Source organism: Bos grunniens, chromosome 17 (genome assembly GCF_055505025.1).
Source record: "Bos grunniens cultivar Pamir isolate PY7600 chromosome 17, Bosgru_T2T1.0, whole genome shotgun sequence".
Taxonomy (NCBI): domain Eukaryota; kingdom Metazoa; phylum Chordata; class Mammalia; order Artiodactyla; family Bovidae; genus Bos; species Bos grunniens.
The window spans coordinates 72,169,065-72,408,918 of NC_141181.1; the positions used below are offsets into that span (position 1 = coordinate 72,169,065).

The 239,854-nt window shown below is 58.7% G+C and overlaps 12 protein-coding genes, 1 non-coding gene and 1 gene segment (V, D, J or C); 7 read left to right on the forward strand and 7 right to left on the reverse strand.

The window, feature by feature from the left end:
- Positions 1–230: 230 nt before the first annotated feature.
- Positions 231–4,314, reverse strand: LOC147355879 (immunoglobulin lambda constant 3-like). The segment is given in 3 exon segments: positions 231–674; positions 812–930; positions 3,990–4,314. Coding segments are annotated over 3 exon segments (636 nt in total).
- A 6,476-nt stretch (positions 4,315–10,790) lies between these two features.
- On the reverse strand, positions 10,791–11,455 carry VPREB1 (V-set pre-B cell surrogate light chain 1). Its single transcript, XM_086346159.1, has 2 exons — positions 11,410–11,455; positions 10,791–11,326 (listed from the first exon to the last, which is right to left on the reverse strand). Exons 1-2 carry the CDS (start codon positions 11,453–11,455, stop codon positions 10,914–10,916), a joined length of 459 nt encoding a protein of 152 aa, XP_086202285.1. The 3' UTR covers positions 10,791–10,913.
- A 2,667-nt stretch (positions 11,456–14,122) lies between these two features.
- Positions 14,123–29,461, forward strand: TOP3B (DNA topoisomerase III beta). Of its 11 annotated transcripts, XM_086349093.1 has the most exons (19): positions 14,204–14,238; positions 14,581–14,680; positions 16,796–16,950; positions 17,892–18,023; positions 18,742–18,884; positions 19,656–19,730; positions 20,626–20,822; positions 20,957–21,113; positions 21,667–21,780; positions 23,016–23,106; positions 23,362–23,516; positions 23,614–23,719; positions 24,106–24,252; positions 24,326–24,499; positions 25,351–25,479; positions 25,943–26,092; positions 26,366–26,466; positions 26,876–27,077; positions 27,409–29,461. In XM_086349093.1, exons 3-19 carry the CDS (start codon positions 16,881–16,883, stop codon positions 27,885–27,887), a joined length of 2,622 nt encoding a protein of 873 aa, XP_086205219.1. In that variant the 5' UTR covers positions 14,204–14,238; positions 14,581–14,680; positions 16,796–16,880; the 3' UTR covers positions 27,888–29,461. The 11 variants fall into 11 exon arrangements, 10 of the variants coding, with proteins under 10 accessions (XP_086205223.1, XP_086205218.1, XP_086205215.1 ...); XM_086349097.1 differs by lacking the exon at positions 14,581–14,680 and having other exon boundaries at positions 14,123–14,238; positions 18,778–18,884; XM_086349092.1 differs by lacking the exon at positions 14,581–14,680 and having other exon boundaries at positions 14,153–14,238.
- Positions 29,462–30,304: 843 nt separating this feature from the next.
- On the forward strand, positions 30,305–50,038 carry PPM1F (protein phosphatase, Mg2+/Mn2+ dependent 1F). Of its 2 annotated transcripts, none has more exons than XM_086349102.1 (8): positions 30,305–30,370; positions 34,866–35,116; positions 39,181–39,332; positions 41,889–42,091; positions 42,498–42,686; positions 44,610–44,753; positions 46,268–46,361; positions 46,914–50,038. In XM_086349102.1, the coding sequence occupies exons 2-8, from the start codon at positions 34,920–34,922 to the stop codon at positions 47,216–47,218; spliced, it is 1,284 nt and encodes a 427-aa protein (XP_086205228.1). In that variant the 5' UTR covers positions 30,305–30,370; positions 34,866–34,919; the 3' UTR covers positions 47,219–50,038. The 2 variants fall into 2 exon arrangements, with proteins under 2 accessions (XP_086205228.1, XP_086205226.1); XM_086349100.1 differs by having other exon boundaries at positions 30,305–30,361.
- Positions 50,039–61,034: 10,996 nt separating this feature from the next.
- MAPK1 (mitogen-activated protein kinase 1) lies at positions 61,035–118,270 on the forward strand. 2 transcript variants are annotated; one of them, XM_086349104.1, is made up of 9 exons: positions 61,035–61,341; positions 96,636–96,818; positions 98,361–98,550; positions 103,730–103,846; positions 107,823–107,937; positions 108,196–108,327; positions 112,793–112,902; positions 113,782–113,907; positions 115,106–118,270. In XM_086349104.1, the coding sequence occupies exons 1-8, from the start codon at positions 61,223–61,225 to the stop codon at positions 113,896–113,898; spliced, it is 1,083 nt and encodes a 360-aa protein (XP_086205230.1). In that variant the 5' UTR covers positions 61,035–61,222; the 3' UTR covers positions 113,899–113,907; positions 115,106–118,270. The 2 variants fall into 2 exon arrangements, with proteins under 2 accessions (XP_086205230.1, XP_086205229.1); XM_086349103.1 differs by lacking the exon at positions 61,035–61,341 and adding an exon at positions 63,518–63,581.
- Positions 63,762–63,865, forward strand: LOC147355884 (U6 spliceosomal RNA). Its single transcript, XR_015144940.1, has one exon. It is a non-coding gene; the product is annotated as a U6 spliceosomal RNA (small nuclear RNA).
- Positions 118,271–131,391: 13,121 nt separating the features above from the next.
- Positions 131,392–143,591, forward strand: YPEL1 (yippee like 1). 2 transcript variants are annotated; one of them, XM_086349118.1, is made up of 5 exons: positions 131,392–131,496; positions 141,244–141,521; positions 142,277–142,320; positions 142,600–142,708; positions 143,246–143,591. In XM_086349118.1, the coding sequence occupies exons 2-5, from the start codon at positions 141,318–141,320 to the stop codon at positions 143,333–143,335; spliced, it is 447 nt and encodes a 148-aa protein (XP_086205244.1). In that variant the 5' UTR covers positions 131,392–131,496; positions 141,244–141,317; the 3' UTR covers positions 143,336–143,591. The 2 variants fall into 2 exon arrangements, with proteins under 2 accessions (XP_086205244.1, XP_086205245.1); XM_086349119.1 differs by lacking the exon at positions 131,392–131,496 and adding an exon at positions 131,862–131,995.
- Positions 133,635–163,080, reverse strand: PPIL2 (peptidylprolyl isomerase like 2). 8 transcript variants are annotated; one of them, XM_086349110.1, is made up of 21 exons: positions 162,974–163,080; positions 160,712–160,761; positions 159,459–159,504; positions 157,904–157,966; positions 157,066–157,117; positions 156,169–156,220; positions 153,871–153,962; positions 153,281–153,370; positions 152,550–152,625; positions 151,795–151,955; positions 150,881–150,956; positions 150,437–150,543; positions 150,198–150,287; positions 149,974–150,007; positions 149,453–149,570; positions 147,879–147,935; positions 147,426–147,498; positions 147,268–147,330; positions 147,022–147,161; positions 146,706–146,826; positions 133,635–134,575 (listed from the first exon to the last, which is right to left on the reverse strand). In XM_086349110.1, the coding sequence occupies exons 1-20, from the start codon at positions 163,003–163,005 to the stop codon at positions 146,730–146,732; spliced, it is 1,569 nt and encodes a 522-aa protein (XP_086205236.1). In that variant the 5' UTR covers positions 163,006–163,080; the 3' UTR covers positions 133,635–134,575; positions 146,706–146,729. The 8 variants fall into 8 exon arrangements, with proteins under 8 accessions (XP_086205236.1, XP_086205233.1, XP_086205235.1 ...); XM_086349107.1 differs by lacking the exon at positions 162,974–163,080 and adding an exon at positions 161,350–162,232; XM_086349109.1 differs by lacking the exon at positions 133,635–134,575 and adding an exon at positions 145,215–146,259.
- Positions 163,081–164,628: 1,548 nt separating this feature from the next.
- On the reverse strand, positions 164,629–170,151 carry LOC147355887 (uncharacterized). 4 transcript variants are annotated; one of them, XM_086349115.1, is made up of 7 exons: positions 169,079–170,151; positions 168,682–168,873; positions 168,366–168,489; positions 166,927–167,132; positions 166,335–166,405; positions 166,028–166,123; positions 164,629–164,862 (listed from the first exon to the last, which is right to left on the reverse strand). In XM_086349115.1, the coding sequence occupies exons 1-7, from the start codon at positions 169,310–169,312 to the stop codon at positions 164,652–164,654; spliced, it is 1,134 nt and encodes a 377-aa protein (XP_086205241.1). In that variant the 5' UTR covers positions 169,313–170,151; the 3' UTR covers positions 164,629–164,651. The 4 variants fall into 4 exon arrangements, with proteins under 4 accessions (XP_086205241.1, XP_086205240.1, XP_086205243.1 ...); XM_086349114.1 differs by having other exon boundaries at positions 168,625–168,873; XM_086349117.1 differs by lacking the exon at positions 166,335–166,405.
- A 5,129-nt stretch (positions 170,152–175,280) lies between these two features.
- SDF2L1 (stromal cell derived factor 2 like 1) lies at positions 175,281–177,202 on the reverse strand. Its single transcript, XM_086349123.1, has 3 exons — positions 176,968–177,202; positions 176,480–176,676; positions 175,281–175,693 (listed from the first exon to the last, which is right to left on the reverse strand). The coding sequence occupies exons 1-3, from the start codon at positions 177,152–177,154 to the stop codon at positions 175,412–175,414; spliced, it is 666 nt and encodes a 221-aa protein (XP_086205249.1). The 5' UTR covers positions 177,155–177,202; the 3' UTR covers positions 175,281–175,411.
- Positions 177,203–179,928: 2,726 nt separating this feature from the next.
- CCDC116 (coiled-coil domain containing 116) lies at positions 179,929–184,330 on the reverse strand. The gene is made up of 5 exons (XM_086349126.1): positions 184,006–184,330; positions 182,786–183,343; positions 181,793–182,662; positions 181,561–181,578; positions 179,929–180,906 (listed from the first exon to the last, which is right to left on the reverse strand). The coding sequence occupies exons 1-5, from the start codon at positions 184,075–184,077 to the stop codon at positions 180,100–180,102; spliced, it is 2,325 nt and encodes a 774-aa protein (XP_086205252.1). The 5' UTR covers positions 184,078–184,330; the 3' UTR covers positions 179,929–180,099.
- Positions 184,331–185,406: 1,076 nt separating this feature from the next.
- Positions 185,407–188,664, forward strand: YDJC (YdjC chitooligosaccharide deacetylase homolog). The gene is made up of 5 exons (XM_086349122.1): positions 185,407–187,019; positions 187,109–187,268; positions 187,461–187,560; positions 187,641–187,818; positions 188,015–188,664. Exons 1-5 carry the CDS (start codon positions 186,646–186,648, stop codon positions 188,382–188,384), a joined length of 1,182 nt encoding a protein of 393 aa, XP_086205248.1. The 5' UTR covers positions 185,407–186,645; the 3' UTR covers positions 188,385–188,664.
- A 3,891-nt stretch (positions 188,665–192,555) lies between these two features.
- UBE2L3 (ubiquitin conjugating enzyme E2 L3) lies at positions 192,556–216,255 on the reverse strand. 2 transcript variants are annotated; one of them, XM_086349124.1, is made up of 4 exons: positions 216,193–216,255; positions 205,689–205,784; positions 195,850–196,036; positions 192,556–192,913 (listed from the first exon to the last, which is right to left on the reverse strand). In XM_086349124.1, exons 1-4 carry the CDS (start codon positions 216,217–216,219, stop codon positions 192,759–192,761), a joined length of 465 nt encoding a protein of 154 aa, XP_086205250.1. In that variant the 5' UTR covers positions 216,220–216,255; the 3' UTR covers positions 192,556–192,758. The 2 variants fall into 2 exon arrangements, with proteins under 2 accessions (XP_086205250.1, XP_086205251.1); XM_086349125.1 differs by lacking the exon at positions 205,689–205,784.
- An 8,264-nt stretch (positions 216,256–224,519) lies between these two features.
- On the forward strand, positions 224,520–229,873 carry LOC147355892 (RIMS-binding protein 3A-like). The gene has a single exon (XM_086349121.1). The coding sequence runs from the start codon at positions 224,621–224,623 to the stop codon at positions 229,448–229,450; it is 4,830 nt and encodes a 1,609-aa protein (XP_086205247.1). The 5' UTR covers positions 224,520–224,620; the 3' UTR covers positions 229,451–229,873.
- The last annotated feature ends 9,981 nt before the right edge of the window (positions 229,874–239,854 follow it).

The window sequence follows — 239,854 nt, forward strand, 5'->3', positions numbered from 1 at the left end:
TGTGTCCGGCCAGGTGGCAGGGCTGGGCACGGCCCTGTGCTGGAGGAGGAGAGGTCGGTGGGGATTGGGTCCCAACCCGTCTCTGGGCGACACCTGCCCCCCACCCCGACACTGTGAGCCTCTCCTCTTGGGGTATTCTCTCCTTGGTGCCTGGGATTCCTGAATCTCCAGAATCCTGGAGAGGTTGCTGATTAAATACGAGACAAGGAAAAAACGAGCAGCGAGCAGGATTTATGAATGACAATGAGGACGTTTTGTTGCAAGCAGATTGGGAGCGGGAAGAAGGGACGTAGGGGACTGTGGTGGGAGGGGAGACGCTCCTGGGGTCGCTCCGGGAGGGGGGGGCCCAGGGCCCTAAGAACACGCTGAGGGCTTCACTGTCTTCGTCACGGTGCTCCCCTCGTGCGTGACCTCGCAGCTGTAGCTGCTTTTAGGTTTCCACTCGCTGCCCGTCAGGCTCAGGTAGCTGCTGGCCGCGTACTTGCTGTTGCTCTGTTGGGAGGCCTGGCTGCTCACCACACCCCGGGTGACGGGGCTTCCGTCTGCCTTCCAGGCCACGGTCACGTTGCCCGGGTAGAAGTCGCTGATGAGACACACCAGGGTGGCCGTGTTGGTGCTGAGCTCCTCCGTGGAGGGCGGGAACAGGGTGACGGAAGGTGGGGACTTGGGCTGACCTGTGGGTGGTAGAGACATGGAAGGTCATCATGGCAGTATCCCTGGCGGAGCCTCTGACCTCGGGAGACAGAGAAAAGTGACTTTCGCGAGAGAGCAGAGGGTGGGACAGGCTGGGGAAGCGGTGAGAGCCGCTTACCTGGTATGGTGACCTTGGTCCCGCCGCCAAAGGTAAACCACGCTGAGGGACCCTCAGACCAGACGCCACGCCAGCACCTAGGACCTGGCCCCCGGGGGCCGGGCCGGAGCGGGAACCTGCTGGGCGTGATGGACACAGGGCTGTGTCCTGTGGGAGTGGGTGTGGGTAGCCAGCCCTCCAGCACCCAGGGCACCCCTGGGTGATGCTACCTAACCATCTCGCCCTCTGCCGCCTCCTTCTCCTATGGTTATGGTTACCAGGGGTGGGAGAGGGGAGAGATCAATTGGAAAATTGGACTGGCACATACGCACTACAACATGTAAGAGAGACTGCTAATAAGCACCCGCTGTATAGCACAGCGAGCCCTAGTCAATAGTCTGCAATGGCTTACAAAACACAGGTTCGATTCCTGGGTCGGGAAGATGCCCTGGAGAAGGAAATGGCAACCCAGTATTCTGCCTGGAAAATCCCACGAACAGAGGAGCCTGGAGGGCTGCAGTCCACGGGGTCGCAAAGAGTCGGACGTGACTGAGCGTGGCACGGAATGGCTCATGTGGGGAAAGAATCTAAAAAAGTGTAGGCATATGTCTACGTGTGACTGATTCACTTTGCTGCTGCTGCTGCTCCTGCTGCTGAGTCGCTTCAGTCGTGTCCGACTCTGTGCGACCCCGTAGACAGCAGCCCATCAGGCTCCCCCGTCCCTGGGATCCTCCAGGCAAGAACACTGGAGTGGGTTGCCATTGCCTTCTCCGTGCTGTACAGCAGAAACGAGCAACTCGACTATACTCCAATAAAAAAAAATTTCAAAAGAAAATTGGTCCCCAAAAGGTTGCTAACGGTACAATTCCATTTATAGAACCATCTGGAGGGGACAAAACTAGAAAAGAAGACCGAGTTAGTAGTTGCCAGCTCGTCTGTCCCGGCTTGGGAGGGAAGGAAGTGGGCGTGGCCAGGAAGGCCTCTGGGAATATTCTGTGCTTTACTGCATCCCGGTCGTACCCTGGCCATGATTTTTTATATTACGAGACATCACCATTGGGGGAAACCAGATGAAGAGCACCTGGGACCCCCTGTATTATGTCTTAAGGCTGCATGTGAATCTACAAATATCCCCAAATAAAATGATAGAAAAAGAGATTACATACAGCATGATGACATCGATATCTGGAAAAGGCAGAACTATAGGATCAGGAAGAGACAGGGCTTTCCTGGCTGTCCAGTGGCTAAGACTCCAAGCTTCCACTGCAGGGGTCCCTGGTGGGGGAACTAGAGATACCACATGCTGCTCCGCATGGCAAATCAAAGAAAGAAATCAGTGGTTTTTCATGGTTGGAATAGAAAGAGGACTTGACTACACAAGAACCCAGAAAAATTTGGGGAGGGTGGTAGAAATGTTCTGTATCTTGATTGGGGTGGGGGTTACACAACTCTATGATTTTATTAGCACGGGTTCATTGGAAGGACTGATGTTGAAGCTGAAACTCCAATACTTTGGCCACCTGATTCAAAGGACTGACTTATCTGAAAACACCCTGATGCTGGGAAAGATTGAGGACAGGAGGAGAAGGGGACAACAGAGGATGAGATGGTTAGATAGCATCACCGACTCGATGGACATGGGTTTGGGTGGACTCCGGGAATTGATGATGGACAGGGAGGCCTGGCGTGCTACGGTTCATGGGGTCGCAAAGAGTCAGACACGCCTGAGCAACTTTGACTTTCACATCTCACCCTCCCTTCTCATTGGACGTCTAGGTTGTCTCTACTTCTTCCCCAAGAACATACAGTATCCAGCCAAAGTTCTGATGCATCGTCAAGATAAATTTCTTTTATTTTTTAACTTTATTTTTATTTTCTGGCCGTACCACATGGCATGTGGGATCTTAGTTCCCCGACCAGGGGTGGCACCCAGGCCCCCTGCGGTGGAAGTTCAGAGTCTTAACCCCCTGGACCACCCTGAAAAGTCCCAAGATACACGTGTAGAGGTGGGATTGCTTGATTAAGTAGAATGTACGTTTTTATGACTCTTGGTACGTGGTGTTGTTTGTTCCAGAAATTCAGCCTCCCGCTGACAGTCCCTGTTGGTGTGTGTTGCTCTCCGTCAGCCCTCTGGCGATGTCACTGTCAATCCACTTGCCCATTCCATAGGTCCGCGTGGACCGGGCCCTCCTCCGGTCGCCTTTCCACTGCCTCTTCTCCAGCCTCTAATCTGGCCTCACACCAGTTTTTGATCCGGAACTGTCTTCCCAAAACGCCAGCCTGACTCTGAGAGCCCCGCCCTTGAACCCCTCAGCCCCTCCCCCAGGTCCCAGGGTGACGGAGAGGGTGGTGTGCAGCCCGCTCCGCCGGCTCTGGAAGCTCCCTGCAGGCCTGCGCCCCTCGCTGTCTGCCTCAGGGCCCCGCTCCCTTGGCCTGGAGCACCCCCATTCCAGGTCCCTGCCCTGGACCTGTGAGACCAGCTCAGGCAGTGGCCCTCCCACCTACGGCCCCTAACCTGGCCACAGGGCTGCTCCACCCCTGGACATGACCCCTCGGTTCAGACCGTCCCTCTCGGTGACCCTGAGTGGTCCAATGGCTGAATGGACACCCTCAGGGGAGACCAGCCACCTGCAGGCCACCCCTTCTCCCCAGCCTTTCGCTGCGGCCACCCCTGCCTCTCCGGGGCAGGCGTCAGGCTGTGAAGCTCTCATCCAGCTCGCACCCCTCACATTGCAGGGGGGAAAGTGAGGCCCGGAGGAGTGGACTTGTCAGCCCAGCCAGCCCTGGGGAGAGGGGCGCGCACAGGGGCAAGAAGGTGGTTCAGCAGCCTAGGGGAGCCCCGGGGACCCCAGGACGAGGGCAGTCACCGCCGAGACCCCCTGCCCCCGCCTCCCCATGCTGTTCCGCTCGGAGGACCAGCGCCAGGCAGGGGAGAGACTACTCTTGGGTGCAAAAGGTAAGCGAGGCCAAAAAACTCAGCAATCCAGAAAAATGACGTTTTAATCCAAGAAAAACAATTAGTGCAAACAAGTCCACACCAGACAAAATGCCGATGCTTCTGACGAAGCCTCCATCTCCAGGCCCCACCCTCCGGCCGAGCCTCCCCGCTCTGCTGTCTGCCCTCATGGCGGCTCTGTCCTCACCCTCAGCGTCGGCAGCAGGGACCCCTGTGCACCCCCACGACTCCCCTGGCCCTTACCTGTCCCGCAGGCTCCACGGGCTCTTTCCTGATGGGGCTTCCATGCGGGGGGCTGTGCTCTGAGGCGCCGCCGTCGGGGGCAGCAGGCCGTGGGCGCCCACCGCCAGGCCCAGCAGGATGAGAGGCCAGGGCTGCCTGGGGACACCGCGCTGACCCCTAGGGGCCTCATGGGCCCCCTGGCCTGGCCTGGGCCTCATGTGCCCCCAGGGCCAAGGGCACCTTGGGCAGACGCGCTGGTGTGGGCTCCTCCTTGGAGGGGTCGAAAGTGCCCCGCTTCCCCTTGCTGGCAGGGGCTGTCCGGGTGCGCCCCGTCCCGTGGGGCCCGTCCTCTGCCTTGGCCTTCTGTCCCTGCCCCCAGCACCGCCCCCTCCCCCAGGGCCCAGGGCCGGTACTCTGGGGGGCCTCTCCTGGGGGGCCTCTGCCAGCTGCCCTGCTTGGTCGGAATCCAGGGCTCAACCGCCTCACGCCGCAGTCTCTGCCAGCCCCGCCCCAGGGACCTAGGGGACACAGCTGCTCCCGCCCTCGTTCCCAAGGGCGCCCTGGGCGTCTCCTGAGGGGGTCGGGAGGGCGGCGAGGCCGCGGCTGAGGTGGGGGTGGGGAGAGGGCCCAGGTTACAGGCCGGCTGCAGGGCAGGGAACCGTGGTTTCATCACAAAACTGGGCACCTCCTTTCCCCCATGGGTCACACATACACACACGGGTCTCTCACACACACAGAAACACAAACGCACACAGAAACACAGAAACACAGACACATATACACACACATCCATGGGTCTCGCACACACACACACACATCCGTGCATCTCTCTCTCACACACACATACACATCCATGGGTCTCGCACACACACACACACACACACACACATCCGTGTGTCTCTCACACACACCCTCATAGTAAACATAATAAGAGCAGCCGTCACCTCCAGCCTCCCCCAGAACGCCCTCCTCTTCCCACACCGACGCTCTGTCTCCCTTAAACACGAGCTCCGCATCCCCTCCCCAGGCGCTGTGAACCAACCTTCTTGGGCTTTCAGGGTCTATGATTTTGACTCCTCTAGGGACCAGGTATTCCTGCCTGGGAAATTCCATGGACAGAGGAGCCTGGCGGGCTACAGTCCAGGGTGTGCCAAAGAGTTGGACACGACGGGGCGCACATGCGCACGCGCACAGACACACACACACACAGACACACACAAACACACACACACAGACACACACAAACACACACACACAGAGACAGACACACACATACACACACAGACACACACAGACACACCACAGACACAACACAGACACACACACACACACAGACACACACAGACACACACAGACATACACGCAGACACACACAGACAGACACACACAGACACACACACACAGACACACACAAACACACACACAGACACACACGCAGACACACACACACACGCAGAGACACACGCAGACACACGCGCACAGGACCTTGTATGAGTGGACTCACACGGAATCCATCCATCAGAGCGCTGTGTGAGCTGAGCAGCGCTCCACCCGCAGAGCGAATAGATGGCTGCTGTTATTACACGCATTACTGTCATTCCTGCAGCTGGCCCATCGGGTGTGCCTTGGGGAGAACCATCAGCCATCAAGAGATGAATGCAGCCCTGATGCCATCAACTGCCACTTTTCAAAGTTTGCATCATGGAGGTTGTAGAACCAACGCAGTTGGGAGCAGCCAGCACCCTGCAACAGCAAGGCCGTGCGGGGCAGGCGGGGCCAGGGAGCGCCTGCACTCAGGGCGGGCGGCGGGGTCGTGGGGTCCTGCCTCGGTCAGCCTAATGCATCAGTACGCTCTGGATGGTGACGGGAAATGGATTTCTTACAGGAGGTTTTGACAGGAGAACCTATGGAGAATGTGGTTCTGATCCAGTGTTTGTAGGAGACGAAGCTCGTTGTCCCATCCACGCTTGCGCATCAAGTTCATGTTTGAAACTACTCTCTGCTTCAGGTCCCGATGGTTTGCCCATCGCCCTGACACTCTCCCCAGGGGCCCCCAAAGTGAATTTCGTGAAAGCCACATGCCCTCGTGGTCAGGCCTCCCCAGACATTCTGTCGGCACCTGCCCAGTGCTGTCACGGGATGCTGTGGCAGATAGACTGACTCCCCCAGGTAACCGGGAGTTCATGAAGGGGAGGTCAGGTCCACGGACCACGTGACTTCGCTTGGATCCCCATGTTCCACACGCACTGACCAGGCGTCTGCGAGGGCCTGATACTGAATCGTGAGACCTCACAGTTCTTGGGTAGATGGGCCAGGCCCTGAACAGTAATGGGGTGGGGTCACCCTGACAGCCACCATGCAGAGTGTAGGGGAGCCCCTGGGGGCCCCGACCCAGTCCAGCTTCTCCCCACTGTGGTGCCTGGCTCACTCCAGCTGGAACCTAAGCTCCTCGCACTTTGGGGGCTAGGTCTCCCCCGGGGTCCCAGGCGGAAGCTGGTCCCTCCCAGCCCCCAGGCAGGTGTGACACTCCCCCACTGCCCAGGGAAGTGGTGGTTCCCCCGGGGACAGCCCTAGGTCTTGGGGACAAGAAGGGGCTGTCCATCAGTTCAGGGACCCCCAGCTACACCCGCCCCGCCCCGTGGCCTGTGCCTGGCTGCTGCTGCACACACCACGTATCCCGCCGTGGCCATGGTCAGAAGTCCGCATCTGGCTGGACCCCAGGGACCCTGGAGGGGTGAGTGACTGAGAAGCATCTTCAGAGCATCAGCTGCTGGACCACACGTGCAGCTTAAGTGGAAGTGTCCTAACAAGGGAGGCTGAGGCGGACGACAGGGGTGCCGGATGTGCTCCTCCTCGCGCGTGGAGCTGCCGGGAACCTGTGAAGATGCGGGTTCAGACTCAGCAGGTCTACGGCGGCCTGGACACGTGGCATTTTTCACAAGCCCCCAGGTGACGCTGGGCGCTGCCAGCCTGTGGGTGCCCGCACTGCGCCCTGCTGGTGCTTCCCCAGGACAGCTCTGAGGCCCGTGGACATGATGCTGAACTCAAGCTGCTGCGTCTCTGGGCCTCTGGGTCGAGGACGTGCTGACGAGACGCCGGGAAGGACAGGAGGTGTCTGATCTGAGGGACTATTCCAGACCGCCCCCAGTTGGACGGCAGTCACTGGGAGTGGAGGGGTCAAGGTCGGCCCGTAAGGACCACCACCCTCCCAGCCCCACTTGCCTCTCTGCGGTCCACGCAGAGTCCAGCAGAGGAGAACCTGTCATGACTTCCAGCCCGGGCACCACCATGCCTTGAGGGTGGCAAACAGAGCTTTAACTTTGTTTTTTAATGGCTTTCTTTCTTTTTCACTTTTGAGTGAGTGGTGTAAGGTTGGTTGTGTTTTCCTGAATTTCTCCTTAATTTTTCTTCCGCTGCCCGAAGTTGTGTCTGACTCTGCGGCCCCGGGGCCTGTAGCCTAACAGGCTCCTGTGTCCGTGGGATTCTCCAGGCACAAACACTGGAGCGGGTTGCCATTTCCTTCTCCAGGGCATCTTATCAAGCTAGGGATTGAACCCAGGTCTCTTGCATTGTAGGAAGATTCTTTACCATCCGAGCCACTATATATGTACACACACACATATGTGTGTATATAACGGAATATTGCTCCGCCATGAAAAAGAATAAACTAATGCCATTCACAGCAACGCAGACGGACCGTCACGCTGAAGTAACTCAGACAGACAAATACCATACTCCATCACTTCTACGTGGAATGGAGAAAAAGTGTGCCGACGGGTTTGTATACACAACAAAAACAGACTCACAGGCCTGAGAGCAGACCCATGGCTACCACAGGGGAAATGTGACGGGGGGAGAAGTTGAGAGTTTGGTGTTGACACATGCACATGGTTGTATATAGATGATTAATAAGGACCTACTGTATACGAAGCACAGAGAACTCCGCTCACTATTCTGTAAGAACCTAACTGGGACAGGAACTCGGAGAATGGACACGTGTGTGACTGAAGCTTTCGGCTGTACACCCAAAGCTGACCCAACACTGCGAGTCAGTTACACTCCAAAATAAATTAAAAATTAAATTAATAATAAAAGAGGTGAATGGCAAAACTAAAAATAAAGGAAAACCAACAATAGTGAAGATCCACACACCAACTCTTTATTAAAAAAAATCATCATCTTTTAGAGAACCAGCTGAAGTGAAGGTGACTTGGCCCAAATGTTTTAAAGACAAAACTGAATGAGCTGTTTACGACGCACCACCGTGTCTCTGGTTAGGCACCGACTTGAAAGGCCTTCTGCTGCCCTAAGACAGAAAAACTTCCCACAATCGCAGTGGATTTAAACAGCTCAGTATCTTATACCCATGAGCTCGTGATGGTGCTAACAAGGTGGGGGATGCTGGTACACTGACTTGGGATTTTCGATGACTGGTAAATAGAGGGGGAAGATCAGACATTTATCCTGCCTTTACTATAGGAAAGTCCCTGGGGCACCTCAATCATTGATGAGGGGACGTGTCCCTCCTAGTTTTGCTGGAATGAAAATGTCCTCATTTCACATCCTGTCGTGAACTGCGTGCACGTCACAAAAAGGCGGTGTAGAATGAGACGCCAGCCAGGCCCCTCCCTGCGCCGGAGGGCCTCTGAATGTTAACCCCACCCGGCCTCTTTGAGTGGGGTCACCTGCCCCAGCTCGAGGTGCCAAACCCCCGTCACAACCGCACGGCCTCGGTGTGCACGCAGAGCCCTTGCACCTCACACGGGCCTCGGTGTGCACGAAGAGCCCTTGCACTTCACTGCGTCTGATAGGTAGGCTCCTTCCCACCAGACCCCTGGGTCCTCTCAGATCCCCTCCCCCGCGCCTCGATGTCCAACTCGGGCCAGGATGTCTGGGCCCTGGCCTTCAGTGCCACTGGTGGCGTGTCCCAGCTGGCTGGGTTCTGCATTTCTGGGTCGGACTTGGGAGCAGGATGATGGAGGAGCCGACAGGACTCCCTGCTCTCTGGGTTTCTTACTGTGACTCTGAATATCAGAATCACAGAGGATGGAAGCAAGAGAAGGGCTGGTTACAAGCAAGAGACAGAGCTCTTCGCGGATCACCTCGCTGGCCTCTGGAAACCGGGGCCTGGAGGTCCGTGACCAGAGGCAAAGGTCGGATGCAGGAAGAACTCAGTGCATTTCAGAGAGCGGAAGCCCAGTCAGTTCAGTCGCTCAGTCATGTCCGACTCTTGTGACCCCATGGACTGCAGCACACCAGGCTTCCCTGTCCATCACCAACTCCCGAAGCTTGTTCAAACTCATGTCCATCCAGTCAGTGAGGCCATCCAGCCATCTCATCCTCTGTCGTCCCCTTCTCCTCCCGCCTTCAATCTTTCCCGGCCAAAGTATTGGAGCTTCAGCTTCAGCATCAGTCCTTCCCATGAATATTCAGGGATGATTTCCTTTAGGATGGACTGGTTGGATCTCCTTGCAGTCCAAGGGACTCTCAAGAGTTTTCTCCAACACCACAGTTCAAAGGTCTGATGCAGGAAGCAAAGCACTCAGGGGCAAAGGTCTGACGTGGGAAGAACTCAGTGCATTTCAGACAGTGGAAGCCCAGAGGAGGCTGGAAAGAGGCCTGAGCTGAGATAAATGGTTTTACAGGAAACTCAGGACACACACACACACACACACACACACACAGGGAAGGGCTGCCCCTGAGGGTCTTTTCAGTCTTGAGAAATGGACATTCTCAGTCCAGTTTGGAGTCAGGGGAGATGGTTCACCTGGCACCTCTCTGAATGGGAGACATGTCCACATGTGGTGTGGACGTGGATGTACAGGGTCCCTCTCTGCAGGGCACACGCGGACCCCGCACCTCGGGGCTCAGGGTGCAGATATGGGCCAGAGTAGCAGGACCCCACCGTTTCCCTTCACCCAACAAACCCACTGGTGAGGCCACATCCCTGCCCGTGCGGTCTTCTGGGGTCCTGAGGGGTTCGTACCCCGGAGTCCACAGGAACCGGCCTTGCTCACCCCACCGAGTGTGGTCTGGCTGCAACCTGGAGGCAGGAACGGGTGTTTCTCCAGAGCAGGGTCAGCAGAGCACGGCCCAAGCGCCACCACCAGCCCGGCCCTGTCTTGCTTCTGTAAAAGTTTAACAGGAAGCAGTCACACCTGTGCGTTCAGAGGGTCTGTGGCTGCTTCTGAGCTCTCAGGACAGAATTAAGAAGTTGCCACAAAGATCGTATGGCCCAGAAAACCAAAACTAGTTACTATCTGTGCCTTTTACAAAGAACACTTCCTCTCACCTGGCTCAGGGTGTCTCAGTTGGGGCGATTTTGCCACCTTGGGGACCTTTGGCGATGTCTGGGGACGCCTGTGGTTGTCATAACTACGGGCGGGAGGCCGTTTTGGGGCGGTGGAGGCCAGGGATGCCGCTGGACCCCCTGGAGTGCACAGGCCAGCCCCCCATGGCACAGAACCGTCTGGCCCAGCGGGGGGACCGAGTCCACACCCATCCCTGGGCATCGCTCTCCTCCCCAGAGGGCCAGCAAAGGTGTTTTCTAAACTGCTTACTCCATGCCCACAATCAGGTACAACAGCAGGTTCTGTCCTTGGCAGGGGCACCTCCAAGGGGCCATGTCAGCCCCCTGTCCCGGAAGACCCACAGCCCAGGGGCTCCGGCCAAGCAGACCATGGCCAGCCAGTCTCCTGGGACCTTCACCCTGGCTGGTTCTCAGGTGCGTTCCACTCATTCTGACTGTTCACAAAGCATCCTGGGCCTCCTCCGAACCAATTCAGACCACTCGGCAGAACAACTTCCCAAGATGCAAGCAGTTTTAATCCCCAAATCCAGCCTCCAAGGGGGTTCACAGGAGTGTCTTCTGGCCCTGGGCAGCCCACCGCCCAGCTTCCTCGTCCACACCCCCACCCCACCCCAGAGGGATGCGGCCTCCGGCCTTTAATGCAAGGGGAGTGTGGCCCGGGGGCCCGGGGAGCCCAGGGTGGCCAGCTCCCTTTCTGCCCTCTCTCTCTGTATCTTCCGCCTCCGCCCCATGACCGGGGTCCCCACAGCACAGAAATAGACAGCCTCGTCCTCGGCTTGCAGCTCAGCGATGCTCAAATACCCGGTGTTCTTGGCCAGGTCTTTGGAGCCGGAGAAGCGAGGGGGGACCTTGTGGCCCTGCCTCTTGTCGGAGGGGGAGAAATATCTCAGCAGGAATCTCGGGCGGTGGCCGGGCCTCTGCTGGTACCAGTAGATGCTGTGAAGGTTGACGTTGTGGTCGCTGCTCAGGGTGCAGGCCAGGCGGACGGTGGCTCCCAGGAACGAGGCCACGGAAGGCGGCTGACTCAGCACGGGCTGCGGGCTGCATCCTGGGGACACAGAGGCGTGTGGGCACCGGGGCAGAGCAGGGTGCGGGAAGGGCAAGGGAGCCGCCAGCTCCGGGGCTTCTCACCTGTGCAGTGGAGCAGGAGCCCCAGGAGGACAAGGGCCCAGGACATGGTGCGGCGGAGCAGAGTTCTGCCACCAGGGTCCTCGTGGAACAGGGCCAGTCCCCTCCTCCGCCCTCCTCGCCACCTCCCAGGGGTGGGGCCTTGGCACCCCTGGCTCCCGGTGGCCATCCCAAACTTCCCTGGGTTTGCGATGCCGGTTGGGGGGAACGGCCGCGTGCTGGCTTTTGTGGCTCCTGCCTTAACCCAGGGGAAGTGTTTAGGGAGGAAGCACCTGCCCGGGGCTCACAGCCCAGTGCCCAGGAGGCCAGGATGGAGTCCCCAAGGGGGTGATCTCCGCATCCCCCAAAGGAAGCTGAGCCCCACAGACTGAGGTTCTTGTGCACACTTCTGTGTGTGGTGAACCGGGAAGAGAGGACAGGTCCTCATGGTGGGAAACACCTGCTGGGTGCTGCAGAAGGTGTAGGGGCCCTGGGTGAGGGTCCGCTCTATCCCCTTGCATGCCCCTAACATGCCCCTAATGCCCCCTCCAGACCCAGCCCCTGTCCCCCTGGAGTGAACCCGGAGTGACTAGCAGCTCCTGAAAAGGAACCATCTGGGCGGGCTTTCAGGAGGGGGCAGAGGTGGCCTTACCTCCTTCAGCCCTGCCCCAGGCCTCACGGGGGTCTCCCCAGGGAGCGGGGGAGGAGGCGTCTGTGAGCTTGGTGGTCCTGGGGGCCCAGTCCTGCCCCTGGGTCCTTAGGTCCATAAATGAGATGCTGTGCGTGGACCACGGTGTGTATAGTAAAGAATCAGCTGCTCCTCGTCCCTGGTTCCTGGGAGGCAGCCTCTAAATACAGCGCTTGTTTTTCGGGGGGCCCCTGAGGTTATACCAATGGGTGATTTGCGAAGGATGCTGGCCGTGAGGAAAGCCCCACCCAGCAATGGGAAGATGGGAGCTTTGAGCTGAGCTCCCAGGACGGGGAGAGGGGCTAGAGACAGAGTCCAATCACAGAGCCAGTGGTCCCCGGAACTGTCCTGAGTAATGAAACCCCAGTGGACACCGAGGCTCAGGGGAGCCTCCCAGACTGCTGGACTGTGGACATGCAGGAGGGAGAGGCAGCCTGAGGACACAGCAGCCCACCTCTGGGACCCCCATGCCCTGGTGCAGCTCTCCGTTGACTGCTCCTGGTCGTAGCCTTTACAACAAACCTGGAATCGTGAGGATGGAGCTTTCTTCAGTTCTGTGAGGCTTTCTACCAGTCATCCAGCCTGAGGGGGTTTGGGGAACACCCCCCCCAAACTTGTGGCCATTTGGTCAGAAATATAGGTGGCCTGCAGATAGCTGAGTTTGCAGCTGGTGTTTGAAATGAGGGATGGGTTTTTTTGGGGTGGGGTTGTGTCCTGAATTTGCGCAAGTCCCCCTAACTCCACGTAGCCGGGGCCAGAATCACATTGCAGGACTCCTTTCGTGATCCAGTGGTTAAGAACTCGCCTGCCAGCACAGGGGACATGGGTTCGGTCCCTGGCGTGTGAAGGTTCCACACGCCCTGGGGCTGTTGTAGCCACGGGAAACAAACTCACTCAGAAGGACAATGCAAATAGTGGAGTGCAGTTTATTACACCGGCAGGCCCAAGGCAGACTCTCCTCTTAGCCAAGGACCCCGACCAGTTTTTGTGAAAACCTTATATACCCTAAGTGTATAAGGTTCCCTGAAACTAGTCTGAACAAAGGAAAAAGAAAGATACAGTCAAGGTTAACCCGTGATCATGCGCCTTATGGAGAAGGAAATGGCAACCCATTCCAGTGCTCTTGCCTGGAGAATCCCAGGGACGGGGGAGCCTGGTGGGCTGCCGTCTATGGGGCTGCACAGAGTCGGACACGACTGAAGCGACTTAGCAGCAGCAGCAGCATGTGCCTTAAGCCTAGGTAGTTAACAGTGGACAATTATCAATGGGCCTGGGGCCATACCCCAATAAGCAGAATAGAATGTATGACTCTATTCCATTACACAGATAATTAGGGTATTCTTTTAGGCATGGAGAGCTCTGGGGCTCTTCCTTCGGGGGGCCTGGTTTCCCAGTTGGTCTGTCGTTTCCATAGATACTGGGCATACAGAAAGTCCACAGTCTGGCCCAAGATGGAGTCCTGCTTTCAAGATAGAGCCTGTTCTGTTTCCTCCTTCAGGGCAACTAAAGCGGGTGCACCACAGCTGCTGCGCTGTGACCAGAGCCCGCGCTCTGCACAGGCCGCTGCGACGAGCAGCCTGCGCAAGGCAGTGAAGAGGAGCACCCCCTCCCCCAGCAAATGGAGAAGCCCCTGCACAGCAAAGACAGCACAACCAGAAATAAATAAAATTTAAACATTCTCCTTAAAGAAAGATATTAAAATAAAGCCACGGAAATGATTTTAAATCTCCTATAAAACCATTACTCTGACACAAAAGGTTATTTTTATTTTCCAATCTATTTTCCAGATAGGTTTTACATTAGCTCATCCACGCATTCCACAACGTTTATAGCATTCAAAGAAGCCTGCGATACACACATCGGTAGTTTTTAGTTTATTAACCGTAGATACGTCTTCATGCTTATCATCCAGTTTTCCTCTTCGTAGGTAATTGTCATTATTGCCTCCCCGCGGCGGGGTAAGAGTGAGATGGAAGGTTTTGGGGGGAAACCATGTGACCCCACGTGCTAGGGCCGACTGGAGGATCCGCCCCGGAACTCTCGAGCCTCGGAACCCACAAGTCCGGGCGTGAGGCGCCGGAGGGCAGAGGAGTGGAACACGCTGTCCGCGGACGGACCCGGAAGCACATGGCGGCGAGCCTCCAGGAGCGGGAGGCGGAACGCAGGTGAGCGGCGGGGCGCGGGTCCAGCCCCGCGGCTGGGCGTCGGTCCCGGGCCGGCTCGGCAGTCTCGGTGCCTCCTCCCGGGCGGGCGGGTTCGGGGAGTGTCCGGAGGGAGCGGACGCTGCGGCCAAGGCCCCTCTGCACCGAGAGGGGTCTGCGTCGCGGGTGGGGACTGAGGCGGCGTCGGGCGGGGTTGGGGTCCAGGCTCCGCCCCCGGCCCAGCCCGGCCCGGCCTGGCCTGGTCCCGTCCGGAGGGCGCCTGGGGTGTTCGAGAGGGCGGGGGCGGCGAAAGGCACTTGGCTAAGCAGATTCGCTGGAATCTTGAGCGCTGCTTTCTCCCGGCAGCCTCGTCTGGCTTCGCTGACGCTCAGAAGGGAACGTGAGGAGTCAGCCCGGCGTGGGCTTGGTGGTCAGCGAGCCGGGGGTCCTGAGAGCCTTGGCAAAGGTCTGACACTAGTCTCAGCTGTTCTGAACCTCAGTCTCAGTTCAGATCAGTTCAGTTCAGTCGCTCAGTCGTGTCCGACTTTGCGACCCGTGATGCCATCCAACCATCTCCTCCTTTGTCGTCCCCTTCTCCTCCTGCCTTCAGTCTTTGCCAGCATCAGGGTCTTTTCCAGTGAGTCAGCTCTTCGCATCAGGTGGCCAAAGTATTGGAGTTTCAGCTTCAGCATCAGTCCTTCCAGTGAACACTCAGGACTGATCCCCTTTAGGATGGACTGGTTGGATCTCCTTGCAGTCTAAGGGACTTTCAAGAGTCTTCTTCAACACCACAGTTCAAAAGCATCAATTCTTTGGTGGTCAGCTTTCTTTATAGTCCCAATTCTCACATCCATACATGACTACTGGAAAAACCATAGCCTTGATGAGACGGACCTTTGTTGGCAAAGTAACGTCTCTGCTTTTTATATGCTGTCTAGGTTAGTCATAACTTTCCTTCCAAGGAGTAAGCGTCTTTTAATTTCATGGCTGTAATCACCATCTGCAGTGATTTTGGAGCCCAAAAAAATAAAGTCAGCCAGTGTTTCCACTATTTCCCCATCTATTTGCCATGAAGTGATGGGACCGGATGCCATGATCTTAGTTTTCTGAATGTTGAGCTTTAAGCCAACTTTTTCACTCTTTTCTTTCACTTTCATCAAGAGGCTCTTCAGTTCTTCACTTTCTGCCATAAAGGTGGTGGTATCTGCATATCTGAGGTTATTGATATTTCTCCCAGCAATCTTGATTTCAGCTTGTGCTTCTTCCAGCCCGGTGTTTCTCCTGATGGACTCTGCATATAAGTTAAATAAGCAGGGTGACAATATACAGCCTTGACATACTCCTTTTCCTATTTGGAACCAATCTGTTGTTCCATGTCCAGTTCAAACTGTTGCTTCCTGACCTGCATACAGGTTTCTCAAGAGGCAGGTCAGGTGGTCTGGTATTCCCATCTCATTCAGAATTTTCCGGTTTATTGTGATCCACACAGTCAAAGGCTTTGGCATAGTCAATAAAGCAGAAGTAGATGTTTTTCTGGAACTCTCTTGCTTTCTCAGTGATCCAGGGGATGTTGGCAATTTGATCTCTGGTTCTTCTGCCTTTCCTAAAACCAGCTTGAACATCTGGAAGTTCACGGTTCACGTATTGCTGAAGCCTGCCTGGAGAATCTTGAGCATGACTTTACTCGCGTGTGAGATGAGCGCAACCTCAGTCTGCTCACAGTTTAAAGAATTCCAGTGAAGGTCTCGTAGTGAAAGTGAAAAGTGAAAGTCGCTCTGTCGTGTCCGACTCTTTGAGACCCCCTGGACTAGACAGTCTATGGAATTCTCCAGGCCAGAATACTGGAGTGGGTAGCCTTTTCCTTCTCCAGGGGGTCTTCCCAACCCAGGGATCGAACCTAGGTCTCCCGCATTGTGGGCGGATTCTTTACCAGCTGAGCCACCTGGGAAGGCCTTGTAGAATTGCTCATTAAAGATTCAACGAAGTGGTGTTTACAGCCATAGCACCGCCTACAGAGGAGGAGCTTAGAAAGGCTCCTTTCCTGACTGCCTAGATGTTTGAGTCAGTCACCAAGGTGGGAAATCCTCGGGGCTGTGTAGTTCCTGCTTTAGACCGCAGCGTTCCAGTTAACTGGCTCGCGCGCCCGGCTTGCAGATGTGGGGCAGGGCAGGAGGGGAGGTCGGTCAGAGCCTGTTGGGAAGGGCCAGGTGAGCGCTGCTGGGGGCTGTATCCCCTGGCTAAGCCGCTCAGGGCACCCTGAAGCTCAGCCAAGGTGGAGATGCCACTCCTGGCCCCGGGGGTAAGAGACAGCTCCACTGGAGGGGGTCAGGCCCAAAGCCCCCCTCCGCCCGCCTCAGGCTTCCTAGCGCAAATTTGGGGTCAAAATCAGCCTGGGGTCGTGGGGCCACCTCAGCTTCTCTGACAGGAAACCCTCGCCGGCCGGTTCAGTTGCTCCGGGCGGTTGTCTGAGACGCCCTCAGGTCTCCCCAGGCTCCTCTTTCTCACCTCCGGTGTGTTCGACCGCTCAGAGTGGCAGGTTGTGCCGGAAGCCTCGCTGTGGTTCGCCTGTCTTTCATCTCAGGAGTTGGGGTGACGCTGCTCCCACGCGGTGTCTGAGCCGTTTCCTGAGAGCGGAGTGAGGTGGGGCGCTGGCAGCCCGAGGCAAGATGAAGACCGTGCTCATGGTGGCCGAGAAGCCGTCCTTGGCCCAGTCCATCGCCAGGATCCTCTCTCGAGGTGGGAGGGCCTCTCCGGCGTCCGACGGCTTTGGTCTGGGAGCGTGAGCCTTCCTGCGTCCCCAGTCGGGCCTGCCTTCTCGCGAAGCGGCCCCAGGCCCCTGGAGTCGAGTCTGTTCGGGAACAGCGGGCATGGATGGAGCCCTCAGCTCCTGAGTCACTTGGTCCGTGTGGGGTGCAGTTTCCTCCGCACTCAGTGTGAGCTGGGTCTCCCCCAGGCACGACTCGGGGCCTGCGGCACGCAGGCCGCTGCAGGAGCAACGAGCAGGCAGCACGGCGGCACATTCGGGCCCGCGGCAGGCAGGCCGCTGCGGGAGCAACGAGCAGGCAGCGTGGCTGCTCTAACGGCAGAAGCCAGCCCTGCTGACTTGGGCAGGAAGCCCACTGGGAGGCCCCCGGCCCCAGCCTGGTCTGCCAAGGCCATGCCTGGGCGTCAGCACCACTGCCCCACGACACCCAGCCACACGCACGCCCCTCTTGCTACTCGAGAGCGCCACGAGGCTGAGCTGTAGCCTCAGGGCACCGGGAAGCGATAACGCCTGCCCTCGCCCCAGCCTGGCCCTGGGCACTTGGGTGCTGCAGACCCAGAGATGGCAGGTGTCTGCCTCGACCTCCTGTTGGTCCAGTGGCTAAGGGAAGAGGAGACCCCGGAGCAGCAGGCCGAGAAGTTGTGGTCTGGAGGGGAGGGGAGACTCGGACGTGCCTGGTCCCCAGAGGCCGAGAGAGACCAGGGACCCTCCGTGGAGTCAGGAGGCCACCCTGGGGTCGACAGTCAGGAAGTGTCTGGGGCATTTCTGGGGAGGGTCTGAAAGAGGCAGGACTCAAATTCCAGAGTGAACACAGAAGTGTGGAGAACAGCCCTCGAGCGGTCTCCGAGCACTGTGGGGCGGCCTGGCCTCGGGGAAGCTGCGTCAGGCCTGGCCTGCCTGTGCCCCTCCGCAGGCAGCATGTCCTCGCGCAAAGGGCTGAACGGGACCTGCTCGGTGCACGAGTACAGCGGGGCCTTCGCGGGGCAGCCGGCCCGCTTCAAGATGACGTCCGTCTGCGGCCACGTGATGACGCTGGACTTCCTGGGTGAGTGCCGCCCCATTCCACCGAGGAGCCCCGCCCCGCGCCGCCGCGGCCGGAGGAAGCCCGGGGTGGGCTCGGGGCAGAGAGGTTTGTCCAGAACCGGTGAGTCCGAGGCCAGCAGGCTGTGGGGGGCTGCCCTGCAGTCCCTGCCCCAGCAGTGGCCCTCGTGGAGGCGGTGGCCCGCATCTGAGCGGGAGCCTGGCCCGTGCGGGTGTTCTGGCACAGGCCGCCGCCTGCCAGGGGTGCCCATTGTCTCCGGTCACTTGGCGGTTGGCATCGGAAGTCCGGCGCCGGTGACCCGTGGGCTGGCTCCAGGGCCGCGGTTGCTGTGGGTCCGACTGGGACTCTGGGCCTCGCTGCTTGTCTAGTCTTCACTGTGGAGGGGCTGAGGACAGACCGTCGCCTGCCAGGATCGTCCAGGCCTCCTGCACCCCGAGCCTCAAGTAGAGAAGCGGGGGGCAGTGTACGGGACAAGGGGCCTGAGGACACTGAGGTCCCCCGGGATCCGCTGAGCACTTGTCAGGGCCGGCCAAGCGCTGGGCGGGGAGAGGGTGCAGACAGTGGCCGGAGGAGGAGACGGGGTGAGCGGCGTGACTCTTACCTGCGCGGTCAGCCCGCCAGGAGCGGCGCCCCCGCCGCCGGCCTGCCCAGAGCTGGCCAGCTCCTGAGCAAGGGAGGCCCTGCTCCAAGCCTCCCCATCCAGGCGTCGCGGGCCCTGTAGGTGTGACGTGTGACCTGACGTCGCGCTGTGCCGCAGGAAAGTACAACAAGTGGGATAAGGTGGACCCCGCCGAGCTGTTCAGCCAGGCCCCGACGGAGAAGAAGGAGGCCAACCCCAAGCTGAACATGGTGAAGTTCCTGCAGGTGCGTCTGCGGCTCCCGGGCCCCGCCTCCCGTCACAGCCCGGGCACCCCGGTCACCCAGCCCCCAGACCAGCCTCCTGCTTTTAAAATGGTTTGGTGGTGGCGGATTCTAAAGCAGAAGTAAACACGGGGACTTCCCTGGGAGTCCGGGGTTGAGAATCCGCCTGCCAGTGCGGGGGACGCGGGTTCGATCCCTGGTCGGGGAGGACCCCACGTGCTGCAGTATAACTGAGCTCAAGTGCCCTGAGTGCTGTGCCAGCGCTCCAGAGCCGGGGCTTCGTACCACGCCGTGACGAGACAGCAGCCCCCTCGCCACAACAAGAGAAAGCCACGCACAGCAGCGAGGCCCCAGTGCAGCCAGGAGCAAAAATAAGAAGAGGAAACTAAGAAATGAAGAATGATAAAAATAACTCAAAACCATGATAAAAGTTAGAAAAGACGAGTAAGGAGGAAGAAACAAATGTCTCTGTAATCTCACCATCTAAGACAGCGGCCTTAATGTTTAGTCATTCCAGTTCAGTATTTTTTTTTTTTTTTGATTCAATTTTGGGGATTAAGATCTCATGGCGTTTATTATGTTTTTTGGTCTAAAAACTAGCAGTTCTGAACTACACTCTTTGCTGAGAGGCCAAGCCGGCCAGTGACTCCACTTGGTGACTACTGCCCTGGGCTCCAGGCCTCTTGAGGGCAGTCTGGGGGGCTTGGGGCTGCGCACTCTGTGCCAGGCAGCGATGGGTGGGCCGGGCAGTGCACACCCCGTGTCTCTGTACAGGTGGAGGGCAGGGGCTGCGACTGCATCGTGCTGTGGCTGGACTGCGACAAGGAGGGCGAGAACATCTGCTTCGAGGTGAGGGGCTGGGGCCCGCGCAGCCGGCCGGCCTGCACCCCGCGGGCTGCCGCGATGGGGGCCAGGGCCCCAGCTCTGGAGATCCCGTGGATGCTGATGGTACAGGGGCTCTGCCTGGGGCAGGAGCGTCCCATCGCCGGCGGGCAGCTTGTGAGGAAGTGCTGGGGCAGGATTTCCCCGGCGGAGGGCTGCCTGGAGGGGAGCGTGGGTTCTGAGCGTCGGGCCCGGGCCCGTGCCGGGACTTCTGCCTTGGCGGCTGAGTGCCCTGTCGTACCCCTTCGCCCCTCTCCCCACCCCTGCCAGCTCTGTGCTCCACCATGATGCCCGCCCCACGTCTGCCACCCCCAGGGCGGGTGCCACTCCCAGGCTTCCCTCTGCAGGAGCCCCTCGGGCTGTGACCCCGCTGGTGCTCGGGGCCCTCTCCTGGCCCTGCCCCTGCGCCTCCCCTGGGCCCTCCGTGTGGGGTGGACACTGTCGTCCCCTGTGAGGAAGCTGCGTGGCCCGCAGACTCTGAGCAAGTCTGGGCTCCGGGACCCTAGGCCCGCCGGGCTGTGACCTGGAGCTGCTGCTGCTACCCGCCTGCTGCCTTGCCTTCTCTCCCGTCTCTCTTTCCTCCTATTGCTGGAGGGTCTCCCAGATGCCGCCCCCCTCCCCATGCTCGCCTTGAGAAGGTGGGCATAGCAGCCGGGATCTCTTGCGTCCTGGGCAGTAGAACCTCCTGATGGAGGGTGGAAGCCGCTGTGAGGAGAGGGGTGTGAGCACGGAGGGCAAGGGAGTGCAGTGGCCGGAGGCCTGCGGACACCAAGGCTGCAGAAGGCAGGGAGGTGGCCGGCCGGTGGGAGCGTGTGGGGCGGGTGCCTGGGCTAGCCGTGGGCGTCACCGCCGGGCCCCCCAGGTGCTGGACGCGGTGCTGCCCGTCATGAACCAGGCCCACAGCGGCGAGCAGACAGTGTTCCGGGCGCGCTTCAGCTCCATCACGGACACGGACATCTGCGCTGCCATGGCCCGCCTGGGTGAGCCCGACCACAACGAGGCGCTCTCGGTGGACGCGCGGCAGGAGCTGGACCTCCGCATCGGCTGCGCCTTCACGAGGTGCCCCCTGCCCCCCCCAGGCCCGACCAGAGACGGGAGACCGTCCGCCTTCTCAGTCCCTGAGACAGTTGTCTTGCCGAAGCGCGAGTGGGTGCCTGACCAAAGTGTCCTCGTTTCCCTGACCCCCTTCACAGGTTCCAGACTAAATACTTCCAGGGAAAATATGGCAACCTGGACAGCTCGCTCATCTCCTTTGGGCCGTGCCAGACCCCCACGCTGGGGTTCTGTGTGGAGAGGCACGACAAGATCCAGTCCTTCAAGCCAGAGACCTACTGGGTGCTACAGGCCAAGGTCCGCGGCCTTTTCCCGTTCACACTGGGACTTGCCGGGCTTGGGTGTAGCATCTGAGCACCTCCACTGTCATCGTGGTCCCCAGGCCCAGGGCACGGATGTGGGCGGCACCATGGGCCCAGGAGAGGGCTGTCTAACACAGGGTCAGGTCGCGGCTGGGGCAGTCGGGTCCAGGGACTGGACTGAGGGCCATGGGTCACTGGCCTTCCAGCTCCTAAAAAGCCTTGGAACACGTTTTCCTAGTAAGATAGACGGAAGGTTCTCGTGAGGTCTGAGTATGACACGGGGCCGCTGCAGTCCACGCGGGCCTGGGGTCCCCTGAGGGGGTGGGGCTGCGACGCCCCTGTGGACGTCAGCCTTGGCGCTGGGCTCCTGTCCTGAGACTGCCTCCCTCGTCTCAGCAGGAGGCTTCTGCCAGAGCAGCCTGTGCTCAGGGAGGGCTGGGCTGCGCCCCTGCGCAGCTCTGGCCATGAGCCCTTCCAGCCAGGCCCGGGTGGGGACCGCCCCGCGGGCGGTGGCTCACGCTGCCTCTGCTCCTGTCGCCCTCCTGCAGGTGGATGTTGACAAGGACCGCTCCCTCCTCCTGGACTGGGACCGTGTGCGCGTGTTCGACCGGGAGATCGCACAGATGTTCCTGAACATGACCAAGCTCGAGAAGGAGGCCCAGGTGGGCTGCTGGGAGCCACGGAGGCCTCTGCTGACCAGGGCGCAGGGTTCCCTCTGTCTCTCTGGAACACAGACACCTTTTAGAGAGAAGGCTGGTTGCTCCCACGCACGCCCCCCACCACGGTCCTGCCCTGGCCCCCCAGGCCGTGGCCGCCACACAGCTGCTTGGCCTGACCCGTGAATGTGCCCTGCGGGCGCCCGCTTGCTCAGGGGCTTCCACCCCGATGTCTGCCCTCGGTGGCATATCCAGCCAGTGGCCTCTGTGCCCGTCTAGAGCCCGCCCAGGGCCCACAGCCAGCACGGGCGCTCCGGGCCGTCGGCTCTCCTGGCCTCACCTGCCACGTTTCTCACTCGGGTCTCAGGAATTGCAAGTATGGCCGCGTGGCTGGTAGGAAGAGGTTGATGCCATGTGGCAGGGGGCTGGCCACGCGGGACTGGCAGGTCCGCGGCCGTGGTGGCTCGTGCCTGCAGTCGTGCCTTCCTGGGTCCTTCTTGCCCAGTGCAGTCGATTCAGGCACCGGAGCTGCTTCTAAAGCTGCCCTGCACTTCTGCCCGTGACGGCAACCACGTCTGGGCCTCCCCATTGTGATCGCAGCCTCCACTGCTGCGTCTGTCTGTCCAGAGCTCGGGGTGTGGCCCTCGCTAGGTTCACATGGGGTTGGCAGGGGTGAGCGTGGCGGCTGAGAAGCCTGGATCGCTTCTGCCGTAGGCAGGACGGTCATCTCTTCAACAGCCGTTCAGCCCAGAGGCTGAGCTGATTGCTCACCTTGCTTTTCCGCAAGTGGGAGCTGTTCACTGAAGTTCCTCCTGGTGACCCACAGTTAAAAGTTAGGAGATTTCATAGAAAAAGTTCCGACTTCGCTTTTCCTGACCAAGCAGAAGGTGTAGCTACACTTGCGGGCACCATGAGGAGCAGCAGCTGCCCCTGCGATGGGCCCTCACCCCAGGACCCCCGCCTTCCCCACAGACGGAGATGCTGGCTCCCGTCGGACCGCCAACGTGCAGCCCCTTCTCCTGACTCCTCTCCTCCTCCAGGGTTTCTCTCCTGAAAAATAGTCTCTAGAATTCCTGTTTGTTTTCCTTTCTTGGGCCTGAACAACCGTTCATTCGAGTCGCGAGGCCGCTGTAAAGGGAGTTAGAGAAGCCCAGAGGACGAATGAGAGTCACACCCTCAGCGACTCCTTTTGCACCTGCCCCGGCACTTGCCCGCCCTGCCCTGACCCCGCCCGTCCCCAGGTGGAGGCCACAAGCAGGAAGGAGAAGGCCAAGCAGCGGCCGCTGGCCCTGAACACCGTGGAGATGCTGCGTGTGGCCAGCTCAGCCCTGGGTGAGTGCGGGTACTACTCCTCTCTCAGGGTCTCATGACTTGGAAGCACAGGCTGCCTGGCGGGTAGGAAGGGATGGTTGCCAGCAGGCAAGGGGCCGGCCGTGTCTCGAGGGCCATGCTGGTCATCCGCGCCCTCCCTGCTGGGGAAGCTCAGCCTTGGGCTGGGCCTGCGGATGAGGGCACCAGCCTCCCAGGAGCCTGAGAGTCTAGCCTGGGGCACCCGGTGTCTGGGCGCTGAGCCTGCGTCTCTGACAGGAATGGGCCCGCAGCACGCCATGCAGACCGCCGAGCGGCTCTACACGCAGGGCTACATCAGCTACCCGCGCACCGAGACCACCCACTACCCCGAGAGCTTCGACCTGAAGGGGCCTCTGCGGCAGCAGGCCAACCACCCCTACTGGGCTGACACGGTGAGCCATGCTAGGCCAGGGCGGGCAGCCGTGCTCCCTGCAAGGGCTGGGGGCCATGCTGGGCTGACACCCTGCTCCATCCCGGCTGCCCCCACAGGTGAAGCGGCTCTTAGCAGAAGGTATCAACCGCCCACGGAAAGGCCACGACGCTGGCGACCATCCCCCCATCACCCCCATGAAGTCTGCCACGGAGGCCGAGTTAGGTATGGGGGCACCCCCAGATGGTCACACCCCCTGGCACACACGCACGCACACGTGCATCGAGCTTCAGAAGAGACCAGGGTGAGGCGCGCTGGTGACCCGATCTCTGCAGGGTCAGGCCCCATGGCAGCGTGGGGCCATCTGAAAGCTGTGCTCCATCGCCGGGCCATGACAGGAGTGCGGTGGTGGTGGGGGTGTGACGGGGGCAGGCGCTGCCTCGGGAGGCCCTGGGGCAGAAGGCCAGGCGGGGCAGGGCGGCGGGCTCCACCGTGGGGAGGCCTGGAGTCCCCCACCTCCAGGGGCTGGGCGCAGGGGCCCCAGTGCCGTAGCGGGAGCACGGGGCTGCCTGGAGCCGGAGCCTGGCGCTGAGCGGCCGCGCCCGTGGCAGGGGGCGAGGCTTGGCGGCTGTACGAATACATCACCCGGCACTTCATCGCCACCGTCAGCCACGACTGCAGGTACCTGCAGAGCAGCGTCTCCTTCCGGATCGGGCCCGAGCGCTTCACCTGCACGGGCAAGACCGTCATCTCCCCAGGTAGGGGCGGCGGGGGGGCGGCTCCCCCTCCACAGATACGTGGTGAGTGTCCTGAGGGCCGGTGTCTCTGCAGGCTTCACGGAGATCATGCCCTGGCAGAGCGTGCCCCTGGAGGAGAGCCTGCCCACCTGCCAGAAGGGCGACACCCTGGCCGTGGCCGAGGTCAAGCTGCTGGAGAAGCAGACGAGCCCGCCGGACTACCTGACCGAGGCTGAGCTCATCACCCTCATGGAGAAGCATGGCATCGGTGGGTCCCGCCCGGGGCCCCCACCCCGCCCAGGGCCCACTGCGGCCCGCCGAGCAGGGCAGCGCAGGGCAGCTGGGGACCCCAGCTGAGGCCTCCACCTCCGGACCTGGCCTTGGGGCTAGAGATGTGTCCTTGGCGCTACCTCCATCTCCAGGGCTGAGCGTTGGCCAAGGGGGCCACTGACTCGCCCGCAGGGAGGACATAAAGCTCAGGTCAAGTCCGTGGACAACAGGAAGGCCAAGGCCCCACAGCACTTTCCCTGGGGCTGGAAGCTCCACGTGGGGGCGGCATCCTCAGGAGCTTGTGTGGCCACTGCTGCACGGGTGAGGGGTCTCGCCCAGACCCCAGGCCCAGGGCTGTGACTCGAGTCCTCACACCCCTGGAGCCAGCCCCGTGCCCCAGGAGGGGCCCTGCCTTTCCCTGAGGCTTGGCTCTGGTGAACCGGGCCCCTAGAGGCTGATAGGCTCTGGACGGTTGTGGGACAGCCAGGCCATTCCGCAGTTACACGTGTCCCTGGGGCCGATCAGGAGGGGCCCCGAGGCCACGTAGCTGGCGGGTCTGCCAGGTGCTGGAGACCCACTTGGCAGCGGAGCTCTGTGTGCGTGGGTCAGGGCCCTGTTTCTGGAACTGTTCGTGTGCTGCGGGGCGAGGCGGGGAGAGGCTCGGGAGGTCACATTCATCAGACGCGAGGGGCGGGCGGCCGAGCTCCTTCACCTCTGAGCCACCCGGAGCCTCCGCGTCGGGTCCGCGGGACAGTCCGGGGCAGGCCTGCGAGCCGCTCTGGGGGGCGGGGCTGAGAAGCCGGCTTCGCAGCGCGGGCAGAGGGAGAGCCGAGTCCATGCTGTGCCCAGGGACGGACGCCAGCATCCCCGTGCACATCAACAACATCTGCCAGCGCAACTACGTGATCGTGGAGAGCGGGCGCCGGCTCAAGCCCACCAACCTGGGCATCGTCCTGGTGCATGGCTACTACAAGATCGGTGAGCCCCGGCCCCGCCCCCACCTCAGGGCACGCCCCGGCCACGCCCAGGGCCCCGTACCCCGCCACGCCTCCCACCCCGAGTCTGCCCCCAATCATGCCTCCCACTGCAGGCCACGCCCCCACTGCAGGGCCCACCCCGGCCATGCCTTCCATCCCAGGGCCTGCCCCGGCTGGGCTGATGGTCTCCTGGAAGTGTTGGGGTCTGAGAGCGGGGGCCTGGATTCCTGCAGACTGGCTCCTGGCCGGCCCTGGGGTCCTTAGTGCTGGACCGTGTATCTGCCCTGAGAGGTCCCCAGGGGCCGTGGGAGACAGCAGGGAGCTCAGCCGGACAGTCCGTCCGGTGACAGCACCCTGTGACTGGGTGCCCTGGTCCCCCTCGCAGGGCTCCTGGGGAGATCACAGGTGGGAGCCTACTCCTGCGCGCGGTGCGAGGTGCTCACAGCGCCCCCGCCCGCCCGCAGATGCCGAGCTGGTGCTGCCCACCATCCGCAGCGCCGTGGAGAAGCAGCTGAACCTGATCGCGCAGGGCAGAGCCGACTTCCGCCAAGTCCTGGGCCACACCCTGGATGTCTTCAAGAGGAAGTTCCACTACTTCGTGGACTCCATCGCGGGTGAGCGTGCCCCTTCCCTGCCCCTCAGCCGAGGGACCCGCCTCAGGGCTGTTATCCCCCTCGGGGAGACCCGCTCCCAGGCCCTGGCTCCAGGGGGCTGTCGGGACCCCAAGGCGAGCGTGGTGACAGCCCTCGGTGCACACGGCTCGTCTCACAAACGGGGCTGCCCTCGCCGTGCCGTCACCTACCGCCAGGGGCTGCCTGCCCAGTAAGCCAGCTGTGGGGAGGTGGCGGCCGGGGCTGGGCTGTGACTCCTGTCCCACTGGCTTGCAGGCATGGATGAACTGATGGAGGTGTCCTTCTCGCCCCTGGCGGCCACGGGCAAGCCCCTCTCCCGCTGCGGGAAGTGCCACCGGTTCATGAAGTACATCCAGGTAGGAGGGCGCGTGTGCACGCCAGGCAGTCTCGCCTCCCCGCGGCCTCGCTCCAGCAGCCTTCACGTGGAGTGACTGCGAGGCCCGGGCAGCTTCTCCAGCAGACACCCAGCGCTGCCCTCAGACCCAGCAGGGCGTGAGCCGTGGGGTCCCTGAACCATGTGCCGCCCACGCTCTCCTGACCTCGCGTTCTTCGCTGTCAAGGGAACGCACGCACACTGGGGTCTGAGCAGCGCCTTTGTGCGCGTGCAGCAGTGAGCACCCTGAGACTTGGTCATAGGGATCCTGAGAGGTCGTGGCAGCACTGCACACTGCCCACCACCCGCGAGTGTCCTGGGGAGACAGAGGGTGGGCAGGCGGGTCAGGAGGCCCCAGCAACCCCGTGACCCCTGCCCCCGACCCTGCCCAGGCCAAGCCGAGCCGCCTGCACTGCTCGCACTGCGACGAGACCTACACGCTGCCCCAGAACGGCACCATCAAGCTCTACAAGGAGCTGCGGTGCCCGCTGGACGACTTCGAGCTGGTCCTGTGGTCGTCGGGCTCCAGGGGCAAGAGCTACCCGCTGTGCCCCTACTGCTCCAACCACCCGCCCTTCCGGGACATGAAGAAGGGTGAGCCCCGCCCGCCCGCGCCACCCTGGACTCCGGCAGGGGCCCCCCCACCCGCAAGGGGGAACCCCTAGTCCCCACCCTTCTCAGGGAGACCTGTCCCTGCCTCCAGCGGCTTCCAGGGTGGCCAGTGGCCCCACCTGGGCCCCAGGAAGCGAGATAAAGGAGGGTGGACCCGACCGGGGGCCGCCTCGGGTGGGGGGATGGGGGCGGGGGAGACGTGAGGGTCGAGGAAGCCCTAGAGAAGCAGAGCCCAGGGCGCGTGCGCGGGGTGAGAGGGGGGGCTCCGCAGGGGTGGGGCCAGTGTGTGTGCCTCACGCGGCCCTCCCCACAGGCACGGGCTGCAACGAGTGCACGCACCCCAGCTGCCAGCACTCGCTCAGCATGCTGGGCATCGGCCAGTGCGTGGAGTGCGAGAGTGGCGTGCTGGTGCTCGACCCCACCTCCGGCCCCAAGTGGCGCGTGGCCTGCAACAGGTGCAACGTGGTGGCCCACTGCTTCGAGAACGCCCACCGCGTGCGCGTGTCCGCCGAGACGTGCGCCGCCTGCGAGGCAGCCCTGCTGGACGTGGACTTCAACAAGGCCAAGTCCCCGCTGCCGGGCGACGGCACGCAGCACACGGGCTGCGTCTTCTGCGACCCGGTCTTCCAGGAGCTGGTGGAGCTGAAGCACGCAGCCTCCTGCCACCCCATGCACCGCGGGCCCGGGCGGAGGCAGGGCCGGGGCCGGGGCCGGGGCCGGAGGCCGGCGGGGAAGCCGGGTCCGCGCCGGCCCAAGGACAAGATGTCAGCCCTGGCCGCCTACTTCGTGTGATGGCCAGCAGGCTCCGTGCCGCGGCCTCCGGGCCCCGGGGATCATTAAACGCGGTGTCTTCTGCAGAGCCAGCGGCTCCTCACAATCGCCTGCTGTCGGAGGGCTGTGCCCATCTCCTCGCCTCTCCCCTGTCCCGCACATGCCCCTGAGTGCCCGCCCCCTGAGTCCTGCAGGGGGGCCACTGCGCACAGAACCAGGAGCAGACCCAGTCCAGGGCAGCCGCCACGCTGCACGCGTATGAGATGGGGCACGGTGTGTACATGTCAGGGTGCCTGGGCGCCGGGGAAGCAAGATGCTCCTGCCGCCCGCGCCCAGCTGTCCTAGGCTAGGGGGACGCCTCCCTGGGTGTTGGCCCTCACTCCACCCACTGCCCACTGCGTGGGTCTGCGTGTGGGGGCCCGCATGTGACCCTGGCACCCCCAGGCCTGTTCCCCTTCCAGTTCTCAAACAGGTGTCCCCTCAGGCAGAGGTGGGCAGCAGCAGACGGCAGGGTCAGGGGCCATACCACCTGCAGGACACAGGGCACCTGCCCGCTTCCCGTGCCCACTCCACCTGAGGGCGCCCCCTCAGCCCACCACAGCTCACCTTGGGACTTTGCCCCCTGCCAGGCCTCCGCCTGAGGGGCCCCCGTGAAACGCCTCCGCAAGCCTGCACGCGGGGCAGGTTGGAGCTGTGGTGCCCAGACACGGACCGCTACCTGGGTCGTAGGTTCGCCCGGGAGGCTGGAACTCTGGCAGGGTGAGCCAGGCCACGTGGGAGGCTCCTTTCCCAAGGGTAGAGCCGGGGCTGGAGCTGAGGTGGGCAGGAACTGGGCGGGAGGAGCTGACACTAGCCACAGGGCCGGTCAGCTCCTGGGCGTGGGGTTGGCCCAGTGCCCACTGGAGGAGGCACACTCCCAGCTAGGCAGCATGCCTTGCTTCCCCACCACCTCCCGGTGCTGGCCTTGGGGCATCAGTGCTCTGAGGGGTCTCGTGGGGGCCCACCCGGGAGGGCCCGTGGGATGTCGGCTGTCCCAGGAGCCCCTCACCCGCACAGCGGTCCTCAAACTTCAGTTCACGCTTGTTCTGGGTACACTTTGGGAAACACTGAGGCAGGGTCTCACAACAGCCCTGGAGGGTAGGTTGGCACCTATTGATGCCCTTTTTCCTGATATGGAAACTGGATATGGGACAGCTAAGGAACAACTTGAAGGTCACAGGTCATAAGCACTTAACCACAGGCCTTGCTGGGGTCACCATGCTGACCTGCAGGCGGGGTCGGGCTGCAGGATCTAGGAAGGCCTGAGGAGAAGGGCCCCACCCTGCCTTCTCTGCCCAGATGCCCACTGCCTTCTAGATCCACCCCCTACCCAGTCTCTGTCCTTCCAAACCGACCAACTCTTAGTTCTCCAGACTCCTGTTAGTGAATCTTAGTTCCTGGGCCAGACACAGGCCGTGCGCCCACCTGGAGGTCAGGTGGGCAGGGCCCCAGTGGGGCTTTTGAGGGCTCTTCCAAAAAAGTTTATATTATGCTTTACGACTGCATTGATATAAAGATGAACATATTATATATTAAAACATTTTCTTTGACCTAAATGTTGTTTATCTTTCGGTGTTAAAATACTTCCAGGGAATTCCATGGCGGTCCAGTGGTTAGGACTCCCCACTTCCATGGCTGGGGACATGGTGGATCCCTGGTGGGGGAAGTAGTATCCCACAAGCTGTGTAGCATGGCCCCCAGTTTTTTCCCTTGGCTTCTAGGGTGGCAGAGAAGCGGCCCCCCGAAGATGTCCGGGTCCTGGGCCCTGGAACTGTTTTGCTCTTAGATGATGTGGTGAAGAGGAATCAGAGCTGCAAGCTGAACGAGGGCTGCTCACCTGACTTTAGAACAGATGACCCTGGGCCATCTGGGTGGCCCAAAGTCATCAAGAGGGTCTTCTTGGCTCCGAAGGTGGGGGACCATGAGCTAAGAGAGGCGGGGCAGTTAGAAACTGAAAAAGGAAGGAAAACAGATTCTCCTCTAGAGCCCCCAGAAAGGAAGGGCACCCTGATGACCCTTGAACGTAGGCCATTGAGACCCTGCAGGCTTCTGACCTCCAGGCCTGCAGATACTGTGTCAGTTTGTGGCAATACGAAATTAAGGGTCCCTAAAAGGGTCGTGAGCCCCGGGCAGTGCTGGGTGGCACCCCCGCTCCACCAGCCGCTGACCTGCTCTCGACTGTGCAAGCTGCCGAGTGTCTGGGCGTCCCCGAGGAAGGCTTTGTCCCCCTACCCGGCCGCCACGGGAGGAGGAGACCCGCGCCCTGCAGCGGCGGCCGCCAGGGGGCAGCAGAGGTCGGCCCCGCCCGCCCGGGCCTGACTGCGCCTGCGCCGCGGCCGCACGGGAAGTGGGCGGGGCCGGCCGGAGGCGGAGTGGGCGGGGCCAGACGGACGGGAAGTGGGCGGGGCCGGCCGGAGCGGCGGCCAGGCGGGCGCCCGGTGGCGGAGCGGCGGAGGGTGAGGCCGGTAGGGATCTGGGGGGCGCGGGGCGCGGGGCTGGGGGGCTGACGGCAGGGGTGCGCCGGCGGGGGCAGAAGGGCAGGCTGGGGGGCCGCGAGGGGCTGGGGGCTGCAGGGCGGGGACCTCGGGGTCGGGGGCCCGGGGCGGGCCTGGGGGCTGCGCGCCCGGGGGTGCGGCGGGGAGCTCCGAGCCGAGCCGGGGCGCGCGGTGAAGGGCCGAGGCGCAACGCGCCCGCTTGCCCGGGGTCCCGCGCTCCCCTCCGCACCCCTGGCCCAGACCCCTACCCCAGCAAGCCCCCCGCACCTTTGCCGGGCCGCAGCTGCCGCCCCAGCGCCCCCCCGCCCCCCCCCCCCGATCCGGGCCCGGCCCGGAGTGTATCCGAGTGTTTCCGTTTCCACCCAGCGCTCGGGCTGCGTGGAGTGGCGTTAGCCAGACGCGTGTGCAATGGAACCCCAGGCTCAGGCCCCGCGCTGCAGCTGTGCGGCTTCAGCCGGGCCCCTCAGCCTCTCTGTGCAGCAGGGGAGTGGCAGCTGGCCGTAGTGGGGGTCTTCGTGCCAGGCCTAATAGCGCCAGGCCCTCCCGACGGTGCTGGCCCCTGCCCTGCAGCCTGGCACCCAGCGGGGACCGTGCCCTTAGTGACACGTGCTGGGTGACACACGTCCTCTTGACATACCCTGGGGCAGGCTCCGAGGGCGAGCTGTGCCCCCCGGGGCCGCAGGACATAGAACTGGAGGCTCATTTCTGCCTTTCCTGCCATATCCGGCCGATGGTCACATTTCAAGTCTTTTTCTCCTGCCACTGAGCTGGGAATAACAAAGGCCGGGATGACCCCACCTGATCCCGGCTTGGCCGTTTCCTGCCTGTGCGGCCTCCGTGGGGGTTTGCTGACCCTCCCGGAGCGTGTTTCTTCACTGCAGAGTGGCTGAGTCCAGGCTTGTAGTCAGCACAGTCGTGAGAGGTAAACAGGACGCAGGCCGCTAGGCCAACCTCCGTAGGTTCATTCCTAGAATTCCTTTCTGATGTGGCCCAAAGCCAGCACTGTCTGTAGGACCTGTCTGCTGCCCACCATGTTCCACCGAGTGTCTTAGCTTCCTCTTTTAAGGGGCCAGGCCTCAGGCCGCACCTGCGGAGGGTGTTGGGAGGAAGCTGACACCCGCCTCTCCACCCTCATGTTGCCAGCAGCTGTGTTCAAAGGGGCCTCGCATAGAGGGTGCTGCTACACCCGGAGACCCGGTGGGGATGGTGGGGGACAGGCTACAGTCTCATGAGAAGTCAGTCCTGTGAAAGCGTGTTTGCACAGCATGAGCGCGCTTCGTGCGGCAGAACCGCGCGCTTGAAACGAGTAGAGGATGAGCTGCAGTCGTGTGTTGCTGCTTAGTTGCTCAGTCGTGTCTCGCTCTCTGCTACCCCGTGGACTGGAGCTCGCCAGGCTCCTCTGTCCAGGGGGATTCTCCAGGCAAGAATACTGCAGTGGGTTGCTATTTCCTTTTCCAAGGGATCTTCCCAACCCAGGGATCGAATCCTCGTCCCCTGCATTGACAGGTGGATTCTTTTCCACTGAGCCATCAGGGAAACCCACACTTAAAATGAACAAAATGATAAATCCTGTGTTATGTATACTTTCCTTGGGCTTCCCAGGTGGGACTAGTGGCAAGGAATCCATGTACCAATGCAGGAGACACACGAGATGCGGGTTCGACCCGCATCAGGAAGATCCTCTGGAGCAGGAAGTGGCAACCCATTCCAGGATCCTTGCCCGGAAGGTTCCATAGACAGAAGAGCCTGGCGGGCTACAGTCCATGGGGCCACAGAGTCAGACTTGACGGAGCATACACATTGCTTTACCTTAAATGTATTAAAAACAAGAAAATATACACATAGGAAAAGATCTGGAAAGGTTTCCACCGTACTCTTCCCACTGGCTGTTTATGAATGAAGAAATAAGACTCTCCACTTACAGAAAAGTTTGCAGCAATGAAGACGATGCTTTTGTAACAGTGGTGCAGTTTTCCCTTCCTAAGGCTCTCTTTCTCTTTTCCCTCTTGTTGGGAAATCAAGCAGGAGGCCACAAGTAGCTGCCTTGTCTATGTGGTGGAGAAAAACCCAGGCTTACAAATATGCGAGTTGAGCTTCTAAGTCAAGATGGCTAAACTAGAGGAAAGTAGATATTTTAAATGGAAAAAGGAAAAGAAAAATGGACTTTGACAAGTCAGGTGTGAGCAGAAGGGCTGTAGAACCCTGAAGACTTTGTGGGGCTCTCGGCCAAGGTGGGGCAGAGCGCGCGGGTCTCGGGGTCTCGGGCGCAGAGATGAGGGAGGGGTCTGGGAGTGGCCAGCCCCCGAGGTCAGCAGCCCCCGAGGAGTGGGCTGGGAGCCAGGCCCGTGACGGGGACCCTGGGTAGCTGGCTCGGCCCTTTCTCTGCCGCATCTGGGCGGTGAGAGGAGGGGCCAGAGGCCCCTGAGGGGCCCGCACCGCCCTGGTCCCCTGCGGGTGTTAGGCGGCAGCGTCGTTATTTCCACTGCAAGCGGAGCCTGGGGGGCCTCATGGCAAGAGCGAGAGGGCCTGGCCACGGGCCACGCTGGGCCAGACGGGTCGAGCAGCCCAGGGTCCCTCCCTCGCCCCCTGCAGGTCCTCAGGCCCGGGTCCTGCCCCGGCCTCTCACCAGCCCCCTCCCACCGGTGCTCACACCCGGCCTGGCCCTGCCGCGTCCTGCCGGCCTGCTGAGCGGTGACCAGGCTCCGTCCTCACCGACCAGCTCCTTGGGTGGTCCCGGGAGAGCCCAGGGCCCCGGCCCACCCTCCAGGGCTGCCTCCCTCCTGCCGTCTCTCGACCTGGGCTCCCGTTGCCATGGGACGCGCCCTGGATCCCGGAGCCGGTCGAGAAGAGCATGGACAGGAAGGAGACCGCCCCGTCCCTTACCCCGGGTGTCCCGGGGAAGGCTGCGCCGCGTCCTGCTCATTTCCGGCCCTTTGTCCTGCCGGGTGCTGTGAAAGCAAAGCTGGGGTGCTGGTAATGCCCACCTGCCCCTCCGAGGAGAGTCGCCAGCCAGCACCCCACAGGGGAAGGGGCGCTGGGCACAGAGCGGAGCCCGGGCTCAGCTGCTGCAGGGGGGAGTGGGCTCCAGGCCCAGGGAACAGCGTCTCCAGGCCAGGCCCCCAAACACCCCCAAGGCCGCCCTGGCAGCGAGGTGGAAGGTGAAGGTTCCGGATCGCCGCTGTGTGCCGCCCTCCAGTCCTGGGAGGTTTGCGAGCGGCTGTCTCCCGTTTGACCCTGATCACACAACTCACGAGCGATTTCAGGGTTTGGAGTTGCAGGGAGCCGGGCCTGCGCCACTGCGTGGTGCTCTCGTTTCTGCCCCGTGTGCTCTCTGGGCCGGGGGCTGCGTTGTGATCCCTCATTGTCAGCAGATGGGGGCTGACTGTGAGCGTGAGCCTGTCCCCAGAACCTCCTCTCCTTGAATACGAAAGGGCGTTGAGCCTGTCCCCAGAACCTCCTCTCCTTGAATACGAAAGGGCGTTGAGCCTGTCCCCAGAACCTTCTCTTCTTAAATATGAAAGGGCGTTGTAAGTTGCCTTCGTGTTTCTCCTAAAGATACATGTCTCTACGCAAGGACAGAGACAGCGCCATAGAACGGACGTGCGTGTCAGTCGCTCAGTCGTGTCCAGCTCTCTGTGACCCCATGGACTGTAGCCTCTGTCCATGGAGTTCTCCAGGCAAGACCGCTGGAGTGGGTTGCCATTTCCTGCTCCATGTGTTTCTTAACTTACCTCTCTTTGCCCCCCAGACCCTCCGCTCATCACCCGTCTTGCTTCCCTTCCCCCAAGCCCACACCCACCCGTCCTTCCCAGAGACTCATGCAGAGTTAGGAGCTCTGATCCTCAGAGGGTTGGGGGCCCCCGGGTCCCCCATCCTCCAGCCATTCAAAGCCCAGGACAGTTGGGATGTTTGGGGACACTTACCCCGTGGTCAAGCCCTTTAAGCCTCAGGAGGCCTGGGACTCCTCCTGGGAGGACGGAAGGCCTGACCACCTCCCGCAGGCCCCGAGTGTCCTGGGGGAGCCTTCTGCTGCACCACGGGGCTGCCTCTGGCGGCCGCCGGGGCACATGAACCCCCTGCACAGGCCACAGGCCGCGTCCGCCTGCCTCCGGGCCCTGGCCCCAGCCCCACTCCTGCCTGCCTCTGACCTCTCAGGCTGTTCTCTGCCAGGAGCACGCCTTCTGCTTCCAGCCGGGATCCCTCTGCACCACACCCACACCCGGGTCTGTCTCCAGAATCCACCCCTCTAGGCCCCTCAGATCCCCCATCAGGGTTTGTCCCTCCCACATGGGCCTCAGAACTAACTGCGTGCGAGGGTGGGTGGCCCTGCCCTTCCGCCTGGAGCCCCGGTCTTGGTGTGGCCCCGGCTTCCAAGGGGAAGCAGGGAAAAGTGGGCACTCAGCGCTGCAGGGTGTGGGCACGGTCACCCCCAGCCCCGGGCGCTGACCCTTGCGTCTCCCTGCAGAGAGAAGACCGAGGACCCCGGCAGCAGCTCCCCTGCCCCCCCGATGCCCTGGGCATGGCCTCGGGGGCCCCACAACAGAACGGCCAGACGGCAGAGGAGACCCCCGGCTTCCTGGACACGCTCCTCTGCGACTTCCCGGCTCCACTGAGCCCAGAGAGCCCCTTGCCATGGAAGGTGCCAGGGCCGGTGCTGACCCTCGAGGAGACGGAGGGCGAGCTGGCCGAGGTGGTGATGGGCTTCCTGAGCAGCCGGTGAGCGGTGTGGGTGCGGGATGGGGACCCAGGGGTGGGGCAGGGGCAGGGGACCGGGAGCCCAACAGGCACCCAGGGGCGGGGAGAGGGACCCAGGGGCGGTGGGGCGGGGGGGGCCAGGACCATGACTCCCACCCTGTCGGCTTCACTCGCACCTTCCTCTCCTGCCGATCATGTTGCACATGGGAATCCCCCCACCACCAGCCACCTTGGTTTCCTGGGGCTGCAGCCTGCGGGGTGGGGGTCTTTGATCAACGCGAGGGCCCCGTCTGCGCACCCAGGCGGCCGGCAGTTAGGGCCGCCCCGACCTTGGTCTCAGCTGCGAGTGCAGCCCGACCCCACGTGCGACCTGGCCCGTCGGCACGTGCCCAGCCCGGCCGTGAGTGTGCTGGGGCCCTCGTCTGTGCCTCTCTCCCTGTGAAGGCGCCCGTCCCGTGGGGCTGGGGGCCCTGCCCCCGTGTGCCCCGTCCCCCACCTGCCGAGGCCTTGCTCCCCGGCAGGCTCCCCTCTGACCGGGGGCCTCGGCGGGTCTTCCCGGGGGATTCAGTCCATCCCCTCGTGGGTACTGGCGCGAAGTCGCCTTTCTGTCCCCTCACAGACGGGGCGGCAGAGGCTCAGAGGCTGGCCCGAGGCCACGCTGTCCCCCAGCCACCCAGACCCGAGTGGCGGTGGCCGCGTCCCCACTGCCCAGGCCACGAAGTTGAGGTCAGAGGGACGTGAGCAGCTTAGCGGGAGTCAGGGAAACCGAGAGCCACGGGCCACCCAAGGAGAGGGTTGTGGGTAGGGCTGGGGGACAAGGCAGCCTCAGAGCCTCATCCCTCCCAGAGGCCTCACCCATCACTGTTCACCCCCAGTGCTGGCGTTCGGCGTCCTTGGAGGCAGGCCAGCTCCTGCCCTGCAGCCCCGGCGACTGCCGGGAGGGGCCCGAGGCCTGTCCAGTCGGCCGCGGGGGCATGACGGCCGCGGGTCCGAAAGCGGGTGGCCTGTCTGTCTGTGTGGTGCATGCAGAGGGTGAGGCTGGCTGCTCTTACTTTGGGGAACTAGTTCAGAGGCACACCAGGGGAGCTGAGCGGGCCTGGGGCTGGCTGAGGCCACACTGGGGCTTGGGGGGCTGGACGGGGGGCGAGACGAGGGGCCGGGCACCACAGTGGCACTTGGGGGGTGGAAGGGATGTTCAAGGGCCCCGAGCCCGCAGCAGCCCCTTGGGCCGCTGTCCCTGCCAGGCCTGAACAGGGCGAGAGGACCCTCCTGCCCAGGGAGGGGCCTGAGCCAGAGACGGGGGTCGGCCCGAGGCGTCCATGCGGGCGGACAGTGCAGGCCTGCAGCTGGTGACGGGTGAGAGGTCGGGGGTCACAGCCGCAGAGCTGGCGGTATCTCAGTTCCCGACCAGGGATTGAACCTTCACCCTCTGCAGGGAGACCGCAGAGTCCTAGCAGCCAGACCGCCAGGGAATCCTCCACCTTGAACAGTCGTCTCCACGTTCTTTCTGTTGTTTCTGGCTGTGTCGGGTCTCGAGCTGCACAGGCTTTTCTCCGGGTGCGGGAGCGGGGGCTGCTCCTGCTGTGGAACAGGGGCTCCCAGGCGAGCGGGTTTCGGTAGTCGCCCTAGAGCACAGGCCCAGTAGGTGCGCTGACGGGGGCTTCGTTACCCACCCCTGCCGGCGCGCACGAGCTCACACGCCAGGGACCGAGTCCACGTCTCCCGTGTGGGCAGGTGGATCCTTTACCACTGAGCAGCCAGGGACGCCCTTCGAAGGACCTTGAAACGCATTATTTTAAAAGTCCTATTTTCCAGCCTTTTTTTTTTGGGCTGCATCATGCGGCCTGTGGGATCTCAGGTCCCCGAACAGGGACAGCACCCAAGCCCCCAGCGGGGAAGGCCCTCCAGCCGTTTGAATGGACTTGCTTTCTGTTGCTCTCGTCGTCCCCAGCTTTTCTTTCCTGTGTGGACACGGCTGTTCCGTGTGTCTCCCGTCTGGCGATCAGCGCCCACCTGCACACCCAGAAGCCCGTGTGCAGGCGCTTGGGCGTCCAGGCCCAAGTGTGCTGGTTGTGAATGGATCCTGCGTGAGAGCCTCCTCCTCCTCCTCCTCGTCAGGGGTCACGTCCCAGGCCCCCGGGCAGGCCGGAACCCGCAGTCACTGAGAGGCAGTTCCATCTCTGCCGCGGGCCTGCGGGCTCCCTGGGAACCCGGCAGGCGGTGGACCGGAGCGGTTCTCGTTTCTTGGGTACCTGGTGCCTGTCGTAAGGCATCCTCGCTGGAGTCTTTGGTGGCCGCGGGGTGCCGGGCGGGGCCCACAGCCAGACATTGTCCTGTCCCCAAGGCCGGAAGCCACCTCCCTGACCCCCCCACCAGGGCTCCCAGTCACAGGAAGCCGCTGTGGCCTCGCCCCACACTGGGACCCGGGAGCAGAAGCACAGTTCTCCCCACCGGGAAAGGGGGCCCAGCTCAAGGCAGGAGATCCCCGTGGGGCCAAGGAGCATGCTCCTCAGGTCTCGGCTGGCTGTTTTTCAAAGGCGGGTTCCAGGGGCTGTGCCCCTGAGTCAGCTTCTCATTTTTAAAAAAAGACGACAGACTCATCCCAGCAGCTCCCTCAGGCCCTCTGCAGACTCACCAGAGATTGCCCAGGGGGACACACCCGCCCAGCCGTCGGGAGGGCCTGGTTCCGCCCAGCACAATGCCCAGCTGCCCTTGGGTGTGCCTGGCCTCGGGGACAGGCCAGGATGCCAGCCCTGGGACCCAGAGAGCTGGGGCCTTCCATGGTGGGATCCGGTCCCTGAGTCTGGGGGCTGTGCCCGCACGCCCCAGAGCCCATGGTGAGAGTTTCCCATACTGCTTCCTGCTGGCCTCGCTCTCTCCACCCTAGGCCTCCCGGAGCCCTCGTGCAACCCTCTTCTCCTGCCGGGAGGCCTCCTGGCCCCTCCTGCTCCCCACCCTAGCCTGCGCTGACCCTCAGCTCTGCGCAGCCTGTCTGCCCTGGGAAGCAGCCAGCCCGGTCTCGCTTCCCAGACTTGGCTCCAGGTGGCACCCCTGGCATCACCCCACTTCCCCAGCCCCCTTCAGCCGTTCTGCCCCACCCCATTCTCCCGCCCAGACCGCGTGCCCGCGTGCCCCAGGCCTCTTGGCCTCCGGGGAGCCTGAGACGTACGGCGGACCCACCCGGTCCCTGCCCCACACGGCAGCCCCGTCCCTTCCGGTCCATTGCCAGGCCCGCCCTTCGCGGCGAGGCCAGGCCGGCCTGAAAAAGCCTGGTCAGATGGTGTCACATCCCTTCTCCAGCCACACCAAGGACATGACCCTGTCACCCTGGCAGCTGCCTCCCCAGAGCCCCCTTCCCCAGCTGCCTGGACGGCCTGCTTCCCCCGGGACCCCGTGTGACGGGGGCTCACAGCCCGTGGGTGTGGCACTCCCCGGATTGCTTTCCTGGGGCGGCAACAAAGCACCATGGGCTGGGCAGCCTCAACGACAGCCATGTTTTCCCAAGATTCCGGAGGTCGGGGTCCCGGAGCCGTGTGTCTGCGGGGCCGGTCCCTCTGGCCGTTGCTGGCAGTCCTCAGCTGGAGATCCGCTCACCAGTCTTCGCAGGGTGTCTCGCTGGGGTCTCTGCCCCCGTTTCCCCCTTCAGTAAGGATGACAGCATGACTGCATCCGCGCCCCTCCCTCCCGGGGGACCTTGTCATAACTGGTAGCTTCTACAACAGCCCAGCTTCCACGCCTGGTCACGTGCCGAGGCGCTGGGCTTAGACTCCGTAACACACACAACTCGATTCGTAGGGCTCCCTGACCCCCAGGGATCCCCGGCTGGTATTGGGGACCAGGAGCTGTCTTGAGGCTGGACGTCAGGCCATTCGTCCAGTAGACTCAGCTCACACGTCCGTGGGTCCCCCTCCCACCAGCCCCAGCGAGGCACCACCCCGTAAATGGTGTTGCCTGGACGGCCATCCGGCTCCCGAAGGACCTCCCTGAGGGGAAGGGGGCCAGGGTTGTCCCTGGAGTGCGGGGCAGACCCCAGGGTCCCAACTCCTGCAAGGAACGGGCCCCTGACTCCAGGCCCCCGTCCCCAGGAGCGCGCCACCATCACTCGCCGCCTGCCTGGCCCACGAGGCGGTTTCCCAGCTGCTGCAGTCTGACCTCTCTGAGTTCAGGAAGCTGCTGGAGCAGGAGGAGGAAGACGGGGACAGAGGGGACAGAGCGGAGGAGAAGGCCCCTGTGACACGTGAGTTCCCGCTCCGGGGCCCCAGGGGCTTCGTGGGAAACAGGCTGCGGGGGAGCGTCAGGCCACCTGGCCTCCTTTGCTTTCCCGTTTCACGGGTGGGCAGCGCCGGGCTCATGACAGGGTGGCAGAGTCCAAGCCCCAGGAGAGGCCTCCCCAGCGTGCAGGACGAGCCGCGCAGCCTGGGCGGTGGACAGCCTTGTCCGGAGGAGCCCGGGGTGCCTGCAGCCCTCGCGGGCCTGCCCTCCCACCTCTGCGCGACACGGTGGTGACGTGGGAGCTGGCTTCGGGGGCAGCCGCAGGGTCCAGGGGTAGAAAATTGAGAGTCCAGGCCGTGTCTCAGCTGTGAACTTTTGGGAACCCGGCCGGGCGGTGACTCAGGGATCCCTGAGAGCCAGTGCCCTGCTCCCGAGCCTGCAGTCCACACCCGGAGGAGCCCAGCCAGGAGTGAGCCTCCCACCGGGCAGGCCCTGTTTTGCAGGCTCTTCAGTCGCTTTCCTGGTAGTTTTTTCCCCGGGGTGGAGGTCAGCTCAGGTTGCACCAGGACTGCAGCCTTGGGCCAGGCTGTGGGGCGCGTCTGGTGGGCCCACCCTGAGCAGGGCCTGGGCTCCTGCGTGCTCACCAGGCTGGGGAGGGTGCGGGGGTCAGGTGGGATGCCTGCCGGGGACAGGGTGGGTCCCGGGGTCCGGCCCTGGGGAGCAGGCGGCGAGAGCCTCCACAGGTTTCTCCATTCGTGCCCCTTCCCGACCCACTGCTGCTTTGTCCTTGGTTTTAATTGAGACGCAACTGAGCTGTGACGTGTAACGTGAACGCACGGCACGTCGGTTTGCTCCGTTACACGTTACAGGGGTTACCTGGCACCTGCACCGCCTGACGTGATCACTGCCCCCAGCATCAGTGCTACATGCAGGGCACAGGGACACACACGCGGCCTTTTCCCTGGCTCCCTGCCCAGCCGCATTCCAGCCCAGCCCCGCCACGCATTCCTGCCCCAAGGCTGGCAGGCGGGTGATGATAGACTGCCTTTGTCCTCTGCCAAGCCTGCCAGCCAGCCCACAAATGCCCCTGGCCCCTCGGCAGGAAGCCAGCACCACCTGCTGGCGGAAAGGAGCTGGTGCGGCTCACAGCCCAGAGCCAGGCCTGGGGGCTCCGAGGGCCGGGGCAGGGGGGACCGGCTCAGCCGGCCCTGCCCTCCAAGCAGGCCTGGGCCTGCCACGCTCATCAGCTCACCCCTGTCATGGGAGTGGAGTGCAGGCAAGTCTGTCCCTTGAAGCCATTCTTGCAAAACTGGCATTGCTCGGGAGTTCTAAGAACCCCTGCCGGGGGCAGAGGTGTGGCAGGGCGGGGAGAGCCTCTGCCCGCCCCGTCCCAGAGAGCTGGGCCCCACTGTGGGATTCCTGGTGGTGGCTGAGACCCCCACGGTCCCCATGCAGGGGGCCTGGGTCGATTTCCTGGGCGGGGAACTAGATCCCACATGCAGTAACTGAGACCCAACACAGCCAAAAAAACAAAACCAGCCTCTGGTTGCAGTGGGAAATGGGGAAAGCACCAAACAGTGTCCTTAAGGAAAAGCCTGGCCCGGGACCCCGCCCTGCAGACATCCGCTGCTGAGCTTGTGGGGTCTGTGACTTTCCTGCCTCTGAAATCCTCTGGGCCCACGTGGGTCGGAGGTGTCCACGTTCTCATGATCAAATGTGGAATTTCCCCTCTGTCTCTCATTTTCACATTTTTTCCCCTTAGTGTTGATTTTTTAAAAAGATTGTGACGGAAGCACTTCATATGTTTGCAAAGTCGATTTCCGTTCCATCCCTGAACTTGTTAAAATTCAACTTGACCCTCGGGTAGCCGTGGCCTCGGTCGTGAGAACTGCCAGTGAGGACCCCGCATCTTTGTCCCCCAGTGGAAACCGATGAAGTAGCACGAGAGGGCCTGGACGTAGCTTCATCCCACATGGATGTCACGTTACCGCTGTGGCCGCCCTGACATCCGCCTGCCCCCACCCTGAGCCCCGACAGCCCCCCCATCCCTATGTTCTTATCATTCGAGGATGCAGATAAGTGATGTCACGCACGATGGGCTTTTTCCACTGCGCGGGGTTCCCTGGAGAGTCACCAGGCCTGTGTGCGTCAGGAGCTCCTTCCTTCCTTCCTTCCACTGACCGCTGTCCGGGGTGCTGTGTGTGAGAATAACAGATTAATTCTTAGTCCTTCATTGGGAAAACAGACCGTAATTCACTCTGTGTTTGGATGTATATTGTTTCCATTAATGCACAGTCAGCGGCCCTGTGCTTGTTCTTAAACTTTTTGCGTTTCTGGCTCTTTCCTTTGGGGCGCAGCCGTGCAGTCGGGCAGGGGCTCCCTGTGTGCGTGTGTGTTTCCAAACCAGGCATGTTGTAACTGGCGACACAGGCTGTGAGCGGGGTCCTCAGGCTGCTGTGCCCAGGGGGCCAGGCAGTCAGGCTGATGGACTCCAGGGGTCTTGGGAAGCAGGGGTGGGATCAGGGAGCCCCCAGGGGTCCGCGGGGTTGCCTCCCTAACAGCCCCCGGTCCTGCCCCTCAGTGCTGGACGCCGCGGGCCTGGCGCGGAGCCTCTTCGACCGCCTCTGGCAGGCGTGCGGCCAGTGGCAACAACAGGTGCCCGCAGCGGCCCGGGCCCCGCAGCGGCAGTGGCTGGTCTCCGCGCACGCCATCCGCAACGCCCGCCGCAGGATGGAGGACCGGCATGTGTGCCTCCCCGCCTTCAACCTGCTCTTCGGCCTGGAGGTCAGTGGGGGCCCGGGGTGGGAGGGGACCCTGGTGCCCAGCGGGGCCACCGGCCGGAGCCCAGGCAAGTGGGACGCCCACGGCTGCCGTAAGCACCTGCCCAGCTCTGGGCAGCCGGGCTCATCGTCCCCGCCGCGCTGGGCCGGGGAGGCCCGGGCCCCGCCCACCCGGCCCCCTGCTTGCTGAGCTCTACCCCGGCCCACCCCCCAGAGCCGTCTGGGGCCGCTGCCCTTGTGCACGCGCCCCCGTAGCCGGGCCAGAGCAGAAACTGAGGCTGCCGAGGGTCGTCCTCCCCAAGACCACCCCCCAACCCGCCCCCAGCTCAGCCTGTCTGGTGGCGAGGCCGTGCGGTCCCCCAGCGCCCGGCTCCGCCCAGGCCGTGACCTCGCCCCGCACTCCCCGCCAGGACTCGGTGGACCGCGCCTACTTCGCCGTGTTCGACGGGCACGGAGGAGCGGACGCCGCCAGGTACGCATCCGTGCACGTGCACGCGGTCGCCGCCCGCCGGCCGGAGCTGGCCGCGGACCCCGCGGAGGCCCTCCGCGCGGCCTTCCGCCGCACCGACGAGATGTTCCTCTGGAAGGCCCGGCGAGAGGTGAGTGCGGAGTGGGGCCGCCGGGACAGGCCTCTGCGAGGAAGGCGGCGGAAGGGCCCCTGCCGAAGCCCGCTGGCCAGCGCGTCCCCTTGCTCCTGCCTCAACGGGCCTGTGGCCGGAACCCGCGTGGGGCTCTCTCCAGCAGAGGGTGTGCGGGCCTCACAGGGCGGGCAGCGAGACTGTCTCGTAATCAGGGGCGGCGGGATGACAGGCGCGGGGCTCTTCCTCATGGTTCCCAAGAGGAGACGCCACGCCATGCCAGGGCCACTCGGGAAGCCCCCAGGGTCGGCCAGGGGGCAGAGGCTGGCCAGGGGGCAGACGGCGTGGCTCCCGTGGGCAGGCACCGCGGCTAGCTGAGAATCGGATGGTTTGACTAGACCTAGGGGCTCTGGGCCACGGGGCGGTCCCTAGCCATCAGGGCGGGGAAGATGGCCTGGGCCAGGGACCATGGAAGTGGCTGAGCACCTGGGCTCAGACCAGCTGGCCCCAGCAGCCGGAGCACGTCAGGGGAGACAGTAGCACTCTCTCGGAGTTAGCTCTGGGAGCGAGGGCCCGCTTCAGGGTTCAGAAGGCCCTCGGTTCGTCTCCGCATCGTAAAATGCAGAAAACGAAGCACAGGATCAGGGCAGGCAGACCTCAGAGGCCTCGAGGGTTAGGTTCCAGACCACCTCCGCGATGTGCGCGTATGAAGCAAGTCACGTGACTGTCAGGCTCCCGGTGCAGATAAAGGCTGGGTTTGCACTCTGCCCTCATCTGCAAGCAGGCAGCAGCGTCATGTCTGAACACAGCAGGCACCTTAAACAACACCTTGTTGCTAAAAACTCTGTCATCGGAGCCTCCATCGCAGCGTGTGATCTTTCTGCCGTGGTGACGTGAGAGGTGCCTGACCGCAGAGACAGAGAGTAACAAGGTGTTACCGTTGTAGCATTAGAACCACCTCCCCCAGCCCCCCAGGCAGGCCGGCCCGGACTGCGGGTGTCGGCAGCTACATGGACCCACTGTTTGTTTCTGAAAGAAAAAAGGGTGCATCTGGCTCCTGACCTGACTGCCCACCTCCCGTCCCCTCGCACCTCAGGGTCCTCCAAGCCCTCAAGGTGGATGCTAAGATGGTTTTAGAGACCTGGAAACAGCCAGGTGGCTCCAGAGGGGGTGTGGGGAAGGGGACACAGTCTGAGCACAGACCCTCAACAAGGCTGGACTTTGCATCTGAACAGAAAAGCTTCCAGGTCCGAGACCCCGGGGTGGGCACCCAGGCACCCAGGAGTGAGAAAGGGTTCCCTGCAGCAGGTGCTTAGCTCAGGCTATGATGATCCAGACTGACCTTTGCTGAGGTGTAATTGACACGTGACAGGCTCCACGTGTCCAGAGTACCAGCTGGGGGGTGTTGGCACGTGTTTCTGTGCCCGTGTGCCTCTCATCGTGGTAACAGACGTCCCACGTGTGCAGAGTCCCGGCTGGGGGGTGTTGACACGTGTTTCTGTGCCTGTGCGCCTCTCGCCGTGGTAACAGACGTCCCACGTGACAGAGTCCCGGCTGGGGGGTGTGGCGCGTGTTTCTGTGCCCATGTGCCTCTCGCCGTGGTAACAGACGTCCCACGTGTGCAGAGTCCCGGCTGGGGGGTGTGGCGCGCGTTTCTGTGCCCGTGCGCCTCTCGCCGTGGTAACAGACGTCCCCGTCACCCCCGAAGTTCCTTCCAGCCTTTATGGTCCCGGCTCCCCGGACCCCCCAGCCGTCCGCTTTCCGACATCGCGGACGGCAGTGTCTGTGCGTGCTGATTTGATTCCCCTCGTGCGTGGGTCCCCGCGTGCGCGGGTCCGTTCCTGTTTGCCCCTGAGCGCCGTTCCGGGGTGGGCATCTGGTCAGTGTGGGCGCGTCCCGGCGGCCTCCTCGCCTCCCTCACCCGCGTGCGCCCTCTCCCTGCAGCGGCTGCAGAGTGGCACCACGGGCGTGTGTGCGCTCATCGCGGGCAACACCCTGCACGTGGCCTGGCTCGGGGACTCCCAGGTTCTCCTGGTGCGGCAGGGCCAGGCAGTGAAGCTGATGGAGCCGCACAGACCCGAGCGGCAGGTAAGGGGGCCCCATCCTCCCGGGGGGCTCCAGGCGCTCCTCCAGAGGGAGGGCGCCCCGCCTCGCTCCAGCGGGTCCCCTAAAGCTGGGCGCGCTGGCCGCCGGGAATCTCACAGAGCCCTTCTTGTCTCAGCGACATGGAGCTCAGAGCTGCAGGACGGAGCTGGGTATCTGCTGGCAGGCGGCCCAGGAGGCAGGGTTAACGCCCAGTCCTCTCCTGCACAGGCGGGGAGCACTGGGCTGTGGGGGAGGCCTCAGGCGGTGGTGGTTGGAGCTGGGAGGGGCCAGGCCTGGGGCAGCGGGCCGGGAGGAGGTGCTGGGGATGCGAACACACACAGACCCTGCAGCAGGTGCGGCCCAGCAGGCGGCCGGAGGACAGGGAGGGCGGGGGAGCAGAGTCGCTGCTGAGACTCCAGGACACACTTGGCAGGGAGCCTGGCAGCCTCCGGACAGTGGGGCCGGCAGAGGGCGAGCTGGGGGCCGGGTCGCAGGGAAGCTGTCGGGCAGTTCTGGGGAGGGCCTGCCCGTGAAGGCGAGGGGGGCAAAAAGGAAAGGTCTGGGCTTCAGGGATGCGGAGTCCGGGAGGCCTTGGCACCCAGGAGGGTGGCTATGCCTTTGGCCTGAGGCCCCGGAGCTGGTGGTGGGGTGCTCCCTGGGGGTGTGGGGCCTGGAGGGGCTGCAAGACACACACACCCACCTTTGAGTTGGGCAAGGCTGGGGTCGTGGAGCCCCAGGCTCTGCACGGGGGAGGTGGCAGGCAATGGGTGAACCTCCTCAGAAGTGGGAGGCACAGGTGAATGGGCTGGGAGGGCGGGGCCCATGGGAGGACGCGGTGGACAGGGCTCTGGATGAGTGGGGCCGCGGGAACCCACCCCTGGCCAGCAGCTCTGGGCTTGGCCTTGGGGAGGCTGGGGTGGGAGGGCGGCCGGCTGGTGGGGGGCCTGTGCCCCAGGATACCCCGCCTGGACTGGGCAGGGGCAGAGACGGGAGCCGCGGGGCGGGCACGGGGGTGGCTGCAGCCACATTGGAGACGCCTCTGCTCTGGGAGCTTCTGGAGGCCGGAGACGGTTTCAGGACCCGAGGCTGGGTCGAGCCTGTGCGGCCCTCTCAGGCCTGGAGCCCCGCGGTGGAGCTTGAGGGAGCCAGACCAGGGCGGGGGGTTGCTCAGGGCTCATCCAGGGCCTGTTCAGCGTCACCCAGCCCTGCCCAGGGGCCCATGACGGGGAGGCACCGTGTCCCTGAGAGACGGCAGCGGAGGGCCCCACAGCGACCCAGGCCCTGGCTCTCTCTGCTGCCGCGAGCATGTTCCCCAAGCCCAAAAAGCTGCGGGGGACGGGCCGCGCGTCTGCCTTGGCAGCGGCACCGTTGGCCGCGCCTGCGTCAGTGGGGCGGTTTGGGTGGTTTGACGTGTCTCCCCGCCACATGGTTCCCCGTGCTGCCTCCCCTCGGGCGGCTTGGGCACACCCCTCCACCGCCCGCCAGCGCCCCCCGGCCCACCCTGGCTGTCTCCGCAGGACGAGAAGGACCGCATTGAGGCACTGGGCGGCTTCGTGTCGCACATGGACTGCTGGAGGGTCAACGGGACCCTGGCTGTGTCCAGAGCCATCGGTAAGGAGGCCAGCGGGTGGGAGGGGGCCCGGCACAGCGGGTGCAGGCGCCTTAGCAGCTTGCCTCCCAGTTAGATAACAGCAGTTTAAGTCACCGTCCTTAAGACAGTCTCTCGGGAGGGTCTGGGGGAAGCCCTTGGCTGCCCGGTGAGGGCTGAAGGTGATCCTTGGGCGGTCTGTAAAGGAGGCTGGCCCATCTTGCTGTGCTCTCCTGCTGGCGAGGCGTCCTCTAGCTTAAAGATGAAGCAGCAGTCCCTCTCCTCCCCTCGGCCTCCAGAGACTGCGGGCTTCCGTCTCCCCCCAGGGCTGAAGAAATGCCTCCCAGCTCTCTCCCCACCCGCCCCCCGGGGGCCCAGCCCCTCCCAGCCCCCTCCTCTCACTGCCCTGCTCTGTCTGCCGCCCAGAGCACTTGGCACGTCATGAAACTACCTTTTGGCAGTGTGTGCCCTGTGAGCCGCCACGCCTTGGAGGTGGGGTGGCCACAGGCCGGCCAGGGCCTGCAGTCAGGGCGCCAGGCCCTCACCACCCTCCCCACCATCCTCCTCCGGCCCAGGGGACGTCTTCCAGAAGCCCTACGTGTCTGGGGAGGCGGACGCGGCCTCGTGGGAGCTGACGGGCTCCGAGGACTACCTGCTGCTGGCCTGTGACGGCTTCTTCGACGTGGTCCCCCACCAGGAGGTGGCCAGCCTCGTGCGCAGCCAGCTGGCAGGGCCGCAGGGCAGCGGGCTGCGCGTGGCTGAGGAGCTGGTGGCTGCCGCCCGCGAGCGGGGCTCACATGACAACATCACGGTCGTGGTGGTCTTCCTGCGGGACCCCCAGGACCTGCTGGAGCCAGAGCCTGACGCTCCGCGAAGCTAGGAGGCGCGGACTCCCGCCCCCCGACCCCGTGATCCCCCCACAGATGCCTTAGGACCCAGCGGGAGGTGGGCAGGCGATGCCCCCCACGGCCTCGAGAGAGCACCCTCGTGGAGGAAAGCGGTTCCGGAGGGGCTGGGGGGGGCGGGACCCAGGCTGCGGGTGGCGGCCGCAGCCACACCAAAGACACTGGGCATGCATGCCGGGTGGCCGGGCACTGGGGGCCTCGGGCAAGGCTGGGAGCCGCAGATGTTGTCCAGAGTGCCCTGGGCGCCACGCAGAGGTTTCTTATTCCCCCCGACTGCCCATGACCGAGGCTTTGGGGGGTGCCCGGGGCTCCCGGTGCCCGAGTATGAAGGGTGGGCCTCATGGGAAAGAGACGGGGCGCCCACCTGTGACCCCCCTGGTGCCCGCACGTGGCTTGTGCTCCAAGGAGGGGACGCCCAGACAGAGACGCATGTGTCCCGTCTGTGTTCTTCTCCCAGGGAAGCGTTTCCTTCAGAAGCAGTATTTCAGGTTTGGTCCATGTTCTGTCAGTGCCAAGAGGCTCCGTGGGTCATGTAACTTAAGCAGAGCTCCGCATTTATTTTATTCCCTAGGGAACTTTTAAGTATTGAATTTTTTTTTTTCTTTTTGTGAGACGCTCCTTTTGCAGTATTACTGAAATTTTTTTCCCCTCAATCAGGATTGAAACACATCCTTTTCCAGGTGGTGTAAATAAGCCGTTCAAGTGCCTTAAACAGCTGTGGGCAATGCTGGGGCCGCTGGGCTGGATGGATGCCCGGAGCACGCTGCGGGTTTTTGTTTTTTTAACAAAAGCAGGATTTGTTTTGTCAGAGCGGCGTGATTTTGGGCAGAATTCTCCCCAGCAGAGTTCTTTCTGCTTTTGCACGGCCTGGGCCAGACCTCAGGGCTCCAGAGTTGGGGTGACAGTGGCCCCACCTGCCGCCCCACCCTCCTGGTCCCATCCCCCAGTCTCTGATCGGACCCCAGGCCAAGGGACCGAGCTCCACCCGACGGCAGGTCCGTGCCGCTGTCTGGGATGTTCCGGAGAGCCTGGTATGTCAGCGGTTGAGTTGGTTTCGTCGGGATGCACGCCCAAGGGGCCCTGGCCACGTTTGGAGGCAGCGGGAGAGCAGAGGGGAGTCTGTGCTCCAGTCCCAACCTCCACTGCCCTCCTCTGCCCGTCGCCCGCTGGTCCCTGCAGCTCCAAGGCTGCAGGAAGTGCGTGACAGGTTGGCTCCCCCCAAGTTGGTGTGGAGTTGGAAGCGGGGCCGGGGGGAGTCCTCTGGCCAGAGGACGTAGGATCTTCATGATGGGTGGGGAAGCGTGGCGGGTGACTTGGGTGAGGCTTCAGAGAAGGTCATTGGGGACTGGGCTGTGGGAGGGGCTTAGCGCGGGGGGTCCCCAGGCTGCGGGGTGGCCTGGAGGAGGCGGTCAGAGTCCCCCCAGCAGCAGGGCCCAGGAGGCTGCACTAAGGGAGCCCAGGCCCTCCTCACCCAGGGAGGAGGCTGAGAGCCCCTTGTGAGGCCGGCTCCCAGACTCAGCGTTGCCCACCCCAGCCCCCAGCCCTAGCAGCAGGAATGAAGCGTCTGAGCGGGGTCCCGGGCTTGCCGTAGAAGCCTCTTAAGCTAGTCACCGCAGCTCAGAGCTTTGGTGGCCAAGTGAGCAGGTGTTGCTCCGTCTAACCCGAAGGTCTCGCCTTCCGGGAGCCAGAAGCCCCTCGTTGGGCCTTCTCGGCACAGGGGTCGGTCAGCTGGCCCTCAGGTTGGGGAGGGGGGCATTGAGGGGATGCCCCCTGTTCTCCCGCCAAGAGGGGCTGGCCTCCTGCAGCGCCTCGTCGCAGGGCTGTCCCCCCTCAACCTGGACTGGGCATCGTTGGCCTCCTCGAGTCCTGACCCACCGCCCTTTCAGGCCACGGTCTTAAGAGTCCCCCCAGTCGGGGGTGCCGGCCTAGGAACCACGGTCCCCACCTAAGCCCAGCTCTGTCCCTTGGTCACTGTGCGGCCCTGGGCCTCCGTGTCCCCTCGGTAGGGCACGGGGCTGCCCGGGGCTTCGGGGGCAATGGTGCCAGGACTAGCAACCCTCCCCGCCCACAGGGAGGGGTGATTAAGTATTAGTGTCTATTCTTAACATTAAGTGGGTTGGGGAAGAGGCAAGCTACTGATGCCGGCACCTTCCTTGTGTGGAAGACAGCAGCCGGAGCCCTTGAACCCTGCTTTTACAAGTGGGGCCACTCCATAGCCAGCAAGGGTGGGCAGGCGGGCCCCCTGACGCAGCCCACCCTCAGCGTCCAGGCTTGGGAGAGCGGCAGGGGCCAGGCCCCAAGGGAGAGGCGCAGGTTGTCAGTCTGGGGCCCTGAGTTGGCTACCGGTGACCCCTGCCCTCCCCAGGCCAGCGCTCAGGCTCCCCCTCTCCGTCACCCTTGCCCCACAGCCGGAGCTCCACCATGGACTCGGGTGTCCTGGCCACTTCCGCAGTATTCCCAGGGAGGGTGGACAGCTCCACTGCTCCCGGGCCCGGCCCGGCCCTGAGCCAAACAGATCAGGTGGTCCTGGGTGCGATGGGCTGTTGGCTTTGCTTCCAGCTGCAGCCCTGTGGGCACCCCCGGAGGCCTGCGCTCTTCCCCCAAGGCTCCACGGCTTCGCCAAATATGCCTGCAGCCTTGCCAGGGGTTTATCCGTGTGCATCTCGGTGGGCTTCCTGGAAGTGGCGTTCCATGTGAAGGGGTTTGTTCCCAGATGGGGTGGCGGTTTCCCCATCTGAGGGACAAGTCCCGGGGCCCCCATGCTCATGTCAATAAACCACAAGCTCTGAACCCCTTCACCGAGTCCGGAGTCCTACCTTCAGCTTCCTCACCTCCTTGTCCCCCGGCCATCAGGATTGGTTTTGGAAGCTGCTGATGGACGTGGGCTCCATCCCTGGGTCGGGAAGATCCCCTGGAGGAGAAAATGGCAACCCACCCCAATATTCTTGCCTGGAGAATCCCGTGGACGGAGGAGCCTGGCGGACCACACGGGGCCACAGAGTCGGGCATGACAGCACATACGTGCGAGGGGCCATCTAGCGATCCTGCAAAGTGAGCAGGCCACCCTGGAGAACCCTGCCGGCCCCCAGCCCCCCAGACACCAGCCAGCCTGGTTCCTGTCCCTGAGCCCATGGGCCCCAGCAGCAGGAGAGCCGTTCACTGGGGGCCTGTTCCCTGGGTCCTGGGAGGGGGGCGGGGGCGGGCCCCTGGGGAGGCCAAGGCTGGAGACCCTCCACCCTCGCACTCAGACGGGAGGTCCCCTGTGCTCTGGCTGAGCTCAGCTCTCGGGATCGTGGGAGGCATCCAGGCTGCCCACATGTGGGGTGCTCAGAGCCAGGGCCCCCAGTGCCGCCTGAGCATCTCAAGATGGGGCGGGAGGTGGTGCTGGTGCTTTGTGGGGAGCCCAGCCGCCCCCACACCACGCCTTTGCCAGCCCTCACCATGGGCCTTGCCGGGCACTCCCGGGTCAGCCCTGAGCTCTCAGTGCCCACCCCCGGCTCCACGGCCCGGGGCAGTGGTCTCCCACCTTCCAAACCAAACCCCCCCAGCAAGGGAGGCAGCTTGATCTGTCTCCATCCCCTGCCGCCACCAAGGGAGGCTGGGGCTCCCAAGCAGCCCACCTACTCAGCCATCTGTCTCGCCCTGCCCGCCCCCTCTGCCTCCTGGCTCCCGGCAGAAAGTGCTGGCAGCCTCCTCCTTAAGCATAGGCTGTCTTGACGGTTCCCTCTTGAGCGGCCTCACGTGTCTGAAGCTGGGCTGCGGGCAGATGGGGGACGCTTGCACACGCAGAGACACCACACAAAGAGCTGGGGGCCGGCGGGGAGCAGGCACGGTCTTGCACCCACCAGGTCAGGGTTCCAGCCTGGGGGAGCTGCTGACAGCCCCCAGAGCCGGGGAGACAGGAAGCCAGTGGGGAGAGCCGGTGATAGCCGGCCCCCCAGGTCCCTTCAGAGGGTTCGGGAGCCCCAGCTGCCCGCCCTGGTTCTGAACCAGTCAGGACAGACCCTCAGCCAGCCCCACCCATAAAGCTGCGCTTCATCCCAGCTCTGCTTCTGGGGCACTCGGGCCTGGATATCGGTGCCCAGGGCCAAGGGGTGCATGCAGACTCCTGGGGGCCAACCCAGCCCTGGTGGGGGTCCCACCAGGTGCCAGGCCGGGGCCCAGGAGGCTGCTCCTGACCACTTCCCCACCGCTCCTCACAGCTCGACTGGAGCACCTGCCTCCTTCCCCTCCTCCCCTCCTCCCTCCCTCCCCTCCTCCCTCCCCTCCTCCCTCCCCCTCTCCCCCTCCTCCCCCTCCTCCTTCCCCCTCCTCCTCCCTCCCCCTCCTCCCCCTCCTCCCTCCCCCTCCTCCTCCTCCTCCTCCCCTCCTAAATTATGAAAGTAGAATGATGGGCAGGACAGAACTTGGAAAAGAGAAGAGAGGAAACAAGACTTTGGTTTTGGGTGTGCGACAGAACAACCAAGGTAGATGTTTAGAAATGAAACCGGAAAAAAAAAAAAAAAACACCTCTGGAAATGAAAGTCACCTTTTTGCCCAGAAAGGCGAGCAACAGAAAGTTGCCGAAATGAAACAGATTACATGTACCAGTTACAGATTTAGAGTCGGAACTGCGTGGACACATCTGACAGAAACGGGCCACGGTCTGGCCCTCTCGAGGTCCGTGGTGTAGTTCGGTCTGTGTGCCAGGGCCTCACGTGTGAAGCTGGTTCTAGGCAGCGGCCTCTCGAGTCCAGCTTGCGTGTCCCCTGCTGAGGCCAGCCGCCTGTCATGGCCCCCTCTTCCAGCCTGGGCCGTTTCTTCCATCAAGCGTTTGACATAAACGCATGGAGAAGCAAAATCATGGATCAGACGTAATTGATCGTAACTGTGGGCCCATTAGCCAGCCTGGGAGTACCTTGCCCAGCCTCTGCCTCGCGCTGTAAAGGATTTCTGTGTGGACTTGCCTGCCTGTGCGTCTCCTGACACCGTCAGTTCATCCTGCTTGTCATTCTGACGGGGCCCCTGCTGGCTGCATTCTTCTGCTCCGTGTCCTTGTTACTCATGGCCTCCTTCTGGGATTCATCCGTGCAGGGGGGGTCTGGCTTCTTGCAGACAGAGCTGCTATGAACATCCTCGGTCAGGGTCCTGGTGCCCTGGAGTGGAACCTCCGGCTGGGAATGGCCACAGAATTTGCAGGATCTGATACAGAACAAAACATGGGGCCCTGGGATAAATCATTAGGAGTTTAAACACAGCAGTTGCAGAGCCCCGTATTGGGGCCGGGCTGGGCGACCACTTGTGTGCAGGACGCATCTTCACCCCCACCAAGGGCTATGCAAAGGGCCTGTGCCATGCTGCGGCCCCTGGCACACAGGGTGTGTCCACGTCCCCCATCCTCACCTGCACTTGGTTCCATCAGACTCTAATTCCATCAATGTAACAAATATAAACCCCTGGTGTAGGCGATGGCCACCCACCCCAGTCTTCTTGCCTGGGAAATCCCATGGACAGGGGAACCTGGCGGGCTACAGTCCATGGGGTCACAGAGAGTCGGACACGGCTGAGCACAGCACAGCATAACGTGTATAACAGCATCTCTTTGTGGTTTTGTTGCATTTCCTTGGTTGCGTGTGTGCTAAGTCACTGCAGTCGTGTCCGACTCTTAGCAACCCCCATGGACTATGTATAGCCCAGCAGGTTCCTCTGTCCATGGGATCCTCCAGGCAAGAGTGCTGAGTGGGTTGCCGTGCCCTCCTCCAAGGGACCTTCCCAACCCAGGGATGGAACTCGAATGTCTTAGGTCTCCTGCATTCGGCACGTGTACTTTTCGTTTGCATTTCCTTGGTTACCAGAGAGAATGCGCAGATGATGTGTACGGACCACTGAGTGACTTCTTCTGAAGGAAAAAGAGTTGGACTCCTGTCCCTGGCCCTAAATGACCATGTGGGCGGTCACTCCCCTCCTATTCGGAAGTTCTGCCAATGATCATAACCCCTTCTGCTCAGGGGTCAGGCTACATGGCAAGGCTAAAAAAAAAAAAAAAATTGAAAGAAATCGTATGGAAGCTTCAGCACCAGTCTCCAATGAATATTCAGGACTGATTTCCTTTAGGATGGACTGGTTTGATCTCCTTGCAGTCCAAGGGACCCTCAAGAGTCTTCTCCAGCGCCACAGTCCGAAATTGACCAGTTCAGTTCAGTCGCTCAGTCGTGTCCCACTCTTTTCGACCCCATGGACTGCATCATGGCAGGCCCCCCTGTCCATCACCAATTCCCAGAGCTTACTCAAACTCATGTTCATTGAGGCGCTGATGTCTTCCAGCCATCTCATCCTCTGTCGTCCCCTTCTCCTCCCGCCTTCAATCTTCCCCAGCATTAGGCTCTTTTCCAGTGAGTCAGTTCTTCGCATCAGTTGGTCAAAGTATTGGAGTTTCAGCTTCAGCACCAGTCCTTCCAGTGAACACTCAGGACTGATCTCCTTTAGGATGGACTGGTTGGATCTCCTTGCAGTCCAAGGGACTCCAAGAGTCTTCTCCAACACCACAGATCCAAAGCATCAATTCTTCGGCGCTCAGCTTTCTTTATAGTGCAACTCACATCCATACGTGACCACTGGAAAAACCATATAGCTTTGGCTAGATGGACCTTTGTTGGCAAAGCAATGTCTCTGCTTTTTAAGATGCTGCCTAGGTTGGTCATAGCTCCAGAATCACTGCAGATGGTGACTGCAGCCATGAAATTAAAAGACCCTTGCTCCTTGGAAGAAAAGCCATGACCAAAATTGATATTGGGAGTCAAAATAAATGTAGTATTTCAAACAGTTTAGAGAAACGTGAATAAAGTTAGAGGAGTCCCAGTATCTGATTTTAAGACTTCCTTTATAGCTGCAGTAATTAAGACAGTCCGGAGAAGGCAATGGCACCCCACTCCAGTACTCTTGCCTGGAAAGTCCCATGGATGGAGGAGCCTGGTGGGCTGCAGTCCATGGGGTCGCTGAAAGTCAGACACGACTGAGCGACTTCACTTTCACTTTTCACTTTCATGCATTGGAGAAGGAAATGGCAACCCTCCAGTCTGGGGGACTCCCCCAGTGGTCTAGGGGTTGACATTCCGAGCTTCCAGTGCAGGCGGAGCAAGTCTGATCCCCTGATTGGCACGGCCAAAGCACAAATTTTGAATTAATACCCTGATACTGCCACAAGCGTAAACACATAGATGGATCGGACTAGGGAGACTCCAGAAATCAGCTGTCAGAAATGTAGCCAATTGAGTTTTTGGTGGTAAAGTATATATAACATAAATCTTGCCCTTCAGGACTTCCCTCGCGGTTCAGGGGTTGAGACTCTGGGCTTCTTCTGCGGGGGCTACCAGTGAGGGCCCTGATCTGGGAACTGGGATCCCACATGCCTCATGGCCCAAAAGTCATCAATCAAACAAACAAAAGACCTTTTTGTGGCAAGATATCTTTTATATTTCATGTAGGTATAGGCCTCAGCATACACTTTTATGCCTTATTATGGTGCTGTTTCCCTTATCTTTATCCTTGTTTTGTATCACAGTCTGTGTCACATACTTTACTCTAGCTGGGTTTATGTATTTCTCCGTGATATATTTTACTGTAGCTGTGTTTCTGTTAGTTGTATTTCCAAAGATTATTTGTCTCCTGTTTTGTGCTGCTGTGTAATATGGTGAATTTGGTTTCGCAATGACTTTTTATTCTGTGTGTATTTTTTGGCACGTCTTTTCTTTTATTGGGGGATAATCGCTTTACAATATTGCGTTGGTTTCTGCTATACCTCAACGTGAATCAGCCGCAGGTAGACATATGTCCCTCCCACATGAGCTGCCCCCCTCTCCCTCCCCACCTCACCCATCCAGGGCGTCACAGAGCCCTGGGCTGTGCTTCCGTGTCACACGGCAGATCCCCACTTGCTGCCTGGTTTGCACGTGGCAACGACTGTGTTTCCAGGCTCCCGCCTCTGTTCGTCCCCCGCTTCTCCCTCTGTGTCTGCAGTCTGTTCCGGGTCACCATTGCTGCCCTGCAAACAGGTTTAGTGGTCTTTCTAGATTCCAAATGCATGCGTTAATATACAATATCTGTCTTCTCTTTTGGCAAGTCTTTGCTAACGACGGTAAATACTCAGAGTTTATCCTCTGAGCTGAGATTTTCATATTTTTATACAGGGATTTTAGCTATTTAGGTGTTTCTTATTTATTTACATTTCCCTTATTTGTTAGACCTACCTTAACTTTCCGTCATCTAATTTTCTAGTATTTTGACTTTTTTTTTAATGATTCCTTGACATTTCTTTTCTGATTACAATGTGAGGAAAGTGTCTAGTACACTTCTGGTTACAGGTCTCGATTTTTGTTGTATGAATTACCTTCTTCCCTTTATCTCTTGTAACGTGACACGAAGAGCTATCTCATTGAAAAAGACCCTGATGCTGGGGAAGATTGAAGGCAAAAGGAGAAGGGGGTGGCAGAAGATGAGATGGTTAGATAGCATCGCTGACTCCATAAACACAAACTTGAGCAAACTCTGGGAGATAGTAGAGGACAGAGGAGTCAGGGCTCAGTGACTGAACAACAAAAACAGCAAAACAATTTATGAGGTAGGCATACAACTTTTTACACTGGAAAAAAATGAAATTATTTTCTGTAAATCATTTTCTGTAAAACAAAGGCTTAGTACCTTGCTTTTCCTACCCTCTTTCTTCCTCTCTGGTTTTCATTGCATTAATCTGAGGTTAGAACCCCGGTTTAAAAAAAAATCCTCTTTCTCAATTTTTCCCTTTTGCAGTTTGTTTGTTACCATAGCAACAACAATTGCTTCAACTCATCAGCCTCAGTCTCTACTGAGCGGTGTTTTTATTCAGTTATCTCTCCATCTTTAGCTGGTTTCAAGGCTCACTGCCAGTTCTTTTCCCTCATTTCGTCATTCATGAGTTTCTGATTCATGTCCCAGTGATTTATTGTATGAGTCTGAGCCATTTTTGCAGAAAAGGGAGTCAGCCGGGTTGTGTATTAGTCACAAACTCTTGTGGTTTCAAGTGACAAAACCGTACCTCAAACTGACTTCAGTTAAAAGAGACATATTGTCTCATGCACTTGTGAAGTCCAGCCTCGGCCGAATCGCCAGGCTGTGTCGTCAGGAAGTTGTCTCCGTCCTTGGGCCCTGCTTCCCCGTCTCAGCTTTACCCTAGAGGGCAGTTTTCACGCTGTGGCGTGTTTGGCCCCACTCCCACAGCTCCTGCTCTGCCAACCTCGGCAGGAGGGAAGCACCCCTTTTCAGCTGTTTCTGCAGAAGTCTGGGCTGAGTGGCATTGGCCTGGATCGGGTCTCCTGCTCATCTTTTGAACCAATATCTGTGACTCTGATTGGGGAGCCCTGGGTCACAGGCTTATTCCTGACTTGGGGCAGGGGGGCAAATGCTCTAAGTGTAAGAAAACTGGATTGTTGCTACCAGAAGGAGAAGAGGTCAATGTTGGGCAGGCAGAAAACAACAGATGTCCACGTGTCTTCTAAGATTCCACAGATCTGCACACTGTCACCACTCTAGAGGGACACTCAGGAAGACATCAAGGTGGCCAGCTAGCCGTCTAAGCAGGGTCTTAGGTCTTGGGCTTCCCTGGTGGCTCAGCTGGTAAAGAATCCGCCTGCAATGTGGGAGACCTGGGTTTGATCCCTGGGTGGGGAAGATCTCCTGAAGAAGGGAACAGCTATCCACTCAAGTATTCTGGCCTGGAGAAGTCCATGGACTGTATGTATAGTCCATGGGGTCACAAAGAGTCGGACGCGACTGAGCAACTTTCACTTGGGCTTGGACAGCGGCTTCCGTGGTCTCCTGGCACTACAGAGCCATGTTCAGGGTGTCAGCTCCGTGCTTCTGGAAATTTGTTGTTGTCAGTCTAGCTAGATGATTCTTCCCGCCGGGCCTGGCTCATGCCAGCCTGACTCAGCAGAAGCTGATGTGTATCTAAACCCCATCTTGGAGGGAACAGCAATTGCCAAAGGACCTGAGCAGGGCTGTCTCCTGGTCAGTGCACTTTCCCTGTCGAAGACCACAAGGGAAGCCAGACTCTCATCACAGGGTTGCTTAGCGACCAGAGAAGCAGGCAAGAGAAGTTCTCCGAGAGTCAGTGACTTTGAAACGCCCGCAGATGCTAGAAGAGTGAAGAGACGACATGTTACCCACAGAGAGAGAGGTACGTGGCAAGGTTGCAGGGCAGAAAAGAGCTGAGAGCTGTCTGGCCTGTCTGGAGCATGGGGAGCGGGCAAAAGCAGGGCGGAGGGCAGGTGCTGTGATACATCACTTGTGTCTCAACTACAAAGAAAACAGTGCTTTCCAGAAGTTTCAGATGCGTATGAAACCACCAGGGACCTTGTGAAAATGCAGATCCCGAGTCGGCAGGTCTGGGGTGGGGCCCAGGGTGTTGTGTTCCCAATAGACCCCCACCTGATGCTGCTGCTGCTGGTCTGGAGGCCACACTTTGAGTAGCAGTGACTTCCAAAATACTGAAAAAATAGAACGTATAGGGGTTTGCGATGGGTCAGATGCTGGGAGGGGTTGGGAATATGGTAAAATGAATCGTCAGGATCATCCCCAGACCTCAGCTGGAGGATCTGGGTGGTGATAGGATCCAGAAGCCTGAGATGAGGAACAGGTCTGGGTGGGGTCGATAGTAATCGTAACGTTTACTGAGTACGTACTAGGAGCCAGGAGCTTTACATCTGCTGTCTTATTCTGTACAATAGGGAGGTAAGTGCTGTTGTGATCTCTGTTTTAAGAGTGGGGAAACTGAGGCCAAAGTCGTACAGGTAGTAAGCAGAAAAGCCAAGGTTCAAGCTCTATCTTGCCATCGGAGTGCAGGGCTCCTGCAGGTAACCGTCGGCAGTTTGGAAAACGTGGAGCGGAAGCACCCGTAGGGTGTCACATGGATAACCCACCCTCTCAGACTGCTGCCAACTTGTTCCCATTTTCCTTTGGCATTTTATTATTACAGAGGAGGCATCGGCAGAAAACCAGCTTTCAGCTTTTTATTTTTCGGCTGAGCTTTGAAACATACAGGATCTTAGTTTCCCAGCCAGGGATCAAACCTGTGTCCCCTGCATTAGATGGTGGACTCTTAACCACTGGACCGCTAGGGAAGGCCCAGCTTTCAGTTTTTCAAATAGTCCTTTTTTTTTTTTTTTTAAATGATCAAATACTGTGTTTTTCTATCCCTGAAATTTCAGGACTTTTCCAGATTATTATTTTTTTAATTAATTAATTAATTTGTGGTTGTGCTGGGTCTTCCTGCTGTGTGGGTTTTTCTCTAGGTGCTGAGAGTGGGAGTTACTCTTCCTTGCCACGTGCTGGCTTCTCATTGCAGCGGCTTCTCTTGTTGCGGAGCAGGCTCTATGGGCTTCAGCGGTTGCTGCATATAGGCTCAGTTGCTCCACAGCGTGTGGGATCTTCCCGGACCTGGGACAGAAGGAGTGTCTTCTGCACTGGGCATTGTTTTTTTTTTTACTGAGCCACCAGGGAAGCCCCTCCAGATTATTTCTTGAAGTTGGTTTCTGCTTATTTTTCTGGACTCAGAGAACTCACTCAATTCCCCCCCTCCACCCCAGATCTTTTTAAAGCGAAGGCAAAATTTCTTTTGGTATAATTTATCACGTCTAATGGATTTGCTGTCTTCTTCGGGGTGCCTATTCCTCGACTCTCCGTGGCGTTCTCCTGTGCGTTTTCTTCTCCAGGAGCTTCATCACTTACTTGTCCTCAGAGTTGTCTTCTGTGTTGCTGATCGGCCCTTCTGCGTTATTCCATCTGCTTTTTACTGCTCTGACCACCGCTTTTTGCTATCGTGATTTTAGTTTCAGGATACTCTCCATTTATCTCGGCCTGTTCCTTAAAACCAATGTCCTCTTTTTAATCGAGAATAAGAATCAGGTGCTTTCTGAAACTGGGTTCTGCCTCATGGGCTAAATATATTTATTGCAAAGGAGTGATTTTTGGCTCCAGTACTCTCTTTTCTCATGTGCCACACATTTTTCCCTAGAGGGTTCATTTATTTTTTTTTTGCTTGGAGATTGTCTAATTGATCTTTATTGATGCCTGGAAGTCCAGGCTTTCAAGACCACAGTGCTGGACAATCAGGATGCAGGGTCTCCCACTCCGACTCCCCTCCAAAGAGGGCGCGGGTGGAGGTCCAGAAGCAGTGGGGAGACGGGTTTTCTCTCTTCGTCTTAGCTATTCTCAGCATTCACTTGCTTCAAGAGCCGACTCTTATTTTTCAACCTGTGGTGTCTGTGACTATTTCTGAGCCTCAGTGTGTTTGTCTCCTTCTCTCTAGATCTTGCTGCTCTGGTTTTCAGTGATTCTATCTTTGCATTTTTATTTCAGCATGTCCTACGTCTGAGGTTCTTTCCATGTCTACCGATCTCAAGTCTCTGAATCTTAATGTCATTCTCAGTGTTTCAACGCCCTACTCCCAACCTCTTTCAGTTCAGTTACTCAGTCGTGTCCGACTCTTTGCGACCCCATGAATTGCAGCACGCCAGGCCTCCCTGTCCATCACCAACTCCCGGCATCTACTCAAACTCATGTCCATTGAGTCCGTGAGGCCATGCAACCATCTCATCCTCCGTCATCCCCTTCTCCTCCTGCCCTCAATCGTTCCCAGCATCAGGGACTTTTCAATTGAGTCAGTTCTTCGAATCATGTGGCCAAAGTACTGGAGTTTCAGCTTCAGCATCAGTCCTTCCAATGAACACTGGTTGGATCTCCCTGCAGTCCAAGGGACTCTCAAGAGTCTTCTCCAACAGCACAGTTCAAAAACATCAATTCTTCTCCGCTCAGCTTTCTTTTTAGTCCAACTTTCATATCCATACAAGACTACTGGAAAAACTGTAGCTTTGACTAGACGGACCTTTGTTGACAAAGTGATGTCTCTGCTTTTTAATATGCTGTCTAGGTTGCGAGCGACTTCACTTTCACTTTTCACTCTTATGCATTGGAGAAGGAAATGGCAACCCACTCCAGTGTTCTTGCCTGGAGAATCCCAGGGACGGGGGAGCCTGGTGGGCTGCCGTCTATGGGGTCGCACAGAGTTGGACACGACTGAAGCGACTTAGCAGCAGCAGCAGCAGGTTGCCGGAACCTCTTACTCTGCTTCATATTTTTTCATAACACCATCACCACTGGCGTCTGCTGCCCAGTCTTCCTTGCGACTCATCGCTTCTTCTGTCCATCGACGCTGTGCATCCACGTCTCTCTCCGCTGGAAGGTAACTCCGGGGAGCCTGGACCGGCAGCATCACGGTAAGGAACACCCGTTGAATGAGCCTCTGTCCGACCAGCGGGCCCTGCCCGTCCCGGACTCTCCCCTCGGCCTCCACATCTGGGTTTTCACCGTCTCAGGATGCAAATGTCTTTCTCGGTCTCGGTCCCTCTTCCGGTTTCTATCCGGGCGTCGAGGCCTCAAGTTCGTGTGGACCGCGCACGCGCAAAGGCCAGGTCCGGGCGCACGGCTGGATATGGCAGGGTCCGCCTTCTCGGGTCGGCGCGGCCTTCGGGTCTGACGCCCGGGTCCCCGGTGCCTGGCTGGTGGGGGGGCGCCCCGCCCCCAACTCCTCGAGCGCCTGTGGCCGCGCCCCGCCGCGCCGGCCGCCATGCCCCGCCCCAGCGCGCCTCTTCCGCCGGTCGCATGCCCCGCCCCCTGCGCGCGGAGAGCCAATCCACGCGCACGCCGCCCGGGCCCGCCTCGACGCCCTCCTCGGCGCGCGCCCCTCCCTCCGCCCGCCCGCCCGCCGGCCCGCCCGTCAGTCAGGCAGGCAGTCGGTCCGAGCGGCGGGTACGTCCCCGGCTCTCCCGAGCGGCGGCCTCCCCGCTCCTTTCCGGCCAGCGGAGGCAGCTGCGGCGGCCCGGTCCCCCGGGAGGCGCGGCGTGGGCCGAGCGGCGGCCGCGGAGCGTCGAGCGCAGCGCGGCGGCGGCGGCGGCGGCCCGGCAGCCAACATGGCGGCGGCGGCGGCGGCGGGCGCGGGCCCGGAGATGGTCCGCGGGCAGGTGTTCGACGTGGGGCCGCGCTACACCAATCTCTCGTACATCGGCGAGGGCGCCTACGGCATGGTGTGGTGAGTGTCCGCGACCCGCAGCCCGCAGCGCCCGCCCGGGCCTGGCGGGGGAGCCGCCGCGGCCTCGCCCGCCCCGCGGCCGGACGCCGGCCCCGGCCCCCCGGGCTGCGCTGCCGTCTGCGCGCCGAGGGGGCCTCGGGCGCGGGGCGGAGGCCTCGGGCCTGGGCGTCGCTGGGCGCGGGCGGGGGGCTGGGGCCGGGCCCCCGAGGCCCCCCCTCCGCCGGGTGCGCGCAGCGCGGCCGCGAATTCCTTCGGACGCTCGCCGCGGCGGGTGCGCACAGCCCCGACCTTAGCCCGTGGTCTTTTCCTCCCGTCGCCTGCGGCCTTCGTGAGGTGCCCTCCGCGACGCCGGGGGCTGTCCTGCGCAGGCTTGCGAGCGGGCGTTCGTGGTGGGTTCTTGGCAGGCTCGAAACGGGTTTTAGTGCCGCGCTGCGCGCGCCTCAGGAGGATGAGCCCGCGTCGCTCTCCTGGTTCAGCAGAGTAGTCATCCGGAGCTGGGCCCAGTCTGACTTGCTTTTTCTTCGCGGGGCGTGAGCTCTCCTACCAGCCTTAAAGGCTGCAGACGTTTGAACCCCAATTCCTGGGCATTTTAGTGGTCTTCGTGTGTATGTGTGCAGCCCTGTTCTGATGGCGTCCTCCAGAGTCACATGCAGGCTCTTGTCCTCATCCAGTGTTTCCTCAGAAACGTTCGTGAAATGGGGGTCTGGCTTTTCTTTAGAACCAACCAGCTGCCGTGTTTTGTGCTGGTGAAGACTTGTGCGAGTGTAGATACCCTCACGCCTAAATCTTCTTGGGAGCGTGTCTTTTTTGTTGAACGAAGGAAGCTGGTATTTGTTGAGCGCTTTGTGGTAGGTGCTGTGCCAGGTCCACTATCTCATTTTATTTGAACAGCCGTCTGGAGGGAGGGAAAGGCGATGATACCCTTCAAATGAGAAAGCATTTCCCGGTGAAGCCAACTCTGAAGTCGTGCAACCAGAGTCAGACTTGAGATTCTAGACTGAGATCCTATTTCAATTGCTGCAGTTCTTTTCATTACACCCTGCTTACCTTGTGTGTGTGTGAGTTGCTTAGTCGTGTCCGACTCCCTGTGAGCCCATGGGCTGTAGCCCGCCAGGCTCCTCTGTCCATGGGATTCTCCAGGCAAGAACAGTAGAGTGGGTTGCCATTCCGTTCTCCAGGGGATCTGCTCGGCCCAGGGATCGAACCTGGGTCTCCTGCATTGCAGGTGGATTCTTTACCGTCTGAGCCCTTGCTTTCCTTAATGTAATGTCTAATTTTAGGATTTTAGCTTGTTCTGTTATAAACATTTCTATTTCAAAAATGTATTCAAATTTGAATGATCATAGTTTTATAAATACCATAGAGGGCAATTTTTGCTAAGTATTAGTTAACATTTTTTCAAAAAAGATTTTCAATTAAAGTCTTCCAATTAATCTTGAGTATGTTCATTCTTTTTGGAAGCAAAATGCTTCATATGTCCAACTGAAATTAACACAAACTCACAAGGCTTAGGAGTGAAGAGAAAATTTGAATTAGGTCAGGCTTAAAAGAAAAAAGGTCCTAGAACGTAGCAGAATATACTGCCCGCAGCATTGTTTCTGTGGTACATCTCATTGCTGTTTCACTTGTTGGGAAGTATGCCGCTGAACATGTCCCTCTGTGAGAGGTTCAGACACCTTCCAGCCCTTTAAAATAACGACTAAAAATAGTTTTATGACATTTCAGTTGAAAGTTTTTTTTAATCTGATAAGAATTTTTACTAATCTGAAGCTGATTTAGGTCTGGTGGCTTTCTATCGCTGCTGTAGACTTACTTGACCTTCTGTTTCTTATCAGGTGAAGCATTAAGTCTTCTTACTGTGATGTTCCTTTCTTAAGATCAGAGTACAGATACTACTGGAATTAGAATCCTGGGTCTAGATTATACCTTTTTATTTTGAGGTTGATATTTACTTAATAATTTAATCTACATTGTACATTATTAGTCTTTAATGTTGGTTAACAATGCTGGGTTTAAGGAGGGTTTCTTGATTGAAATGTTAGTATTTGAATAGTAGTATAAAAAAAAAAAAAAAACAGCTTCCAGAAAGATTTAATATTTTCAGGGAAAAGTTTTTTTTTTCCCTTTCATTTCCTGAATCAGTTCCTTAGGAATTTGCCTTTTCTGTGCAGAGTCCTTCTTCTAATCCTCATGTAGAAGATACAAAGATGAAGAGTGGAGTTTGAATTGGGCCTTTAAGAGTGAGTATACCTGTGGCGGATTCATTTCGATATTGGGCAAAACTAATACAATATTGTAAAGTTTAAAAATAAAATAAAATTAAAAAAAAAAGAAAAAAATAAAATAAAAAAAATAAAAAAATAAAACCCCCCCCCCAAAAAAAAGAGTGAGTGTGATTTTGATAGAAAGATAATAGCTGAGTGCTCGCCTCGGCAGCACATATACTAAAATTGGAATGATACAGAGATTAGCATGGCCCCTGCTCAAGGATGACACGCAAATTCGTGAAGTGTTCCGTACTTAAAAAAAAAAGAAAGAAAGATAATAGCTGACACTGAGAGTCTAAGCTATGGAATCTAATCCTGGCAAAGTATTTAGGTGGCAGACTAGAAGACGCTAAAGGCAGACCTGAGTTTGGTTGTGTATTTGCAGATTGAAGATGCATCAGTGTTTTTAAAAAGAGGCAGGCGCATGGTCAGTTTTGGAGCTTGGAGGGGGATAGGTCAACCCTGGTGGAAATTACGGGGGAAAAAAATGGGTGGGGAATCAACGAGGCTGTCGTAACCTTCTAGAGGTAAAGTAATATAGCAGGCGAGAACTACAGCAGATGGAGATGAGAGCCTTTACAAAGACAGAGTCAGCAATGGAACTCTTGTCAGAAGAGTGGTGGACTTCTGATCACGGCAGGTGTGGGATGAAGCAAAGGATTACGACGTCTTGAAGGGCAAGAGGCCGAGAGAGGTGGGGCTGGATTTGAGAGCGGTTTCTGAGAGCAGACTTGGTGATGCAGCATTTAGTTGTTAATGTCAAGTCTTCTAGGTGGGAGCCTGGGAGGATGGCGGTGCCCTTATGAGAGAAGGAATGCCATCAGCAGAGGTTTGTTAAGGAGAAACAGTGATTTCTGGTTTGAAATTGTTAAGTTTGTGATGCAGCAGGCCATATAAGCTGTATCCAGAAGGCATCTTGAAAATAAGAGGGAAGGAGAATATGGGGGTGAAGATTTGGGTCAGTGACAGTCTCCAGTGGATGACAGATTCTCGTTGGTGGTCATGGGTGAGGTGGCATGCATGTGTTCTGTATTTTTATCTTTTTAGTAAACAACGCAGAACATTCATTAGATTTTCAAAAGCTCCGTTATCCCAGAAAGGTTAAGAAGCAGTGAGATAGAAATACCAAGAAGGTAACAAAAGAGTCCTTTTAAGAGATGAGCAGAAGAGGGAGTTGAGGAGTGGTGAGAGGTATAAGAATCAGGAAAAAAGGAAAAACATGGTGTGAAAGAGGAGCATTGAAGCTCTTTGCTTAATTGTCTAAGTAAGATAAGTGTTTCGGGTAAGTTCAATTTGAAACACTTGCTGAATGTGACCGAGAGATCATGGAATCATCTCCATAGAGATACGAATCGAAGCCTCGAGAGTGGACAAGATGAGAAAAAAAATGAGAGCTGAGCTTAAGGAATGCCTGACTTTAAGTGTCTTTAGAGGGTGAGTTTCAGAAAAGGACAGAGGAAGCGTGGTCAGAGACGAGAGGACCGTATGTGCACTGTCAGAGGAGCCCGCGGAGGCCGGGGTCCCTGGGGACTGCTTTGAACATGGTAGAGAATGCCGTGCAGCTGGAAGAGACGCTGTTGGATTTGTTGACTTTCAGCTCCCCTGATAGATGGGCTCACTCCTCCTCCCCGCCATCCTGTGTGTGGTTGAGTTTGCTCTTCACTATGTCTTCTCATAAGACTTTCAGAATCAAGTGATTCCAGGCCAAGAAACAAAAGCAGAGTTGTCCCATTCCCCAACGAATTCGAGTGAAAACTGATGATAAAATCAGGTACAACTCCCAAGAGAAGACACTGGAGAACCACCAAGCTGGGTCTGTAAGGAGCCTCGCACATGAGGCGGCACGCCTGTTTATGCTGTGTCAAGGTCGCTTCATCACCATGTCATTCTGAACAGCACTGCTGTCTGAACAGCTGGACCTGTTTCACTGGAAACTGATTTTCTTTGTGTCTTTCTGTGCTAGTGCTTTGGCTTAGTCATAAAAATGTGAGACCTTGACAAACAAAAAACCCCCAGGTGGTTCCATCAAAGTCTCATTGTGCTTACGCTCCTGATGGTGTAGACCCTGTCCTGTGGTTTTTGTGATGAAGGCAGACTAGTAGATCTCCGGTTTAGTTGACACTGTGTTGCATTTTGCTTTTTTTTTTTTGCATACACTGATAAGTCCTCACAACCACAGTGGTGGAAATCGAGGCAGAGGTTAGTGAGTGCGATCATGGACACCCAGCTTGCAAGTGATAGGGCATCCCTGTCTGTCTGTTCCTAAGTGATACTTGACCAGAGATCTGAGTTGACAGTAACAGGAAATATCTGTTGTCTGCTCTTTGCTTGTGTCATGTTTTAGCCTTTTAAAAAACTTTTCTGGCAAGGTCATTCACTAGGAAACTTCTGAGCACTGTTATATGCCAAGATTCACATGATCCCAGCCCTGGAGTAGCTCTTGGTTCAGATAGTGGGTGGAGCTGGGCATAATACGGAGAATGTACCAGCTCTGTGCAGAAGGCGTGCGTGCAGCGCTCTGGGGAGGAAAGAAGGCCCGAGTGATGAGGGGCTTGGTATGGCTTCACGAGCTCGACTGGGTGTTGATGGCTGGCTGGGAGTTTGCTTTGAGGAGTGCATTCTAAGTCGAGGTAGCTGCACATGCAAAGACACGGAGGTGTGAAATCAGCACATCAGCTCAGGAAAGCCTGGAGTTGTCTAGGAAGGCGGCATGGCGGTCGGGTGCCATCGGGAGAAAGCTTGGAGTTGAGACAGACTCTGAAGGATGTTGTTTCCTGAGCTCAGACTTGATTCTGCAGGTGAAAGTCATTAGAGGATGCCCTCTCCTGCCAGTCCCTCATCACGTTTCGTGCTCCCTTATCTCTCGTGCTTTCTCTGCCCGCTGTGCCCTTCCTCTCCTCTTTTTGCTTACGTCAGGGTATTCAGAGCCTGTGGTTTTTACCGCTTCTCCAACAGCATTTTAAATTGCACATGGGTTTTGTTTTGATTTGGCTGTTGGGTGGGTTGGGGGCGTTACTGACCTTCGGTGTGTATGTGGTGCAGGCAGGAGTGCTGAACGGCTGCGCCAGAGGACCGTCCTGGTGAGACTCCGGCTGTGTCTCCCCGAGAAGCCCTGGGCCCTGCTCAAGTCCGCCTTCCTCTCAGGTGCATCTCCTCCACACACCTGCACTGGTTACCTCTGCTGGCGCGTTCCCTCCTGCCCTCCCTGGAACTTGCTGGCATTGGTGCCACCTTTTGGAAAGGCAGGGCCAGCAGGAGTGTGTATCAGCTGTAGAGACGCGAGACCTGAAGCGCATCTGGATTCAGATTCCTAGCTTTCCTCAACTGGCAATTTAACTTCTCATGAAGATGTCTCTTTTATGCTCTTTGAAGTTCAGAGACGTGAGACCAGCTTAGATGAGCAACAGAAAAGCCCCAGTTTCTGAACGGTTTTCAGTGCACAGACTGCGAACAAAGTTTGGTATTAATAGTGTCCCTGATGATGTGCTGCTGGTGGTTCGCCATAGCTGAGAAGCCATTCCTACGAATTTAATTTGTATGCTCTCAATTCTCAAGTATTTATAAAAAGATTCTCATGTAGAGCATCCAGGCTGCGTTTTCCAAGGAACCATCTGTAATGCATTCCTCCTCTTACACTAACACTCCTGCTAAGTCAGAAACAGCCGACTCCCCAGCAGACACCTAGAGCTGCCTCCCAGGCATCCAGCCTGCTCCGCCTCCTTGCCTGCCTAACGCTGAGATGCCCTTTCTCCCCTATTGCCTCTCTTTTCTCGTTCACTTCTTGGAGGTCCCATCGTCGGAAAGCAAGTAGGATAGACATTCTCTGAGGTGTTTCTCCATGCTCAGCTGCGGGGCCGGCCGTGGGTCCTTTTTCCGTCTTCTTTAGCATTGGCTTCTTTGGCTGTGCAGAGTCAGCGGTGGCACGGCGTGTGAGCTCTTAGCTGTGGCATGGGGATCTAGTTACCCCGTAGTTGTGGCATCTGGGATGAGGATTGAACCTGGGCCCCCTCCGCCGGGAGTAGGAGTCTTACCCACTGAACTGCCAGGGCAGTCCTCCTGCCTTTTTTTTTTTTTTTTTTTCTTTTTTTAAGCAGCTGCACTATTATACATTCCTACCAGCAGCACACAGGGGTTCCAGTTTCTTCACATCCTCATCAATACTGATTTTCTGGTTTTTTGATAGTTGCAATCTAACCTGTGTGAAGTGGAGAGCTTGTTTCCTTGAGTTTTGTGCTCGTGTTTGGTGTGCTATCCGTCAGCTCTAAATATTTGGGGGCTGAAATGGATGCGACTCAATAAAGAGTGTCTTAAGCAGTTGCTGGGATGAAAATATGAATAAAATAAAACTGTTACCTCAGAGGAACCTTAATGAGTACTGTAGGGAGCTTACAGTTAGAGGTCTGTGTGTATACACAGGTGTGTGTTTTCCCTTTGTGCAAAGACAGTAGTGTACTTCTTAAATGGTCATCTGGTATCACCATTGTTAGTTAATGACATCAAGCACTGAACGCTAAAGAGCATTTTGTTTACTTTTAAATTGAAGCTCAGCTGATCTGCGGTGTTAGTGTCACAGGAACGTTTTGTTTGTGTTCTGTAAGTTTTTAGTGGGATTTTCGAAGTCTTCGCGGTGAATTTTCTAGTTAGACGAGCTCATATGCTGCCAGGTGTGGCCCCCGTGGGGTGACACAGCGAGATGTGGTTTAATGTCTTCCATGTATCTTTTTTTTTTAAGGGTCAGCATAGAAGCTGGGCTTCCCTGCTGGATCAGTGGTAAAGCATCCACTTGCCAGTGCAGGAGATGGGGGTTCCATCCCTGGTTGGAAAGATCTTCTGGAGAAGGGAATGGCAACCCACTCCAGTATTCTTGCCTGGGAAATCCCATAGACAGAGGAGCCTGGTGGGCTGCAGTCATGGGGTCACAAAGAGTCGCACTCGGCTTAGCAACTAAAGCAACGGCAAGCCTTCGTATGCACTCTGGTCCTCGGGGTCCAGCAGGCAGCTTCGGGAGGCTTCTGCTCCCCTCCGCTCCACAGCGGGGCCTCCAGCCTTGGCCTCTTAGTTGCACTTACCTGGGGTGGCCTTGCAGGTGAGGCTCACGGCCTCCCTGAGGGGAGGAGGTGGGCATTGCCCTCAGGTCCCACTGCCACTTAGAGGAGCAGAGAGTGAGTCGCCAGAGGACAGCGTGTGCCGAGAGGGTGGGAGCGGCCAGCCCTCCTCTGACGAGTGGGGGTGGGGACACGCGCACTTCCTCCCCCGAGGGGTTTTAGGATTGTCTGCCTGGAAAGCGTTCTTCTCTTTGCTTCTGGAGTTAGTATGAACTGGATTTTTTTTTCTTTTTAATTATTTTTGGTGTGCTGGGTCTTTGTTGCTGCTCAGGCTTTTCTCTCTTTCTGGTGCGCTGAGTCCTTACTGCGGCAGCATCTCTCCTTGCACAGCACGGGCTCTGGGCGCGTGGGCTTCGCTGCTCTGCAGCATGTGGGATCTTCCTGGACCAGGGATTGAACCTGTGTCTCCTGCATTGGCAGGCGGTTCTTTACCACTGAGCCGCCTGGGAAGCTCTGGATTTTTTTTTAGTTGTTTTAATGCATACAGTGAAACTGCCTAATTGTTTTACGGTGGTCAGATTTTTTTTATGAGAGGCCTGTAGTTGAAGAAAAGCACTAATTATGGGTTATTATTCGTAATAGCAATAATAAATAGTATTTTATCTCTAAAAACGTCTTACTGCAATCTACATTTAGCCAGGTGCACATGTCTACCTGTTCAGTCCAATGAGTTTTCACTAACTGGGTAATTAGTGCCCAGATCAGAAACTGAAGCGATGGCCCTCCAGAAGCCTGCTGCTTTCTTCCTTTCAGCCCCTACTTAACCCTTCACCCCCATGACTTCTAACATGTTTGCCTGGTTTTATACTTTGGTTGGTTTTACTTAACAGCTGTGAGAATCATATTGTGTGTGTCTGTGGTTTACGGTTGGTTGTTAAACGTGTCCCACTGACAGCCCAGGTAAGGACTTGCCCTGTGGCTTGGCTATGCTCTCAGTGCTCCAGTTCTGGAAGGAAGATGTTCTTAGGTGGTCTTCACATTCCCTTCAATCCTTTCCTAGACTAAACGACCCCTACAGAGTTTTCTGTTACCTTGTTTTCTTCATTCTGTTGCTGTGGTATTAATCTATTGCTGTGTAATAAATGCCCTACAACTTTGTGACTTAAAACACTGATTGTTATTCAGTCACTAAGTCATGTCTGATTCTGCGACCCCATGGACTGCAGTACGCCAGGCTTCTCTGTCCTTCACTATCTCCTAGAGTTTGCTGAGATTCATATTTATTCAGTTGGCGGTGCCATCCAACCATCTCATCCTTTGCTGCCCTCTTCTCCTGCTCTCAATCTTTCCCAGCATCAGGGTCTTTTCCAGTGAGTCGGCTCTTCACCTCAGGTGGCCAAAATGTTCAGCATCAGTCCTTTCAATGAACACTCAGGGTTGATCTCCTTTAGGATGGACTGGTTTGTCTCCTCGCAGTCCGAGGGACCCTCAAGGGTCTTCTCCAACAGCACAGTTTGAAAGCATCAGTTCTTCAGCCTTCACCCTTCTTTATGGCCCACCTCTCACATCTGTGCATGACTGCTAGAAAAACCACAGCTTTGGCTATATGGACCTTTGTCAACAAGGTGATGTCTCTGGTTTTTAATACTCTCTAGGTTTGTCATAGCTCTCCTTTCAAGGAGCAAGTGTTTTTTTAATTTCATGGCTGCAGTCACCATCCATAATGATTTTGGAGCGCATAAAAATAAAATCTGTCACTGTTTCCCCATCTGTTTGCCATGAAGTGATGGGACTGGATGCCATGGTCTTCATTTTTGAATGTTGGATTTTAAGCCAGTTTTTCACCCTGCTTTCTCACCCTCATCAAGAGGCTCTTTAGTTTGTCTTCGCTTTCTGTCAGTAAATCAGTAAATATTTATCTTACACTTGCTGTGAGTTAAGAATGGAGAAGTGGGCCTGGTGGGCAGTTCTGGCTCAGGGCCTCCCAGGGTTGCACCCAGGATTTCAATTGGGCTGAGGTATCTGCTTCCAGCCACACCCAACTGACACACCTTGGTGCTGCTGTGTGTCCTGGGGAGAGCTGAGGGGCGTGGGCTCAGTTCTCTGTGGAGGCCTCTCTGTCCTCCCCACATCACAGCTGGTCAGCTCTCCCCAGGGAGCACCTTTTCATGATCTCTGCTCGAAAGACATTCAGCACCACTTCCACCCTATTTCACTTGAAAAGCAAGTCACTGTATTCCACGGGAGGAGAGTTAGTCACTTGGAGGTTAGGAAGTCATCTCTTACATGGACTCATCTAATGGAATTGTAGCTAACACAGCTATATTTGACTTTTTAAACTCTCTAAAATAGAACACAGATTTCAATGAGATAGCTGGAAACTTAATATCTGCTGCCTTGAGTGGATACCACATGGTCTTCCCTTGTGGCTCAGCTGGTAAAGAATCCGCCTGCAATGTGGGAGACCTGGTTTCGATCCCTGGGTTGGGACGATCCCCTGGAGAAAGGAAAGGCTACCGATGCCAGTATTCTGGCCTGGAGAATTCCATGGACTGTATAGTTGAACAAAGAGTTAAACACGACTGAGTGACTTTTGCTATATTTATAATAAATTTATAAATACTGACATTGTGGATTAATCTGATGGAACGTAACGTTCAGTGTGATCCACACAGTCAAAGGCTTTGGCATAGTCAATAAAGCAGAAATAGATGTTTTTCTGGAACTCTCTTGCTTTTTCCATGATCCAGCAGATGTTGGCAATTTGATCTCTGGTTCCTCTGCCTTTTCTAAAACCAGCTTGAACATCAGGAAATTCACGGTTCACGTATTGCTGAAGCCTGGCTTGGAGAATTTTGAGCATTACTTTACTAGCGTGTGAGATGAGTGCAATTGTGCGGTAGTTTGAGCATTCTTTGGCATTGCCTTTCTTTGGGACTGGAATGAAAACTGACCTTTTCCAGTCCTGTGGCCATTGCTGAGTTTTCCAAATTTGCTGGCATATTGAGTGCAGCACTTTCACAGCATCATCTATATGCAGGTCAGAAAGCAACACTTAGAACTGGACATGGAACAACAGACTGGTTCCAAATAGGAAAAGGAGTACGTCAAGGCTGTATATTGTCACCCTGCTTATTTAACTTATATGCAGAGTACATCATGAGAAACGCTGGGCTGGAAGAAACACAAACTGGAATCAAGATTTCCTGGAGAAATCTCAATAACCTCAGATATGCAGATGACACCACCCTTATGGTAGAAAGTGAAGAGGAACTAAAAAGCCTCTTGATGAAAGTGAAAATGGAGAGTGAAAAAGTTGGCTTAAAGCCCAACATTCAGAAAATGAAGATCATGGCATCTGGTCCCATCACTTCATGGGAAATAGATGGGGAAACAGTGGAAACAGTGTCAGACTTTATTTTTGGGGGCTCCAAAATCATTGCAGATGGTGACTGCAGCCATGAAATTAAAAGACGCTTACTCCTTGGAAGGAAAGTTATGACCAACCTAGATAGCATATTGAAAAGCAGAGACGTTACTTTGCCAACAAAGGTCCGTCTAGTCAAGGCTATGGTTTTTCCTGTGGTCATGTATGGATGTGAGAGTTGGACTGTGAAGAAGGCTGAGCGCCCAAGAATTGATGCTTTTGAACTGTGGTGTTGGAGAAGACTCTTGAGAGTCCCTTGGACTGCAAGGAGATCCAAGCAGTCCATTCTGAAGGAGATCAGCCCTGGGATTTCTTTGGAAGGAATGATGCTGAAGCTGAAACTCCAGTACTTTGGCCACCTCATGCGAAGAGCTGACTCATTGGAAAAGACTCTGATGCTGGGAGGGATTGGGGGCAGGAGGAGAAGGGGACGACAGAGGATGAGACGGCTGGATGGCATCACTGACTCGACGGACGTGAGTCTGGGTGAACTCCAGGAGTTAGTGTTGGACAGGGAGGCCTGGCGTGCTGCGATTCATGGGGTCGCAAGGAGTCGGACACGACTGAACTGAACTGAACTGAATGTTCAGTGTTCCTATCTTCTTTAACAATTGTATTGCAGTTTCTGTTTAACATAATATCGCTTGTCTTCAGTTCAGCCACTCAGTCGTGTCCAACTCTTTGCGACCCCCATGGACTGTGGCATGCCAGGCCTCCCTGTTCATCACCAACTCCCACAGCTTGCCAGACTCACGTGCATCGAGTTGGTGATGCCATCCAACCATCTCATCCTCTGTCGCCGTCACTTGTCTTAAAATGTGCTAATGATTCTTAGGGTTTTGACTCTTCCATATGTGAATTTATACAGTAAGCTTTAAAGCTATAGTACATTTTATGTAAAGCATACCACATTTTAATGCCTTCTGACTAGCTCTCCAAGGCTCAGCAGAGCTATAAAATGACACAACTCAAGTAAAGTATCAGCAGTGCGAACTGGATGGGCTGAGTTAAGTACGGTGATCCTCAGAGGGCTGCCTGATGACCTGCGCGCCCCCTCTGGCAGGAGAGCTCTGCGTTGTCCTTTGCTGCATGGGTTTTCTTTGTGCCTTCTGTCTTTGCTGTCCCTTCTCCAAATAACAGCCTGTACTCCTCACGCCAACAACCCCTGAGCTCTTTATTCAGCAGAGCCTGAAGGGAGGGGCCGTGGCCACTGGAATTGGTTCTGAGGGTTGGAACTCACTCCTCAGATGCACATGTGCAGGCCCACAGCCCACTTACAGGTGGGATTAGTGCTGTTTGTAAAGGAGACCGCACAGAGCTTCCTGGCCCCTTCAGTTGGGTTCATTTGAGTTTTTCCTTAACATCATGTTGAAAACGCAGAAAACTTTTTGGTCAGCCTAATACTGTGTGAGAGTATGGTGAGAACTCTGCAGATCAAGAGCACAGTCCTCACTCAGCCATGCTGGCACCTAATCTCAGACTTCAGCCTCCAGAACTGTGAGAAGCAAATGTCTGTAGTTTATGAGCTACCCAGTCTGTGAAGCAGTTTTTGTTTGTTTGTTTTAGCAGCCCGAATATAAGACAATGGCTACGCTTTCTTTAAAGGTTTTTCTAGTTTTACCTCTTACATTTAGGTCTTTACTCCATTTAGAGTTGATTTTTGTGTATGGTGTGAGGTAAGGGTCCAGCTTCATTCTGCTGCATGTGGCTGTCCGGTTGTCCCAGTAGCATTCCTTGAAAAGACTGTCCTTTCCCTGCTAAGTGGTCTTGTCACTCTTTGGGAGTATCAGTTTGCCATAGAAATGGGGTTGTTTCCAGACTCCCCTCTGTTCTGTTTCATTGATCCATATCTTTTTGTGCCAGTACCACACCCTGCACCGACTTGATTTACTTGCTTTGCAATAAATTTTTTACATGGGCACACTGGTTCCTGTCACTTTGTCCTTCTTTTGCAAGATTTTTTTGGTTTTTCTGATTCCCTTGCATTTTCATATGCATTTTAGGATTGGCTTGTTAATTCCTACAAAGAAAAGGCTGGGTTTTTGACAGAGATGGTGTTGAATCTTTACATCAACTCTGGATGTATTGCCATCTTAACAGTATCTTGTCTCCTGATCCCATGAACATGTGATATTTTCCCGTCTGCTTGAACTAAAAAAAAAAAAAACCTTGAGCGAAGTTAATTTTTAGAGTGTAAGTTTTACCCCTCTTTTGTTAAGTTTATTCCTAAGTATTTTATTTTGCTGGTATTGTGAATGGAAGTGTTGTTTTTTCCCTTTTCATCTTTGTTTTGGCCGTGCCGAGTCTCCGTGGCTGCGAGGGCTTTCCTGTGGTTGTGGCGAGTGGGGCTGCCCCCTGGCTGTGGTTGCAGGCTCTCGCTGCAGTGGCCTCTGGCTGCCGAGCGCGGGCTTCCGGGCCCGTGGGCTTCCGGGCCCGTGGGCTTCAGTAGTTGTGACACCCAGACTTCGGTAGTTTCGGGTCCCGGGCTCTGAAGCACAGGCTCGGTAGTTGTGACTTAGTTGTCCTGCGGCGTGTGGGATCTTCCCGGAACAGGGATCGAACTCCTGTCTCCTGCGTTGGCAGGTGGGTTCCTTAACCCCTGCACCACTGGGGAAGCCCTGGAGATGGCTCCTTAATTTCTTCTTTGGAATGTTCATTGGAAATACATAGAACTGGTTTTATTTATTGTATGTTTTATAAATTAATCTTGTATTCTTCTATTTTCTGACCTTGTTAATTAATTCCGGTGGTTTTTTTAATTGGATTCCTTAGGATTTTCCGTATATAAGATCGTGTCGTCTGCAGAGATAAGTTTACTTCTTTTCTGCCGTGTGCCTTTTATTTAATTTTCTTGCCTAATTTCCCCATCGGGAACCTCAGATACAGTGTGGAAGAGAAGTGGCGAGACCAGAGACTCTTGTTTTGTTCCTGATATTAGAGTCCTACTAAGTGAATAGGGATTTGTACAATGTTTCTTTTGTATTTAAAATAATAATCATTATTTAAAAGTCAAATTCTTAGTTTTCTCAAGGTGTATTAGCCAGTTCTATGGTGAAAGATATTTTTTATGTATACACACTGCCTAACTTTTTGGAAAAAAAAAATTTTTTTTCCTGCCGCTTCAGGTCTCAGTTGGGTCGCTCACGGGCTCCAGCTGCTGTCGGCAGGCTTAGTTGCCCTGGGGCGTTCCCGGCCCAAGGATCTAACCTGCGTCCTCTGTATCGAAAGGCGGATTCGTTAACCGCTGGACCACTGGCGAAGCCCTTATGGTGAAAGGTTTTTTAAACTCAACAAAACAAGCTGGGTTTAAGTCTCTTAATTGAAAGCATCAGCTTTTGCTAATGTGTCCCACACTGCTCCGTTGTGCGCTAGTCTGGAGCAAAGGCCCCTCGAGCTAGTCTTGCACTGTCCCCCAGCCTCTGAGGGGTGGAGAGAGAGCCTTTCGCCCCTGCCCTTCTGGTGAGACTTCCTGTGGTCTGTGCTCTTCCCTCTGCGCTCTCGTCCTCCCGGGCTGGGCTCTTGTGCGTCACGCAGGACTCAGGCTGCTCAGGCTTTCTCAGTTTCAGTCCTTCTGGATTGTAGCCTGAGCTTCTGCCCTGTCCGTGCGATTGTGCCCCAGAGACGTTGGCGTTTCTGAAGATTTGATGTTATAAACCATCTCCTCTTTCACAAGTTAACCCTGCTTTGCTGAAGCACACCTGGTCCAGTCTCTGGCCTTTGTTCCGAGCCCGTGGACTGTGCTCTTGTGTGCACGCTGTCTGAGTGACCTCACCTGCATTCCTGTGTATTGATGACTCCCTCAGAAGGAAGGAGGGCCGAACCCTCGGACCCTTCCAGGTGCTGTCGCGCTTCAGGCTCCGCCGGGGCCTGCCCCTGGCTCTGCCCTCTCCCACACGTTGCGCCTCACTCCCCTCTGCCCTGCTGGGCCTGTCCTCAGCAAGGGTGCTGTCTCACCTGCTCAGCGCTTATGCTGTGCTCCTGTGGTCCTGATTCCCACCAGCCTTCCGTGTACCTGCGACTCTAACGTGGATTGTTAGCATTTAATTTTATTAAAACCAGATAGTTTGTGTAACTGTTCCTCATTTGTTGGACATTTAATTGCTTCAGGTTTTCACTATTTTTAACTGATGCAGCTGTAAACGTTTTTAGCACAAACAGGACCCCACCCTCTCGGAGTAACTTTCTTAGAATCTATTTCTCAAAAACAGAGGACCGGGTCAAAAATGAGACTTTGGTAGTTAGCTCTCCAGAAACGCCTCTGAATTTGTGCTGTCTCTGTTGACCTTCTCTCCCACCCACACCCCGCCCCCGGCCTGTCCTTGTTGATCTTTAGAAGCCCTTTGCTCTGTATGCCCCTCCCTGCCCCAGGTCCCTCTTGCTCTGACAACGTGGTGGTGTTCTTTAATTTATATGTAACTGAACAGAAGTGAGAGAAGCCTTATAGGTGCCTTGTTTTTGGATATTTGTGAGGCCAAACTTTTTTCTAAGTTTTATTCACTTAGCTGGTGTTTGAAAGTGAAAGTCACTCAGTCGTGTCCGACTCTCTATGGCCTGTACCGTCCATGGAATTCTCCAGCCAGGATACTGGAGTGGGCAGCCTTTCCTTTCCCCAGGGGATCTTCCCAACCCAGGAATTGAACCAGGGTCTCCTGCATTGCAGACAGATTCTTTACCAACTGAGGTATCAGGGAAACTGTATTCAAATTATAAGACCATTTATACACTAGAAGCTGAGTATTAATGAGTATTAATGTTCTGAAAACCTTTTAATTTTTTCTGAAAGCTTTAAAAATATTTATGTAGTCAAATTCATCAACTAATTCTTTGTGTTCTCATATTGCTTCAGAGTTGGTGAAATACACAAAGCCCTGTAACACTTTAATTTAGTCTTTTAAACTGTGTGGAAATTACTGTGGAGAAGAATGCTAGCTTTGTATGTTTTACGTATTTTATCCCATATTAATAGTACAGGTTTTATCAGTATTTGTTGCTTTCCAGTTTGTCTAATTTCACATGAGTTTTCATATTCAGTTTAGAGGTGTTTACCTGTGTCTTTCTGGAATCTACTTGTTTCATTGATCTACTTTATTATTTTTAACTATAACCTAGTATCGTAAGGCTTTTTACTCTTGTTATGCCCAGATATTTGCTTTTAACTTCTTTACAGGGCCCTCCTTGAATCCCTGTCCATTTTCCTGCTCTGGTGGAGTGGGTTGGCCAAGCTAAAACTTGCGTGTCATTAGGATGCCTTTTCTTCCCTTGTCCCCACTCTCAGGACTCAGAGCCTATCTGGCTTCCTGCTCCAGGCTCTTGTGCCTGGCCTTGGTTCTGGTAGCTCTCCAGAGTGAGGATGCCTCTCAGGTTGAACTCTTAACCCACAAGCCTTGCGCGATAGGGATGGACCCACACCCTTGGCAGTGAACCCCTGGACCACCAGCGAATTCCGTCCAAGTGAACTCTTTAAGTGTTAACAGCTGATAAGAGATCTGAAAAAATTAAAAAAAAAAAAAAAAGAGCCCATGCTTTTGAGATGGGATGGATACTTAGTTTCAGAGCGTTTTTATCACCTAAAAAGAAATCTTCACCTGCCAGTCACCCCCCTCTCCTGCAGTTGCCAGTCCCTGTGCGGAGCTGGGGGCGAGGTGCCCTTTTGCATTCTGGCTTCTCTTCACATGCATTTCACTATTTTACTGTAGTGTTGTCAGAATTTACTTTTCGGAGGCTTTACTTACTATTTGGCATTGACTCCGTAAAACCAATCTGACAAATAGTTATCTTTACTAATTTTTTGTGTTCCTCGTTGGACTCTGAGTAACCTCATCGACATTCCTGTGTACTGATGACCAGGTGGTGTTACTTTCTCATCTGTTTCTACATTCTTAGATCTTTGTTTTTTCCTTCTTGCTACTTTGTTACTGCTCCTTTTTTGAATCTCTTCCACTTGGATTTAACCCTGATTGGTAGGCACAGTGTTCTTTTTTTCTTGCCAATGATACCCTTTTTACTTTCAATTCAAAAAATATTACTTGATTATTTTCTCTAATTTTAATTTTTAAATTTTATTGTAGTCTTTGATTTAAACTGTTAATCTTAAATCTTTGTGGGCCTCTGTTACTGTAACTTAATTCCTTTATTTCTTTTCTTTTTTTTTGGCATAGAACAGTTTTTTTTTTTGGCATAGAACAGTGTTTTGTTTTGTTTTTTTTTCCTTTATTTCTTGTTTTTATTTTTTGGCTGGACTGTGAGACTTGCAGGATCTTAGTTCTCTGACCAGGGATGGAACCTGTGCCCTCTGTGGTGGACGTGCAGTCCTAACCACTGGACTGTCAGCAAAGTCTTTAGTTCTCTTTTAATCTTTTCCAGCTGTGATGTTTTCACCTGTGCTGTCTTCCCTATTTAACTGATTTCTGTTGTTGCTATCTTATAAGTTATTATCTTAAAATTTACATGCTGCTTAACATTCTTTTCTTCTTAGATCTTGTTTCTGTAGTTTGCAGACTTCTTTTTTTGTTTAAAATTCTTTTGTAATATGTCAGGTTTTGCAGAATATAGTCTCTTTTTGTTTAGCATTCTCCTTTGTGACACTTTAAATGTTGTTAATGAATCCTATTCTGTCCTGATTCATCTCTCTCTTTAGAGACCTGCCTCTCCCAGGCCTGCTCCTTGTCTCCTGGGCCTTCATGGTTTGTACTGAGTGGTCACTCCCAACTCCTGCATTGCCCTTTAAAATTTGCTTGCTATGTTGCTTCAGTTGAGTCTTATCTTTGTTCTTGGGTTTTAGAGGAGGAGGAATTATGTACCATTTCTCAGTTAATGCTTCCCAAAGTTCTGTTGTGTAAGACTTTCTGGGCACGTTCTTATATAATGGAAAGAACACAGAATTCAGAGGAAGAACCAAGTGTGAATACTAGCCCTCCCTTTGGGTGGCTTTGACTGAGACCCTTAGCCTCTATGGGAGGACTTAGTGCTTTTGAAATTGTATATAGTTGTTATATTCTTAAACATGAGCGTAGTTTTCATATCTAATGGTAATATAAGGAAAATTAAAATAATAGAATATACAGTGAGCAGCTGGGAATTGATGTAATTATTAATTTTTTTTAAAGATAATAAAATAAAAAATGAGATTGTTGGACTGAAACTGATAAAATTGTTGTTATATAGGTGGCAGTGGTGTTGTTTGCATTTGTATTGAATGTATGACGTGACTTTGCAGATACTTATTCTTCCGAATGACCCTGCATGTGAGAGAGAAGTATTCTTTCCGTTTTATGGGGAAGATACTGAGGTTCAGCATGGTTAGAATTGCCCATGGTTCAAGCACAGAATTGTGCTGGCGCAGGAACTTGAATGCACATTCAGGACTTCCAAGACCAGGGCTTTGTAACTTAACCCAAAATAAAACTTGAATGGGTTTAAGGTCGTTTCTTCAGACCCATGCCAGTCTGTCCCTTGGGCAGATTTTCTGGAGTAAAGGCCTGAGTTCCAACAGTTGTCCTGGAGATCAGCTGTTCCTCTGAATGTGTGAAGGATCAGTGTTGGGAATTATCTGGGGGCAGCCACTGTCTCTGGCTGTGTTTCTCTCTGTCTGGGTTTTGGTGTTTGATGGCAGATGTATTTATTGCTTGAAGGTGAAAGTGAAGAGATAATATGGGGAGAAAAGAAAAGAAGCTGATTTCAGAAAGAAAATTTCCACAGTAACTTGAGCAATGAAACATTTGAGTAATTTCAGAGAAATTCTTGGTGTGCTGACCAGTGTCCTACGGAATTCTTGTCGGTCTCTGAAGTCTTGGGGACCCTTTGTGTGTGCTCTCTGATTATTGAAGCACGGGCGTTTGGACTAGGGCCTGAGGGGAGGAATCGGGAAGGGTCAAGGGTCAGGGCAGTGGCTCCATCGCTCTCCCTGGAGCAGCAGGCCTGCAGGATGAGGCCTGGGTGTGCGTTGCTCTCCAGACGGACGTTCCTGAACCAGCCTGGCCCAGGGGTGTCCTAAAATCTCTGTGTGGCAGTCCCCGCTGCTCTGAGAAGAGAAGTTAGCTGTCCCAGCTCAGCCTGTGGATGGATGGGTTCTCCCCATGCGAGGTGTTACCTGGTCTGCCATGGCCAGGAAGGAGCCATACTCCCGGGGACCCAGGCAAGGTGGAGGGGCAGATCTCTGTGGATGAGCGCTGTGGAGGGGCATTCAGAGGTGTCTGTCTCAGGAAATCACCTGAGGGAACTTTGTAAAAAGAGTTTCAGACTCTGCTCGACGCAAGTCGGTAGGGATGAACAGAAACTGGTACCCACACTTTTTTAAAAAACTCGTTTCTGTATTTTGGCTGCTGAGTCTTCACTGCAGCCCAGGCTTTGCTCCAGGCGCAGTGAGCAGGGGCTCATGTCTAGTTGGGGGCTCAGGCTCCCCATTTCAGTGCTTCTCTTGTCCCGAACACAGGCTCCAGAGCCCTCGGGCTTCAGTGGTTGCAGCGCCCAGGCCGCGGAGCACAGGCTCAGCTGTTGTGGCCCGCAGGCTTTGTTCCTCCGTGGCGTGTGGGATCTGCCTGGGTCAGGGATGGAACCCGTGTCTCCTACATTGGTAGGCGGACTCTTAACCACTGAGCCACCAGGGAAGCCTTGTACCCACAGTTTTTAAGGCTCCCAGATGATTCTGATGCCTGCTGAGATTTGGAAATCATTCCACTCCAAAACATATAAATAAAGTCAGTATGTGTTTGATAAGGAAGTAACGGAAGGATGAAGAAGCGACTAACGGAATGCCTATGGGGCGAGGGTGGGTAAGACAGTGTTGGGAGCAAGACGCCGTTCTTCCTCTCTGTTTTAACTTTCAACCCACTTAAAATTGAGAGAAATGCTGTAGCCTAAACCGAAAACAAAAAGCCCCCAAATTTCATTCTAAACGATTGAAGATACTGGGGACCAAAAGAAGTCCTCCTGTTCTGTGGTCAGATTTTCCGTCTCCAGAGTAATTCCACTTCCTGGTATTATTCATTTAAATGTGGTTAAGTCCTCCTCATCAGTATGATCTCCTAGGTGTTCCCCCAGGTGGAGGAGGAAAAGCAGAGGACCCTGAAGGGAAGTGTTCTCTCACCTTCCATCTGACTCTGCAGGGAGGCCTTGTCCACAGCAGACCTGAAACCGAGAGGTCCCAGTCCAGGCCAGGGTGGACAGAGGAGGAGAGGGCTGAAGCAGTGAAGCTCAGTCTCAGTTATCCATTAGCACCACCTGGAGCTTTTGGAAAAACAGTCCCCAGCATTGCCCAGACTGCACCCTAAGACCAGTTCAGCTGATTTCTGACTGTGAGACATGGTGGCTTTTAAAGCTCCATGGGTTGTTCCAGCGTGTGGCCACACTGGAGAGGCGCTGGGCGGGAGCAGCCAGGATCACAACAGCATCATAGCTTTAACCATTCCCTTGTACGTTCTTTTACCATTTTGGTGTATTCATTAAAAACATTTATGGAACACGTATGTCAGAAGCTCTTCTGAGTGTCTTAGTATGCTCCTTATTTGATGTAGTCTTCCATATTCCCTCACCTTTTATCACACCAGTGACCGTGGCTTTTAGGCTTAGTCTGTCTCCCTCTTTTCACGTTTTTCTCATTCTCTGCTCTTCTAAAAAAATCTGTTACACATATGCACACACAAATATTTATATATGCATACAGCTTTAACAAGAGGATATTATTTTTTTAACTTTTTGGTTTGAGGTAATTTTTGAGAAAAGGTACAAAGAGAATCCAGAGGGTTCTCCGGAACCCTCGGTGTTAACCCTATATATGTCTGTAGTAATGCCTCCAAAAGCAGGAGGTTACAGCTGGTGCAGCACTAGACGCAGGCCTGATTCCCAGCTCCCCGTCTCCCACTGGTGTTGCTTTTCCTTCTAGGCTGTGGTGTCTCCGCAGTCTCTTCCAGCTGTGACGTTTCTTGTTTTCTCCTGACTTCCAGGGTGATAACTCTTGTGGCGAGTACTGGACTGTTTTTGTAGACGGCCCCTCAGTGTGTCTACCTGTTTTTTCATGGATGGAATGAGATTATGCAGTTTTAACAGAAATGACAGTGTGCCTTTCTCACTACATAGTGTCAGAGGGTTTGTGTTGGTGAAATATTTTACCCCTAGAGACGCTAACTTCAATCACCTGGTTGAGGTAATGTCCGTCTGTTTACGCCTTTGTAATTAATAAATATCTTAGAGGATGTACTTTGAGACTAAGCAGATAGATACGCTGTTTCTTCTCAGATTTCTACCACTAGATTAAGATCCATCCCTGGACCCTGTCTGAAAAGTCACTGTGGTATTTACCTAATGGTGGGTTTCTGTTGCTCCTGGTCTTCTAGGCACTCCACACAGGATTGCCTCCGTGAGAAAGAGCCGTTCCTTCTCCCCATTCAGTTATTTATTTGTGTCAGTATAAACTCATGGGTATTTGTCTTATTTTGTGGGTTATAACCCAATATTGTCATTTTAAAATTAAACTTGAAAGAGAAGTCGCTCAGTCATGTCTGACTCTTTGCCAACCCCATGGACTGTAGCCCACCAGGCTCATGGAATTTTCCAGGCAAGAGTACTGGAGTGGGTTGCCGTTTCCTCCTCCAGGGGATTTTCCTGACCCAGGGATCGAACCCAGGTCTCCCACGTTGCAGGCAGACGCTTTACCGTTTGAGCCACCAGGGAAGCCCATTCACTTTTCACCTTTCTTTCACTTTTGACCTGTGTTTGTTCCTTCAGATTGACCCTTCCAACAGCCCCCACCCTTGTTTGAGTACATTCTTAGTTGTTAAAAGTGTGCTCATTTCTACTGGGGTGTTGTGGCTTCTAGGTCTTCTCCGCAAACAGAACTGGGAAAATGGACGTGTGTGTAGCAACCCACTGCGCGCACACGTCTGTGTTTCTGTGTCTGTCTCTGTGCGTTGAAAACTCTGAGTTCTTCCTGATGTCTCGGCTCCTGGTGCAGCGAGCGCCGTGTCGTTCATTTTAGCCTCCCCTTGTTTGTGACTCTTCTGCCAGCTTGGCTCTCATTATCTTCGTTTGTTTGCTTATTTGTTCAGCCCACATTCTATTTATACATAAAGTAGATTCAGAATTGCTCACCCTTATCCTTGTGAGAGGCAAGTTCACTGGCTAGATTACAGGACTTGTGTTCAGCCCTTTGCTGCTTTAGCTTCACAGCATCCGGTTACAATACTGTTTCCTGGGGCTTCCTGGTGGTCCCGTGGTTGAGGCTCCTCCACCCTTCTGCTGCAGGGGGCATGCCATGGGGCCAAGGAAAAAAAGATACTGTTGCCAGAAGTTACTTAGGCTGATTTCTAATTTCTCATGCCCTTCATTGTGGTTAAGTTATTCATTTGAAATACAGTTAGGTTCATTTGTTACTATTGGTGTTCCATTTTGGGTGCAGATGTATGATTTTGGTAGGGATTGTCGTACCAGCCTGTTCAGGAGGGTTTATAACTTACCTTCCCTCCAGGGGTGAATGAGAGTTAATTTGCTTATATTTTGTAACACAAACGTGAATGATTGCAGATTTTGTTCAGGGTCTTCCTTTCCTTGTCTACTTCTTCTGTCGTAATGGGTTGGGGAAAGAAAAAACAACAACTTCAACTGCAGAAACTTTTTTAATGGAAAGAAGTAAAATTAGTTCTCCAGCTCTGACTGGAGAGTTCCTTACTGGCATTTTAGAGTTATAATTATATGTTGCAGTTTTCTTCTTTACCTAGTTTAGCATCTGTTATATAACATCTCACCACCTGCTTCAGTGTGCAGGCGGCTCTTTTCAGTTCAGATAATAATGCTGTGTGCTTCCAGCTTCAACATTTTTCTGTGTTAGTCCTTCTCCACATGTCTGGGTGGGTGTTAATATTTCTGACATTGTTCGGTTCATGAGAAACTTGGGTTTCTCATCTAAACTGGAGTTGCTGTGCTGGGGACGGTCCTCCACGCCTCTGTTTGTCCCTGATGACTCCCCGGGGCACGTTTTAGATGGCCAGCAGGGAGTAAACCGTCCTCTCTCTGGAGGTCAGCTCCCTGTCCTGCTCCTTCTCCCCTGAGCCCCCACTGAAGAGCCTCGGCTGTATGGGTTTCTGGGCCTGTCTGCGGGCCCCTCCTCTCTTCCACGCCCCTCCTCCTGTGTTTGGTGTGCCTTCACGTCTCCGGCCTCAGCTCTCCTCACCTACAGTACTCACTTGCCGCTTGTTTCGGAGGATTTTGGCGCATCCTGAGGAAGATGATGTAAATAGCCAAAACCTTCAAAACTCATAGGCTACTTGGGGAAGCAGAATGCTTTCTGTATCGTGGTCAGTATGATGGTTTAAATCTTTGTCCTCAGCTTCTTTTCAGTTGACCTGTGAGACTCTGGTCCAGTTAAGAACCACACTTGGGTTCATCACCAGCACGAGGGCGTGGCCAGTGGGGGCTGCTGGCCCTCGTGTGGTGTCATGGCTGAGAACATGGGGTTTGGAGGTCCCTTGGTTTGAATCCCAGTTCTGCTCAGTCTGCCCGGGTGGCTACCCAGAGTGCGGAGATCCGGGGTAGACCTGATGGCCTTGGTTCACCACTCCTGACTGTTCAGAGCTCACCTGTGAGCCAGCCCACCTGGACCGTCCTGGGATTCTTGCCCAGTGAAGGTGGGAGGGGAGCGCTGAGGGGGAAGGGCGTGTAGGGGATGCTGCACACGTGAGCAGCCCCTCTGCTTCCTCAAGGCCTCATGACGAGTTCAGAGCATCGGTGAGCTCCAAAGCCATTTCTCCAGAGCACTGCTTGGGTTAGAGTGTGCAGCAGATCTGGCACAGAGAGTATTGACTGCCGTACTGAAGTGTGAGCGTGCTTCAGGTAACAGTTTATGGCTGTGGGTTTTTAGGACGATGATCGTGCTGAATCCTGGTGGGGTTTCTTAGGGTAGCTGTTCCTGTGGAGAGAAATGTTTTTCATACTTTTTTCTTCAGTAATTTGTGTACTTGGCTGAGTTCCCCAAACTTTGTGGAACCTTTACTAAGTGTAAGTCACTACAGCTCTGTATCTTTCTGTGGTTGTATCTGTGTGTACCTATGTATGTATGCATTAATTCATTCAGCCACGTAACTGGGTGTGGGGTTTTTTCCATTGTCTTGTATACAAATAAAATATTTTTAAAGAAATTTTATAGTTATGTTTGGAAGAAGCCTAAACACAGATTAATGAAATCTTCTTTTTGTAACTTGGTCAGCACTATCAGGGCAGACGTATAGAGCATCAGTTCAGTTCAGTCGCTCGGTCGTGTCTGACTCTTTGTCACCCCATGGACTGCAGCACGCCAGGCTTCCCCGTTCCACTTTGGGGAGGGGTCGACTATCTTAGGGCTTTTCATCTGCTGCTTTTGCAATCTCTGTAGCCCTTAGACTTTCGTCTTTTCTTTTTGCGATCCGATGGACTGCAGGCTGGTCTGTCCGTGGGTTTTCTGGGCGAGAGCACTGCAGTGGGTGCCATTGCCTTCTCCAGGGAGACTTTCTTCTTCATTTTTGAGTTCAGAGGTGTTGAGTAGTTCGGTGATGTCTGGGCTAGTAAGGGAAAAGGCAGACTTGGGACTCATCTGACTGTTGCTGGAGAGATTTAAAAATGTGTATGTAGACAACCAAGTTTGTTCAAGCTCTGGGCTGTCCAGAGCACCTTTCCTAAAGAGATTGCACACATGTTCACGACATCAGATTTTAAGCTGCCGTATCTGTAGTTTATGGAGCACTGAGTCATAGGTAAAATTATGGTGGTTTTACACCTAAAATGACTTTAGCTTTTACTTAATGGTTCGCACCCTCCAGAGAAACCTTTGCACTGGCATTCTTGGTTAGTAAATTATGAGATAATCAGGCTAAAGTAATGCGTTTTCTTTCAAAGCAGCCATTTGTATTATCTACCTACTTATTTTTGGAACATTAATTTGGATCAGTCTAACTTAGCATCTGAAGACAAGTTAATTTTTATCTGTGAAACAAAGTACTGTAGTTTTGTGTTCAGATAATTAAAGTTCACCAAAATGGGTAGCTTAGAGAACAGCTTAATAGCTTTCTCTAAAAATAACCCATTCACAGCTGCTGATAGGTAGCATTTTAGTTGCTTAACAACGTGTACAGAATGTGAGCCTAATGCATGATGAGTTACCTCCTTTATTAGACAAACTTTATTATCCACAAATATTACTGAACCTCTGCTGTGAAGTAACTGTAATGGCAGGGGGCCAGGAAGGAAGGGGGGAGAACCTGAATGTCCCAGAAATGTTGTATTTCTGTCAGAGCCTTGGAAATGACTGTGGAAGCCTGGGTGTTTATTCTAAGGATGCTGCCGTTGCTCAGAGCCTGTCTTGAACATTTGTCTTGAAATTGTCTTCAGTATGAACCATGAAAGAAAATTCCCCCACCATCACCTTTGGGGGAATAACTTGTATACAGTAAAATGCGCCTTTCCTTTGTGCGTGGTTGAGTGAGCCTTGGCAAGGACACGCACTTGTGTGCCCCCCGCCCCCGCAGAGGGCGTAGAGAAGGCTGTGTCCCCGTGAAAGGCCTCTGTGCCTGTGCGGTCAGTGTCGCGCCCAGGCAGCCACGGTCCAGCCGTCTGTCGCCGTGTGCCAGCCTCGGCCTACCTCGAGCTGTGGGCGTGGGTTTCCCCGTCCATCCTGGTCTTTTCCTTTTTGCTGCTCAGCGCTCTTCCGTTGCCTGGGTGACACCGTTTGACCTTTCCTTGTTGAGGACTCTCTGGGTTCCTCCGAGTTTCTGGGTGTTACGAATGGAGCTCCTACAGGCAGCTGTACACACGTCTCTGCAGGCACGTTTTCTTTCTTTTTTAGCTGAAGTATGTTCGGCTCACAGTGCTTTGTTCCTTGTGTGCTCACAGTGGTCTGGCCTGGGTGTGTCGTGTCGCAGCGTGGCCGGCGGGGCGGGTGCGCGTCTGCGCCGAGCGGGGTCAGGCGGTGCCGCTGGCCCTTGGCCCTTGGCCCTTGGCCCTGAGCTGCGCGTCACACTGGGGCTGGTTTATGTCGCCCTGTACGTTTGCGCCTCGGGGCCGCCATCACCTGGTTCCTCCCAGCTGCCCTCCGCCGGCCGCTGGGCTGTTTTCCGTATCTGTGAGCCTGGATTGTTATGTGTTTGTGTTTGAGATTCCACATGTAAGTGGCATCTCGAGAGCTTTGTCTTTCTCTGTCTGGCCTGCCTCGCTTAGCAGAGCGCCCTGTCGGCCCATCTGTTCTGTGGCAGAGAACACGGTTCCTTTTTCCTTGTGGCCCACTGGGGCTCAGTTGTGTGCTACAGACGACCTCTTCCTCACCCATTCACCCACCAGTGGACACTCAGGTTGTGTCTGTGTCTTGGCGGTTGTCGTAGACATCTGACTTCAGTTCTCTTGAGTAAATCACAAGGATCGGAGCTTCTGCGTTGTATGCTAAACGTGCACTTAATTTTTTCAGAAACCACCGAGCCTTATCACAGCAGTTGTGCGGTTCTGTAGTTCCACCTGCAGGCTGTGAGAGTCCTGGCTTCTCCACATCCTCGTCAACACTTGGTATGCTCGTGATTTTCACTTGAGCCGTTCTAATGGGTGTGCTCTGGGGTTTTAACTTCATTTCCCTTATGACTCATCCGGAGAAGGCAGTGGCACCCCACTCCAGTACTCTTGCCTGGAAAATCCCATGGACGGGGGAGCCTGGTGGGCTGCAGTCCATGGGGTCGCTGAGGGTCAGACACAACTGAGCGACTTCACTTTCACTTTTCACTTTCATGCATTGGAGAAAGCAATGGCAACCCACTCCAGTGTTCTTGCCTGGAGAATCCCAGGGACGGGGGAGCCTGGTGGGCTGCCGTCTATGGGGTCGCACAGAGTCGGACACGGCTGAAGTGACTGAGCAGCAGCGTGACTCACCCGGCATGTCTCTGTGTGTGTATTGTCACACTGAGAATCTGTTCTTACCTTCTGCCCATTTGAAATGCTGGAGCTCTTGGTGTGGTATGGTCCAGCCCCCTGTGGCGATCTCGGGTCTGCTGCCTCACTGGTCTACCCCATCCCTGCTCAGTACCACACTTGCCTTCTCAGCTACCCCTCCCCTGGCTACTCCGCCCTGTGCTCAGGGGTCTGTTGTGAAGGCCACTGCCTCAATGTGGAAGAGCGCTCGCTGAGCCCCTTTCGCCCTGTAGTAGGTATGACCTTGAGGGGAGGAGGCTCTGGAGTGTGGGGAGCTGGCAGGCCAGCCCGTGGGCAGCTCCTCACGGCTGCAGCCCTAGAGTGTGTGTGAGAAGGCATTATCCACATTGAAAGTGGAGCTGGTGTGGGTACTTCCAGCCCTGGAGAGCAGTGACTGTGCTGAGCGCTCTGCCCTCAGGGCCCCAGACAGACCCAGATGTACCTGGAAAAAAGCAGGAAAGTTCAGGAAGATTGGTGTCATGAGACGTGATCAAAGCAACTCTAGCAGTGAGAGGAACTCCCCCACAAGAGCTGCTGCTGAGTCGCGTCAGGCGCGTCCGACTCTGCGCGACCCCAGAGACAGCGCCCACCAGGCTCCCCGTCCCCAGGACTCTCCAGGCCAGAACACTGGAGTGGGTTGCCATTTCCTTCTCCAATGCGTGAAAGTGAAAAGTGAAAGGGAAGTCTCTCAGTCCTGTCGGACTCTTAGCGACCCCATGGACTGCAGCCCACCAGGCTCCTCCATCCATGGGAGTTTCCAGGCAAGAGTACTGGAGGGGGTTGCCTTCTTCGCCTCCACAAGAGAGAAATACTGAAATTTTGAAATAGTGCTTTTTTAAAGCATTATATTTATTTTGTTTATTCTTACGTTTGAAGACTGAGGGTACAGTTTTCATGGAGCAATTTGAAGCAGCCTGTTTTTTCCTTCACATACTTTTTCCCCAAGCAAGACTGCTGCTGTCAGTCCTACCTGGCAAACACAGGAGATCTGAAATGACTCAGAATCCAGAATATATCAGATTATCCTTATATGTCCAAGTGGGAATCCAGAAATAATTCTATAATCTCAGAGCTTGATACCAGAAGTATCTTACTGCAGCATCTCTCAGCTAGTACGTGGGCATCAGAATAAGTCTTCCCTCTGTTGTAAGGACAGTCTCAGCTTAGCGGTGCCTGTTGCTAAGTTGGAAACCAGTGTAGCAAGAGCCTTTGTATGTGTCTTTCCTTGGCATTTAACGCATTTCTGGAAATACTTACTTTCCCTCGGATTTTGTACCTGTGAAGTTGTTAGGTTCCAGTTGAGTATATGTTAAGCTCCTTGGCCTCGTCCCACAGCTCCCTGAAGTTGCGCTCCCCCGCGCCCAGACCTCCCCCGTCGCATGGCGTTCTGGCTGGTGCCCGCTCCTGGCCTCCAGGCCACCAGCTTTGTCTTCAAGATGTGCTCTGTTGCTGACTTCAAGCATTGTGTTTTTTGCGTCTCTAGAAGTTCATTTTGAGTATTTCTTATACCTTCCAGTTTTCTCCTTAATATCACACCCTCCTTCATGAGTGTATGGAGTATATCTGTTAACATTCCTGTCTACTAATTGTATCATCTCTTTTCTGGGTTTTTTTTTTTTTTTTTTTTTCTCTTCATTATGGTATTTTCTTGCTTCTTTGTTGTTTTTATTGATTAGTAATATTTCAGATGTACAGTGAAGTGAGTCAGTATATTCAGTATATGTATTTTCAAATTCTTTCCTATTATAGATTATTATAAGATATTGAATATGTTTCCTGGTTTCTTTCTTTGTTGGTTTGGGTTTAGGGGGAGTTGTAGGCTGTGCTGGGCCTTTGTTGAAGTGGGTGGACTCAGTTGCCCCCCGGCATGTGGGATCTTAGTTCCCGGACCAGGGATCACACACACGTGCCCTGCCTTGGAAGGTGGATTCCTAACCACAGGACACCAGGGAAGTCCCATGGTTTGGTCTTTAGTAATGTTGACTGGATGCGTGACATTGTGGATTTTGTACTGAGTGCTAGAATTTTTTTTTTCTGGTATTCATTTGAATATTTGGGAGTTTTTTCCCTGGGATGCAGTTAAGTTCCTTGAACAGTTTGTTCCTTCCAGAGCTCTCTTCTCAGTGTCTTTAACGGCAGGTCCAGAATAGCCCTCAGTCAAAGGCTCATTTAGCCCCTGGACTGAGTCACCGCCTCTCTGAGGACTGGGCTTGCTGTGCTGTGGTCGGACAGGAGCTGTTCCCACTCTCGTTCTACATGGCTTAGTCCATTTGCTCCTCTCCGGTGGCTCCTTCCCTGGCCTTGGAATTGGAGCGTGCATGAGCTCTGATCAGTCCTGAGCCGGATGCTCAGGGGCCTCCTCAGCCTTCTGACGTTCTCCTCTCCTGTGCTCTGCTTCACAAATTCTGGCCGATGTGGGCGCTCCAGATCTCGAATTCTGTTTCATCTTGAGGAAACTACCCTTCTCTGCATTGCAGGCTGGATGCTCCAGGCTGTAAAGAGGGGCTGTCACAGCACTCGCCTCGCTGCCCTGTGCTGCCTGCTGTTGGGTGTCTGAAGACCGTTGTTCCATAAACCCTGTCTTTTTTCCCTTTTAATTAAGAGAGTAGATGAGCCTCTGTTCTTCCATCACGGCTAGAAGCGAACCCTGTGGCGATGTGTAGACTGTTGGAAACTCACCTCACTAAGCTCAGGTCTCTCCCTTCAAGCTGCCTCGTCTCACATAACCTTCACCACGGCGGTTGTGCTTTTCCCCCCAGTACAACAGACAGAGACAGTAAGACAAAGTACAGTTCACATGACGTCTTAAGTCGCTTACGGCTCCATCAGCCTATCTTGTTTTGCAAATTGGCTTTTCTAGATAAATAGTTTTAAGCTGCAGTCTGTGGTTTTATTTTGAATCTCACTTTTAGTTAGTACAGTCTTCATACTCCGTTTAATGGCTGCACAGGGACCTATTAATATTCCACAATGTAGCAAACCTTATGTTGGCCAGTGCGTGTTGGTCTTTTAGGCAGTTTTGCAGTAAATATCTTCAGATGTCATCCCTGTTCTTCAGGATGCTCAAAGGGAGGAAGGCAGGAGGGATGCCGTTCTGTTATTTCAACCTGAGTGGATCATTAGGCTACTTGGGGATTTAGTGAATGTCTGTCCAGTGATTGGAGTAGAATATGACTTAAAGCTCAATTAAGTGAGGTTCTCAGTTACCTTTTTAGGGATATTTTTGTTCCATTGGGCATTTATTTTTATGGGAGGTTAAAGTAGCTAACTGTGAAATGACTGTTTCCTTCTACTTATTAAATTAAGTCCATATTTTTCATATGCAAATTATTTCATCAATTTTGGAAGTATTGTTAAGCAGAAGACCTTCTTCAGACAAACTTTTATGTTGGAATAATTTTAGATTTACAGAAAAGTCGCAGATAGTGCTGGGGACTCCCGAAAGCCCCGCCCAGTTTCTGTCTCCCCTCATGTCAGCGTCGTATATGACTGTAATATGCTTATCAAAGCCAACGTTGGTATAATGGAATTCCGGGTTTTATTTGGAGTTTACTTTTCCACTGATTTCCTTGTTCTGTTCCAAGATGCAGTCCAGGATACCACATGCATTTGGTTGTGTGTCTGCCTCGTGTCTCTGTGACTGTTTTTTTTTTCCCCATGACTTGGGAGAACTCTTCGAGTCATTTTGTGGACTAGCCCTCACGTTGGGTTTGCGGACGTTCTTCTCACTGTTAGACTGGGGTGACAGGCTTGGGAAAGAGCACCCCAGAGATGAGCCGCCTTTCTCATCCTACCAGAGGCGTCCACGGGGTGTCAGTGGTGGTGGTAACTGCCTGCTGGGTGGGGGTGGGATCTGCCAGGCTGCCCCGCTGCAGAGCGACTGTCCCTCCCGTGTCCCCATCTGTGCTTCGGAGCGCGTCACTAGCCGCAGCCTGCCCACCCGCAGGTGAGGGGGCGGGAGAGGGTGTGGACATATGCTGCAGGTTCTCGCGTTGGGGAGCTCTGTCTCTGCTCCCCCACTGCTGGTTTCTCCCCGAGAATTTGGTTATGGCTCCTCAGAAGACGGCATGAGCAATGCAGGGTGTGTGCTTCTGCCCTGGAGGAGCTGGGTCTGCTTAAGTGGAGAGCACTTGAACCAGAACCAAGCTAGGGCTTCCCAGGGACTCGGAGTACAGGCCCACCTGAGTGGAGGAGCCCCCGGTTAGATCCCTGGGTCGGGAAGATCCCCTGGAGGAGGGAGTGGCCACCCAGGTTCTCCCTGGAGAAGCCCGTGGACAGAGGAGCCTGGCAGGCCACAGCCGCAGGGCCTCAGAGTCAGGTGCGGCTGACGCTTTCCACCAAGCTAGGAGACGTGAGGTTGGTGGCGTAGGCACTGCTTTCTGCAGAGCGGTGGCCCCATCGCGGTCCAGGTTGGCAGAGAGGGCTCCTGCCCGCTGCACTGCCCACACATTCTGTTCTTTCAGCAGTCCACCTCCTGAGGGAGCTTCACAGCAGACACCAGTGTTGCCTCCCTTAAAATCCCTGTGACTTCCTGCGGTGGAAGTCACACACGTACTCCGCTCTGTAGCCCCAGGTCCCTGCAGGGAGGGCCCTGCAGCTTTGCCTGAATGCACGCTGCCTCCTCACCCCTGCCTAGTTCGGGGAGCCTCCTCTCCACCCTGCCTCGTCTCCCAGCCTCTGACCCCTCCACTGCTTCCTGACAGCTTGAGCCTTCTGGTTGTTGCCTTGGATTTGCCGGCCACTCTGCTCCTCCTCGCCTTCTTTAAAGATGGTCACCTGCGTGTTTGCACGCCGTCCCCACTCCCGTTCACCAGCCGCCACCCAGGGCCCACCCATCCACTGATCGCAGATTCGGCAGATGGCTTCCAGTTCTTGTCTTTCTCACGCACTTCTGTTTGGGACTCCTGGCTTCTGAAATGGCACTCTGTCCTGGTGATTACAGGTGCTTCCTCATGGTCTGGCCAGTTCCTGCTCCTCTGTCTGCTCTTGAGCGCTGTCCTCACCTCGCTTCTCTTCAGTAGTGCTCCCCTCTGTGGCTTGTTAAACGCCCCCGTATCTTACTCCCAGCCTCCACCTCCTCACTGCTGCTGTGAGCAGAGCCTCTCTTTCCTCCATCCGAATCCCCTGCAGGCCTCCTCAGACCTTTACGCCAGAAAGTACAAGACCACTGTCTCCCCACCCGTTTTCTTGTTTTCTTTCCAAGGCCTGGGTCAAGGAAACAAATGGAGCCCGGCCGCCCATTCCAGTATTCTTGCCTGGAGAAGCCTGGCGGGCTTTGGTCCACAGGGTCGCAGAGTCAGACACGACTTAGCACGCACGAAGCATGAAATGTACTCTCCCTTCCTCCTGAGACAGATAGACTTTCAAGAAGACCTAGAAGATCACATTCAAATTGTAGACTCGTGGCCTTTTCCGAGTTGGGTGTTAGCAGTCCCTGAGAACGGGCCCCCAGCAGAGCCCGCTTCTCTCCCAGCCAGTGCTGTGCGCCCACCCCCTGCCGTGAGCTGCTGCTGCGGCCCGCCCTTGTGGCGAACACCCCAGAGGGCGTCCGCTCGCTGCTTCAGGGGACCCTGGGGGGTTCTGGGGGCTCCTGGTGGCGTGTTCCCTGGACCTTGTGCGCACCGCCGGGAGAGGGGCCTGGTGGATGAGGGCCGGCCTTCCCGCAGGCAGCCTGCTTGTTTCCCCTCCAGGTGGTGTCTCTTGCCTTCTCTGGGCCCTGCTCCCCTTCGAATGCCTGCTCATCCTTCAGAATATGGTTTCTGCAGGCCTTGTCTTTCAGCGCTCTCTTTAATACTCTCATTTTGGACTTAATCTACTCAGCTCCTTCTCGGGTTTAAGGAGTGCTTTACTGTCATGAAGGCCGTGCATGCTGTCTGTCCCTGTCTCCTTCCGTCCCTGAACTGCCACTGTCTCAAGAGGAGGACCACCGTTTGGTTCTGCCCCCGGTTCTGACACGGAGTCTCGGAAGTGGGGAGTCCTTGGCAAGTGTGGCTGGGCCCCGCCGCGCTCTGGGTCCCCCCGTTGTGGTGGCCCTGTCACAGCAGGAGATGAGGTTGCTGCAGTGTGACTCGTGCGTCCTCGGCTCACGCTGGTTCCCGTTCCTCCCACCTGTTAAATAATCTCCTCCAGAGTCCTGTGGGCTTCTGCTTCCGCATTTACTGCCAGATACAGTTCTGGTATTGGACCCTGGCCCTGGAACTGATCATGCATTTGGGGACCCCCGGCACTTTTTTAAAATGAGTTTCTTTAACAAGTCATTGGTACTCAGTATGTCAGTGTATAGTTTAAAAGTGTACACTTTAAGTTTTGACATACTGTACACCCTTTAAGGTATCAGGACATTTCGATAATGAATATTGATGACCTCTGAGAGTTACCTGGCTCCATGTCCATCGTGTCATCCCTCCTCCTCCAGCAGCCCCGCTTTCTGTCCTCAGACAAGGTTGCATTTTATGTGAGGGGGCACTTTTCTTTTGGTCTGGCTTCACTCAGCATAATTATTTTGCACTTCATCTGCATTATATTACCAGTAGTTTCCTTTTTCGGAGAAGGCAATGGCACCCCACTCCAGTACTCTTGCCTGGAAAATCCCATGGACGGGGGAGCCTGGTGGGCTGCAGTCCCTGGGGTGGCTAAGAGTGGGGCATGACTGAGCGACTTCACTTTCACTTTTCACTTTCATGCATTGGAGAAGGCAATGGCAACCCACTCCAGTGTTCTTGCCTCGAGAATCCTGGGGACAGGGGAGCCTGGTGGGCTGCCGTCTATGGGGTCGCACAGAGTCAGACACAACTGAAGCGACTTAGCAGTAGGAATCTACCGTTTTAAGAATTGAGTGTGCTCACCTCTGGCCGTGACCTCCCCCTCCCCACCACTTTGGATCTCAGGAGAGAATTCATCTGGGGCTTGAGGACGAGTTCCTGTAAGATGACTGGGTGCTCGCAGGCACTTGAGCTCCTCAGGGCACAGAAATAGCTGTGATCTTTGCTTGTCCCCTTAGAGTAACGAATGCTGGAGAAAGTGTCCTCCTTTATTCGGGGGCGGAGGAGAGGGTGTCTGTTTTAAGTAGTATGCTGCTGCTGCTAACTCGCTTCAGTCGTGTCCGACTCTGTGCGACCCCATAGACGGCAGCCCACCAGGCTCCCCTGTCCCCGGGATTCTCCAGGCAAGAACACTGGAGTGGGGTGCCATTTCCTTCTCCAAAGCAGGAAAGTGAAAAGTGAAAGTGAAGTCGCTCAGTCATGTCCGACTCTGTGCGACCCCATGGACTGCAGCCCACCAGGCTCCTCCATCCATGGGATTTTCCAGGCAAGAGTACTGGAGTGGGGTGCCATCGCCTTCTCCGTTACCTAGTTCCAATTTTAGAGACTGTTCTCTCAAGTGGGCATGAGGTTAAAGGTATTTTTGCACCTCTTTCTAAGAAGTACTCTTTATTTCTCAAATATTTTTGTATTGGTGAGGAATTCCAAAATAATTGTGCTTTCTTCTTTAAAGGATATGCCAGCAGTTTTCTAGGATTTCTCCTGTGATTTTTTTCCCACTTAAGAATAATTTTTGAAATATATTTTGAAAAGTCTCACATGGTTCTTCAATCAAAAGAGTGTGAAGCGCGCGCTGCGAGGGGCTTGGCGGCGTGTTCATCACTGCTGCTGCGTGGGGTTCTGTCGAGCCAGACCTTCAGGACACCTTGGGAAGAACTGGGCCCCATGTCAGGACTGTGAGAGGTGTTTTTCTTTTTCTGTTTTTGCCTCTTTGTGTGTGTGTGAGAGTATTTTTTGAACAATACTTTTTACGTTTTGTTATAAGTTGACCCAAACGGTATGGAATCTGTCTGCGACATGGGAGATCTGGGTTTGACCCCTGGGTCAGGAAGATCCCCTGGAGGAGGGCATGGTGACCCACTCCAGTCTTCCTCCTTGGAGAGTCCCATGGACAGCGGACCCTGGCGGGCTACAGTCCATGGGGTCGCAGAGAGTCAGACACGACTAAGCTCCGCACAGCCAAGCGTCTTGGTCAAGCTTCCTGGGCGTGGGGAGGAGGAAAGACTGTCGTTTTGCAAGTAAGACACTGCTGCTGCTCCCAGTCGCCGCCCTCCTGCCCCACCCCCACTGAAGTGCAGTTGCAGTTCGGGGTGTACAGGAGAGTGACTCGGTGCTTGCTCAGATCACACTCCAGTACACGCCGCTACAGGAGCGTGACCGCAGTCCCCTGCTCTGCAGCGTATCTGTGTTGCCCTCTTGGGTCCATTTTGCTTGGGATGAAGACGTGGTTGAGAGTCATTGGAGCGTTTCTGCTGAGTCATGGAGTCTGCTGCAATTGTGGGAAGCTGTTTCGGAGGCAGACATGGTGGCTCTCCCCAGATGCAGTTGCTGTTAGGAACGGCGGGGTCAGGCGTGCCTGTGTCACACGCCTGTGCTCCTGGGTCGTGGATGTTGGCGTCCGCACGGTTGGCAGGCCGGACCCTCTGCTCATCCTGAGGCCTCGCGCGCGCTTGCCCCCGTGAGGGCCTCTCTGTGGACAGCACACTGCCTTCCTGCGCAGGGTGACGGGCACGTTCCTGCTCTACTGCCTCACGCTTGCTGCCAGAGTGTCCTGGGGCCTGTTGTTAATGCTGTCTCCCCTCACCCCCCTTTCTTTTTTTAGCTCTGCTTATGACAATGTCAACAAAGTCCGAGTCGCCATCAAGAAAATCAGCCCTTTTGAGCACCAGACGTACTGCCAGAGAACGCTGAGAGAGATAAAGATCTTACTGCGCTTCAGACATGAGAACATCATCGGAATCAATGACATTATTCGAGCACCGACCATCGAGCAGATGAAAGATGTGTATCCTTTCCAGGCAGCTGCTCCGTCACCTGCTAGAGTCAGGCACCTGGACGCGCCCTGCTTGTGGGGAGGGAGGAGCGCTGCCTGTGGACGGGGACGCTGTGCTCTGCTCGCCAGTCACTGTGGCACTTGCATCAACTGACGGTTTTTCTCCAATTTTCCAGTTGTCGGTAGCTATGCTCAGTATCTTTGGCAAATCCAATTTTTCTCTGTCAGTTTCAGTAAAGATTTCCTTTCAGTAAGTGCAGTTGTGGAAAATTCTGATCAACACCTTTTCCAGTCATGTTTTTCCCACTTAAGGTATGGTTGATTATGATGGTGAAAAGGAAAGAGCCATGGACTGTGGAAGAGGGGGCCCTGCACGGCACTGCTCAGGTCCACACTGTCCTGATCTGAGCAGCACTTTACATCTGGGTCCAGTTATCTCATCCTAAAACTGAGCGGCTAGCCCTTCTGATCTTCAGAGCCAGCTGAGCTCCGAGGCTGTGTGGTGCCGGTGGCCGGTTTAGAACTCTGGACTAGGCCCCAGGACTGGAAGCGTGGCTGTGCCAAGGGGCCCGCCCCGCCCCTGCCACCGGGCGCCCCGCCCCTCGCCCCCGCCCCGCCCCGGCCTTGCCGCCGGGCGCTGCGCCCCTGGGAGGCCGGTCTCCGGGGCCTCCGCTGTCGCCAGCCCTGCTCTGAGCTCTGCTGATCCTCTCAGTGCAGCGCCTCCCCTGCTGCCTGCTGTCCTGCTCTCAGATGACACGTTTTCCAGTCGTGTTGCCTTCACATCCCAGACTGTGTCCCCGTTAGTGTGAATCTGTAGGAGGTGTGTAGTATGTGCAGAGACATGAGTTTAAAAAACGCCGAACACTAATGAAACCACGCTGTGGTGAGGTTAGACGCGGGCAGCTTTTGTGTTTATTTTCCTTGAGAACGAAGTCAGCTGCGCCTGAGACTCTAGATGCTGAGGGAGGCGGGTAGTCCGGACGGCCGGAGGGCGCAGCCCGCAGGCCCCTTCGTAGCGCTGCTGCGCCTGCCTGATTCATTGAGTCTCAGCCTGAACTGCAGAGCCAGACGAGTAGACTGAGGGCTGAATTTAGTAGCGAATGTGTTCTCAGCCTGTGTTTCCAAAAGTTTTATGGTTGGTTTTTGTGGGGAAAGGAGGGGGACAGGAAGGCAGATCAAAGACTAATGAAATTAGGAGTTGATGCTGGGCCAGAGGAGAAAGTGCCCCATGCTGCCTGCTCCTCTCAGCGATGCCAGAGGCTCCTGTTGGTGGTAGGCCACGCAGGGAACAGGACTCATGCCCATGTCCTGCGTGAGCCAGGTCTCTGCTGGGGCGTCAGCGTGCACGCCAGGCAGGTGTGTGCCCTGCCGTCTCACGGGAGCTGAGCAGGAGGCCACGGCCTCAGGCCTGCTCTGCTGCGGGCGCCAGCCTTCCGCCAGCTTCTCGTGCCCCTCCTGGGCCTCGGCATGAACAGTGGGTTGTTGGCGTTCTTTTGTCTTCAGTGCTTTGCTGAGTGTAACCAGCTATTTTGGTACCTTAACGTTTCCAAACAGGTATATAGTACAGGACCTCATGGAAACAGATCTCTACAAGCTCTTGAAGACGCAACACCTCAGCAACGACCACATCTGCTATTTTCTTTACCAGATCCTCAGAGGGTTAAAGTATATTCATTCAGCCAACGTGCTGCACCGTGACCTCAAACCTTCCAACCTGCTGCTCAACACCACCTGCGATCTCAAGGTCAGCCGCATTTGCTCTCACTTAGGGCGTAGGAGTTGAGAAACCCGTTTTACTGGGGCATGTTTGTATTTATTGCTATTCGTATTAACACCAGAAATACTCAAAAGCAGTTTTATGGCAAAAAGAAATGCAAGTGAAGAGCGCTAGTCTTTTAACACGCGGCGGAAGTAAACAGGCAGCGAGGTCTGCAGACGCTCAGACACGGTGAAGGGAGTGCAGAGTCCAGTGGAGACGCGTGTGAGTCTGAGAGGGCCTGGACGCGTGAGAGGACCCTTGTGTGCATGGGTTGGAAGACTCGGTGTTCCCCAGTGTGGCCCGCAGGCTTCATGCAGTCCCTGTCAAAGCCACAGGTGCCTGCTTCTGCAGAAACAGACAGGCTGATCCTGAAATGCGTGTAGAAACTCAGGAGACCCAGAACGGCGTTAAGGAGGAGCTGCTCCAGAGGCCTCACCCTTCCTGGTTTCCAGGCCTACTGCCGAGCTGTGCTCGTCAGGACGGGGTGGTCCTGGCAGGAGTGGCATGTCGCTTGTACATCACGGAGGTAGAGTGTGTGCTTATGGCACCATCTGCGGTGATGGAGGCTCTGAAAGGAGCACTTCCAGACCCAGAGGAGAAGGCCGCCGGCTCTGGCCGGGGCCATGACGTGTCAGGAAGGAGGTGGCATCGTGCTGTCCCTCCCAGCATGCCAGCCCTGCAGTAGGTGAGTGGCCATGCCGGGCGCAGGGGACTGCAGACAGAAGGAGCAGCAGCAGACGAAGGAGTGGGGGGCCAGGGCACCAGCGCCGAGGCCTGCTCTGCTGGAGGGTCTTCTGGAACTGTCAGTGGCCCTGTCTTCAGATGGTTAGCTGGTCTGCCGGCCCCCGTGTTTACAGCTGTGTAGCAGACAGCCTGTGAGACGTGGTGGCAGCAGCTTCCTGCATCAGACACAGCTGGGGTGGACTCTATCACCTCTTAATATCCTTCTGAGTTAGACTCATGCCCTCCCCACATGGGGTGTAGCCAGCAGATCGCTGTCCGTGGGTCTGGGCACATGAGTCAGGGTGGCCTGAAGGGTGAGGGTGCTCTTAGGAACAGCCAGACCTGGTCAGCTCTTAGTGGTTTTCTTGAAAAATTATAGTGATTATTCTGATGTCTCCTACTGCTTTCCTATGGCAGATTGCTTTTGTTTGGTTTTAGAGAGCTATTCTTAATATTTTAAGTATGTAATATTTGTGGGAGAAGTTGACTTTTGCTTGAAAATGTTCATCTTTAAGAAGAGGAAACACAGAAGCATACTGCTTTGCTGTCTCGTCACTGCTGGTGGGCTTGTGTCTGCCTGGGGCCATCTCGTTCCCTGCTCACTGGGACGTGTGCCCACGCTGATTCTGTGTTATCAGCCGTCTGCACAGTCCAGGCAGTGTTTTCGAAACCCAATTTAGCACACACTCAGAAACACAATAGGATGTTTGAGAAACTTGGAGCAGTTCAGCTGGCCCACATTGAGAAACGTCCATGTGGGGTACGCATCATCCACAGGGCATGCGTACCCAGAGTCTCAGTCCAGACAGGAGTGTGGCGCGCGCCCCACAGGCAGGGCAGGGGCCAGGCTCTGAGCTCAGGGGACGCCTGCCCCTCCTCAGACCTCGGGGGCGGCCCTGATGCCGGCCCACAGCCCCCGGCCTTACTAATATCGTTATTTAGGTTCTTTTTTGAATTTTCAAGCAGGTAATTAAGTCACTTTTTCCTTTTCCCGTTGACTTCTGCGTTAATATTTTTTACTCTTGAGCCCTCAGGATGTCAGCTCTTTTAAGTGTCTTAGACCTTTAGCTTTTGACTCTGGTACAGTCAAGGCCAACAGCAGTTAGCTTCCTTTTTTGGTTTCCATAAACATGCTACGTGCTTGGTACCCAGCCTTGAGACCCCGTACACACTGGCCTCACGCTGCCCTCCTGGAACTCTCTCCCAGAGGCCTCCTGTTTATTTCTCAGGCCCTCCTGGAGCCCTCTCCCGCAGGCCTCCTGTTTCTCTCTCAGGGCCACAGGAAAGCAAGGGTTGTGGGCCCTGTTTGGAGGTTGTGCTTGCAGCGTGTTTTTGGGGAAACTTGCAGGGGTGTGTGGTCTCCAAACTCCATCCACAGCCCCAGGGGGAGCCCCAGGCTGCTCGGGTCGAAGCATGTATGCTTCTGGGTGGGCCTAGAAAGGAGGGTTCAAAAGATAAAACTGGAATGTCTTTGGGGCTTTTGTTCTAGGAGAATCTGAATTTACTCAGCCCCGAAGGTGGCCAGGTGGGAGTGGTGGGGCGTGTGACTGAGCCCTCTTCTGTTTCTTGTACCATGTCCTGGTTGTCTGCCTTCCTCTATATACAACTGTAGTAAAATTTTTTTTGTAGCCTTGGCAGTTTTTGGTTACTGCTGTATTAGCTTTCAGTGTTGCAGTGTTAAAAGAACTTTAAGAGCGTGACATGAGCTTCCCGTGGATGACCATGAACAGGGTTTCCCTACGTGTACCTCTTGGTTTGTTAAATTATAGCCAGTAATTTTTATCTACTATGAGTGCAGGATACCAGTAGAAAAACATGGTCCTCCTTAAGCCAGCTCATTCTTCTGAGAACTGTAACTCACAGGGACAGAGGAAACGTTTCCCCCGTCTTCCCAGTGGGGTCCAGGCTTCAGGGTAGGCACGAAGCCCCGGTTGATGAAGTACGGTGCTCCCTTAAAGTAAATGCCAGCTGATAAACGCACAAGAGTACGCAAAACACACTCTTGCCTGGAAAATCCCATGGACGGAGGAGCCTGGTGGGCTGCAGTCCATGGGGTCGCTGAGGGTCGGACACGACTGAGCAACTTCACTTTCACTATTCACTTTCATGCATTGGAGAAGGAAATGGCAACCCACTCCAGTGTTCTTGCCTGGAGAATCCCAGGGACAGGGGAGCCTGGTGGGCTGCCGTCTATGGGGTCGCACAGAGTCGGACACGACTGAGGTGACTTAGCATAAACGCACAAGGGATCATAAAGTTAGAGAAGTCACCGTTGTGCAGCTCCCAGTGACGTAGCTGGTTGGTGCAGTGCGTTCCTGGGCCCTTTACTCAGGACTCCAGTCCCCTTGGGGCTCCTGCCGCCTCCCCACGTGGACGCCTGTTTACCTCCCGCCTCCACCCAGGCTGGAGCCTCTCTCAAGCCCCGCAAGGTGTCATGGCCTGAAACAGCAGTATCGTGTTTGAATGCGAATTTCTGAGGTCAGGACTTTGGTCAGGGAACAGGGGGTGCGGTGACTGCTCTGGGCTCAGCCTCTGGACCGCAGCTGAGAGATGTGGCCCTGGAGGCTCAGATCATCGCCCACAGGCCTGGTGGTTGGCGCCACGGCATGGCCACGTGTCGCCCACGTGACCTGGTGTCCCCACGACACGGCCAGAGGCCCCCAGTTCCCCAGGTGGAAGCCACGGTGCCTTTTATGGTCTCACCTCGGAAGTCGCACGGCGTCACTCCCAGTGTTCTCTTGGTTCAGGCAGTGGGAAAGGTTTGCCCGGCTTCCAGAGGAGGGAAGATCAATCCTGCCCTCTTGATACGAGCTCAGCCCCAGAGCTTGCGACCCACGGTGGGGTCAGGGTTACGTTGGCGTGGCTTTCTTCAGAGGAGCCCTCTCCACAGCTGTCTTTAGGTTGCTCACACCACGTGGGCCTGTCTCTGTAGAGGTGTGAGGTCCTATCTGCCTCCCCGAGTGCGGCTCCTGCTTCTGTTTCCGCTCTCAGACGAGGGTGGAGACGTCAGCCCCAGGACTGAGCCCACTGATCTGGGGGTCTGGATGCAGGCTTTTCACCTGGGGTTCTGCTGACCACAGAGAGCTGTGACTCGTGTCTGGACCCGGCCATGCCGCGTGAGCCGAGGGTGCCCAAGGAGTGGTGCGCGGTGCGGGCGCGTTGCAGATTCAGACAGTCCGTCAGCCCGCGGCTGTCCAGGGTGTGATGGCCTCAGCAAGCCATCTGGCTGTGGAGGTGAGGCTGGTGCCGGAGGCCAAGGGGGCCTCAAGACGCCACAGTGACTGTGCGGCCCTGTCCAGAGTGCCCAGAGCACGGCCCTGGAAGAGCCACGGAGCAGGCGTGGTGTTTGCTCCTCCTGAAGACGCACTGACAGGGGCCAGAGGACGGGAACTGGGCGGCATGGATGCAGAACTTCTGAGGGCTCCATCGAGGAAGCGGCAGGGCTTCGGGTCAGAGGTGCCGCGGGGGGTGCCAGCCTCCACGGCCAGGAGCCCTGAGGAGGTGGGTGGAGCCTGCAGAGTCTTTTTAAGTTGTTGAGACCTTCAGCTGTGGGGTCTCTGCAGAGGCTGGTGTCTGTTAAGTCGTCTGAGTATTCCTAAGCTGTGTCCCTGCCTCCGTGTCTCTATTTTTAGGGACTGAGCTCAGACCCTTGTCACTTTTCAACCGAATTAGAGCAGTCAGCCTCCAAAGTGATCTCTGTCTTCCAGGCTGCCTTCTGCTAGATTCTGGTCTGTGTTAGCATCTCTGTCTGTCTGTCTCTCTTTGTCTCTTTATCTCTTGGATTAGTTCCCCGGGAGCTAGGAATTAAAAGGTCCTGCAGTTGTTTGGGACCAAATATGTTCCAGTTACTCTCCTCACACATTGTAATCTGGAGTAGCCCCAACCGTTGCATGGTCAAGGCCGGCTTGCATGAGTCAGGAGAAGTTAGAGGCTGGATTTTTTTTTTGGTAAGGATCCGTCTTCAGTGTGTGGAACGTCTTGTACAGCTTTGGGAGTGGGTTTGACTACAGGAGGGGAGGGAGGTGGGCAGAACAGAGGGAGAGGTCACGTGTGGAGAGAGGCCGCGCTGGAGAGGTTGGTCCCAGCAGTGACCGTTCCAGCGCTCGCTGGGGGCTGGTTTGAGTGACCTTACTCTGTGCAGAACTGTTTATCAAGTGGTCTAAGCAGGATTGCTGTGGGTAAGCAGATAAGTAGAGGCTGCAAACCGTTGAAAATGTGTTCTGGGCAAGACTCTGCAGCCTGTTCCTTTCTGACTCGAGGTGGCTGCCATCCCTTTGTCGTGAGGAGCAGGTAAGTGGGCGTGTGTCGTTGCCTCGGGGCTCTGCCGCCCGAGAGCGGTGGCGCTTGCTGGCGCGTCACAGCTGGCGTCTCGCCAGCGTCTGTGTGGCTCTGCTGCTGGCGACCTGACTCTCAGAAGCTGTCCTGTCTTGTTCTCCCCTAGATCTGTGACTTTGGCTTGGCCCGTGTTGCAGATCCGGACCACGACCACACAGGGTTCTTGACAGAGTACGTGGCCACTCGCTGGTACCGGGCTCCAGAAATCATGTTGAATTCCAAGGTAAGGACCAGGTTTGCATCGGAAGAAATCCAGGAGCCCAGAGAACTTAGGCCGTGAGTTGCACTCGGCCTGGGCTGAGGCTGGGTCTGTCTGGCCAGCCCCAAGGTACCGGCTTGTCTCCCTTCAGCACTGACGTCCGGGCTGGGCTAGCGCTGGCTTACAGAGCCGAGGGGCGTGCTCCCGTCGTGGGGCCCTGCGTCCCGCCCCCGAGCAGCCCTCCTCCACCCGGGCAGCTTCCTCCTGTCAGCTGGGCTGTGTGTGTGGACTGTGGTCGTGAATGCGGACCAGGGCTCTCCTGTAAGAGTCAGACCTACCTGATACGAAGAAGCCTCTTCAGCAAAATTGCAATAAAATTGGAAGAAAACATTGGTGTGGGAAAAATAAGAGCTGCTGTAACTCTTTCAAAATGACACGGTGGTCCGGCATCCAGGTCGAAAGCGCACTGCCAGCAGGGCCTTTGCTCACAGGAAACGACCAGAGAGTCTGTGGAGCAGGGCAGAGTCGAGAGTGGCCGGTGCGAGGGGCGTGAGCAGCGGCCGCAGCGAGGCAGCGTCTGGCTTGCGGTCGGCGCACCCGACATCTCTCAGTCATCCTGAGCCTTGTGTCGCGAGGTCGAGAGTCCAGAACTCCATCCCTTCCACCGTGATGTAACATGTGTGAGGAAGGCCATGAGAGTAGACGCTGGACCCACGTCCAGGTGTTGGAACCAGACGTCGTCCTGAGAGGCTCGATGGCAGTGAGTGAAGTGCACGGCCCAGGGGCTGGTTCTCTCCCTCCAGGCCTCACGTGAAGGACTAGGGCCACGCGTGGGGTTGCCTCTGCGAGGAAATGGAGCCTGTTTACAGCAGATAGCTGCTCTTGGTGTCACACCTGCGTGGAGTCAGCTGTAGAAGTAAAAATCCATTAGAATAGATGCCATCGTAAAGGAGGATTTGGCCTAACAGATGTTTCACAGAAGAAAACGCTGTGCTGATTCTCTCATAATTCCCGACCGCAGACAGCGCCACAGGGCAGGCCCCTGCGGTGGATGGCCACGTGAGTCGCTCCGTGCCGGGCGCCCACGTGCGCGGCGGGCCCTCCTGCCGTCTCCGGGGGACCCCTGGGCGGTGGCCTCCGCTCTCGTGCGTGGCTTGCGTCCTCTGACTCACGGCTCCTCTAGCCCGAGAGGCCCCTCCCAGCATGTCCAGCGTTCCCTTTCAGCACACCCGCGGGAGAATTGGGTCGGGGGACACCTGTGTACCCCTAGCCTCACCAGCGTTGACGTCTTCCGCCTGCCTGTCTCCCCGCTCTCCTCTCACTTCCCCCGTGTCAAGCTCTGACTCCTACCGGACTGACTTGAGGAGCTGGCGAACGCTCCTGGGCAGGTGGCATGCCCTCCGCGCGCCCGTGACGGCAGCCTCGTCCGGCGCTGGCCCTGTTGTGTCCTCACAGCGGCGTGTTGCGGCCCCTGTGCTGTGCCCATGTGGGGTCGCCCCCGCTCCTCCACAGCCCGGATCGCTTGGGGAGCGCAGAGGTGGCCTCACGCCCGCCTGAGCTCTCCCTGCTTCACAGGGCGGGCTCCTCCTGAGGGGCCCGGGTCACTCTTGGCTGCACAGGCCCCGCAGGGTCTCAGAGGCCGTGTCTGGGGCTCGTCTTCCCGGAAGCCTCTCCCCGAGGTGCCCGTGAGCACCGCTGTGTCTGTCAGTGCTCCTCCTGGGGCTGCAGAGCCCGCTTCTCTAAGTTACATAACGAGCTGGCATCCGTCCGTGAAGGAGCGATCACACGTCTTTCTCTTTCTCCTCCTCTGACCCCGTCCTTGTTCTGAAACATTACTGGACTCAGGGTGGCTCTGGGCTTTTGTTTGTTTGCTGTCCGTTATCTTCCTCTTTTTTTAAGCACTCACTGTCCCAGCTTTGGCTGGAGCGCTCTGTGTATTTATAATACGGCACTTGACAGCATTTGTAACTCGCGGAGCAGGGCAGAAATGGGAGAGGCGAGGGTCGCAGACACCCCGTGCTCCAGACCCCACAGCGTCTAACCGCTTATCCAGGACCCTAAGCGGGCTTGTCTATGTGGGTTTTATCTATCAATATTTACTATATGAAAGTGAAAACTGAGAAGTTTTAACGTGTTAATTTTTTAAACGTATTTTAAACTAAAAGTTAACGTGAATTAGGCGTTTCTCGTTTTTTAACTATCTTCCACAAGAAAAACATTTTAGTGAGAACAGTGGTGGTCTCATTTTTGCCGGTCTCTCCAGCATTTGGCTTGATTTGGGCATGCTGGCTCCTCACCTGGCTCTGCCTTCAGTCTCAACTCTGCGGTTTTGGTTTGAGTTAGTGAAGAAGAGTCTTGGCGTGAAGCTAGGAACCTGGTGGGGGACGGGGGACTGCCCCGTGGACGTGAAACCACGGCCTGGTGGCTCTTGCTGAGACCTACACCCGTGTGAGGTCCTGTAACGCCCAGCATCAGGAGAGCAGGGCTCGCTTTTGTCTCATTTCACGTGTGGCGTCCCGGAAGAGCGTCCTGCGCGTGCGAGAGAGTGAGTGACTAGGAGGACACAGGACGCTGTGGTCGTGGTGGGGGGCAGCCCACGGGGCTCAGGGGCACTGCCCCCCCAGTGTAGCGTCCCCCCGGCGTCGTCCCCGGCGCCCCCTCGCTGGCTCTTCACCCTGTGCCCTCTGCTTTCTCATTCTCTCTCCGTGTGTGAGTCCCTTGAGAATGAACCGCCACTGACTGTGTCAGTCTGCGTGTCCTTAGCAGCGGTTCAAGTGCTGCCTGAGGACAGTTGGTCTCCACCTAATCGTGGTTATCAGTTCAGTTCAGTTCAGTCGCTCAGTCGTGTCCGACTCTTTGCGACCCCATGAATCGCAGCACACCAGGCCTCCCTGTCCATCACCAACTCCCAGAGTTCACTCAGACTCTCGTCCATCGAGTCAGTGATGCCATCCAGCCATCTCATCCTGTGTCGTCCCCTTCTCCTCCTGCCTCCAATCCGTCCCAGCATCAGAGTCTTTTCCAATGAGTCAACTCTTCGCATGAGGTGGCCAAAGTACTGGAGTTTCAGCTTCTGCATCATTCCTTCCAAAGAAATCCCAGGGCTGATCTCCTTCAGAATGGACGGGTTGGTTATAGTTGCTGTTAATACAGTAGCAGTGTCGGTAGGCGGCATGTTAACAACTACTGGGACATCCTAGGGAGATACCCCTAAACCCCCAATCTTATTGGAAAGAATTATTTTGAAATTCAGCCCACTTTATCAGAGGTATAGATCTGATCATTAAATCTTTGACTTTCAAAAAATACTTTGCTATATTTCTGTAGCCTTTAATATTTGACTGGATTTTTTCCCCTGTAGCTGTTCTCCACATCTCTTCTTCTACTTATCACTAAAGCATTCTCCACAGAACTCTGCTTCTACAGTAACAGCCTTTTGTCACTGTCGTATGGTAATTCTTCCATGTCTTTTCACTGAATCCTTTAAAAGAAAAACTGTACCTGAAAAATGAATAAAAAAAGATGAGAGATAGGAATTAGTTGAGTAGGATGGAGCCAGCACGCCCTCGTGAACCCAGAGATCATGGGTGGTTATTGTTTTGTTTTTAATGATTTTCAGAATGAAGAAAGATATTCTGGAAATGGAGCAACGCCCCTTCTGAGTGACTTCCGAGTTTCAAAAATGAGGTCCCCAGATGTCTGAGAGTAGTCAGTGGCTGCTCACTGCTTTCTCGTTTTCCCAGCTTCAGCTCGAAGGGATTCTGATTCTTTCTCTCAAATCATTTGATAAAAGAAATGAGGTCTGCTACAGAAATTCTAACTTAATAAGTGAATCTGCTCTGAAGAGGAATGAAATCCAGCAGCCTTGGCTTTTTAGCGTCTTATAAGAAAGCCGGTTGCGTTTGTCTCTGCACGCTGTCCCACGCACGTCTGAATTGCAGGGCAGGCCGCGCCCGTCGTCTCGGGGCGGCAGGGGTCACTCTCCCTTCTCCCGCTGCAGGGCTACACCAAGTCCATCGACATCTGGTCCGTGGGCTGCATCCTCGCGGAGATGCTCTCCAACAGGCCCATCTTCCCCGGGAAGCACTACCTTGACCAGCTGAACCACATTCTGGGTAAGGTCCTCAGCGTCCGGGGCCCACGTTCACGTCAGAGCCCTTCGTGAGCTGGCGTGGAGACGATCTTGCAGCTCTGGGGCCTGTCCTGGGCATGAGCTGTTTCTCTTCGTCCTTGACGGAACACTCGGTGAGAAGGGCCAGCGCTGGGAGGTGGTGAGAAGACGCTGAGCGCCGGGGCCCATTCCCCGCTGCTGGCGGCACGCGGCTGGTTCACCGTGGTCTTAATAACTGACAGCAGATTATTTTATCTGATAGGTATTCTTGGATCCCCGTCGCAGGAAGACCTGAATTGTATAATAAATTTAAAAGCTAGAAACTACCTGCTCTCTCTTCCACACAAAAATAAGGTGCCATGGAACAGGCTGTTCCCGAACGCGGACTCCAAAGGTGGGTGCACTTCGTCTGTGTCAGTCTCTGGGCCCCGGGGCCGCGGCTGCTGCGTCGTGACACGGCCCCGCTGGGGGTTCGGTCTTCACTGCCCTCCCTCTCTTTCGGAGCCGCCGCGGCCGTGGGCTGAGGGGTCTGGGGGTGATGCCTGGCTTTCCACATGTGGGTTTGTTTGGTACTTAGCTTGGATTAAGTTCATGTCTTTAGAATCATCGTGTCATTGGGTAATTTTTAAATTCAGGTTTATCGTAGAATAATTTACATAGAATAAGACAGCCTTTTCGGTTGTGACGCCTTTGAACTTTAACAGATGTATACGGTCCTGTAACTTCACGCCAGTCGGAACACAGAGCATTTCCGTTGTTCCCCAAAGCTGCATCATGCCTTTTTGTGGTCAGTCGCCCCCCTTGCCCAGGCCTGACACCTGGGGGCTGCTGAGCCCACAGGCTGCACGGGTCTGCTGGCCCTCGTCCTGCAGTGGGCCAGATGGGGCATTCCGTGCCCGTAGTAGTGCCCCGAGAGCACCAGAGCAGGGGCTGCAGGGTCTGAGAGCAAGGCGCCTCTGCCACAGCCTGCTGGTCAGAGAACGTCTCACAGCCAGCCCTGCTCCCCTCATTCAGAAGGTGCAGAGGGCTGGGGGCCAGTTCGCCTGCCGGCAGCTCGCGTCTGCTCTCCTCCTACAGCATGCAGAGATAAGTGTGTCCGCTTAGAAAACAGACGGGTGTCTGTTCTAAGGCCCTGGACACGCAGCAGCAGTAAGACACAGTAAGAGCCTGCTTGCAGGTAGCTCAGCGTCTGGATTTGTCTTGTTAATAGTGGTTCACAGAGAAGGGAATGTAGTCTCTTAAGTACAGGAAACCGGCCTTGATACGATTTATTGTAGGAGGTGTGGACCTTGAAAGCTCCTCGCAGCTTGGTGATACGTGTGTGGTCACGGCCGTGGGAGGGTCACCCTCTGCACACGGCTGGTGCAGGGGACGCTCTGGAGCCTGAGGGGCAGGTCGGCAGCTTTGCCACGTTTGTGCCTGCAGCTCTGGATATTGAACTTGTGGGTTCGCCAACCAGATGGGAAAACGGCATTTTAATTTGTTTTTCTTTAATTAAGAGTGAGGTTGAATGTTTTTTCATGTTTGGAGGCTGCTGAGTGCCTTGAACCAGTAGTAGTATAGATTTTCCTTCAGAGGAACCTAGCTTGGGGTTCTCTCCAGAGTTACTGTGGTGAAGGGGAAGAGATGACTCTTCAGCAGATGTTACGGGGCTCGTCGAACAGCTGTCTGAAAGAAAATCAGATTAAATCACTATTCACACATGAGAGTGAACTGTAAAACAATTGATGATCAAATACTTTTCTAAAAATCATACTGTTAGAAGTTAACAGTATTTAGAGTACTATTTTTCTGATCTCTGCATGGGGGAGAAATATCTTCCTGAGCTTTGAAAACAAACACACACCAAGACGACAGGCGTGAGTGAAAGGCTGGTAGGTTTGATCACAGGAGAGTAGAGTGATGAGACCCGGCGTGGACAGCGTGTAACCCCTCCAGGCTGCACAGCGCCTCGAGCATCCTGGTGCTGCTGTGCTGACACCGCACGGTCCCGCTCGGCCCTGTGCTCCGGGGGCAGGCTGGGCGCCCAGGCCTGTGCCTTGGGGCAGTCACTGACCTCACCACCGCGCATTTTCCTTAACTCAGAATGGGACGAGTTTCACCCACCTCATAGGAGAGTTGGGAATACAGCCCCTAAGCGTGATTTTCACAAAGAGTTCATAGCAAGGGGAGCTACGAGCGAGCAGTGTCCACTGAGGAGGTAGCACAGCACTCGTCCCACGTCGTGTGGCTCTCGGCTGCGTGAAAGAAGACACAGAGGAGGTTCTACAGACGCGTCAGGGACGAGCGATGTGAAGGGCTGTGCGTGCGGGGAGTCCTCAGACAGGAGGGCCGGCTCTGAGGCCTTCTCTGCCCTTCATGGGAGCCCTGACTGGCCTCAGCCCAGAGGGCTTCACCAGCCCGGGGACCAGCAGGCCCTGGACTCCCGGCACGGCCACAGTGACCACGTCTGGCCTTGCGATGCAGCAGTGCCTTCTCCGCCCACCTCTCCTGTTGGCCAGCCTCGCTTCTCACCGTGACATGGTGGCCTCCAGCAGCTCCAGGCTCACACTGGCCTGTGTCCTGAGAGCTCCCGCCCCTGGTGGTCACTGTGGCCAAGGCCTCTGTCCCTGTTTCCCTGGGCAAGAGCTGCCCACGGGATCTTTGTTCCCCAGCCGGGAGTCAAACTCATGCTGCTGCCATGGAAGCTCGAAGTCTTCACCAGCAGGGAAGTCTCCTGTTTTTTGAACTTGAAAAAACTGCAGTTCTTGTGAGAAATCTGTCTCCGTTTGTCGGATCGCCCGCTGTTTGAACAGTAGGCAGACTTCCTCACCGCCCTGTAAACACGCCTGCGTGTGCGTCCTCAGTGGGACTGTAAGCAGTGTCCTGTCTGCCCATAGAGTCTCGGTGCAGTGGGTGCTGAGCTGACTCCAGGGTCAGGAGAGTTTAGCAGACGGCAGCTGAGGTCCTGGAGGAGGCTGGGGGTGAAGATGGGGACTCTCGCGGGGTGGACTGGAGTCCTCCCTGGGCAGCGCCAGGGGGCAGGGCCTTGGAGCCTGTAGAGGAGGAGGCCTCCATTTCAGGTCCTGGTGGCCACTCAGAGGGGTGAGGGCACAGGGTGGGGGTCTGAAGGCTCCAGAAAGGACCCCGGGGAGTGGGGACTAGGGCACAGCAGGCAGGGTCAGCCTGGGAAGGGGACAGGGTCCCCCTTTCCCAGAAGGACGCGTGTGGACCCACTGGAGGGATGCCCAGGGAGGCCACCCTGGGGAGCCTGGTTTCCCGGTAGGATGTGCCGGCCGCGGGGAGGGCCTGACCCGCCCTCGTGAGCAGGAGGCGCGTGCTCGGGGCAGAGCAGGACTGTCCGGGGCCCCGGGGTTCTTGGCCGTGTGCTCCTCAGCCCTGAGGCCCCACGGCCCTTCCTGGCGCCCGTGGGGTGAAGCCCTTGGTGGCAGCGCCGGCGTCTGCCCACCGTGCTCTGCTGCCGTCTGCCCGGGGCCTCAGCAGCAGGGCTCTGAGCCCAGAGTCCGGGAAGTGCGGCTGTGGTGGCGCGACCTGTACAGGTGGCCGCCTCCTCTGGCTCCACTCGGGACTTGGAGCTGAGGGTGGACAGGACAGGCGGCAGTCTTGTTCTGGATCAGAGTCCCTCCTGGTGGGTGAGGAGGCTCAGAGCGAGCGCCAGCCAGGCGAGCTGCCCTGGGGCCTGGCGGGGGAGTGACCCATGCGGCAGACGGTGGGGTCACAGAGCTGCGCTCCCCCAGAGTTAGGGGCCCCGTGGGGTCCTGGAGAGGCAGGGTCCCGGCGGGACGCCGTCCGGCCTCAGAGGGACGTCGGTCTTGGAGGGCCAGTAGCCTCTGCACCCAGGGACGCGTGTGCGCAGGCAGCGTGACTCAGTGTGGGTGCAGCGCCCGGCCTGCACCTGCCCGCAGCTCGCCTCCCCCAGCCTCCTGTCCCTGCACACAGGCTGGAGGCCAGGCCTTTCTCCAGTAGCAAAGAAAAGAGAAAAGCTCTTTTCCTTTGAAGTTTTGCCTAGGATTGAACTTGAAGGAACGTGAGGTCTGATTTAGGAATGCCCGTCGCCTGGGGGTGCATGCCTCTTAGCAGCAGCAGGAGGTGGAGGTTAAAGACAATGCTGGGGGCTCTCAACACTGCAGACAGAGGTCCCGGAGTCCTGAGGCAGACGGCCACTATAGGGAGGGGCGGGGGCAGGCCCTGGGGCTGCTGGGGCTCAGCAGGCGTCCCATGCTCCCCTGTCGCTATTCCGCTATTCCGGGAAATGTGCTGTTGGTAGAAATTAGGGTTAGGGTTAGGACTTAAAAAAGATCCTGCTGCTTTTCACACTTCGCTTTATGGACGTGAAAAACGCCCTTCATTGTGTGGAGTTTCTCTTCACGTCCAACGTGGTTTACTGCTTGGATGGACTCCTCGTTGAAGGTGGGGAGCAGGGGCAGAGCCCAGGAGGGAACATGTTTCCAGGGCCCTGCGCTTCACACACACCTGTCAGCCGGAACCTGGAAGGAGGGGGCTGCAGCCACAGGGCAGGAAGTAACCAGGGCCACAGCAAGCTTGGAGCTGACCCAAGAGCGGTAATACGCGCAGCCTCTGCTCGTGACCCTGCAGAGTGGGGCCATGCTTTCGGACCAGGCCGGGTTTTACGGGCAGACTTGAGCCTGAATCCTGGCTCCCTGTGCAGCCTCTGCAGAGTGCGCCGCCTTCCTGAGTCTGGTCTCTGCCGTCAGACACTCAGGTGAAGCAGGCTCCCCTGAGCGCATGGCTCCCTCAGCTCCCCCGTCTAGTGGGTCTTGACTTAAACAGGGAGTGCGCAGTCTGTTCGGTGACTGCTCCTTTGGCTTCTCACCTCTGCAAAACCTTTCTCTCTGTAGCTCTGGATCTACTGGACAAAATGTTGACGTTCAACCCTCACAAGAGGATCGAGGTGGAGCAGGCTCTGGCCCATCCTTACCTGGAGCAGTACTACGACCCGAGCGATGAGGTGAGAGTCCGGCAGGGGCTGCCTGCCTGGGCGGAGGGGGAGCGCGCACGGATCCGTCAGCTCCCCCAGGAGCAGTGGAGGCCGCCTCCCTGTGGCAATAGGGCAGCAGCGGAGAACCAGAGACCCGGGCTCCCCTGCCCTGGGCGCCCGCGCAGCAGAAGAGCGGCACGCTAGGGCCCCACACTGCGAGCCCCCCGCAGGGAGAGCAACTGCGAGTTCCTCCTTTCCCCCCTTTCGGAGGCCAGAGCCGAGTTTGGGGTGTGTGTTTTCCTCCCCTTAAGACCTGGTGTGAGAACGGCAGGGATGAGGGCTGGGTGCCTGGTAACAGCACTGAGTGTGTGAGGAGAGTCTTTGATGTACATACACAGTGTCAACTTTCTGGTCATTTATATAGAGAGGGGATACTTTAAAAAAAAAAAAAAAAGTACCAGAAAATACAAGAAACTTCACTTTGTAGTCTGGTTACACAGACACCGTTATTGAAATTTTGGAGTATTTCCATCTCATTCTTACATTTTTGTATTTAAATTTAGAAAAAATAAAGCAGGGTTCATTCTGTTTAACACAAGCGTGGCCGTTTGCCACAATTCTCGTCGCCCGCGAGGCTTCGTGTTTCACCGCGAGGCTTCTTCATAGGAAGGCGCTGCTGTGTGTACCGGACGCGCGCGTGTGAGCATTGGGCAGCCAGCCGCAGCCCTCCCCGCCAGCGCAGCCCTGGCCACACCCCAGCGCCGTGCGGGGCCGCTGCCCGCTGTCGGGCCTGGGTGCATGGGGCACGCCGCACACCTCGGGGGGTGGGTGCTGCCGGCGGGAGCCCAGGGCCTGGGCTTGCAGCCTCCACCACAGCCCCTCGTCTCAAAGTTCTGCTTTCTCTTCAAGCCCGTCGCCGAAGCACCCTTCAAGTTTGACATGGAATTGGATGACTTGCCCAAGGAAAAGCTCAAAGAACTCATTTTTGAAGAGACTGCTAGATTCCAGCCGGGATACCGATCTTAAATTTGTCAGGTACCTGGAGCTTTAACCATAGAATAAGTCCTGGCCAAGGAGACAGGGTGGTGTTAATGTCATTAAAGAGGGGTTTTAGTATGGAAGCTTTGCAACCTGAGGTGTGGGGAACCATACAGCCGTGATGGTTGGGTTTTTTTAAAGTTCTCAAAAGAGGAAACACTGATCTCAATTTTAGAGAATCTGTGGAAGAGGAGAGAGTGCGGCTTGTGTCCGGACTCTAGGAGCGAGTGTGTCACAAGAATTAGGCTGGGGTTGAGGCCTCTGCTGGGAAACGCTTGGGGCGGTCCGGCTTGGACGTCGGACGGCTGGCTAGGGGCTCCGCACGGCTTCTCCGTGCCCCTCCCCTGTCCTGGGGGGGGCGGTGAACCCCGAGTCCTGCTCCCAGTGAGACTGCGTCTGTTGGCAGGGGGCGCGGGTTTGACCTGGAGTATGATGTCCTCAAGTGAGACAGGACATTAGAGGGGCGCTGGGGCCTCCGGGAGGCCTGGTAAGCCCTCGGGGCTGCCTCTCAGGGCTCGGGGTGACAGGGGGGCCCTTCCTGCCCTTCCCAGTCCAGCCTGCCAGCCTTACCTTCCGGCCAGCCCGTGGCTGTGCTGGTCACGCTTGGGCAGAGAAAACTGGGGCATTTAAGGCAGCGCTGGCTGCGCCCATGTGATGATTCTGGCCCACCTGCCTGTCCAGCGTGGGGGCGGGTGTGCTGAGAAGAGGGGCAGCAGCGTCCACTTACTGGGCATTTACAAGACGTGTGCATCCCAGGGTGGACCGCCGGTTAGTAAACGGCACCCCGCCTGCACACCGCAGCTGGAGAAGCCTGCGTGCCACAGCCAAAAATACACAGAGACCAACGGGGAAAGTGAGCGGCCTCTGGGAGGCTTCCCCGTGGGCCACGCCTCAGATGTGGGCGCCGCCTCGACCGCGGGTTGGGAAGCAGATCCCCCCACGTGCCGTCAGTTGTGACCAAAGAAGGGCATCCAGGAGTGTGGTGCCGGCCCGGCCGTGGGGTGGGCGCCCGGGCGGGGGCATCTGCGGGTGGGGCCCCGGGGCTGGGGGCGAGCCCTGTCCCAGGGGGCGGTTCCAGGAAGGCGGGCTTTGCTGCAGTGGTGGTCTCTGTTTTCGCGCTTTTCTGTCCTCCTGCCGCTGCCGTTTCCGTGCGGCGCGTCCGTGGCTCACGGAGGGTCTGTCTGTCTCCCCACAGGACACGGGCCGAGCACAGCACGCAGACCCCGCGGCTCTCCTGCAGCTCCCGACCCGCCCGTCCCCTCCCGTCTGCGTGTCCACCTGACTCTTCTGAGCCGTCGGAGGGGCGGCTCCTGGTGGTTGTGGCTTCTGTGCTTTCAAAGAACTCCCTCCTGCCAGAGCGCTGTTCTGGCCCCGTGCGCGTCGCCTCCGGTGGCCTGCGGCTGTGCGTCCCTCAGGGCTCCTCCCGCCCACCTTGCTTCAGTCACTAGCCGCCTTCTGCTCTGAGAGACGCAGTGGCCCCTCCCCTCCTGAGTCCTGCCCCGGTGCCCTGCCGGTCGCGTCCCCTGGGCGCTTTACGGCAGCGACCGCCCCCTTGCACTCCCGCCGCCTCACGTCATGCGGATCCCTTACGGGCACAGGTGTGGCTTGTAGAGCACTGTCTCTTCTCTAAACGGGAGGAGGCCCACGTCGGGCAGCTCACCTGCCCCGTCGGGGGCACAGCCCTCGCAGGACGCGTCCCACGCAGCCCTGCCTGCTTGCGGGACTCCCGCCAGCAGAGGCGGCTCCCCGGGATCGGGTGAGGGGCGCAGGCCGCGGGGCGCCTGCCCGATGCCTGAGGGCCAGGCGGGGGCACATGCGTCCTCCGGGAGCGCCTGTTGTACACTTCTTCCCTCCTGCAGCATGTCAGCATCTCAAGTTCATCCTCCACCCCCGGTGTGACGGTGTGTGCTAAAGCCCAGTGAGCCTTGGCTGAGCGCCGCCCTGCGCCAGGGCCCAGTCACGCGTGGGGCGCCCGAAGAAGCCCGCCCGCCCCCGGCCCTGGCACCGGCTGCCCTGCCGCGTGGCGCGGCCTCCTGCCCCTGAGCTCTGCGCGCAGCACTCTGCCTGTCCAGCCGTCACTGTCCCCTCGCATGACTGTTACAGCTTCTGTGCGGAGATGAGTCCACGTGCCACGCACCTGTGGTTGAAACGAGACTCTGTTGTTACCTCTGAGTTGTGTTCCACGGAAAATGCTCTCCAGCAGATCACTTAGGAAAAGTTCCTCAGTTCTCAGCTTTTCATTTCTCAGCTGTCCTTTCTTTCTTGTTTGGATTTTGACAGCAGTGGAGAGTGGGTTATATAAAGACTGCCTGCTAACACGAACGGAAATGCGCTTGTCATTCCTGAAAATAAACGGGCGTCCTCTATCTCCTGCTCACATTAAGATTCAGTGTCGATTTCCTCTGGATCGTGGGGTCCGAACCAACAGTCAGGTCAGGCTGTGCTTAGACCAGGAAGCCCAGCGGGCCCGCTCCCTGCTGGGCGCTGCCCGAACACCTGGGTTTGTGTAAGGCCATGTAGACAGCGTTGTGGAGGGGTTTTTTCCTCCACACGGCAGAGCATCAGTTCTGACATGCTCCTCAGATCACAGGTCTGCGGTGTTCTGTCAGACTCTGATGACACAGCCCAGAAGTCGCAAGTTGGGTTCTTTGGTTCTTCCTAGAGGGTGGCCTGTGTCCTAGTCAAGCGCCAGGAAGGGCTTGCACCCTCGGGCCGGAGCGGGTGCTGGATTCCCCCGTCAGACCAGAACCACACCTGAGTGTCGGCCCCGAGAGCCGTGGCTTCACCTCCATGCACGGAGCTGTCCAGTGGAGGCCCGTGGGGCAGCGAGAGACGAGCGTTGCTGTCCCGGGTACATTTTACAAGGAGCGCTGGCGGGTTATTGCTCTTATTTCTCTGTGCTTACTACTAACATTCCAAAGTAGTGTTAGGAGGTTAACCTGCGGTTCGCTAACCAGACAGACAGCCACAGCCTTGGTTACTAACCCCTGGGGGCCGGGAGCTTCCCCGCCCCTCGCTGTCCACGGGTCTGGTGGGCAGGAACCACTAACCCTGTGTGGGAGTCCCTGTAGCCTTTCACTAACCACGCAAGCTTGGTTCAGCGGGTCAGGGAGCTGTCTGAACAAGACGCCTGTGGTGTGTGAGGCTCACCCTTTGGGTCTGCCTGTGTCTCTCAAAACGTGCACATTAGGTCACATGAATTCATGCTGGTGACCCTGACCACCGCTGCGACTGCTTCCTGCACATCAGCTTGGGGCCGATGGCTTTCTTGGTGTCTAAAATGTAAGCAAAAAATTCCTGTTGAAACATTCCAGTCTCTTGAGTGAGTATGAGACAAGACCCCTCACGAAGCAGCAGGTGGGCCTGCGAGGGCTCGAGACGGCCGCGTGCACGGGGGCGCAAGGCCCTCGCGTCTGGCTGCGTGACTTCTGCTGCTGCGGCCGCGTGTGGGGGGCCCGGGGTCGGTCTGTCCCCGCGTCAGGTGGGGGCACAGCCTGCGACACGCATGTGCCAGTGACGTGCGACACGCGTGTGCCAGTGACGTGCAGACAGTGCCGAGGAGACTGGCCTTCGGTTGCTTAGGTGTCGATACGGTTTTAAATTGGCGACTCTTCTGCAGTGCGTGACGGTGTGTTAACACGTACGTACGCACACACGCTTTAGGCCCTTCCACGATACTTTTATATTTGTAAGTCAATGTTTTGGACAATCCCAAGTTTTTAAGGGAAATATTTTTGTAAATGTGGTGGTTTTGAAAATCTGAGCAGTCCTTCTGCTTACACGTTTTAAAGCATCTGTGCTTTAAAATTGTGCTGGTGTCTGAAGTGACCCTCTTAGCGCAGACGAGAGGCGTGTCCAGCAGAGGGAACCCAGGGCCTCTGCGTGGCGTCCACCTGGCGTCGCGGGTCAGAGGCGGGAAGCCCGGGGCTGTTCCGGCCTGCGCCGGCTCCCCTGGAGCGCGTGGCCGTCCCTGCGTGCGTCCTCCGCGTAGAGCAGTTGAGAAAGGTTCAGAGCTGCTTCCTGTCTGCTTTGTACTGTTGGTGCCTTCTTGGTATTGTACCCCAAAATCCTGCATAGATTACTTAGTATAATGGTAAGTTAAAAACAAATGTTAAAGGAAGATTTTATTAAGAATCTGAATGTTTATTCATTATATTGTTACAACTTAACCTTTATTTGTGGTATTTGTGATTTGGTTAATCTGTATAAAAATTGTAAGTAGAAAGGTTTATATTTCATCTTAATTCTTTTGATGCTGTAAACGTACTTTCTAAAAGATGTATTATTTGAATGTTTATGGCACCTGACTTTAAAAAAACAAAAAAATTAGAATCATTAAATTGTGTCCGTGTTACCAGAAGTAGCACCGCGCATGTCTCGTTACCTGGAATCCCCACGTGAAGATGGGGTGCCGTCTGGCCCTTGCCCATCTGACTGCTCCTGGTGGCGGCGGTGGAGTGCTGGCCGGAGCCCCGAAAGCCCCGGGGCTTAGCGTCCGGCGGACCCGCGGACCTCTGGCCGTGGGGGACGACGCCCGGCCCCGGCCTCTCCCCGCGTCTGCTTCAGCGTCAGCAGCCGCCTCTCTCAGACCAGAGTAAAGCCCGGGTGGGACGGTGGGCTGTGCGGCTCCGGGGTCTGCAGGGCGTCGCGCAGCGGCCTGTGGACAGCGGCGGGCCAAGGGGCCTGGGATGGCGCCTCACCCGCTCGAGGGGGCCTCCGAGCAAGAGGCAGGCCTTCCTCTGTGCTGTGAACCTCACCGTGGTGTCTGCTGAGCAGACCTGCCTTTCGTCCATCTGGGAGGCAACCACGTCCTCTGGGGAAGTGAGCGGACCCCGCCTCAGCAGGGCGTGTCTGGCGGGTGTGAGGCGCCGTGTTGCACAGGCTGTGCCTGCAGAGGTGGACGCGCTTTGCTGTCCTCATCCTTCAGAAGGCAGTCAGGTGGCCCTGCTCGGAGTGGACACGGGAGCCTGATGACCCCAACCTCCCCACCGGAGTCCCGACGGGCCCCCGTGTCAGCAGCAGCGCGGCCCGTCTGGCCAGCAGTGTGGGCCCCTGCTCGGCTGGCCCGGGCCCCTCTGTTGAGTCAGAACTGGAGCGTCCAGGGCTGACTGTGACCGTGGAGGGGCGCTGGGACAGAGGGGCAGCCGGGGCCGGTCAGAGAGGCCACGTCCAGACCAGCGCCAAGGGCAGCTAAGGACCCCGTCGTGTTCTGGATGGGTGGTGGCTCCCGCGACGTCTGTCCCAGTGAGGCGCCCGCCTGGTGAGGAGGGTCGGTCCCGGGGGCCTGTGCCGGAGCCAGCCTGCAGGGCCAGGCTATCAGCCGGCGCCCCTGAGCCGGGCAGGTCGGGGACGGGAGGGGCAGCCGACCAACGGCCCCCGAGGCAGCCAGGTGTGGCCGCGGCTGAGCCAGCAGGGTCAGGGGTTGGGGGAGGCAAGCGGGGTCTGACGCCCGGCTGGCTGACCTGCGGTGGGGGGGCAGCCCGTCCCCTGAGCGCAGACCGCCCTGGAAGAGTCTGGGCCAGCGGCCCTCCCGCTCCCAGCCCTGAAGCTGATGGGCGTGTCTGCTCGCAGAGGCCTGGGGCCTGGTTGGAGCCAGACCCTGCTGGCTGCAGAGGGAGGGGGCTTCCAGGCGGAAAAAGCCAAGAGGACCTGTGTCCGGCAGCTCCGTGGCGCTTTCCGAGTCTGCATGGGGCCACGAGCACGCAGATGTGAGTGCCGACCGGTGAGAAGATCGTCATTCTCACCTGAAAGCAGCTGTTTCCCGGTGGGTGGCCCTCACTCGCTTCACAAGGGCCTCGAGAGCCACCCCGTGCTGTGGGTGCGGAATCAAGGCAGGAGCCCCTCACTGCAGGATTGAAGCCGTCGGGGGACGTCCCTGTGGTCCGGCGGCTGAGACTGCCCTCCCAGTGCAGGGGCCCAGGTTCGATCCCCGGTCAGGAAACTGGATCCCACGTGCCGCAACGAAAACCCAGCGTAGCCAAATAAAACAGTTTTTAAAAATTAAAGCGTCTGTAATCACTGCGTCCGGGTGAGTGATTTCTGTCTCCTCCTCCTTCACTTCGTTTCTTAATTTCTTTCAACGTGCAAGCCTGGCGAGTTCTGAGCACACGGCCGCGTGTGCACACGGCCAGCGTCGAGGCGCTACCATGGACCAGCCGCAAGCGAGGCTTTGTCCCGACTCAGCTGGGGCCGGGCTGCGTCCGAGCACGGCTTCCCACCCTTCCCTGCTGTGGCCGCTGGCTTGGAAAGAGGTGTTGGGGCTCAGGGTAAGGGGAGCCAGCACCCTCTTTGCACTGAGCCCCGAGGGTAGCCAGCCGGGTATCAGCCATGGGAGCGCTGGGGGGCCACAGAGGGCACACGCTGGGCTGGGGCCCAGGGCACAGCTCTCAGGCCCAGGTGCTGGGGGCGGGTGGGGGCAGTCTGCAGACCGGCTGCTCAGGCGCACGCAAGCCCACCCTCAGCGAGGTTCGTTACTTTCTCAGAGCAGAGAACACGACCTCCCTGCTGGAGTGTTCCCGGACCATGAGTGTTGAGGGCTGGCTGACTGGGGGCCGGGGCACGGGGTGTCCCCAGGGAGCAGGAGGACTCAGGTGACACCCACAGGGGGCACCCGCTATGGGGACCCCTGGGCGCAGGCCAGGGAGGCCGTGCTGACCTTCGCTGAAGAACTGGGGGTCTGGGTCACTGTGAAAGCCTCTGCTACGCTCGTGCGTCCACGCTGCCGGAGTTTGCCAGCGTCTGTCACCAGCGCCCTTCCTCCTGTGCACTGAGCTCGGCTCACCTGCAGAGGAAGCGGGCGGGCAGCCTGGGGTGCCACCCATTCCCTCCTGCAGAGTCTGCTGCTCCTTCCCCAGAGGAACCCAGATGGTCCTTGGGGCCGAGGGGAGAGCAGATGCCGCAGAAAGAGCGAAGAAATGGCCCGAGGACACCCGGGGCCCCCGGGTGGGTTGGCTGGGGTCACCCTCCTGTCGCAGGAATGTTGTTGAGACCTCGGGGAGGTCCAGGAGCAGGTGGAGGTGGCTGGGATGAGCTCGTCAGGACGGAGAACGGAGCGCCCAGCCTTGGTGCCGGCTGGCAAGGGTCTGTGGGGGCAGCTGCCTCGTCCGTGGACGTGTGTCTGCAGTTACGTGCTGGACCACGCAGGTGTCGGGAGCGAGTGACCATCATGCTGGCCCACCCTGGCCAGGAGGCACGGGGGACTCCAGATGGGTCCAGGGGGGCCCTGCCACCAGGTCATCCCCTGCAACAAGCAGCCGCTGATCAGCGCACACAGCACGTGGGGGTGAATTGAGGACGACAAGGCGGCTGATGCCGTGAGGGCCCTGCCTGTCTGCCCCCCCAAATGGGGCCGGCCCCCGCCCCGGGACTCCCCGCCTGCTGGGGGCCGCTCAGCTGCTCCAAAGGGAGGTGAGGTCCTAGAACAGCCCCAGGGCCTGGGGGGAGTCGAGCAGACCCCCATGGGGCATCACACCTGCTGGGTGATGTCGGGGGCCCTGTCCCTCAGGGCGGCCTGTGGGTGGTGGTGCGTGGGTTCCCCACCTTCCCCCACTGGCTGTGCGGGAGGGTTTCTGCTGCCCACCCCCAGCCCGGCCTGGTTTAAGAACTGCTGCCTTGAGAGTGGGAGCCCGCCTGCCCGCCCGCCCAGAGCCAGCGAGCAGGGTCTGCGGGCAGTGAGGTGGTGGGGAGAGGAGATGAGGTCTGAGCCCCCATCCCCGGGCAGAGGTGCTCAGGCCCTTGGGGACACACGGCCCCCCTGCCGTGTCGTCTGCCGTGCCGTCCGTGCCCTGCTGCTCGGTTCCGCCCCGAGGTGACAAGTGTCCCCACGCGCCTGGTTCCGGGGGCCTCAGGGCGGAGAGTCCGGGTCACGGGGGTCTCAAGCGAGGACACGGCCTTGCTGCCCACCGTGCTCCAGCCCCACCAGCCTACGGCCTCCTGTGGGCCTGGCTGCAGGGGGCTCAGGCCCCCCTTCGGGACAGCCCTGCCCACGGGTTGGCCTCGGGGTACCATCCAGTGTCCCCCTAGAGGCAGGCAGTCCTCCAGCGCTCGGGGCGCCCCTCAGAGTGCACTCGACAGGCCGTCAGGACGGGTCCTGCTCTGTGCTGTTCTGGCCACAGAATTGCTCAACCAGAAAGTGGGGCCTGGGGGCCCAGAGGCGGAGGCTGCCGTCCCAGCTCGGGGCAGTGAGGCCGCTGGTCAGTGAACAGACCCCTCATGCTCAACCGAAAGGCCCTGCACGCCCCAGCTAAGACCTGCTGCTGCTGCTGCTGCCGCCACTAAGTCGCTTCAGTTGTGCCCGACTCTGTGCAACCAAAGAGACGGCAACCCACCAGGCTCCCCCGTCCCTGGGATTCTTCAGGCAAGAACACTGGAGTGGGTTACCATTTCCTTCTCCAATGCATGAGAGTGAAAAGGGAAAGTGAAGTCGCTCAGTCGTGTCCGACTCTTCACGACCCCATGGACTGCAGCCCACCAGGCTCCTCCATCCATGGGGTTTTCCAGGCAAGAGTACTGGAGTGGGGTGCCATCGCCTTCTCTGAGCTAAGACCTGGCACAGCCAAATAATTTTTTTTTTTTAATTTATTAAAGTCGTCTGTAATTCCTATCCTTGTTTCTCTTCCGGTAAGAGACTTTGCTGTCTGTTTCCCTCTGGCTTCTTGCAAGGCTTCCTCTTTGCCTTTGCTTCCCTGAGTGTGGTGTACACCCGTGCGGGTGGTCTGGGGTACTGACCCGCCCCGCGCCGTCCGAGATGCTGCAGTTACAGTTGGTTTCCCGCCGTGAATTTTGGAATACTCTCAGCCATTATGACTTTAACCCTTTTCTCTGCTCCCTTCTCCTCTGGAATCCTCACTGTGAACACGTTGCACTTTTTTACAATCGTCCCACAGTTCTTGAACATTCTGCTGCTTCCCCGACTCTTTTTTTCTCTGTAGAAGTTTTATTTTGAGAAGCTTCTAGAAGCTTATCTTCAAGTTCAGTGACTCTTCACTGCGTGATGTCCATTCTGCAGGGGAGCCCCTCGGGGTCGCCCTCCGTCTCCGGTGGGTTTTTCTCCCCTAGAATTTTCCTTCAATTCTTGCTTAGTGTTTCCGTCTCTCTGCTTCTGACACTCACCTGTTCCTGCACATCGTCCACGTTTTCCATTAGAGACCGTAGCGTCCTAACCATCGGTGTGGTGAGTTCGCCGTCCCGCAGGGCCAGAACCTCTCCACGTCTCGGGCTGGTTCTGAGGCTTCCTTTGCTCGTCAGACTGTGTGTTTCCTTTTCTCCAGCACACAGGTAACCTTTTGCTGAAAGCCAGCGTAGTAGATCTGCTGGGAGGAGAACCGGGGTGGACTGACCTTTTAGTGAGGTTTTTACGTTTTGCAGCCTAGAAGTGAGGCTCCGCTTACCGTCTGCTCAGCTGTCAGTGTCAGAGGCTGAGCCGCCTTCCGGGGCCCCAGCCTTGTCCCCCGCCGCCCCTGGGTTCCCCTGGAGACTCCTGCTCGGGCGCAGCTGAGCCTTGCTGCTCTTTCGGCTGTGGTCGTCTGCAGACGCAGGACCCCATCGATGGGGCAGAAGACTCGGAGGAGAGGCGAATGTTTCCTGATCAGACGGCCAGGCCTCCGTCTCCTCGGGGGCCCGTGATCCTCACTGGTGCTTCTTGGGGCTGCTCGGCCCCGTCAGTGAGGCCGCAAGGCTGGGGGACCACCGTCGGGTCTGCCCGTCGTGTGTGTGGGGTAGAGCTCGGAGAAGGTCCTCTCCCTCCCTTGCTGGCTCTGCTTGTGGAGGACCATCCGAGCCTGTGTCACGGGGGGTACGCCCCCTGCCTAGTCACACACAAGGGGTTCTGCTCCCGTCTTCACTGTGAGAACCTGGTGGGCTTCTTGGAGGGAAAACTCATGCAAGTGTGGGGCCTGCCTAGACAGGGTCCCCCTGAGTGTTTAACTCAAACAAGTCTACTCAGCCTCCAGCGTTCCTTTGATGTCACCGTTGATGGGGTCCTGCCAGTCCCGGGTCCTGCTGGTGAGCAGTGATTCTCTCTTGTAGTTTGTGGGCTTGGGACTCTGCTGTGACCTCCACTCTCCAGTGGATCTGGGAGAAGTCACTGAGTTTCAGGACATTCAGCTTTTTTCTTATTGTGAGAGCAGATGATAGCTTCCAAGTTCTTTACATGTTGACGCTAAAACTGAGAGTCAGGAACTGAAGTGCGGGGTGCTGGCTTAGCAGTCGTTCAGTCGTGTCTGACCCTCTGCGACCCCATGGACCGCAGCACGCCAGGCCTCCCTGTCCATCAGCAACTCCCGGAGTTCACTCAGACTCACGTCCATCGAGTCGGTGATGCCATCCAGCCACCTCACCCTCTGTCGTCCCCTTCTCCTCCTGCCCCCAATCCCTCCTAGCATCAGGTTTTTTTCCAATGAGTCAGCTCTTCGCATCAGGTGGCTAAAGGATTGGCGTTTCTGCTTCAGCATCAGTCCTTCCAGTGAACACCCAGGGTTGATCTCCTTTAGGATGGACTGGTTGGATCTCCTTGCAGTCCAAGGGACTCTAAAGAGTCTCCTCCAACACCACAGTTCAAAAGCCTCAATTCTTCGGCGCTCAGCCATCGTTATGGTCCAACCCTCACATCCGTGCATGACTACTGGAAAAATGGCTGCAAAAAACTATTCAGTCCAGTATTTTGGACAAACTAGTGGGTTAGAGAGAAACATCTCCACACCCGACGGGAACACCGGCTCGTAAGGACCACCGTGCAGGTGACCCCACAGGAGCCGGGCACGCCTGCCACAAAGACCCTCAGAAACACAGACAGCTTGCCGCATTCTCGACCGACAGGTGGTTGAAGAACCTTGTCTGCTGAGTGAGGGGAGTACCCCGTGCCGTTAGCAAGTAGGGAGATGCGATTCGAACGAAGGTGGAGGGCTGCAAGCCCTGCTTCTAGGGGCTTTGTTGTTCGGGTCTGGTTCGTGTTAGCAAAAGCGAAGCGATAAAAGCCAAATGTGCGAAGCTGTGAGGCCGTGCTCGTGGGCTGTTGGTGAACACCCCAGGCAGCCTAACAGAGCCAGTCAGAGGATGTGTTCTAACTCCGGAATTCCGTGACTGGGTTTTTTTCTCGCTCCAGACAGTAATTCCAGGGAGAAGAGCCACATGGACAGAGGTGTTTGCCCAGCATTATGGTTTGCCGGTTTGTTTAACTTTTTTAACTTCTGGCCACACACAGTGCACGGCGCGTTGGGTCCAGCGACCCCAGTGCAGTGCAGACTGTTAACCATGGGACCGCCAGGGACGTCCCCTGTCGGCACGATCTGTAAGAACAGACGGTCAGTAGGGAACGACCTCAGGAACTCAGTAAGTGGTGGCAGCGGCGGCGGCGTATCCTCACCCACCTCCCCTGTGCTCTGAGCACCCTGCCCGCCCCCAGGCCCCACCCCCCGTGATAGGCAAGGCCCAGCTGCACTTGGGACTCCAGGGCGCCCTGTCCAGTGCCCTGGGGCCATGCTACCTCTTCTCTCGTCCCCTTGCCAGGATGTTCCTGCATGGCAGCTGCATGCCTTGCTCGTTCAGGTCCGGCTGCCTCCTCCCTCAGACTCTGGCACAAAGAAAGGCTCTGATAAGGCCTGATGCACAACATACAGACCCTGGAACAGCCGCACCGCAGTCCGCCGGAGCCGGTTCAAATGCAGCGTTTCTGGGATAAGATGGCAGACAGGGTGGAAGTGTCTTTCCCCACAGTCCAACATTCAGATGCGGGACCTCAGACCCCACCTCAGACACACTGCTTGTCAGCAAACATTTTAAACAAATTCTCAGCCAGAGACTTTAGATTTTGAGCAGCTCTGTATATTGGCCGTATAGTTATTCTCAAAATATGAGTTCCCATTATTCACTCCCCTCTCCAGTTAAAGCACACCTTCTCTTTCCCTCCCGCACTGTGGGGTGCTGGTCTTCACCGCCTCTCAAACCTTCATCTGCCCCGAGAAGGGAGGGACCCCCGCAGCAGCTGGCCCGCTCCAAGGCCAGCAGGGCGCCATGGCAACCGCTCCCGTCAGTAACTCAATTTCATCTCCGCTTTTACATCTTTGTCCCCTCAGTCCTGAAGCAGGGAGCTTTTTTAATCTGGAAAGTACGCAAGATGGCTCCTGGTTGCTATGCCAACAGCAGCTACTTCTAACGGGCTTGACTGTCACCCAGGAAGCCATCAGCCGCTCAGACTGTAGACCTCAAGGCACCACAGCTTCATCCCTCGCCTGGCCGAGGGCGCCAGCCTCCAAGACCCCTGCAGGCTGCTGTCAGGGGGGCCTTTTGGAGGACAGCTCTTGGTCTCTGTCCCTAAAGCCCAGGCTGTTTGCTTGCCACGCTCGCCAAACAAAGCCCTGCAGACCAGGCAGCTTCAGCAGTAGGCTCCTGTGTGGAGGCGCAGAGGCCAGCTTCACAGGCTGGAGGCTGGGAGTGCAAGGTCAAGGTGTCAGCTGGTTTGGTTGCTCCTGAGGCCTTTCCTTGGCTTGTGGGTGGCCACCGTCCTCCGTGTTCCTGTGATCACCTTTGTGTCTTCAAGTCCTTATGAAGGACGCCAATCAGCCTGTGTGAGAACCACCCCCTAAAGTCCCCTTTTAACCTACTCTCTGCTAAGGACCCCCCTCCACGCACCCACTTTTGGGACAGAGCTCAGCCTGTGAACACCCACCTGACTGAGCCCTTGCTTGCACTGTGACCACTCCCAGGAGACTGGCAAACCTGAGGGTCATCCGTTCTGCAGACCCCAAGCCTGCAGTTGGCGTCAGGAATCCCGTCCCGAGGCCCAGCTGGTTCTGAGCTCTTGGGGGCGGAAGCAGGAAGTTTGGGGAGCCAGGGGTCAGCCGCTGCAGGGACTCTGGCTTTCAGTCAGCGCGAGGCAGAATGCTCCTGGCGGCTTCCAGAGGCGGCTGATCTGGGGAAGGTTCTCGAAGCATCGGTCTGCAGAGAACAGAATCGAGGAGGCAGAGCCTGAGCCCGAGGCCACGGGGGCCGGGGCGGTGATGCAGGCGAGAGAGGGGAGCCCTGGGCCTGTGTGACGGGGAGTGAGGAGGTGTGGGGCTCAGGGGCCCGGGGCGGCGCTGGGACAGACGGCATCTTCTGCTGAGGGGTGGAGAGGCGGCTGCTTGATGGAGGGTCTGCGGAGCTGGAGGTCTCATGAACTTCCTGGGGGGCGGGACACGTGGTAAGGAGAGCAGCTGGACGTGAGCCTGGACTGTGAGGCTGAGGGGCCGGAAGTCAGGGGGAGCTGGGGACACTGAGCCAGAGACAGGGAGGCTGGAGCCTGGGACCAAGTGAGAACATGTTCAGGAAGGTGACCGTCCAGTCAGACAAGGCTGAGCCCTGAGCCAGGTTTGGTGAGAGGGGTGGGACGATGGGAGCCTCGGAATGGGAGGGGCTGCCCGCTCTGCAGGGTTGGGGGGACGCGCACTGATAGTAATGGGGGGATGACCGTGGGCCCACCCAGCGATGAGGCGAAGACAACGCAGCAGACAGGATGTGCGCACAGGCAGACGCACGTGGCCCGGTGGTGGGGGCGGACGGGGAGTGGGCTGAGAGCAGGACGGGCCAGGGAGGAGCGCCGTCGGGAAGGGGGCCTGGGTGGGCACAGGCGGCGGGTGGCGGGGGCAGGGCTCCAGGAGGCCCAGCGCCCCGAGCCCAGCGCCCCATCCACCCACGGGTGCGGCATGAGGCGGCAGCTGAGGGCGGGTAGGTGCGGGGACCACAGGGGCTGTGACAGCGGCCGTGGTGGGGACAAGAGAAGGGGCTGGGGGCAGGGCTGGCCGTCCAGGCAGGGGTGCGGCCCGTGGGCCGTGGCGGATGGCAGGCTCGGGAAACCACGTAGTCACGTGTGCGCTGTGGTTAAGAAAAATACGGATGGAAAATAGCCGGGCCTTGCACAAGAGTGCAGGCTGCACCCTGAGCCGCCCTGGTGTGTGGGGGCTGGGCCACCATGTGAAGTGTGTTTTCTACAATTTTTTTTACTGTAAAGTGCAGTAACGTAACATTTGCCATTTCAAGACCCTTCAGTGTTGCAATTCTGGGGTGTTAAGTGCACTCACAGTCTTGTGCAACTATCCCCTCGGTTTTTCATCCCAGGCGGAAACTCTGTGCCCATAAAGTGTAAGTTGTAGTGTGGTCCTAGGTAAAAACATGAAGGGCGCTGGGTCAGTGGCCAGCAGGGGGGTCCATGTCTCGGGTTACACAGAGGACAAGGCCCTTGCAGGAGAAGGGCCAGTGAGCTGGCATGCCAGGGTGCCGTGGACCTGCCGTGATTCATGCACACACAGCTTTCACTTCAATTCTAAGGAAAAGGTGTGTCTCAAGGAGGAAGCCAGGAAGTAAAATGAAGAGACAAACCGCAGATCTGGTGCTAAATTTTTCATGGAATGAAAAGGTCTGAAGAAACAGTGCAGAAAAACTCAAGGGGCCCAAGCAGCACTCCTGGCCGGATATTTGTTAAGTTTAATATTGAGAAGCCAGTAAAAATATCTATTAAAGAAAAACCCGCAATGGGAGAAAACAAAGAACTGCAGTGACCTAAAAAAAATAAGCTACAAAATTATATCACCTTCGGCTCACACCAAAAGCAGGATTCTCTTTCAACAGAGGACTGGCAACAGTGAAAAGGCCCACAGCCTAATATTTAAGACGCAGAAGCTTGAGAATTCACAAGAAACTCCTTCCAAATGGATGGAGACCTGAAACATCTAATAGCTCATGAAAAGATGTGAGAACTGTCTTCAGGACACTCTCGCACTGGGGTCTGTGGGAGCAGGGAGCAGGGCAGTGGCGGCCAATGCGCTCCACCACCGGGCGGGGCCTTGTTGGACACATTGTATCTCAGGGAGGAAACCAGAGCCAGGCCCCACCAGCTGAACAGCCAAGCGGGCTATGCTGCCCTTAGTCACTCAGTGTCTGAGTCTGCGACCCCCTGGACTGCAGCACGCCAGGCCTCCCTGTCCTCCTCTCCCGGAGTTCACACTCACGTCCATCGAGTCGGTGATGCATCCAGCCATCTCCTCCTCTGCCGTCCCCTCCTCCTCCCGCCCCCAATCCCTCCCGCATCAGGGTCTTTTCCAAGGAGTTGGCTCTTCCCATCAGGAAGCCCTGCCCCCTGCTTTTCACAGACCCCAGGGCAAAGTATCCTGAAGGCAGTTCTGGCATCTTTTTGTGAGCTAGTAAGCTTTTCAGGTCTCCTTCCATTTCCAACAGGGTTTCTCGCGAATTTTCAAGATTCCTTTGATCAAGCTCTTCACAAAGTATTGGAGCTTCAGCTTCAGCATCGATCCTTCCAATGGATATTCAGGGTTGATTTCCTTTAGGATGGACTGGTTTGATCTCTTTGCTGTCCAAGGGGCTCTCAAGAGCCTTCTCCAGCACCACTGGAAAGCACAATTCTTCGGCACTCAGCCCTCTGTAAGGTCCAACTCTCACATCCATACACGATTACTGGAAAGACCAGAGCTTTGACTATACAGACCTTTGTCGGCAAAGTACTATCTGTGCTTTTTAATATGCTGTTTAGGTTTGTCATAGTTTTTCTTCCAAAAAGCAAGCATCTTTTAATTTCATGGCTGCAGCTACCATCTGCAGCAATTTGGGAGCCCAAGAAAACAGTCTGTCACTGTTTCCATTGTTTCCTCATCTATTTGCCATGAAGTGATGGGACCATATGCCATGATCTTTGCTTTTTTAATGTTGAGTTTAAAGTCAGCTTTTTCACTCTCCTCTTTCACTTTCATCAAGAGGCTTTTCAGTTCCTCTTCACTTTCTGCCATAAGGGTGGTGTCATCTGCATATCTGAGGTTATTGATATCTCTTCCGGCAATCTTGATTCCAGCTTGTGCTTCATCCAGCCTGGCATTTCACATGATGTACACTGCATATAAGTTAAATAAGCAGGGTGACAATATACAGCCTTGACTTACCCCTTTCCCCGTTTGGAACCAGTCTGTTGTTCCATGTCCAGTTCTAACTGTTGCTTCCTGACCTGCATACAGATTTCTGAGGAGACAGGTCAGGTGGTCTGGTATTCCCATCTCTTGAAGAATTTTCCACAGTTTATTGTGATCCACACAGTCAAAGGCTTTGGCATAGTCAATAAAGCAGAAATAGATGTTTTTCTGGAACTCTCTTACTTTTTTGATAATCCAGCAGATGTTGGCAATTTGATCTCTGATTCCTCTGCCTCTTCTAAATCCAGCTTAAACATCTGGAAGTTCTTGGTTCACCTACTGCTGAAGCCTGGCTTGAGGGCTTTTGAGCATTACCTTACTAGCATGTGAGATGAGTGCAATTGTGCGGTAGTTTGAGCATTCTTTGGCATTGCCTTTCTTTGGGATTGGAATGAAAACTGACCTTTTCCAGTCCTGTGGCTGCAGCTGAGTTTTCCAAGTTTGCTGGCATATTGAGTGCAGCACTTTCACAGCATCATCTTTTAGGATTTGAAATAGCTCAACTGGAATTCCATCATCTCCACTAGCTTTGTTCGTAGTGATGCTTTCTAAGGCCCAGTTGATTTCACAATACTTTGTCTAGAAAGGGATTCTATGCTGCGACCTCAACCACGAGGGTGGTGCTGATGGGATTTCAACACCAGTCTAGGAAGAAGGGCCCTGGGATCCCCACAGTGACCTATGGGCAAGCCTGTAGGACGGAGTGCGGCCGCGGGTCGGCGGCGGGCTGTGCGGGGCTCCCCGTCGGGTCATGTCTGCATCCGAGGCGCTCAGGTCAGCAGTTCCCAGGATGCCTGGAGTGGGGCAGGAAGGCGACGCTGAGGACCCACCAGGGGACGAGGTCTCCGAGGGGGGTCGGGCCAGGTCGCCCGGCTCGCGCCCTGTCCGCCGACCCCCGGCCCTGTGAGCCGACGTGCCCTGGGCCGACCTGCGCGTGCATCCCGAGGAGAAACGGAGGACGCAGTGCGCCCAGCGCCTGGCTCCGACCGCCGGAGACCCCTGCGAGCCCAGCGCCCAGTCCCGGAGAACCCGCGCCTGCGCGCCGCACACCTCCGGGAGCCGGCCCCGCCCCGCCCCCCGCCCCGCCCCGCCCCCGCCCCGCCCCCGCGCTCCTCGCCGGCCCCGCCCCCGCGCTCCTTGACGGCCCCGCCCCGCCTCGCCGGCCCCGGCCCCGCGCTCCTCGCCGGCCCCGCCCCGCCCCGGCGGCCCCGCCCCCGCGCTCCTCGGCCCTCACTGGCTGGCTCCGAGGCCCAGCTGGCAGGGCCGGCCAATGGGTGTGCGGCGCGCGCCGCGACACGTGCGCCCCGCCCTGCCCGACCGACGGGGAGCGGGCGGTGCTCTGGGCGGGGCGGGCGGGGCGCGCGGGGCGGGGCGCGGGGCGGGCCCTGGGCGGGGGCGCGCGCTGATTGGCGGGCGCCCAGCTCCGAGGCCGTTAACGGCGGCGCGGCGGGGCCTTGGCTCCAAAACAAAGGGCAGGCGGCCCGCGGGCGGCGGCGGGGATGCCTCGCGGGCGGCCGGGGCGCCAACGGCCGCAGCGCGTCCCGGGCCGCTCCGGGGCCGCCGGAGACCCGCGCCCGCGCTGAGCGAGGCCGGGCCGATGGGCGCTGCGGGCCGGGGCGCGGAGCGGTGGGCGGCCGTGAGTAGGGCGGGCCCCGGGGACCAGCGGCGTCGGCCGCGGGCGGGGGCCGCCGGGCTCGGCGCGGCCCGGGACTCGGGGCGGGCGCGCCGCCTCCGACCCCGCCCCGCCGCGGAGAAGGTGTGGGCGCAGCCGCCCGCCCGGGGGTAAACAGGCTTCTTCCCCGGAGGCAGGGTCGCGGCTGGGGCGGGGGGGCGGGGGGGACAAAAGAGGCCCCCGCGTTTGCACCGAAGGGCCCTTGTGCAGGGCGAGGCCGAAACGAATCGTGCCCGTCGGGCTTCGGGGCTCGCTGCCCGAGCCCCGAGCCCCGGGCGGCGCCGAGTCCAGGTCTGGCCCGTTCTGGGTGGGACTGGGCCCGGTTCCGTGCTAGGTGGACCACGGCCCCACCCCCGGCCTTTTCTGAGCCGCTACGTGCCTTCTTTCTGTGGAAGCGTACACACACCTCAACCTGTTGTTCTGCGCCAAGAATGTTCTTTCCGCCTCCGGGGATGGCTCTCAGGTGCGGCCCTGAGCAGGCGGCCCCTCTGCTCCCCGGAGGTGGACACGCCGGCCGAGCCCCGCCCCGGGCAGCAGCTGGCCCGTTCCCGGTGTTGAGCTTTGCGACCCTGCTTCGGCCTCTGGTCTGACATAGGCCAGCTTGGGCCCCTCCCGCCGCCTCCCCCTTGTATCTTAGGGGCCAGGTGTCTTCTCCGTGGGGGGAGCCTTGGCCAGGCCCAGGGGCAGCCCCGTCTTAGCAGGGCTGTAACCACCTAGCACTGGGCACTGAGTGATCTTGATTACCTATCTGTTTGAGTCTTTTTGAGTTGAAATCAGCTTACTTTGGAACAACTTTTATGTTTACACAAGAGTTGCAAAGGTAGTCCAGCCCGTCCCAGCCTGCGCTCTACCCAGCGTGCCCACTGCCGCCCAGCGTGGGCCTGTGTGCTTGCCAAAATTAAAAACTGGTAAAAGTACATGCCTTTATAAAGCTCTTTATGTCGAGAGCCTTTGATCCCTCCCTGCCTTGTCAGGGCCCGCCAGGATCCTGGGGGGGGGGTGCAGGGGGCGAGGTGGATGCCCACGAGGACTTGCTGCGCGGGAGTGTCTCTTCCTCCCTGAAAAACTGATGAGGGAAGGTAGTTTCAAATATGAAGCAGCAGTGGAAGTTCTCCTCCTCATCTCTGACACTTTAGAGTCGTTTGGTTTTAACTTTTTAGAAAGGGGTTAGATTGGCTGATCAGCAAAACCTGCAGGAGTGGGGAGAGTGTGGAGAGGGGAGGACGGAGCAAGCGCTGGACGCCGGGTCCCTGGAGGCTGAGGCTCCAGGGAGGACAGTGGGGAGGGTTTGGTCCAGTTGGGCGCTGGGTGACACCCCTGCGGTGACTGCAACACTGGGCCTGTCGCTGGCCATGGAGTCAGGCCGTGTCCACACCCAGGCGGCCTCAGGACCAGGGATCCCTGTGGGCGCTGTTAGGCATGGACACAGCCCTTGGCCACCGCGCAGCCTACCTGACGCCCGGAGCTATTCTCGGGGCGCCTGGGCCCATTTTACAGGTCGGGTAGCAATTTGGCTTGAGGCCCCCCAGCTTCCCCTCATGTGGCTTTGTTCAGTCTTGGTCCGTCTGAGTTCCCCCACCCCCAACCCTCAGCTGCACAGCCTCCGCTGAGCACCAGCCCCGTTCTGGCTCCTCTCTGCGTCTCTGGTTTTCCCATCCCTTCCTCGACAAAAGGGGTGCTTGGTGTTTCAATGAGCACGAGGCTCCTAAAATGGCCAAGCGTCCCAGCGTCTTTCCTCCTCTTCCTCTTGGAGCTGAAGAGAGGCATCCCTGCCTGTGTCTTCCCTTCGGAGCAGCAAGTGGGCGACTTCTGCTAGGAGGCACCCGAGGACTCTTAGTTACTAGGGGGAGAAATTAAAACATTGTATCAGAGGCTCTTAGAAAAGAAAGGCTGGGTGCCAGCGCACTGCTCAGCAGGCAGGTGGGCAGGGCGGGGCCGGGAGGACTCACAAACCCACGTTGGGCCAGAGGGGCCGGAGCCCACACCCTCCCGGGAGTCAGCCGCTCGCTTGGGGTTCTGGTTCTCAGGTTTGTCTTCCGAATGGTGAAGCACCATATGGACATGGGCCTGATTCACGTTCTCAAAATAAATATCCATGCTTATTTTAGGAGGAAAACTTCTGGAATCCAGAATGTTATTTTTGCTCTAAAAACTTACCCCACACTAGCATCTTAGGAGGATGGTGGCTGCTCCCCAAACCCAGGGACACAGCAGCCACAGCAGTGAGGCCGGTGGTGTGTTTGCCCTTCAAGTGCTAAGATGGGTCCTGACCTGTCAGCAGGTCTCCTCGAAGAGCGCGCTGTACTGGTGGCTGGAGAAGTGGGCCTCGGGGACGCCCAGCCCAAAATCCCAGTTAAATCACAACACGCTTCTCTGTGACCAAGATCCAGGCTGGGCCCCTGCTCCGCTGGGCTCCCCAGGGGTCAGCGAGGAGGGAGGGCAGGACAGATGGCAGAACACGCGGGCTGGAGGCACGCCGGCCTTTGAAGGGTGACCGTGGGCACCGAGGATGGACGGGGCCTGCCGCTCCAGGGGAAGGGGCCTCCGGGGGGCTGGCAGTATGCGGGAGGCGATCTACACCCGGAGAAATTCAAAGAAACAGAAAAGCCTTGGCAAGCCATCACCCTGTCTGCTTGGCTGTACCAGGGGCAGGGTCTTCGTTACCCCGTCAGGGACTGAACCCTTGCCCCTGCAGTGGAGGCGCCGAGTCCTAACCCCTGGGACACCAGGGAAGTCCCCAAGATGCCACTTAAACAGCCCTGCCCTGTTAGAGGTCACTCGGAGTTAGAAATGAGGGCTGTCCCCATTCTAAGAGGGAAAAGCAAAAGTTGCTCAGTCGTGTCCGACTCTGTGCGACCCCGTGGACTGCAGCCGGCCAGGCACCTCTGTCCTTGGGATTCTCCAGGCAAGAAGACGGGTGGGCTGCCGTGCAGTCGCCTGTTTAAAGGCAGGGCTTGGTGAAGGCCGTCCGGTGGTCTCTGCCCAGGTCACTGGTGCTTCTGCCTCGAAAGGGGCCCAGGGCTCTGAAGTTGAGCCACCAGGGCTAAAAGAGAAGGTACCACATTTAAGGCTCCTTTAAATACAGAGAAGACTCAAGTGAAGACATGGAGATGGATTTGGGGCCTGCAGGCAGGGAACGCTTTCCTTCCTGGTTGAGGCTGGTATGCCCGCCCCCCCCCCCCGACCAGCCGGCCCCCCACCCCTAGGACACACCGCCCGGTGTAGCCCACAGCTTCCTGGGCACCGTGAGCTGGAGGAGTCTGAGAGACAGCAGGAGGCGCGGCGAGCCCGAGCAGGGGGGCCACTGGGGGTCCTCCTCCTGGACCACCCCAGCCCAAACCCTTCCCGCCCTGTTAGTTCTTCTCAAACCGACCGAGTCCTGGTCTGAAAGGTGTAAATGCTTCCCACTCCAGTTACTGCTTCCTTTTCAGACCCCACCAGGGACCCTGAGAGGGTCAAGGAAGCCTCCGTCCCCCGCAGACACTTCCGGACCCGATCTCTCTGTCCCGCCAGCTCCCTGGCTCATTTGCACTCGCAGGTGGACACACACACGTTTCCTATGCCGTGTGTACAGTGCTTCCTATGCTGTGACTTGAATTGTATTCAACAGTGACTTTGAGGAAGATTCATATTCACGGTATCTCCAGTCCTGGTCATGGTGTAGCTCCCCATGGATGTTCAGTTCAGGCGCTCAGTCGTGTCTGACTGCAACCCCATGGACTGCAGCACGCCAGGCCTCCCTGTCCATCACCAACTCCCGGAGTTCACTCAAACTCATGCCCATCAAGTCGGTGATGCCATCCAGCCATCTCATCCTCTGGCGTCCCCTTCTCCTCCCGCCTTCACTCAGCATCAGAGTCTTTTCAAATGAGTCAGCTGTTCGCATCAGGTGGCCGAAGTATTGCAGTTTCAGCTTCAGCATCAGTCCTTCCAATGAATATTCAGGACTTATCTCCTTCAGAATGGACTGGTTGGATCTCCTTGCAGTCCAAGGGACTCTCAAGAGTGTTCTCCAACACCACAGTTCAAAAGCATCAATTCTTTGGCGCTCAGCCTTCTTTATGGATGTAGGGCTGTGTTTTTACCCCTCAGAATTGTGTACAAGGTGTTTCGGGTCTTGAGTCTGCTCACAGATACTCTGTTGTTACACTGCTGTGTGCCAGCATGGTTTCACTTAGGAGGCTTTTCTCCTGGCCTTGTGGAGCTGGCTGGGGCTCCTGGGAGGCTGCATGAGGGTGCAGAGGCCTCCTGGTTTAGTCCGCGTCTCAAAGGACACTTTCCAACTTGTGACGTTGTGTATGATGTTTCGGTCCATGCCTCAAAACAGTTCTCTTCACAATCTTAGTTTGCATGGAATGTTTTTTAAATTGTGAATGGATGTTAAATTTTTCCAAACTTTTTTCCATCCATTCAGATAAATGGAACAACTGTGGTAAATGTTTCCAATGTTAAGTCGCCTTGCGTTCTTGTGATGAGACCCCCAGCTGTGCAGTCCCGTAATACAGTGCTGGGTCCCGTCCGGTCAGTATCGCATAGGATGTTTGCATCTTGGTTTCTTTGAAGAAGCTTAGTGGATTCCGTTCTTGTTTTTCTTTTCTGGCTCTGCCGCAGGACTTGCGAGGTCTGTTCCCCAACCACGGACGGAACCTGAGCCCCAGCAGTGAAAGTGCGGACCCCCAGACAGGGGTTTGAGGTCAGGTAGCCACGTGAAATGGTGGGAAGGTGCTTCCTCTTTCTCTTCCCGGGAAGCGTTCTCAGCAGGTTGGAACGAGCCCTCTCTGGAGGTGCAGTCGACTTCTCCAGGGACGTTCTTTGCTACCAGGGTGTGTATTGGAGGAGGAGAATTTTTACCAGTGACTTGATTTGTGTTGACAGGATTATTCAGCTTTTCTAGTTCTTCTGGAGTCATATTTTTAAGCTTTTTTCCAGGAATCATCGTGTGGTTCAGGCCTTCACCTCTGTTGACTTGAGCTGACCGCAGCACCTGTGCCGAGTCTCACGCTTGTTTGCGTCTCCGGGGGCTGGCTGAGCCGACAGGCGCGCCTCTGCCTCGTGGATCCTCTCCAGGGGGTCCAGCTTCCCTTTTCTCTTTCCTTAATTTTTTTTCCCTATTTGTTTACTTTCTTATATTTTCTTGGGGTTGCTTTCCTGTGACTTCTGGACGTTTTTAAAGATGGGTGTTTAGCTCAGTAATCCCACCTGTCTTCTAATATCCATCCTGTAAGAACCTACATTCCCCTTAAGTTCTGGTAATTATTTTATGGTTTGGAAGTCGCTTAGTCCTGCCTGACTCTTTGTGACCTCTTGGACTGCACAGTCCATGGACTTCTCCAGGCCAGAATACTGGAGTAGCCTTTCCCTTCTCCAGGGGATCTTCCCCACCCAGGGATCAAATCCAGGTCTCTCGCATTGCAGGTGGATTCTTTACCAGCTGAGCCATCAGGGATGCCCGTTTTATTGTTCAAAATATGTTCTGATTTCCATTATTCTTAGTCACATGGGTATATAGAAGCATATTTCCTAAGTTACAAGCATATGAGAAGTCTTCTAGTTACACACTGACTTGTGGTTTGTGCCGAGGTCTGAGGGCACGCCGTGAGTCCCACCCTGAGTGCTGAGGCGCGCTGTGTGCTCGGTAGATGTGCACGTGAAGTAATGAGCTGGAGTCTCTGGTTCTCAGACGGTTTTCTACATGTGTTTCAGCTCCAGTTGCTTCATCAAAATGTGTGTCTGCCTGCATTTGTGTTTGCTCTGTCAGCTGGTGAAGAGTGCAGTGGAGTACACCGTATGCTTATGTGGTTATATGCAGCATGCCAAAGATTATATACAACCATGGTCCTATTTTGATTATAAATTTATCTCAAAGTTGTTCCAACTTTTGACTTACGTATTTTGAGACTGTTAGGAAGTAACAAGACTTATACTTGCTACTTATCTCCCTGCTGTTTTATCTAATGGAAGTTTTTCCATTCAGATCAGTTCAGTTCAGTCGCTCAGTCGTGTCCGACTCTTTGCGACCCCATGAATCGCAGCACGCCAGGCCTCCCTGTCCATCACCAACTCCCGGAGTTCACCCAGACTCACGTCCATCAAGTCAGTTATGCCATCCAGCTATCTCATCCTCTGGCGTCCCCTTCTCCTCCTGCCCCCAATCCCTCCCAGCATCAGGGTCTTTTCCAATGAGTCAACTCTTCTCATGAGGTGGCCAAAGTACTGGAGTTTCAGCTTTAGCATCATTCCTTCCAAAGAAATCCCAGGGCTGATCTCCTTCAGAATGGACTGGTTGGACCTCCTTGCAGTCCAAGGGACTCTCAAGAGTCTTCCTCAACACCACAGTTCAAAACCATCAATTCTTGGGCGCTCAGCCTTCTTCACAGTCCAACTCTCACATCCATACATGACCACAGGAAAAACCATAGCCTTGACTAGATGAATCTTTGTTGGCAATGTCTCTGCTTTTGAATATGCTATCTAAGTTGGTCATAACTTTCCTTCCAAGGAGTAAGCATCTTTTAATTTCATGGCTGCAGTCACCATCTGCAGTGATTTTGGAGCCCAGAAAAATAAAGTCAGCCACTGTTTGCACTGTTTCCCCATCTATTTGCCATGAAGTGATGGGACCGGATGCCATGATCTTCGTTTTCTGAATGTTGAGCTTTAAGCCAACTTCTTCACTCTCCACTTTCACTTTCATCAAGAGGCTTTTGAGTTCCTCTTCACTTTCTGCCATAAGGGTGGTGTCATCTGCATATCTGAGGTTATTGATATTTCTCCCGGCAATCTTGATTCCAGCTTGTGTTTCTTCCAGTCCAGCGTTTCTCATGATGTACTCTGCATAAAAGTTAAATAAGCAGGGTGACAATATACAGCCTTGACGAACTCCTTTTCCTATTTGGAACCAGTCTGTTGTTCCATGTCCAGTTCTAACAGTTGCTTCCTGACCTGCATACAAATTTCTCAAGAGGCAGATCAGGTGGTCTGGTATTCCCATCTCTTTCAGAATTTTCCACAGTTGATTGTGATCCACACAGTCAAAGGCTTTGGCATAGTCAATAAAGCAGAAATAGATGTTTTTCTGGAACTCTCTTGCTTTTTCCATGATCCAGCGGATGTTGGCAATTTGAACTCTGGTTCCTCTGCCTTTTCTAAAACCAGCTTGAACATCAAGTTTTTCCATTAAATGTTATTATTTAAGGGAAATACAAACATATGTAATAGTTTTCATTATTTTAGTACTTTTTCTATCCATTTGCTGCTTTAACTTTTTCGTTCATCTTCCTTGCGATGTGGTTGGTGTCTGTCCGGTGCGTGTCTGTCCGGCGCGCAGCAGCGATGCAGTGTGCATTCACTCCTGCAGACTCTCCCGTATGGGTTGTCACAGAGCATTTGGCGGACCTCCCTGCACCGCACAGCAGACGTCCATGTTGACCGCTTCACATATAGCAGTGTGTGTGTGTTAAGCCCAAACTCCTAGCTTTTCCCTCCTCTGCCTGCCTCTCCCCTTTGGGAACCATGAGTCTATTTCCTGAGTTGGTTTCTGTTTCGTGAATCAGTTGACTTGTGTCAGTTTTTGGATCCCATGTGTAAGTGGCACCTTATGATATCTGTCTAACTTCGCTTAATGTGATGATCTCTAGGTCAGTCCACGCTGCTGCCAATGGCATTATTACGAAACGTGTGCGTATGTGTGTGTGTGTACACAAACACCCCCACGGTGCCTTCATCCACTCCTGTCAGTGGACACTCAGCTGGTTCCATTCTTGGCTGTTTTGAGCGGTGCTGATATGAACGCTGGGCTGCGTGTACCCTCTTGAATGTTTCCTCCAGATAAGTGGGCTTGCTAGGTTGGTTGTATGGTAACTGAAACCCCCACGCTGCTCTCCCCGGTGGCTGCACCAGTGCGCACTCCCAGCAGCAGTGCCAGGAGCCCCTCTTGTGCATACCCTCTGCAGCCTTTGCTATCTGTGGTCTTTTGGATGGCCCTTCTGACGGGTGTGAGGAGCCACCACTGCGGCTCCGACTTGCTTTTCTCTGTTGTACCGTCTTTGTGGGAACCGCGTGCGTCAGCGAGTAATCACGGCCACAGGTCTTGCTGCTGCTCCCCAGCCTCTTGCTTCTCCTTTCGTCCTCTCTGAGCCTTAATTTAAGGTGTGTGTCTTAGAAGCAGCATCGAGATAAAGTGTGTTTTCTGTCTAGTCTGAAACCTTCAACTCTAACGTGAGTCCACTTACGTTTCACCTACGCACTGAAATGCCTGGGTTTCAATCTTCCTTCGTTAGGCTTCTTGCTCTTCCCCTGGCCCGCTCCCTCCCTTCGTCACCTCCCTTTACACGTTTGGAAGCGACACACCTGCTCTTTTTGTTGGGACAGATGTTTAAGGCACATTTACCCTTCATTTAGCAGAGCGTCCCTTTAGTCCACACGCGAAGCTGCTTTTGGGATGCTGCTCCGCCCGCGCCTCCGCCTTGCTCTCTTGCTCACCCATCCTGAGCACGGCGCAGCGCTCCAGAGGTGGGCTGCCCTGCCCGCCTGCGCACTCAGCCTCTTCTTTACTCAGCATCCTGCCTCCTTGAGGTCTCAAGTCGAGACCCGAGTGGGCTTTGTTTCGTTCTCTCATTTCTGTCTGAAGCACATCCCTGAATCTCCTCCAGTGATGCTTTCCGGAAGTCAAGCTGCTCGTCTGCAGATGACACGTCCCGCGGTCCGTGGCGACATTCCCGCTGCAGAGTCCCGGGAGAACGGGGTTCCCCTTCAGGGCCTTGGGGTGCCTCCCCACTGCCTCTGCCTTCTGCTGACTGACTGGGGAAGTTGCTCTGGTGAAAGGTGGCCTTCCCTTCCCTTCGGGAGGCTTCTCAGACATCCCTGCTTTTCTTCAGTGCTCTGCAGCCTCCGTACTGAGTGATGCGGCATGGCTTCCTTCTCCTTCACCCTCCTCGGGTCTGCTGGTGATCAGTCTGCACTGTCCTCGAGTCCTGGCAACTCTGCATCTCCTCTCGCGTCTCCTTCCGGGGTCCTCAGACACATGTGTGCTCCTGGTGTCAGATCCAGTGAGTCGCCACTAGGTCCGGCGTCGTGCAGCATTCACTGCGCTTTCTCCTAAGAGGCGCCAGCTGCAGTCTGCGCTCAGGCCTGGCCCGAGTGCGCCACTGTGCGCGGCATCATTCCTGTCACAGGCCTGTCTCGTTTTCCCGGCACATTCGTTGGAAGGGCTCTGCCCTTTCCACGCGGAATGGTCTTGGCACCCTTGTTGAAAACCATGGGACTGTGCATGAGGGTGTATTTCTGGATTGATAGGTAATTTCCTAGAGACCAGTACGGGACCCACCACACATGCACAGACGTCATGGTGCTTGGAGCCACTGACGAGTTCCGTTACTCGGGGCAGGACGGGCCCAGTGCTCCTGGCGTCTCTCCGATGGGAAGTTTGTTGGCTGCTATCTCTTCCACGTGCCCTAAAGCCAGAGGACAAAAGACGTATTTGAGCTACTGTTTTCTCAAATTATTTATGTGTGAAAGTGGTTCACCAACCACTCCCAACTAAATGGAGAGTTAGCGTCCACGGTTGGGTATTAACCTTCTTGTTATGTACAATTTCTCGTAAAGAATTAGATCTGTGACGTCTAGGCCTGCGCTTTCCCTCGTCTTTGCAACAGGCGTCCTAAGCCAGGCACGTCCTCTCTCTCTCCGTGACCCTCTGCCGTGTGTTGACAGGTTGTGGCGTTTCTCTCACCCAGTCTGTGTGGACGGAGCCACACGCCCTCTGAACAACAACGGCTCTGGCGTGCATGTTCCAGTGTTTCTTCTGTTGGAGAGCCCAGCAGAGCTGCAGCTCCTCCCGCGCCAGCCCTGAGCTGAGCCAGGAGTGCCCCGCGATGGTGAAGATGACCAAGTCTAAAACTTTCCAAGCGTATCTGCCCAACTGCCACCGAACCTACAGCTGTGTCCACTGCAGGGCCCACCTGGCCAATCACGACGAGCTGATCTCCAAGGCAAGTGTCTGCTCACGAAATCAGGGGCCTATGAGGAGAGGAATATGGACTCTCCCAGGTGTGCTGACCTTGAATGTCTGCAGCCTCGTGGGCGGCACTGTGGGAAGTCGTGTGTGAGTGTGTGCGGCTGCGTTGTGGTCTTGGCTGTGGCACTGCCCAGTGGCGGGTCCGGGGGGCTGGTGGCTGGGTTTGCACACACACCGTCCACCTGTGCAAACCGAGGCCTGGGCTGCGGGCCGCTTGGCTTCCAGGGCCAGGAGCTTGTTCCTGGGTGATAGGCAAGAACCAAAAGAAGGTTCTGATCCGTTTCGTTTCTGGTTACTTTTGAGGCCTGTCGTCCCACTTGGTCCCTTGAGCCTGGCAACTGGGGTGACAAGTCCCCGTCCAGTGCCCCCTCCAGGTCCTGTGGCCATGCAGTTGGGATTGGCTGGAGGTTGGAGACACACAGATGCCCTCTTCTGCCTCCTTGGCCGTCCTGGAATGAGTGAGCGTGCTACGAGCTTTCGTCCCAGAAAGGGGCCGCCTGGGGCCATGGTTTTCTCACAGTTCCCGTGGAAAGGCACAGCAACCACCCCGTGCCCCCATCTGCTGGAGGCTGGCACACACTGTCCCGGGCACAGGCTCATGGGCGCTCTGCCCGGCGGCCCCTCCGCGCCTGTCCGGGTCTTCGGGGGTGCCTCCACTCTCCCAGGGCAGGGCTCCCGTCACTCAGCCCTGACTGCGCTGGCCCTCTGACACCTCTTCCTTCTCTGCAGTCCTTCCAGGGAAGTCAGGGGCGAGCCTACCTCTTCAACTCAGTGTGAGTACCAGGGCCAGGGCCGCGCCGGCTATTCTGAGAGGCCAGGGGGTGGGGTGCCCCCAGCTGGGGTCCATCTTGGTTTCCATGGAAACAGCGAACTCTGGGTGCCTCCTCGCAGCGTCCTGGGTTCTCGGGGGGGAAGCCAGAAATTGTGCCTTCTCTTCTGAGGGGCAAGGGACAGCTGGGGAGTCAGGGAGGACACCCCTGGGTCCCCGGGGCAGCTGGCGGGTGGAAAAGCGGGCTTGGCCCTGCGAGGGTGCCAGTGCCTCCTCCCCGCAGGGTGAATGTGGGCTGCGGCCCTGCGGAGGAGCGAGTCCTGCTCACCGGCCTGCACGCCGTGGCCGACATCTACTGCGAGAACTGCAAGACCACGCTCGGGTGGAAATATGTGAGTCCCCGGGGTCCGCGTGACCGTGGAGATAGCGGGCCGGAAACAGGATGGGTGCCGACCATCAAGGCGGGGCCACAGGCCAGGGGGGCGGGGAGGCTGCGCCTGCCTCGCAGGTGATCATTGGCTGGGCACGGGCAGAGGCCTGTGGACGTGACCCTGCGGTCATGCTCACAGCCGTTTCATCTGGGTGCTCAGCCCCCACCCCAGGACCCTCCTGGGCCCATCGTGGGAGGGCGGGGAAGTGCCCCGCCCCACCCCCCGCTCCTTTCCACCACTTGTGACCCCGAGCCCCAGGAAGGAGGCTCCTGCTCACCATCCCTTCTGAACTGCCCTGCTGAGCCCATGCTCAGCCGCACAGCTGACACTGTAGCTCCCGCCAACGCCTGACCCCTGGCACAGCGGCCCCTCCTCGGCCCCGGGCTGCACGGCGTGGGCCATGTCTGGGAGACGTGACCCTGTCTTTCCTTTCTTCGCTGCATGTAGAAGTTGAAAAATGAAACGGATTCTATTCTGAAACCTCTCTCTCTCTTCAAGGAGCACGCCTTTGAAAGCAGTCAGAAGTATAAAGAAGGAAAATTTATCATCGAGCTCGCTCACATGATCAAAGACAATGGCTGGGAGTAAAGTGGACTTCCTGTTCCCCCTTGAACGTGACTGAGACGGTCAACGTCAAGGAGCTGGGGCGTGTCCGAGGGCAGGCGACCCCCCTGGCCGCCCCCTGGGTGAGGCAGCCCCCCAAGCTGTGTCCTCTTCACGCACATGGTTGTTTCTGAAATGTTTCAATGAGCTGTTTCTAACTTCTCAAGATCCAGAGAAAGACTTGAGTGATGACTTGTCCATCTAGTCCGTACCTTTTGTAAGCAATGCTTTTAAGGTAGAATTTGGCTGTGTTCTGTCGTTTTGATGGAAAACCAAACAGTGCCATGGATCCCAGGGCGGCCTTTGGAGGGCCCGCCCTGCTTGTGTCTGGAGTGAAAGGAGGGGGTCACCTCCCCCTGCCTCTTGGGCCCACACTGGCGGTTCCGTGCGCAGACCGCCAAGGCCAGTCCTCTTCCCGGAATCTCCCTGAAGGCTGTGCGTCTCTGCACCCAGCGTGCTCTCTAGCCTGTTCAAGAGCAGAAGGCGCCACGGGTAACACTTTAATGAGCTAGAAAGAGAAACGTGTCTAATGGAACACCCTGTTCACTGAAGCCAGCAGCTTGTTTATCTAGAAGGCAGGTGAGCAAGTGGTCCACAGACACGGCCCGGGCCTGTGCACAGGCCCTGAGCGGCTGGCCGCAGAGTTTGAGCTGATCACACTGGACCGAGGGAAAGCGGACTTCTTTTTCTACTCTGATGTACTTGAAGAAAAAGAATTATTTTTCCTATATTTGAAAGACGCCAAAACAGGATAAACTTCCAAATTAAGATCTGCCACTGTTTTCACGTTTTCCACAGAAGGTTCCAGCTGCAAGACAGGTGTAAACTCCGGTTGTTCGGGGGCCCCAGCCTGCCCTGCTTCTGCTCGAGTTCCCATGCACTGGGCCTTTGCAGGGCTGGGCTGCATGTGGCTTCTGGCCAGTCTGCGGAGAGTGGAGGCCAAAAGGCCCTCTGGCCGGTGAGCCCGGCCTGCCCCTCGACGCGTCCGGAGGCCTTCAGCATGCTCGCTGGGCCCTGAGACACCCAGGACCCTGGCTCCACAATCCCACGGCCACAAACTGGAGACGGGGGGCTCTCCCCTGAGCCAGAGCCCCGGCTGGTGCTCCAGGATCAGGTGAGCTTCCGATGGGCACCCTCTGACCCCCAGCCTGGACCACCCCCGGGTACTGGGTCATCCACGAGGGTGCCCAGCAGGCCGCCTCCCAGCACGGGCGCCTGCCCTGAGGGCTGAGTCCAAACCCCTGAGAGCCAGCCTGAGCCGGGGCCCCTCCCCAAGCCTCAGCCGGCGGCCAGACGCTTCTCCAGCAGATGCTTCTGGACGCTGAGGAGCCTCCTGCGGCTCCCGTGTCCACTGCACTCACACGTGGCCCGTGTGTTCTGGGCCATCTCTGGGGGCGCGGCAGCCTTCTTCCCCGTGGCGCGGGACGGCTTTGAAGCTGACACCAACCAAGGCTCTCAGCCGCTTTCCTTGTGGGTCTTCTGCAAAACCCGAGCTCCTTTCGAAACCAAACAAACTGACCGTGAGTGGCTTCAAGGACAAATGCTCCTGAGGCCACAGCCAGACGTGTGGGTCAAGTGCTGGACGTCCCCTTTAAGTTCCTACAAGGCTAGCTATTACCCCGTGACTTTTATTTAAATTATTTAAGATACTTTTTTCCTTGGGAAGAGTGGGCGGTGACACCAGGATTATAAATGTGTCTAAGTCCACCACGTAGTGTCCTTTGCACGTTTACTTTAGAAACGTGGTTTAGCTCTGGCTGTTTTATACCTACGTATATATATAAGTATATATATATAGTATTTTTATACCTACATGCTTACTCTTGATGGCATCTGTCAGCTAACAGGAGGAATCAGAAATGGGAACTGTTTCATAAGTCCTTTACTTTACCTGATGCCCTCAGCAGGGACTTACACAATCTAAATGTTTTAACATCTAGGAAAGTACAATTGCAGCTCAGATGTAAACGCTCCCTCGTCAGAGGCTCTGGGCGGGCCGGGCCTGTCCCCTCTGTGGAGCTGTGGGTCTGCAGCCCGGGGTGGCTGGCCTTCCGTCAGGGCAGGTGGCCCCGGCCGCTGGATGGATGGACGGACAGACAGAAGCCCAGGCCAGCCCACAGGTGTGCTCCCCAAGCAGGACCGCCCGTGTCCGGCCCTCCATGCTCTGTCTGTGTGAGCTTCCAAAATAAAGCTTGCAACGTTCGCTGCCTCCTGGTCAGCAGCATCGATGGTCTGGTGGTCTGGCAAGGCAGTGAGGGGCCTGCGGCGGCTTCCCTCCTCAAGAGCTGATGCGGGCGGGGTGCCCCGTTCCAGGAGCCTCAGGCGAGCGCCCCGCACACCTCCTACCCGTGACCCCGGCTCCCAAGGACTGAGTGAGCTGCCCAGCAGTTCCCAGCTGAGGAGGAGCTGGCGCCCGGTCCTGAAGACACGGGGGAGGGCGGCCTGGCCACAGGCGTGGGGCTGGACAGTCCCTGTGGAGCCCAGGTCCTGCGGACAGTCGCAGGCCTCAGAGGAGTCCCAGTGGGCCTCCAGCGGGGGAGGCGCCACCATGCGTGTGGACCTGTGGGCCCGGGCCCAGCAGCAGAGATGGGAAGAGCCACAGTACCTTCTGGAAGCGAGAGCCGGCTGCATTCGCTGCCGTGAGGCTTCGGGTGAGGAGAGACGGGACAGAAGTGGGCACGGAGCCTGGCGGGGGGCAGCCGTGCTGACCCGGCAGCTCAGGGCTGAGAGTGGGCGAGGGCTGCAGGGAGGCTGTGAGCCTCCCAGCGAGAGCAGACGTGGTCCTGGGAGGTGGCTGTCCTGAGCGTCTGTGGTGCTTCTGGAAGCCGAGGGCCATGTCCAGGGGGAGGGCTGCAGGGGGCGACGTGGGAAGGACGGGCTCTGCGGCTCCTCAGCTGGGAGAGGACCCCCTGCGCAGGGCACCGGTCAGTGTGAGCACAAGGCCGGGTCCCAGGGTAGGGCCCCCGCTCAGGCCCGGACAGGACAGTGGGAGCCCCCTGTCCTGACAGCAGAGGGAACAGCCCTGGGGCTGGGTAGGCCCAGTGAACCCAAGCAAGAGGAGAAAAGGTTTTTGAACGGAACGTCGAGGCTGTACCCCCCGAGTCAGAAGGTCTGGTCTGAGGTCCCAGGTGACCACTGGCTGGAGGACCACACCAAGTGGACCGGCCACCCTGAGGTGACTGGTGGGGGCACGGGGATCAGAAGACGGCCCTTCCTCCCCGGAAGCCCGAGATGGCAGACAGGGCTGGGCCAAGCCACCTGTCCAGGGAGGGAACCAGGAGAGGACTCGGGCAGCAGCCAGAGCTTTATTGAAGGGCGGACAGTCGGCTCCGCGCACCCAGCCCCGAGTCCCTACCGGATCCAGCACAGCGGCCGGCTGCTACCACGAGCTGAAATCCCCAAAGCCGCGGCTGGGCTTCTTCTTGGCCACAGGGACAGCTGCGCTGGTGGACGGCTCCTCCTCTGCTACCCGCTTCCTGGGGGGCACAGTGAACACGAGCTGCCATGTGCCCACGGGCCCCCAGCGAGGAGCCCCTGCACGTCACAGGGCCGCACGGGTCCCGACTCCCCAGCTCCCTCCCAGTTGACAGCGCAGTCCTGGAGCCTCTGTCTGACCCCCACTGACAGGCTCTGACCCCAGGACGCGGGGCGTGGGCACTGGGGAAACTCACGTGACTGCCGGGCTGATGTACTTGCCCACCCCCTGGCGGTACGTCTGGGGGCCCTGGCTCCCCTGCGGGGACTGGCTACTCTTGGCCGTGCTCTCGGGGGCCGCTGCCTCCAGCTGCGTCTTCCTGCGCTCCTCAGCGATCTGTGGGGGCCGGGCGGAGGCGGGCTCGAGTGCTGGCCCAGGCGGGGCTCCGGGGACAGAACCGGGCCGGCCGCGGGCACAGCCGTCCCCCCAGGCCTCTCCTCACCTGAGCATCGGCCTCTTCGTAGGGGTCCACGAACACGATGGTAGAATCAATCCGGATCTCCTCCTGGCGGGGCAGGTGGGCATGAGCAGGCCCCCCACCTGCCGCCGCCCACCCAGCTCCAAGCCCAAGGGGAGGGCCCTCTGCTCTGAGGCACATACCTTAGGGCGGTCAGTTTTGGGGTCACTCTCCACGTTCTCCATGGCCGTCAGTGTGTCAAAGCCCCCAACAACCCTGCAGCAGGGCAACGGGGCACCTGAGAACGTGCCCGGCACGAGCACCCCTGAACGCGAGGCACCCCTGCAGACTGGGGCACAGACTGTGAGCAGGTGGGCCGGCTGCCAGCACAGACTGACGGGACCCAACCACACACACACACACGTCTGCAGAGGACTCGGCGCTAAGGGTGAACACTGAGTCCTGGACAAAAGGTGGAGAGACAGGACATGGCCCAGCTTTGAGCTTTGGGACTGCAAAGGGAGAGCCTGCGGGGGGCAGGTCTTGGGTCTAAGGGTCACCCCCGCAACCTGCGCACAGATCGGACAAGGGGGCACAGGCCTGGCCTGGGGGAGGCAGCCACCCACCCCCAACACAGACCCTGCCCAGAGCCTTACCGCCCGAAGATGGTGTGCTTCTTGTCCAGGTAAGCGCAGGAGCGGAAGGTGATGAAGCTGGGGAAGGACGGGGTGGTCAGGGAGAGCCCATGCCTCCCTACCCGCCTGCCTCAGTGCCCCCAGGCCAAGCTCCCACACGGGCCAGTGCACTGTCCACAGTCTCAGCTGGGACAGACACACGGACACGGCAGAGAGGCTGACCCCTCAGGGTTGCACCCACAGCCTACAGGAGGAAAACACACGACCCCAGGGACAGACGTCCCAGGAACACACAAACTCCGAAACCTCGCCTGGAAAAGCAGGCCCGGGAGCCGGATCAGGTGACAACGCTGCTCACCGGCCCCGCACAGCCCAGCCGGAGGGACCCGAGTCCACCCACCCCTCAAGCTGAGAACACAAGTGTCCACAAAGCCTTGACTCTCTCAGGTAAGGGCCCGGATAGACGCCACTCGGCAACTGCGCCCCCCGTGACCTAGATGGACCCGGTAGTTTCCTCTACGTGAGCGACCACCACCCCAGAATGAGGGAAGAGAAGCTCCATTTCCAAGCTGTCCCAAACCACAAAACCCTCCAGGAGCAGCTGTCCGCAGGAAGGCAGGGCACCCGTGGGCAGGAACTGTGAGGTCACATTAAAAAGATACAAGACGTCCTTGGAAAGCCGAGGCACGTCCCCACCTGGAGGCTCTCACGCTGCCTGATCCTCTACAACACGCCACACGGCTCCGACTGGAATCACGTCCACGTCGGAGGATAAGCAACTCAGCAAAGCAGACAGGAAACAGCACGGGGACCGCCCTCGGGGAGTGCAGCAGGCCCCACAGACGCTGGCGCCGAGGGTGGCCCGAAGGCCCTCCTCGTGGTCGGCGGGAGGTCCCTCTTCTGTGGGCCGCTCCCCAGGGGCCCCGCTGAGGTAGGTCCAGGGAAAACCACTGGGACAAGTCCCCCGGGTTTGGTCGCCACCCTTCCTCCTGGCCTGAGACCCTGAGTTCTGCACACTCTTCTACGTTTAGACGAGAATAACCAAAGCCGCCCACTGGGTGAGGCCTGGCCTGCTCCACTGGTACCTAAGACGGCCAGGGGCCGACACGCCATGCCAGGCCGACGGGCATCCTCACCATCGGGCAGCGGCAAGGCCCTGTTCACCCACGGAGGGGCGGCTCAGAGACACCGGACCGCTCAGACACGCCCTGTGCGCCCATGGCCTCCCAGACACGCACGAAGGCACAGCCGGGACCCTGCACAAGAGGCGGACTCCACTGCAGGCCCAAGCGCACACCCCACCTCCCCGCGGACTGTAACGCCTGCCGGAAGCAGCTAGGAGGCAGCTAAGCAGTCAGCGTGTTTAAACTCCTCCTTCCCAGGGACTGCCATGGGGAGGCAGCGGGTGAGGCTGCGGTGCAGCCTCCTGCAGCAGCCCCGGGTGCCCCCGCCTCCTGCTAACAAGGTCAGCCTTCAGCAGGCAGCACCTGAGCGTGGGGCGGCCTCCTGGCTCGACGGACGTAGGTGGGCACGACCTTGGGCAAGACCGACAGCCCGCGGAGTCCGCCGCCTGCCCACTGCCCCCATCAACTCACAATTGAGACTTGTTGGTGTTGGGTCCCGAGTTGGCCATGCTGAGCACCCCACGGCCCGTGTGCGAGAGGTTGGGCCGGAACTCGTCTCTGAAGGGCTTCCCCCAGCATGACTCCCCGCCTGGAAGAGAGGCCAGGGCAGCAGGATGACCGTGACCCACGTAGCCCAGAAACCTCGTTGCCCCAGGGCCCCCACCCCCAGCTGCCCAGGAGCCCCAGCTGCCCGGGAGCCCCAGCCACAGGCCCTCAGGGTAAACTCCACATGAGAGACGGTGGGCTGGCCCAAGCGGCCAGCAGGCTGGGGGGCTTTGGAGGAGCAGCCCCCGGGGCAGAGCCCACCCCTGTCCCTGGGCCCCTAGGTCTGCTGCCAGGCGGGGGCCCCTGGGGGCCCGAGGAGGCCTCACCACCAGCGCAGAGCGAGGAAACGGGGCTGGAGGCCATAGGCCGTGGGTCTGGGGCCCCACGCCCTCCCCTCATGGCCCACGGTGCAGCTGGCGCCCCAGGGGCCCAGCGCCAACACCCACCTGTGCCGGTGCCCGTTGGGTCGCCTCCCTGGATCTGCAGGAAGAGCACGCCAGTGAGGAGCCCCGCCGTGAGCCCCCAGCTGCTGCTGGGGACAATGGGATCTCCCCCACAAGCTCGATGTGGCCAGCTGGGCTGGGCCCGAGAAGGCCCCCAGGCACCAGGGCTCAGCACCTGCGTGGGGAGGACTGCGCACCCGGGCGGGGCAGCCGGCGCCGGCACTCACCACGAAGTTGCGGATGGACCGGTGGAAGACGGTGCCGTCGTAGTATCGCTTCTTGCAGAGCCTGATAAAGTTCTCACAGGTTTTCGGCGTCTGAAACAGGCCAAGGGCCCTGACGAGTCACACGGCGGCCTCGGCGGGGGGAAGGGCTCCCGCGGCCCGCAGCCGGGCCTCGGCCAGTGCACGTGGCGAGCCCGGCCACCCCGCGGCCGCACTGGGCTCCCAGGGGGGCACCCACGCACCAGGTCGCAGTGCAGCTCCAGGTTGAGGTCGCCCAGGCTGGTGTGCAGCCGCACGTAGCCCTTCTTCTTCACGAACTGGTAGCGCAGCTCGTCCTCGTCGATGGCCGCTACGAGGAGACGCCTGAGCTGCCCGCCTGTCCGGGCTTGGGGACCCAGGGGAAAGGCGGGCACCGGGGGCCGACAAGGGGAGAGGAGGAGGGGGCTGGGGGACGGTGGGCCCTGACCAGCCAAGACCAGCAGAGGGGAGGGCGCTGGGGCCTGGGCGGGGCGGCCCCTCAGGGGAGCCTCCAAATGGACGCCCCCCACCCAGACACAAGCCCACTTTCGAAAGGGCCCGTCCCCGCCTGACCACTGGCGAGCTGCTGGCAAGCCCACAGAGCCGAAGCAGGCAGGGGGGACACCTATGCTCGGCCGCCACAGACAAGGAGTGGGGCCAGGTGCTACCTGCTTCGTGTGTGGTCTCGGGAACCATGGCAGTGGACGTGAAGGAGGCGCTGACCCTCCCGGTGGAGTAGTGGGCCTGCGGGGAAACCGCACCGGTGCTCAGCAGGGGGGCCGCCCCTCTACCCCGGGCCTGCCTTTCGCCTCCCTCCACCACCCCCGGACGCCAGGGGGTCTCCTGGGCGAACAGTACGCCCACCCACGCTGGCCTCTCCTGCAGGGCCCAGGGAGAGCCTGGCCGCGACCCTTGGCTTCAACTGCGCCGAAGGCCTGGCTGCCAAGCCTCGTGTTAGGTGAAACCTGGAGGAGCGCGCCAGGCAGCGCGGGCGCCTCCAGGGCTCAGAGCTCTAGGCACTCGAGGGCCCTTTTAAAGGTTTCAAGTTCCTACAGGAAAAAATCATCCACGATGAAACGTTTTTTTCCTTCTAAACACACAAAGAGATTTCTTCCAATCAGAAGAAAATGCACCAAAACACTAAGAGCTGCTGTGTTAGAGAAAATCATGAACAACACACCCTTGTCTTTAGCACACCTGCCTTCCTGTCCAGCTGTGTAAAGGGGGTCTCCCAGCCCCAGTCCCCCAGGCCCTGCCTGGTAGGGGCAGGGGCGGCTGAGGGCCCGACAGGCCAGGGCACGAGTCGCAGTGCCCGCACGGCCGACGGGGACCCAGGGCCAAGCACAAGGACAGGGGTGGGACATGCAGGTGAGGCCGGCGGCAGGCACCCCGGGACCACCTGCCCCGCTTCCCCGGCAGCTCGGCACCCCGGGGTCACTCTGGCTCTGAGTGGCCAGCTCCGCAGGGCCATGCCTGCCCACACCCCAGATGCTCTGTGGTGAGGAACCACGGAGGCTGCCGGCGGCCCCCCCCAGCACCGCACCCCAGGAGTGTGGCCAGGCAGGGCAGCGCCCCCACTCACGGCGTTCAGCTTGTCCACCTTCGCCTTCTCGGGGACCCTCATGGTGGCCGCCAGCACCTCGTCCCCTTTGAACTCCTTGTAGAGCTCCTGCAGCGTCTCCCGCGTCTCCGTGTTCGTGTTTTTCAAATAGTAAGACGGGTCCTGCTTGGCCTTCTCTTCATCTAGAGACGGCACGGTGGTCCTGAGCAGCCGAGGCCCAGCGCCGTCCCCAGACGCCGTGAGGGAACAGCGGGCCAGAGCCACTGAGAGCCCGGCCGGGCAGGAGGCCAGGGCAACCAGCGCCTCCGTCCATCACAGCCTCCGGGTCACGACAGCCCCGGGGAAGCCCGTGGAGAGAGCGGGGGCTAGGCCGTCGCCCCAGCCAGACCCCGGGGTCACAGCCCCATGTCACACTGCCACCCCTCCTGGGGCCCTCCTGCCCCCCGGCGGCCGTCACACACGGCCTGGCCCAGCCCTGCAGTGAGAAACGGACCATCTCTGAGGGGCGCGGAGAGGGGGACCCAGGCCCCAGGGACCCAGGAGAGGAAGCAGCCCTGCGGGGCCTGTGGCCACGTCCTGATGGCCCAGCTGGTCCCCACACACCAAGGCCCCGGGGCCCTGATCCAGCCCAGGACGGCACGGCAGCTCAAGACACACAAGGCCTGTGCAGAGCAGGCTGGGACCCCCTGACTCTGCCGAGAGGTGGGGAGAGTCCCCCAGGGGTGCTGGCTCTGCTCCCCAAGCCCCTCGCCCCTGGGTAGCCAGGCTGTACGTACCTGGGTCAATTATTTTCATGTTATTCTTAACGTGAAAGAAATTGGAAACGTTGAATTTGTCCAAGTTCGTGGGGTCCTATGGCACAAAGAATGTGTCTGGCAGTGAACCCGGCATGTCCTGGGCCACACAGCTGCTGGGCAGGAGGAGGCAGGGGCCGGGCAGGGGCCTGGGCTTGGGGAGAGGCCGGGGGTCGGCAGGGGCGGGTGGAGATGGGGCTGCAAACCCCTCCCCAGCTGCACACCTGCCCGCTCACAGCCAAGCACGCCCCCAGCCGTCAGCACAGGACACAGGATGCCTCCCAACACCTCCCACCGGCCACCCCCTACAGTCAGCTGCCAGGCGGACCCCACAGTTTGCCCGGGGCCATAGGGCCCACCCCGGGGGAGGGCCGTGCACTGGCCTCAGGTCATAACAGGACGAGCCACAGGAGGACCAGGCCCCCCGATTTTCTGCGTCCGTGACTCTCATGAGCCCACTCGGGGCTCTCGGGACACCGACAGGCGTGCTCTAGGCTCGCCCTGGGTCCTGGGCACCTGCCCCAGCCCTCAGGCTTGAAAAGGGACAGCCTCGACTTGGAGGCGCTCTGGGGGCAGAGATGAGTTGGGGGCAGCCCCCGCAGGGAGCCAGGAGCCCCAGACTGCGGCGGCAGCCTGTACAGAGGCCTGGGGTGACCCATGGCTGGGAGCGGCTCTGCCAGGCTGCACAGGCAGGGAGCCAGGAGGGTGATCACCTGCAGGGTGATGATGTCCTGTCGGCAGAAGGGCTCGTCCGTCAGCAGGTCTCGGAAGTTCTTGGCCTTGATATTCAGCTGCTCCACCGCCTACAGCCAGGAGGAAGGCCACGGTCACAGTGCCTTCCCGCAGCCTGCAGCCCAGAGCCCACCCGGGAGCACAGAAGGGCAAAGGAGGGGACCAGAGTGTGCCCTCAGGAGTGCGGGCCCTTCCTAGGCCCCAGGCGGGTCCCTGCTATCTTGCTCCCAACCAGCCGCCCATCTCCACCCAATCCCAACCCATGACCCCAGAGCCCCAAGGGGCCAAGCTCCAGGGGTGGGCGTGAAAACCCACAGGCTGCAGGCCCAGAGCAGGAACGCCAGCCCTACGTGCCCCAGGCAGGGCCTGGAGCTGGGCTCCGTCCAAGGTCTTTGCAGGCCTGCAGGGCCTGGGAACTAGGACCCGCTCAGTGGGTAGAGCTGCCTGGTCCAGGCCCGGAGGCCATAGGTAGGCCACCATCCCTTGCTTGATCGGTGGTTCTTAGCCCGGGACCTCCGGGGACTCAGGCCCACCCCCCCCAGTGTCCCCACCAGGGCCCGTGACGACTCGCCTCGTGGGCGTAGACGTTGCCGGTGGTCCTGATGGCCACGATGTGGCTGCTGTTGGTGAACACGGTAAAGAGCACCGGGCAGTGGTACTTCCCTGGTGAGAGGGCGCAGGGGCGGGGCGGGGTCAGGGAGGGTGCAGGGGTGGAGCGGGGTCAGGGAGGGCGCAGGGGTGGGGTAGGGGTGTGGGGTCAGAGAAAGGGAGCAGGAACCCCGTGGCAGCAGGCCTGGGGGGGCCTCCCCAGGGGCTGCCCAGGCCCCTCCTCCGAGAGCAGGAACTCCACCCCGTGCAGGACGGCCCTGGCGTCAGCCCCAGCCCACCCAGCCACCCTCTGCCCTGGGGACCAGCCTGTTTCCCCACCTGCCTGCTGCCCCTTCGACCAGTCAGCCCCGCATACCCCACCACAGCCCCTCTCAGACCCTGCCCCGTCCTGACCCTCCGGCGCCCCTCCCTGCCTCGCTGCCCCCCAACCCCAGGGGAGCCCGTGCAGGTCAGTCTCCACAGGACGCTGCAGCAAGGGGGACACGTAGAGATGAGAGATCTGGAGTTGTATGAACTCTAAGAACCCTGACCTCAAAACTGCAAAAAATAATTACAATGGCATTCTGGAAACTGGACCACTGGCTGGATATCTGACACTAAAGAATTCACATTAACTTTCTAGGTACGACGAGAGTGGGCTCATTTCTTACGTCCCTAGCTTTTAGAGACACACTCAAATATGTAAGCGTGAACTGGCACGAAGGCACTGACACAGCGGAGCGGGAGCACAGGTAAACTGACGCCCGACAGCGGCTGGAGGGAAGCTGGGGCTGGAGACGGGCGGCACACAAACTCGACTCTCTCGACCCTGAAATCATCAGGTAAGACACAAGGCAAGAGGGCGCTCTCTAGATCAAGAGTGGTAAAAGATTTAAAAAGGCACAGTTGAGGGGGATTTCCTGGGGGTCCACTGGCTAAGACTCTGCGCTCCCAATGCAAGTTCAATCCCTGGTCCGGGAACTAGATGCCACGTGCTCCAACTAAGACACGGCACAGCCAAATAAGTAATTAAAAAAAAAACAAGTTGGGTCAGATCTTTCTTGCTCGAATCTCTGAGCCCTCCAGTGACTGTCCAGGGCCCGAGACACTGCTGGGCTCCCTGCCTCAGCTGGCCCCAGGCCACAGCCCCCACCCCTGCTCCACTCACACCGTGCAAGTAACAGCGGACCCCGTGCCGCGGGGCCTGTCCCGGCTGGGCCTCTGCCTGGAGCGCTCTCCCCACAGGCCCCCTCACGTCTCACCTGTCTGCAGACTCCCTCTCGAACCCCATCAGCCGGCCCCCAGACCCTCTCCCTTGGCCCACTTCACCTCTGACCCCATGACAGGGCGCGTCTGACCCACTGCTGTGACCTCATTTCCAAAGCCCCCTCCCTCTCATCTCAACAGAGGCCTGGCCCGTGCCGTCTGCATGCGGCAGGCAGGCACACAGTGAACGCTTGTGAAGGAGCCACTCTCAGAGCAGGGAGCTCCCCGGCGCCCACAGATTGTCCAGGCCGCCAAGGCCGGCTGGCTCCTCACTGCCGTCTGCACCTGCTGGGGGCTGGCCAGCCTCCACGCATCCCCGGAACCCACCCGCCAGCAAACCCTGACCCCGCTCTCCACCAGGGCACCTGCACACGCCCCAGCCCATAACAAACTGAGAACAAGGTCAGTGCTCATGGAGGCTGCCTCAACACAGCGTCCACCAAGGAACAGTGGAGGGCACGCAGGGGTGCAGAGCAGGACCCGGCACCGGGCTGGGGCGGACAACCAATGCTGAGCTGAGTGGAGAGAGCCCGAGAGCCCCCGCCCCCACGCCCAGCCACCCATCTGCCGCAGCCTGAGCAGCTCCATCTCTAGTAACACCTGGACCAGAGCCACAGCCGGGCAGGGCCTGTGCCCCCAGGGGCCCAGCTCAGCCCACAATGCCCAAGTGCCCCACAGTGAGGGCTCATCCCCTCAACTGTGCCTTTTTAAATTTTTTACTACTCTTCATCTAGAGAGCACCCTCTTGGCCTTGTATCTTAGTTGATGATTTCAGGGTCCAGAGTCGAGGTTGTGGGCCGCCCATCTCCAGCCCCAGCTTCCCTCCTGCCGCTGTCGGGCGTCTGAGTTTATCTGTTCCCAGCTTTAAACTACCTGTGCCTCTAGGAAGACAACATCACGTTTTTAAGAAATGGAAAGGAAGTGTCCAGCCTGCTCAAAAGGTGAGAACTTGGTGAGAGGTGGGGCCGCGGGTCCCTCGGGCCACTCCTCGAGCCGTCTGGAAAGGATTACTCACCTTCACTGTTCTTCGCAAAGTTCAACTTGATAAGGGACCTCCCATCCAGTTTCTGGAAGAAACGGAATTAATAAAAATAAACAAGCAGCTAGCGTGAAGCGGTGCCAAGGCCACCAGGCCGGTGCAGCAGGCAGCAGCTCTCTCCGCCTTAACTCCCGTCCAGAAGAAGGCCAAGGCCCCCTCGGGGCAGGTGTGCCCAGCCCGTCCGCCCCACCTCGCCCGCCCTGGGTCTCCACGGTACTGGCGCTGCTCCCCGACAACCCCAGGCCCCCGTCCTCCTCTGGGGTAGCACCCTGGCCCCTGGTCCTGCTCCACAACAGAGCCGGCCCCGCACCGCAGCACTAACACCCTGCTGCGAGTGAACCGCAGACGTGCCACGAGGGAACGGAGAGCAGCCGGCGCAGCGGAACTGGGCCCAGGCCTGTGACGGTGTGCAGGGCTGCGGCGGGAGGGGCCGTTCCCCGTTCTCTCCCGCATGGCACACATGGCGCGTCAGCAGCGGGAGAGCGTCCACAGAGCCCATGAGGAGCATCACCCAGCGGGGTGGGACGCCCAGCACCTCTGAGGGTCTGGGACCCGAATCCCCTTCACACCCACCAGCAGCAGCCTGGAAGGCTTCGACTCCTCCAGGGCAGCGTGCCAGGAGCTGCCAGGCCGAAAACACAGCCCCAGGGCCAGCAGGCTGGGGGCTGCTGCACGTGCGCCTGGCCAGCGTTGGTAACAGCAGGATGCCAAAGCCCGCAGTGCCCCCGCAGGAGGGTGCCACTGTGTGATCCACACATGGGCACGTGGGGGGCATACTCCACGGAGGACAGGCGTGGGGAAGAGGGGCCGCGCGCACGTGTGTGACACCAGAGCGTTCGCCGACCTCACCAAAGCTCCTGCATGGCCACCTACCTCTCCGTTGCTGGGGTTGGTCCCATACTTCTTAAGCCAAGGAACGATGTTCCTGAAGGAAGAGACAAAGTGCGTCAGACGGCGACGGGCCAGAGCTGGGGGCTGGGATCGGGGGCGGCTGCCTGGGGAGCTGGGGGCCGCTCTGCCCTCTCTCCGCCTCATCTCGGGAGCAAGAGTGTTTCTGGCTACACAGGCATCGCTGGCCTCTCGGGGGTTTACTGCAGTTGTGCACAAACGCGGATAAACAACACTAACGGCAAGACCTACACACGTGTGGCCACAGCTCTACAAGGAAGCGCTGGGCCAGCCTCAAGAACCACACTTCCACGAAGTTCTGAACGACAGGGGCAGAGAGCTGCCGCTGTGACTGTGAGGAATGGATCTGGGACCGCCCTCGCAGTGTGGCCTCTACCAGGTTCCCACAGACACCTCCCAGGCAGAAGGGCTCCAGCCTGACAGCGCCCGTCTCCCCTTCACTCTGCAGCGCTTTCCACGTTTTCTGAAGCGAGACTGAGTCACGGGGAACGACAGAAGCCTGCTTCCGTTGGAACACGGACGGGGCACGAGGCTTCCAAGGGCAGCACCGGAAAGGCAGGCGTCTTGCCATGGCTCTGCCTTCGTGACGTGAAAGCTACACGCTCTCCAACGTTCCAGCAGCCGGGGGTGTGAATCAGAACGCTGGGGGCCCCCAGCCGAGGCCAGAGCGGTGCTGCCCCTCCCGTCCCCGAGAGGCCCACCCAGGCCCTGCCTGCAGCCCACACCCTCCCGCTGCCCCGTCTCGGGCAGGTGCCAGCAACCTCACCACATCCGTCAGCTTAGAAGCCAAGGGAAAACTCACAGCAAGTCGAAGACGACACCTTCGGGGGTGCACACCGGGTAGGCGAAGGGCTGCAGAGAGAGACTGAGGGGCGGGAGTCACTCCTGGGCGCCGCCCTCTCCCCACCCAGAGCTGCCGGCGGGGCGGCCAGACGCGGTCGGGGGGCCCGCCCACTCCTCGCTGCGCAGCAGGCACTGCTCCTGCATACTCCCAAGGAACAGGCCCATGACACGGGCCAGGTCTGGTGCCCGGGAAGCTCCGATGCAGGGAGGCAGGGGTCGCAGGGCACCTGCCGCCTTGTGGAGGGCCTGCTCAGGGGCAGCGGCACCCGCAGGTGGAGGCGCCCGGTGCCTGGGGGCTGCCTCTTCTCTGGCCTGGGCTCCCATCGCGAGCCCTCGAGGGCTCTTCTGACCTGGGCTGTTCGTGCCTCTGTCTCCCACGTGTCAGGCGGCGGGGGTCAGGCCCTGGGACCTGGAGAGCCCGCAGCACCAGGCTCGCCTCCCTGGACGCCACCCCAGGGAGCTGCTCCCTGTGGCCCACCGCTCTCCTCCAGCCCCGGGTACCACTTGGGACTGACCAGAGCAGGAGTCAACGACGAGGCAAGCTCCCAACAGCAAGAGCGTGAACACACACCTTCTCCCAATGGGGCCTCAAGGGCATGTCTTCCCCCAGAACCCCAGGAGTTACAGAATGGGCAAGACACAGAGCCTCTGGGAGGCTCCGGGAACCAAAGATCCCACAAAACCACTCACAAGGCCACACTCCCAGGAGGCGGACGACAAGGCTGCTGGCGGCGGACAGAACCCCGCCGCCCACGCCGAGGCCGCACCTTCGTCCTCAGCAAGTGAGGCAGGTGAGGCCCTCTCTCTCCACTGGGGCCTCCCTGCCCCTCCCTGCCCCGTGCCAGCTGGTTGACCAGCCTCACTGCGGTGCTGGGGTCATCAGGAGAGTTTGGCCAGCTCTCAAGGCTCACCCTGACCTGCTGATTCAGAACCCGGTGGGGGCGGGGGTGGCATGCAGTGTAGACACACCTGTGCAGGACAGAGCTGACCACGGCTCGAATGTGGGGAAACTTGGGCCCGAGGGGCCCAGCAGCCCTGCCCGCTCCCCGCAGCCCAGTGGGGAAAAGGCCTGTGATCAACTCTGTAGCAGTGCCCCTCCCTGCCCCCCAGGGACCTACATTCCCAGCAAAGGGGGCAGGGAGGCCCACGTAGCACGAATATTGCTGCTGCTGCTGCTTAGACTCAGAACCAAAAGGAGAGCATGACAGCCCGGAGCTCAGAGCCAAACCACTTCCTGGATGGGACGCCTGGGCCAGGGAGCTCAGCCCGCCCGGCACGGATTCTCTGGGCCGGCGGGTGCCCTGGGAGGTGAGCACCGGGCTAAAGACAACGGCCTGGCTAGAAAGCCACCCAGCTCTCTCCACTGCTGGGTCCTTTCTCTGGCCCCAGGGAAGAGCCGAGCGGAGGACGCAGACAGAAGCCACTCCGGCAACTCTGGGGATCAGATTCACTGTCACACAGGGGAGCACCCCAGAACACTCGTGCGAGACAGGGGAAGCTCTCCTAACTCTTACCTGCAGTGGTCGAAAGGCAGACGACGGAAATTTGTTTGTGGGACATCTGTGTGAGATGAAAACAAAGGTCGGGAAAGATAATTATTCCGTAAAGAATTTCACAAATGTGCTCCAACAAGTCAGCTACATTTTAAGAAAAAGTGCATGTTGGGACTTGGTGGTGCAGCTGCTAAGACTCCATGTCCCCAGTGCAGGGGGATCCGTGTTCCAACTCTGGTCAGAAGCTAGATCCCACGTTCCACAACTAAGACCCAGCAGAGCCAAATGAGTAAGTACATTTTACACAAATACATAAACAAATAAAAATTAAAAGTGCGTGTAAGTCGTAAGAACGAAACCTAACAGCATGGGCTGCAACCAGCATCCTAGTAACTGTGCGTGGCGACAGATGGCTACTGGGCCTGTTTTGGGTTTTCTGTGCAAAGTAGAGAAGTATCAGATTACTGTGTTGTACACCCGGAAGAAATGTAGTGTCGTAGCTCCGTTATACTTTAATAGGAATAGTAAAGCCTGATTAAAAAAAAGAGAAAGAAAAAAAAGAAAACGTTGACGTAAATTACGTAGTGCAAAAACTGCTGTGGTCTAAAACAGACAGAACCAAAACACACCAAGAAGGAGCCTGGAGGAAAGAGCACACCCCACGGGGGGATCCTCCCACAGCACAGTGCAGGCTAACCCCAGCCCGGGCCCCTCCCGGCTCTGCTCTCCCAGCAGGCCTGCCAGTTCCGGGCCGGCAGCGAGCGGGAGGGCGCTCTTCTGACCGCAGCCACGACGGCTGTGGGTGCTGGCGTCCTCTGCGTTACTAACTGATAGACCAGACATTATTTTAACTTATGTTTAAAAGAAAAAAAATCACCAACATTAAGAAAAAAGGCCTCCCTCGTGGTCCAGTGGTTAAGAATCCACCTGCCAACGCAGGACACACAGGTTCACCCCTGGTCTGGGAAGATGTGACCTGCCGCGGGGCTTCCAAACCCACACCACAACTACCGAGCCCCAGCTCCACGGGAAGAGTCGCCCCCACTCGCAGCAACACAGCCCGTCACAGCCAGAGAGAGAAAGAAGCCGCCACCAAGCCCGAACACCTCCTCCAGCGCTTAGCGTGCCGCCTCTCCTGTGAGCTGCGTCCCCCGCCTGCCTATGCACTGCAGCGTCCGCCCTCTTGCTAACGTTCACAGGCTCACTCTACAGCGAGGCACCACCCTTTAACTGCGCCACACACCCAAAGGGAACAGGGGGGTTCCACACCTTACCTGGCTTCTTGCCACCATAGAAGTGAGTGTATTCAGCACAAGTGATGTACCTGAAGAGACAGAAGCACTTTCATGAAGACAGAGTCTCTGGAAAGAAACTGATGACCGAGTCACTTGGCTCACTTGGCAAATGCTTATTAAACACCTGCCATGTGTCGGACACACTGTGATAACCACAACAGAACACAGACACGGGCCATACACAAACCCGTGAGCAAACCCAGACGGTCTTCCTGAGCCAACGAACTCAATTTAACAGTAGGATTAACGGTGAGAAGTGGCTGGTCACATGAAGACCCGGGGGGAGAGCTTTCCAGGTAGAGGGACCGTGCATGCCCGGAGGTAGGGGCTGCTGAGGACAGAGACTTGGGGGTGGTCGCATCACCAGGGTCCTCGCAGGCCATGGGAGAACTCTGGATTGGATTCAAGCGGGATGGGAAGGCGCTGGGGGGATTCTGACAGGGCCCTGAGTCCTCAAAGCGTCACTCTGGCTGTGGTGTGCAGAGGGCCAAGCAGGAGGCAGCAGAAACCGATCGAAGAGCAACTACAAAGGTCCAAGACGGAGCAGCAAAATCTCCACCTGAGAGGACGGGGGGACCAGCAAGACACGGTCAGCTCCTGGACGTGCCACGACTTACTGAGGGACAGGAGCCAGAGGGAGACTCCCAGGCTTCTGACCCCAGCGAAGGAGCCAGGGTGTGACCACTAGGAGGGGAAAACGGAAGAGCAGGCTCAAGTGCTGACAGTGAACGAGTTCCTCTTTGCTTTTCAATGAAGGGGGTGCAGGTTCCGTGCCTGGTGGAGGAGCTAAGATCCTACACGCCTTGCTGCCAAAAAACCAAACCATCAAACAGAAGCAATACCGGTACAAATTCAATAAAAAGGTTTAAAAAAAAAAAGTCCCTTCCACGAGCAAAAAGTTCCTTCCACAGCAGGGCTCACTCACTGAACTCCACAAGCCCATCAGATCTTCCAGGGGCGGTGTTGTAAGCCAGGCTGGAGCCATCACCCGAGGAGGATGTAAAATACAGAGGAGACGCGGGGAGGAGACCTAGGAGGTCTGGGAAGGGGAGGACCCAGCAGAGGGAACCCAGAGAGCACCCTCTCTGAAGAAACCCGAAAACAGAGAGTGGTGCCCCAGACACCGAGGAAGGGCTTCAGAGGGAGAGAGGTGGTCAGGTGCACCCTAGGAAGCGAGGACGGAGAGCTGACCCCCGGATGGAGCCCCACCGGAGTTGAGGGAGCCCCACAGGAGCAACGGGGGCAGATGCTGACTGAAGTGGGGTCAAAAGGGAAGCGGAAAACCACAGGTCAACACAGATCGTCCTCATCTCGCCATTCAGTTAGCTCAGCCGCACAGCCGTGTCCAACTCTCTGCGACCCCATGGAACGCAGCACGCCAGGCTTCCCTGTCCATCACCAACTCCCGGAGTCCACCCAAACCCATGTCCACTGAGTCGGTGATGCCATCCGACCATCTCATCCTCTGTCGTCCCCTTCTCTTCCTGCCCTCAATCTTTCCCAGCATCAGGGTCTTTTCAAATGAGTCTGCTCTTCGCATCAGGTGGCCAAAGTACTGCAGTTTCAGCCTCAGCATCATCCTTCCAATGAACACCCAGGGCTGATCTCCTTTAGGATGGACTGGTTGGATCTCCTTGCAGTCCAGGGGACCCTCAAGAGTCTTCTCCAACACCACAGTTCAAAAGCATCAATTCTTTGGCGCTCAGCTTTCTTTACAGTCCAACTCTCACATCCATACATGACCACTGGAAAACCCATTGGAGAAGACTCTTGGAAAAGACTCTCGGAGTCCCTTGGACAGAAAGGAGATCCAACCAGTCCATCTAAAGGAAAACAGTCCTGAATATCGTCTGGCTGTTAAGAAAACCACAGACATTCGACGGCAGCTGGGGGGCCCAAGTGGGTTTAACTGGAAAATGCTGGAGCTCGGGAGCGGATTGGGGGGCGAGGGACGACAACCGCGCCCGAAGAGACCCGCCAGGGAAGAGCTGGCGAGCCTGGGGAGCCGAGGGGACTGGAGCCCGGAGACCCGCGCCTGAGGGGGCGCCCCGCGCGGACGGCGGAGGCTTCCGGGGAAGCGGCGTCTAGAGGGGCTCGGGGGCGGGGAGAACGGGGCCCCGGAGACCCGCGCCTGCGCCCCGCGGGGACCGCGGAGGCTTCCGGGGAAGCGGCGTCTAGAGGAGCTCGGGGGCGGGGCGCGGGGCGGATAAGCCCGCTCCCGGCGGTGGCGGCTCAACTCACATCTTGTCCTTCTGGTGCTGTCGCTTCCCCATGGCGACGGCAGGGTCAACGAGCGCAGAAAACGGGGGAAAAACACACCTCAGACCGCAGCGCCCCGGACGAACTCCGTAAGTACTTCCGGGTGTCGCCGAACCGCCCCGGAAGCAGGCGCTGGGCACGCCGGGAACTGTGGTCCCTGGCTGCCCCCGCCCCCACCCCGAGTGCACGCCCGCCCGGCGCGGGCGCTTCCTGCGCTCTGAGGCTGGGCAGTCTCGGCATCGAAGCCTCGTTGTCTCTGCACCTCTCTGTGCACCACCTACCTGGCCTGCCTACCTGGCCGCAGCTCAACGCCATCCCCTCCCAAACCCGCCTTGGCCTGACCTGGCTTCTCAGGTCTTCCGCTCGGAGCCCCTAAGGCCACCCGGCCTTGGCCCCATCTCTGCCCCAGGCCGACATCTCCAGATGGACACCCACATTCGCTATCCGCCCTCTCACCGCTCACCCGGACCCCACTGCCTGCAGCCCCCTCTCCTGGGCGACCCAGGGGCAGGTGGCCATCAAGCACGAAGGTCCAAAACCTTCGTGATCCCTTCGGCCTCTTCCCTCGGCTGGACCACCACGTTGGGATGCCCCGGGCCAAGCCTCAGACCTCCCTCTACACTCGAGCACTGGGTGATCTTGCCCGGGCTCGTGGCTTTAAACGCCTGTATCCCTTGACTGCCAACACTAAATGGCCAGCACTCCTGACTCCTGCCCTCTACTTTGGCACCCAGTGAACTCGAATTCAACATGTCTGCTAAAGCAGAATTCTCCTCCTCCCGCTCTAGGGTCCACTCTGCTCAGAGTACCACTATCCAGCCAGTCGCCCCATACAGCTCCATCTCAACTCCCACAAGGGCTTGTCGCCACTTGTAAACCCATACTAACCTATCTGTGTGCTGACTTACCACGCATGCACACAAACACACTCTCTCTCTCTGCAGGGTGAGACATAACGTCCCTAAGAGCCAGGACCCCAACTGCTTGTCTGCTATCTCCAGTCACAAGCAAGGTGCGTGCCACGTGCTGCCGCTTCAGCTGTGCCTCTTCTTCAACCCTATGGACTGTAGCCCGCCAGGCTCCTCTGTCTGGGGGTTCTCCAGACAAGAATACTGGAGTGGGCTGCCATGCCCTCATCTAGGGATCTTCCCAATCCGGGGACGTAACCGGTGTCCCTCACATGTCCTGCATGGACAGGCAGGTTCTTTACCACTGGTGCCACCTGGGGGGCCCCAAGCAAAGCGCAGGGCATACCTAAGGGCTCAAGCAGCATCTACTCTACCGGCCAGCATCATCCCACACTTTGTGAGGACTCACATCTCACATGCAGGTTGATTTTAAGGTCAGCATGCAAGGTGATCAGAGTCACATGTCTTTGAAACTCTTTAGGGAGGCGCCAAGTTGGAAACCAACTCACTGGCTCATTGTCATCCCATGGGGGGAATAGACCACTGTTTCTAAGGCTTGTGTTTGGGGGCCAGGCATAGCAAAAACTGGTAGTCTTGTAACTCAGTGGGATCAAGTGAGGCCCAAAGGGGTCACAGAGTCACTACAGCACAGGCAGCTCCTGTCACCCACTGCTCTTTGTGAGTGCCCAGCGCTGAGATCCTGGGTCAGGCGCAGTGAGGGCACGGCAGTAAGAAGACACCAGCAGGGGAGTTTATTCATCCTCCGGCCGTGGTCTGTACAGAAGAGGTGACTGCTCCCTCTGGTGGGGCACAGACTCTGCATTGCCAGGGTCATTCTCTGAGTCACCTGTGGGTCTGGGCACAGGCTGGAACTTGAGCAGGACAGGCGGGGTGAAGATGGAAGCCCTCACAGACGAGGACGGCGTCTCCTCAGGGGCGGCAGGGCTATTGCAGACTGAGGTCCTGTGCAGGAGACACAGAAGACGTGGATTTGGATTCATGAGGCGCACAGAGCACACAGGGCCGTCAGAGGAACACACCACGAAACCCAGGCTGCGTGATGGTCTCGCTGCATTCCTGCTGCTGGGACCCCTCACGTGGGATGTTTGCTCAAAGCTGTCCATCACAGCAATGTTTGTGATTGTGTAAACCCGGAGATGATCCAAATATCCGTCAGGGAACGCCCAAAGGAACCATGGCACAGCCCGGCATTGGGCTATGCAGCAGCTACTCGAGGAAGGAAGCTGGTCTTCACAGCCCAGAGTCAAGACGCCCAGTGGTACGGTAGTGGATGAAAGAAGCTGCAGTGTGAGCCTGCCTTGATTTGCAAAAGCAACCGATGTACTGGGACTCTCGTATTTTATGTATTCATTTCTGTATTGTGAACTTTTCCCCATAGGATACGTTCTGCTTTTGTGAACTTTTAAAAACCAAAAACAACCCATCTTTGGTGATGGCACCAAGAGGCGGCACAGCCCGCTCAGAGCGGGCACGCGGCAGGACGCCGAGAACAGTCTCCACCAAGGGCTCCGTCAACACGCGAGAGCGGCTGAGTAAACGACGCTCTGTGCACACAACGGGGGTGTTCTGCATTTATCACTGGCTTTTGGGGGTCTTGGGTTTGGTTTTTTTGGCCACACTGTGCAGCCTGTGGGGTCTTAGTTCCCTGAACCCGGCATTGACCCTGGGCCCTGCAGTACCACCAGACACTGGACCGCCAGGAAATTCCCAGCACTGGTGTTATTTTCAATGGGTGAATTATATGCCATGTGAATAACACCTCAAAAAAGCTGTTTGAAAACAAAAAAGTCCCCTAATGCAATGAAGCTGCAATCTCAACACTCAATGACATGGGAAATACTTGGCAAAAAAAGGTAATTTAAAGAAAACCACACAGTCAGTAAACACCTGACTTGCAGAACCACGTATAGAAGACCACAGAGCTGCCCCAGCTGACGGAATCGCCGCCTTTACGTTGGCCCCCGGGGCAGTTTGGTTCTGCTTTCCCCCATCACAAGCAGTAGGAAGGGGCAGCCGCTCTCCAGCACCAGGGTCCCGGACGACATTGGGGAACCTCCCGGAAGCGGGAGGGACCATCACCCTGCACATCCCTCCAGGACACACTCACCAGGGGAAGTGGAGCTTGTGCGCATTGTTCCTGGTCAGGTACGAGAAGTGGAAGCCCCCAGGATTGAGGACCAGGGGGGTCAGGTCGACCATGTGGCTGCAAGACAGGGTGAGGCAGGGGGCTCAGCCTCGGTGCGGGGGTCACAGGCCGGGCACAAGCCGATGAGGAGGGGAAGGGAGCACTCAGGATGCAGGAGGATCATCAGAGGGAGGCCGGGATTCCGGATGGGCCAGAGAGGAGCATGCTCCCCTAAGCCCTTAGCCTTAGCGTCTGTAGTCTGCCTGGGGCCCCGAATAAATCCTCCCACCTCTTTGGGTTTGATGACAGGCCAGTCCAGTTTAATTTCACTTCAGACCTCGAAACTTCCACTTCCTCCAGCTGCAGGAAACAAAGGAAATGGGACAAGCGTGGGGTTCTGCTCAGGAAGAAAAGCACCTTCTCCGAGAACTAGGGGGATGCTGTGCCTTTCTTCCAATCGGAAAATCGCTGCTGGGGGCCAGCCAGGGCTTGGTGTTAGGGGCACGGGGCCTGGGAGCTTGCGGAGGAGGCCCCGGCGCTGCCTGGGGGCAGGTGACGGGTAAGCGGGAGCCAGGAGGGGCAGCCAGGGAGGAAGGGCGCTGCAGAGGCGCTCCGAGGGCAGCCTGGACAATGGTCCCCGTGAGGAGAGGTGGGCGGCGGGCATCCCCTGGGAGCCCTGGGGGCCGGCTGAGGGCCCTGAGGTCAGGCGGATGGGGTCCCACGTGTCCCCCACCCAACACTGCCAGCAGAGCGGCCCTCATCATCCGCTGCATCTGCTGCTGCCTGCAGAGAACATTCTGGGAGCCTCTACCGTGGGGCCAGGGAATCGCTGGAGTGCTTCTGAGCAGGGCGCAGAGGATGCCCTTCCACGGGCCACTGACCGATGTGCTGGGCAGCGGAGGGAAGGGGCCAAAGACCCTGGGCATAGTGTAGACAGCGGGTGGCGGGGCCGCCGTGGAGGCCGTCGGCAGCAGCGGTGGTCCAGGCGGCAGCAGGGCTGGGAGCAGGCATGGGGAGGTCGAGCGGTCCTGCGAGAGGACGCGTTCTGGTTTCTTCGGTTTCCGCTTCCTCCTCCTCCTCTTGGCATCTGGGACAGGAGGCGTCCATGAGCATCTGCCCCAGGCCTGGACAGGTGTGGGAGGGCAGACAAAGGCACGCCCACGGGCAGGGGAGCCAGGCCCACACAGGGCACCGGGCAAGCACGCCTAAGGCCACCGTCGATGGGCACCCACACGCGCCATCTCCCCGGCCCCTCGGCCGCCCCACAGGGAAGTCCGAACCACCCAAGGCACAGGCCAGAGCCCCGCCAGGCTGTGTGCCAGGACAGAATTCCACGGGAAGCGATGGAGTGTCACCACCAAGGTTAGCCTGCCACCCACCCTGGAGTCACCCACGTCTGAGTCTGCCAGTCTGACAGTGACTCCACCAATGCCACCCAGCCTCGGGCCATGCTGGGGGTGTGCTGAGAGCCACGGGGAGGGAGTCCTGCAGAAGGGAGCTCAGGAAGACACCCAGGGCCTCCCCCGCCTCTCCCCTGTCCTCATGAATCTGGGTCTTTCTACTGTTCAAATCTGGAGCCCATCAACACAGTAGGGGTCAACAAGCCCCTCTGGAGAGAATGAGCACTGCTGGGGGCACTGATGGGAGGCTGAGGGCCTGCACCCGGAGCCACCGCGGCCTGAGTCCCCCTTCAGCATCACACTCCCGGGTGGCCCACACATGCTGGGCAACCTCCCTGGGCCTCCATTTCCTCTTCTATGAAATAGGAATAAACAACGCCAGGCCGATGCCTCCGGAGGCTGTGTTGAGAGCTACACTCGCTGTCGGATGAAAGGGTGCCATGGGACTACCCCCACCCCCGCCCAGGCGTCCACCGCCATCGCCATCGTACAACCCTGGACCCGGACACACCCAAGGACCGAATCCAAACCTCATCACAGCTTCAGAGCAACCGTCCGAGACACGCAGGCAGAGGGTGACAAGCAAACATGCCAGGGGACCCCGACAAGGGACACAACCGAGTGGGTTCCCAGAGGACAACACAGTTCTTCAGTCCAGGGCATCGGGGGAAAGCGAGGTCACGCCACCTCACAGGGGATGCCACCAGAGTGGCCTCTTCCTCGGTTGCCTTCCCGGTGTGGCAGTGAACACGGCCGCCTTCCAGCCCCACCCTCACCTGCCCCATGTGAACACAAATCTGCCTCCCACCCAAACGGAGTGCGGGCCTCTGGGGTCCTGACTGACAGAGCAGGCTGGAAAGGCAATGTGGCCGCGGGGAGGTCTGAGCCAGGCGGGCCAGCGCAGCGCGCAGTGGGCTCACCCTGGGAGTAGAGGTGCACGCGGTGGATGCGTCTCTTCAGCTGTTCCAAGCGCTGGTGCATCTCCAGGGCGCTCATGCTGTTACAGCAGTTCAGCTCCCCCTGGACCGCACACGACGCCTTGGCCTGCGAGGGCCACGGGCAAGGCAGGGCGGAGGAAGCCAGACGCCTGAGCCGCCGCCTCCGGGAAGCCCCCACCCCCGCCCACGCCCCCGGCCGCCCCCCACCCCGGGCCCCCCGACCCCGCCCGGCCGGCCGCACCCAGAGGAAGGAGAGGAGCCCGCGCCGCTCGCACTCGGCCTGCTTGCCCTTGCGCACCACGCGCTCGGCCAGCGCCGGGTTGCGGTCGAGACTGCGGAAGAGGCGGCGCAGCGCGCGCTCCGTGTAGGTCGCCGCCTGCCTCTCGAAGTCCTCCTCGGAGATAAGCTGGCAGAAGGTCACAGTCTGGGGGAACTCGCTGTCGAACTCGTCCAGGACCTCCATCCTCGAGGGCTTCGGCGGCTTGGCTGCCTGGGAACCGAGCGGCGGTCGGGGCGGAGTCCCCCGGGTCTGGGCGCGCCCACCCCACCCGCCCCGGGAGACAGGGAAGCCCCCCGAGGGTCGCAGCTCCGCCACCATCCAGGCGGGACCCCCGGGGTCCGGGCGCGCCCAGCCCCCACCCCCTGCCCCGAGGGCCGGAACTCGCGTGCCCGTTGGGACTCGGTCCAGGACGCACCGCTGTCCCCCAGCCACCGCACGCGCCGCTGCCCAGACCACTCCGGCCACTCCCCGGAGACCGCGGGCCAGACGGCAGCACGTGACAATGCCCGCCGCTCCGCGCATGCGCCCTCGGGCTTCGACGGGGCGCGCACCGCTGCACCCAGACCAGGCCCACCCCGTTCCTGGGCGGCCAACTCTCGCTATCTCTTTGAGACCCTTGGACCCCAGGCTGCCTCCAGGCCCCCCGCATCCCGGCCGCTCCCCTCCTCAGAATCTGTAGGACCTGAGAGACATCAATGCCCCGGAGACGTCTCTCTGCCCACAAATCCTATAGCCCCGGAGCTCCACCTTTTCTTTGGACTTACTCTCCAGCCTCTGTCCTCTCCACGTGAGGGTCTTCACCATTCCTTCTTGGACATCTTACCTGCTTCTTAGTCCCAACCCAGAACTGACTGAACCCCAAGTTCCCTGGGTTCCAGACCCACATGTACGGGTCCCCGGGGCGGGATGTTTCCTGGGTGTTTCACACTCAGCAGAGCAGAAACTGGCAGCTTCTTTCCCCCTCCACCCTCTCCAAAACCTGCTTCTCACTTTCCCTCTCCTGCTGGCCAGGGACTAACCACCATCCATTCCAGTATCTTAAGGGGGGCGGTGGTGCTCCCTGGAGCACATGTTCCTGGCCCCTCCCCACACCTCCTCCTGTCAGCCCCTGTATCTTGAGACTTTTTTTCACCTCCTACCACCAAACCACCAGCCCCAGCTATCCCCAACACAGGAGGTGGCCTTCACTTCCTCCCACTTTGAGGCCTGCCTCCTGCAAGGAAGGAGAGGTCTGGCCTGTGTATCTTGCCTAGGGCTGCAGGCAGACTCATACTGCTGCCTCCAAATCTCCATTCTGTTGCCTGGCCACCACCTGTGACTTTCGGACCCGACTCTAAAACACGTAGTATGTGCTTTTTTAAAACCAGGACAAGCATCCTCTAAGAGTCAGGGAGGCCCTTGTTAACATCCCCTTCGTGTTTATGCTTATAATACTTCATGCTTTGTATGTTTCTTTGGATTTTTTAAAGTATGCCGTGTCAAGCACCGCCAAAAGGAAATGTTTGCTGCTTTCAGGGGCTCCTAATCTAAAGAGGGCTTCAGCCACAGGTGGAGAATGTGATCTAACCGGCCGTCAAGAGGAACCCTGGGCGCCCTGGAGCCCGGGGAAGGCTTTCCTTGCTGCTGCTGCTGCTAAGTCGCCTCAGCCGTGTCCGACTCTGTGCGACCCCATGGACGGCAGCCCACCAGGCTTCCCCGTCCCTGGGATTCTCCAGGCAAGAACACTGGAGTGGGTTGCCATTTCCTTCTCCAGTGCATGAAAGTGAAAAGCGAAAGTGAAGTCGCTCAGTCGTGTCCAACTCTTAGCGACCCCACGGACTGCAGCCCACCAGGCTCCTCCGTCCATGGGATTTTCCAGGCAAGAGTACTGGAGTGGGGTGCCATTGCCTTCTCCGAGGCTTTCCTTAGGAGGGGACATTTGAGCAGAGCCTTGAGTTCCCAGCAAAGGCAGGAAACAGCTGCATGGCATGTTTGGCCATGGGGTACAGAGTCTGCATAGGAGCAAGGGGTCAGGCCTCGGAGGTAGACAAGCATGTGTCATTGCCCCTCATCCTACCCTGGGTGCCAGGGCATCTACCCTTGTCCCTCTGGGCACAGCCATTGATGAAGGGTACTCCCAAATGCCCCTTCAGACACGAATGGGCCCCCTCTCAAGGAGACAGGCTTGAATGGCTGCCACTGGGCACTTGAAAATCCTTTGTTGTCTGGTCCTGATGCTGAGGGGGCCCTGCAGGCATGCCTGGGGCCAATCTCCTTGGCAGGTCGGCTCCAGTCCCCCCGATTGCAGCTGTGCAGGTGGGATGCTGGGCACTTCACCGTCCCTCCTGCAGGCTCAGGGCAGTACACATCCCTGTAAGAGAACAAGTGGGCGTGGGTGGAGGACACACGGCTCCATTTCCTGAGCCCACCATCCACCCCAGCTAGCACTGCTCCTGTGGAGGACCCAGGAGAACATTCTCCCCAGGCGTGCCAGGAGGGCCAGGCTCAGGGCACCCCCAGGAGTCAAGGCAGGTGAAGCTGGGTCTGAGCCTGGCCCGGGCAAACCCTCCAGGCAAAGCAGTGGGCCTCTTTGTCCACAGGGTCCTGACCAAACCTTGAGCCCCCAGTCTTACCTGTGAGTTGGTTGCAAAGATCCTCTTCAACCATAGGTTTTCCGAGTCTGCCCCACCCCCTGTCCAGCCACAGCCTAGCTGGAGAGGTTGGGAGAGAACCTCCCAGCTCTGCCGTTCTGATCCTCCGATGGACAGCCCGCCAGCCCAGCTCCCCGCCTGCACCTCCTTGCTGGTTAGTGGAGTGAGGTGGCCAGACTCCCTGCCCAGGCGCTGCGGGTGGTGGGTGGGGCCTGACCGATGCCCTTTCATCATTGCACTGCTTGCCAGGGGCGCACAGTAGTGCAACAGGGAAAGAGTGTCAGGCAGGCCTGCCAGCGCCTCTCCCGGTGGTCGGCCTGGATCTGAGACCCGGAATGCAGGCCCACTGGGGCGGGGCCTCTGCCTGGGGGAAGGGTGCCCTCTGACCCCAGAGGCCCAGGCCTGGCCAGGATCTCAAGTTTCCATGGAGAAGGGAGCTCGCTGGGCAGGGGGGAGGGGAGGGCGTGCAGGTCCGGGGGCCCGGCCTGGGGAAGGGAAGTGGCAGTGTGGGGGAAGGGGTCTCCAAGGCTGGTCCCGGATGCTTTGACAATATCATTGCACTGCTCCTCAAAGCACAGTAGTGCAACCTCGTCAGAGCACCTGCGGCCAGCAGGAGGGACTCCCACCCTCCCCCCATACACGCAGGGCGGGAAGCAAGCACAAGTGGGTGGGGCTAGGGGCCCATTCCTAGACAGCAGGGCGCGGAGGGGATCTCACCGGGGGGCTGCCGTCCCTGGAGTTCTCAGGACCCCCAGGGGAGCCAGACCTTCCCCGGTACCCTCCGGAGAGCCGTGGGTATGCGACCCCAGACAGAGGGCCGGCTCCAGCACCTGAGCGGAGCGGACCGTGGGTAGGGCGCACACACAAAGGAGAGGGGCCCGCGCTCCAGTGCGGTCAGAAACCCACTGGCGCCTGAGGCGGGGGTGGGTGGATACAGCCTGACAACCCTGAGCCCTTGCCCGGCCCGAGCCTCGGAGAAAAGAAGGGTGACCCCCCCCTCAACTCCGGGCCGGCGCGCCCCCGCCAACTCAGGCCCCCGTCCCAGGCCCCTGGCTCCTGGCCCCCAACTTGGGCCCCTCATTCTGTCCCGGGAGACTCCCTGCCCGGCGGCCCAGAGAAAAGAGGGACGAGGGGGCTCCCCGGCACTCTGTGGTTCCCTGCTCAGAGGGGGCCGCCCGGGGTGTTGGGCTGCGCCCCTCCACACCAACCCCTCCGGCGGGAGAGGGCCGCCCTGTCCCGCGCCCCCACCTCGGACCCGGCTACTCACGCGGAGGACGCCCCTTCCTCCCCCCGGGCCGCGGCAGGTCTCGGGAGGTGGCGGCGAGAGGTCCGGGCGGCCGTCCGCCCGAGCCGCCCCCCAGGACCACCCCGCACCTCGTGGCGCCCTCCGGCCGCCGGCTCCATCTTTAACCCGCTGACAGGCGGCGGCCCGGCCCCCGGCTCCTTAGCATAGCGCCGCGCCCATTGGCCGGCGCCGGCGAAGGCTCCTCCCCGCGCGCGCTCGTTGGCTGGGGCCTGAGCGATTTCAAAATAGCCTGCGGGCCCTGATTGGTCGCGCGCGGGCCGAGGCTTCGGCTCCGCGGTTTTAACAATGAGTTCTGCGAACACTGCCTCCCCATTCATAACTTATCAAAGGGAACTTTGCCCGCCTTTTCGCAGCTCCAGTCTCCGCGAGTTTTCATCGCCGCCTGGGCGAGGCGCTTGGAAGCCCGGTGGGGGGCGCCGGGCGCGCGGCCAGACCCGCTGCGGAGGGGGCTGTGACCGGAGGAAAATGTCCCGACCCGCGCGCGCGCGCGCGCTCAAGCCAACGCCGGCGCGGCTGCAGGCCGCCCCGTCTGGCATACTGGGATTGCTCCCGGTGCCTCCCCGGTGGCGTGCTCGGCTGCGGTGGGCTTCGTGGCTGGGGTAACCCCCTCCCCGCTCAACCCCACCGCATCGCCGGACTTGAACCGAATGAGATCTGTCTGAAACCACCGGGCGGGCCTGGGCTATGTGCGGGACAAGGTCTTGGAGCCCACCTCCACCACCGCCCCCTCCCCCGGAGCCTTGCGGATCCGTGGAAGGCACAGGGAAGGGGGCGCCACTCGGGTCCCTGCGTGATCTTGGATAAGCAGTCATTCAGTGCTTCCCGGGGGACTGATGACCCGGGAGGATGGACATAGCGCCGCCGGCCCTCACAGAGCTGCAGCGTGTGTGTGTTGGAGAGGGTAGTATTTAGGCTACTGCGCATCTGGGCCCCCTCCTCTTTTATTCGCTCAGTCCAGAGCCTGAGAGCAAATGTTTCGGAAGGCAGACAGAGCTGGGTTTGCATCTTTAGCAACCTCAGTAAACCTCCTCTGAAAAATTAAGACGATAATTGAACGTGCTGTGCTTCATAGATTCGTTGCTGGGAGCAGATGAGACGCTGTGTAAATCGCTGACCCAGTGCCTGGCACTTAGTTTTCAATAAACGAGAGATCGGCTGCTGCTGCGGTTTTAATTTTTGGTCTTGTCCTGCATTCCGCCTGCGGCCACCTCACCTGCTCTCACAGCTTCAGCCTCGATTTCCGAGGATTCTTCCCGTGCACTGTTGGAGTCCGCTATTAACTAACACTCCTCACTTGTGTGTGTGTTGTGGCAGGGCGGTAACAGAGGCAGAAGTGGGCTCTCACAGCCCAGAGGACCGCCCCTGGGACTTTCAGTGTGGTCCACACTGCAGGCGCCCACACCCCGTTAGCACTCACCTCTATGGAAAGGATGCTCACCGCCAGTGCCTGAGGGCTTCGTTCTGGCTGCAGAATCCAGGGCAAGTGGGAAGGGCTGCAGAGGGACACCCCCAGCGCCCCGCAGCCCTCAGCCAGTGAGAGAAGGTACCCTGGTTGGATAAGTGCCCCCCACTTGCATGTTCTACCAGCTGCCTTTCGGGTTCCTCTCAGCCCCACTCCTTCCCCAGTGTTTCCTGGGATCACTTCCCAACAAACTGCCTGCACGCCTGTCTCAGGTCAGGTGAGCAGTGGGAGAGAAGTGGAGGGTAGTAAAGGATGCTCAAAAGGTCGGAGCAGAGCAGGACCTCCTGGGGGAAGGGACAGGGGAGTAAAGGGGGTAATCATGACCCTCCCTCCGCTCAGGTTTCACAACTGGCTAGAGCTTTTCTCTCATGCCCTAAGGCCAACTGACTTCTCAGAAGTCAGGTGCTCACTCTCCTCCAAGGCCCTTCCCACTGGTTGCCACCCCTGGCCTCTCCTTGGGCTCTTCCTCTCCTGCCGGAAAGTGGCACCCTCTAACCCCAGCAGCTCAAGTCCTTCAGCTTGTAATCTCTGCCATCACCTCTAGAGGGCACCCACGCACCAGCAAAACTGCTATTACCGTCCTCTGTCAAGGGCCAGCCGATTTATTGTTCCTTCAAGTTTCAACCCTTTGACAGCTCAAAGTGTGACTCTTCTTCCAGGAAGCCTTCTCAGATGTCTGCAAGCAGCAGTCCTCTGTGGTTATCTTCCCTTGCAATATCTTTTGAAGTTCTGTTAGGGCTTCCAGGGTTTGGGGCTAGCTGAGCATGTGGGGTGCCAATCTGCACGGAGACGAATCCTGCGATGTGAATCTCCACCAGATGGGCAGAGTCCCGGCCCAGTGCTTGGTCAAAGGCAAGGGTCCAGACTGTCGCAACTGCCAGGGGAAGGGTGTCAGGAGGAAGGGACGCCCTTCAAGGGATGAGGGACTGGCCAGCTTGTGCCCATCCCAACTGGTAGGGAGCAGGGCTCCTGCAATCTGCTGAGACCCCAGCCCTTATCAGGAAGGTTCATGGAGCTCGAGGGCTGGAGCATATCAGGCCATCTGAGGGTGGGGGAGGGGGCTGTGATGGCCCTGGGAAGTGTTGAGAGCGCACAGAAGAGCATCAGAGAGGTCTGGACGGGTTCAGCTACCAGCTGTGCTGGAGACAGAGCTTTCACACTGAGGAAGAGATGCTGAGTGGGACCAGCTGGCAGCTTCGGGTCAGCCCCAGGCTCACGGTTAAGTGCGACCACAGACCAACATTCTTTAATCATAAAGGCACTTGAGAACCCCTACAAAGCCAAAGTCTCCCCCGAGAGTCGTCTGCAGACAACACCCCCCGCTGCCCTCCACCCACTGGTCCACAGCACTCAGAGCTCATCGTGGCCCCCAGGGGCCTCTGGGCTGGGCTTGATGAAGATGCCTTCCATGGCCTTCCACTTATTGTGGGCGCTGGCACTGGCCATGCCATGCACCTCATGCTGCCCCCGGATTGGGCTCCCGTACTGCTCGCCAGTGACCGACAGGAACACGGAGGTGCCCACGTGCTGGAAGCGCACGGCGGCCTCCCGCTCCCAGTGCTGCCCTGAGCAGCGCACCGTCCACAGGTCCAGGTCGTCCCCCTCGCCGTCCTCCCCAAAGGCGCTCACCTCCTGTGGGGGCAGACGGGGTGAGGACAGTGGTCGCGACGAAGGGAGCCCTGAGTCCCCTGTGGGCACCTGCCTGGCAGTGGCACTCACTTCCCCGTACGTCTCCCTGAGACTCAGCTTCCACAGCTGCCAACTGGGACCACCCCCCCCCAGCCCCGAGTCCCCCCAACACGGGTTCTTCAAACACATGCACACCCCGTCTCACCTGCCTGGGTGGCGACCACTGGCCCCCAAGGAGTCAAGACCTCCCCGCCTCCCTCCTCCTCCAGTTCCTTCTGTCCTAAACCCTCTGACCTGCACTCAGCATCCTGTCTGCCTCTCAGCCTGACAGCCAAGGCTCTATTATCTCATCCTTTTCTTTGGATAAGCCCCCAACCACCCTCTGTTCCAGCCCCACCGCCCTCCCAGTTCTGATGAACTCGCACACAGGCTCTTGCCCAGGCCTGGGAAGACGCCCATCTCCTCCCTGGATTCCTCCTCATCCTTCCAGGGCCGGCCTGAGTGCCTCCTCGCCGCGGAGTTTCCCATTCTCTACCGCAACAGCTGAGTGGATCCCCCTCCTGGGTCCAGCTCCCGCCCAGGAGTGGAGCTCTCCAGCCAGACGGCTCTTCCAGCTGTGTCCCTGCGGAGCTGAGGGCTCCAGGGGGTAGGCGCCGGTGGGGGTCATCTCTCTGTCCCCAGAGTGGGCGCCGGGCAAACGCTTGTAACTTGACGCTCCCATTTCACAGAGAAAAGCTGGGGCTCTGAGCAGGTGCCCAGGCCCCGCGCTCACAAGCCAGGGGCGCTCACCTGGTTGTTGGTCAGCGGCGACGGGAAGTGGTGCGTGTGCAGGTTCTTGCCGGTGAGCACGTGCGTCAGCCTCACCGCTTGCCCGCAGCGCACCGGGGACCCGCGCGGACACTCGCCCTCCGTGCCGCCGCGGATCCGCCAGTAGCTGTTGGCGTCGTCGGACGCCTCCACACCGGTCACCGACTGCTGGCCGCTGCCTGGGGACGACACCCCATCCCCGGGGTGGCCGTCAACTTGGCAACGCCGACCCTCGCCCCGGACAACCTCCGCTTTCCCGACGACCTCGACCCTGGGACCCAACGGCTCCCCAAGGCGCTCCCCGCCCCCCGCCCGCCTCTGGTCGCACTCCCAGGTCCGCCGCTCCGAACGGCGTACCGACCGCGCCCTCGAAACTTCCGGCCTCCTGCCCTGAGGACCCCCAGCCCGCTGCCCCGCGGGGACCCAGCGCCCAGCCCGCCGTCGGGCGGCCCCGGCCCCGGCCCGCGCACCGGATCCGTATTTGATGTCGTGCGAGTGCAGCCGCACCCGGTGCTGCGTGTTGAACAGCTTCAGCACCGACCCGCAGGTCACGAGCCCCGCGTCGCTCTTGGCGGCACGGCCCCCCGACAGCGAGAGGGCCAGCAGTATACCCAGCAGCGCCGGGCCCGCAGCTCGACCGCTGCCCGCGCTCCACATCGCCCCGGCCGGGGTCCGGCGACTCGGCCCGCGGTCGCTTCCGTCTCCGCCGCCGGCCAATCCGGACTCTGACAGGGCCCGCCGCAGCAGCCAATCGCCGGCCTGCACGGCGCTCCGCCTCTGCTGCCATTGGGTCCGCGCCGGAGAGACCCGCCCCCAGCTTCGGCGAGCGGCGGCTGGGAGGGCCCTGGCGACACGAGGAACGTTTTGACTGGTCCACGCCTCCGAGGGCTGACCAATGAGGATCCAGGGGAGGCCCAGGCGGCTCCCAGCCGCGGGAGTGCTGGATGCCAGGCGGCTGCCGGCTAGGGCGCCGCTCTAGCGCCCGCCGGGCTCAGTAACCCAGTTCACCCGATCACCTTGATCCCAGATCCCCTGGCCCTCAGTGATGGTGTCCCCCTCGGACCCCGGGTCCACAGCTGCAGGGGCTTGAGGTTGCTCGACTACTAGATTATGTGGTCACGAGTGGACACATGCTCCTTCAGTTCCTGGACCTAATCCTCCAGTCGCTCGACCACTGCCCCCTGACATTGGGTCACATTTAGTGTCCCTGGACCCTGGAGGGTCTGAATTCCCTGGGCCCTTCCTGGGCAGAATCTCATGGTCACTAGGCCACTGGGCAGCACAGGGCAGCAGGGAGCTGTGATATAGAGGCTAGCAGTCATCAGAAAACCCTGAGCTGCCTTGGGAACCCGGAGCCCTGGGAGACCAAATGACTGCGAACCAAGCCTGGGTGACTGTGTGTCCCAGGCTGGGGACTCACTGCCTTCTCAGAGAGCTGTCTGCTCAGTCCTGTAAGGCGGGAAACTTACACGGCTGTTTATTTATTCATTCGTGGAATATTCTTACCTTGACTTCTAGGCCCTTCAGTTCAGCCCAGCCCAGGAAACGGCTGACTGCTCAGCACTTGGGGCACCAGCAAAGCAGGGAGAAAAAAAAAAAAAAAGTCTGTGTTTGATTAAATCATCCAGACATCCAGAATTTAGAATTCAGAAAATCCAGGATAGATTCATTTAAATTACAGCAATGGATTAGTTTTCGGTTTTCATATTCCCCCTGACTCGGTGCTCATCAGCGTGTGGGCTGTTAGTTGCCTGACCAGGGATCAAACCCACGCCCCCTGCGGTGGAAGTGTGGTCGTAACCACTGGACCACCGGGGAAGTCCCAGTTTTCAGGCTGAACATTGTCTTTATTTGGAATTCCATGTAGGACCAGGTGCCTTGATCTTTTCAACAACTCAGTGTCTAAAATGCTGTCTGCCCTGGATTTAGTAGACCCTGTCTTGGAGGCGCCTCCAACCCAGGCAGAGGGGCTAGAGTGCAATCCAGACACACCAACAAACATCTCAAATGTAGTATGACCAGACCAGAACTTGCAGCCTCTTTCCCACTGCTTCGACCCTAGGCTTCTGATTTTGAGTAATGCCACCCCTGTTCACAAATTCACAAGCTCTTCAAGCCCCAAACTGGGGACTCATCTTTGATTCCTCTCTTCACCACACCCCTCCCATCTACCCCAACGCATCTTGATGGCTCTGACTCCGAACAGCTTGGAAGGCATGTCTCCTGAGTCCCCGTCAGCACCCTAAACCAACGTACCCCATGTCCCCCTCCAGATATCTACCACACCGCTGAGATTTCCCTGCTACTGAGGCCCCTCCCAAGACATTCTCCACCCAAGAAAGTGGTTTTTCTTAAAAAGCATAAATCAGGTCACATGAGGTGCCTGCTGAAAGCTGCCAACGGCTTCCCATTGTGTTGGGACCAGACGACGGTGAGGACACAGCAGGTAATCTCCCCGCAAGGTGAAGACAGTGTCCAAAGACCAGTGCAGGCCATCCCTGGCAGTGCAGTGGTTATGACTCCTGCTGCTTCTGCAGGGGGTGTGGCTTTGATCCCTGGTCAGGGAGCTAAAATCCCACAGCCCCCCCAAAAAAGCACATCGACTCCAGAACTGCTGCTTGGAATAAAGAGCTGTCTGCTGATCCAAGAGCAGCAGAGACCCCAGGGATAGAGTCAGGGAAGCCAACGTGCCTCTCCCTGAGGCCCTGGAGCTGCAGGGGCAGGGTCAGGGTGAGGATGCCAGGTTAGCCCTAGGAAGGCAGAGGGGAGGAGGGTGCTGAGCTGGGGATACAGGATGGCCAGAAGCTCTGGGAGGGCCTTGGACGTGAGACCCTCCAACCAGGGTACCAGCCGAGTCCACAGACCCTTCGAGAGAGAGAGCTGTCCTGTTCTGCCCAGGGCCCCTACGGAAGGGGCAGCCAGTCCACAGCCTGACCGACCAGCAGAGGGCCTGTGTGTCCTGGCAGAGCCGCCCCTCTCTGGAAGGGGAAGCAATAATCCCAGGGGCAGTGTGTGGGTGGAGACAATGAGTCCTAAGAGGCTTCCCTGGTGGCTCAGCTGGTAAACAATCTGCCCGCAATGCGGGAGACCTGGGTTCAATCCCTGGGTTGGGAAGGTTGCCTGGAGAGGAGAACAGCTGGCCACTCCAGTATTCTGGCCTGGAGCATCCCATGGACTGTTTAGTTCATGGGGCCGCAAAGAGTCGGACAGGACTGAGCGACTTTCACTTTTGTTCTTTCTCAAGAGGTTTGAAGAGCCAGGAAGATTCAGACTGGGGCAGAGAAGAGCCAGGAGCAGAGCCAAGGAGGTCACAGGGCTCAGGGCACTGGCAGCTGCCCAGGAGGCCGGGCTCAGCCCACCGGAGGGTCTGGGTGGGGGGCAGAGGTGGATGTGTGGAAGGACATCTGAGATCTCTGACAGGAAAACCGTGCTGCATCAACACAAGCTTTATTTTTCCTGTTGGCTCCCACGAGAGGCTCAGCGAAGCTCCTTGTGGGTACCAGCCATTCTGACCTCTGCTCGGGCAGGGCAGGTGCAACAGCAGTGGTCAGCGGTGGCAGGAGGAGTGGGCCATGGAGTGTGTGGTGAGGCCGCATGGGGCCTCACAAGGGGTCACTGGGGCCTGCCCCGGAGCCTGCCATGGGGGAGCTGATTGTGGCCTCCCCTGGAGGCTCCTGGGAGCTCTGGGGCTGGTCTTCATCTCCAAAGAAGTCTTCCTCCTCGTCCTCCTCCTGTTCATCTTCCTCCTCCTCCTGTTCATCCTCCTCCTCCTCCTCTTCATCCTCCTCCTCTTCATCCTCCTCCTCCATGCTCTGCCGGTCCTCCATGTCCACTGTCTGTTCGGACGGATGGGAGGCCACGCCGGCCTTGGTGGGGGACAGGATCCGCTTGGCCTCTGGGGGCCTGGAGTGCTCCTGTGGGGGATGTGGCCGGGAGCCCTTGGGCCTCGTGTCGAGGCGGGAGGGCCCCGTGGGCTTATCCCGGATCCTGTGGCCCCTGGTGGAGACCTCGGAGGGCGTGGCGGGGGTCCCCACGCCTCGCCGGGGGGTGCTGTGCTGGGAGATCGGTCGGTCGGGGGCCCGGAACACCAGCCGGGACGAGCGCTGGCTGGACTCGGCCTCCTCCAGCTGGCGCAGCAGGCAGTGCCAGTCGACCGTGGAGGACAGGCGGACGTGTGAGCCCTTCACCTTCTTGAAGCCCAGGTAGAGGTCCATGAGCACCTCGGTGACCGGGAAGGAGATGAAGCCCAGCTGGTCAGCGAGGCTCTTCTCAAAGCTGTACTTGTGGACGAGCAGGGACACGGCCTGATCCTTCAGGTAGTCGATGAGCTCCTCATGCCAAGGGTTGGAGAGCTGGGACACGCTGCTGGACCTGGACAGGATGGAGGGCAGCGGCTTCTTCTTGCTGAACTTGCAGCCGGGGCTCTGCGCAGGAGTCGGGGGAGGGTGAGGGAGACAGGTCATCCATCCCTGCCTGCCCTCTGGCTTCCCTCCCACCCAGAGCATCCTCCGCAGCACCCACACGGCACATCGCCCGCTCCACACTGGGTGTGGCCTCACCAGGTCGGCTCCACTGGCCCATTGGAGAGCTGGGCTGGGGTCCCATGTGCCGACCCACCCTGGTCAGTCAGGCCCAGGGCCAGGACACTGACCTCAGTCCCCATGTAGTCAAAAGGGGGTCTGCACGACCCTCACCCAGGCCGGGGTTCAGAGGAGGGAAGCGTGCCTGAACCCCGATGGGGTGAAAGCAGGCTGGGGGCCACGCAGAGGAGCCGCCAGGGTGAGGCCACCCACGTCCTCTCTCCACACTCTGCCCGAGGACCGCCCTCTCAGCCTGCAGACTCGCTTGGAGAGTCCCACCCTGGACGGCAGGACCACAGCGGGTAGGCCTCAGACACAGGGCCCTACTCTGGGCTCAGGCTGCTGTCCGCAAGGGACAGGACCTTCCCCTTCTGGGAGGGCCTCCGAGACTCACGTACAAACCTTAAAAAAAAAAAAAATACCCAGAATAAAAAATAGCCTTTATTCATCTTTGACAACACGTGGCAGTGGCTAGGACCAGACTCTGAGCTCACTCGTTAGCTCACAGCCCCCCACCCCACCCCCGGCTCAGGTGGTGCCCCCAAGGGCCTGGCAAGAAACCTGGCTCCTTTTTCAGTAACAGTAGTGGTGGCTAGGAGCGGTGGCGATAGGACCCCTTCCACTGCAGCCCTGGCCCCAAGACCCCAGGCCCCAATCTGGAGGAGGTCACCTCCCGCTCCGGCAGGACCCGAGATGGAGAGGGGCCCCTGAGCGCAGAGGGGTGGGGTGACAGCGCCGAGAAGGGGTTCGAAGACGAGGGGTGGGGAGAGGCCAGCGGAACCAAGGCCCGGGGGGCGCTGCGGGTCAGCCTGAAGGGCGCCTCCGCCACCTCCCAGGGCGCGGGCGCGGCGAGGTGCGGGCTCTGCCAGGGCTGGGCCCGCGAGCTCAGGGGCTCCGAGGCGGGAATGGACGGTTTCTGTACTCTGGGGTCCCGGTCCAGCCCCTCCTGCTTGGGGAGGGATGGAGAAACCTTGGGCTCTTCAGTGTCTGTCACCTCAAGCCGGAACCTGGTGGCCACTTGAGGGCTTGGCACGGGAGAGCCACCTTCCTTGGCCTTGGCGCGACCCTTGTGCTGGCTCTTCTTTTGCTCGGTCCGGGGGCTGGAGGCCGTGGTGGGCGGTGACTCGTAGAGCTCCTCCCCGTCCGTGGGCGTGGCCACCTTGGAGTCGGACTCCCGGGCGGTCTCCCATTCCGACGGGAAGAGCGGGCCGCCGTCGCGGCGGCGGGCGCCGCTGAGCTTCTCTACGGCCCGGTTGACCACGTTCTGCAGGGCGGGGAAGAGGTGGTGCTCGGCCAGGAAGTCCAGCGTCCGATGGGGCTCGCGGAGCGTAGAGTAGCCAGGCAGCTCAAACGACGCCGGCTGGCTCAGCAGGGATCTCATCTCCTTGTTCAGCTGCCGCCTGAGGAAGCCCAGCTCGCGCTCCGTGGGCCCAAGCTCTGACGATTCGTGCGTGTCCCAGCTCGAGCCCAGCGGGCCTGAGAACCACGACAGGGGCTGCTCTACGGTCCACTGGGTGCTGCTCTGGCTGTCCAGCGAGTCCCACAGCAGCGAGTCCCCGTGGGAGGAGGCCTGCCCCAGGCCTCTCTGCAGAGAGAAGGGGAACCCTCAGAGATGTCCGCGGGCGGCCAAGCAAGGCCTGGTGCTGGGCTCCCGGCTGGGGTCAGCCCCGCACCCCCCCCCCACCGGGTCCGCAGCCCCTGACCTCACCCCTCGGTTCTCCAGCTGCAGCAGCCGTTTGAGGCTCTTCTCCAGCAGGAGTTGGTCCGTCACGGGTGGCAGTCGGCCCAGGCCCTGGGAGCCCAGGTCGCTGTCCCGGCTGTGGCAGCCCGGCCAGTCGGCGGCTGTGCAGCTGCTGCGGGAGTCGGACATGGAGCTAGAGCGGGAGGGGTAATTGTTGGGGCGTCCCACGCAGAGGCCGGGCCGGGCGCGGTGCCGGCGGAGGGTGCTGAGGCTGGGCCGGGCCCGCGCCCGGCGCCCGCCCCTCGGCACCTCCACGGGGTCCTGCACCTCCACCAGCGGCACTCCCGCCTCGGTCTTCACGGTGGCCATGCGCTCCGTTGCCTCCTCCACCACCGTCTGCAGGCTTTCCAGCACCTGACCCTCGACAAGGAAATCCAGGAAGCTCCTAAAGGGTCGAGGGCCCTGACGGTTTCTGCAGCGGCCTGAACTGCCAGAGGGGTCATGCGAGGAAGGCGGGTGTGGCCTGTGGCCCGGCTTGGAGGCGTGGCCCATTTCCGAGAACAGTGACTTCTTAGGTGGCTGCACCTGAGCAGACAGGCATGTCAGGGTGGGCAAGGATGCCCCATGGCGGGGGAAGGTGTTCCCGGGGGTCCTCCTAGGGCACCAGGAGCTGGGTGGGGACTGGGCAATAAAATGAACGGGGTTTTGGAGCCAGGCAGCTCAGGCTCTGGACCCTGGCTCTGCCAGCTTCAGGCACGATGCCCTCTCTTGAGGTCCCTCTCTTGCAGAATGGGGGTCCGTTCAGGGTGGCCCTGAAGCTTCCCTGACGTGTACGCTTCACATACACAAGATGTGGCTGGGCAGTCTGAAAGCCCGCTTGTGCCCTCACCCAGGGCATGACTGGGCAACCACGAAACCTCTCGGCACTGCCCCACTGCCGGTCTCCTCAGACCACCTGCGGTCCTGAGCCCTGTGCGCCCCATAGCGGCTGCTGCATCTCCAGCCAGAGGCCCTCAGGAGACTCTGTTCTCACTCTGGGGTCCTCCCAGGCCCCTGGGGGTCGGGGGGGGGGCACAGGGAAAGAGACTGACAGAGGTGACCAGGGCCCCGCAGGGCGGCGGCGGAGTGCTGAAGACAACAGGTCACTATGCGGCCCAGAGAGGACATCCGTGGGGGATGAGAAACGGGGGGCGGGGGGAGCGGGGGGGCTGTGGGCTACTGGGGAACACGGTGGGTTCCCCACTTACCCGGGCCACGTAGGTAGGGTGGCCGGCCTCATCGTCCGCCAGGTAGCCCGAATGGTGGCGGCAGCTGGCCATGGTGCCGATGGCCGGGCCCGCTGGCCTCCTCCTCTCTCTTCGGTTGCGCGGTGAAACCGCGGATTCCTGTCTGCGCCGGGCGGGGATATGGCATGAGTGTGCCCCCCGCCCTCCATGGGTCGGTGTCCCCGTCAGTCCGTGGACCGCTGGTCCCCGGCTTTCTGCACCCCGCGTCCTTCACAGGTCCGGCAGGTCCTCTGCTCGGAGCCCCTGCGCGTCTCAGCCACGTCCGTGTCCAGAGTCATCTCTTAGCCCTGTTGCGCCCGCCCTCCGTCCTCCTGGCCCCGGCGTCCGACCCGGGCCCCCGGCAACCCACTCACCAAGCCGGTGACCCCTGGGCTCGCGCTCCGCTGCGGTCCGAGCCCTCCGCAGGGCGTCCGAGCAGCTCGGGGCCGCCCGGGGGCCTTTTCATTTGCATCCCGCGTCCTGATTGGCCTGCGCCACGCCGCTCGCTCGCCGGCTCCCGCGGCACAATGGTTGGGGCGGGGCCCGCGGGGCCCCTCCCTCAGGCTCCGGCTTTGGCCCGCCCACATTCCTAGTCGGCGCTGGAGACCCTGCTTGGAGGGGGAGCCTGAGAGACGGAGCCACCGCCTGCCCCCCAGGTGACACAAGCACCTTCCTCGGCTTCTCTCTGGTCCCTGAGTTGTCCTGGGCTCCTGCTCGCAGACTGTCCTCCACTCGCCCAGTGTGGACATCCCAGCTTCTGTCCCTGGCGGACTGGAAGGAATCCCGCCTCTTAAATCACAGATCAGCATCAACTCCCAGCTCCGGGGTTTCCCGCGGGGGCAACTCAACCCCTCTAGTCGCCTGCTCCGTCTCCGTAAGTGGAGCTGAGTGACTTTTCACACGGGTTTGGAGATGAAGTTAATCTTCCTACAACACTGGCACTCTTATAAAACCTGTAAATCTTGCCCTCCTCTCTCTCTCCTACCTGTCTGCCCCAAGGCTGTTCCTAATGCAATCCATCCAGGTGTCACCTCCTAGGAGAAGCCTTCCCAGAAGGCTCGTCCCCCCAACCAAATGACCACAAACCCCATCCCACACTTTGCCACACCATGTGGTTAATGGACTATCAGTTCATGCTCCCTGGAGTTAGGAATTGTGGTTCTCACCCCTATTCTATGATCTTTCTAATATCAGTAGGTGCTCAATAAATGTGAATTTCATCCTTCCAATCGAGTACCTCAGGGCCTCTAGACTTTCCAGGACCAGCTTCCCAGTGGAGAAGGATGATTGAAGTCCCACAATCTAGTCATCACTACTGAACACTTTGTTGACAAAGGTCCGTCTAGTCAAAGCTATGGTTTTCCAGTAGTCATGTACAGATGTGAGAAATGGACCATAAAGAAGGCTGAACACCGAAGAATTGATGCTTTCAAATTGTGGTGACAGAGAAGACTCCTGAGAGTCCCTTGGACTGCAAGGAGATCAAACCAGTTCATCCTAAAAGGAAATCAACCTTGAATATTCGCTGGAAGGACTGATGCTGAAGCTGAAACTCTTTGGCCACCTGATAGGAAAAGCTGACTCACTGAAAAAGAGCCTGATAGTTGAGGGTGAAAGAAAGGGGCGGCAGAGGATGAGCTGGTTAGACAAGCATCACCGACTCAATGGATATGAATTTGAGCAAACTCTGGGAGATGGTAAAGGACAGGGAAGCCTGGTGAGCTGCAGTCCATGGGGTCACAAAGTATCGGACACAACTGAGCGACTGAACGAAATTGAATACGATCATCCTTATGCCGAGGGCCTGGTGAAGGACGACTCTTTAAGGCCTCCAGTTCTTACTGCGCCCCCACAGAGGTGGGTGTTAACTGTTATTCTCCAGCTCAGCTCTGCCCTTTCCGCCCCGAGGGCAAGCAGGGCGCAGAGGACCAGAGCCGACCAGAGGCAGGCCAGCGCTCCGGAGGGCAGTCCCAGCTCCACTGATGCCCGCAGAGTCACACAGGCCAACACACTAGCCCTCTCTGAGCCGCAGTGCCCTCATCTGTAACGCAGGAATGACGTCAGGTACTGCACTTCCCAGTCTCGCCAAATGAAAACGCTGGCTGTCAACCATGGTGACTGTAAAGTCATTGGTAAGGAAAGTTTTTCTGGATCACAGAGGAAAAAAAGGAGGTCACGAAAATGTAAAGTTGTGTCCTGACACAGGGCTCAAGAGATGGAAGCTGGGACGGATGCCTTCTCAAATAAAACCATTGGTACAGGCTTTCTCTTTGTTCAGAGCTTTTACAAGTCAAGAAAAAGCCTCGTTTCAAAAAATCAACAAAAGACAAGCAATTTGTAAAAGAAATAGTTAGCTAATAAAGACATGAAAAAGTTCATAGTATCAAAAAAAGAAAAGAAAAGAAACTACGACGATGGAATGCCACTGATGTGATCATTGTCTCCTCAAACAAGAAACCAAAATACTTTGGGGTGGAAGGAGCAGAAAGCTTGGGTGTATTTATTAGAGGAAAAAAAATACCAGGAGACATGACCCAGAAAGTGAACAGTGGTGACCTTGGGGGAGGGTAAGAGGGTTGGTTTTTTTTTTTTTCCCCCAGGTTTGATTTTTCCGTTTTACATATGAGACATTTTTGCAGTCGCTGCGAGTCCCGCGCTCGGGGTGGGGCGGGGCACCAGGCTTGCAGGGACCCCCGGGACCGGCAGGCGGCGAGAACAAAGGCCGAGCGCGGGCGCGTGCGTCGGGGCGGGGCCTCGGGCGACGTCGGGGGCGGGGCCTGGACCGTCCGCTCGCGCGCTCGGACCCTCGCGCATCCTGCGGACGGAGGCACCATGGCCCGGCTTCGCGTGCGGCTGGTGGTCACGGCAGACGACTTTGGCTACTGCCCGCGGCGCGACGAGGGCATTGTGGAAGCCTTCCTGGCCGGGGCTGTCACCAGCGTGTCCCTGCTGGTCAACGGTTCGGCCGCCGAGAGCGCGGCTGAACTGGCCCGCAGGTGAGTGGCGGCCCTCCTGCACGGTCCGGGGCGGGCTCGGGGACCGCCGTCCGCGCCGCCGATGCTCCCCGCTCGCGCTCCGCCCGCAGGCACCAGATCCCCACGGGCCTCCACGCCAACCTGTCCGAGGGCCGCCCCGTGGGCCCGGCCCGCCACGGCGCCTCTTCGCTGATCGGCTCCGAGGGCTTCTTCCTCGGCAAGATGGGATTCCGGCGGGCGGTGGCGGCTGGAGAAGTGATCTTGCCCCAGGTGCGCAGGTGCGGCTGCAGGAAGACGCTCAGGGCTGCGCCGCGAGGGTGCCCTGGACCATTACGGGCTGGACTGGAGCGCGGGATGCCTCCCTGGTTCAGACGCAGGGACGATCGCAGCGGAGCGCGGGGACGGGGTCCCATGGGGAGCTGCTCCCGGACGCGCGCCAGATAACTCACCTTCGCCCTCCAGGTGCGAGAAGAGCTGGAGGCCCAGCTGAGCCGCTTCCGGGAGTTACTGGGCAGGGACCCTACTCACGTGGACGGCCATCAGCACGTGCACGTGCTCCCAGGTGCGCGGGGCGGGGCTCCCACGCCGGGGTGGGAGTGTGCGGCACGTGCCTCGCCCTGACTCCGCCCGGCCCGCCCGCAGGCGTGTGCCGGGTGTTCGCCGAGGCCCTGCAGGCCTGCGGAGTGCGCTTCACTAGGCTGCCGCTGGAGCGCGGGGTGGACGGCTGCGCCTGGCTGGAGGCCCCAGCGCGCGCCTTTGCCGGCGCCGTGGAGCAAGACGCCCGCGCCGCCATCGGTCCCTTTGTCCACCATGGCCTTCGGTAAGGCCCCCAGCCCCCTGGCGCAACCCCCTCCACCCCTGTGCGTCTGGCTGGCTGTGCCCCCCTCCCCATTTCTTAATCTCGACGGGGGTCAGGCCTCCTCCCGCGTTGCCCACACCCCAGTTGCCAGGGGTCCCTGGCCTAGCCCTGGCCACCAAGACCTTTGGTCCTGCTGCTGCTGCCCTGGCACCCACAGGTGGACCGACGTCTTCGTGGGCCTGAGCACCTGCGGCCGGAATATGTCCGCGCACCGAGTGCTGGAGGCGCTGGCTCGGGCCCTGGAAGGTGTGCCCACTGGCCAGGCAGTGACGGCCGAGCTGATGGCACACCCTGGCTACCCGAGCGTGCCTCCTCTTGGGGGCTGCGGGGAGGGCCCCGACGCCTTCTCCTGCTCTTTGGATCGCCTGCATGAGCTGCGTGTCCTCACGGCGCCCGCACTGCGGGCTCAGCTTGCCCGGGACGGTGTGCAGCTCTGCACCCTGGAAGACCTAGACGGCAAGAGGCCCGGAGAGGGGGCCGCCAGCAGAGCCGCTCGGGAACCCTTTGTGGAGCCCTCCCCACCGTGACCCTGGCAGACAGCTGAGCGTTCATGTCCTTGGCACGCGGGAAGGAAACCCGGCCCCAGAGCCCGCGTTTCTGGGCTGGGACACTGTCACCTCTGGGCCCAGGTCCTCATGGCGCGGGGTGTGGCCAAGCTTCTGCAAGCGCTCTGGCTGTGGGGGGCAGCCGTGACCTCTGGGCCTGGGCCCTACCAGGCGTGGGGGCCATCACACCACTGGCATCATCCTTGTGTGGGCACTAGGAGCAGAGGTGGCTGTGTTAATAAAGTAGCATGTTTCCTGTGAAGTAGGCCCAGGAACCTTCCCACACACAAGAGCACGCCACTCTGGGCCCCTGAGGTCACTCTCCCAGGAGCGGTCAGCAATGTGGTCCACCTTGGCTCTGCCCGTGCCTTGGCTCTCTTCATCCTCTTCTTTGGGGAGAGGTAGTGGGGGTTGGAAGAATCTCTCGCAGGCTACAGTTCTGGGGGAGGCCTAAGTCAGCAGTCCTTTGCCGCCCCAGGGGGCGGGCCTGAGAAGGTCCTGCAAGCCTGCAGGAGTGTTTTACGTTTGCCCAGGAGGAATGGTCGTCTGTGCACGTGGGGTCCCTCATGTCTCGTGGATGCCCTGTGGGTGGGGCTCCCAGGGCCTGGGTCAAGGGTGGTGCCGGAAGCAGGCGGAGCCCCGCGTGGTCCTCGTCGCATGGAGTGTCACGTCACAGCGCCGGTGCCCCCATTTTGCAGACCCAGAGAAGGGGGCGCAGCTGTGAGGCTGCCTGCTCACTGACTCAACATGCGCTGGGCCTTAGTCTGGGTCAGGCAGCCACCAGGGCCAGAAGAGCCCGCTGCACTGACCACGTGAGGGCAGGGCTCATCCCGACTGGTGGCTTCAGCCCCTTTCTGGTTCCAGCTCCTCCCCATCTTCCTTGGAACTTGACTTCTCCAGCTGTGGGCCCTTTTCTGCCTCTCATCCTGCCCCACCCACGGGGGTCTGTGTCTGCTCCCTGGAAGGGGGAGGGGGTCTGCTGCTCTGAGAGGAGCTGGCTGTGCAGCCCTTGGCCCAGGAGAGAGTGTGGGTGACGGGAGCTGGAGGGTCTGCAGGAGAGGCTACTGTCACCAGGGAGCCAGAGCGAGAGGAGCAGAGGCCCCCGGCGACTGGGATGAGGAGGCGGAGGGTGGGTCCCTGATCCCACGGCGGGTATTGCTCGTGTCCAAGCTGCTGTGCTCAGGACGGCTCAGACGAGGGATTCGCCGTTACCCACGGTCCACCAGGCACGGGGCGGCTGGGACACAGCCTGCAAGGAGCCCACGGTCTCTACACACAGTGGGACAGGCGTGGGACTCGGGCTGCCATGGGAGTGGGAGGACAAAGCTCCGTGGCGTGGCTCACAGCACCCGCCGGCCAGGCACACAGGAAGACGGCGTTTCCCACACAGGGCCTGCCGGCACTGCGCTGTGTGAGGACTGGGCTTCACTCAGCTGCGCTCCTGGCGGGGTGGGGGAGCGGGTGGGGAGGAGCCGCTGCAGATGGTGGGAGCAACTGAGGCTCAGGGATGCCCAGCAGGGTGCCGCACAGACGTGCTGCTGGGGAGGACAGCGGGAGCAGGACGCGGGCCTCCCCGTGCAGACAGGACCCCGCCAAGTCCAGGGCCCTGGGCAGAAGAGCCCAGGGAGCAGGAGGGGCCAGACGCCAGGCCGAGCAGACACAGGTGGAGCGTATTGAGAGTGAGGAAGATGAGACTGGGGGCCGCTGAGGGCAGGGAGCGGAGGGGGTCTCAGGCTTCGGGGAGGGGCTGTGACTGGTGGTGGGGGCCCCTGGCCGGGCCCCTCTGTGAAAGCAGGGTGACGGGGCCCGGGGTGGCCCCGAGTCGGGGCTCCCCACTGATGATCAAGGGAAGGCGCCGGCCGCCTCACCTCCTGCTGAAACGACGCCCCGGAAGTTCCCCCTGCCACCTGCAGGCTGAGCTGTCGGGGTCTCAGCTGGTGTCAGACCCCAGGGCAGGGGACCCAGTGGAGAACTCTGTCAGGGCCCCAGCAGGCCTGCTGCTGAGCCAGCCCGAAGGCTGCAGTCCCAGGGCTGCGGGGCAGGTTGGGGCTGGAATTCAGGGAACTGGCCTGGCCCCTCCCTGTGCACACCCTCACCAGCTCCCCAGCCTCCTTCCAGGAGGCACCCTACTCAGGCCCGCAGTCTGCTTCTCTGTTAAGTGTGGCTGAGGTGACGCACGTCCAGAGGTCAGTGTCCCCTCCTCCCCTGACGCCCCGGATGTCCCTTCTGCTGTCCGGGGCCTGGCCAGAAAGTGTCTGCACCTCTCTCCTGGAGACCCATGCAGCCCTACCCCCAGAAAGGAAGAGACAAACCCACACGAGCAGACCGTGTCCCAGAGCACTTTTATTCAGGGCAGCAGAGCAGATCGCAGCGGCTCGGGAGGCTCGTGCCCGCCGTGGGGAGGGGCGGGGGGGCCAGGGCGCTCGCTCGGAGGCGGGCCTGGCAGCTCTCCCCTGCTCGGGGGACCGGCTGTCGGGTCGGAGGAGCAAGGCTAACCGGTGAGCTGCTCCACACCTGCCCGAGGGCTCAGCGCGCGCCGCCGGTGAAGCCGGGCCGGGCAGGCCGCCAGCCCACTCTGGGAGGGGCGGGGCGAAGCAGAGTGTGAACCCCCGAGGGGAGGGGCCGCCGCGTGCAGCACGCGGGCGCTCTCCCGGAGGCTGGCGAGCAGACCCGGGGGCAGGGGAGACAGGCGGCTGAGCTGCGCTGGTGGAAGCACGAAGCGGTGGGCGGGTTTCCAGGAATGGCAATAATTCTGGGCTCAGAGCGGCGAGGAGAACAAACCGCGGCTGATCTGGAGCGCTTCTGACAGAATTTGGCATTTTATTAACAAATCTGCATGTGAGTGAAATCAAGTCCCTCATCGCCTTTCTGCTAAGGTGGGCGTGGGGCGCACGGGGCCCCAGGCCTGTTTGCGCGTACCTGGGGCTACCGAAGCTGCGGCCAGGCCGCGGGCCGCCCCCACCACCGCCCCTCCTCCACTGGGTAAAGCAGAGCTGTTTCACGGGCAACGAGCCCCGAAGACTTCAACTCACAAAACTAAAATTAAGATAGAAAGCCAAGGTTAAGTCATCTTCGCCACCGGGCCTCGCCCACGGAGTGCCGGGGGAGGAAGGCCCGGGCGGCAGGAGTGGAGGGGGGACCCCCGGTGCTCGGATCCCTGGCCACCTCTGGGTGTCAGTGACCAGGACTCTACTACTTCAGGGGCAGTCCCGCTTGCTTGGAAAAGACACGAACATTCAGATCCTTACGAGTCCATCTGACGATAAATTCTAAGGTCAATTTTTATTTCTACAAAAGAAGGCGGTCAAAACAATATAAAACATGTCAAGATTATTGAGCGAGCTTCACGTGGAGCCTGACTCCAAGAAGGTGGAGAGTCCGATGGAGGGGGGCCGTCCTGTTCCTGGGTGGGGGCCGCGGTGGCCCCGGGCTGGTGCGGGACACTGGCGTCGGCGGAGGGTCGGACGAGCTAAGGAAGGGCGGCTGCACTCAGAAGGCGGAGGAGGAGCTCCAAGCCACGTTGGTGGACTCGTCGGCGACAAGCGAGCGCGGACCTGCGCGTGGACACGCCAGCACTTGTCTGCGGGGAAACCCGACGTCTTCCGGAAGGGATGCGGGGAGGAGCTCCTCCCTGGCGAGGACTTCCTCCCACAGGCGCGCTGTCCTCCGGCCGACGGGCCGGGGGGCTGCCCTCCGCAGGCCTGAGGCTGGAGGTTCATCCCAGCTGGCCAGCGACACGGGGGTAACGTTAGCCAGGGTTTTACAGAAGAGCTGGACCTCACCTTTCAACGGGGTTTGTTTTTTTTTTTTTTGGTTGGGGGTTGGAGTGGAGGTTTGCTTGTTTCTCGGTGTTCTCAAAGGAGGCTATAAATCAGTCAGGAGTCTGCACTAACTCCCACACCAGGCTGGCCGAGGGCGGAGCGGAGGGGCCTGGAGGCGGGGCCGGGCCTGGGGGAGTGAGAATCAGACGAAATGCAAGAACGTGGCAGCTGCGAGGGCAGAGAGGAACCAGGGCCTCCCCCCCCACCCCGCCTTTTTTTTAAACCTTATGGCCTAAATGTAAATTGATTTTGGATAAATTTGGACAGGAAAAGAAACACCATTTTTTAAAAGTAGGTTGAAGCAGTGATTTTTAAAACAAAGAAAGCAGAACTAGAACATCTTAAATTTTTAATCCTTTCTTTACAGGTTACCTAGACCACTTCTGATTAAGAAAACTGTAGAAAGTTAGTAACTGCCACAAGCGGACGCCAGGCGGTGGCACGCGTCAATTTTCCAGAGTCCTGCTTTGCGGGGTGTCTGAATGCACTGCTCGGGGCCTCTGCTCACACTCGCTGGAATCCATCGCGGCAGATTTTAGTCCACAGGTCGCTTTTCCCCATATTTCTTTGTAAATTCTTCAGCATTCTTACAGAATTTTTTACGGTCCTTAGAGTATTCTTCGGCTAGGTCAGCCCGGAGCGGGTGCTCCGGCTGGGGGTCGTTCACCAGTGCTATGAGGGACTGGATGACTGCCAAGAGAAGGACAGGGCACCGCCGGTTAGAGGCTCCCACTCGGCACCCGAGCGCCTCCCAGGCCAAGAGGCTGGCTATCCGCTCGGCCAGAACTCCAACCACCAGCACTCAACCCAGCGCTCCCCTGCGTTGAGGAGAGACTGAAGGAGGAGAGCGGCCAGTGCCATGGCGAGGGTTGACCACACTGCACAGCGAGATACCGCTTCCCCCCCTCCTCCTCCAGGCAGCCTTCCTGTACTGACACCCCGGGGAGCCCAGTCGCCAGGCACTTCCACCCTCCTCTCTCACACAGGTGAAGCCGCCCCAGGGCAGGGACCAGACAGTGTGCCCAGCACTGGACTTGGTTCACGATGCATGGCAGGCCTGCCGGTGTGAATGGTAAGCCCCCCCAGAAGAGCCCTAGGAGCTCCTGAGTGGCTGAGAAAGGGCCCTCTGACCACCTATCTGACCACAGGGAGGCTGCGGCCCCCAGCAGCACTGAATGTCCACTCCAGAGGTGGAGGCCCTCGCACGGCTCAGGGTGGCCCCCACAATGCTCCCCCGAGGGCAGCCAGGACCTTGACAGGACCCCACTAGGGGGCACAGGGGAACCGCACACCGACGCGGAAACCTGACTCTCCTGTCCCCGCCATCCTGCTGCTATGCTGCGATACGTTCACACAGAGATCAGCTCCCAACGGAATCAATTTCACTCACCACCCAGCACAGCCTGCGCTCTGCTGCAGGTACATGCCAGAACTAGGCTCTGCAGAGGAAACCTGCTCTTATATCCCCTTATCTGGCGCCACTGCCGCCCCCTTTCTGTATGATTCAGGTTTGCCTTGTTTCTGGATTTTTCTCCCATTTTTGCTCCATTTTTAATGCTCCTTTACTTTCTTTTTAAAAACTGAGATATAGTTCACCATGCCAAAAACTAAACTCTCTAAAAACCGGACAATGTAGTTGCTTTCAGCATATTCACAAAACCATGTCAGACCACTGCTCACCTCACGAAGGCCTCCGTCACACCCACAAGCGCAGCCCTCTCAGCAGTGATCCCCTCCTGGCCCCCCAGCACCCCCCACAATGGATCTCCTTTCCGGCCCCCCTCCCTCTGCCATGTCTCGTCGCCTGCAGCCGTCAGCTATCTGCTACAGAGCCGCTGGGACCGCTGCGGTACAGTGACTGCAAGTGGCCAGCTGAGCACAGACAGCCCACAGCATGGGGGTGATAAACTGCAGTCGCCCTGAGCCACAAGCTCCGCAGACACTAATGCAGGGCAGTCATGGAACAGAGACGTGGGGACACGCTGCTGAGGTGGCGAGGAGGAGGGCAAGGCCACGCCAGGACCGTCTGGGGAGAAACCCTGCCTCCCACTGCAGAGCAGCGCTCCCACTGCCACCGCGCAGAGAGCAGCACCCTGTGTCGGACGGCAGTCTTCTCTTCATGCCCCAAGGCAACAAGTACAGAAGAGCGCGACGTCTCTTCGGTTACCCGACTGTCTGGAACAAGTGCCCACAACCTGCACAAGCAGAGCGTGCTGTCTGCGCACCAAGACCTCCTCTGCAAACAGGCCCCTGGCTGCCATGGACGACCGGGGCGGCCTGTCCTGGGCGGGGTGCACAGTGGGGTGCCTACCCCGGGTGCCAGGTGAGGGAGGAGACCGGAAACTCTCTGTGGTCCGGCCACCTGAGCAAACGCAGCTGCCGGCATCCGCACAGAGCTGAGTCTGTGCAGGAAAAGCCAGGCCTGGCCTCACACGAGGACACGGACTTCGTCTGTACAGAGGTCAGCGTGCGCAGACCAAGTGCCGAGTCCCCTAGGGACGCCTCCCTTGACTCTGCTCTGCCACTCAGCTGTGGGAGCCTGGTTGACGCCTTTCATGGGGACCTCGTCCAGCGAGTTTTGCTGTGGGAAAGGCTTTTAAACCCATCTTCCAATGGTTCCACTGGAAAATGATTATATCGGTCACCAAAGAAAATAAACACGCCTGTAGGCTGTCAGCTTCCAGACTCACCCACTCTCCAGACTCTAAAACCATGTAAGTGGCTCAGGCAGTCACTTTTAAGAGAGCCACCAAAAACAGGAGGCGAGCACTGCAAAACAAAGTCACAGAGCTGAAAACAAAAACCAGGGACTCCCCGGCACCCCAGCGGGCAAGAGCCTGCCTGCCCATGCAGGGGACACAGGTCTGAGCGCTGGCCCAAGAACACCCCACGTGCCACGGGGCCACGAAGCCTGTGCGCCTCAGCTACGGAGCGTGTGCTCCGGGGCCAAGCTCTGCAGAGGAGAGGCCACCGCACTGGAGGAAGCCCGCCCGCAGCAGCGCAGACCCAGCACAGACAGAAGAGACAGAAGGAAGCTAAACATGGACCCAAGTAAAGAGCCGTCACTCGCAGGGGACAAAGGGGGGTGGCCACAATCCCGAACCAAGTGCTTCCCCAGAAACACGAGCACGCATGGGCACTGGCCCCAAGGCACACAGAACTCGGGCCTGCTGAGGCCAGCACGCGCTTCCACATGGGCACACGCCTCAAGCCAGGCCAGGCCCTCCCACCGCGCCCCTCGAGCCAGCGTCCTGCGGCCTGCCTCACGCCTCTGGCTCACGCCCTCTCCTTAGGCCATGAGCCCCCAGCACCCTCCCTTCCGCCTTCCAGCCTGAGCCCACGTGTGACCCGCTGGGAGGCCGCTCCCCCTCCAGGCAGCCCCCAGTCCTTCACGAACACTCCCGGCGACAGGGTCGCACCCTGCCTGCCCCAGGTGCGCTGGGCTGTTCTGCCCGCGCACCCAGGAGCCTCCTTGCGGGCTGCAGCTGAGTGGAGATGCGTCATGCCCGTGGGACATTGGGAAGCACAGCCTCCAAGGACACGGGGTTGGCACTGCAGGTCTCTCCGGGCTCCGAGCCCCCTGGAGTCAGAGGGGCCCCAGGAGGCGTAAGGGGCAGACGCCTTACCTTGGTCGGTTTTGGTTGCTGGCTTCCAGTTTTCAGCACTAATTACCGGCAGACACACCTGCCCCTTCTCGTCGATGTTCGGGTGGTAGATCTTCGTTTTGAACGTGATCTTCGGTGGTTTGAAGGGGTACTCTGCTGGAAAGTTGATTTCGATTCTGAAGGCCCCCTTATCATAGGGAGGGTTGTCCTGCAGAGAAAGGAGACCAGCGTGAGCCTGCCACTGAGACAGGACAGCTCCAAGGGTTTCACCTTGAAAACGCTTCATTTGATTCAAGAGGTTATATCAACTAAAGCCTCATCACCACCAAGGAAATGATAAGTAATATTCGTAGAGCAGGGTGCCTGAGATGGACACCCTGGTCTTTCTACATTTTTTAAAAAATAAGACTTTTTTTTTCAGTAGCTGTAGCTTTATTGCAAAACTGAGAGGAAGACACAAAATTCTTCCACACACACAGCCTCCCCAAGCACCAACACCCCCATGTCACGACTGAGTGGCCGACACACCCTCACCCACAGCCCACACCCTGCAGACGGCTCGTGACGGTGCTGGATGCTGCAGGCGCCTTACACCCTCTGCCTGGAATCACAGAGCCAGGAGCCTTTTCAGACTGCTTCTTTCAGTAATGAGCATTTAAGGTTCTTCCATGGCTTGTCAGAGCACTTCTTTTTGACGCTCAGTTTTATTCCACTCTCCTTCATGGATCACAGCCTTGTCATGGCGAAAGGGCTCGAATAACTCAATGACGCTGAGCCATGCCACGCAGGGCCACAGGAGACAGACGGGTTACAGTGGAGAGTTCTGACAGAAGGCGGTCCATGCGGAGGAGGATATCGCAAACTACTCCAGTGTTCCTGTCTGGAGAGCACCATGGACAGCATGAAAAGGCAAAAAGATACGACACTGGAAGATGAGCCCCCCAGGTTGCAAGGTGTCCAATATGCTCCTGCGGAGGGCAGTGACTAACAGCTCCAGAAAGAAGGACGCGCAGGGGCCGAGGTGGGAACGGCGCTCAGCCGTGGACGTGTCTGTTGGTAAAGGAAGGTAAACCTTGATGCCGTAAAGAACAAATACTGCAGAAGAACTTGGGACATCAGGTCCGTGAACCAAGGTAAACTGGATGTGGAAAAGCAGGAGATGGCAAGACCGAATGTTAACATCTCAGGAATCAGTGAACTCAAGTGGATGGAATGGGCGAATTTAATTCAGATGACCATTTTATCTACTACTGTGGGTAAGAATCCCATAGAAGAAATGGAGTACCCCTCCTAGTCAACATGAGTCTGAAGCACGGTACCTGGGTGCGATCTCTAAAATGACAGAATGACCTTGGTTTGTTTCTAAGGCAAACCATTCATTATCACAGTGATCCAAGTCTGTGCCCCAACCGCTGAGGCTGAAGAAACTGAAATTAGACAGTTCTATACGAGACCTTTTAGAACCAACACCAAAAAAGACGTCCTTTTCATCACAGGGGATTGGAATGCAATAATAGGAACTCCAGAGACACTCAGAAGGAGACTCTTGAGAGTCCCTTGGACTGCAAGGAGATCCAACCAGTCCATCCTAAAGGAAATCAACCCTGAATATTCATTGGAAGGACTGATACTGAAGCTGAAACTCCAATGCTTTGGCCACCTGATGCGAAGAGCTGACTCATTTGAAAAGACCCTGATGCTGGGAAAGATTGAGGCAAGAGGAGACGGGGACGACAGAGGAGGAGATGGCTGGATGGCATCACTGGTTCAACGGACGTGGATTTGAACAAACTGGGAGACAGAAGAGGAGAGAAGCCTGGCATGCTGCAGTCCATGGAGTCACAGAGTTGGACACAACTTAGCGGCTGAACAACGATTATTCCATTGTCTGGATGCACACCAGTCAGCACGCTCGTGGTCAAGGGACCGCAAGCCTATGCCCGCTCAAACGGAGGGTCACACTTGCTCTCTAGGACCCAGCCTCCAGAGCTACTAATGTCAGAGAAATGCATGTCTTTGGGAGAGAACGTGGGGTGTGGGTGGGCTCAGGCTTCCTGCACGCACACACTCTGCTGCTGGCATCACCCCTCCCCTGCCATGGCACCCGGCCCTCACTGCTGGCCAGCAGGCACTGCTGCTCTGGGAGCAGCAACTGCTCTGGGAAGCCGTGAGGTCGAGGTCAAGGTCACCGGCCGTGTTCTCAAGGCAGGAGAAGCCTTCTCTGTTAGTCTGGGTGATACCTGAGTGCAGGGACCCAAGGCGTCCCCAGAACCAGCCTCGCGTTTGCTAACGGAACGGCTAAGCTGTCCGTTTCTTCTCTTGACCCTGCGATCATCAACACCAGTTTTCGTATTATTCTTTTGAACATGGCCAAAAATGTCCTCCATCAAACACTGATTTAACGTGCCTGGAACACAAGGCCTCCAGAACCAGGCTGGAGTCTGCTCCACAGAAGAGAAAAGAGCGTCAGCCACCAGCCACAGCGTGCGGGGGCGAAGCGCGCGGGTGCCTGAGGACCCCAGGGCGACTCGCAGGAGGAGCCCCGTGTACCGTCAGCACGCGGGAGTAAAACAGCTTCTCGTTCGGAGAGAGACTGACCACACAGCTTTCAAAAACGAAACTACGACCAAGTAGTCAGCCAGGTTACAGTGGGCGAGGCACTCGGGCAGACGATTCTCCAAAACGGATACAGACACGGGCAACAGGCTCAGGGAGAGAGGTTCCTCATTCCCTCATGAAAAAGCCCACGAAACCGCAGCAAGAGGGGCTCCCGGGTCCCACGCTGCCACTGGGCTCCCAACGCCGGCGGCGCGACCCCTGCTCGGGGAGCTGAGAGCCCACGTTCTGTGTGGCAAGGCCAGAAAATACACAAAACCAAACACCACAGTGAGACACCACTTCACACCTACTAGGAGGGCTGTAAACGAGACCGACAACAGCAAGCCGTAGTCAGGAGGTGGAAAAACGGAATGCTTACGTGCAGCTGTCGGGGTGTCGACGGAACGGCCGCTGTGGAAACAGCCTGCACCGGTCAAAGCATGAGACACGGCCAGCATGGGGCCCCGCAACCCCACCCCAGGCCAGCACCTGGAGATGAAGGCACGCGCCCCCAGGAAACCCCGCTTGTGCGTGTTCACAGCGGCCTCGCTCGCGATGCCCAGACGGCGCAGACAAGCAAGCGCCTCTCAGGCAGGGATGGGCGAGCGGGCGCCGACGCCACCGTCGCAGCAGGGCCACGCGGCACGCGCGGCGGAGTCTGCACACAGGCTCCAGCAGGGAGAGGCCGCGTGGCAGACAAAGCTCACGGGTGCACACACGCAGGAACGAGCACAGACAGCTCAGTGCCCGGGGCGGGGGCGACGCTGGCGGGACACTTCTCTGAGGATAACGAAACCCGTTCTGCCCTTGCGGCAGAGGAGGCACGCCGGAGGCCACAGACCCCACACTGCACACGGGCGAGATGCGTGGTCTCTGCCTCTCGGTGAAACCGCGGGGGAGGAAGCAGGCTGACTCAGGAGCAGGGCTCCGGCAGAGGGCAGGGCTGTCCCTCCTGGAGAGGCTGAGAAGCGCCCGAGGTCGTCCCACGGACAGAGGTGGCTGCTGGCATCTCGTGAACAAGAGAAACCGACCACGCTGCACAGACAGCCCACCTGCACACACCAAGACGTAGTCTGCAGCGCGCCGCGAGAGCCAGAGACTCAACAGCTCACAGACTGTGCAACGCAAGGCCAAGGGCAGGAAACGCGGGGACAGATACAGGCCTCTCCGCCTGAACCAGAACTCGCCGAGACGCCGCCCCCGCCAGTCACGGAGCAGAAGTCAGCCTGGGAGGAGCCGCGCGGCGGCTGCCCAGTCACAGCGCCCGTCTCCACGCTGCCAGCAGCCCCGTTTTGTTTCTGTCCACCCGGCTCCCTCACCGTGAACTGGGGCTGAGTCCTGACTGGTCCACACACGTTCCGTCCAATACGGTGGCCGCCAGCCCAGTGACCACTGTGTACTTGAAACAGGGCTCTCCCGGAGGTACACTGTGAGCACAGAATAGCACCTGGGATTCAGAGACTTTGGGCAAAACAAGAATGCAAACTATTCCATTAATAATTATGCACACTGCCTCTACAGAGAAGGTTCACAGCCACTTGCCGATGCCTGCGTCACCGCCTGAGCTCCGCCTCCTGTCAGATCAGATCCTAATAAACGTAAAGTGCTTCAACCATCCCCAAACCACCCCCACCTGTGAACACCTGTCTCCCACCAAACCCGGCGCCACAAAGGCTGGAGACGCCACAACTCAGTACTTGGTAGCTCTGGCCAGGGCACTCGGGCGAGAAAAGGAAATAGAGCATCCTCACTGGAGAGGGGGAAATGGACCACCTTGGTCGGGACCTGGCCTGATCGTACACACACGGAAAACTAAAGATGAGTCACACACAAACCGTCAGAAACCAAAGCAACACGCGAACGCCACCCACATTTCTGTCCACGAACAACCATCGACGGAACCCAAAACGGAGTTGCCACTGGGAAGATGAAAATACCCAAGGTGTGCTTAAGCAAGGAGGCTGTTACAGACTCAATGCTGGTGCCCCCCACCCCGCCCAGGTGCTCACACGGGTGCCCTCACCCACAGCGTGCGGAGAGTAAAGAGGCAACTAAGGCTCAACAGTGTCACAGGGTGGAGTCCGGGGCTGACGACATCCGTGTCCTCAACGAAGAGAGCTCCTGCGGCTTCCCTGGAGGTCCGGAGGTCAGGACAGGCTGCTTTCACTGCTGAGGCCCCAAGCTCAATCCCTGGTCCTGCAGGCGACGTGGTCAAAAGGGAAGAGAGCGCGCGCCTGCTCTGCCCCCAAGCGCTGAGACAAGGAAGCCCGAGGACACGAGGGCCCTGCCAGCCCCCCGGGACTCTGGCCTCCGGAGCGGTGAGAAAACTGCAATCTGGGCTTTTGTGTGACCCAGCCTACGGTTTTGTTTTTACATCCTGAGCTGAAAAATACAGAGGTGTGAAGCCTGTACACTGGGGATTACGAAGCACTGCTGAAAGAAGAGAAAACCTAACTAAGTGGAAAGACGTCCTGGGTTCACAGACTACGAGACTTACTGTAGATGGTAATGCTATCGCCATCCACGATAACAGACAGTAACAGTAAAGCGATCTGAAAATTCAATACGATCCTCTCAAAACCTCAGTTTTTTCCCGCAAACGGAAGAACCCTTCCCGAAAATCCCACAGGACCTCGAGGTGCGTCACCGAACCAAAGCTGGTCTGTGAGCCGGCGCTCGGCAGAGCCCGTCTGCTGACACGGGCTCACGTGAAGGGACGCACAGGAGCCACGCAAGCAGTCAGGGCGGCGCCGGCTCACAGCTCAGGAGAGAGCCGGCAAACCCGGGGGGCCCAGGCTATGCACCCGGCTCGGGCGGGGTCCTCGCTGGCGAAGGTGAGGCGACAGGTGTGGTCCCAAGGCTCAAGGCTACCGATCCTTAGGCGTCAGCAGGCGGCCTGCTCACGGCCACCAAGTAGCTCCTTCCTTCCACTGGGTTTTAGGGTCTGAAAAACAACTCAGGAATCGTGCATCAGACACTCGGAGCTAGGGACTTCAGGGAGGAGTGAGAGCGGAGTCACGGAGGGGGCTGCCGGCAAGGCCCCACAGGGTCCTGCTCAGGCGCACAGGAGCCCGCACCCGCCAAAACCATCTTGAGAAAGATCAACACGGGAGAGCTCACGCCTCCTGATTTCAAAACCTCATACAAAGCTACAGTACGCAAAACAGTGTGGTCCTGGCGTGAGGACAGACACCCAGACCAGCAGAGCTGAGTCCAGGAGTGAACCCTCCCAAGTGCGCGCGCTCCTCTGCTCCTACCAGGTCACAGCTCATTCACAGCGCCGTCAGCTCGTGACTCACCGTCAGCACGGTGCTGCCTTAGTTTCTGCTGCACAAGAGAGTGAGTCGGGTGCACACACACACACACCAACTTTTTCCTACGACTCTTCCCCAGGTAGGTCGCTGGACAGGACTGAGTAGTTCCCTGCAGCACAGTGGGTCCTTGATAGTAATCCAGCTCTATTAACTTTTGACAAGGACACCAAGATCATTCAGTGGGAAAGAGCAGTCTTTTTGACAAATAGCCCTAAAAAAACTAGATATCCACAGACAGAAAGGATGAAGTTGGACCTTTATCCCTACACCATTTAAAAACAAAAAGGATCAATGACCTAAATTTGAGAGTTAAGACTGTAAGAATTCTCAGAAGAGAACAAAAGTCAAACCTGCATGACCCTGGGTTGGCAATAGTTTCTTGAATATGACACAGGCAGCAAAAGAAAAGATAGACGAAATGGCCTTCATGAATATTAAACATTTTGTGCACCAAAGGACATAATCAAGGGACTAAAAAGAAAACCAACTGAATGGTAGAAAATATCTGCAAATTACAAGTCTGATGAGGGTTTAATATAAAGAACTCCTACAACTAGAAGACAGAGAGACAAACGTGTGTAGCAGCTTTATTCAGAATTGCCAAGATGCCTTCAGGGGCGAATGGATAAACAAACTGTGCGCGTTCCAACAACAGAATATTGTTTGGCATTAAAGAGAAACGGACTATCCAATCACACGGATGAGTCTGACGCGCACACCACTCAGGGAGAGACGACAACCTGAGGACCTGCTTTCCTAGTCCAACTGCAGGAGGCTCTCAAAGCGGGCGGACGAGGGGCCAGCTCAGAGCACAGTGCCAGCGGCGGCCGGAGCCGTGGGTGCGGGTGAAGGGCGGGGGCAGCGAGGCTGCTCTGTGTGGCGCCCCATGGCTGACACGCGGTGCCCCAGCAGCACACGCACAGCATGTGAAGCTGAGCAGGACCCCACACGGCCCTTCACGTGACTGTGGTGCCCACGCACGCTCCTCGGGTGTAGCTCCGAGGTACTAGCTAACATCCAAAACAGAACTGCCATGAGACACTGCTGCTGCTGAGTCGCTCAGTCGTGTCTGACTCTGTGCGACCCCACAGACGGCAGCCCACCAGGCTCCACCATCCCTGGGATTCTCCAGGCAAGAGTACTGGAGTGGGGTGCCATTGCCTTCTCCACCCATGAGACGCTAGCTGACTTCTACTTGAATGGTGATAAGATAAAAAAGTGGGGGGCTGATCACTGTGGGTTAGGGGGATCACTGTGGATTAGGGGGATCACTGTGGGTAAGGTGAGGGACCACTGTGGATAAGGGGGAGATAACTGGATTAGGGGGGATGACTGTGCATAAAGGGGTAACTGGATAAGGAGCGGCGGGGAAGCTAGAAGCCCTGCACTCTGGTGGTGGGACTGTGAGGCGGTGCAGCCACCATGGAAATCAGTGTGGCAGCTTCTCAAAGACAAACCCAGAGCCATCACGTGACCCAGCCGCTCCTCGTATTTCCCAAAGCCCTGAAGACGGGGACTCAAGCAGACACCTGCACGCCGACGCGCACAGCAGCATCACCACGACGGCCAAAGAGGCAAACGAGCCCGTCCACCAGCGGGCGGACGGATGCACACAAGGCTCAGTACACGTGTGACAGAAGCCGACTCATCCATAAAAGTGGTGTTCTTATACAGAGTACAAAGCAGATGAACCTTCAAAAAATTCTAAGTGAAATAAGCCAGATAAAAAAACAACAAGTTTTATACAACTCATTTATATGAACTATCAAACTCACAGACACAGAAAGCAGATTAGAAAGTACCAGGGCTGGGCTGAAGAGCGGAGCACTACTACTTCACGGCTGCAGAATTTATTTCAGTGTGGGCTCTGGAAGTGCAGTGACGATGGCCGCAAAACAGCCCGACTGTAATTGACGTCACTGATCGCTCAGTTACAGGCTGAACTGACAAACTGCATTACGTAAATTCTATCACAATGAAAACACCAGTGAACCAACATCTACTAGTTTTTTAATAGAGAAACTTTGAGCACTTCCCTGGTGCTCTAGTGGTTAAGATTCTGCCTGCCACTGCAGGAGACGTGGGTTCAATCCCTGGCCCAGGAAGAGCCACATGCCGCAGAGCGACTGAGCTCCCTCCCGCACCACAGCTACGTGGGCTTCCCTGGTGGCTTGGTGATCAGGAACTCGCCTGCCAAGGCAGCAGACGCGGGTTCAACCCTTGGGTTGGGAAGATTCCTGGAGAAGGCAACGGTGACCCGCTCCAGTATCCTAGCCCGGGACACCATGGAGAGAGGAGCCCAGGATGAGCAGCAAGGCAGCGTGAGCAGCTCTGGCCGTGGCCTCAGTCTCTGGGCGCAGCTGCCCCGGGGGGGAAGCCCAGACCACCAGGACCCCACCAGCCACCCCACCCGGTGCTCAACGAGGCATCAACCCCCGCCCCCCGGCTCTGCCAGTGCAGCCCCAGGGACGCCTGCCGGACCACCACTGACCCTCAGAGCCGCCGTTGAGCTCCTGGGATAGAAGGCCTGGCCCGGCCACTCAAACCCTCCCTGTCCACTCCCTGCACTTTTCACAAGGCCCAGCCCATCGGTAGAGGACAAACGCCACGCGCCGGTGGTGGCGGCCACCTTCTGCTTGGCACGTCACGGGGCCCCAGAGTGGGCGGGGCTGGGCACAAGCAGGTTGGACGTGGCCGGCCTACCGCTCCCTGCGTGCACGGGCACCACACAGCATCCCTCCCCGTAGCTTCCCAAACGATGGCAGAGATAAACTGCACCCCCAGAGCTGCTCCAGCTGCAGGGACCTTACAGAAGCGTGGCCCACAGCCAGCGCCAAGGGGCCGGCGCCTCTGGCCAGCATGCCCCCTGCTCAGCTCTGGCAGAGCGGCCCCTCTGCCCCCAAGGAGAGATTTCAGGCGCAGGGGGTGGGGTGGGGGCAGAAGAACAGGAAGGCAGGGGCACTGGCCCGAGGGTCCCAGTTCAGAGCCCACTGGGGACACGGAAGGCACACCACGTCCCAGCGAGACCGCCTCCAGCAAGGAGGCTGAACAGAGGCCGAGACTCGACCCCCACGTCCAGCAAGAACCCGGGACCCAACTCTGGAAGAGGCAGGGCCGGCGCGCGCGTGCTCAGTGGCTCAGTCGTGTCTGACTCGCGCGACCCCGTGGACTGCAGCCCGCCAGGCTCCTCTGTCTGTGGAATTTCCGAGGCAAGAATACTGGAATGGGTTGCCATTCCCTTCCCCAGGGGATCTCCCCGACCCAGGGATTGCACCCTCGTGCCTGCACTGCCAGGCTGGTACTTCACTGCTGAACAGAAGCAGGATCCCTAAGAGACAAAACGCAGAGAGAGACTGGACGGGCTGAGGGCAAGCGCAGGAGAGGGCTGAGGGCCTGGGGCTGAGGCCAGACACCTCCGGCGGGCGCTGTGGGAAGCTGGGGTCCCCGCTGGAGTCTTTGAGGGACGCATCTCTGCAGGGGGAGTTAGGAAGGGCTGCAGAAAGAGGGGCCGCTGAACCCAGAGGGCAGGGAGGCCACAGGAGGCCACGGCGCAGAGGCTGCGCGTGTGCAGAGGCTGCGCGTGCACAGAGGCGGCTGGGTGACAGGGAGCTGGACGCGGGGCAGAGCCAGGGCGGGAGCCCAGGGACACTAGGACGGATGCGGGGCAGGGGCTGAGGCAGCAGGAGGCGCGGGCGGGGCGGGGGAGGGGGGTGTGCCGGGAGGAAACCAGGACGCGGGCGCACAGAGGACCGGAGACAGACGCACGGCCGGACAGGAGCGCAGACAGAGGACCAGACGGGATCCGCCGGCCCGCCCGAGAGGCGGCGGCGGCTGGTCTGCACTGGGTGTGCGGTCTGCACACACGGCCTTTCCCGGGCCTGGGAGGCGCCCGTCGGCCCTGCGCCCGGCCCCGTCTGGGCTGCTGGAGGGGAGCTGTCCAGTACTCACGGGAACAATGAGCCCTTGCCAAGTCAGCAAATTAGCTTCATCGACCTGGATGTTACGGAAGTTTTTCATCCCACACTTGCGGATTTCTTCAAGCTCCTGTTGGTTGACAAAGCACAGAGGGATGTCAAACGGGGGAAGGCACTGCGGGTGAGCCCCTCCCGACTTCCTCAAACCAGACGAGCGCTGACGCCCCCTCGAGGTGTTGCGGAGCACCGCTGGACCACCCTGGCCTGGGAGAGACCCCGGAGCGGCAGCCCCAACCCACGCCCCAGCCCAAGGTGCCCCACCTCGGTGAAGCCCAGCCCCGGGGCACTCCCTCCCTGTGGACTGCCCCCGAGAGGCAGGGCACAGAGCGGGCACGGACCCAGGCCGTGCTGCCCACGCGCTCAGGTGAGGGGGCAGGACGAGGTGCCAACAAGCCCAGGGTGTTCCCACCATCAGCAGGGGTGCAGCTTCTCTCCACAGGCCACGCAGCTGGGGCGCCAGGGCCCAGGCGCAGCAGGGGCAGCTCCCTGAGCCTGGCCTCCTGGGTGGCCCACGAGGGCAGGGAGGGTCTGTGGTCATGCAGACGTGCCCCATCCCAGTGACCGCACGGTCCTGTCCCGTCTGGCTGAGAGCCGGCTGGCACTTGGTTCTCCCCAGGGCACTAGCCTGACGGCCCCCGCTGCCCCCGATGGCTCGGGCGACCAACTGACAGGCATTACTACCCGAGTCAGCCACCGCCCACCCACATCCCCGCCAGCCCTGACCCGGCTTGCATCCACCACAGAGCAGCCTCCTCTGCAAGCCCGCAGCCAGGCCTGCCTCCTCCACGGGGCCCATGGCCCTGGAAGCCCCTCCAAGCCAGCCCCCTCCTCGGCACCCACACGCCCACTGCACGGCTGGTGCACAGGGCGCCCTGGGGATCTGTGGCGGGATGGGGGGAGGAGCCGGCGTCAGGTCTCGGCCGGTGGTGGTGGTGGGGTGCCCGGCATGGTCAGGTCGACTGTCAGGACGAGCAGGACAGCGTGTCACGTGAACACGCAGAGGTGGCAGCGGGAACCCCAAGGGACCACATGACCTCAGCTGGTCCTCGACTCACAGGAAAGGCTCCCTGGGGTCCAGGGCCTGGGCAGACTCGGGGGGGGCAGGGACTCTCCCCCGCACCCCGCTCTCCGCACGAAGTTCCAGGCTCGTGACCCAAGGGGGAGCAGTGCTGGGGAGCCCTTTCTGTGCGCTCAGCTTCTGCTCCTGCTCAAGACACGGAGTCAGAGCCTCAGCGAGGGGCAGGAGATGCCACGTCCCTTAAGGGTGCATCCTAGCGAGCTAAACAAAAGTTTTAAACCAAACGAGGGACTTCCTGGCGGCCGAGCTGTTAAGACGCTGCACTTTCGTTGCCAAGGGCCTAGGTTTGATCCCTGGTCAGAGAGTGAAGATCCCACTAACCACATGGCCAAAAAACAGAAGATGACGGAAAGAAACGACAACGGAGGACGGATTCCATGAATTTTAAAATAACCTACACGTACGCATTACAGCTTCAGAAGCCCACACACTAGCAACGTGAGGTGCGGGAAATAAGCACAAGCAGGGGAATGAGGGATCCCACCACCGCACGGCCGGGACAAGGCCCCTGCGCGAGGAGTGGGAGGACAAGCAGGCGCGGGCGCCCAGCTCTGGCATCAAGACACGGGCGCGGGACGGGCACCCCCCGCCCCGGCCCAGGAGGAGACGACAAGGCCATGTCCGCAGGGCCGGGCCTCGGGAAGGCGGAGCACGCTTCCGGATGAACCCGTCACCTCGCTGTCAAGTCAGGCTCACCAAAGATGAGGAGTCAAGCGCCTTTGCATCATTCTAACCAACGAGAAGTGGGCACGAGACAGAAGTGAGAGATGAGGAGACAGACCAGCCAGCCCAGGGCTTTCTCAACAGGGTGGCGGTTGCACCCTGACCGTGACACCGCCCGCCCAGCCCTCCCCGCCCCGCTGCTGAGACCCACAGACAGCTCGCGCCAGCACACTCGCAGAAAGCCCCAAGTTGCACAAGACCGAAGCACAGACGAGAAGTGTCCCTCTCCGAAGGCCAGTCACACCTCCACCCAGAACCAGCCAAGGCTGGCTCAAGGCGCCAGAGAAGAGACGGGGTCGCCTCAAGGCCTGGCAGCCCCGCCGGAGCGGCCGCACCCCGTAACTGAGGACAGGGAACGGGGAGTGAGCGACGGGCAGGAGACCACGGCAGCTCAGAGCCGGGGCTGCCGACAGACGCAGGAGCAGGGCCCCGCGAAGGAGAGCCGGGGGCGAGCGGAGTGCAGGAGCACGGGGCTGATGGCCGTGCCCACCAAGCTCTGCCTCGGCCCTGCTGGGAGCGGAGCGGCCAGGGCCAGCTGCTGAGAGGCCCCCAAAGGAGCCGGGGATGCCAGCCCAGGGGCAGGGGCTTCCCCGGCAGGAGGGCAGAGGGCTGCACCCCACAGGGCCCCAAGGGGACCGCTGCCCGGCGGAGTCTCTGCGCTGACCGCCTCTGCCCCCGCCCCCCCCAGAGGTGTGCACATGGTGTGCCCGGCCAGGCACATGGCTCAAGGCCTCCCTGATCGACTCACAGGGGACAGCCTGCCTGGGGACCACCCCGCCTTCCCACAGGGAAGGGCCCAAGGCCCAGACCACCACAGGCCTTTACAGCCCTGGAAGCGAGCTCCCCGAGCAGAGGCATTGCCTGGAGAGCAGCAGCCACACAGCAGGCCCCGAGCGCACCCCGAGCGTGCCCATGGAGGGTGCATGCCAGCCCCCAGCCACGCCCCCAACACCGCTGCACACGGAACAGGGCTTTCCTGACTCGGCGGGTGGCCGCTTCCACACGCTGTCCAAGCAGCAGGCAGAGTGGAGGACCGCGGTGCCTGCCCTGTCATGTCTGGAGACGGCGGGGCCCTGCAGAGAGCTACAAGAGACACTGGGGGGCGTTCCACTGCCCTTGAACCCTGTCCCCCCACACACACTGTTCCATGTAACAGGACACGGACGTGACGCGTGTTGGTGTGGAGAGCTCTGGCGAACCTTCAGCCAGCGCTCAGGGCCTGAGATGAAAAACGCAGGTGTCCACAGCTGTTACGCAGAGCTTCCACAAGTGACCTGATCCGATTCAAAAGACGACACAGGAAGGGGGGCCTGCCCACAGCACATCGCACTCCCCTCCCGAGCACCCCAACGAGGGCAGAGGAGGCGGGATGCCAGGCAGGATGGGGCCTCCGTGTGGGGCTCACTCCCGCCCGCCTGAGAAGAGCGGCCTCCAAACCTCTAGACCCCACGCAGGTAGGCGGGTTTATTGACCGAGAGGCTGGGGAGGCCCAGCCACAGACAGACCTCGTGCGGGACAAGGCCTGGATGAGAGCCTGCGCCGGAGCCGCCAGCCTGCGGACGGCCCATCACAGAGCTGTGGGTGAGGGTGAAGGGGGTCCCCCTGCCCCGGTCAGGATCGCAGGGGGCTGGCAGCCCTGGAATGACACCTTCCAGGACTCACAAGAGACTCGAGTTCCAAGACGACAGAGGCAGGGACACACAAGGCCTGCTCTGGAGCCGTCCCTGCGCGGGAGGGCGCCCGTCGAGGGATCACCGTGCCAGCAATGTTCCGAGGCCCCTGCCATCCAGGCCGAAAGAAACCGGCAGGCAGAGCCTGACGTTCGAGGGAAAGGCACAGGAGGCCTATCCACCGCCAGCCAGCAACTCGTGGGACGGCCATCATCCGGAAGGGCTCCCCCTCTCTGCCAGACGGTGTCAGGGGGACCGACTCTGACAGGCACTTTCCCAGCTCGCATGCGACCTGGGACAATGACACCCCACTGAGACCCTAATGTAATTCAGCGCGCCGGGAATCCAGCACAAGGCCCCAGGACGAGAGCCTCTGATTTCAGGGACTGCTCGCCGAGGGGGCAGGACCACCCCCCGGTGAGCGGACAGCACGGTGCCAGCCACGGCACACTCAGTTACCACCACGAACACCACGCTCAGCGCCGGTCCAGACTCTGGGAGCTGGTTCTGCCAACCTTCTGGAGAAATCAGGACCCCAGAGCTCAGGCAGGACACGGGCGAGCCGGAGGCAGACGGAGAGCTGAACCAGGTCCGGGGCTGGGCCACCGTGCGCTGAGCGGGGAGCACACAGGATGCGGCGGGGGCGCTGGGGGAGGCTCAGGCGGCCCCCTCGCCCGGCCCCCCGCATGGCAGCCCCAGGACGCGCGTCTCTCTCACCTGCGCGGCGGCGGGCCTGGCACCCCAGGACGGGACGGGGTGTGAAGCTTGCGGTGGGTCATCTGGAAGGTCCTTTCCTGTGCAGAGCTTCCCAAAAACGGCCACGGCCGGGTGGGGGCGTGCGGATGTCTACCAGCCGTCTCAGGACGGGCTCAGGGGCCATCGGACACCAGCCCGAGAGGGTGTGGGTGCCCCCACGCGACAGGGCCGCCCACACGAGCACCAGCTCTGACGCCAGTCATGGCTCTAGCCGTGCGCACCCACCCAGCAGGGCCGTCCCACAGCATCTCAGGCCGTTGCTGAGCTCGCTGGTGAGAAGCAGCAACAAGGTCTGGCAAGATGGTGGAGCACGGAAGCCTCCAACCAGATACAGGCCGAGAGCGGTTCAACAGCACACCCCACCGCCCCCGACCCAGACGAAGCCTCCCCTCTGTCCCATCTGTCCTCAAGAGCCCACGGCACAGTGTGGGCAGTGGGAGACCTGCAGAGCAGGGAGGGCCTGACTGGCACCCCCGTGGGCACCAGCCCGTGGGTGCTGGCCAGGCCTTGGCCTCCCACCTGCTGGGGCCCCGCAGCTCTGGAGGCTGGAGATGGTGGCCAGGGCTGGGGAGGAGACCAGAAGCTCAGGGTCCTTGCCAGGACCGCCTGCCCAGCTCAGCAGCCTCACTGACTCTCGAACTCAGGGCAGGAAGAGAACACCCAGGTGAGTCTAAGAGGCCCGTTCTGAACTCGAGAGCTGCCTAAGTCTGCTGCAAAAAGTAAACATCTTCAAACAAAGACGATCGCACGACTATCTCAGGAAACCCCTCGCTAACCTAGCCCTAATGGACAGGTGACTTCGAGAGATGGGAGGGCAGGTATGCGGGAAGAGGGTCGGCCTGTCTTCTGGGCCCCGACCCACGACCCCAGGGGCAGCACCCCCCTCCACACACCACCCCCCAGGCTGCGGTCTTCGAGCCCGCACTGACACCCACACAGGAACGTGCCAGGTGTGTCTCTGAGACCTCGCTGTTCAGTGACTCACTGTGTCTTCACACAGGTGACGTCGCCAGCGCCCAGAGGGATCCAGCAACTCGCTTGGGCTCCCTGAACTGAGACGCGACGCTCCAGGACACGCTCCAGAACCGAGCTGTGCACCACCCTGCAGTGTCCTCCACTCAGCAGCTCGGCCCTGAATGAGCCCCATCGCTCCCTTCTCAGGGCCGAGGGCTGGGCTCACCGGAGCCCAAGGAGGACCAGGCCAGACAGGACACACGAGCAGACAGAGCCCTCACCAGCAAGCGCCCGCTTCTGGACGCGGCACCAGGGCTGGCAGGCCCTCAGCTAAAAGGCATGACGTCTCTGCCACCCTTCCTGAGACCCACCCTCGAAGCGCTGTGACAGAAGCTGGTTCCATCAGCAGCCCAGCCAGCGCGGGGGTTCAACCAAGGGTAATCCCGGCCAGTGCCCAGCGTCTCACAAAGCGCTGCACAGGTCGTCCCTTATGCCCAGGGAGGGGGCTGTGCGAGGTAAGCGGCATGAGGCCGGGCTCCTCCGTCTGCTCTGAAGGACGGAAGCTCCTCACCGCCAGCAGCTGCCCCGCCAGTGGCCAGCGCCCTGCTCGGAGCCGGGGCCAGAGCAAGCTCAGGCCTCCTCCCGCCAGAGGGATCCTGCCCTGCTCCCCACTCCTCAGCGGGCGGGCATCCGGGATCTCTGCTCTAGGCTGGGCCATCCCCGTCCTCCAGCTCCAGAGGGCACAGCCTAGAGGGGGACCCTCCCGACCCCACGGAGCTGAGTCTCTGAGGACCAGGAGGCACCCTCGTGCACAGAGACCAGCTGTGCTGGCCGTGAGTTCACAGGCCCCGGGGAGTCCAGGACGGGCGGGCAGGGACGAGGGGCTGCTGAGCCAAGCCTGGAAGGAACAAGCCAGGAACAGGCGCAGCTCCTAGGAGCGGTGTGAGTGCGTCTCTCTGCGCGCTGCCACTCACGGATGGCGTGGGACCAAGGCGGCTGGGGAGGAGCACAAAGGGCCCACTGAGCGATCCCAAGCAGGTGTCCGCCACGGCCGCGGCCGCTCACACATGGGCACAGCGGCGGGCCGCGGAGAAGCCCGACGGGAGAGGGACATAAAGGCCCGCTTCAGCAGCAGCTGGCAAGGGGCTCCTCGCGGGGGAAGGGGCGAGGCGGGAGCCTCAGGTCCTCCCTTGGCACCGTGGCAGACAAGCAGCCCATTAACTAAGGGCAGACGGGCCGGGGCCCAGGGGCGCAGAGCAGAGCAGGCAGGGGGCGGTCCACAAACCCTGCACGGAGACCTCTCTCTCGAGGCGGGGGGAGGAACAGGGTTGGGGGGACGACAGACAGAGTCCAGGCCCGGAAGGATGGCGTCAGGGTTCTCCAAGCTTTAATTCCCGAGTTACTGTTGTGTCAAAGAAGAGAGAAGTACCTCTTGAACACTTAGTGATCCTTTCCAAGAGTGAGAACGCTCCCCAGTGGCCTGGCATAATGAAACGGAAATCGACAGCCTCTTGATTCAGCGCTGTGACAAGATGAGAAGAGGCCCGCGCACCTCGAGACAAGCGTCTTCGTGCTCGTGTGCACCCCAAGAAAGGCCCCAGTGCCACAGTGATGGCCCGTCCCAGCCTCTCAGTGGAGGAGCGCTCACAGAGAAGGTCATTAGGGGCGGCTGCACCAGTCTGGACTCACCGCCAGGCACGAATTCAGGGTAAAACACGCAGCTCTTTCCTCAAGTCCCCGCAACCCAGGGATTCAGAACACGAACACTGGCACACCACCACCGGGAAAACTCCCCTGCCACACTCCCCCCACCCCAGACGCGTAACCTCGGCGCCCGAGTTCAGTGTTCAGCACGGTTCCAGGGCCCGCACTGTCAGTCAGCAGCCCCCCCACTTGCTCCCATTATGGGCGGAAAGCACGCCGACGTGGAGCTGGGGGTGAGCAGCAGTTAAACAGCACGGAAAGGCCGCCATCCCTCTGAACCCCTCATCACGACAGTTACATCGTAATAGTAACTAGTGCGACGTCACCCCCTTTCAAACCTACACATTTCCCCAGAGAAAAGCCCTTCTGGGAAGACACCCGGCTGAGTGCTGCACTTGAGGCTGAAGTAAAGGCAGACTGCCACCAGTTTCCCTCAGCCACACCTACGGGTTTCACTTTTGTAGCCATTTCCCCTCCCGACTGAAGCCATGGTTACAATCTGGCAGTTGCCATCCATAGGGAATTAGCCGCTTGCAAATTAAAATGTATTTAATGTTTTATTGACACTGTAATTCCTAAAAAGGGTCCTGAAAAAAACGCTAATCCTTTCGGCACTTGCTTTTTAAACTAAAGACTTTATCATGTTCACTTTGCCTAAAATAACTTCTTGGCCTGGCATATGCAAATCACTCTACTTTTAATAATGCATTTTACATTATCTGCAGACAGTCCGCTGTTACAAAGAAGTCTCTGACTCCAAGTGTCTCAGAAAATGGTCTCTGAGGAAACGTGAAGCGCTTTAAGACGTAATCCATTTGACTATTCAACACTGTTTACTTTTCACCACCGGAAATCCCTTTTATTATCCAAGCTGTGTATCGACTGACCTGATTCGGCACTGTTTTTTTTTAACCAGGCCAAAACACTGACTCTCAGAGTCAATGATGAGCATCTTTTAAGGAGCATCCAACACTGAACTGAAAGAATCTCCAGCCACTAGTCAAGAATCCAACGTGCTCCTCAGCACTCCTTGGAGTAAGACGGGAGACTGTGTCGGGAGGGGCATGGAACCTGGCATTTGGAGCCAGGGAGACGCAGCATCTCTCCCTGGACAGCCAGCTAAGCTTCCCAACTACCTCACTACTAAGATGATGACAACGACACACTAACTTTACGAGTTATTGAAAAAATAAGGAAAAACTTACATAAACGATCTAGTACTCAGTAAGTACTTTGAAAACGTTATGTATTTCTTCTCTCCTAAGCTCTAGTTTTCTACAACGCAAAAATAATTGAAAAACCGTTTAACTCCCCTCTCAAACCCCTGGGAGCCCCGAACTGGGTCAACTGGCCTAGACTGAGGGACGCCAGGATGAGCTAGGTCGAGGTCCCTGCCCTGGAGGAGCTCAGAGCCCAGCGGGAAAGGCAAGTCCAACACAACTGTGACAAGCACTCAGAGAGAGAGAACTGCACAGAAAGTGCTGTGGTCACACAAAGGAGGAAACTACTCCTTCCGAGAGGGGACGAGGGCGAGGCCTCGGGGCTGAACCCAGGACTTCCCGGGAAGGGAGGCCAGGCAAGGGGAAGGCTGCCTTTCTCGGGGAGAGCAAGCGGCACGTGCCAAGGACGCCTAAGGGCTGGGGGCTGTGGAGTCAGACTGGGAAGCTCACTCCTTCCCCAGCTAGGAAACTGGAGCAAGCCAGAGACTCCCTGCATCCCATTCTCTCACCTTAAAACTGGGAATAACGAGGAGGATTACACACAAGCCTGAGAGTGAAGCAGAGAGCAGCGCAAAGTCAAAGCTAAGCAGAAAGGCAGCCACGGTGACGAGGTGCAAGAGTGGCGGGGAAACCAAGGTCCGCTGTGGAGCACAGGGACCTCTGCGCCATGTAAGCGGGCAGCCTGCATGGGAGGGAGTGGGGAAGAAAAGACACACGTATACACATGACGGAGCCCCTGAGCTGTCCCCTGAAACCATCACAACACTGCTAATCACCTACGTGTGTGTGCTCACTCAGTCGTGTCCGACTCTTTGCGACTCCATGGACTGTAGCCTACCAGGCTCCTCTGTCCATGGAATTTTCCAGGCAAGAGTACTGGAGTGGGTTGTCATTTCACCCTCCAGGGGATCTTCCCAACCCAGGGATCGATCCTGAGTCTCCTGCATCTCCTGCATTGATAAGAGGATACTCCGATATTAAAAAAAAAAAAAAGAGTGGTAGGGAATCAAGCAGCAGGAGGTGTGGCCGAAGGGACTGCTTTTCCAGAAGCCTCAGGGTCTGGCGTGTGGGGAAGCCAGGATTAACTTCCCAAGACAATAAAATCACAGGGGTTAGGACTGTAAGGGGTTGGAGTGAAAGGATTAACTATGTGCTTTAGGAAGAAAAAGAACTTCAGTGACCCAGAAGGCAAGTCAGACAAGGTGAGAACTCAGAGGGGCATCCTGGGAGGTGAGGCCGTGATTCACAGTCATCTCAGTAAGAGCGGAGATGGAGGGACCAACATCAAGACGCCTTTCCAGAAAAGTAACGTCTGAAAGGCATCAAGGAGCGCTAGCCTTTGGGGGGAGTAGTGCAGGGAAATAACCGAGTATCGGTCCTCCCATCCGGATGACTGTGTGGACGGCTGGGTCGCGGACAAGAGAAGGGAAAACAAGGCTGGACTCCGGTGACCGTCCTTTTAAGCCCGGTTCCAATCGAGTCTTAGGAAGTTCAACGACGTCTCTAGCCCTTAGCTGACCAAAGGAAGGAAACGCTCCCGAGGAGCCAGGGCCCGGGGCGGGGTGCTGGGACTCCCAAGCTCCGCGTCTGGCTCTCTGCAGCACGGCTCTGCCCGGGAGGAGCCCCAGTCCTCCACGGTCGCTCAGGAAGCCGGCTCCCGGACCCTGCTCGTTTCCGGCCCGGGGCAGCACCTCCACCGGCAGGGCTACCCGAGGTAAGCTCGGGCTCCGGGGAGGGTTGGCGGGGAACGGCCGGCAGGCGCGCTCCAGAGAGGCCTAGGCCCGCCCGGTGGGGCACCGCCGGCGGTTCCGCACCCGGGCGGCCAGCGAGCGAGAGGGCGCCCCGCCGCCCTCGAGATACAGAGTCGCGGGTTATTTTTGTAAACTTTGGCCGGGTCCGACTCCCTCCGTCATCCCCGCCCCCAAGACAGCACACTCGGCTCCAGAAGGGCCCGGGGCCCGGGGAGACTCGGCGCAGAGACAGGCCCGCCGGCCCGCCGGGCGTCCGCGCCGCCCGGCCTAACTTTCGACCCCCGCCCCGAGCCCGGCGCGCCGCGGCCCAGGGCGGGGCGGCCCCGCGGGCTCGCCGCTCTGGCCCCCGGGGAGCCGCCGCCTCAGCCCGGGAGCCGCCGCGGCCGCCGCGCGGAGAGAGAGCCGGCGGAGCCGGGCGGGGCGGCGCGGCCTGGTACTCCCGCCCGGGGCTGAGGCCTAGCGGCCCGTTAGCCCCCCTCGGCTCGCGGCCCGGGGCGGCGGCCCCACGCGGGGTGGGGGGCGGCGGGCGGCGCCCCGAGGGGCCCGGGCGGCCGCGGGAGGCCCGGCCGCCGCCGCCGCTCGCCCGGCCGCCCGCCGGCCGGCGCCGGAGAATGGCCTTTACCTTCATCAGCCTCCTGCTGGCCGCCATCTTGGCTCTGGTGCTGCTGCTGGCCCAGAATGCATCGCGGCGGCCGGCGCCGGAGCCCCCGCACTTCCTGGAGCGGGGGAGGGGCGGGCGCGGCGCGCGCGCGGCCGCGGCGCCTACGGTGCGCGGGCGCGCGCGGGCGCGCGCGGGGACCCTGCCCGCCCCTCCCCTCACTCCCTCCGCGGGTGCCGGGGGCGGCGGCGCTAGCAGACCGGGTGGAATCAGGCCCTGGCACACAGTAGATGCACAGCGGTCCTGACCGCAGGAGGTGTGCAGAAGCACCGGGATTCTTTCAGACACCGCTCAGCGCCTATGCGATGGGGCGGGTGGGGCAAGAGCCTGGCTGAGCAAACAGCGTTAAGTAACACTCTTGGAAACAGAAGGAAGTGGAGGCCAAGCGTTTACCCCCAAGGTAGTGCGGCCAGCGAGGAGCCGAGCCCGACTCTGTCCCATGCTGGGCGCCGGCCCCAACCCCCCGCCAAGCAACGCAGGGACCCGAAGGGTGGAATGGAGCGGCCTGAGGTCGGAAGGGCGACCCCAGGGTCAGATCAGATGCCTGAGTGTAAGGAGAGTTTTCTGGCTGGAGGACGGAGGATGCGGTAGGGCCGGGGGAGGAGGGGAATCATCCAGCCCGAGGTGATGGCGATTGGGACCCCGGGCGGCAGTGCAGGCCAAGCCCAGGGTGCGCTGCAGATCACGGAGGCCTGGGAAGGAGCTCTTCTCCACGCTAAGAGCAGTGGGTGTCTCACGAGCAGAGGAAAAGGGCCCTGGAGGTGGACAGCTGGAGCACAGCCGATCTCGGCAGGGTCCGGAGAGCCCTGGCTTCACGCCGGGAGGGAGAAGGGAGAAAGCAGATCCTTTGCCTCCCCAGGGCTGGTGCACAGTGGCGCTCCTGCACATTTGACCAGTATGGGACTTCCCTGTGGTCCAGTGGGTAAGACTCTGCACTTCACTGCAGGTTGGATGGGTTGGATCCCTGGTTGGAGAACCAAGATCCTACGTGCAGTGACTAAGAGTTTGTATGCCGAAAGGAAGACGGAAGATACCGTGGTGGGCTGCGACTAAGACCTAGGGCAGTCAAACACAGAAATATTTCTTGAAAAGAGTGACCCCTTCCTCTTCTCCCTCCTCACCACACCCTGGGGAGGCAGCCAGGAAAATGACAGAGGCGTTGGGGGGTTTGGTGAGGTGTGCAGGCTCAGACAGAGGACCGGGGAGGTGCCTGCGGTCTGGGCCTGGTCTCTGCCCACGCTGCCTCGCTCCTTCCCTGGCCCAGCGCCGCCTCATCCACCAGGCAAGTGCCCGTCAGCCCGCAGCACAAGCCATGCCGCCCTGCTTGCAGAGCCTGACCGCCTGCAGTGGGCGGGCTCCTGCCGGTGTCCACGCTCAAGCCTGCCTTTAATGCCCGCAAACACCCTCTGAGGTCACAACTCTTGCGGCCCCACTGACCGAGGGAGAAACTGAGGCTCAAGGGGTCAATCAAGCTCTCCTCAGCCCCCCAGTCACCAAAGGGGTCCCGTCCAAGTCTGCTGCTGGACTGCGAGGGGTGAAGCGAGGTCTGGGAGACACGGTCAAGCCAAAGGGCCCCCCTTTTCCTGCTTTCGCAAACCCCACTGCAGGATCTCTGTGGTTAGCAAATAAGGAGACTAACTTGACGCCTGCCCCCATCCTCTGCCTGGACCAGGCGGGGTGCTCAACCAACATTTGATGAGGGCAAGGGCGAATGCCTGGACCGCAGGTTCTGCCAGGTGTCTGTGGGGGGATGGATCAGGCCTCCTCTGGCTTCCGGCTGCACAGGAAGACGGTGGCTGGGAGGGGCCCAGAACAGAGAGGGATGCAGATGCCGAAGATGGAGGATGGGTCTTTCCTGGCAACAGTGGGAGCTAAGAGTCAAGATGCTGCTGCTCGTGGCCGCGGGGTCCTCAGGAGACAGCGGCTTGGGTATCCCAGTGACGCCCAGGTGGTCAGAGCCCGGGGGCCGGCTCTGGCGGCACCAGGCTTGGGTCACCTGGGGCCTCATGGAACCCAGCCGGTTTCCCCCTCCGGAGAGGACAGTGCCAGCCTCCCGACTGTGGCGAGGATTCAGGAACGAGGCCTATCCTGTGCTGTTGGAAATGGGCCAGTCACCCTCAGGGGGGACAAGGGGGCGGGGGCGGCGGGGCCAGGACCGCCGAGACAGAGACCAGCCCAGCATGGGCAGGGGCAGCCGGAGAGCTGGAGGCTGGCACCCGCTGCCCTTGCCCACTGTGGGGGTGTGGACCAGTGGGCCCCGGAGTCGACCTGGAGAAGGTATACACTGCCCCAGGATGGGGTGGTTCTGGGTGCAGTCCCGTGACCTGCAGCAGAAAGCCCCAAGGGAAGGGGCCGAGGGCCTGGCAGGTCCTTCCATCTGGAGTCAGGGTCCCCACTCTGGGCAGCCTGGGCTCTCCTGCCCAGCTGGGATGGGCTCCTCTCCCGGTTAGCACCATACCCCTGGCTCCCGGCCCAAGGCCACACTGGGAGCTTGCTACCGTGTTCCTTTGCCATATCTGTGTTTAACGCCTATGTCTGCCCTAGTCCAGGGGGTTGAGAAGAATCGGACGTGACTTAGCATGACTGAGCGCGCACACATGCTGACCGTAGACCGTGAACTGCACCAGGACGCCCGCCACCCCGGCTGGCTGGCCTCGTCTTCTCCAGCCACGTGTTCACCGGGCCCAGACTCGGTCCTGGGCGCTGTTTCAGATGCTGAGAAGACTTTGGAGAGTGGGCAGAAAACACACTGATGACCCACAAATAAGAGAAGCAGGCTGGAAAGCTGGGGCGACTGCAGCCACAGAGATCAGAAGCCTAAAGCCACTGGTGGCCTCTCAGGATGCAGCCTGGGACCCTCAGCAAGGTCGAGCGCTCCAAGCAGCTCAGGGCGTGGGTGGCAGAGGGCAGATGAGCAAAAGCAGCCCAAGACCCCAGACCCCATGGCCACCCAGCCCAGCGGCCACAGACACGGAGCACAGGGCTGCAGGTGTGGGGCGGAGCCAGACACAAGGGCCACGGGACCCCTCTCCAGATCGGGGAACCAGGGCAGTGGGGCAGTGGGGCCCCTGATAGACAGAAGGCTGTCTAACCCAGAGGTTCTCAAACTTAACGGCAGCATACCATTTTTTTTCCTTTGGCCACACCACAAGGCTTGTGGGATTTTAGTTGCCCTGACCCGGGATTGAACCTGTGCCCCATGCGGCAGAAGCACACCAGAGTCCCAACCACTGGACAGTCAGGGAATCCCCCGTCTGCCTCTTTAAAACACTTGTAAACCAACGTCCTCCTTGCGCTGCATTAGTCGCTCAATTGTGTCCGACTCTTTGCGACCCCATGGACTACAGCCACCAGGCTCCTCTGTCCATGGGATTCTCCAGGCAAGAAGACTGGAGTGGGTTGCCATTCCCTTCTCCGGAGGATCTTCCCAACCCAGGGATTGAACCTTGATCTCCTTCACTACAGGCAGATTCTTTATCGGTTGAGCCACAGGGGGAAGTCCTCCTTACAGCCTGACAAATGATGTGACTGTCTGGTCAGCTCCAGCATGTCCTTCCCACCCCACAGTATTTGCCAGGACCCCCGAGGCGCGAGGGAGCTGCCTTTGAAAACTGCCTGTATGATCCATCCCTTTTGTGTTTTAGGCGAGAAAGCTGAGACCCAAGGAAAGCAGTCAGGCTCCCGAGTTCAGAGCCTGCAGGGGTGTCTGCAGGTCGCTGGACGATCACTGTGCGGCTTGAATAGCGGGAGATGGATGAGCCCCCTGCTTGCTCAGCCACTCCATCATGTTCCTCTGATGCCCCTCGGGTGGCACCAGCACGGGCAGTGGTAGCATGGTGCCGTGGGGCTCCCAGGGGCTCGAGCCGGGGTCCTGCTCCTTGGCAGCAGCCTGCCCTCCTCCCCTGACTGTTGACTACCCTCCTGGGGGCTGTGACAGATCGGCCAGGCTGCAGAGCCCCTCCCAAAGCCCTGAGCTGACTGTCTGGCTTTGCCCCAGCTGCCCACGTACCCAGGCAAGCTGCCTGCTTCCGCTGAGCCTCGGGACCTAAGCCTCTGTCCAACAGAGCTGTGCCTGGGGGTCCCATGAAGGCATGTGCCCTGTGGCTCCACGACCACCAGGACCATCCCGCTGTCTCACCTCTCCCATCCCCCTCATCCACCTCTCCTCTCACAGAGGACCCCTGGAGCCAAAATTCCCTGTGTTCTTAGTACTCGCCACTGCCCAGTGGCATCTCCCATGGTACATTAGCGTTCACAGGAACCCAGGATAAAAAACTAGAGTATCAGGAATTCCCTGGAGGTCCAGTGGTTGAGATTCCAGGCTTTCACTGCTGACAGCCTGGGCTTGATCCCTGTTGGGGGACTAAGATCCCACAAGCCTCACTGCACAGCCCAGAAAACAAAAAACAAGCACACACCAGGAGAAAAGAGAAAGAAAACATGAGTGCAGCAAAAAGGGTGGAGGCTTCTCTGAGCCTCAGTTTGCCCACCTGCAAGATGGGGCCAAGGTTGTCTGCGCATCTACCTGGGAAAAGCCTTGTGAGTGAGAGGGCTGCCTGTCTATCTGTCCTGCACCAGGAGCAACACAGGAAGGTTGATCACGGAAGAGAGGCTGGTGGGGGGAAGGGGAAATTCACTTTGAGGGTCCTGTAAGGGGCTCATGGCTAGACAGCCCTTCTACAAGCAGCAGAGCCTGAGCTGTAAAGGCCCCGGTGCCGCCCAGTGCCACACCCTGAGGAGCAGCGGGGTCAGTAATGGGGTCACGACATTAAAGACTGGATGCAAACGGGTAGGACCAGAGGTCCAGCTGAGTCCCCCAGGAGTCACGTGGTGCCAGGGCAAGCAGGGCAGGGAAGAGCCAGATGTAAGCAAGGTTCCTGAGCTTCCAGCCACACAGTTGGCCGGGCTAGAAGCAGCCAAGTGCGTGTGTGTGCCTGCGTATGTATGTGTGCATGTGTGTGTGTGTGCGTGTGGGTGTATGCATATGCCTGTGTGTGTGTGCATGTGGGTGGGTGTGGGAGTGTGTGCCTGCATGTGTATGTGTGTGCATGCATGTGTACATGTGCCTGCGTGTACATGTGTGCCTGCTTGTGTGTGCCTACATGTACGTGTGTGCATACATGGACATCTGTGTGCCTGAATGTATGTGTGTGCCTGCGTGTGTGCATGCGCACGTGCGTGAGTGTACATGTGTATGCCTCAGTGTACATGTGTGACTGTGTGCATACGTATATGTGTATGCCTGCGTGTGTGCATGCATGTGTCTCCGTGTGTGTGTGCATGCAGGTGTGTGCATGTGTGTGCCTGCATGTGCGTGTGTGTGTGTTCCACAGCTTAGGATTCCACCAGCACCTCTGTAGTGGCCTGAGCCTTACCCCAGGCCCAGCCTGCGGCCCCTGCCCAGGGCCCCAGCCGGCAGCCTGGAGCCTGGGGTCCTCCTTGCTGCCAGGTGGTACCTGAATGGAGGATACAGGTGGCCCGGGGAAGCCATGCCCTTTGTCCCCTGCCTGCCTGGCCCCGGGTCCCTGTCCCTCCTTTCTGCAGAGGGACTTCCACTTACCCCTCCTCTCAGCCCACTCTGGGCAGGGACACATGTACCAGATACGTTCCTGCTCCGAAAAGAGAGGCACTGGGTGGTATGATCAGAGCTGCAGGGTCCCGGGTTGCCCAAGCCCAGCCTGGAGAGTCAGGGAGGGCTTCCTGGAGGAGGAACCGCTCAGCAGAGGCCAAAGGATTAGATAAGGTTAGTAGCGAGTGGACAAAACTGGGGGTTGTGTGGGGCCCACTAACCAGCCTCCTGCCTTGAGCAGAACTCTGAACCCAAAGGGACTGAGACCACTCATATATCGAATGCCTGGTTTAAATAACCCTCGTGGACCAGTGCTTAGGACTTGGAGCTCTCACTGCCAAAGGCGCGGGTTCAATCCCTGGTGGGGAAACTAAGATTCCATGAGCTGCATGGGGTGGCCAAAAAGACAGACAAGAAGCAGAAACAGAAAACAACATATGGCAAGCATCAGCTCCAAGCACAGCACATGTCATTTCTGTGTTGTCCCCAACATGCTGCAGCCCGGAGGCCTCTGAGCCAGGCCAGCTCTTCAGACTCCGGGAAGAAGCCTGTGAAAGTCCAGGCCAAGCCCTAGATGGGGAGACTGGAGCGTACACAGACCTTGGTGCGCCTCCCACTACACACCCAGCCCAGAGTCCTGGGCCGGTGCACCTCCCACTGCACACCCAGCCCAGGGTCCTGGGCCGACAGGGTCCCGACCCTGCGAGGCTGATGCTGCAGTACAGGAAGAGAACCAGCCATGGTCCCTCAGGCAAGAAGTGGCAGAGCCTGGATGGACGCCCAGGTCTCTGAGGCATCTGCCCATCTGCCACAAGACATCTGCCCACCTGCTTGCCACGAGGCATCTGGGTGAGCCCCAGGAAGCTGAGAAGGCCCCTGGGCTGGCTCCACCCTGGCACCCTGCCAGCCTCAGCCAAATACTTGCCTCGCAGGCCTGTTTCCTGATCTAGGACTAAAATGAGTGAACTTCCAGGGAGCTTGCTCTGGGCACTGTGTAGTCTCACTTCCTTGAAACCTTACCAACAGAGGGAATGAGTGCTCAGAGAGGTCAAGGAACTCTGAGAGGTCACACAGCATGGCGGTGAGAACACGGAAGCAGGTCAAAAGCTGAAGGGACGTTTGACCCCAAAGGCCCACGGCCCTAAGCATCTGACGCACTGCCCCACGGAGAGCCGTGAGAGGTCTCCGGCCGTGCTGCCTCCAGGGCGGCGGTGTGGGGAGCAGAAGGGCCCACAAGGGCCTTTAGTTTTTCTTTTCGGAAAAGCTGGGCACTCCTGAGCCAGACCCAAGGGCAGGCCCAGTCCTCATGGTAGCTGCACTCTTCAAATCCTCCCCTGCCCCTCCACCGCCTCCGGGTTCCACTTGAGTCTCCTTCTGTGGATGTGAAACGTGAGCCTCCCGGAGAGGAAGCCCGGGGAGGAGTCCTGCGAAGGGGTCCTCCTAGCTGCAACCTTGAGGTCAGTCAGATGGCATCAGAGTGCCCGTGGAAACTGGAGGCAGAATTTTGCAGGTTTGAATCCCTACTCAGTTACTTCTCTGGGCTTCCCCGATGGCTCAGATGGTAAAGAACCCGCCTGCAATGCAGGAGGCCTGAGTTCCATCCCTGGGTTGGGAAGATCCCCTGGAAAAGGGAAAGGCTACCCACTCTAGTATTCTTGCCTGGAGAATCCCATGGACAGAGCCGGGCTACAATCCGTGGGTTCACAAAGAGTCAGACACAAGTAGGTGACTAACACTTTCATTTTCAGTTACTTCTGGGCCTTGTGACTGTCAGGAGGTCCCTCTCTCACAGAGCGGTCTCCAGGGTGGTTGTGACAATCACAGTTCAGGGCTCTGGTCCTCGAAGGAACCCTTCTGCCCTGTCTCAGCTGCCACCGTGCCCAGGCCACGGGCTAGAGGCTTCTCTGTAAAATGGGCTTAGGAGGTTTAAACAGATAATGCACACAGTCCTGGGAGGAGTCCTTGGAAGGGTAGGAGCAGCGGGGCTGCAGGAGCCAGACACACCCTCCCCTAGGTGAGCCCAGGGCACACCCCCAAGTTCAAGCATATCCTGTTGTGATTTCCAGTCCCCGTGTGTGTGTGTGTGTGTGTGTGTGTGTGTGTGTGTGTGTGCACGTGCATGCTAAATCACTTCAGTTGTGTCCAGCTCTGTGTGACCCTATGGACTGTAGCCCACCAGGCTCCTCTGTCCATGGGATTCTCTAGGCAAGAATACTGGAGTGGGTTGCCATGCCCTCCTACAGTGGATCTTCCCAACCCAGGGATTGAACCTGCGTCTCTTGCATCTCCTGCATTGGCAGCTGGGTTCTTTACCACCAGAGCCACCTGGGAAGCCCTTTCAGTACCCACACCACCCAAATCCTTGGCAGGGCCAAGCAGGGTGGGCTCACACCCACTGGTGATTTTCAGGACCGTAGCAAGCCCCCTTTCTCCAGGCCCAGACAAGCTGCTCTCGATTCACCAAGGTTCCTTGGCCTCAAAGGTATCCAGGAAGAGGGTCGTAAGGCACGTGCTGCCAGGGCCAGGCAGAGGCCTGGGGCCAGACAGACAGACCCCTGGGCTTCGCCGGATGGACATGGGCGGCGTTCAGCCCCGGGGGTCTGGAGCTCAGCGCGGCATAGGCAGCGGAGAGAGGAGCGCGGGCCCGTGCGCCCACCGCAGGAGGTGGGAGAGCGCACCCAGTGACGGAAGGGGCGCGCGAGGACCGTCGGGCACCGGAAGGGGCGCGCGGGGCGGTTGGCCGCAGCCCGGGGCGGCGGCGGCCGTTGGCGAGAGGCTGCCCGGGCCAGACGAGGTCCGGTGTCTGGCCCGGCCGCGGCCACCATGAGCAAGGACTCGCCCAGCCCTGCGGACGGCGGCCGCGCAGCCTCCCAGAAGCCGGCGACTCCGGGCCCGGCGGCGGCGGCGGCGGCGCTGGAGGAACAGCGGCGGGAGCTGGAGAAGCTGCGGGCGGAGCTGGAGGCGGAGCGGGCGCGCGGACGGGCGGAGCGGCGGCGCTTCTCGGCCGGGGCGCGGCAGCTGCGAGAGGAGGCGGAGCGAGAGCGGCAGCAGCTGGCGGACCACCTGCGCTCCCAGTGGGAGGCGCAGCGCAGCCGGGAGCTGCGGCAGCTGCGGGAGGACGTGCTGCGGGAGCGCGAGGCCGAGATCCGGCAGCTGCTGCGCTGGAAGGACGCCGAGATGCGGCAGCTGCAGCAGGTGCTGCGCCGGGAGCGCGACGGCGTGGCGCGCCAGGCCCGGGAGCTGCAGCGCCAGCTGGCCGAGGAGCTGCTGAGCCGCGGCTACGGCGGCGGCCGCGCGGGGCCGCCCGAGGATGCGGGCGCGCGGTGCCGGTGCCGCCTGCAGGAGGTCCTGTCGCAGCTGCGCTGGGAGACGCACGGCGAGCAGGCCTCGCGCATCCGCCACCTGGAGGCCGCGCTCGACGTGGAGCGCCGGCTGTTTCTCAAGTACATCCTCGAGCACTTTCACTGGCACCCCGCCCCGCCCAGCGCCCCCGACGCCCCTCTTCCATTGGGAGAACCGACTCGCGAGGCCGCCGCCAAGGCCGCACTCGGACTCGGAGCCCGGGACGGCCGGAGCGCGGGCGTCCGCGCGCGCTCCCGCTCCCTCGACCGAGTGCCCGCGGCGCGCGCCCGCTCCCCCGACAGCCCGCTCCCCACGCGCGCCAGCTCGCTCGACTCCCTGGCTCCGGCGGGTCCCCGCCCCTCGCTTGACGGCAGCCCGAGTCACCCCAGGGCCCCCGAGTCCTCCTCGCCAGACGCTTCCCTCTCGGGCTCCCTGAGGCCCCTGCCGCCGCCGCCGTCGCCGCCACCATCGGAGCGCCAGATACCTAGCCACCTGCGAGAGGGGGAAGAGGCGGGGAGCCGGCCCTGCGAAGCCCTGAGCCCCCCACCACCGGGCCCGGACCACTGCGAGTTGCTGAGGCGGAACTCGGAGCTGTCCGAGGCGCTGCAGGAGCTGGCGCGCCGCCGCTCCGGCCTCCGCGAGGAGAACGTACGGCTGCGGCGCTTGGGCCTCCCCGACGAGGCGGATGAGAAGGCGAAGCGGCTTAAGGGGAAGCGCGCCGAGCTGACCGGTCTCGCGCGGCGCCTGGAGGACCGGGCCCGCAAGCTGCAGGAGGCCAACCTGCGGGCCGTGAGCGCGCCGGTGCCCGGAGAGAGCCGCCCGGGCCTGGAGCTTTGCCAGGCCTTGGCCCACCAGCGCGCGCGGGACCTGTCTGAGCAGGCGAGCGCGCTGCTGGCCAAGGACAAGCAGATCGAAGAGCTGCGGCAAGAGTGCCACCTGCTGCGGGCGCGCGTCGCCTCGGGCCTCGGCCCCCTCCCCGGAGAGGGCGCCGCCAGCGCCCAGTGGCTCAGCATCGGCGACCTGGACCGGCTGCAGCGCGAGTCCCAGCGGGAGGTGCTGCGCCTGCAATGGCAGTTGACGCTGCAGCAGGCCGCCGGCGGCGCCCGCGCAGAGGCGGGCGGCCAGAGCGCGCCCTGCGAGGCGGCGCGGCGCCAAGTGCGGGCGCTGGAGCGCGAGCTGAGCGCGCGGCGGCAGGAGTGCGAGGAGCTGGGCGCGCAGGCGGCGGCGGCGCAGCGGCGGGGCCAGGAGGCTGAGGCGCAGCTGCAGGTGGCGCTCCGCGAGGGCGCCTGGCTGGCCAAGGAGAACGCGCGGCTGCAGGCCCAGGCCGACTGGACGCGGAAGGTGGCGGCGCAGAACGAGGATGTGCGCGGGCAGCTGGGCCGCGCGTGCCAGCAGCGTGACTCCGCCAGCTTGCTGGCTGAGCAGCTGCTGCAGCAGGCGGCGCAGAGGCAGGACTGGCAGCAGCAGCTGCAGCACGACCTGCAGAAGGTCCTGTGTGATCTCCAGGCCGCCCGGGACGAGATGTGGGCGCTACAGTGTCAGCCTGCCCACCCTCCCCAGGACAACCGGGACACTGAGCCTCAGCTGGGGCCTGCGAACCCAGCGTCACCTGTGCCCAGCAGAGACAAACAGGGGAGGAAGGAAGACCTCCTGCTGGAAAGCCCAGCTGCCCTCGGGCAGCCTGCCTGGGCCCCCCAAGCTCCAGACTCCAGCGGCCAGCCTCTGGACTCTAGGCCCCAGCCCCAGAGGACCGGCTCCCAGTCTAATTCCTCCTCGGAGGTGGAGTCCGCGTGGGCCACGGTGCCCTCCTTCCCTACTCTGGATGCCGATACAGGCAGCGAGGCCGAGGACCTGGAGCCGGACAGTCTGCCCTCGACCCTGGAGGCGGGGGACTTGGAGGTCTCTGTGGCCACCCCCAAGCTCAAAATCTTCCTGGCTCGGTACAGCTACAACCCATTTGAGGAGCCCAGTGAGCACCCTGAGAGTGAGCTGCCGCTCACGCCTGGGGACCATGTGTACATCTTCAGCGACATGGATGAGGACGGCTTCTATGAAGGGGCACTTGCAGACGGCCGGCAGGGGCTGGTGCCTTCCAACCTGGTGGAGCAGATCCCCGACGGTGACATCCGGGGCTGCCTGCCCACTGAGTCCCCGGACCGAGGCCCCACTCGGCTCCCGGCGGCTAGGCAGGGCCAAGCTTGGAAGGATGACCCCAGTCCCGGCTTCTTACCTGGGCAAGCCCAGGCGGCAGTGGACAGAGGGCCGTGCCCAGTGGCGAGGGTGGGCTCCAGGATGGAAGTGGCAACAGAGGTCTCAGACACCAAGACGGAAGCCGGCTGGTTGGGCTCCCAGGAGAGCAGGGACAGGCAGGGGTCCGCCAACGCTCCTCCGGGGACCAACAGGGTCCCTCGTATGGCCCCCACGCACCTTCACCTGCAGAGTGTTGCAGCCACGTCGGCCGAGATCGCCTGGGTGGGTGGCAGCCATGCCCACGCGGTGTACCTGGACGGCCGGGAGCATGCCCTGACCTCCATGGGCGTGAGTAGCTATACCTTCCACCACCTGCAGCCCGGCACGAGGTACCAGGTGCGGGTGGAGGTGCGCCCCCCCGGCGACTCGCTGCAGGCCTGCCGGGAGAAGACGTCCTCCGCCGTCACCTTCGAGACACCCTTGGCGGGGCCCCCCCACCCTCCACTGGACGTGCTGGTGGAGCGCCACCCCTCCCCGGGCCTCCTGGTGGTCAGCTGGCTCCCCGTGACCATCGACGCAGCTGGGTCCTCTAATGGAGTCCCGGTCACCGGGTACGCTGTGTATGCTGATGGGCTCAAGGTGGCGGATGTGGCCGAGGCCACTGCGGGGAGCACACTGCTGGAACTCTCCCAGCTCCCGTGGCCCGAGACATGCCAGAAGATCTCAGTGAGAACCACATCGCTCTTCGGGGAGTCCTTGGATTCCGTGCCCGCCCAGATCCCTCACGACTGCTTCACGTGTCTCCACTGGCCAGAGATGTCGCCTTTCGGCTACACCTGCGGGGACCCATCTGCCATCAGTGGGAGCTTCCCTGTCTGCCCTCGGAGGTTGGGGCCTACACCCCTGAGTGCCAAGGCCTGCCCTCACGCCCCCCGAAGCTGCGAGGAGCCCTGGGCCAGGTGTCTTGAAGCATTCCCTGAAGAACCCCCAAGGAGGTGGTCCCCAGAGCCCAAACTGATTTCAGAAGGAGGAGGTCCCAGTTCAGGCTCAGGCAGCCAAGCCCAGGGGCCTGCGGAGGCCCAGAAGCCCCCCAGAAAGGACCAGCTCTTTGAAAAGCGTCCCTGGAACCACAGGCCACCTCTGCCGCGGGGCCAGCCTGGCAGGGAGGGGACCCAGGACCGGCGGATGCTCACCGTCCCAACACCTGCTGCGGGAGTCTCCCATCTGTCCCCTGAGCCTGCGCCTGGCGAGGAGCTGCGTCAGGAGAAGCCTGCCTCTGGGAAAGTCCTCAGACAAAAGGCAGACGCTCTTGTGTCCACCCCTCCTGAACTGGGCAGCAGCCAGCAATCGGCGTCTGTCTTCAGTGGCGCTCGGCAGGAGGACGGGCGGGGCGCAGAGGGGCGAGAGCGGAGACGGGCACTGCGGGGCCGGAGCACACAAGGTCAAGCTCTGGGGGCCAGGGCCGGGGGCCGGCTCCGGGGGCCCAGCTCAGCGCCGTGTCCTGCTCGGCGCAGCAAGGCCCTCGGGACGCCCAGGGGTGCCGCCCCACCGCCAGGGACAAGGGTGGGCCCTCCGGCTGGGATCTTTGTGACCCTCCCTAATTACGAGCCCCTGGCCGTGTCCGCCACCTCCGAGGCTGCAGGGGGGGAGCTGGCCCTCCGGAAAGGGCAGCCGCAGAGCGCGGGGGGCTCTCAGGACCCCCACGGCTTCTGCCGTGGCGAATGCAGCGGGCCTGTGGGCAGCATCACCAGTCACCTGGTGGCCGAGGTGGACGCGGGCACGGAGTGGACTGATGGCCATGGCAGGTGGCATTTGCCAGGACACCTGGATGACTCCGAGGGGCTCACCGGCCCTCAGGGCTCCTCTCCCCTGCCACAGGGGAGCCCTGGAAGGCCTTCCTCCTCACTCTGGGCTCCAAAGACCATGATGGCAGCTGTGGACTATGACCCCCAGGACTGGCTGGCACGGGGCCCGGTGAAGGGCCAGCTGTCACTGAGGGCAGGGGACATGGTCACCGTCCACGGGCCTGTGGATGACAAGGGCTTCTACTCTGGGGAGGTGGGTGGGCACAGAGGCCTGGTCCCTGCCCACCTGCTGGGCCACATGTCCCTCCAGGAGTGAGCACAGCACCCTGCAGAGGTGGCACCTCCGGCTGCCTGCGGCCCAAACGGGGATCCACTGCCAGGCCCTCCTCGCTTTGCGTTGAGGCATCTGCTCCACACTCTGCTGCTCTGAACCCTCTGCCACCCCGGGCCTCAAGGGCAGCAAGGCCTAAGTTTGGGCAGAACCGTTTCTAGAAAGAACAAGCTGCTTCCGAGAGGTTGGCGGGCTGGTGATCGCAGGCATCGGGCCATCAGTCTGGTCCTTCCTCAGCTCCTTCCTCAAGACCTGTTTCCTCTGGGAGTTTGGCTTCTCTCAGCCGTTGCCTAGTATGGAAGTCTGAAGAAAAGCCTGCCTCTTAGAAAAAAAGAAAAAAGTGACCAGAATGTTACTTTTCTATCTTCTGTTCAAATCCTCATTAAAAGTTCATAGAAACAAAGAAAAGAGAAGTTTAGGAGTGAAAGCGCAACCGAGGAGGCAAGCCCAGCCCTCCCCCTCCCTGCCTGTCCAGGGGCCCTGGAGGGCTGCAGACGTGTTTCCTCCGGTGGGGGTGGTGGAGAAGACCATTTAGTGGGGGGTCAGCTCAGCCCAGGTCCCCACTGCAGTCAGAAGGGCACCACCCTCCGTAGGGGCAGAAGGGAGCAGCTGGACGCAGCTCGTTAAGGAGGGTAGGAGCCACGGGTAGGTACTTGGGGAAGCTGGTGACTCAGGTCCAGAGGGTGCTGTCACGCTGTGCCCGGGGCTGAGATGGGAACAGGGAGGGGCAGGCCCCAGAGAGGCCTTGAGGTGACCCACCGTACCCTCAGAGAATGCGGGAAGCAGCCTGGGGGCCTTGCGCTGTGCACACACACTCACCCCTCGTGAGCGGAAGCTTTGCGTCTCAGCCAGGGAGGAAGCTGTCCGCTGAGGGCTATGCCCCCTGCCCGCCGTCCACACAGACCAGCTTTCCAGTGAGAAGGCCAGCTCGGAGGCTCCTTGGCTGGTGAAGTATCCATACCACACACTTTACCACCTCAAACATTTTCAAGTGTACAGCTCAGCCGTGCTAAGTACGTTCATGGTGTTGAGCAACCAGTCTCCAGGACGTCTCTTCTTCTTGCCAAACTGGAACTCTGCCCGCCGTTACACAACATCTCCGTGTCCCCTCCCTCAGGCCTTGGTAACCTCTAGTCTTCTTTCTGACGGTACGACTTTGACTCCTCTAGGGACACCACGCCAGTGGGCTTGGGCCAGAAGCCCGGCTCTGGTGTCTGGCTTACCTCCCCGGGCACAGCGTCGTCGGGTGTCATCCGAGTGGCCGCAGGGGTCACGGTCCCGTTCCTCCTTAAGGCTGAGTTATTGTCCACTGTATGCACCACATTTTGTGCATCCGTCCATCTGTCAGCGTTGCTCCCCCTGTTTTGTAAATCACGTTGCTGTAGACATGGGTGTGCAGACATCTCCTGGCTTTCACAGTCTTCCACATTATCATATCTGTGAGCTCACAACCCAGAGTGGACCCTGAGGTCCGCCGGGAACGAGAGAGCTGCTAGTGCACGGGAGGGTGTCCCGGCCTCTCCCGGCGGCCGGGCTCAGGCTGAGGGCTTGGTGGGCTGCCCACAATCTGAGGGGGGCACAGGTATGGTCCCCACTTGCTGGGAGAGCAACAATGGTTTAGCCGGAGGACAGGAACCTAATCCAGCACTTTCAAAGTTAAACACAGTAGCTGTGAATCGGGGCTTCCCTGGTGGCTCAGACGGTAAAGAATCTGCCTGCAGTGCAGGAGACCCGGGTTTGATCCCTGGGTTGGGAAGATCCCCTGGAGAAGGGAATGGCAACCCACTCCAGTATCCGTGCCTGGAGAATCCCACGCACGGAGGAGCCTGGCAGCCTGCAGTCCATGGGGTCACCAAGAGTCAGACAGGAGTGAGTGACTAACACTTTGAGCTGTCACTCCATGGGAACCGCACAGGTGAGCTCAGGAGAATGGTCCCAGCCCCGTCGGCCCGTCAGCTCTCTCTCAGCCCTTCCCCTGCCCGTCAGCCAGGGCCCTCACCGCACTGCAGAGTGGCCTGTGTGCCTCCAGCGCCCACCCTACTTTGCTTCTCTCCGTTGCCCACGCCTGCTCTCACCTGTGCTGCTTCTACGGCCACGTCCCACCCCCCCCACGCCCACTGGGATGGAAGCCCCACCAAGGCAAGGACGACTTCAGCTCATTCATCGCCCGGCGCTTAGTAGGTCCTCAGCAAATGCCTGTGAAAGGCAGGAGCTAGCAGGGCTTGACCATCCCTGTCTGTGGCTCCCGTGCAGGGCTCTGGGGGGGGTTCACACCAGGCACCGGGCCTCCCCACCCCCCGGAACAGCCAGGCATGGACCCTGGGCAGCAGAGGAGGGCTCTGGTTCTGATCACGGAAGCAGAGGCAGGTGAGGCCGGTTGTGGGGGGGCGGGCGTCCTGGGCAGTGGAAGCCGTGAAGGCCCTGGCCAGAGAAGAGTCAGTGATCGCACATCTGGGGGTGCACACACAGAGCAGCAGCCCAGGCGGGGCAGGGGGCGTGGCTGGGACAGGTGCCCACCCGCCCCCCAGCCGAGGAGGACCCCTCTCCCCAGGGCTTCAGACAACCAGGAGCTTTCTGACGCCGCCACCAGATGGCAGCACAGACAGCTGCCGCCCAGCTTCGCACCTGGGTCGGGGCCGCCAGGAACAGGCTCCCAGACTCCGCGGGCCCCACCCAGCCCTGTTCTCTGCCCACCCTCTCCCCAGGGCACCCTGGAGAGCCCCTCCATGTACCCACAGGGGCCATCCTTCCAAGGTGCAGCGTGAAAGCACACCCAAGCCTCCTCCAACACACTTCCTGCCGTCCAGCAAACCCCAGCCTCCCCGAGGCCCCGGGAGGCGTCAGTGTCCCAGCCCGGCAGGCTGGGCGGCTGCAGGACCACGGAGCAGCCGTCCAGGGGAGGCTGAGTGGGGGCTCTCAGAGCCTCCGTTTGCTCATATGGGGCTGGGCTGGGGCAGGACGTGTGGTCCAGGTTCAGGACTCACGATAGGACGGAGGAAGTCGGAGAGGGCGCAGGGGACGGGGTCAGGGGTCCGCAGGGTGGATGGTTCTGGGCCCAGCTTCTCCCCTGGGGCCCTGGAGCCTTTGTTGGGGGGTGGGGGCAGGGAGAAGCTGCACGGGTGTGAGCAGATGAGCGGCTGGAGATGTGCCCCGCCCCTCCCTGACAGACCAGGCGACCTGGAGGCCCAAGGCCTGTCCAGACCTGCCGTGGGGGGGAACTGGGGTGGAAGGCCCGCTGGCCAGAGGGCAGAGGAATCTTTGCAGTGGGCAGGCGGGCAGGGTCAGGAGGGCTCTGGAGCCGGGGTCACTGAGCCTGTCCGGGCGCCGGCCACTTCTGCCCGGGGCCCTCTGGCCTGTGCTCGGTGCCTCGCCAACCTGGGCCTGCTGTCCCACAACGGGGTGGGCTTGGTTCCCCCCCTCCCCCCGTCACCATCAAGGAGGCAAGAGCTGCACCCGCTCGCCAGCCTGAAGGTGACTGCGAGGCTCGTCTAGCCCTCCCTCGGGCTCCTGGCCCGGAACCCCCGCCCCCGTCACCCGGCGGCCCCCAGGGTCCGCCCCTCCATCTCTCTCTGCCTCTCAGGGCCCGGCCCCCTTCTGCCCTCTGCCAGAACACATTTGCTAACTGATCACTTTCAGAATCCTTGTGTGAAATCTGTGTTCACGAGAGGCGCACGGCACGGAGGTCACGATGTAAAAAGCTTGGAAATGCCCCCAAAGCCCATTTGAAACTCATTCCAGCACCTTTTGGCGGCACGTGGCCTCCCTGTCTTAACCCCTGGAGGTCAGGTTTGGAGGTGGGGTTGGGGCGGCCTGTGAGGTCAGGGGTTCCACGGGAGGCAGAGCCCCACAGGCCAACTCAACTCTTATAAAGCTGAGCGCAGTGCCAGCTGAGGCCAGCTCCAGACCCCAGGCACAGAGGGTTCCTGGGGCCATGCTGATGCCAGGGGAATCCCAGTCCGTCCTACCCGGCCAGCCAGCCCGCCAAATTCCCAGTGGCTGGTGGGGTCGGCCATGGGTCTGTTCTGGGACAAAATGCCCTGTATTTGCAAGTTCCCGAAGAACTGATGCTTTTGAACTGTGGTGTTGGAGAAGACTCTTGAGCATTCCTTGGACAGCAAGGAGCTCCAACCAGTCAATCCTAAAGGAAATCAACCCTGAATGTTCATTGGAAGGAGTGATGAAGCTGAAACTCCAATACTTTGGCCACCCAATGCAAAGAGCCAACTCGTTGGAAAAGACCCTGATCCTGGGCAAGATTGAAGGCGGAAAAAAAAAAAAAAAAGATTGAAGGCGGGAGGAGAAGGGGGCAACAGAGGATGAGATGGTTGGATGGCATCGCCGACTCAATAGACATGAGTTTGAGCAAACTCCAGGAGATGGTGATGGACAGGGAGGCCTGGCATGCTGCTGTCCATGGGGTCGCAGAGAGTTGGAGATGACTTGAACAGCAACCGCCGTCAGGAGCCCTGGTCTTGGACAGCTGGCTCTGGGCTCGGGTGCCCCCAATGCTCTGAGCCATCTGGCATTTTCTTGGGGTCCTCTGGGCCTGACCACCTCACAGACTGCCCACCTGGCTGGGCCTCTAGGACATTGACCTCAGCCTGAGGGACCCCCTGAGCCACATCCCCTTGGTCAGGGTGCGCTGGTCAGAGGGCGTCCACGTGGAGGCCGGGACCTTCCGGCTCAGTCCCTTTCTCCTAGCCTGGCCTTCCAGCTGCCCACCACCAGCCTTCCCACTGCCACCCCACCTGCCCCCACTGCCTTCGGCTGCCCCTCCCAGGAGCAGGGACAGCCTGCAGGCACCGTCCCCTGGCCTGGATACTCATTAACTCTGCTGCCTACCCTATCAGACTGGGTCTTCCCCCCCTCCTCGTACCCTGCATGCAGGCATCTTGACCTGGCGACCTGGCGTGGAGCAGACATCAAACCAGACGCCGCCTTAAGAAAGGCTTGGCCCGGGGCTCTCGGTGGCCACACTTCCCGGTGAGAACTGACCTTCAGGGAGCCCTCAGCCAGTGCCCCAGCCCACGTACGCTGGAGGCCACCCTCCCAGGGGTGTAATTATTTCCCCTTTTCACAGATGGAGAAACTCGGGCTCGGAGAGGGGAGGTCATTCATCAAGGTCGTTCCGCGAACCGGTGGCTGAGCAGGGGGTCTGAGTCCAGGTGTGTCCCTTTGCCCCCTGCCCTTATCTACGGGACGATTCCTTCCCCCAGCCTGGGGGCAGGGCCTGGGTCTAGGGAGGAGACCAGAGGCAGGGATGGTCAGGAATTCAAATTGGTAGAACTGGTGGGGGAGGGCCGGAGTGCCTGGGAGTGGCCGGCAGTGAGGGCTTGGGCAACCGGGCCCTCTGTGTGCAGGGCTCCAGGGGAGGGGGCAGCGAACGGGCAAGACTCTGCTGAGTCAGAGACGCCCCGGGGGCTCGGGGGGAGGCGTCAGGCAGGTAGTGCGGGCTGGGGCGGGTGGAGCACCCAGGGTGGTGGGCCAAGGGGCAGAACTGGGTGCTGGGGCCCCAGCCCGGGGTCATCGGGATTTAAGGAGAAAAGAGGCCTCCCAGAGGGCAGGGGGCCACCCTTTCCAGAGGAGGGAGTGGTCAGCCCCACAAGGTCAGGCCAGATAAGGGCCACTGGGCCCAGCCTCCCTCGTGACTGCGACCAGAGGCTGCTGCCCCAGCCCAGGGGCTTCCTGGTGTGTGCAGCCACGAGGGAGCTGGCCCCTCCCCCACCAGGCAGGAAGCCCCCCCCTACCCCCAGGCTCTTCCCCCAACTCCCCGAAGCAAAGCAAACGGGGACGCTGGAACTTGGAAGCTCCCAGGGTTCCCCACTCCGAGCAGCCTTGGTCCACCCCATCCCATTGGCAGCCAACCGGGCAGAGCCCCCCAGGCCCTGCCCCCCCAGCTGGGATTCAGGGTCTGCCTTCTCTCCTCCTGCCCCCCTCTGCCCACCTCTCCCCACTCCTCATCGAGAGGCTCCTGCCTGCCCACCTGAGCCGTATGGGTAGAGACCGCTCGCGACCCCATTTCACAGGCAGGGAAACCGAGGCTGTTAGAAGTCAGCTCAAAGGCAGTGGGCGTCAGTGGCCCGGCCAGGATCTGGATCCTGCTCCAACTGCCTCGCCATGGGCTTCTCCAGAAACAGGACTGCCAGCCTTCCCCACTCAGAGCTGGGACCAGGCCCCACCTTCAACCGTCCAACTCACCGGGGCCAGGCGCCCAGGCTGCAGTCTCCTGCAGACAGACCTCACAACAGACCCTGCCAGTCTGATGGTGGAGGCTACCAGGAAGCTGGGGAGCAAGGTGCGGGGTGACCAGGAGTGCGAGGCGCAGGCCCGTGAGAGTCTGTAAGCAAGCAGGGGGTCGGCAGAGCTTTCCAAGAAAGGGAGGCTTCACTGAGAGTTTTGGCTTTACTTCCTGGTTCATTCCCTTTCTTTCTTTCTTTTTTGGCTGTGCTGTGCCACGTGTGGGATGTCAGCAGTTCCCCAAGCAGGGAATGAACCCACACCCCCTGCAGTGGAAGTGCAGAGTCTTAACCACTGGACCACCCAGGAATCCCCTGTTTTTCTAAATAAAGAAATAACAGAAACAATACATAGACACGGTGTTAACAATCCAACAATACGGGACCACCTGGAGTTAAATGCGAAGTCTCACTCCCCACCCCTCCCCCACACCCACTGCTCCCACGGGTCTCCTGCCCAGGCTTTCTTTAGGAATTTACAACCGTACATAGGAATGGAACCAGGCTTTCCTGGTGGCTCAGGGGTGAAGAATCCGCCCGCCAAGCAGGAGATGCCGGTTCGATCCCTGGGTCAGGAAGATCCCCTGGAGAAGGAAAAGGCAACCCACTCCAGTGTTCTTGCCTGGAGAATTCCATGGACAGAGGAACCTGGAGGGCTACAAGTCCACGGGGTCACGAAAGGGTCGGACTTAGCAACTGAACGACAGGAATGGAAACACACTTATAATTTCTAAAACCTGTAAAGGAGATGACATGGTCCACACTGTTCTGGATCTTGCTTCTCCCACTTGGCGGACTGTCTCCGCCGACTTAACAGTATAAACCTCCCACCCCTTCTGACCTGTCTAGGGACGGTGGCATCGTCTTTGGCTGGGCTCCAGGGCTGTCTTGCCTCCTCTGGGTTACCGGTGGACCAGGCTCCCCCGCATGCCTCCCGCACATACTTTTTCAAGACCCCAGACGCTGGCCCAGGCTGACAATGTTGCCCGCCTCCCAACTCTCATCACACACCCTGTGAGCTTCTGCGTCTGACACCAACCCTGCCAGCCTCCTCCTCTGGGTGCCCCGCAAAGCTTTCTGTCCCATCAGGAGTTTGTACACTCTGCTCCCCTGCCTGGACTCGCCCTGCCTTCCACCCAGAGTCTGGCGTTTGGGTCGCACCTATCCATTCACTCACACGCACCCCAAATTGTTTCTGATCACAGTCCTGGGCAGGGTGTCAGGTGTCAATGTCTCGTTGAATGACACTCAACTAGGGGGGATGTGGCCTCTCTGGGCGTTCACGGTGCCTGGCTCTGCCTGGGGCTGAGGGACTGCAAAGTGAGGGGTGGGGCTGGTGAGGGAGAGACCCTGTCCCCAGGCAGGGCTTTCACTGGACGGAAGGTGTGTGGGGACAGCCTCTCTTCAGATGTTTAGAGAGGCTGCCTGTCGGAGTTGGGGCTGCACTCTGCAGTGGAACCTGGGGAGGGTGACCTCAGCGTTTCTGAGCCTCATCTGTAAAGTGGGGCAGTAACATACGCCTCTCCTATGATGTCAAGGAGCAGCAAGCCCAAGTGTGTGACGTGCTTTGCCAGTCCCTAGAGTCTTGGCCGCCGGTACCAGCCACTTGAATTCAGGCGGAATTGCTGCCCTTGCAAGGGAAATTCAGCTTCCTTGCTGGACGACCCAGACACCGAGTTTCTGCAGCGCCGCTCTGTCCACTCTGTGCACCACCTGCCACACCGCCCCTTGTGACGGGAATGAATGAGGCCCTCGCGGCTTGGGAGAAGCAACGGATGGGGTGCGTTGCTGCGGAGGGAAGGGGGTTGGAGAGACTCATTCACCGCTTTGACTTTTCATCGCGTGCCTGTCTGAGGTCAGGCATGAGCTGGGTACTGGGTCTACAAGAACAAACAAGACAGTCTTCCTGCCCTCAAGGCACCTGTCCAGCAGCCGCGCTGGGTCGGGGCAGGCAGCCTGGGATTGCGGTGGGGGCCCTTCCTAAAGGGGGTGATGTCTGAGTTGGCTATGAGCTCTTCAGGCAGTGGTGTCGGCGGGGAGGAAGAAGGGTGCCCAGGTGGCAGGAGCCCGGGGTGCCGATGCCCGGGCATGGGAGAAGTCGCAGTATGTACAAGAAACGGAGTTTTCTGATGTGGCTTGGGACAGGTTCGGGGGACGGGAGGCAGGTGAGATGTGGTATTATATGGCACATACTTACACTAAAATACTATTGTTTATCTGAGATGCAAATTTTAATCGGGCATCTGTATTTTTTAAATCTTGCTGTCTTGTGAAGAAGCAGTGATTTACCCTTCGGGGATATTTTGTGTTTTATTTTTTCCTTTTTTTTTTTTTAAATCAGAAGAGATGATAGTAGAAGTAGCAGATGGTGGGGGGAGGGCAGGGATAACCCAGGTACTTGGAAGTAACATATACACACTGCTATGCAGAAAAGAGATGAGCAACAGGCAGCCACTGTGTAGCACTGGGAGCTATGCTCCGCTTTTTGTAATTACCTATGTGGGAAAAGAATTTGAAAAAGAACTATATATGTGTTTGTGTGTATATGGTGGTGATTTAGTTGCTAAGTTATGTCTGACTTTTTGCGACCCCATGAACTGTAGCCCCCAGGCTGCTCTGTCCATGGGATTTTCCAGACAAGAATGCAGCAGTGGGTAGCCATTTCCTTCTCCAGGGGATCTTCCCGACCCAGGGATCAAACCCGGGTCTGCTGCTTGACAGGCAGCTTCTTTACCACTGAGCCATCTGGAAAGCCTTGTGTGTGTTGGTGTGTGTGTGTGTGTGTGTGTGTACAAACTGAATCACGTTACTGTACATCTGAAACTAACACAATACTGTAAATCAACAATAGCTCAGTTTTGTAAAGAAGTAGCCGATCAGCTCTCCTTCACTGCTGAGCCACCCTCCATGACACAGCAATCAGAGTTCCTTTGCCCATAACTTGCCGAAGCCTGACTCTGCTCTACCTGCCCAGCATCCTCTCATTGGATCCTCCTGGGATACCCCCCAGGCAGGTGCCATGACTATTCCCAAGTGACTGATGGGAAAGTTGATCGGAGAGGTTAGGTTCTGTACAGACACATACAATCCAGAGAGCTGAGACAAGAAAAATATATCTGGCTCCCACTGGTTCTCCCAGCCCGCCACCCTGTGCTTTTTCTAGTTCTGGATCCTTTCCACACAAATGTAGCTTTACAAGGTTGCTGTCAGTGAAAACAAAATTTTGAAATCTGCTGTTTTCACTGTACATCAATACTTTCCACCGGGTTTCTAAGTAGCTATGGAGTAATATTGAGGGAGAATAATTACACTTGGATTTTATAAAATGCTGGGCAGGAAATGGGCTTGGTGGTGGACCCCAGAGGTGGGAATACCATGGGAGACTGGCCAGTAACTAGGAGGGACATGGTGAGAGCCTTGCTCATGGTGATTTAGAAATCTTACCCTCACCCCAGATTCCACCCCCCCCCCACCGACTTGAAAAGGAATAGGTACTAAGTATGGAAAATTTGGAATGTTTTGGAAAGTTAAAGAAGCAGGAAAAATTAAATCTCACCTGCAGGATCTGAATCGCTACACTGTTTTGGGCAAGTAAATTCGGCAGGAACTACTCAAACTGAAAACACACACATATCCCTTAACCACAGGTTTTGCTTCTAGAAAACTATTTGACACATGTAAAAGCAGGAATATGTAAGATATATATCTAAAGACTTAAAAAAATTCTTTTTTAAAATTCCAAACCTCCGTAGCCATGCTTAAGAGAAGTGTTTATGGAAACTTCATACACTGCGATGTTCTCAGCTATTAGAGAAGGAACCTGGGCACACACTCGAAAGATTCTGAGATGAGTCTTAGGGGGCAAAGGGCAAACGTAGGTTTTATAGTGACCTACCCTTATATAGCGTATAGTTTTATAGTTTCAAAAAAGTGAGGTCTTTTTTCCTGACACGTAAAGAGACACATGCTGATGTCAGAGAAGGAAGCATAAATGCACAGCTGGTGACGTTACTTCAGAGTGCAGATGGGAGGATGAGAATCAGTAACTTTTAAAACACAGTATAGCTAGAATTGTTCCAAATAGAAATGTTATTTTTATAATAAAACATTAAAATTTGTGTTAAAAAAAAAATCCCAAACCCTAGGAAGAACC

Excerpts from the sequence above, each read along its gene's own strand:
- PPM1F (XM_086349102.1), top strand. The coding sequence starts at position 34,920 with ATGGCCTCGGGGGCCCCACAACAGAACGGCCAGACGGCAGAGGAGACC. Across the intron at positions 39,333-41,888 it reads GGAGAAGGCCCCTGTGACAC|TGCTGGACGCCGCGGGCCTG; the intron begins GTGAGTTCCCGC and ends CCTGCCCCTCAG. Across the intron at positions 44,754-46,267 it reads CGCACAGACCCGAGCGGCAG|GACGAGAAGGACCGCATTGA; the intron begins GTAAGGGGGCCC and ends CTGTCTCCGCAG.
- UBE2L3 (XM_086349124.1), bottom strand. The coding sequence starts at position 216,219 with ATGGCGGCCAGCAGGAGGCTGATGAAG. Across the intron at positions 196,037-205,688 it reads GGCAAGGGCTCATTGTTCCC|GACAACCCTCCCTATGATAA; the intron begins GTGAGTACTGGA and ends CTTTCTCTGCAG. Across the intron at positions 192,914-195,849 it reads AGCAACCAAAACCGACCAAG|TCATCCAGTCCCTCATAGCA; the intron begins GTAAGGCGTCTG and ends TTCTCTTGGCAG.
- CCDC116 (XM_086349126.1), bottom strand. The coding sequence starts at position 184,077 with ATGGCCAGCTGCCGCCACCATTCGGGCTACCTGGCGGACGATGAGGCC. Across the intron at positions 183,344-184,005 it reads ACCCTACCTACGTGGCCCGG|GTGCAGCCACCTAAGAAGTC; the intron begins GTAAGTGGGGAA and ends CTGTCTGCTCAG. Across the intron at positions 182,663-182,785 it reads TGCAGCTGGAGAACCGAGGG|AGAGGCCTGGGGCAGGCCTC; the intron begins GTGAGGTCAGGG and ends TTCTCTCTGCAG.
- LOC147355892 (XM_086349121.1), top strand. The coding sequence starts at position 224,621 with ATGAGCAAGGACTCGCCCAGCCCTGCGGACGGCGGCCGCGCAGCCTCC.
- LOC147355887 (XM_086349114.1), bottom strand. The coding sequence starts at position 169,312 with ATGCGGGGGGCCTGGAGGCAGCCTGGGGTCCAAGGGTCTCAAAGAGAT. Across the intron at positions 166,124-166,334 it reads CTGTCATCAAACCCAAAGAG|CCACATGGTCGACCTGACCC; the intron begins GTGGGAGGATTT and ends CCTGTCTTGCAG. Across the intron at positions 164,863-166,027 it reads CACAAGCTCCACTTCCCCTG|GACCTCAGTCTGCAATAGCC; the intron begins GTGAGTGTGTCC and ends TCTCCTGCACAG.
- TOP3B (XM_086349092.1), top strand. The coding sequence starts at position 16,881 with ATGAAGACCGTGCTCATGGTGGCCGAGAAGCCGTCCTTGGCCCAGTCC. Across the intron at positions 18,024-18,741 it reads GATGACGCTGGACTTCCTGG|GTGTGACGTGTGACCTGACG; the intron begins GTGAGTGCCGCC and ends CGGGCCCTGTAG. Across the intron at positions 21,114-21,666 it reads ACTGGGTGCTACAGGCCAAG|GTGGATGTTGACAAGGACCG; the intron begins GTCCGCGGCCTT and ends GCCCTCCTGCAG.
- SDF2L1 (XM_086349123.1), bottom strand. The coding sequence starts at position 177,154 with ATGTGGAGCGCGGGCAGCGGTCGAGCTGCGGGCCCGGCGCTGCTGGGT. Across the intron at positions 176,677-176,967 it reads CGACATCAAATACGGATCCG|GCAGCGGCCAGCAGTCGGTG; the intron begins GTGCGCGGGCCG and ends TGTCGTCCCCAG. Across the intron at positions 175,694-176,479 it reads CGCCGCTGACCAACAACCAG|GAGGTGAGCGCCTTTGGGGA; the intron begins GTGAGCGCCCCT and ends CTGCCCCCACAG.
- VPREB1 (XM_086346159.1), bottom strand. The coding sequence starts at position 11,455 with ATGTCCTGGGCCCTTGTCCTCCTGGGGCTCCTGCTCCACTGCACAG. Across the intron at positions 11,327-11,409 it reads GCTCCTGCTCCACTGCACAG|GATGCAGCCCGCAGCCCGTG; the intron begins GTGAGAAGCCCC and ends CTGTGTCCCCAG.
- MAPK1 (XM_086349104.1), top strand. The coding sequence starts at position 61,223 with ATGGCGGCGGCGGCGGCGGCGGGCGCGGGCCCGGAGATGGTCCGCGGG. Across the intron at positions 96,819-98,360 it reads ATCGAGCAGATGAAAGATGT|GTATATAGTACAGGACCTCA; the intron begins GTATCCTTTCCA and ends GTTTCCAAACAG. Across the intron at positions 103,847-107,822 it reads AAATCATGTTGAATTCCAAG|GGCTACACCAAGTCCATCGA; the intron begins GTAAGGACCAGG and ends CTCCCGCTGCAG.
- YDJC (XM_086349122.1), top strand. The coding sequence starts at position 186,646 with ATGAGACATTTTTGCAGTCGCTGCGAGTCCCGCGCTCGGGGTGGGGCG. Across the intron at positions 187,020-187,108 it reads GCGGCTGAACTGGCCCGCAG|GCACCAGATCCCCACGGGCC; the intron begins GTGAGTGGCGGC and ends CTCCGCCCGCAG. Across the intron at positions 187,561-187,640 it reads GCACGTGCACGTGCTCCCAG|GCGTGTGCCGGGTGTTCGCC; the intron begins GTGCGCGGGGCG and ends GCCCGCCCGCAG.
- PPIL2 (XM_086349107.1), bottom strand. The coding sequence starts at position 161,558 with ATGGTTTGGTTTTTTGGCAGCAAGGCGTGTAGGATCTTAGCTCCTCCA. Across the intron at positions 159,505-160,711 it reads CTATGGTGGCAAGAAGCCAG|ATGTCCCACAAACAAATTTC; the intron begins GTAAGGTGTGGA and ends CATCTCACACAG. Across the intron at positions 157,967-159,458 it reads CTGCCTTTCGACCACTGCAG|TCTCTCTCTGCAGCCCTTCG; the intron begins GTAAGAGTTAGG and ends CCCGCCCCTCAG.
- YPEL1 (XM_086349118.1), top strand. The coding sequence starts at position 141,318 with ATGTTCCAGTGTTTCTTCTGTTGGAGAGCCCAGCAGAGCTGCAGCTCC. Across the intron at positions 141,522-142,276 it reads ACGACGAGCTGATCTCCAAG|TCCTTCCAGGGAAGTCAGGG; the intron begins GCAAGTGTCTGC and ends CCTTCTCTGCAG. Across the intron at positions 142,709-143,245 it reads CCACGCTCGGGTGGAAATAT|GAGCACGCCTTTGAAAGCAG; the intron begins GTGAGTCCCCGG and ends TCTCTCTTCAAG.